The sequence below is a fragment of the Aulostomus chinensis genome, chromosome 12, assembly GCF_037954235.1.
Source record: "Aulostomus chinensis isolate RoL2024-O1b breed Wild chromosome 12, RoL_Achi_v1.0, whole genome shotgun sequence".
Taxonomy (NCBI): Eukaryota; Metazoa; Chordata; class Actinopteri; order Syngnathiformes; family Aulostomidae; genus Aulostomus; species Aulostomus chinensis.
Window position 1 is genome coordinate 6,355,133 of NC_141331.1, and position 240,011 is coordinate 6,595,143.

The window sequence follows — 240,011 nt, forward strand, 5'->3', positions numbered from 1 at the left end:
ATCCTGGGTTGTTTTTTTTTTTTCCCAGCTGATATTAAAAGCTGCTGGAAAACATTTTCCTAAAGCCAGTCGAGGCCATATCACATTAATTTCTTCTCCCTTCAGTGTTTTTCAAATTCCAGCCGGACTGAACTTGAGTCCTTTGGTTTGTTTCTTTGTTTGTTTTTTAAATTACACGAGCGCTCACCATTGTACCTGTCGGACTGAATTGTGCACCAGATTGCAGGGTGCTGGGTCTCTCAAACCGAAAAGATAAAACTACTTTGTTATACACTCCATCGGTGACGAGGAACAAACGCAGCGTGACTAACTCCGCTGCACAGAAGCAAACTGAACTTCCGTCTAGCTCTGCGTCATGGCTGCCACAATAAACAATCTTTCTTTCTCCTTGATTGCAGTATTAGACGGTATAACGTGATAGTCACAGTCACACCAGTGGCTCCGGCCGGAACGCAGCGTACGAGAGGACAGCTTGGAGCTGAACCAGCAAATTAGCACATGGCCTCAGCGCTCCGTGCCGATGGTGACTCAAAGCAAGTATGAAGAGCTAAATCTCTATATGTATACACATATATTTAGTTACTTATTTGCCTGTAATTTCCCAGAAGATAGGAGCAAGGTACATTTCATGGTCAGAAATTGATCAAATTGTGGCAAAGTTAGATCCTGTCATGATGCAATTTTCTCTCTCTTCATCTCCCGTGGGGTTCCACGGGTAATATATTTAATTTTGTGGGCCAAAGTCGCAGACGTGTAAGAAAATCATTAATAATAACAATAAAAAACAATTCCAACTTCTAAAAGGTTGTTCAGTGCGCATCAAGACTCCCCCGTGGCGCATCTTTTTCTAATGACCCAGCTTGTTAGAGAGATGACTCCTGAGTCCACCTACACCGCCATCGTCAAGCTGCTCACATTTATTTCGCCGAGACCTACAAATATCTCCGGAGAGCCAGGAAAAATGAAATGCATGAGGCGTGACAAGATCAGCCCACATCTTCGGCTGGAATCAGATGGCCATGACACAAGCATTTGAATTCAACCTTCTCTTAAACAAAAGTGACAGTCTTAAATAAATGAATTAGATGAGACCAAAGATTTAAACACCATCTCCCTCACAGCCCAAAAGCATCGGGGGGACAATCAGACTGCAAATCTGGCTGCAAGGCAAGATGCATCTTATCAGCAGCTTCTATTGGGCTCTGCCTCCGAGCCCCGTATCGGTGATTAGAATTTATCACGACTCCGGAGTCAAGGAGGCGATGAAGATCACAGCGGGACGGCTTTGAAAAGGATTTCACTTCAAGTCTGAAGAAAGAGACAATAACGAGGGAACAAACGCCACGTTTTCGTTTCACAGGGATCCGTAATTTATTTGCATGTTTGTCCAGCTCTCCTTGTACACACAATAGTAACACAAATAGCATGGGACTGTAAACAATGAGGTTTTCTGGGGCACAAACCAATAGTGTTTCCTCACAGCAGAGTTCAGCTGTTCTTTAGCTTTCAATAGAAACATGACCAGATATTTGTTTTGCCGTGTCAGGAAATGATCATTTTCTCTCACTGGCTTTTAGTTTGAGTGCTATGCAGAAACGTGACTCGTGGTTTCTTTAGCGAGTGTGGGGTTTTGTTTTTGTTTTGTTTTTTTTGCATTTCGAATTTTTAAAAAAATGACTATGATTTTTGCTCAGCAGCAAACACTTGGGACAGGGCGCCTCCGGAGCTTCAGGGTGTTGTGGCACATTTTATCGCAGCACCTGCTGCTACTTGGACCCGCACTTGCAGTTTCAGTGCTTTATGAATTGTGCAGGCCTAAAATGAACGTTGACTAAAGGGCCGCCTGCACCCAAGAAGGAGAGCAATTAACAGAGATGGAATGCGGAGTCCACATCCACAACTGTAACGACAGCAAACTGCTGACCTCACCGTCAAGAGCGACTTCATGAAGGACAGAAATACCGACAGCCTTGGTGATGATTTCAGCAAAGACAGGACACTTTTGTGAAGTGGCGTTACCATGGTGAAGCAGCCAGTTTTAAACATTTTGCCATAGAAGTGGAAGCTCCACATGACCACGGCAGATGAAAGCTCCACCTTGAAGACATCTACAAGCCGGATTTAAGTCACGGTGCCACCTAGTGGTTTCGAGAAGTAAGAAACGTAATTGAACTGACATGAAAATGACTTCGGAAGTGATATTTACACCACAGTGCTTGGATTAGCAAATGTTGGTCCATATCGACGGACGGCCCTTTAGTCTTTCAGAACTGTTTGGCAACTTATAAAAGAGAATATCGTCTACATTCAAGCAGCTGCTGAGACACAATTGATCCATGTAACAGCCACAGCTGCACAACCACTGAAATGATCATTATTGGTAAAATACATTCAGGAGGAGGCCAGGTAACACAACATAAAACCTTCAGGCAGAAGAAACCAAGCTAGGTCAGCCACCGTGAGTGAGGACGTCTCCACCGGGCGACATGAATACTGCACTGGGGCGGGAATGTTGAGATTTTCTGAATGGGAGCTCATCACCCATCATGAGCCCCTTGTTTTACAACCAAAAACTGAAACTGTGGGAAAAGGGAAAAAAAAAAAAAAATCCAGGTCAAAATGAACATCTATAAGCACAATTAAAGATATGAAATCTCGTTTTTAATATGTGCTCACAAATATTTGGTATTTGCTGTCTTTAATGTTTTGAGCCCTGTCTTCACGGTGCAAGAGGGAAAAAAGAAGGAGGGAAAAACAAAGTTTCTCTGCCTGCTCTGCCCTGCATTTAGATGTCATGAAATGAAACTAAAATATACCGTGTGGGTCACCCTTTAGATCAGGGGTGTCCAAACTGGTCCAGTAAGGGCCGGTGTGGCTGCAGGTTTTCATTCCAACCCAACAAAAGCAACACCTGATCCAACAAATGAGCTGCGTGGACACAGCTTAGTTGATTTAAGTAGAATCAGGTGTTGCTTTTGCTCGGGTGGAATGAAAACCTGCAGCCACACCGGCCCTTTACTGGACCAGTTTGGACACCCCTGCTTTAGATAATTCTTGCACCTTTGCTTTGATCGGCACTCTCTTGTGTTGCATTGATGAAATGGCGTGCGTGAGGTACGGTCTGCCTCATGTTGGGATTCGACAATCTGCATTCAAGGTCCGTGTAATTAATTTCATGTTCTGGTTGGACAGCGTTTTGTTCCCAAAAGCAAGTTTCGCTTGAGATTTTGTCTTTTCCCGGTTGTTTCTTCAGCGTCCAGTGAGAATCAGGTGGGAGAAATTACTGCATCGTTGTACCATCGAACTCAAGGCAAGCCTGCTTTTGGTTTCCACATATACACAACGTATGGCGTCATCCACAAAACACAATCTGACAGCACCAACTTGCATAACAATTCAAACACTAGAAAAAGTCATTTGAAAGGAAAAACAATAGTGAAACAGCACTAACGTAGTGCATAGAGCATCTCGTTTTAATCTCAGACATTAAAAAAAGGCTGTTTACACAAAAGGCTCGTGACATTTCCTTTACAAATATCCAGCAATGATGAGAAAAAGTCAAATGCTCCATCGTTCAGCCTTTGAATGTCATGAGTTGTTTTGTCTCCTCCCGACACAAATATGAGACCGCAGCAGGCCGCGGCGTTGCCCTCACTCCAAAAACATCTCACGCTTTTGGGCGCCGTGATGTTTTGACGAGAGCGGCATCTGTAGGTCCACGCAATTACAAAAAGAAACGGTTTTCCTTTCTTTTTGTCCATAATCAGTTCGTCTCATTCTTTTTTGGCATTGGTTCCTCTTCTTCGGGGAGGAAATTTGTTGCCAAAATTCGGTGCCACTCGGCTCCGCAACAGCAAATCATAAGAGCGTTGCTATTTGTCTGGCTCCCTTTTTGCGGTACAACTAGCACAATGGCAAAAAAGTCAGTCAGCTCAAACAACCGGTGTTATGTGACAGATGTGTTGCCAAACAATCCCAGGATGGAATGCCTCGTCTCCCGGCCAGGTCACATATCCATGTCACCGTCGTAAGCCAGGGTCAGGGGCTTCTGTGGCGGAGGAGTCGTGGTGGTGGTTTTAGATGGTTTGCTGAAAAAAAGAGATAAATAAATAAAGACAGAGAAGGAAGAAAAGCTAACAGTGTATCTGACTTGGAACGACACGGCAGCGCAACTTGATTTCAGTCTTTACAGAGAATTCCATTATTTGATAGCAGCGGCACACTGCAGACAAAATGTTGAGAGGAATATAACTCATACTTGACAGGCCTCTGTTCGAGGAAAGCAGATGGTTGGAAATTTTCTTCACTTCTCAGCCTGTTTTCATCTCCAGTGTGCACGACCTACAATGCAGCTTTTTATATTCTGGAAAGCTAGGAAATTCTGCACGGTGAAGAATATTTAAAGTAGGTAATATAGTACATACCAGACCAGGAATGAAAATGCAATAATGAAGAGTATTAAGACGAATCCGACAGCAGTCACGGCGTAAACCCACAGCTTTACTCTTCCATCTGTGCAATGAAATTTCAGTTTTAATACTAAAGTTTTAAATTTGTACATATTTTGTCTGGAGAACTTTTCCTCATATTTGACTATGAAGGATTAGATTCCATTAAAACATGCGTCAGTGGAGCAACTAGACGTTCTTGATAGGTTTATAACCAATCGAGGGTTTTTGTTTTGTTTTGTTTTTTTAACAGCATGTAATGATGAGCCCAGTAAAAACAGTGACCTAGAATGAATTCCACCCCCGGCTAAGTGATCTTAGCGCTACAAAGGCAGCTCAATGTAATGATCTAAGGCTAGCAGGTCAAGCTGTAAAGAAAATTTCCATTTCAGTACCTGGGCCAACGGGTCGTAAAGTCCACTCACTGAAGAGATCCTGAGCTTGAGACGGCCCGGGTTTTAATCTTCCAGAGTTGGTTTTCACATCAGCCTTCTTACTGTTGTCCACCCCCGGGGTTCTGGTGCAGTAGTCCAGGAAGCCGTGTGTGGTCATCACTTCAGTGTAACCCTTCTCACACCCACACACTCCGCTCTGCACAGGGAGGGGTGCATTATTTACATCCAGCGCAACGCAACTTGAGTTAACTTTCCTTGTATGTACTCTGCACTGTTTTCCTAAGGATGTACACGACGCTGGAGCATTAAGGAAGTTCCAGAGGCTGAGCTTTTCAGCAGTGCGAGATCCACTTCTGATGAATTTTTCAAGGGAACATAGAACACACTTGAATGCCTCTCAAATGCAGAGGTGGACAGTAAATAAAAGCATTTACTCGAGGAGTTTGTAACTCCGGAATGCAGAAAAGTCCAGCCACATATATTTAGCTTGACGCTAATGGGAACTTACAGCTGTGACGGCAGCACCGAGTGCAACTCGCTGGAATATTCAGCTGAACCGACCTTTTGAGCTCATCGTCGAAGAGAGTCTGCTAACTGACATTCTGGACAGTTTTGTTCTTTTGTGGCTGTAGCTGGTGGTTGTAAGCTATCATGAGCGTCAAGCTCTACATACGTGTCTGGCTCTTTCTGCATTCTGAGGTCCGGTAGGTGATGCAGGAGGGGCAACGTCCCTGCAAACTCCTACTGGTAAGCATTTGCAAGGCAAACACTTTCTGGGTGAAGCATTGCTTCAAGCACATTTTTGAGACTATGTAATTGCTTCCCTGGAAATGTATGACTCGACCTTAACTATATTATAAGGAAAAGATATTTTTGAGTCCGTGGCATTTCTGTGAATGCTGTGATTACTCATTACCTTTTAGCATGAAGCTCTGAATTCAGCTATTCATTTTTTAATTTTATTTGAAATGCAACTGGCAAGTTGTGTTTTTTACCAATTGTGTACTTGGTGCTTAAATGCATCACTGAACGTTGAAGTGTAGTTACCTGAAGGGTACTCTGAGGGGCAGTAAAACGTCAAATTTTGGCATGTCTTAAGACCTGCACTCATGTCTTGTGAACTTAATTGCTGCTCCCGTTTAGCCCCCCCCCCCCCCGCCCCCCCAGCTGGCACGGGGCCCACATTCATTGGTATTAATGTAATTATCCTTGTCCTGTTCTTGACAATTTAAGATGTCAGCTGCCAAAATGCATTCAGCCTACTTTGATGGAGAGAAATGCAAAACACGCACGTGCTGAGATCAGAGCCTGATGATCAAAGTGCAGCGGTCTTACCGGTGTGCAGTGTGAGAAGGGTTTGGTGCATGGAGGATGGCAGTGCCTGACCATGGTCGGCCTTCTCTGTGGGAAACACCCCCCTGGAGAAAGACACAGGTTCTTACTTGTGTTCCTCTCCCCATCGATCACTGGACTAATGTACTGTCACACCTGATTAATGGGCTTAGTTGCCTATCAAGGTCCCTGATCAATCTGTGAACATTTTAATTTAAACACAGAAAATTGCATGTCAAAATATCAAAGAGTCTCGGGCCCTCTATGCAGAGGGAGGTTATTCCTCCTGGGTTCATATTTGTCAGAAACACTTCTTTACAGTGATAAGATCACATTCAACCACTATTTACGACACATCAAGCTGGCCTAAAGCTTCCATTCCCACAGCACTATTACCTTTGTTCTACTTCTCTACGCCTACTTCCCACACATACAAATGCATGATTATATTTATATGGATTGAAAGCCTCCCAGCTCAGAGTCTGGCTTATTGATTACTTATGCTAAAAGGGAGAGGAGAAATCAATGAAGGCTGCACTGAGAATGGGCAGATCAAATAAGGTGTTAAATTCAACTAGAACATGATACTAAAATTATTCTTTGTGTGTGTGCTGTTCTCTTTCTCTGCATGTGAGATAGATGTTCACACCCCATGCCCTCGTGAAGAATTCTGAATTGACGGATGTGATTTTGTTGAAGGGGATTAAATTACTGATCTTATCGGCTGCAGGACATAACCCATATACAGTTTAAAATGAGATTATTCACTTGCAAAAGACCTCACATCCGTTTGTATTCATCTCGTTTCAATTACTTCGCCAACACTGGAGCGCCTAGCCTTGTGTCTCCATGTACTGGCTGTTCAAAACTGATTCAGATCAGTGTGGGGGAATAAAAACAGAACTGGGAAATGTTCCGCTGCACTCTGCATTGAGCCAGATATACATAGATTTTCATTTCTATAAATCTGTGTGTATTTCCTGCTGCAGGACCCATCCAGGGTGGCCAGACAATTATTCACCTGTGACAATGACACCATCCGAGCGCTGACACCACACTGCTCTCTCATTATTGCTCCATCCTCCTGTCCTCCACTGGTAACTGTGGCATTTTCCTCCTGTAGCAATGGCAGAGAGGCAGATAATGCTCATTAGCGGCTGCTGTCGAGCATCCAGCCCTGGTGTTAAGGCTCTGTATTTACCACCTCTTCCTCTGCTGACCCATGCTTCAGTTTAAAGGCTAAGGTATAATATGGTTGTGGTGACACAAGATCATTTATCATTGTGTAATTGAGTTCTATTACAGGAATGATTGGAAACATCACTGGAGATGCTTCCTTTTTATATAACAACTGGAGGCAGCTACAAGTACCAAGAGCAGTCGCTTAAAGGAACACCAGAATTTATGGGGGAATACTCTTATTTAACGTCCTCTTTAGAGCCAGACAGGACGGCTGATACCCGTCTCTCCTTTCTGCTGCACTGGGGAGCTGAGACCCACATTAAGCAGCTGACCGCTAGCTAGCTTAGCACAATGAACGCGAGTGGCTAGGCAGGTTAGAATATATCCATCACAAGTCAAATACACTTATTAACATTCAATAGGAAAAAAAGCGATCTATAATTATGTGACACTGCAATTTCAAAAACACAGAGTTGGAACTATTTCCCTGACGGCACAGCTGGATGCACTGATTTGACGCAGAAATCAAAGCCTGAACCTTATTTGTTTGACATTTGATGGAGGTCCGCTAACAGTTCCCACCAGCTAACATTCATCGTGCTAAGCTAACAAGAAGTCTGCGGTTCTCAGCTCCCTCGTGCACACACCGAGGAGAGAAGGGTATTCGTCTCCTCGGCTGGTTCTGGGGAGGACGGAAGATAAGTTAATTTCCTAAAAATGTTGGCTTGTTCTTTACTGTTATATCAAGAAAACAAATGGCAAAACATCACCAGGAGGGGCTCTAAAGATCAAGATAAGCATGACAAATTTCTCTGCACAGGTGTGTGGCATTAGACTTAAAGTAAAGCACCTGACAGTTGACATTTTACATGCAAATTTTCAAAGGAGCTAATTAAGGAGGGGAAATGTTTCTTCTGTAAAATAGTCAGATTTCCCTAGAGCCAGGAAGGAATCAGGACCATCAACCTCCATATTTCATAAAAATCAGATGCAGTATGAACTTTCTATGGTTAAAATACTGACCTTTTAATTATAGCCTGTGACACACTTTCAATGACCCCCAGTTTTCCAGAAAATCACATAATTGCCATTTATAGCATGACTGCATATTTAGGAGGCAGTTCTTCTCACAGCTTCAGTTTCGTGAAACCCGCAATACATAAATGTCACGAAGCAAAGAACTAACAGAACTCTCCAAGGAAACAACGCAACATATATTAATTTAACATGGTGGTTTCAAGGACAGTAAAATGACCTAAAATCTGTATTGCTCTCATAAGTAGATCTAAGCTTTATTGAACTTCAGAGGACAATTTTCTCAACGATGATTCATCTTAAATCTCCAGGCTTCTGAAATATCTCAGTATGGCGGGATACACACGATGTGACGGCACCATAGGAGGAGGAACACAGCTATTCTTCATAATGATGACCTTCCAGATACTTGATACTCACATGGTGTTAACTGTATTCTTTATTGATTTGTGTCCTGTACATTCATAAACTGTAGAAAGGTCAACATAGCATCAGGACAACTTCTTTCTTCTGAGCTCCAGTGATCGAGCTTCACGTCTGAATGGAGTGTGTTTAGCACGTCGGATTTGTCCTTGTTACCACCAGCAAAACACCGTTTTGTATAAAATGCTGACATATTATTATCTTATGGTTGACGTGCAGAATGCATAAGCTAACAATATTTACACAGCCATCAGACACAGAGCAGCATTAGCATTCATTTGGAGACGATTCTCACCACCTGGTCAGTGTAAGTCTAATATTCATTCTCTGTGTCAGGCAGCATTTTTACACGCAGCTAATTTGTAATATCTGGCTGCTCTGCTGCTAAGTGTTCCATTAAGAGTCTGTGGAGCACTTTTTGATCGTATGTTTTCAAAAGTACAATTCAAATCAAACTTCTTTCACTTATATCAAGTTCACCAGCTCATTGCCAACGCTCTCTCTCTCTCTCCAGTGTGCTGCTGGGTTCAGTTGATAGTATCAATATAACATTATTACATGAAAAATAACTGTATTCCTTTATGATACACATCCAAATATTGTGAACATTAAGGATATTTTATGATGTGTCAGTGCCCAGGAGCCCCATAATAAAGGTAGCAGAGACTGGTGACCCTGATTATCCCTGGAGGTGTTTAAAACATACAAACAAAACATTTAAAAAGCTTTCTTTTCCACTGACACCGGCAGTCAGCACTCACCGTTGCTACACTCCACCTGCTTACTCAGGGTTTCTGGCTGTCTGTAAATGTTATTTCCTTCTTCCCTGTGGTCATAATCACTATGGCCCCTAGATGGCATCCCTCACTAATAACTCAGCATAGTTGCTATCATTCATGAGCTAACTGCATGTTTTTCTCAGGAAGACGGTCTCATTTCTGGACATTGAGTACCTTTACAAGGCTGGGTCTCAAAGACTTGATGTGGACAGGTGCCCTGGTTCTCCAAAACCTGAATGACGACGGCTCTGGAGCGGGCCTGACGGCCGGTGGTCTCAAAGCTCCGCCCCTCCAGACAGGTCAGCTGGCAAGTGCTCCAAGGTGACCACTCAGTCAAATGACAGTCTCCTGAGGATAAAACAGGAAGAAAGAAAAACACAGCAGATTGGCACGGCACATTCTACAGACTTTTAGAAGACAAACACACCGTAGCTATGCTAAGCTATTCCAGGGATACTTTTATTAGTTTTCTTTTTGTGGCACATTCTTTTTTGCGGTCACAAGAGGCCAAAAAAAAATCATTGGAGATGCATAATCTTGAAGAAGTCATTTTCGAAGTTCGGAAGCTAACGTATGAATGAATTTTGATGATACAATGTTCATACTCTGTATTCATGAAGGCTCCTCAGCTGAGGTATAAGCCCCTATTTTTATTATTTTTCCTTTGAGTTATATTACTTAGCCTTCAGCTATGACTATGGCTTCGGGCATGCGTTCTTGTTGTTGTACGAGTCTCCATTTCATTCCAGTTCGAGGCATTCATGACATTCCAGGCATGTAGATGAATGAAAGAAGTTCAATCAAAGATAATGGTCTCTTTCTTTCAGGAGTTTCCTCTGATGCTTCTTCCGTTGTGAAAACACTCTGTGGCTAAAGCTTCAGTTTACAGCACTCGGCAGCAAACCTACTATAGATCACATGCATGTTGACAGATGCTCCCCTGGCCTCCAACGACTTCACACCAACAGACACATGATCATAAAACACAAGCACACATACATCTGCTTTGGCCATCAAACACTCCTGATCCTGAGCCAAGGCTCGCGGCACAAGCACGCCGAGCCATGAATCAAGGCAAACATCGGAGGCGAGAGAGAGGCAGATGAGCAAACGTATGCACCGCAAGATGGTGTGTCTTCATGGCCCAGTCTGGCATACAAGGGCCCTGCGAAAGAAAATCATCCTTCCATACGAGAAACGCTTTCCAATCTCAAATAGATCCTGGATGCTCCACATCCAGCCGACATGAAAACTATAGATTTTAACTAAAGCCTGACAGGGGGGCAGATCATATTTGACACCAACTTACTAACCAGAAAAGCTGCACCGACACTGGAATTCACTCCAGAACTTGAAAAGAAAAACCACCAGTCTGTGTCGGGGGGGGGGGGGGGGATGACAGTCAGCCTTGATCTACTGGCTTCTTGTTGCCATGGTGATTGTCAAGGGTTAAGGTTGACCATTTCACTGTGCATGGAGACAGTGAACAACTACAGAGGCTAAAATCCCCAATTTCTCACCAAAATAATGTCTGGATTGTTACATAGCTAAAAGGCTACATAGGAGTTAGTTAGATGCCCCCTTATCAAGTCTGAATTTGCCAGTGCATTGATCATCATCAACTTAATTGGAGGCTCAGACACCAGAAGTTATAATAAATTGATTTTCACAAAGTTTGCACTACCTGGCCACCTCCGCTGTGCAGAAGCCTACACATGCAGTTCCATCATTTTTCTACAGCTGCAGTCAGCACTCTGCCAGCACTGGTGGACATTCATCATTATCCATCACAGGGAAACAGTGGGCATCTGGCTTCATTTGTAAAATAGCCAATAGCGGATGTATTAAAACTGCTTAAAAGGCAAACATCTCCCACACTGGCAGCAGAAGCTGGAGCTGTATGACACCGATCACACACCTGGATTTAAGCACATGTGCACGCTGGGGCTTCAGTGGAAGTTTTGTGCGAGGGCCCACACGTATGTGTTTTAATAGGGAATTAATGACTGGGCCTGGTGGTTTCCTGGTTGACTGTGTATGTGGCGTGCTGGAGGATCATTGTAGCGAGCATAACGCAACAGAGGTTTAGTTCTAATTGAACTGCCCCTGTTGTTTTAGTGCCCTGCTGCATCTCACACACGACTGCATGGTGTTAAGGTGTTATGTGCATAGACTGACAGTCACGACAATATTATATTACTAATTATATTGGTATTGACAGGGCCAGAACTGTACATCTGGGGGCTCTAAGCAGGAAAAGTTTGGGGACCCTGTGTGAATTATTCATGAAGCCAGCTACCGTGGGCAATTATAACTCTGATCCAATTTATTTGTAATTCTATCGACACGATGACCTGCAGTTCTTTTATCCTGAAATCAAAGTCAAGCTGACTGACTGCCAAAGCCATTTTTGCTTGGGCTGTTTTGTCTGTTAAATGTTTAAAATCTTAAAATTACAGTGTGCTTTTCAACTTCTAAACAGAAGAAACGAAACATCTACTTTTCATGTAGGAGAAATAAGATTTTACAAAAGATTTTCATTCGACCAGATTATGATTGATACTGATGACAGTTTAATTACAAGCTATTAGTGTTATTTCCTTCTACAGCTCCAGCACAACTATGTATCGTTCTGTTTTGTGAAAAATAGCAGTCTTATAGTGAGATTCTCAAAACTTCTGAACTACAACTAAACATCACCATATTTGAACCTCATCCATCCATTCATTGTCTACCACTTACCCTGTTAAGGGTCGTGGGGTAGGTGGGGGGTGGAGCCTATCCCAGCAGCCTTCAGGTGAGAGGCGGGGTTCACCCCGGACAGGTCACCAGTCCATCACAGGGCCAACACATAGAGACAGACAACCATTCACACTCACAGTCACACCTACGGTCAATTTAGAGTATCAGTCAGCCTCGTCTCCTCTTGATGTCTTTGGACTGTGGGAGGAAGCTGGAGTACCAGAGGGAACCCACACAGGAACAGGGAGAACATGGAGACTCCACACAGAAAGACCCCGTGCCCAAGCCCGGAACCTTCTTGCTGTGTGGCGACAGTGCTAACCACTGCACCATCGGTTCATTTCAGCCTCTGTCACTTTCGTGCTCGGGCCCATGAGCGCACCATGATGGAGCACCATGGTGGAAATATCCCTTCTGCTAGGTGACGCTTGGGAACACAACTTTACTACATTTTGCTGATGTACATTCCAAAAAGACGACGCAGTGTAATGTTGATGTAAATCCAATGCTACTTGTTGTGTCCTTGCCTTCCTGTAACCACTAAGTGGCGCTGTGACTCAAATTCAGCTTCACACCGGGACTTTTGGGGAGGTTTGTAAAAGATCTGACCTTATGGAGTCCAGTTACGACAGTTTCCAGTTCTGTAGCAAAAACATAAATAAAATCACAGCCTCACCGTGGCAACACTGTTTAACCAATACTCACAGTGACTCATCACCAAGTTCTTGAAGTGTTTGACCAAATTCTGATCTAGTCGAGCCACTACAGGAGGAGGACATCAACGTGGAAATAGAATTATATGTAATTTCCAACCAAAGTCTCTAATAAAGCCATCAGGTTCCACTGTGGCTAATCTACTGACTGGCTGATGGGGTGGTCGGTTCTACAACGTTCCGCCGGGACACGGGCTTTTTGTGTAATCCTGCTGAGAGACAAAATCACATGAGCGCCTGGAGTCCTTCGTCTCACCGTCATCCTGCCGAAGGGACCAGTTAATACTCAAACATATATATATGACAGTGGGTCATCACTTGCTAATTACCCTAAAAACATTGACCATGCAGTGATCTGTGTCTCTGGAGGTCTGTTCTCTGCTGAAAGCAAAACTGCAAAAAAAAAAAAAGAAAAAAGAACTTCAATCTCGACTCCCGCAGTTGTCCACTGCGTGGCTGTGATGGACGGAACGACTGCTCAACATTGCGATCCACAAATTATCTTATCAGGGTTCTCGCATTTTATCATTTCCTGGATAATTACATAATGTAGTGGGGGAAAAAGTCAATACTGTTGTCAAGAAATCGTTTGTTCACTGCGGGGAGACGGAATCTTTCAGGCACTACTGAACACTGAGGAGTAAATCACCGACGGCACGTTAAAATGAGGATTGATACTCTCAGGTACTGTATTATCCCTCGTGGCTCTTTCCCTTCATTGATGGGAAAAACACTCACTTGATACTTTCATCAATATTTCTGTAACAGAGTTGTATTGGAACCTATTTTTGTGCTGAAAAATGGATAAAATACTCCACTCCAAGTCCATTGTATGTTTTTTTTTGCATTTATGACCCTATAACCCTTTATAAAAGATACAGCAGGTAGAAAAGGATGAACATTGGCATTTAATTGAACTGATTTTAAATATTCACTGTTGCTTCACTATGCAGAGAATATCGGCCTCAGGGTTAAAAGGGGCAATTAGATAATGGGAAATTAAACGGGTCGTTAGTTGATCTACGGCTTCTATCGACTTCTGACATTAGCTGAAAATGTCAACTAGTGGAGGAGGTGACAGATTCCAGTAAATGAGTGTTGTGTTCCAAAAACAAGAATATTGATTGGGAAGTAAGTGAGCCAGGAAGAAAACCATCATCTATGGAAGCTGAGAAAGGACATTTCTATGCTATTATTATTATTTCCTGATAACAAGATATTATCTCACTATCAGGAGCTTTGTTAGGTGGCAACAACACATCAAACTTGTGACAATGACATCATAACTTGTTATGATGAGATTGTTTTCTTGAGATAAGAATATTATTTGATATGTTATGATGGAATATTAACTTGTTATCATGAGATAACAGTGAGTGATAATGATATCCTGCTATCATGAGACAAAAGCTTACAAAATGAGAATCGACAAATTTACTGTCTTCCATCCATCCATTTTCTTCTGCTTATCCTGTTAAGGGTGGTGGGGGGGGGGGGGGGGTGGAGCCTATCCCAGCTGCCTTGTCACCAGTCCATCACAGGGCCAACACATAGAGACAGACAACCATTCACACTCACAGTCACACCTACGGTCAATTTAGAGTATCAATCAGCCTCGTCCCCTCTTGATGTCTTTGGACTGTGGGAGGAAGCCGGGGTACCAGAGAGAACCCACACAGGAACAGGGAGAACATGCAGACTCCACACAGAAAGACCCCCTGCTGGAGCTGGGACTCAAACCTGGAACCTTCTTGCTGTGAGGCGACAGTGCTGACCACTGCACCACCGTGCTGCCACATTTACTGTCTCGGCTTCCATATAATAATAATAATAAATAAGTAATACTATCTATTAGTTCATGGAGAATTTTACATTTGATATTCTAACAATGAAAACATACATTTGCATCGTGTAATACAATCACAATGTTAAAACTGTACTGATAATACAGTATAGAATATCTGAATGCAGTTTTACCTTGACAGGGAACAAAGCAGGGTTGCTCCATCTCCTGCTGGATCTCCTGCCTGAGTTTGTCTCCACAAAGGTCCTCAGCCACAGCCTGAGGGGGAGACTCAGGCCAGTCGCCCCAATGGACCACACAGGACAGGTTCCTTTTCCGGAGCCCCTCACCACAAGCTGCCCCCTGCATGCGTACGACAACAGAAATGCTTTAACGAGGATTCAAGAACAGATCATTGACAACACACGTGTCAGAGTGGCACTTCAATGGCACGTTAACAGGATCATTTGTAGCATAATTTGTAGCATGGTAGCATGTTAATTTTATATGGCCATATATATAAAACTGATGAGGGGGGGGGGCATGGCTCAGAGGTAGAGTCTAGCAACTGAAGGGTCGCTGGTTCAATCCTCACTTCCCTCAATGACCATGTCCAAGTATCCTTGAGCAAGATACTAAACCCCTAATTACTTCTGATGGCCCTGTGATGGACTGGCGACCCATCCAGGGTGAACCCCGCCCCTCGCTGAATATCAAATGGGATAGGCTCCAGGCCTCTGCGACCCTAAACGGATAAGCAGTATAGAAAATGGAAGGAGGGATGGATGGCTATTTAAAACTGTGCAGCTGGGGCTGATGGAAATGTACAAGACCAGTTGAAATGTGGACCAAAGGCTTGTGTGAGGTCAGCGCGGCGGATGAATACGTCCACAGAGCCCTCTACGTGGATTATTCTACTGGTGGCACGACAGGAGATATCAAGGGATCACCAAGGTCATTAAAATGTGATGTCTGAAACCCATCAGTGCCTTCTGATACGTATTAGAGTGGACCCAGTGGTGATGCTCGAGGAAATATCAGAGGATCGCTAAAGCCATTACAATTAATTCCCAGTAGGAAAGTTGAATATGTTACAAATTTAATTGGAGCCCATGCAGCAGATGCTGACATGTTTTACTAAGAACCACAAATGTCAAATTAATTACCTGCTTGAGATGCTATCAACTCATTAAATATCTGTTATCACTGCAGTGATACTCCTTCAAAACTACGGTTAAAGGTCTGGAAAGGTCTAAGCACCAAAAAAACAACAACAACAAAAACCCAGAAACGCTCAGTTAAGGTTAAGCAAACATGACTTGTATTGTAATGGCCAAAAAAAATGAACCGCGTGGTTCGACGGTCATGTTTGAGAACGTGAGCCGCGGCCGTCTTTCCTCCAGCGAACTCCTAAGGTCATTTAGTTGGCCCAGCCACCACCTTTCACAGAGACATACACGAGAGAAAAGAGATGCCCATATTTGATGGCTCTTGATGATAGACCAGCGTGTGGTAGTCAGAGGAGAGATATTCCCTTTCTGTGAAGGACCAAAGCCACCACACACCAGTGTGAAGCTGGTATTTCAGCTCTGACTGCAACCAAAAGGCAACGTAGTCTGAAACGCACACAATCAACACTGCAGGGGAAACGTGCTCAAGGCTGGTTTGGTTTTTGCAGGTGATCTTTGGGCGGTACTGTGCTTCTACTGCACTTCATTCTGTAAATCTTCACATGACAAGAGCAGACCACCCCCTCCTCGCTCACTGATTCCTCAGAAATATGACAGCTGCTTTATGTGCAGTCTACAGGGTCGGGGACCCCTGAGCTAGAGGAAAAGTCCAGTGCATCAAATCCAGTCGGTAGCATCCATATTGCAGTCAGGCAGACTCTACCAAGGACATTAACATCACTGCTTTGATGCTAAAATGGCAGAAATTAAATCTGAAAAAGAAGAAATCACGTGATGCTAACAAACTAAAGTGGTCTAATATTTCCTGATGAGATATTTAATGATGAAACTCACATCTTATTTCCATTTCCACAATGACAGGTCTCCAACTTCCTCAGGCTGCAAATCATTGTTTCATTCATGACTGGAAGCATTCACAATGGTGGTCATACCTCTATTGTGCAGGGGGACCAGTGGCTGAGCAGCCACATGTAGCAAGGCCTTATGGGACATGGCTTTGTTTGAATGAGCTGGCTGGGACACGGCCGACCCTCCTCATGAGCCTCTTGGAGGATTCTCCGAGTGCGAACAGACTGCCCTGCAGAACACACAAACACACACGCGCGCGCACACACGCACACACACACACACACGTCATGTGCATACATATGAGCTCTTGTGCCACCGACAAACTGATGAAAAGTAAAGGCAAAAAAATTATAGCGGGATTTACACACCCATCAGCAACTCTGCAGGTGATACAAATACACCCACTTACTCATTAGCTCACAATAATTTCCTCATGACAAGGAGGAATTATTGCTACTTAATGTTCAAATCTAACCCTTTCCTCCACAAGTGCTTTGTCCATTTGATTCATTAGTAATCCGAACAGCACGGCCTCCATAAGCCATCTACTGTTTAGTGTGCTTGCTACTCGGAGGGTGGGGGGGTTCCGCAGATCAGTGGGCCCAAGGCAGACACAGTGAAAGGAAGTTCTGCTTTGCCGTCTCAAAATCCAGGCCCTGAAACATGAATGCTCCTGTGGTAAACCGGCGAGACAAGATTCTGGTTTCGTCTGACACAGATACGACACAAATCCCTCATCAAGACTGACAGATGTTTTTCACATTCTGCAAGTGTGAACTGAGAGAGTGGCAGTTCGAGCCGTCTGAGCAGCAGTGGTGGAGTGGTGAGAGACAGCCTCAGCTTAAATTATCAAGCCTGTTTAACTTTGTGGAACGGGAGGTTAGGAGACTGACAGCTAATGATAAATTAATGAACTTAAAGTGATACTTAACTCAAAAAGTGTGTGTGTGTGTTTTTTTTTTTTTTTTTGCCTTTCCAAGTACTCAAAAAATGGGTGTCTTGAGCTCACAAAGAAGTTTTTCCCTCCTGCATCACTTCTTTTAGCCCTAAACCGGAGGGGTGAAATCAGAGTTAGTGTTTTACTGAGCACACAGCTGGACAGAGAAGATGAGGATTATTCCGAGCGATGTGCTTGAGAGTTTTTAAACTGACATTTTTGGAAACTTTTGCTATTGTTAGCCATCGGTCACCGTTAGCTTCAAGCGAAGCATATGTAGCTGGTTCTTTCTGCATTCTGGAGTCGCAAAGAAGAACCACAGAATAAGAAAAAAAACAAAAACATCATGGTGAACTCAAAAACACGTACACTTTTTGGATGAAGTAGCACTCTAACAAGATACTATGAGTCCCTCTAATTAACCGAATAACCAGCTTCCTCTCTGGCAAATGATGTATGCATCCAGGTTAAACTTCTGTATAATAAATGAGGTTATAACATGAGTTTCTCAAAGTGATGCGCATGCCACAGGTCGGTCATTACTAATTTCTTTTTTGAAATACTAAATAAAAGGTACGGTATATATTTTATTTAGGAATACTGAATTATTTATAGTATTCATAAGGGTGAGCAGTAAATTTAATTAACCAGCTGTTCTTTGCCTCATAAAGCAAAGTTGAATCTGTTAATTAAAATACAGCAGGTTTTATACAGAATAATAATAGGACCACTGTACATGAATTAACTTGAAAAACAGTGAATACAGTTTCCCCTGTATAAAAAGGCAACAGATAAGACATGCTTATAAATATTTTAATACATTTAAATATATTCATGCACAATTGAATATCCTGGTGATTGCCGGAGTCGACTGGATAATGAAACCCTGCGCTGTCTGCTCGTCAGGTTTGGTGAGGGTTTGTTGGCAAGTTTACCTTCGCTACCGCAGGAGTGCGAGCACTCAGCCCACGGCGACCAATCAGAGAGTATACAGCTGACGGGACAGTCCACCACACAGCTCTCCAAAAGCCTCCAGTTGTTGATCAGACCAAACTGTAGAAAACAAGAGCACAGCTTTGAGAGGGGCTCGCCAATTATCTTAACAAGTCAGAGATAGTGCACACATTTCCATACTCAAGCAGGCAGGAGTTTGTTTGAGGACAGCAATTAAACAATTTCACTGTCAACCACACTTTCAGATGTTATTCAAGGGAATCACTTTCACACAGGTGTTTGTATCACAGCCTTCAGTCCCATAAATCCCTTCAATTTTCTGGGTAATAAGATACTGTCCATACCATAAATTAACTGTGCATGGGGGAACAAGACTGATATACAGTCTGTAACTCTCCAGCGCTGCAGTTAGTTGAGCTCCATCCTCAAATTGCTTCGTGAAATACGATGTTGTGAGGAGATTAGGTGCAATATTTTTACTTAGACATTATTTAAAGCCCAGCTGCCCTGTTTTGTAAACTAAAGGGAGCAGAGGAGAAACTCAGCATCAATCAATTCTTCCCTCCCTGAACGTATCTGTAGGGAGGCTCTCTGCGATGTGGTGCTCGTCACGCCACGTACACTCGTGCTGTTAAATGTGAAGTTTCCACACATAGGGGACGTTAAAGTAAACTTAATGGTGAAGAGAGAAGGAGCAGGAGTGCTGCTTGTAAGGAAGAAAGCTTTTCTATAACCTTCCCTTTAAAGTAAAAGTGAACTGTGGAAGAGGGGAGGGCAACCTTCGTGTCCAGAGGGCCGTACTGACTTAGATAAATTTAGTGAGGGGCCAGGTATCAGGCAGTTCAAATGAAATGCATGTGTGTTCTGCTTGGTGAGCTGGTGTGACAGCATGTCGGAAACTTTGGTTACAGAATCTTGGTCGGTGGAACGGTTTGTAAAAATATTCTGCCTGGCAACTGAAGAGGAAGACGATTTCAGTGCATTTTTTTCCTCTCCACGTTCATCAGTAGTAGTTAGCAGGCTTGGTTGAAAAACGGCCATGAGTGTTTTCCTCAAGCGCCACAATACTAACAAAAAAAACCCTTCTGCCCTTGTACAGAGACTTGAGACAAAATGTGTAGACTTCTACCTTCGGTTACATCTAACATTAATTGCCAACTTTTCTCATTCTTGAGGTTTTCATCCTAACTGACCGTGTCCTCATAACAGCTCACGCTACGAGCCTGCCACTAGAGTGAGCAAGAATCAATAAAAGGCTTTTAGTCTTATCCAAATCGAGACAGCACCCTCGGATGGAAGAAACTTTAATCGCTGTACGGACTCAATGAAGTCAATAGAAAGGTGATTTACAAACATAACGCTGTCTTCTATTGATAGTTTGGAGGACATTTTAGATTCTTTGTGGATGTTTTGGGTCAGATCAGATGATTCTTGGTGCTAATTTTTCTCATGTGTGTTGTACAAACATGCTTTCTCTATATTTTGAGCACAATCGAGAAATTAAATCAATGAAATAAAGATATTCCTTCGTAAATCTCCCTGCTAATCATACAAAATGTTGTCTTTTCAGTTTTCTGATAACTGTATGATTGAAATATAAAAGGTTGCATCTGATTAAAGAACAAAATAACACAGTGGTTACCTCCTCGCATCCCTGCAACTTGACAATCTTGCCATCACTGCAGACGCAGTCCAGGAGTCGTGACCGTGAACCCTGACCGCAGATGGCGTTCTCACTCAGCTGGCATGTGCTCCAGTCTACAGCACACACACACGCGCACACACATGCGCGCGCGTCAGGTAAAATCTCAACAGCAGCACTAACCTCAAGTTGTCACACGCTCTTATGTGAAGTATCCTTCACGTTGCGTCTCAACAAAAGCCCCACAGTGCCAGCAGTTCTACCTGAGACTCTGTAGTGGTAGGAGAAGCAGGTGCTGTTTAGGATGCACGGTTCTGACTGGACCAGTTCTGGACAGGCTGGGTTTTCCACAGCAGGGAAGCGTAGGACATGTCTGCTGCGGTTTCTTTCTGTCCCTTGGTCACATTGCTTGTTGTGAAGCGACGACAGAGCCAAGACACACAAAACAAAACATGTCATTCACAAGGACACAGCAGGGTTAGTTTCAGACATAAGGGGGACGGGATTAGGCAGGTTATAGTCGAGGGATCCTCCTCCAGGCCAAAGAAACTGAAAGCTGAGTCTTGTAAACATGAACCAACAAATTGAATAATTAATCATTAGGTAATCCTTCTTTTTCTTTACTTTAGGCTGCAATTATTGCTCTACCTCAGTAATTGACTTGTTTTCACGAACATTTCAGTGCTATGATGTTGCTATGTCATCCAGAGGTCTTTCATTACCCTGTTGAAAATAAAAAGTAAAAAAAAAAATAAAGAAGGGTTATTTTTAATTTCTAATAGTCGTTAGCCTAAAAACCCTGACAGGAACTCAGCAATTATCTTTAAATATGCCTTCAGCGATCCACTAAATAACTGCTGTGAATTTGCTAAAAATATCTTTCCTTTGCAGATCAGAGCTACCATAGATTACACAGATTATAGTTCCAAAACCACATAGAGATTGTATCTGCTTCGAAGCCAAACGTTTGGGAGTTCGCAAAGAAAAAAACACGTGCAAGTGAAACCTTTTCAAATGATCTGATCTTTAAAAATGCGCGTTTGATTAAAGTTTTGGGCTAAAATAGATCTGATATAGGGAAACCACAGATGGAGCTGAAATTGAAATACTACAAAGACCCAAACTGCCAGCTTACAGAAGAATCTTGCCTCTGTCTACACGTACTTTGAGTTTTACCATCAACATGAGAAAATACACAGCATCAATACTTCAGCAGCTAATCGTTAGTGTCTAATGCCATTAGTAACTGTGAGACCTCATTATACGTCTTTCCCCCATTCAGCCTGATCATCCTGCATTTATAAAACAGTCTTCAAATGAGTCTCAAGCTTCAATTAATTTCATAATGCAGACTTGTTATTTTTACCATTTTCTAAATTTTGCCTCTGAGTCAGGAAGGACTTGAAATGATAAACAAGATGGTAATCTTGCTTCTAAAATTAGTTGTTCACTCATCCTGATAGAGAAACCCACTTAAAAATAAGGAACAAAATCATCTGTTGTTTATCTTTTCTTTATTACTATATTAGTAGTGATATCATACATCACGACATCTCACTGTATAACTCTGACTGTGCGAAGGAAATGATGAGGTGCAGTTTTACTTTCAAACTATGCCGGTGTTTATGGGATTCTTTCGGATCTCTTGGATGATGATGGCTGTTGCCATTCATAATGCCTGCAATCAACTGCAGCAGCCATGCTGACGATGGCGACACCAACATCACCGCGTAACGCCTCTCTATATTTTTGAGGCAGGTCTAATTTTCTTTCTTTCTTGCCCCACAGGCGTTTGAAATAACAGAATCCCAATAAAAGATGTCTCTCTTTGTTCTGTGGAGTGTCCGGGGCAAACAGAGCCAGCGCGGCTGATTAAAAACTCATCACCAAAATTTGATGCATTTGGTCTGATAACACTTGGAAAATCTTGCAGAGCCGCACAATTAAATTATTTATCCACAGTCAAGTTAGCAGAGGGCTGACGGTTGCTGGGGTGCGTGCTCTTCTCATCAAGCATGCTCGGGATGCACTCATTTGTATGTCGCCGCTCAGAGCTCCACATCCGGCGATATAGAGAGACATTTACCTGATGACTCTAATGAGTATTGTGTCAACTGCTTTAGCAAAGGCTTGAGTGCGAGAGATGTCCCTTTATAAATATGATGCATGACAGCTCCATCGCACTGATGTTAAATATATGAAGCTTTTAACAGTAATGTAGACTCACTGACACAAATCAGGATAAACTTCCTCTTTATTTCCCACCACCTGAGGCCGTTGAAAGAACTAGGGCATTTGTTTAAATGGAATTCAACATTTTTGACACATAAACGGTAGATGCCGCCTTAAGTGTGCTATAAATATTGTATCATATCAGGCCGGATGTCTGAAAAATCCTGCAAAGTAGGCTGGAAGCAGGAACTGAATTTCCTGTAACACTGACTTGTGTGTGAATCTGAAGGCAGCAGAAGTCAAGTGTGATCATAATTGAGCGGCCAATTATGAGAACTACGAGAACACATTTACTTAATATCCATGAAGGGAGAGAGGTCACATGATGAGAATGTGCAAATAAGTCATGCAGAAAACTGTGAACAGTAGATGAAGGGTCTGTGAAAATGTTGAAAGTGGAAGATCTGCCTGCTGCCTCTGAAGGAAGACGGAAGATAAAGGTCTTTGCATTGAGCAACATTTGTCCTCCTGCTCCTGATGCATCACAACACGCACCTCAATCACTGTCGTGGCCTAATGAGGCTCGCCTGTGTGAGGCTCATGACTCAACAGCAGGCTCGCCAGCCCTAATGTTTTCACGCCGACTGTCAAAGAAACACACACATCCATTTGTATGTGACACACAACACAGCCAATCTGACACAGGCTCCACTACGCCTTTGTGGTTCGAAACAATTTTCATACCCTACCTTCAATTTTGTGATTCTACTAGCGAAAACTGTTCAAAAATGATGCAGTCTGGACTAAAACCTTTTACAACAGAGCAACATATCATTCTTCAATTGCTCCCATTGTCTGTGTGGAAACACTGATGTGGTTTTGCTGCATGCACTACTTTGCATTTTCACCGGAGACAGAATAAGAAGTGGATGAAGCAAGTCTGATGTCACCCGTTGAATTGTGGAGGGTTTAAAGAATGCAGTTTGGCATTTGGGCTTTTTGCAGAGACGCGGACCTGACTGACACACGGACAGCCAGCTGAGGGAGCGACTCATCCATCACTACTTGGTAGACACTTGTGAAAGCGCACCGTGCAGGTAACCGCATGCTGCCATTACTCTGGCATCGCCTGTCAAACAGAGAAGCTGTATCCGATCAATGCACATGTGTATGATCCTCACACTCCTGTGCTCTTTACAACAACTGGACATTTGGTGCACATGCAGATTGACAGGCATGAGAACTGGAGTACACTTGCAAGTAACATTAAAGCAACAGCAAACATGTAAAATGAACTAACTGGGGAGTGAGCGACACTCAACCAGAGCAGCAATAATTAACTCTGGAAGACCAGTGGCTGCATCCGTCCATAACTTGTTTAAAACCGCCGAATGTAACCGCCTTCACTTAGAGAAGCTAAACCAACCTGTAATGGACAATTACCTTTTCCCCACAGGGAGCTGCGGCCTCTGGCTTAGAGGTGTGACTCTCATCCTAACCATTTCATGCTCAACTAAAATCTGCCCCAAGCTACGCTGGAAGACCGCTTATGAATAGAGATGTTCTTGGGAATGTCACTTGGTGAGGGTTTGGGTTCAAACGAGCACTTTTGTTAAATTTAGAGGACGACTTTGGGTTCATCATCAACACGTTCCTGTGTTTGTAATTCTTTTGAGCACAAGATGGCATCTGTCTGGTAAACATCGGAATAAGAGCACACTGTCACATGGCCTGGCTCGACCATTCTGAACCACGGTTGCCCCTCCTCCCCTCTCTCCTGCTGGTCTGCACTCACGAGGCCTGAGCATGCTGACATCACCACTGAGCTGTACACACCGTAATTAACACCGTACGGAAAGGTGACAATTAAGCACCCCTGCAGCATTAGAGCTCGCATAGGCTAACGTTGCTCAGTGCTCAAGGGGTCTCCTGAAACGGACTCGGAAACTATAGGTTGGCAACCCGGTTTAAGGCCAAGTGTATTTAATTATTTTGTCAACAGCATTTTAGCTCTTGAGTTTATCCTCTTCATCCAATGAGCTATCAGATTAGGCCTGCAGGGCCAAGAAAGCTGAGCAGAGTCTGGGTGACAAATGTACAGCGGCTCGCCCAGTGAGAGTAACCTGGTTGTCTGTCCTGCCTGGACACTGAAAACTGTAAACTAAGATTTAAACATAATTTAGATTAAGATGTTAAATATTAGTAACATTATTGTCCAACAGACTAACATTTCGTTTCCACACACACACGTCTGTCATAGCCTGGAGCAAGAGGCTCATTTTGTCTCTTATTTTACGCCTACAGCTGATGTGTGGAATATCCGCATGGACCATCTCAAAGACAGATGCAGGAAAAGCCAAAGTCCGTTTCGTAGCCTGTTAGCTTGTTTTTGCACAGCACCAACAGTTTATCTGAACTCTGCAAAAGTGACATTTTTTTCAAAATACTGGAGGCAAATAGGAGCAAAAATAAACAAAGGGAGGAGCTTAGCAAACACATACAGTAGGAGATCATGGAGGATTCATCGGGGAATTAATGGATTTCCAAGTGTACGAATGGATTTATGGACTGTAAAAATCTGTACGTAGAAACGAGCCGTAAAACTCTCTTCTATACTGAATTCTTGTAAGTGACCACAAATATTTACACACATTATAAAAAAACAACAACTGAACAGTTAATAAAACACAACCTTGGTGTCGTGCGACAGCCAGGCTAGAGAAGTTAGAGTCAGTGTAGAGTTTAACTCAAACCTTTAATGCAACATTTTTTTTTTTTTTTTTTGCTTTCACGTAATAAAAGCTCAGAGTTCCCCTTGATTCATGTGTGGTTCAGCACGGGCTCCATAGAATCCCCCATAATTTCATAGCCCTGTCTGGATTTAACCGAGCTAAAACAAAGCTCCGGGGATGTTGTGTATATACATGGACTCTGTAAACATTTCTCAATGTCGTGTGTGTTTTCCATCATCACTGTGCTGCCCATGGATGCTATAATGCTGCTTAAATCATCACATTCCTGTGCACACTCATTCCTGCTGAGTGCATGCCTCCAGGCCATACACCAAGTTACATCCAATTACACCGGACCACCATATTTTACACTGAACATCACTGAATCTACAAACACTATCCATAAAAAAAGAAGATTTCTCCAGGCAGGACACCAAAAATGTTAAATTATGCTTTTCAAGATCAATTGGTTAGGTGAGGATACTCTTCTGGGGGGAAAAAATGTAGTAAGGAATCATTCAGTGTGCAAACTGTGGGTGGATGAAAACACAGAGGCAGGAGGAGTGTCACTCCACCTTGATGGGCTGAGGTGATGGGGTTTCAAAGGTTAGGTTAAAAATAGTTGGGTAGTTCAGACCAAAAGCTTTGATGTTCCTAATTAAAGTGGTATTTTGTAGTTGGCATTTGCTCTCAGCAGAAACTGTAGAAATATGTCAGCGGGAGGTAAGCATTCTGTATATTAATGCATCTTCCCCCCATTTAGCAAATGCTTGTAATTGTCCCATCACGTGTCATATTCACCACAGGGATGTAGGGGAATGTTTCTTTCTCTTTGTATTAGTTCAGAACAATATGGATTCTGTTGGCCTTATTTAAGCCAACTAAAGCACGCGATCCGAGGCGTGTGGTGCACGTGCCTAAGGGTGTCTAATCTGGGTGCAGAATCAGGCACAAGAGGGTTGTCATCAGTCTAAATTAATCATGGGTGTGTTTTGGCTGCAAGGCAAATGTAATCAATCACAGTGTCACTCCCTTTAAAGCCAGGTGCTCTGGACGATGGCATATTGCTGTTTAGGTGGCGTTCCAGCGAGTTTGAGACACAAATGTTCGCAGATTTCAATTTAGTCTATTGAAAACCAAGTTAGGGGAGCAATCTTTGAATATGCTGAGGCTTTTTTTTAATACCACATTGCAAAGAACTATCTGGAAAGTCCACTGTAAAACCTGTTCGGACAAGGGCAGTGGCTTTTAAGAAACACTTGGATGAACCATCTGTCTGTCGCAGGCTAACCTCCACCATCAGATCAGCGAACTCACGAAGACGCGGAAGGTAAACGATAAAAGAGCAAAAACATCGTTTTCATGGAGAAAAGCTTTCAGTTTTTTTTCTTTCTTTTTTTTTTCAGAGGAGCAATACTCTCCACTTGATACCGCTGATGCTAAAGCTACACCTGCGTGACGCAATCCTTGCGGCGCTCACATGGAAACCACGCCCCTTGCTCCTCCTCTGCACCACTTTGTTGAGGACGCAAGAAAGTAATGTGAAGCCTGGCGAAATGTATTCTTGTGTGGCCATTTTTATGCCTCTGCACGTGGGTGTTCAAAGGTCAGACGGTCAAGGTCACTGTCACATGAACATGAAATTCCAGGAACGATTTGATGAATGATGACACACTTGGACTCGAGTATGAACTGATTCCATTCTGGTGAATAAAAGGTAAAAGGTCACCACGACTGCAAAAATAATGCATTTGATCATAACTCTAGAATTAATGACAAAATTTCACACAAATATCTGGTAGCATGAAATGATGACATTTTCTATCCAAAAGGTCAACATAAATGTGAGATCACAATGTTCAGGAAAATAAAAAAAAAATCTGGCCATATTCCGTATCGTCCCAGAACCTTGATGTTATGACCATGAGTCTGACCAACATGAAGCCAAACTGCAGCCGATCTGCTTGAGACGTGCAACCACAAGCCTGTTGTTCTCGTTATCAAGCATGACAAGGTGGTAAATGCCTAACTGTGTACCCAGTACACCCAAGGGGAAGCGTATTCATTGTGTTTCCCACTAAGTCAGTTTTTAATTTGTCACCTCCCATATTTGTAATCATAATAGTATTTAAAAAGGACACATATAGAGCATAATCATGGAATAAATGAGGGAGCCCAAATACGGAACACAATTTTAATCAAGTTCTTAGTTAGGCAAAATAAAGAAAAGGACGGTTTTCTCATCCATACCTATCTGATGCCTTCCCCCCCTCTCCCTTCCCAGTGCTCAGTTACATTTTCAATTATCTACTGTGGGTTATGTTTTGAATTAAAAGAAAAAGTCATTAAACTTATCACACAAGCCCAAGTCACTCAATTATGGTTTCTTACTGGTGGGCAGTTGCTCCAAGGTCCCCAGGGGGCCATGACACAGTCATTGTGGCAGGCCAGGAAGCAGACCTGGGCTCTGGTTGGCATCTCCTCCAGATCACACAGGCTGTCGTCCACGCTGGTGACCTCCCCATCGCTCGAGCCCTTCCTCACACACCTAGCACAGCAGCACATGCAACACCTTGTTATTTTAGTGTAAGTTTCAAGCCGCGGCTTTGCACTTCAGATCCTGCAGCATAAAGGACGGCTGGTTAGCTTGGCAGTTAAATAAACTGGTCACGCTTAGCATGCGCAGTGTTTTGCGTAACAGCAGCTGCAGTGTGAGCTGGAGGTGAGTGTTACTGCTGGTCTCAAATGGCGCGAGTGCTAACGACTGCAAAAAGATTAAGTCTGCCAAATCCAGTTCTTTGCTCTCAGTGGCTGTTGCTGCTTTCTGCTCAGTATTTCATCCTTGTTCCTTTCACACTTCAGGATTTCTAAATCTTGAATATCCAAAACATTTGATACGTACAATTGGATATCGGGGATGCTCTGATCCAGTTGGGAACATTGAGATTATGGCTAGAAACCAAAGATCATTTGGATTATCCTCTCGTGTGGGGCCAATGTTAGCAAACCTTTTCTCCACAGTAAATATAGAAGTAGGCAGTTGTGGTTTGAAGTGTAAAACTCTGTGAAATGGATGAAATAATGAGAAGTTTTACAAGTGCAGGCCAATTCCACCTCTTTTTCTGCATCTGTGTTGTTAATTAAACCCAACTATGTTGTGGTGCTGGCTCGCAATTAAACAGCCTGATGGAGCAGTGACGCAGCTGCCCAGTTTAGAGTCTACTCTTTTCAGCGGTACCTAATTCAGTACCTGTACATGCTACCCGCTGAAAAGCTCAGCACATTATTGCTTTGACCATTTTAAGTGTCACTCTTTGGGAAGCAGTTAGCTGTGACTGTTTGTTTTTCCCTGGCATTGCAAGTATCAGGGCCGGTGTGAATGCCAGCGACTGGAGCAGTGCCAGTCTGCTCGCGTTGGTGAGTGCTGCAGCTCCAACTGTCTGCCAAGCCTAACCCGCTCACTGACCTGATCTTACGGCTTTGGACTCCCTCCCCACAGGCTGGCAAGTCGCCCACAGTGTTGATGGTACAAATGGACCAAGGCTCAATCTTCCACTTGTACTGGCTGCATTCACTATAGCATGGCACGGCTTCATACACCTGTAAAAATGTGCAGACACACACGGAAAAAAAAGACACACATAGTGGATTATAGAGAGAAAGCAGTGGCATTTGTAACCTGAGAGAAAATGCGCACGCATACAAATCAGCTCCTACACACACACACACACACACACACACACACACCACAAGCACTCAACTTAGGTCAGACTAGTGTGTGTTTGTGGGGAGAGTAGAGGATTGTTTCTGTTCCATCCAGTTCAATATTCAGAGGAAGACTAAAACATTCCCAACATTCAGAAGCCCTGTTAAAGCTATAGTTTGGCACTTGAGTCTCTATCATCAGTGAGCGTTATTACTAGCAACTGCTGACATGTGCTTTCGTTCTAGGTTACGTTACAGTTTTGGCAGTGAAACGGTGGATCAAGTATTCTAAGCGTCACCAAACCCTGCAAAACCACTCATTTCCCGATCAGGATTTGATCCATTTGGTTGGATAAAATGTGCATAAATAAATCATCTACACCGTTTCATGTTAGCACCTTTCACACTGAAGAAGTCAGTAGTGCCTAATATAATCTTTATAATTATGAGACCTCATTATACATCTCCCCCCTAAACCTGATCCTTCTTTACATCTAAAACAATGTATTTAAATTAGTTGCTTGCTTGAGGCCTCACTGTACTAAAATGCAATAACTGAACTGAAAATGCATACTTGTAATATTCACTTTTGATATGATGAGCTAGCATCTAAAAATAAGACTTAAAATGATACCAATGAATGCTGAAACGTGATGTAATAATTGAACTGTTATAATTATGACACAAGTCATTATGTTATCTTATGGAATAACAGTGACAATGCAGCTCAGAAAATATTAATGACAAAAAAGCTCATTCCACGATCAGAATTTGATCCACTAGGTAAAATATACTAAAATATTTGGAAACTCTTGAAGAACCACAGAATTACATTTTTTTTTTTTTTGGGGTCCAAATTCAAACAAGCAGTGGTAATGGCCAGCTATCAGGAGCACATGCTCAGTCTGCGTCCTCTCAGCAGCGCGGTAATGTCTCCACAGATACAAACTTTAAACACGGTGAAATGCAGAGAGATTAACTGGCGGTGATGACCTTAATGAGTACTGCCATTAACAATGCACGGAAAGTAAACAATCTTACTTTTCTACGTGAAAGTGCCGCGCTATAGCTTTAAAAAGCATAGGTTTCGAGCTACACGATTGGCTAAATGTGTAACCCAATAGAAAACCTTTATAAACTAATGGATAGTCACTTAATGTCTTACCGCTACATTCTAGGCATTATATGAGTGAGCAGGATGGTGGGTGTAAAATGAATGACCATGGCCAAAGACCCTTCAGGTGAGGATTTAACTGGCAGAGCTCTTTTCCCCGCTCAACCACCGACTCTGGCATGTCTGTATAACAAAGGGAACAGCCAGCGCAACGCTCCTGTAAACACGTTTACTCTCAATCTATGTAGCAGTCGGCCACAGTAAAGGCTTTACTCTAGAGGACGATTTGTGTAAAAAGCTTTGACAAGCTGTAATGGTTGTGTGTGTGCGTGTGTGTGCACGCGTGTGTGCATGTGTGTGTAGAGGGAAGAGAGGGAATGATTGTTGAGTATTCCCTCCCCTATGGGCCACACAGATGCCTATTACACACCCTCATCATCTCCCATCTGTCCCTGCAGATGCCCCTGCTGGGTAAACTGGCAAATACTCCAATCACTACTTGCCTCAGTAGCAGCACACAGTCCCAGATTAACAGCTAAATAGTGTCACCTTAAAAATATCTTTGTATATACATATATATATATATACATGTACATTTTTTTTTTTTTTAGAAAGAATGGAATTTATTCAGTTGAAAATCAGATACAGCTACAACTCCTCAACAGTCAAATATTGAATTATTTGTTGGCACTACAGCACACATGCTGACCAGGGAAACTTCACCTACATACTTTGCTACACTGAGGGACCTCAGCATCATATTCTAAATATCAATTCCATAGCAAATGCTAAAAAGTTTTACAAACTACAAGCCAGTCCAAAGAAACTTACAAAAAACAAAACAAAACCCATCAGAGTCCCTCCAGTTCTAAAGCAGATGGAATACTGCATATCAGTTATTTCCATCGGTAAAACTCTTAAGATCAAACTATCTTTCGTTATCTCAACCAAAAGGCGGCGCAGGGTCAGAGGGGTATATGGGAGCTGGACAGATCGGGCATGCATTTCGTCTTGATTAGCTAAAGCAGAGTACATGTACAGAGTGAACAGCACTGACCTGAGCCTGCGTGGATGTCCGTATTAGCAGTGCATGACAAGCCAGAAGTTGGGCAGGGAAGAGAAGAAGAGTGATATGGTCATTAGTTTAGATTTGGCCTGAAGTGACAGAAAGGTAGATGATTTGGCTTGAACTGAAATCACATTCATTAACTCCTCTTTGCATTCAAAAATAATGCCAGCATGTTTTGATTTTATGTAGGTATTGGACGTAGTGTTGTATCATTAAACTGAAGAAAACAGGACTTGTGTGTGTGTGTGTGTGTGTGTGTGTGTGGGGGGGGGGGGGTTCATTTTGTCTTGGATACAAGGTTTCTCTATTTCCAGGAAACTCTGCTGATAAGATCCGTCAACACTGTCTCCCTCTTATATTACATAGTAGTGGCACAACACCTGTTAAAAGTAAGAGCCAACAACAAGGAGACAATGCCAAGTTAACTGAGGTGGAAGCACAATATCCCTGGTTCAGCAACACAGTGGTGTCGTTTTCTGCTTTAGAGAATACTTTTATCGTTATTGGAGGACAGCAGCTGCTTTAAATAACACTCACTGTTTGGAAAATTATACTTTATGGTGTGTGGTTGTGGTTTTAGATTTAGGCACAAGTCCATTTGTGATTGGGGCACTGCACACAGACCGGTTGGTACTCTGTCCTAACAATGTACAACCATATAAAGAAGAATAGGAATATTTCTTAACATTATACTTCCTCATCTGTCCGGCAGTACACAAGCGTTCTGAGTACTGACAGAAGATCAAGATCAAGATTAATCAAGAGAAATATTCACTTTAGGCACAGAACCTCTTAAGGTTAGGAAAACATCCTCAGGTAGCTTCATGGAACACAGCGCTATGAACATCTGCAAGACCAGGGCTTGTTGGCCCAGACTACCATGGCACCCTGCCCCCTGGTGCCAGCCTTCTTATGTCTATCCTCATCAAGTGATACTGAAGTGGGAAATGTGTGTGCCCACCAACAAAGAGATTCTATTGATCGTTCCCGGTGCTGTTGACGTGGTGCCGTCATCAACTGGGTTCCTCTGAGGCTGCATGCAAGATTCCCTCTTCACATGCGGTTCATACTGATCAGAAAAGTCATGTGTGTGTGTGTGTGTGTGTGAGTGTGTGTGTGTGTGTGTGAGTGTGTTTTCGCTGTTTATTCTCTGCTACAATTTTCAGAAACAGTGATTACTCAGTGGTGGACGTCACTTTTCTGAGGTATCACTGTGAAGTGTTTTTAATCACACATCTTTGGTGGATCAAGACACGTACTTGTGTGTCCCAAAGTTCAAACACGTTGTCATGTGGAGCCTGTGGATCCTGTCCTGTGTGTCTGGGTCGACCAGAACGTCTGCTCTGCCTTGGACATGTTATTCCGATATTATAGAGCTAAAAGTTAAAAAAGTTATTACAGAGCTGATAGGCACATTGTAGTGGACAAAAAGCAATTTCAGTGTTTCAGTTTGGTTTAATTTGATTAAAAAAAAATGCTGCATTACGCTTCGTGTTTCATTAATGAGGGTAAAGGATGATTAAGTACTTCATCATCTACAGTGATTCTAGCAATCTTGGATATTTTGCCAAAATAAAAGATTCATGGGGTTGAGCGAGTTTTTAAAGTGCTGCAGTTGGTTGCGGCAGCTGTGTAATGGCCAAACCTGCTGCTGAAGGGAACTCCGATAAATTAATTTGTCTGGAGACGGTGAGAGGCGAGCCGGAGTGAATGAGCATATGCTCAGGGAGCCTGTGCTCTGTATATTAACAAGGTTACTAAACGGAAGTTCAGGCCTTCCTCCTTCATTTTTCACAATAAACAGGACATTCAAATAAATGCCCCCAATTTAAGAAAAGTTAACGTACACATAATTACATCTGACTAGATCATTGACTGGACCTCCAAACTTCTTCTTCACACCCTTTAATTCATGACTGCACATTTGATTACACACCGAGGACGAGGCCAAACTTGTCTCCATCTCTGGTTAGGAGGCATGAGTTAGGACTAAATTTGACGTCCCTGTTACGTATAAAACAACCAGTGGTACTGCACTGCAACTTGCTCGAATAGAACGCAAAATAGATGAACTCGCGGTGAGAATGTGGCTTCCATCCAGAAAGCCTCACACATCTGTGAGGATCTGAGGAGACCGGCGTACTCAGAGGTGCACGTTAATACCGTCTGCGTGCAGAGGCCTAGAGACAGATTGTAGGTGGGAATTATTGAAGTCTGGGACACTATTTTGTACACTAAAAAGTACATGGGCGTAACGAGACCACATTTTAAAATCTAATCTTTCAGCTCCCTAATAAGACAAGTGCACAAACGTTTATTCATATTTACTCATGACCACAATTATTAGAAATTAGTATCAAATGTATCAAGTGATGGGATGTCATTTACCCACCTTGGAGTATTATTAAGTGAAATAGACAATTCCAAAATTTAGTCTCATTAAATTTCCTGATTTATTAATTTGGAGCTCTGATTAATAATTAACTTAATAACTACAACCTAATGTAACATCACAATAGCTAAGAAAGGCTGACAAATTTAGGGCTAATTTGTAAATTACAGGTTGGCATATCACTCTCTTATTTATGGTTTGAAGATCATTTATTTACTAAATAAATAAATAAAGGTTAAATATACAATATAAAATCTAATAATGTCTCTAAAGAAGTGCATGTAGCCTGAAATGCAGGGAGTAAAAGTACATTTCATTGCAAATGTGTATTATTCAGTCTACTATTAGAAGTACAATTTCTTTTCGAAATAAAGGAAGTACATCTAGCATGTTACTATGCATGTATGCGTGTGTTTGCGGGCCAAAAACAATTTTCTTTATTAATTGCCACTGCACTGAACACACACACACACACACACACACACACACACACACACACACACACACACACACACACACACACACACACACACACACACACACACAGAGTGAGGAACAAAGGCAGGTGTGGATGTAGCGTCTGTGTGTGGTACCATTTCAAAGGGATGTGAACATAAAGACGCCTGGCTAGCACAGACCCGTGTCCCGCAGAGACAGCAGGACAGTGGCGCTTCTTTTTTGTCTTTGCAAAGTTAGCATCAACCTTCCCGCTGCGTCCATTGTTGGTAAGGACAGCTAGCTGAGAGATTCCCTGTTTCACTCTTGTTAGCACACTTAGCCAACAACTAAACATCAGCAGGCCCTGCTTGTTGCTGCCATTAGTTAAAGCTCAGTTGCTGCCGTTAGTTAAAGCTCAGTGTGGAAGATGCCTCAGGCAAAGTCCTGGAAAGCTTTCATGGATGATGTCCATCATGGATGAGGGGCTGTAATCTGATGAGTTGGATGCGTTTAGCAGTTCAAGGGAGCGTTTGGAAAAAGTGTTTTGTGTTTTACAAGGTTCCTGAGTGCAGTGAATTGGAGTATCTGTGTCAGGCGTCCTCATAGCTGCTGAGGAACGCTGCTTCAATGCTTCTGCTCTTGTCTCCTTTAACATTGGACACACTGGACCATACTCTGAGAGGAAAGAATGTCATCTCACTGTTCTGAACTGCTGGAACATCATCACGTGCAGTATCTTGTCTGAACAATTTCCCAGCGTCTTTGAAAAAAGCATAAACAAATCAAATACAGTCTACAGAGCCTTGTTTTTTTCTTCTTCACATTTTGCTTTTGATTCTATCTTCAAATTGTCAATACGAAATAATCCAGCAACGGAAAATAACGTGTTAAGTTGTAACTGTGTTGCTTGTCTTTAAAAAAAAAGTTCCTGAAAAGTTTCCTCTCTTGATGAGTTCATAACATCAGTTTTTTTTTATATTTACTTATTTATTTTATTGTGCATTACAGTGACAAAACACGTGGGTAGCATGCGAAAACAGCAAGGCTATGCAAAACAACACAAAGACGCATGAGAAAACAAAGAGAGAGAGAAACTAGCACATTGCAGATAGGTGTGGCGTGTGTGTGTGTGTGTGTGTGTGTGTGTGTGTGTGTGTGAGTGTGTGTGAGAGATCATTTGGAAACGCTCCTGAAGACATCTGTTTGTAGCTTCCTTTAGCCAGGCGAACAGCTCTCCTGACACTAGACTCTATTCATTGGTTGGATGTTCCAGCCTCTCCACTGTTAGCGCCGATAAGCTGACAACACTTTTAATTGGCAGGGCCAGCTGTCAATCCGGGCAGCACTGACCCACCCTGGCCCTTCTGTGGCCTCGGCCCTGTCAGTGCCCATTCATAAATAAACATCTATATAAAAGGAAATATGAAGCGCCGGCAGGCTCTATAACGGGGATGGCATTTTATTGTTCAAAATTGCAGCAGAAAGACTTAAAGATGAGCAACTTGAGATTGAAGGTGCTCCGGCGCCACAAAGGCTCTTCACAGAAACACAGCGGGATCTATTCACACTATCAAATATAATTTGTGATGAGAAGTAAGAAAGCCAACACATAATGCAGCTACTAGAGTGACTGTCAGAGAAAAACAGATACTTTTGCTTTGCAGAAATGATGTATAATACTGCTGCAAACCCTTTGTGTGTGTGACTTGTTTTGTTTTTTGGAAGATGTACAGAAATCAATAAACAGCATATTGCAGCCACAAGGCCCAACTAACTGTTAACTGCCCGAACAGGCATCACAATAACAAGTCGACAAAAGCCAACATTTTCAACACTGAGTAATGGACGTGTGTAGAATCAAAATGTCAATCACCTCACATATTCTCAACATTTAAGACTAGTAATATACTCCATTGGGTCTGAGTCATGTAATGTTCTGATCCCACTACATGACTTTTTTAGCCCTCAATTTAGTCTGTCAGACAGGAAGCAAAGCCTGAAGGCTGTTTGTCCTGACACATATCGTGTACCTCTTGAAAAATTAGTGTTTGCAGGTTGATTACCAGTTACAGGAGCAGTGACATATAGCCAGCAGGCTTTGCGTCCTGTCTGTAAGACTAAATTGAGGGCTGAAATATCCTACAACACATCTAACAACAAAATAAGTATTCATAGATGATGCTTTCCTGAGTAAGCGTACTTCATAATTACTTGCAACAACGTTGACCTAAAAAGTTCTCCTGGTTACTAATGACTTTTATTTAATAATTACAAATAATTATTCAATACAGTGATACTTCATGAGCAGATAACCTTAGTATCTAGGATAAATTCTACGGATTGAATATGTGGCGAGGGCAGATGAGCCAGAGATCCAAAACTTGTCTTGATGTCAGTACTTGTATGCATTTTTAGAGTATCACATCATATCACATCTTATTGTACCATAAAGCAGGGTATTGCAGTATATTATGTTAAACGTATATTCTGATCGGCGTCATATTGTGACGTTCTTGTGGCTGACGGTTCTCCAGCAGCACGTGCAGGCACCCCTGTGGGCTGTAAAATCAGCCTGGTGCCAAAATATTTTCCCTTCGCTGTTTAATTCATGACAGCCCATTTGAAAGGGATTACAAGATTAGATCACAACGAACTTCTGTACATTTCTAGTTAAGAGGTTTTGTTTGGTGATAAATTTTAAATCCCCAGTTTGTATCTGTCTATTTATCTATACACACACACACACAGACACACACACACACACACATATACATACTGTATATATATATATATATATATATATATATATATATATATATATATATATATATATATATATATATATATACACACACTGTATAAAAACTGCCATGTGAATGACATAAAAAGTTCCGCAGTGAGATAATTCTTCTGGATTCCATCTAAAAAAACGTACACATTGGATGGGACTTGATGAGAATCACTTTTGTATCTGTGCCCATACATAAATAAACATATACACAAAGGGATGTGAGGCTCCAACAGGCTTTTCTTGCGGGGATGGTGTTTTATTGTAAGCAGAGAAAACACAGAACAGAAACCCTTGAAGATGAGCACTCAATCCTGTAAATCCCTCTGTTGCCATGTCACTGCAACTTCAAATAGAATGTGATATTACTAAACAATGGCTCCTCTGAGAAACACGCTGAGATCTATTCATGCTATGATGACCTCAACATATAATGCAACCATTAGGAAGACTGACGATCTGGAAAAAAAACAAAAACAAACCGAAGTTACTGTTGCTCTTCAGAAAATATGCAACGCTCCAAGAGGCAGCCTCGTTCGAGAACCGACACAACTGACACACAACTGACAGTAGAATGCAACCGCGAGGTCTAACACAGAGTTGCAAAAATGTGCATGAAAAAAAAAACGACAAAAAAACAACCCTAACCAAAAAATGGAGAATCAGCCGTTAATTTGGAAAAGGACAAAGACAACAAAGTCATCATCAACATTGAAAAACTCCACATCGTGTCAATCCATTCAGAACTCCTGACCGAGTTCTTTGTTTAGCGCCATCAAAAAGTGGTTTTATTGCCTTCGTGAGACTGAAACTGGAATTTTCTAACACATGTAAGAATGTTGGTATTTGACTGAAATGGTACATTCCAAAGTAACGTATCAAGAAAATATGGTTGGCGATTGATTTGCCCCGACATGCTTCTGTTTTCATGACTGGACAGACCAGAGATGTCTCAGCTTAGCTGGTTGTTATCTTCTCACCCTCATGCCAGCGGAAGGTGAGGAGGGAGATTTTTGGTCTTTAGCCCAGACTCCAGTTAACCGCGAGGATAAAAATGCGGCTCCAGCGGCATTTTTCAATGTCAGTGCTGCTCATCTGATTACTTCAGGAGTCAGACTGGAACCAGCTGTGATTTTAAGAAGCTGAGAAATGCTAATCCGGCAATACATGACATCGCAGACTAAAGAGCTCTGTTCACATGATAGTGAAGGTTACCTCGTGATTCATTTTTCTCGTTATGACATGTACAGACTTTATCGGGATACCGCCACCAACTGGCCTGGAGGCTGAACTACTTCGGTCAATGACTGATCCTTCCCAGTTCTGATATAGAAGAAAGAAAGTCGTGCAATAAAATGGCCTCATCATACTGATTCCTTCATACTAATCAAATTGAAAACTGGAGGAATCAGCCGTGAACACTGGTCGGCACAAACCACACTTACTCAGCCCATCAAGCCGTATTTACTGCACACGTGTATTGGTGCTACAATGGACCTGCAGTTTTAAAAAGCAGTAATTTTCCACGCAATCAGTGTTACAGCACATTTACACCTAGCCTGAAGAGAAACAATTCTAACAATTAATATACATTTTTGTTCGGTTTCAGTTTCTTTACACACAGCACTGCCGTCTTCCCCGACGTCATCCATTACAGCAGGTCTTTCCTTCCCAGAAACCCCAAAGGTTCTGCTGCTCAACACTTACATCTAAAAAGCTCCTGTGACCAGCCGCTGTTTGGCCCCTACAGCAGGGCTATTGTGTGACTTTCACCGATCAAACAAATTATTTGTCCATCAAGCTCCATTTTCTGATCTGAAATAATCTCCATTTCTCATTTGATTTGCAATCTATTACCAGGACACAGTTCAACAAGACAGGATTGCATTAGTCAAGACATTTCACAAGCACTTAACCCCCAAACAGCTTTTAGCATTGCTATTTTCAAAAACATACACACACACGTGCGCACACACAAACACACACATTTGAATTAGCTCGCCTGTCATATCAGAGCCAATACTTCACTTTCACAGTTCAAATGAGCAATTTCTAATTCAATGAGAGATGTGTGATTAATACTGAGAGCACTGATTAATGTCAGAGTCACCGAGACACCTGCAGGTTACATTCGAGCCCTTTAATCTCATTTCTTTCTATTAAGAAGCAATTCTACCATCTATTATTTTGACTGGTATTTTTATTAGAGTCCTTTTTTGTATTTGTTGGCACAAAAACATAATCATTAAAACCTATTTTGAGGCTAAAATGAGCTCAAATGGAAAGTGAAGGGATAGAAACGAGTCGGAAATTTCATTTAAAATCTGGAAGAGCAATGCCAGATGTTGTTGTGTTGATGAATTATTAATCAGAAAATAGTCCAGTTAATGTTTAGTTAATGTCTAATTAATGAGCAAAACCAAGTGCATGAGTGGGTTGATTTATGTTTTAATTGCTGAGAAAGTTACTACTCCTCTGTCACGATCAGAATTTTTTTTAGTTTATTAGATTAAATTATAATTTTGAATTCTACAGTCTTTATATGACCATTAATCCCCATAACAGGCCATGTGACTCCAGCAAAGTCACACAAATGTAGAATTCGATAAAACACAAAACTCAGTTATTTTGCACGCTTTACACTCGTGTGTTTCCTCCAGTGCTGATTTTGGCAATGAAAACTGAAGTTCTCAAACTCTTAGTCAGCTAAATGATGAAGAATACCATGAGAACTAGTTACAACATTTGATTTCAACAATAACACAAACAACAGTGAGTTAAAAAATAGCCAAGGAAATGATCTCAATTTAAGTGTGCAACCTTACATGAATCCTAAATGCGGAGGCTCATTGGGAACAGATGGTTTCCTCAGTAAGAGATGAATTAAACAGTGCAAGAATGTTGCTTTCTAAAGAGTCACCTTGGTTATCAAATGATGAGCTATGTATTTAATATTCATCCAACCACTCAGTGGAGTGTGTTGTTTTAATTAGCCAAATAAACACTAATTAGCAGTTTTTAGTATCTTAAGTAAATGTTTTGGACCATCTGGGGGGGGGTTAAGCAAAGATAGAGCCTCCAACATATAACCTTCCTCAGATTCAGCACTTCAATTTGTAGTTTGTATGCAGGAAGACATTTTTGCTTTTTGGTTGGGGGCCTACAGGCAGAAATAACACACGCCCAGGCACTGTTCTACATTCATTATACCTCACTGGCCTCGGGTAGCTCCACCAGCAGTTGCCTCTTAATCACTTCAGCTTTAAAAAGGGAAAAAACAAAAAAAAAGAAGAAGTTTTGCAACCCAGGTCGTGAAAAAAAAACAAAAAAAAAAAACAAAGCAAGCGGATGGTGACGAGATCACATTAAAGCAACATATTTCCAGGAAGGAACATCCATTAAATAAATAAATGATGACTGGTATTTCTTTACGCTGATTTTTTTCATTGTGCTCATGGTGGGATTCTTCCTTCAGGCTATGAATTACATAAAGCTGGAACAGATGGATGAAATCGACAGATTCTGCCCCGACACGCTCACATCTTTGTCTTCAGGAGGAAAACTTCTCGCTCAATATTCAAAGTCATATATTCTCCACCAGTTAGTCTCAGAGGGTAATTGCATTCTTTCTAGTTAGCATTTTTTAGTAACATTTGAAAAGGGCTTCATTAATATTGTGGGGTGGTATTGGGTGTGTTTGGGGATGTGTTGGCGGTGATGTATAGGTCTGTCAAGCTTTAGCATTTAATTATAGTGATAGTTCCAACTCCAGCGTGCTACCGAAACTTTTTACCTTTGAAACTAGTTTACAGGAAGCATGAACACACTGGGAATGCGCTGCAAAACCTCAATGAAAGCTTGGCAGTCTACAACGCTGGAGAAATTAAAAGACTAGGTCAATTAAAAATCTATCAGACTCTAAAGGAGCTGCCAAGAGCGCTCATGATCCTCCGTGATGAGAGGGAAATATTTTCAATTATAGCCGATTTTGGCTGATATTCGTTAACCCTTACAGGACAACAAGAGTCAGCCGCCCTCTGGTCAGGTCTACATTTCATAGCTCTCACATTTTTATAGACAGGAGCGTCACCTACTTTCAAGCTCTTGTCAAATGCTCATGAAGCTCATCACCTGTAGGTTCATCTCTGGGCCTTTCACAGGAGTTTGAGTACGCAGGCGTGATGCGGTTCTAACAATGGACCCTGCGGGCGAACCGCAGGTCGGGTGGGTTGCGTCGTATAAAGTCTGATTCTTTTTCAGGGCTTGCTGTGATTGTGGTAACAGAATTATTTGTTTCATTTATTAATTGTGGTTTGAGAGGAGAGAGTTGTATCAATGGACCAATCAGATTATTTCATTTACCCTCATTCACGGGAGCATGAACACTGCAGCTTCACTTGCTCTTCATTAACACCATACAGGACTATTTTCTCCACCTCTGACAAACACGGACAATGAAACTGGAGTGAAATGGTTTACTGCTGGATTTCAATAGATTATTTTCGTGGCTGAGAACCCAGCAGTTCACGCACTGACAAATGAAATATCCATATTGGTGTGTGTTGATATAATTTAAGAAAATAATTCCTTTGGTGTGGCGGCAAGTGGATAAATTATGCAGCTATGCAGCTGTGGATAGTGTCAGAGCTGATTCATGCATCGCTTGCGACTTACACCAGTTCCTTCCTGTTAGCCATCTGCTTACGTGAAACTGGATAAAAATTAAAAAAAAATCAAACTGTGCAGCTTTTCTACACTTTCTGAATGTTTTCAGTCTAAATGGATCAGATCCGAACAGTGAAACAAGTCATTCTGCACAGGTTGAACGGTGCTGTAAACAATGTGTCCGCCATTCTACATCGACAAGGTGAGCACGGAGACAAAAGTCCCACACTGTAACTTTATATTTAGATACATATTTCAATCTATTCAGAGCAGAAAGAAGACAAAAAGGAATTGCTCACAGTATGTGCAACCAACAGTCTCCAACAATGCACCTGCTCAGCTGCTTTAGACTGTAATACACCCGGAGAATAGCAGTCAATACAAACATTGAATTGAACTGAAGGGATTGAAAACAGATATATACATTAAATAACCTCAATTTACCTCACTGAGCCGAATCCCCCTGAAACAATCCAGCACCATCAGGGGAAGCACAATCAACAACCTGCTCGCGTGTCTATATTTACTCTTGTTGACACCTTGAATATTCCCAAGTGTTGTTAGACAACACCACCAACAACAACAGGTGACATGCTGATCCATGTGGAGGCAATAAACAACGTCTATAATTACTGCCTAGCTGTTGTTCTAAAGAAACAAAGCAGAGAAACAATCCACCGAAACGTGTCAAAACACTCATCAAATCTTTGATTTGGTGAAGTAAAGAGCTGAACCCCCAAACACAAACAGGGTTACGAGCTCCTCCCGTCAAAGATGTCCCGAGGAGGCGTCATCGCACTGCTGGCAGGCAACTCCGCTGGTTTAAAGGCAATTTTAAGAAACGCGGAAAAAGAGAGTGAAGAAGGTGATCTAACCTCTGCATGTTGTAGAACATGTGTGGTCGCATTTACATTGTAGATTTACATCGAGCATCACCCGGGTTAAAGGTGTCAGATTTGCTCTTCATGTGTCATTCAGGCTTTTATCTTGTGCGTTTTCTGTAATGTAGACAACTGTAAAATCTTAAGAGTTGAATCAGTTCCGTCTCCCTTGCTGAGAACTGTATGAGTTTAATAACAAAATTAACTCCAGAGCACACTTTCCGAGTGCAGCTGTGAAAGCCATATAAAGGAGCACTCACAGGTGTTCTGGGGCTTGTGGGAGTAAACGCATGATTTGGGTCTCATTCTGAGGTAACAAACATCCCTCAGGATCCATGTCAGTGCAAGGAAAGATCAGCGAGGCAAGATTTAACGGAAGATTCAAAGGTCACATGTTTATGTCATGGCAGGGTCCAAACTTTCACATACCAAGCATTAAAAAGCTATGATTTGACTTTTTATGTATTCGAGCTTGTTAATAGCACCACCAATGTGTTTTATATGTGTTGTCTCACGATAACTGGGTCCCACGCGTGCTCCGTCCCAGCGGTGGCTAATTATTATGCTAATAAATCAGTCTCTAGGCATGTTTCAACATAATAACATGTTTTGGACTCCGTATTTGTCTAAACCTGGATTATCTGGACCTCTGACAATGTGGACCACTGATGACCAGCGGGTTCATTATTCAGCCTCTCTGGTGCCAGCATAATTATCAAATTGTTTGCTTGATTGCTAATTATTGGATAAATGTGTTATTGTACCTGCATTAATGGTTTACTGATATTTACTGGAATTATAGCTTTCAAATCATTCATTATTTTCATTAATTAAGGGCTCAGCTTCCCTTTTCCTTTAGCCGTAAGTAGAGCCAACACTTTTAGTGAAGCTTTTTCTTTTTTTCGTAAGCTCCCAGACGCAGAAAAAAGCTTCCTGAGGATCTGAGAGAGGAGCTGAAAATGCTGATATTGTTGAACGTAAATTGAGCTCCCATCCATTCAGTCTGGCTTTAATCTAGTGTTTTTAATTGCATTGTTTTATTACATACGCCCCGTGGACCCACCATCAACCTGCCTGGCGCCCAGCTGCTCGTATGCTGGAGCCGACAGCACCGCGCTAGCTGGAGGATCGGAGCATTATAAAGCTGCTCTATCAGATGAGTCGCTTGTGTTTAAGAATTTCTATAATTTCATATTTATTGGGATCATGAAGACCAGTGCTTCTGTCGAGATAAAGAGGATCCTTGCCTTTGAACTGGGGTTTACTGAAAGATAGACTGGTATTTCTGCCTTTGAACTCTGCTTCATTGAGTGTATTTTGTCTAATACATGGTGGCGGACTTCAAATACTGTGTGTTCTGTAGTTCTCGCTGTATGTAGGTGCCTTTTATTACAGCTGGTTGTTAGAGAGCAAAGGAACAACGCACCACATAGGCTTCCTTTGTCATGTGTCTCTGTGCCGCTTCGAGCCTTTTGAGTCAGATGGGAAAAACGACCGTAATCTATAATGAGCGTCTTTGATGGCCAGAGGTGTATTTTATAATAAAGCACTTCACATATTCTCTTTTGATGTGTACCAGCAAACTGTAACTGAATAAGTAGGATCACTCTTGTCTAACAATTGACAAAAGCCAAACCGGAACATAAATACATCACAAGAACAGAGAGACAATATTTCATCAAGTGGAAAATGACCACATGAGTAGAGGTCAAATAGTAAACGGGTGTAATACATCAAAGAGATGCATTATTGACACAAAATCAATGTTTTACTGGGAACGTGACAAGTAGGTGGGCAGAGATGTACTGCATAGCCAGGGTTTGTAATGTCAGCGTCGTTACAGCTGTTGACTTTAACAAGATGTGATGCTATTTTTACACATTTGACACAACGACAAGCAGCTGCGCTCGTACTTGTGTTTTAGAGCACGGGTTCATCTGCAACTTGAACATTTCAGTTTTTAAGTTTGGATTTTCGTCCGAATTTACAACTCAACATTTCTGTCACAGGCCAGTCAGGGATGTTGTTTTTTGGAATTTGATCAGTTGTTTCCCGTTTTATTTTGTAGGCTGATTTTTTTTTTTTTTTTGCCCTCTTGCGTTCCTAGATGCTGATTTTACTTCTGCCTGTTTATCATTGTCCCCGTGTCTCTTCAGTTAATCAGTCCTTGACTGCCCTCTCTTTGTCTCCTCAGGCAGTCGGCTCCCTCCCCGCCCTTGTGTTCTCCCACCTGTGTGTTGTGTGATTAGTTCTGATGTGTTATACTTCCTTGGTCCTTCACTTCTTTGTCAGATCCTCTTTGTCAGTTTGCTTGTTCAGTTTACTCTGCTTTGTCTCCCTTCATGTACTTTTCCCAGTTTGTTTGTTGAAGAGATCCTGTTTTTTGGGGGTTCTTTTGTTCTTTTAAATATATCACTTCACTCCCTGCCTGTGCATTTGGCTGCACCAGCCTCTGAATAATTTTAACAATTTGCTCATTATCCCATCAGATAAAAATGAAAGTCTGGACCAAATACATACCACATCTGTTTTCAGTTCAACCCCCCAAAGGTGACCTGTATCAAGCCCTGCTTATTGTATCTGAACCACAGCGTCCCAGACTAAACCCAAAGTGCGACTGTACCTTGGCTCACCTGCTGATGACAATGTTCTTTTAATGGTTAAAAAAAAAAAATCAAACAAACAAGTACTTGTAGCATTCATTTCACCCGCGCCATTGATGGGACAGAAAGCATTAAGGGACATCAAATGCACAAAAGGACAAAACCATGATCGGAGTGACACCCCCACCCCCCGCCCCCTGTTCCTACCTTTTTTGCTCACTCAACCATGAGACCCAGGATGAGTTGTGGTTCACTATAAATTTCATTTCGGTCATGCCAGTCTCTTCTGGCTGCTGCTCGAGGGGAAACATCTGCTGGTGGGAGTGAAGCCTTTTTTTTTTTTTGTTGGAGTGCAGTGGGCGAGTGAGCAAGCAAGAGAGAAGGGTAGCCATTTGGAATGTAAAAATTCTTTGCCACGACTTAACACAGCTCTTACCAGCAGATGTACAGTAATAACGCCTGGATGGCGAAGTGTGGCCTCGAGAGAGATGATGCGTATTTTCAAGGTAAGCTGGAACTCTTTATCTCGGCTGGCCTCGGCGGCGTTGTCGTCTCATGTTCTTTGATATCAAATGTCAGTAAGTTTTGACAGTCACATCTTAACACAACAGCAGGAAGACCTGACCTCACATCATCTACGGGAGTGGAGATTATATTTGCTCTACACCTCTGACAGATGTACTTCCCTTTTAAAAAAAACATTCTGGAGTCATTCACAATCAGGCCTGGTCTACCCGGAGGATGAATCTGTGAGGACGCTGGCAACAACAAGCTTTAATTTCAGTGGCGAGGGTTATTACAACAGGGGCCATAAAGACCTTGTTAGTTGTTAGTGGGTACTTAACCATCTGTACACAAATCTCCTCTTAGCACACACCAGAATATCATATCACAGCCGGGGCTTCATCTCCCACTGACCTCCACGCACTTAAATGACCTCTCCGACTCATTCAAGCATAGACACAGCACCCATGAAACACATCCCCTCTTTAAAGCGCGACTGCTCCAGAGATGTGCTGTCACAAAACGTCCAAAGCTGTGTATAGAACCTGGCTTTGGAATATACTGTATGTATCAAAACAATCCATCCGTGTCACCCTTCAACTTCCTTTTCATTACTCCATCACTTGGTCTTCATGTAAAGGGAAGGGCATGTTGATCGAACCAAGTGCAGCCGGCACGAGTAAATTAACAGGTAACCCTCGAGACTTGCTGGCTTTTCAACTCTGTCAGCCAAATGTGAGGCGATTAACAACTCGACGGTGCATTATTGTGACGACATGAGGCTTCAACAAGAAAATACATTAAGAGTCAGCTAACACATCATGAGCCAAACGCTGTGCACCTGTGAGGCTTTGTGGACGCAATTAGTCACTAAAGCCCAATTTCTGACAAAAAAAAACCCAACCAAAAAAAAAACTAGAAAAAAAAACAAAACACAGGACCATCTGGCTTTTGTCTGCAATGTGAACAGGTTTAATCAGCATTGAGTCCTGGGTCAAAGACCTCTGTGGCTGACACGGGTGTTTATCAGCTCTGGCTCCAATCATCATAAATGTGAAGACAAGACAAAGGTAGGCTGAGTAATTTGCGGCCCACCTGACGCTGTGAAACCTGTAAGCTGTTGTCACGTCAGCCACTAGTTCTGACATGGTTCAGTCAGCTTTGATAAAACTAGCAGAGAATCAAAAAGATAGAGGACAGTAACCGCTGAAACGCCATCAAAGCCCTCCATGCAGCTTTCTGATACACCGTTTGTTAACTGTTTTCCAGCGACATTGAACGTGATGCAGAGGAAGAACAATAAAAGGAAACATCTGCTCGCACTGGTAAATTTTTGGGCTTAGCCTGCATGCATGTGCAGTGGAGGGATTAGGTCAAATCCACTGTAGAATAATGGTGAAGTTGCTATGACTCATCCGTATGCCATTGTGTGTCCTCAAAACATGGAGGTGGATGACGGGTCAACTACTTCAGCTGCATCTTCATATACAAATGCATTATTCAAGAGCTTGTAGATGAGTAAGTGAACATAAACAGAATTCATGACCACTTTGAAGACAACTGGGGGATGTGTTACCTTCCGCAATGCTCTCTTTTACTGTACACAATGGTTGGGGTACACAAACAGGTCTTACCTGGTTCTTTAAGTCCAGTTTCGGGCAGGGGCGGCCCCCGTTAAAAGATTTCTCCCGCAGCCACTTGGATCTTATTTTCAGCCCACTGCCGCAGGATGCACTACAAGCTGACCAGGCTGACCAGTCGCTGAGTTTACAGTCCAGGGGGCAGGGGATGTGACAAACCTCCACCATGTAGCCTGAAATTGAACATTGGCAGACAGGAGAGGGGGGTTGAGGGTGGGGGGGAAACGAGGCTGCAGTGTGGATCACATTAATAATTTCAGACAGACACAACGCTGGCCTGTGCTCCACCAGACCTTGGACTTGCTCACTGTGACACCAACAGCTAATTATGTGACTAATGAGCTACTTATTCCTACACTGTGCCAACACAGGATAACCAAACTAAGGACTTTTACAAGGTAAAATGACTTTGTTTTCTGCTCGTTTGCAGTTTCACATTGTACGTGTGCCCTCAATGTGGAGAAGATGACGTGCAGATAACGAGGACGAACGTGTACTGCTAGATGCATGACAATCCCTATCTTATGATAACTTTGAATATCATCGACTCACTGTGAAATGTTTCCGTTATCTACCCATCAGAGTTTATACATTTAGGACCTTTCAGACTAATCAAACTGAAATTCAAAGTGCCTTTTGAAATGGCATTAAGAAAGCGAAGATATAATTATTATATGATTGGAATAGGACAACATTGGTTGAATTATCATCATTTCAAACATCAAAAACCAGCCAAACATCGTTGAAAATCAATAGGAAAAAAGAATGAATGCTGAAACCTTAGAATTATAAAACATCACATAAAAACCCAACAGAATCGATGGGTTTTTAATTCAAAGGCGTGAACATTTTCAGCTCCTGTCCTCCAAGCTTGTTCCTGTGTCTCCGAGTGTAATTATTGAAAGCTGCTTGACCAAATGTTTTGTTCTACTTCGTGGAACAGTTAAAAGAGAAGAACCAGAGGACCTGAGGGGTCTTCCTGGTTCATAAACCACCAGCATCTGAGAGTCTGCTGCAAGGCCATGTAGTGCCTTATAAACTAATAAAGCAGTTTTACCATCAGAGTGTCAACTAACAAGGAACCAGGGAGAGTGTAATAGGAGCTCTCCTTCTGGTCTAAGTCTCACACGAGAACAGCAGAATTAGGAATTCATTCAAGCTGACTTACTGTATTCTAGGATGTTAGGGCCAAATAGTCTAACCTGATCGTAATGTAGTAGTTTGCTCTATCGGGGAGGTCTCAGATGGGTCTGGTATTGTGCCCATCGATGTCTGTTTTAGTTCGACACGTCCAGCAACACTTTCTGTGACTCCTACCTGCGTCTGTACACAGCATGGGGTCGACTAGAAGTCCCTGCTGGTCCATGCAGGCCACAGCTCGGTAGCGGAGACCTTGGCCACACTCCTTCACCTCCTGGTGGCCCATCCAACTCTGCAGGGATCCTGGAGGACAGCGATCAGGGAGGACACAAGCAGACCAGTTCCCATAGGGTTGGGACAAATGCTCATCACAGGGACAGGCTTCCGTCTCCTCCAGTGGGAACAACTTCTCATTCAGGCAGTGCTCTTTCTTTTTACTGCGACCTGCACATGAGATGGACAAACCAAGATGAGAGGTGTTGAACGGTCTATGAGGAGGGCCGGAGGCTGGAAGGAAGCCTGAGCTGGGTTACGACTCCATTCAAATATCAGCCGACGGAGAGCTGAAGAACTGGTATCCATCAGGCTGGAATGGAAAATGTATATAGCATCATTCTTACTGCATTTACAACAATACAATCCTTCTGAAAAGGCTAGCAGAGCCCCGTCTACTGTAAAGGCTTTTGAACATAAATATTCAGGCTGTTGTCACTCACTCTTTTATATCTGCAAAAAGTAATGCACCATTATTTGTGTTCAATCCAGATAATTGCGCGCCAGACATCTGCAGCCACGGGTCTGGCGTCCAAGCTGGACGTGCGTAGGAAGGTGCGGAATGTTGCAGCCGCATTTCTTTCTATGAAAACAAGTGATCTTTCCCTTTTTTTGTGCCTCAAACTAACAAAACGGAATAATCAGCCTGTCAGTCCACAGTGCTGAAGCGAAGGAATTTTCCTGTGATACGTATTCAGTAACACCCCAGTGATGAGTCATATTTGTAGACAAACTCGGATTTATTTATTTACAAGCCTCTGAAGTAAATGGTGCACTATTAATGTCTATGTCACATTGAACAGCCACCGTAATGAATGGAAGTGAAACAGCACTCAATTAGGATGTACAATACAACACGCAACACTATCGGTGCATGTTTTACTTTTATCTACATTATTTACATTTCCATGTTATTTACATGCAAATGTACCATTTTGAGGCCGCACACATGAAGATCCTGCAGCAGCCATGAAACAGTAAACACTGCCTGGGCTGAGTTCTCCAACAAACAGGGAAACAAGGTCATTATTTTCTTCTTTTTTTTAAATAAAGATTCCTTATGTATATTTATGCGTTCTCTTTTCAACCACGGTATTTTGTCCACACGCAGAGTTTCCTTTTTTACTATTAATGATCAAAAGTCCACAGACAGTCTTTGAGTGGAGAGGTTGACATTGGTGGAGAAATGGCCAGAGAATAGAAGGCTAAAGATACTGTTCCATCTGAAGCTGCTAATGTTAAGCTCCAGCCGTGGCGTTTTTTTTTATTATACTATAATTCCTATTTTGGTTGGACCACAGCCCTTCAGCACGCTAATCTCTCTTATTTCCCTTAATAATTTCTCACACTGTCTCCAAACAGACGTCTTATAGCTGATCTAATGAGGTGTCCCTTCAGGAGCAAATAAAGTCCCATTTGTGTGTGTGTGTGTGTGTGTGTGTGTGTGTGTGTGTGTGACATCAAATGCCACCATGACCAGGCTGCTCCATCCATCTGCACCTCAAAACACCTAACGAGGATGAAAATGAAAATGCAGCCCTCATCACAGTTCACTTCAGGGTTCATATAATTAGTCCCATGCATCCTCTTATATTTGATGAGCATTAATAGACGAGCAGAACAGACATTAGCAGCTGGAATGCATGTGTTCCTCTCAGGCTCTGTCACTTTTAATAACTCGACAAGCAACAGACACAACCTGTCAAGCTGTCCAACTGCTCAAAAATCTTCCTCGTATTAGACAGATATATTCTGCTGCCCTCAAGTTATAAATATCCTGCTGCCGTCTGCACATTAGTGCTGCTATTGTACAAGAAATGAAAGCATGGTAGCCTTTTGTTCTAGGCGGGTGGTTATGAATGTTGCTCAGTGATTTTATTATATTTTTTGTACGTCTTAATTGCGTTGTGTACCATTTTATATCTACCTGGCCAGGAACTACAGCTGGGGATTAACTAATAGCTCCATCTGGTGCATTGCAACTTCTCAATTTAATTGAGATTAATGTCTTTTTTTTAATGTGGTCACTTTAAAAATACTCAAAGTAAAGTAAAGCAAATACAGACTGACTTTCCACCAACAGTTTGCATTCAGTTCACTTTAACACTCAAAGTTATTACACTTGTCTGGACCGAAGATTGGCAGATAAAAGCTTGTCTTGTAGCTTTACACTCGACTCAAAAGTGTAACAAATTCAATGGATTCTGTATTTTGTATCTGAAATTGCAACCAAAGTGTTTTTTTGCTTGACGGGATAAAAGTGTTGCAGCAGCATCACCATCGTTTATCCACGGAAACCAAGAATGGCCATGCCTGTCGTGATTATTTTCAAGTTTATATTAAGTTTTACATTAATTAGATAAAAATACATTCATTCATTCATCATGTGATAAATGTGTTAATTTATTGTGTTATCTCAAAAAACAAAGAAAAGGCAGATTTCAAAGAGATAATTTATCATGAAAAAAAACAGCCTTGGTTTTCTCATGATAAATAATTACGGTGTGATCGTTATGTGCATTGTCAGTCCTGGCCTCCGCACATTGCCTCTGTCTCTTACATCATAAATCGAATTCTTTACAGCGGCCGTTATATGTTAGGATAAATAAGACGTTTTAAATCGGTAAGTAAACCCCAACGTGAGCAACTGATGGGGAAAGAAAAACAAAGCAAGATAATTTGACATCATATTTACCCAACCTACAGTAACTAAGCAAGCGTGAAAAGCAAGAGAGAACACCTAACAATAAAGTCTCTCTGCGAGGTGTGATGTGTTTATTTCTGCTTTCATTCTTGAGGGAAAATCTGTGAAATGTTTATCTGAGCAAAACATTTCAGTGGTTTTGAAGAATGTGGCATTTTTTCTGTCAAAAACGGCTTGGTTTTGCTTTAAAAAGAATAAATAAGATAGAAACGTAACAACGACCGTCTATCATGTTGGAAGGGCGTTTCTTTGTTTGTTGTTGTTTTTAATTATTCTGTTCACAACAAGAGTGTGTTGACATTGTACAACATATAAAGAGCAGCTTTAATGAATGGCAAAGAAGGAAATGACTGAGATTGTCTTAACTGATTGCCATCATCTTTTGTAGGTGCTATAAAATTTACATGCAAATAATATTGCTTCACACACACACACACACACACACACACACACACACACACACACACACACACACACGCACACACTCTAATGTGGTGCATCCACAGGAAACAAAACCTATTTAGCAGTAAGAGCTGACTGGAAACATCCATCAAACACACATCCACAAAACCATGCAACCTTTGTTTTTTTTTCCCCAATGGGTATTGATGGTAACTGCGACTAATTTGGCAACTTGGTGGAGAAACAATTTTAGGTCATTACTCTTTACCTTCTTGGGTGACCAGCTGAGGGCGTGGGCTCAGGTGCTCGTGTGTAAAGTTGGGAAACATCAGCAACCTCATGCAGCACAAGTACAATATTTACTAGCCTGAGGCTGTGAGGCTGTTTCAACCTGGAGTCAAGGTAACGCTCGTGGAACACAGTTGAGCACTGGTTTCAAGCACATCTTTACTTCCTTCTTTTTTCCTTATTTGTGCACATGTAATTTGAAATGAGGCACAATATCCACTCCACAGAAGTCTCTGTCACCGCTCACGGTCCACAATCAAAGAGAATGTTACAACACAACAGAGGCTAGAGATAAGTTGACAACAAAGAATACCCTTTTTCATAAATCAAAAATAAAAAGTTTTATTTTAATGTGCCCCGAAAGAAAAACTACAGAATATTGGATCTGTAAATGCCTCCCATGCCTTGTCCTCCGTTTGTGCATTGTAGCATTGCTAAGATCAAGGATCGCCATCCATATCAACAGAGTCCTAATGAGGCCCGTCTCTGGTGCTCAAGTGCAGGCATTCAACTAAACAGAGACATACCTGCTGAACCAACCCTCAAAAGGTGATGTCAACTCGTTTAGCTGCACTATAAAAAAGGGCCACCAGTCGCTTATCTGTTGTACTTCTGACAAAGTCGCTGCTTGTACACCATTTGCTGAAGAATTAAACTGCATTGGCTGTTACCACGGCAACCGCTAATGTCACCAAATCAACCAGGACTAAACGGATTACAGCGTTTAATGCTCCATTAGCACCGATAACAATGTGCAGTCTTCTATCAAATGTGTTGTGTTGTGAAAAGGGTTTGCGAGTGTGGAGCTGCGTGCGGTGTGAACGGGTCTGTGTTGCGCGCGGAATGCGAGGCCATACATGGGCTCTCTGTGAGGGATGTCAACAAATGACTAATCTCAGCAGGAATCAACTGTCTGGTCAGAAAGACGCAGCACATACTGGGCTGTCACTTGTCTGGTGGCTACTTTGAAAACGGATAAATTTTTTTTTTTTTTTTTTTTTAAAGAACACGACAGATATTCTTCAAACAAACTGTTGATAAGCAATCGTTTTTCATTTTCATGGCCTGCTGGCTTTAATGGGTAGTAATTATGTTTGGAAGAAACATTACCATCCTAATGTTTAATGATTGGCTGATGCATATCTGTTCACGCTAAATTGATTCTAAATCGAGTTTTGATCTCTTATTTAAAAAAAAAAAAAAAAAAATCCTGAGGTGAACAAAGATGCCGTGCATGTGTGTGAGGCCAATGACCGACAGAAGCGAATGTGTGTGTGTGTCAGTGGTTTTACAGCAGCGTGACGGGATGACATCTGTTCCAACCAGGCGAAGCTGAGAAACATCCGCTAATGTTATCATTACCTGACTTTGTGCTGTATCTTATTCAGCAGGTTTAATGATCATGCAAACAATAACCATTACACATTATCTCTGGTTCAGGAAATTCAGACTCATTTCACAAAAAGAACAACATATTGCGCTATTCCTATAACATAATGTCTGATAGTAAAATCCATGTGCTCTGAAATAGGTGTATCATAAATTCTGCAGAAATCCACTACCCACACTCCAGCTCTGCGCTATACGTAAATGAAAGTCATAAAATACCCATAAAGTAGAAAAAAATATAAGAGCAAAGATAAAACAGAACCATAAAATAAAAGCAAACCGAATTCCATTTTAAACTGACCATTAAAATATACACTTGCTACAGAGCATTAGGCTAACATACAGTAATACCTACAAGGGACTAATAAGCTTGGTTTGACAGAGAAGAGTGTGAAAGTGATTTTGAATGTTTGAGTAACAAACAGGACGCTTAACTGTGTGTCTGCTATTAATTTCTATTAAATGTATGTGCACACTCACGTATTACGTCATTGTACTTTCATGCGTATCCACCCTCTAGCTCCTTAGGCTGACCTTAGCATTTGGAACGAGGCTTTTCAGACCCAGTGCTGCAACTGTCACACACACACGCTAAAGAGTGGCTGAAGTGTGTGAAGTTTTAATAAAAAAAGTACGTAAAGGATAAGAGGAATAAACACCCAAATATAGAGGGAACTTTATTTCCTGCTGCGTCCCTCTTCTCTGTATCTAAGGCTGCAGACAGAGAGATCAGAGTACGAAAACAGATGAAACACACACACACACCCATGCAGATATAATCAATAATATTTCATTAGCATATGACTGCAGTGACGGTCAGGGGAATTAATGCTCTTTAGTACGATTCGCTGTATTTTAGAACCTTCAAGTCAAGATTTAGGAGAGGTTGCAGGCTGAGAGGCTTATGGATTTTTTTTTTTGGAAGAATTATTTTCATTCTAAAAGCCAAATGATCCATCAGACCATCCTGGTGTTTCTAGCCTTGGCCATCCCAACTACATCTCTAAGCCTTCTTAGAACTTTATTCTCATCCTCCACTCAAAAGAACTGTTTGAAGTTGTGGGGCCCAGAATTTTGTTCCCCACAAAGAACACCGGACCTCACAAGTGCAGTGCGCTCGCCACAGTTAAATGAGAGAACAGAAACACATAATTGACGAGAAATTCAGGTGTGAACAGCCGTATGACAGTGTGAGCAGGAAATGACTTGTTGCTCTGACTACACGCCTACAAATTGAGAGGAAAAACAACATGTAATTTTACCTCCATCTCTTACTTTGTTTATTTTGACAGGAGACTGACAGATTCAGCCATTAATGTTGAGACATGCAGAGACACCACTTCATCAACAGACCGGCAGCCTGTCATTAGCTGATTCTATGGGTATAAACAAGTTCTCTGAAACTGTCATAAAAGGGACATCATAATTGCAATGTAACGACATTAAGTATCTCAAGGAATTGAATCAGGTTGAGTGGATGTGGTTATATGTCTGGAAAATGTTTCGCCCCTTATCCAAGTGGCTTTATCAGTTAATGCTGTTCCCATAGACTAGCCGCCTCGTCTAGCAACACAAGCCGCCTCGTCTAACTAGATGGTGAACCTTAGTGGGTGTACCACCCAAAAGCAGCTCGTTAGCGCTCCGTAGAATTGTGAAGACTGTTGTTGCAGTCGTTGGAGTCATTGGGCTCAGCCTTAACGACCGCCATCAGAGTCACAAGATATCATGAGACTCACCTGGGCTCAGGTGTGAGTGGCCGTGACTCTTAAGAGGCTGAGCTGGACAGTTTCTTTGGAATAGATGAGGGAACAATGTTGTAGATGGGGGACAGAAGGTGGCGTAAACCCCCTCGCCCTCTGTTAAGGGAAGGTTTTTCCCACCTTGACATAGATGGCTTCCCTTACCCCTCTTTCAAGACACCTGTCTTCTTTGTCCAAAATGTGCACATTGCTGTCTTCAGAGGAGTGTGTCCTCTCTGTCAGGTGTAAGCAGACACCTGATTCTGGCCCTGAGAAGTCAGCCCTTCTGTGTTGGGCCATGAGTTTGTTGAGTGGTTGGCTGGGTCCATACAGGTTTCCGTATCTGGGTTCCATACAACACAGCACTATGCAGCCCTCATCCACCTCCAGACCACTCACATCAACCAACCTCAGCCTCTTATATTTGCTCCTTGTAACCTTCACAAAAGGAGACTGTACTTTCGCCATTAAAGTACCTCTGGCGCAGTCTCCTCTTCTGCTACTACACACACGGCGTCCGTCAATCCTTCCTAAAAAGCTCTTGGAAATGTATTTTCACAGCTTCATCTTCCAAGCAACAGGGATGTGATTCATTTGTTGTGTGTAATTTATATGTCGATGTATGATTTAATCAGTTACTGTAATTACCCCTCCTAAAAATGAGATTTGTGATTTTAAAAAGGTGTTATATAATTACAAAATGACTTAAAAAAAAAGGACTTTATCCGCCATCTTATCATTTCAAGAAGAAGCAGTGATTGAAAGGTCATTGACTGTAGGGTACTAGCTTGTATTTTGAGAAAATTGCAGGATGCACTCAACAACAAGCAGAGAGAGAGAGAAAAGTAGTGTGAAAAGGAGGCGATTGTGCTCAAATTTATCTGAGAAGATAAGAGGTGAGCTATTTCACAAGTCTCCAGTCGACAGACAATCTGTGTGACATCATTCTGTGGGAGGAAATATGAGAACCTGGAGGAACCCAGATGGGCTGAAGATAGAAATCCCTCAGGGTGCTTTCATATCGGCCTGTTAGTTTGGTTAATCGAACCCTGGAGTGTGTTCACTATTGGTGCAGCTTATTTTGGGCTGGTTTGAGCAAAGCAATTGGACCCAAATGTGCACCAAAACAGACCCAAGTGAGACGTCAGGCTGCTGCTCTGATAAAGTACAAGCAAACTCTGGTCTCCAGTGAGAATGGGATGCTAACATGATCTGAGCAGAGGAGCAGGTGAACAGCTACAGTAGCAGGGTGGGATCTCCAGTTCTTCTGTTCCGGCAGAAGGGGTGTGATGAATCGTGCCGTTCACAGCAGTCCTGTGATGATTTTTGATCCCGGGCAAAAAAAAAAGAACGAATTTAGCTTGAAATTGTCTGATCTAAAAGGAAAACACTGATTCACAGACTAAAACTAGAGCAAACAATTTATAGGCGGATATGATGTCACAGACAGGCTGCCAGCTTCAATCCTTGCTTCCTGTGGAGACTGAGGAAGAGGGCTTGAGCATCCAGCATGAGTGTGTGTCTGTGTGGTGTGTGTGTGTGCTTGTGCGTCGAGAAGGAGTTATGTATATACCGGCCATTTTCATGATCCCATTCAATTCCAGTCTCTAATTCAAGTCGCAGTAGGAAAAAAACAATTAAACGCACTTTTATACAGGGGTGTGCCATCATAACTCCAGTTGTGTGTGAGTGTGTGTGTGTGTGTGTGTGTGCGCGTGCGTGCGTGCATGCAAGGAGGACACGCTTGGGTGTCAGCAGCCCTATAAATAGCGAACACAAACTCAGTAATACTTGTGTCCTCTCCCTTCAAGCCCTCAATTAGTTTTGTTTTTAAACACATTTGTTCTGCATAATAATTGGACTCATACAAAAGGAGGTTGTCAAATTATGACAACACAATTATATTTTTATAAAAACCAAGAGAACAGCCATCACAATGTGCTTGATGCAAACTGGAAAAATTGTGTAATTACTGTGATGATTAAAATAACTGAAATTTTCATAAACAGCCTGTCTGTATTAGAAATGGAGCTGTTATTTGTTCTGGGGAGAACTGAGGAGAAACCATATCGGTGCACATTTGAAATGGCCTGTATCAGCTTGAATAAAACCATTAAAAACAAATCCTTCCATCACAATACACTGTTTTTCTTCACCTCAGCTTGCTGCAACGCTGCTCTCCTTTACCACAGCCTGCAGTGCAAGCATTTCACTTATGAGTTACCCTGAATTCTTTCAAGTGGGAAATAATACACAGATTGTAAGACTCACACTCTCTCTCTCTCTCTCTCTCTCTCTCTCTCTCTCTCTCTCTCTCTCTCTCTCTCTCTCACTGGCAAAGACTCTCCGCATGCTAAACACCCTGGCTGTTGCTTTAGGTGGTTAAGATGACAAATGTTGACAGCGGCAGGTCAAGTTAGCTCTCTAATTAATGTCAATCCTGTGGGTGAGTTGATGATGGGAGAAAAAAATTAAAAAGGGGGGTTGCAGGTTTGTGTTTTCAGAGCATGGCAGTCGTTAAGGTGATCACATTAATAGTGAGAGTATTGTATTTCTGAACGCAGCAAACTAGATTCCTATGATCATACACACCTGCTGAAGGAATGAAAACATCGGATGAGACTCTGCATAAGCACACACACACACACACACACACACACACACACGTGCACGCGCGCGTACACACGCACAGCTACTATTAAAACAATTAAACTGGGATTGCATTTGTGCTGCATGATAACAGACAAATTGTATCAGGAGGTTTTCTTTGTGTGATGATCGAAAATTACTAAGGATATTTATTCTTCAGTAAAAACATAGACTGAACTACTTCAAAAACTATAAAAAAAAACCAAAACATGAGAGCGTAACTGTTAATGAAATAGTGATTACAAAAATGAAGCCACCTCGACAAAATTTATGTAGGGTTGCTCAAAAAATAATAGTTTTCCTTTTTTGATATTTGGATAATTGTATTATTCAGTACTGTGCAGCACTAGACTGAGGCCAGAAAAACCTGATCAAAGCATCGCGTTATCATTAATATTTACAAAAATCCCTTTGTTCTCAGCCATACACTGACTAAAGGTAGGAAGTCCAAGGATCTTGCACTGCGAGGAAAAAGCACTTTGTGGAACTGCTGAACAGCCTTTTGGACCCTTGAAATGAAAAATAATGGCTCAAGAAAGCTTTTGGCAACCCATCTAAGCAGGGGCCTTGATATGCTCATATCATGCTAAGCCCTTAATCCATAGTAGAGTCAATCAATTTACCTGAGAAAGAAATTCTAGCAAGTGTTTAAGTCGGCATAAAATAGCTGTGATACTGTACACACGCACACACACGCTCAAATAAACTCACCACGGAGCTAAGGTTCGTTTTATGTGTTGGATTTGAAGAGCATTATAGAGAGAGACAGGGTATGTTTACTACAGCCCTGTGGCAGCGGATCAAATATTCATGAAGACAAATAGTATCCAGCCTGGTCTGCAACAGCATGTAATTCAGATTTTGCCATCTGCACTGAAATAAGGGATTACACGATGTGAGAGGCCTAATTTAGATGTGACATAACACTGCAGGGACAGTAGGAACCAACTGAGAAAATAGTACAGGACTGAGTTTTTCCAGTCAGTGTGCTTGACAAAAACTGAACACACATTGAAGTCCTTCATCGGTAATGACAACACTTTGTCCTTGAGTGATATTTGTGTCTCACAATTGTGAATAATAGTACCTGTGAGGGAGCGCTTGCGACTTCGGAAGCTGCCACATCCGGAGCATTCAGAGAACTTGGACCATGCAGTTAGAGCGCAGTCATCCTTGCACGCCACCAGGCACGTTCTGATCTGAGGAGGCAAAGGTCCAGCCCACTGCAGGCACTCTGTCACATCGGCCGCCTCATCATTCTCGCCAACGCAAGTGATGCCTACAAACACAGCAGGCGGCAAGAATGTCACTCAGGTCAAATGAGCAATTTGCAGTCTACTCTTCATTCATGCCAGTTGTTTTTCAAGCCCCTTACTGATGTATTCACAGTTACGTAGCATAGGAGCTCACATCCATGGCTGAAAAGAAACCAGGGAAATATTCAATAAAGTCATCCAGAGGGGATGAACATGAATTCAGAGAAGCGTGGAAAATAAGTTGTTAACTGATATTTTATTACCTAAAAATCTGCTATACAGAAGAAAATTAAAGACAGCTTTTAACACTGAACACTCTTTGACGCAGCAATAAGCTCAGCCACTTCACTCCCCACCTACAGTCACGCTGCATAAAACTTCAGTTAAAATAAAAAAACAGGGACTAAAATTGCAGTGTGAGGATGTGGAAACAATTACTTGTCAATACGAAGCTTTGAAAGCGTACACGGAGTATTAGAAAATCCATCCGCACCATTCAAATCTAATTTGTCACTTTAGTTGCGTTTGTCCTGGTCCCATCTTGTGCTGTACAATAACTGTTTCACGGATCAGCGTGGACGGATCAATATGACATACATGTGAACAGCCTCATGAAAAAAACAGAGTTACATTTAAAAACTACGTTTCCCAGTGATGTAACTACGGAACCCTGAGGGATCTACCTGCCAGTGTTGACGTTCCTGACACACTTGTTGGGCTTTAATTTCATTCTGTCTGATATCCATGGTTCTCATCCATGTGTCTAGGATCTGTAGGCTTCTCACACTGCATGTGTGCACAAATGATAAAAATAATCAGATTTATGAAACCGTACACACAGTCACCTGTAGGCAATGTGGCCTTTATAAATCAGTCCACCTGGCGATGTATGCACATGGATCAGCCTCACCAGCCGCCCTCTACACACCCACAGTTGAAGAAACCTTGTGGGTGCTGATGCATAGAAATGAGCCTGCTGATCAATGGTTCCGTACGGTGAATCATGGCAACAACCCAGAGGAAACGTGGATCCATCGTGCGGCATTACGCCAGTGTGTCACTGAAGTATTTATGTTCACAGGAATCACACTGCTTCACATTAAGCCAGTGACAGCTCTCACACAGACTCTACGCTTGTACACGATCCATATGGATGTGCCAGGTGAGGCGTCACTGTCAGAGACATCACACGGGAGGTTGAACCTGACATTTCGATGGCTGCGTTCAGCGCGCTTTACTGATCGTCACGTTACAGATGAATAAAGGAGCGTTGGAATATATTCTGGTATAATGAAGACAACAGCTTAAATGTAGCGGGGTTCCTTCTGTATGTACACAAACCACTAACGAGCTGCACTCACAGAAACTTCAGTTTGGCACAAATGACTAGAAATGTAATCCAGTTTTACACACACACAAAAAAAAAATCAAATTACATTGTGTCATCCAGGCTAATAACCATTTCTTTAGTACATTTTATGCATTATTCAAATGATAAATTATGACTAGGAATTTTCCTCAATTAAATTAAATAACTCAACTCCAATTGTTATGAAAAAAAAACAAAAAAAAGGGGAACCAATAAGCAAATATCTTTGTGTTCACAGTCATATCTTTGGAGTGTAGACCATTTTAAAGCAGAGACGTTAATATCAGTGTCACAGAAGTCCTCATTACTATGCAAATATATGCAGCAAGGTGCTCCAAAATCTAATCATCTACTCCACAGATGAAACCTGAGTGGAAGGAGGAAATTTCCATGAGTTACTATTCTTGAGTTATGGTTTTGCTAGACAACGTGAAGACACGTGACATGACAGATCACCCATAAGCCACGCGGAGTGACAAGTCCGGCGGACATTACTGGTTTGAAAAAATATGAGTGGTGTCAATTATCTATAAGCAATATTCTCCCAAAGAAAGTCAAAAAGGGTTTCAATACTGGCTATAAGGACGCAACAAATCCTAAAAGTTGTCTTTTTTTCAGAGAAATTGCAATTCAGAGCGAAAGACATGTAAGAATAAACATTAAGAGAGAAAGAAAAGGAGACAGACGGTGAGACACTCAGAGTATTTGTCGTGTTCCAGTGTCACGATTGCCCAGCTGTGCTTCTCTGCCCAGGAATGAACGCACCCATACCAACGACACGCAACATTCAAATATATTGTTCTCTGGAGGTCATGGACATGAATATAAATGAAGCAAGGTTATCAGGGAGGAAAATGTCGATGTCTTTGAAGATCTGCTGATCTACAAACATGTCTCTGTCAAACACTGATTTCAGTTTGACCTTTACATTTTGCCCAGTGACAAAAACATTTGTTATGTATCGTAACTCCACTGATTGTTCGCTGTAATAACTTCCTGTGTGACCACTCAGCCATAAAGATAGAAGTGAAGGTGCCCTGTTAAGGTAGAGAACCAGACCTGACTGAGGAGGCTTTCATACCCTGAACTTGTACGTTGACAGCTGCAGACGCTGCCGACACCTGGAAGCATAGAACTGATTATTGTTTTAGGAGCTTTCCGAAGCAGTGATTACAGCAAGTAGAGGGAGCATAATGATAAACATTAACAAACCTAACATGTTTTGGTACAGTACCTTGAAAAATATTCATATTGGATACCACTTTCAATACCACGAGGAAATACAGCAGGACTCTGAGATGACATTGAGAGCACACATTTACGATTTTTCTTGAACGATAAATACAATAAGACAAGACTGCCCCCTGAATAAACATTGAACCGTTTTTGGGAGGGGGGTATTTTCAAACTAGAAAGTACACACAGTGGACATACTCTACCTTTGTCAAATCTTGGCCAAAGGTACAGTTGTGCTCGGACCCTCATTAAAGCTGCAAGCATCAAAGAATGGGCCACTGCACCCCTCACACACGTCGGAGTTGCACAGAGCGAGAGCGAGGTGACACCTGCCAATATTTGGATTTTCCATGAAGGAGCAGACTAATAAGTGCACTGAGGCATGAATATTGCTTCTTTCTTTCCCAACAGTTGGTGCCATGTCTAAAGTGCCCCAAAACCTGAATATTCCCTTTCTTGGTCCTTTACTACATCCCTCCGTCTAGCGTGGTTAAAATCAGTCTCATAGAATCTCTAATCCTGCAGGCAAATTCCACCAAAAACTTGACCACCCTGGCGGAAATGATTAATCTTAGAAATGAAGTACAGTTAAAACAAGTGTGCGTGAAACACAAGAGCACCTAAGTGACTCCCTTCCCAACAGTCTATAGTCAAAGTATCTGCCTCTCCACTGTAACTGTCTGAGACTCCTCAGGCCTGAAGCCTCTGAAGGAGATCAGCTTTGAGAGCCTGAGCTGGCACGCTCACAACTAATTGCCTGTGTATGTGGATGTTTGCAGAGGGCCGGCACGTCCACACTGTGATCAGGGTGACAAAATATTCGTCACACAGACACTCACATACTCGCAGACACGGAAAGAATGACACTAAGTTCCATTCGTCACTTACCACCTTTAGGCTGAGTGAGTCAGGAAGTACTCAGAAATGTCACAAAGATAGAACACAAGGGTACTCTACAGCTGCTGCCCCTCCGATGAGGCTGGGAACGAGAATATGGCTCTCGTGGAGTGTGCCCAGAACCTACAGGGGGCTTGACCTGCGCTGCTCCACACGCTTAAGCATCAAACAACTGGTGAGACAGCCTGTGAGCTTCCTGTGCAGTTGCTGTTTGTTTGATGTCTGCGGTGCTAAAAACATGAGATAGAACACGGAGACTGAGAGCGACGAGACGCAGACAAACCCCTCAAACTTGACTGTAAATAGTTTTTTAAGACTTGAGGTACGAATGAGTTATTGGACCGTAAAGTAAGAGACATGATGGTTAGTCTGAAAACACAGAAATAACTTCCTCTGATGCCAAATGAGAGAAATTTACATTATCAGCTCAAAAGGGGGACTCTCCAGGACGAGTAACACCGGGGGTGAATCGCACTGTGGTGCCAGAAATCAACTGTTTCAAAGTATTTCACCAAAGGATGTACAAAAACTGATTCCGCCATAGCCTTCATGGCAAGATGAAATAGCTTCAGCACGCGCTTTATTTGTAGACGGAGCCAAATCCACTAGTTTGTAGAGATCAGCAAGGGGCAGATGTGGGATCCAAGCCTCTTTTCAACACACCAATGCCGGAAAGCTGGTGTGTGGAAAGCATGTCACACTACCCACGTAACATGCTCACACACCCAGGATAGCACGCATGACTGCAGGAGGCAATCCTAGTTTCTACAGGCACGCGGCCAGTTCTGTTGAGTGCCATCCAGTTGTGACAGTGTGCCTTTATGCCTTGGGAGCCACCGTGGCCTCCCGCCAGCAGCTGTATCATGGTCGCTGACTTGACTGAAGGGGCCGCAGCTGGTGTGAGAATGCATCCACTCTGAAATGGTGAGTGCAAGCATTTAATTATCAAGTGAATTGTGGTTCTGCCGTGAGAAGATGGCAGCATAGGCGATGTGACGTATGGCGGTGGCTGGAAAAAATAGGATGTCTATCAGCAAAAAAATGAAGAGAGTTTTGAGGAATTAACTTTAGTTTTGACTTGCTGTATGCTGGCCGACGATGAAACCAAATATCTGTGGGAATATTTCTGAAGAAGATGGCGGCGGCGGCGGAAACAGTCAATCAGTCGCTATGTAAGAGCTGATTCAACACAGGGGAGGGCCAAAAAAAACAACTGTAAAAATTTGCAAACAGTAAGTTCTTTTATTATTTCCTTTTCACCATTTCCATCAACCTTCTATAATGCTGTGCTTCAAAACACTGAAGGGAACCCATCTTTAGAGGGGGATTGTCTTGAACCGAATGACACTCCCCTCGTTTTCAATCAAGCCCGGAGGAAGACGCCTCACATTCCCCAGGAGGTTTCTTCCTGATGACTGTGAGAAACAGCTCAAATTAGAAGTTCAGGGAACAAGACCTCACACCTTTTGTTCATCCAATCACATAAGAACCACCCTAACAACCCAGAACCTTTGCTAATAAAACACCAAACTGCTGGTTGCTTTAACATTTTAATAGCTGTTATTAGTAGAAGGATGGGACATGACTGTCTCAGCCTGGGCATCATGTATTCACAGAGAGTCTGAGGTGCTGAGCTGCACTGCTTTCTGTAAGCAGGCGCTTAAATGTCTGTGGTACCTTTGTGGACAGAGTTTTAGGCCCCCACTGCTACTTTGTCCATGACCTCGAAAGAGACGCTGTTGGCCAAAGTGCTGGGAGTGTCTGGCTCTGTGCTCAACAGACTGTGTTGAAGAATACTTTTCAGAGAGGGGATTTATCTCACATGAGAACATGTGAGGAGAATGATCTGTAGATGAACTGTGTGTGTGTGTGTGTGTGTGTGCGCGCGTGTATGCATGCTTGTGTGCAGACATCATACACATTGGAGACAAGTGTGAACTGACCGACAGGAGACGCCTCATTAGAGAAAGGTAGTTGGCCCTGAAAAGGACTGTTTGCTTCTTTTTCCCAGCTGGAATGAGACACTTGTTAACAACTCATTGCCACTGATTCTGGGACTTGTGATGCAGTTCAATGGCCTGGGTCAGGCCAGGCGGACTGCGGCTGGTAAGAGATTATTGGTCTGCTGCTGAGCTGGGAGAAGTAGAGCAAGATTTCAAGCTGCATCATTGTCTGCTTCAAAATTATCCTGGAAGGAGTCTCGACAAAGCAGCAGGGGAGTCAGACCTCCATCATTGCTGTCATGACATCTGTGGCCAGCTCCCCTGAAACAGCTCTGGGCTTAGTGACCATGACTGAGGCGATTGAGGCAAGCAGCACAGTATTGTTTTAAGCCACAGTCACATGAGCGGGACACTGGTGGTCAGCGAGGCGGGCATACACCCGGTCTCCTGGAGACAGCTGATAGCCAGTGGCCAAGCAGGCTCTGGTAGATCTCTTCATTGTCTCTCTTCACTTGTTGATGCTGAAGAAAACCTGGCACGTGCAGTCCTTTTATACTCCTGACCTGAGAGCAGGTCCTTCCAGAGTACAAGAGTGGGAAAGAAAATCTTGACTGCATGAGTGCATGAACCCGGTGGTGATGAATCTTATTGTTTGATTTCTACGTCTGCTGAGAACCTGAAACTTATTCTGCTTTAATCATTCACAGCAGAGCGCTGCCGTGGCGGCTGCATCCAAACCAAACCTGACAGCCTTTGTTTTCTGCTTTGCAGTCTGTAAAAACTGTGCTTTTTCATTGCTTTAATATTTCTGTTCGTGGCTGCAGTCTCGGTGGAGATTATATTGTTTATACATCTGTGTGGCGATGGTTAATTCTGCTGTTAAAGTAGCAATTATTTCATTTCTGTAGCCTAATATTGCTTTTTCATTTCACAGCTGCTGCAGTATTAATCCAATTAGCTTTAGTGTGGTGGTTTAATTATACGTCCCGGTTGGCATTTCACTCCGTCCATTTACCTCACAGTGTATTCTCTCATAGCCAGCCTACTTCACAACTGACAACCCCATTCTGTCATCCACAGTGTTGTTTTATTAGCAAGGCGCAACACTGCTAGTACTGACATGCAGATTTGGACTGTAAACTATTCGTCATAATTCTTTCAGCCGCTGGTTGCCAAAGTCAATTTCATTTCCACCTCTGACAGGGATCATCTTTAATTATACTTAGGTATGGTTCACTAGGGTGAACAATTTCCAGGACCAGCTGAATGGACACAGTTTAAAGAGGCTTTTCACACTTGTGGTTTTAAAAATCTTTTTACAGGTTGAAGACTTTGGAATTTTAATCATCTTTAATCACCTGTCTTTCTCTCAAGATCTTTTGTCAGCCCACCTTAGCGTAGGTTACATTGATAGTTCTTCCGTCTATGTTAAAACCGCTCTCATCAAATTTAATCTTCATGTTAATTCAGTAACAGCCTGCTGCTCTGTAAAATGTTCTCATGGCCATTACATCTCACATTTCCTGCAGCTTAAGATCATCAGAATATTAATTTCCTCTCTCTCTCTATATATATATATATATACATATATATATATATACACACACACACACACACACACACACAGTATATATCCTTAAACAGTTTGCAGACATCCACCATATCCAGCTGGTTCAAAGCTGGTGTAGCTGGTCTTCTATGCCGGCTCACATTTAGTCCATTTATGCAGGGACAGACTCATCCTTTCACGTCCTTGTAAAGCTTCTGAGTGACACCCCCCCCCTTCATGTCAGGTCAGAGCGTGTATCACATCCTCACCTCATTCTACACCGGGTCACTGCCTGAGCCTGATGCTCACATTGAATCCCGCAATCTGCCCCAAGTACAATTCTCTGCTGAAGGTACTGGAGCAGCTAATGTGAGAGGCATTTTTGTAAGACACTAATATCCCACCGCTCGTTTACCAGTTTCTCCAGGAGTCTACAAAATTTGGACAAAACCTTATAATTACAGCAAATTCTTCTAAAATTTTATAAGACAAGGCAGCTGAAATGAGTCTCACCTATACTGGAATACAGGGATTTGCCCACACTACTTATGTGCCTGGTGTCATGTACCAGTTAATATGAGTTTATTGACGATATCGAGAGAATGATACCTTATTTGGACTGGATGTTGGAGCCGGTGGGTTGCTGTGATAGTGTTCGCCGGATATCGGCCATAGAGCCCTGCTTTATCATCGTATTATAGTCTAAATTGAACCGTAAATCACGAAATGAGTGACAAAGAAAATATTTACACCTTCCTACCTTAGCGACGCTCAAAGCATTTTACAGTGTTGCCTCATTCACACGCACACTGATGGTAGTGGCAGCCATGCAAGGTGCCAACCTACTCATCAGGAGTTATCAGGGGCTCAGTAGTTTGCTCAAGGACACTCAAGGGAAGTGAATGACCTTTCGGTGGCTAGACGGCCACTCTACCTCCAAGGCATACCCCCACACACAAACCAAGTGAGAAACTGGATCATTTTCTCACTTTTGTATCATGGGAGGTATATTTATACTGTATAGGGCAGGGTGGCTAAGGTGGTAGACAGCTGTCCAGTAACTGGGGAGTAATGGTTGGATGTCTGGCGGTAAGAAAGTGAACCCTTTAATTGCTCCTGAAACCAAAGCTGGATTGGTTACGTCATGGCAGACGAGGCATTGGATTTGAAGTTTCTGCAGGTGTGGTAACAGCAAATGAGCAGGGTTGCCATTGCTTGTGGTGTTGGAGCCCAATGTGATCATCTTTACATGGTACCCAAAATCACACAACACAGTATATTCAGTACATGACTGGTAGGTTTGATGGATTAAAGTGGACCCGTTTGGTCTGAAATGCCAGGGCTGGGTTTTCACCCAGTTCAGCTGTGCCTGAAGTCTTGGCCATCAGTGCGTATGTGTGTCAGTGTGTTTGCACCTTGCATAATTCCCCTCTGCCAACAATGTATGGAAGTGTGTGTGTGTGTGTGTGTGTGTGTGGAAATGGGTTGTAAAAGGGCTTTGAGTGTTTACACAACCTTATATAATTGCAGTCCATTTAACGTTTTTTTGGCCACCATGGAATTCGCCCACCGCTACCCATTTGAAAGACTGGAGGTTTAAGGTGCATCACTTCACTTTTCAGAGGCAGAAGGATCTTTTATACAATCCCGAGTAGAAATGATATAACACAAATGGTCGGTTAAGAGACAAGAATGCATTCAGTTGTAGGTTAGAAGGTGCACGGTTTGATGCATTTTCATCCCAACACCTGAGGGAAGGTTAGGAATGTTAACACTCTGCTGTATTTTAAGTAAAGACATGAATACAAGAAGTATGAATACAATGTAAAAGACACACTGACCTGCAAACAGTTTATAATGACGTAGGAATAAATGTGAGTCATCAGGGACATAAAAAAGCCTTACTGATGCCTTGTGGTCAGACAGGTTAGCACTCTCACTGGTCAGCCTAATTATTCAGCTAACGCACGCTGATGAAGCAGTTTGTTTGTACTGCGAGACTCTATGGCTTACAAACTGCGTCATTTATTGCACCTATTAATTACTCAGGAGGTTTATTTCACACTGCTGTTAACTGTGATTACACTCCAGTGCAGGAAACACTTTAAATTTGCTGTGTGGAAGCATGGAGAGTTTCTGCAGGACACCTTGCAATGCTCGCTCCACGATTTGATTGGGAATGCAGCCTATATCTTCAAAACTATTGGATTTTTGGGGGGAAAAAGAAATCAATTACGAGGGGTGACTCAGGATAGTCGAAGACTGCCTGATTCTGAGTGTCAATCTCAGTCAGATCTTTGCAACGGATTTTAAATCATAAATAGTATGGGTGGGGGTGGGGTTGAGGGTCACGAGTCGCCCAGTCTGTTTGTAGCGTGAAGCTGAGCTGATCCTCACTTGACTGTCCATCCACTGTTCATTCTTATGTCACCTAAAACAACCCTCCAGTGAGTCTATCATCATGTTTCAGCCCCATCCAAGGAACACTTCCCTGGTGTCTCAAGTAGATACTCCAGCGTAAGATGACGCTGGTTAAGTTTTAGAGTAGGGGAGTTAGCAAAAGGCCGAACGGATGGGCTGCCCGAAAGTGAAGGATGAGGAGGGAGACGGTGTTGAGAAAGGAGTGTAGGGACGAATGGAGTTAATGAAGTCAGGTCAAGTCAAGTCAGTTTTATTGGAACGGCGCCAAATCACAACAAAAGTTCTCTCATGACACTTAAGTAGAGCAGGTCCAGCACCACATTCACTCAATGAATTTAGACCAAAAATTCTCCATCAGCAAGCACATCCTGCAACAGCGGCGACGAAAACCTTCCTTTAAACAGGCGGGAACGTTGAGCAGATCCAGGCTCAATGGGGATGGCCTTCTGCTTTGACCGGTTGGGGGAAGGTTAGTGACCAGAGAGTTCTTGCGTATTTCACATTCGGCGATAATCTGGGAGGGGACAAGGAAGTTAGCTGCTGATGCTAGCATGTCTCTGTCAACAAACATGGTGGCAGCACCCATGTCCTAACGTCAGCTACTGCAGCGAAGACACCAGTGTTCGCCGACATTACAAGCCCTGTTTGAACTAGCCTAGGTTTTATCTCCCTATTTGTTCTTCGCTCATTGCATTTCAGCTCTTTTGATGACGTAGACAAAAAAAGTCAATGCCAAGCATGTTTCTGAGCAAAAAACAAACAAGATTCGACATTAAATTGATGATTGACATCATCAATCAGAATGGACTACAGTAGATTCTTAACCTGGGAAACCCTCATCAATCACACATTCAAGTAGCTTTAAGGCGAATACCTATGACATCACTAATTTATAAAAGTCAACACTATTCACAAGTTTCTCTGAGAACAAACAGGAAGCGAGGATGCACATAGAATGATATTCAAATGTACTGTATGTTGGGAACATAACATCGAAGATCTTAATGCAGTGAATCCCCACGCCTGCATACCCAATTATTGTGCCCACGTTATTTTATTTGACATTTATATGTCATCTTAGGGAAAATACTGTAAACCTTGGGTAAATTATTTGTCGCTTCAAATCTTTATTTAAATTCTGTATTTCTAAATCAGTTTTTGAAATGTCAGATATTTAATGAAGACATTTTTAATCACGCTCAAAGAGAAAGCTCTAAAGGTCAATCAGGCTTGCGACACCTTCCCTATCCTCGCTGAAAAGTCATGGAAATCCACTTGATAAATGTCACTCAATTATAAGGCCAAGTAGAGGAGGAGAGTGAGAGCAGAAATGCTACAAAGTTCTCGAGAACTTCCAGTGAGTCAGTGAGAACTTCCCTTGAATCATGAGGGTAAAGTAGAGGGAACAGCCAGATGCTGGGATGTATTGAGGCATTTGCTGTAAACGAGTCTGAAATGTTCAAACCGACACTCTGGCTTTTCTACTTCATTAGGTACACTAACGTAATGTGAGCCAATATAACAGCTCTACCATAAAGTCTGCCTTTGCAACACAAACATAATAATTACCACGACAAGATCCAGTTAAAAGTCCTCCTGACCGCTGAAAGCCCGTCCCTCCACCCTACCACGCTCACGCTCAAACCATTCCCCTTAGGTCCACGCCCCACCTCCACACCGCCAAACAAAGACAGGTATCTATACGGCCTCTTCTTGCCAGCGGTCAGCGAGAGGTTTTCACTTGGAGGAGGTAGCGTGTGGGAGGATCAGGCTATTCCCCTCAGGTCTCAGGCTCCTCAACGAGAGGAGGCTCTACTGCAGCGTGACCGGGACACATTCCATCATCTCGCTTCCCACCTGCAGACGAGGTCAATAGCGTGTAGGACAGGCAGCTGACAGAGTTAACACGGGGAATCTGTCATCCTCTGTGTTCTTAGGAAATGTAACAGACTGCTGAACTGTCTGGACAACCTGGCAGGTGTTCCTTAAGCTGTTTAGAGACTGTAGGAATGGATGGGAGGATGGATAATAGTAATATATTAACTATGCATTTACTCGAAGTTGTAGGTTGGAGTGTTTGACCGCCATATTTACATACATGAGAAAAGCAGAATATTATCTTTGGATACAATGCTCACCACACACTAATACTTTAGTTAGCAGTAGAATTACTGCCTTTCTGACAGTGTTAATACAAATTTCAAATAAAATGGACAATCTCTGCCTCTCGTCTGCCCACCGCCGTCTCCACAAGCGAGAAGACAACAGCAGAATGACAAATTAATTTCCACAAGATCAAGGTAAACATATACTTTCCTTTATTTCCTGAGGCAAACAAATATATGTTTATAGTAAAAGCTGGTATATATTATGCGACAGATAATTATGACTATAAATGTGAAGCTTTCGCTTTTTGGTATCTGCTTCAAGAACCTTGGGGAGCAGCCATTTATTTATGGTTGTGTTCTGTTGGTGTTTATTTCAATTATCAATTTATGGAGTATAAATCGTAAAACTCTCTCAGTGTCAGATTTTATGACCCTAGATTTTCAAGCTGTGAAGATCATTTTAATGAAAAACTCCACTGGAGGGATATTTTACTGTCAGAAATTGTGTAAAAAGTGGTCACAAGTGTCGCTCTGTATGTACTTTATGTGTATACCAGGACTAATTATTCTTCCTGCCTGTTGCCAAGATGTTCTAGTTGCTGTCTGACTTTCTTCATTAAGAAGAAACCAGTGGTGTGAGGAGCCCATCAGAACAACAGGCAGAAAGGTTCATCTTGTTCCAGTCGGGGTAAATTGCCTCTTTCTTTTATGGTTCCATCAATTGTTTGGTCAAGAAGCTGTTCAGAAAAGACTATAAGGTCTCATTAACTAAAGACAATGAAACGATAGAGAAAAAGCTGGAGACGGTGCTATAGCCATTGCTTCGGCAGACAAGCATAAATGATATAATATAATAATATAATAAGTCATAAAAGAAAAGAAGCACTTGCCTCTCGTTTCTAAACCAGCTCCACAGCCCTCTCCTGCGCGAGATAAACCACGCTGAACAGCCTCTGGAACCAGAGTGCAGGCGTGCCACTTGTGTATCCTCCACCTTTATGAAAGCACAAAGTCAGACAGTCAGCGGGTTTTACTTTATTTTGTTCTCACAATTGCTGGTTTGTCGAATAATTGTGATCTGGACTCTAAAAGCAAAGGAAAACACAATTTTGTCATTATTGCTCCAACAATGAAAAGGAAAATCATATATCATCAGACACCAGTTGTGTTGTAGAAGTCAAATTGCCAGTTTGACTGCTATATTATGAGAACACTGCTAGAGGCAAACAGTTTTATTACTGTTATTCTGCTTGAATATATTTCCTCTGACTTCATTGGGAGGGTGCAATATTGAGGCACATTTTGAGGGAGGAATGTGAGAGCAGTATTATTCAAACTAGATGATTAATTAAAACGACTAAAGATGTCATTGATCTGCAAAAGAGTATTCTGCTACCTCCCTCTGTTTTCTGTTCTGTGTGTCATTCAGCAGGATGACACCAAAACGACCAGGCTATTACCTTGTCGGAGAGGGGGCGGGATATGCCATGGAAGAACACACTCAATTTTGGGACAGCTCCATGCTCACAGGCAGACTTATTCTGGGAGGTTATCTTTAATAAATACAGTACTTATTGGCAGTTCTTCCACCACAAACACAAAGTAGCAGTGCATTCTACATTCGTAGTGACTATGCTTAGAGTGTATAATTTGGCATAATACATATCGCCATCAATTTGATGTGGACTGTACAGCCATAATATTGAGTTCTTTTTTTCTTTAAATGAAACTGCTTTCATTTGAATTGTGGTCCTTGGATGACTCTTAGTACTAAAGACAAGACACTGCTAAGACAGCCACTTGTAAGTACTTGAAAGGCAAAATACTCATTTTGGGCAAAGTCTCCTCTTAACTGCCTCAGTATCTGATGCCATTTAAACATCTTTTACAATAAAACTCTCCTGTGACACTGTTCTGTAATAGTTCAGCTGAATGAAGACAACTTAACAGATAAGGAGGGCTGGAGATGGTGACTTTACCTGTACACTGGACATACAGGAAGTGATTCACACTCTCGTTCTTCGTACAGAGTGTCGGGACACTCTTGACCTCCATTAGCAGACCTCTGAATGATAGTCCTGTATCGAGACTGTGTCGCTGAGGTTGTATTTCCTGTTGGAAACGAAAATCTTCACAAAAGGCTGCACACACTGGGCGAGATCAGTTGTTACTTTCTTTGGAATGCTTTTCTCAAAGGAACAGACAAACGTGGCTAAAATGCGACGTCTGGGGGAGAGAATAGACGCCGACACAAACTAGCACTAATTTCTAGGAGAGGTGGCTGCAGAGCAAGTGGTCTCGGTGTTGATGAGACCGTGATTAACGTGCCCTTGAGGCTGTCATGTCCTCCAATTCTCTGAAGTCAGCTGTCAGACACATTGCAATGCCATGTAATTACTAAACTCTAAAATGGTGTAATTAAAAGGAGCGATTACATCATCAGCAGATCCAATGAGCTACAGCATATTTACAAAGACTGCTCAATTCTTTTATAAGCAATTACATACATTTCTGACATGCTGTATCACAACCTATTAAAAATCCATTTTCCTCTTGATGTGCCAGCGTAATATAATAGATAATTAACATTTTTTTTAATAGACTGACTGAATACACAAGGGACATCAATAGAGCGCATATTTACCAAAACGCTTCAACATCTAATGGACTTCAAATATCCACGGTGCCATGAGATTTATTGACTTTTCCTCAAGTTCCATATGCAGGTTTTTTTTTTTTTAATCCGGGGAAATGTATCCACAAATATTGGACATAATAGCTAACAATTGTACATAGATTTTCATAATTCTCAAATCATGCATCCTGACATCCAGAAAAAAGTGTTGACAGTCCCATCAGCCTGGCCTTCAGTGAAGACGAGGCGGCGAACATCAGCACGCTCCAGGATTTAGCTGTGGATGTGGTAAACATGACACCTGCTTCACATCAGCATGGAGGCACTGTCGTGACTAAGAATGCTGATTTTAGCAATTAGTGTACACTCTCTTGCTACCTCTACAAATGTATTCCATCTCACAGCAACCTCCTCCCACTTGTCAGCATTAGTCACAGGAGGGTTTTGACATCAGAGCATTTTATTACTATCAAAATGTGGCGTTGTAACACTGACATAGCTAAACTGAGTTCATAGGGACGCATGCGTGACGCTACCTGGCAGGCAGACTGACGGGCAGGCCGTCCATTCACTGAAGGGTGTCACAATACAGTCTTTCTTGCAGGGAAGCAAACAGGGTCGGACCGTTTCTGGACGAGCAGAATCTGAGCACCTAAAGATACAGAAAAACAGTGGTCTTAAATCCTGTTCATCCCTCCGGCAATGAATGATAAACGTCCCGAGAAGAACTGGTAAAAGAACAGTGCAGGGGAACAACTGCCCTGCCCTTGACATCGCACATCTCAGAAACATGATTGATGTGTACGCTCAGGCAAGAGGCGGACAAATAAAGAAAATTACAGATGTCCCATTGCTTCCTTTGGTACAAATATCCTCCCTTCATTTTAAAGGAACGCCAGCTTTTTTTCTCCATCCCCCCCGAGCCAGAAAACAGATTGCTACCTAATACAGCACAGAGGAGAGAAGGTGCCTAAGACTCAGATACCAGGTTAAGGAGGAAGGTAATCCTCCTCATCTTCTCTTACAAAGTCGGCCATGTTCAGCAGCAGCAGTCGCTCTTAATCGTCAACACAAATTTTGGTTGTTTTTTGTTTTTTTTAATCAAAGTTTTGAAGTTCGGCATCAAGTCACAGCGCCAAGTCAGGAAAGTAGGTCTGGCAATGTGTCTGATTCTAAAATTAAAACATCTCACATTTCTTAATTTTCCCATGTCACAAAATGTTCTGCACAAGCCTTTTCTATTAGTGTGCTACCAAATTAGCGGTCAGCTTATCTCGTCTTGCTAACGTACAGAGGACAGAAGGGTTTCTATCTTCATTTTTGGCAAGGACGGCAAATCGGTGAAGTTGATGTGTTTCTTTACCTACACTGTATTTTACAGATCCTAATACCTTGTCAGTTTTAAAACTCTGATCATCATCTGAAAGCTGCACTCTAATCAGCATTTCTCATTAACACAGGACCATACCACTCTATCTAATGAGAGGTGTCACTCACCCTGATGAAACAGAATTATCATGACTCCGCAGTTCCTTTCAGCTCGACCAAAACCTTCAGATCTGTTTTTGAATAATTATTTTGGCTCCGTGGCCCAGAAACTCAACACTCATCAATCTAATTTCCATTTCAATAATTATGCGAACACATTCATGGTTTGACATAGTCACAATGGCAACTTAATGAGGTGATAAAGAGCAGTCAATGACTTTATTGTACAAATACATCATACAGGGTAGCTTGGATGGATTACAGCCACCTTATTCCAAATTAGGAGGAGAAGGTTTGTGACCAGTAAACAAAATTGGAATCCGTTTGAACAACCAGGTGAGTGTTTGTATTTTCATGTACATCCTCAGTAATGTTGCCACCAAGGGGACCAAGTGTTCTGGAGGGAAAAAAATAAATCAATGTCCAAAGCATGGTGGCTAATTAAACCTGGGAAAACTGAGGATATACAAACTGTTTACTAATGAGTCATTTCTGACTCTCCAAGGATGGTGTTGGCAGCTCTTAAAGAGCTCTTCATTGACATTTAACCATTTTTCTTGTCTTAAAATAGAAAATGTGTTTATGCGATTAAGTATTTTCCCCCTATTTAGACTATCTTGTGCAACATATCTGTTACAGGCTTTGGCTTTGTTGTATCTTGTGGATTTTGCAACCTTGGAGTGAGCGGATTAATGCAGTTATGTAAGCCATATGCTTTGATGTCTTCATCAACCAGCAGCCAATCCATGCCCCCACTACACACACACACCCCTCTGAGTGTGAGTGACTTCCATATACCCAGGAACCAAGATCCAGGTCTCACTTGAGACCCAGCGTGGTGCCACATCCTTCTGACTGCAGAAACTCAGCACGAATAGCAATGAGATCAAAGTACGCCAAACGCATAAGGAAGCGGGATACATAAAACCCATCCTTCTCCAGTTTTATCCCCCTTATATCCTCCCTCGTTCTTTCACCCATCTTTACAGTGATGCATGCCACAGGGCATAGCGGTGCAAAGGAGCAGCTGGGGGAATACCGAACTGTATGGTACATCCCGAATGAGAGAACTGGATTCAGTCAAAGCAGCATGCAGGGTGACATGGTATGTCTATATACAAAAGTTAAAAGGGCTGGATCAACCGAACACCAGCTGGTCACGGTTGGCGGTATCTTGAACCAGTGTCAAACAGGGAGTGTTGTGATTAACTTTCTTTTTAGCTCAAATTTAAGTGTTTGTGGATTACTGAGCATACAAATGGATAAATATGACGTGGGTTTTACAGGACGATGCGCTCGGGAGTCTGTAAACAAGACATTTGTGGACAGTTTTGCTGTTGTTTGTAGTTGGTGGCAACGATCGCCCTCAGCCTCAAGCTAAATTCACAGATCCAGGTCTCATTCCTCCCGCTCAGTCATAAACAAACATATTTTCTGTTTCTGCAAAGACAAGAAAAATGAAAAAAGAAGCTTGCAATGCTCAGAATGCCAAACTCGAATCCACCACAAACTGGTGGGTGATGCCATGCTGATTGGGGGACATGCTTATTTTTCAGTACATAAATTTGATTACAAATATTTAATCTTCAAGAAATTACAACTGGAATCAGAAAAAGAGCTAAAAATCTATTGAATGTTTATCTGGTGGCTTCAAAGAATGATGAACTAACCTTTTACTGAGCTACTGTTCACTGCGGAGAGTACTGATATGCATGAAAAGCAAGATGTTTGCTGCTTATGCTTCTTCTCAAACAGCAGAGCATCAAATCGCTACTCCAGCTTCTTAGATAGGAGCTATTCAGCAATATTAAGGTTCCCTCTGCGTTTTGATTAAAATAACAGAGTGCAAGTACGGTATCAAAAATTGTAGGAGAGATTGCTTTTCAGTCTAGGAAATATAAGGAACTGAAAGGTTTGATATATATTGTGAAAACTGTGGCACAAAACATGTTGAGAGGACAGAAAGATGAGGTTGCCAAGATAGAAACAACTGAATTACTGTGAAACCAACAGTCAAAATCAACCATTGATGAATAGCAACACACAGCGCTGTAAATCAAGTGTTCTGCTATATGAACACCCTCTTATCACATGAATAACAGAGATATGATTGAATCTGCAGGATATGTTGAAGATGTGCCGAAACGACAACTCTGATTTCATTTCAGAGAGACTCAACGGCGAAAATCCTTAATTCACTTTACGGCCCTGTCAATACCAAGCTAAGGAAGGGCAAACCTAGTGAATCATTTATAAATCCGTCTTCCTCGTATGGGCTTTAACGTCATTACAATGACAGCAAAGTGTCTGATACTGTATGATGAAAGAGGAGTAATGGTCAGATATAACAAAATAATCCTCCTACACACAGAAAACACAAAAACACCTCAGTGGACAAAACCTTGGTGGCTTGCTGAACCCTGGTTGAGATGTACAGGCCACCCATGCTCACTCTATGAACACTTTGATGCCCTTCATGCAGGTTTCCTCTTACTACTGTATGCAAATAGGGAAGTGATACGAAATACACCACTTGGTTCTCAGAAACCTGACCCAGGGAGGGTGAGGTCACAAGCCAGCGCCACTTTTAACCACTCACTTCAACATGAAGTTGTTCAGGCGGTAAATCCAATTGAACAAACCCCTTATGGACAACTCTCATAAATCAGAATTAGTTTCAATCACCAGTATTTCAGACGCTGGAAACTTAGAGCTTTACTTGAGTGAGTGGGGCCAAAGACAAAAGAGATGAATACAGGATATAAATACTGTTGTTAAGGGACAGAGTGCAGTGATCCAGTTCACACTTTCCTGGACCAGAGAAAGACCAGCTGGTCGGTGTGGCGTAGGGCGACTCTGACTTTAGACATAAAAGCAGGTTTAGAACACATCACATTCCTAAAGTCTGAGGAAACCGGAGGCAGAACGTGTGGACAGACAATGCATGCCAGCATATCCATCTGCCTGAAATAACTGCCAGAAAATGGATAGCTTTGAGGTTACTTTAAGTTTTGTATTTTTTTTACCCTCCCATGGCATCCTTGAGCGAAACTCCATAACAGTTGGCAAGTCCCAAGAGGCCAATAAAGGTTGGAATATAGGCCGTAACCAGCAGTCCCCCTTCATAAACCTCTTAATCCAAGAGTGCTTTCCCAATTGACATATTCCAAAACCCCCCTGGCTGACTGAAATCATGGCCAAATAAACCTTAATAAAAAGCTTTACTGTTGTCCAGTAAATCCTGAAGAAAGGAAAACATCCATAAAAGAGCACTGAGCCAAATCTCCTACCCCACGCCATATAAGCACCATAGACCCAAGTCATTTAAATCTGCTCTTTCAGGTGCCGAGTCTTCCCAACAGCAGCAGCCACGCTTGGTCGTCCAGGAGCCTCTACGGCTCCGGTATCCAAGCTTTAGTAGATCAGAATCAAAGATAGCAGCCCCCCCCCCCCACACACACACACACACTCTGATCAGTACCAGAATGATGAGACTTACAATTCATCTACAGTCTGAGATGTATGAGAGCAAGGAAAACTGCCAACTGCAGGTGATTTACATATTTTCCCATGTCAGAAACTTCTCTAAGCAGAAGGGGATGGAAGAAGAAGAAAAAAGTTATGTTACAGCATCACTTTCAAATTGTGTGAAATGACTCAAGAAGATATATTGTAGTCGTCATATTTGTAATTGTTTAATCAAGTTTATATTCAGTGTAGGCAAGTGAGTCTTGGACTGAAATGAAACCTCAAATTCACTTCTTTTGATTAGATGTTCCAAAAGGTGGAGTAATGAGAATTGCACTAACATGTCGATACATCTGGGAACCTTTGAGAAACACCTCTGCAGTGGATTCTACACCTGGTGTTTGCATTTATAGAAGTCTGATTTGACAGAAATGCTGGGTGGCATGGCTCAGGGGGTAGAGTGGCTGTCTAGTAATTGAAAGGTTACTGTTTTGATCCCCAGATTGTGTCCAAGTGTGCTTGAGCAAGACTCCGATCTCCAGAGGAGCTGGTAGTCACCCCGCACGGGAGCTTCTGCTAGCTTGAATGGGTGAGTTCTCTATAGTCAAGTGTTACCACCAACATGCAACCACATCTGGACTCTCTGGTACTAAATACTAAAGAATTGATTCAGCTGCAGGCTCACAGAAAAAAAAAGAACATATCTTTGTCTTATAGAACAAAACATAAGGATGCCTACACCAACTGATTGATGAAGTCTTTAAAAAACATGAATAATACACAAAAATAAGTTCAAATTGAAAAGGGAATATCACAATTTTGAGATGTAACAAAAGAGATTTGCGATGCCAAACAGAGAGGTGGCAAAACAATTCTAAAAAAATAAGCTAGAATTGTTCCAATGAAATGCCTGAGACAAGGTCAGGAGCTCACACTAGCTTGAAATAGTTGAAGGTTTTTAAGACACTGTAAATATTTGTACTTGTGAGTTTCGAAGTGTTTATGTGCCTTAAAAAAGTGTTCTTGCTAACAAGTGGCGAAACAAGACAAGATGAGGCATGAAGCTGATTGTGGGGATGCATCATTTGTGGACAGCATAACGTTAGCTTTGTACTGCCAATAGTTTTGAACTCTGTACTAGCAATTGCATGTTACACTTCAAAACTCAAAACTGGAATTTGGCATTTGTGAAGAATTTTACGCTACACAAAGGAATAAACACTCATTAACTTATTTTATGGCAAAAATGCTAAATGCAATGTAAAAATCCCATTGGATTTTGGTTGAGGGAGCCCACAGTGTTTCTAATTTCCGGATTGGCCAACAAAACGATGTCATGCCTGCAGTGCTCGGTGGTATATACACACAGAAATGCTGTCATACCTTTTGCTTACAACATGTCCACTATTCATTTTCATGCAGGTAACTTTGCGGATTTGGACACCCATGGCACAGGCAGGCGTCCCATTCCGGAAGCTGGTTCCATTGAAAATCATGGAGGTATCTTCGATGCAAGGACCCCACGCCGAGGCCTCCCAGTAGAAGATAATGCAGGGATGGTCGTTGCAGACTCTCCACTCCTCCAGAGCTGGAGCTGCAGGACAAGCTTTTCCATCTGACCACACAGAGTAAAGAAAAAAAATGAATGAATGAAAACCATGCAAAATACATCAGGATTCATTTCCATCCGAATGGTTTGTGGCTGCTTACTGGCTAAATAAATGTTTTTGTTGGCTGAGCAGTGGCCTCACAAGTTACTGCTCAAAAGTCACAGTAAGGTCACTCACTACTGCATTCATGGACCAAGTGAAGCATTGCCCACAGCCAAAACACAACAACCTTTTGCAGTCCGTGCTCCCTGTGTCCTCGCTGTCATAGATTTAGTCGATTTTTACACACCCATTGTGCAATTCTATATTCAAACTCCATAGCAATGCAACACTGAAAATAGTAAATTTGTGAAAACCCTTTATGTATTCACCAAGATGGTCTGCCCTTTTCACATTCTCTCCTCTCCTTATGGTGAGTGGTTACACTGCTAATTTGATACCTCTGAGAAAAAGTCTTACAAAACGCATTTTATGTGGGCAAATATTAAATAAATGACCAAAAAAGTAAATTATTTACAATCAGAAAAAACCATCAGGCTTCAGAGAACAAGAAAAACCAACCAAACAAAAATTGATTAGGGTTGGAAGATGAAAAACTCAGGATCATAATTGGACAGGACAGAAAAGCAGTGTACCACTGAAAAATCTAGAGTTTGTTGGACCCATTCGCCGCCTTAACAGACCTCCTTTAAAAAAAAAAAATAGCTGTAATCGTGCTATTGCTTTTTGTTGATATGAAACATATTAAAAACACTGAGATTTTACCAATCTGTGGTTTGCAGAAATGTCCGATGCCAAAATGTTATTTTACTGTGTGAACCAGTCAATGTTGTGAACACAGACAAAAAAAAATACAATGAAATATATATATATATATATATATATATATATATATATATGTGTGTGTGTGTGTAAGGATTAAAACATATCTACGAAAAGACTACACATACATATGACTGTTTGAGATGCTGAGATTCAACAGTATCTGACAGGAGGGTACTGGTACTGCATCATATCAATGGAGGTAGGATCACAGCCGTCATCTAAGGAGTGGTAAATGCTCTGAAGTGAAGAGTGAGGGCTGAACCACGACCTGAATAAGCGCCTTCACCCTTCAAATGTTTGGCGTCTCGCACACTTTCAAAACTGTCACGCTATTCTATTACAAACATGCACACATATGAACACCAACACACAGCAGCTGCATCAGCACACAGATTGCCACCGACATGATAAACAACACACTGTGGAACCTTGCCAGGCTGTGAGAGTCTTTCATCAGCTCTTACTGCAGATACGCGCTTGGTTACAGGGATTAGTTGGAAGTCGCTGGCAGCTGAGGCTGTGCTGTCTGACTTGAAAACACAACATGTGGCGTATGCAGAAAAATAGCCCGAGAAAGAGTTCTCGCTAATAGACGGTCATCTGAAACATAAAAAGTGCCCAAATAAAGTCTCCCAAGTAACAGTCAGCCAAGTAAAACGACAGTGTTTTAGAAAGCCTTCATCTTCATGTTTTATTTTTGAGTTCAGTTTCTTGATTTCATTCCCAATAACAATTAATATTCTACATTTTGTAGTTTTCATATTTCACCATCAAAAACTACTGTTTGCCAGCTTCCTTTGACAAAACAAAACTGAGTTTCTCGCTTTGCTCGTTTCTCTCTGCTGAAGATCCATTTCTCAACTACAAAGCTCCCATCTCGGTTTTCCACTGCATGGCCTTGTGGAACTCATCCCTGCCTAATCTCATATCTGTCTGGAATAAAACTCCTCAACTGGTCGCCAGCACTCTGTCTGCATCTGGATCCAAACACATCTAAGCACAACAAATCTGCATGTACGGTTGAGTGGATGGCCTTCAAATTTTTCAAAAATGCAGAATACAAACAAAACTCAACTCTTTGATAGGAAATCCAAAACACGCACAGAGGCGAAGGCGGTGTTGAGAATGTAAGCCGCTGTCTAAGAGGCTGAAGTTCCCTCAATTTAGTTATTTTGAGGCACAAGACATTAAATTGATCCCACAATGTAATTAATATGCAGCCACAAGATACAACTTCCTTCAAAGTAAGAATGTCTTTTAGCTCTAAAATAAAATATGAATAAGGTTACCTTGTGGCCTGAAACTAGATAAACAGAACAGGTTTTATCTCATGGCCTCAAAATATACATGTATTCCTCTCTATGACCAAAAAAGGAAAGAATCTCACTCCGACCACTCCATGACTTCATATAAAAAAGAAAATTATTTGAATAAAACTTAAATCTGTGTTAAAAAAGGGGTCACATGCTGTGCAATCATGACTTAATCTGTCTGAAAAAGTGGATGCTTTAGTTAGATTCATAAAAATGGGAATATAGTCACTTAGGTCAGAGTTTAAAGTGCGTTACCTTTTCCTGGGAGGGCTAACACAGTGCGTGAGCGGCTCTGTCGACCCTCTGCAGTCTTAGAGGCACAGCTGTGGGAGCAGGGCGACCAGGTGGACCAGGAGCTAATCACACAGTCTGCAGGACAGGCCACCTCGCAGGCCACCTGTGTGGGCGGAGGCTCGTCTTCACAGTGGGCAATGGGCGCGTCATCACCTAGATAAATAAGACAAGTAAAACCAAGACATTACCTTTAGGGGTTTCATGTTACTTTTACCTCCCTCACATATCAGACGGCAAAACAACTGAGCGTAAATAGAGCCATCAAACATTAGGACCAGATTAAAATCCTAATCCCAGGAAAGGATGCAGGAAGTGGAAAAACAGGAAGCAGAGGAAAGCACTGCCATTTACAATATAATCCATCAGATCAGGCTTAAGCTTGCACGGTAGTTCTTCCTGATTTAAACATTCTGATCAAAACACATGAACCCCAGAGGTGTACGGCTCTACAGCTCTTCTATCTGATCTCATATGTGTAAATGCAGCACAAAAACTGGAAATGTGTGGTCAGCTTTTTGGACATGTTTTTTTTCTTCTTTTTTTTGGGGGGGGGGGGGGGGGGGGGCTGTCTTATCTAGTGATAGCTATTTCCAGGAAGGCTTAGCTTCCTCTCATCATGGAGGAGGAAATAAGCAAGTACTTTTCCTTCACTGCTCTTGAAAGAAAAAGTGCACAGTTGGAATCACCACTGAATCCCTCTCTTGGATGTCCAGATTTAAGTATGATCAGGCTCATTTACATCTTAAGATTCTAAAACATTTTGTAGCGGCCTAAACAGTTTGTAAAGTTAAAGTACTTATCAATTATTTTACATTTTCAGCCATACTGTTTACTTGAGATATATTTTAGGCGCCCCTCCTCAAGGCTTCTACAAACCAAATGCGATGGCGAAAAGGTGTAATTTAGAAGCAGCTAGCTGACATCCACAACACAGTTTGAATCCGCATCAGCACTTAATACTCCCCTCACGTCACCCACATCCAGCTTTAAGTTATTTAGCACGCTAACAAGGATAATAGCATGCATCACTGTTCACTGTGTGTGATTGAGATGTCGTTGATGGTCGCCGTCAAGAACAACAGTCAGTTGGCAAATGGTGTCGGGGCCACGGGTACGGATGTCTCTGTGCTGTCATTAAACACGAGACATTGTCAGAGAGAGTTGGTCCTTAGAGCCATTATGGCTAGCATGCACTCGGAGTTGATATATTTATGTGAACCACTACAAATGCATCCCACCTAGCAGCTAGCAGTCCCTTCATGAGACACACTGTAATCACCCTACATTCCACCGCCAACAATAGCCCCAAGTCAGAAAATCATCTGGTTCACCGCAAGCTAACGATAACTGTTCACCGTTAGCTCTTAGAGTTAGCGTTAGCGTAGATCTTCACACAGACTTCATCCTGACCTCTACATTTAAGGTTTAAACACCTCCATTATCACCAAATTGGTTCTTAACATTTACATAAACAGTAGTACAACAAAACAGTATCAGACTTCTTTTTTTCTCGCAAGAGAATACTCAAACAGGAAAACTCAAATTATCCTGAGGCAAAACATCATTCCGTGGCATTTGATGCAAATAAATCACAACAGCGAAACTTGCACGACACTCACGTAGTAATCGTGTTTGATGTGCACACACCTTAAAAGTTTGTCAAACTCAAATAGTTTCTTTTTATCTTAAGTTATAAGGCCATCCCATTGGTATTCAGAGCTAGTTTTAAAAGCTATCCTTCAGCCTTCATCTTGCATTCATGAAATATTTATCACAGCTCCCAGTTAACTCTTCTTTCAGGATTGAGAGGACCAGAAAGAATGAGACAATTTTCTTAACTGTGCATCCATGATAATGATTTTTCTCATTGTGATCATCCCAGAGAGAGGGATCAAATTCAGAACATCTTCTCGATATGTAAACAAAGCCAGCAGCAGCTAAATATTGTTTAGGGATATTTGCTCACACAAAGCAGTTGTCTTTAACTTGGTTGATCTCTGCCACTATGGAATATGCTTCACCACTTACACTCGCCAGGAAGATTTGTCATCAATTCGTATTTTGTTTTCTTCTCCAGGCGAATACCCTTGAAGAGGACAGTGGAGAGAGGTATTGCTTCATCACATACATCTGAAAGTATGAAAAGCATCACAGATCTCCAACCATCAAAGCTACTGGTGTCTATATACCAGGAGATTCTCGTCTGCTTGAAGTGATGATTAGGTTCCACGGGCAACTTTACGGGAGGCTTTATCCTTTCATTAGAGTTACACATGGACTTGAAATAGAGAGTTTAATCTGCAGTTAGGAAAAAAAAAACTCAATTCAGAAAGTTCTCCTCCTGATGTGCTTTAAAACTTAAGAACAATTATCGTCTTTGAACACCTTGCATTAACAATGGCAGCACATGGGGGGGGGGGGGGGTTGCCATTACATGCAATGTACTGTCCAACAATACTCAGCAGTCACTCCAAAAAAAAGTTCTGGGGGCGCAGGGGATTTTCTTCATAATTATCTCCAAATACACAGAACTGGAGGCTGCAGCACTTGAATAAGAATTACACTTTACATAACCGTTTAGAGCCGATGGTGAAATTTTAAACTGCGTGGGCACATTTTCATTGTCTTGGTTTACTCCCACCCAGGTAATTATTTCAGGCATCCTTGCTGCACACAAACTGAGCACTAAATGAACAAGTTTATGTACGGTGGGATCTATGAATCCTCTCTGACCCACATCGAGAACAACAGACTGAGTGTGCCGTCTCTCAACCTGCTTTAGCTGCTGTGTGGAAATGTTGTGGGAATACAAAAACGGACAGTGAGTTACAGAGAGACAACTTTAATAAGAAACTGCAGAGGAATACATTTTCTCTGAGCAAACCTTTATAAGTCAATTACCTGTGGAAAAACAAATGTGTTGCTTAATATAATTTGACATTTAAACAGCTAATAATGTATTTTTTTGAGAATATATAGCCAAACTGACAAATCAATACTGATAAAATACAATACAGCTGTCAGCGCCTATATAATTAGCTTGAAGTCATGAGATAAATGATGCTTATTGGCATTTTTCCGCCCAATGTGTCTGCTTTAACTGGGAATTATTGATTTGGTTTACTATTCTTATTCATGCTGTATTTATACAAGTCAATATCTATATAGGTCTGTTCACCCTTGCTGGGAGCTTGTGGTAATTCATGAGCGTTTATAAACCCACAACTATTTTCATCAAAGTCTATGTCCCGTTGTAGCTTCCTATCCTAGGGTGGAGCTGTTGTTAGTTCTACAGCTGATGAACAGGACATGTTGGAAGGATGAAGGCGAGTGGCACCTTCTGACTGGTTTAAAACAATTTCAGATTCTCTTCTTTCAACATATTTTGTGATTTTGGTGTTCAGATAATCTTACTGTTCTCACCGAGGTTGAAACATAATAAGTGTAATAAGTGGTTATGATTAGATCAAAATGTCAGGTTTAGACCAAACAATCAAAGAACAAGCAAGTATGAGATACGATGTAAAACATATATTTGCTACCACTTCACAAGCGGAGGTGAAATCAGCAATTCATTCATCCTGCTTAATAATAATGACAAAATATAAATATGCTTTCAAGCAAAAGATTAACAAAGCTTTGTCCGGAAATACTGCCTACAGACAAAAGGTATAATAACATAAATCAAAAGTCACGACTTGTGTGTGTGAATGTGTGTTTGTGTATGTGAGGCCACGTGTAAGGGAGGACTGTGCAACTAGACGACTGCCCCGTGGGTCCTTTTGCATTATTGATATAGGGATCTGTAGTTGGAGCTCTTACTCAGATAACAGCACTGCCTCCTGCACGCATTTTCAAAATGCTTTTTGTTCCACTCGCCCACCCACCAATTAATCTTCCTCACTGTTATTCAGGTAGATATAGAGAAAAATGGAAGTCCACGCCTTTGCTCAAAAGTTAATAATCACATTCATTCTACGCAGGCAGCTTTTAAGACAAAGCTCTGGGGCCAAAGAACAAAGCAAAGTGGACAAAATTACTGTGAACATACAAATGGGCTCTGGTGAACTACCCCGGGTCTCTGATGAATGTTTTTGCTGCCTGTCAATCAGGGAACTCGAGCAGTCATGTCCAGCTTTTTCATTATGTGACACTTCCACAGTCGTGGCGGTTGGCTAATCGTTGCCTGATAGTTGCAGGCTGATCAGGAAGTGTTGCAACAGATTATTGGGGTTGAATTCAGAAATGTGACTTTAGCCAGCCAGCATACATTGTTAAACCACACTAGTTATCCGTCACAGGGTGGCCTGTGCCTTGTGGTTAGCTGTTAGCTTGAGAAATGGGACTGGTGTGAATGGTTGCTGTGCAGGGAGTTGGAGCTGTCAAAATAACTTTATTAAGCCTGGGATAAGGAAAAAAAAAAAAGTGGCTTCCACAAACCCAGCATGTTTTCATTTTGGCATGCACATCAGCTCTCTGTTCTGTTGTGCCTATTAGCCTCCTTGGGTGAAATGCCACATTATTTTCATCTCAGTGTGCAATGAGTCTACATTTATTTATGTCCCTTAGAATAGCACGTAGGTACATTTTTGATTGTCATTACCGAGTTAGGAACGTGTTAATAAAATCTCTAATGAAGAGGACAGCACTCATGCTAAGTGCTAAGGAGCCTGGCAAGATCTGTGGGAGATCAGTGACATGAAGTCAGATTTAAACAGGTTCTAATATTTTAATCCTAACAATCCACATGGCTGATAATTCAGGCAGCGTGCAGGACCACCCATTTAGCATTTATCCCGATCAAGCCACTGCAATTAGCAGTCTTAGTAGTTTAGACAGCTGATGTGCAAGATAATGCAAAACCAAATTCTGCATTTGTGTCAGAGGCGCACCAATCAAGCGTCTCAGGAGATACCAGCGTGACATCAGCAAGACTGTTTGCGCAAAACAACATGATGGCTCCTGAAGAGCTGTCACAGACGCTGCTACAGCATCAGCCATATCAGAACTGGAGAGAATTCCTTCTTTGAGAGAAAAGAAACGTGACACTAAGGTACACAAGGCCAACCAGACTTTCGCAGGTTCAGGATCAAAACTCAAACTGGAGAGAAAAGAAGAAAGACCCATTAATAAAGTATCATTAATGTCTGATGAAGTTCTCTTGTGATCAAAACGTTGCCTCTCCATGAATGTTAGGAAGTGGATATTTATTCTGTTCCTTTTTGAAAGAAGAGTAAAGAATGCCACTCGAGGCTTTTCCAAATGGAAAATACGTTTTTGCTTTTCTACCCACTGGCTTCTGCTTCTACATCCGTTAGTTTATCTGATTGGTTGAATGCTAATGCTAATGCTACATCCATCAGGCGATGCCTCCTGGTTGTCAGTCAGCATTTCTGAACTAGACTTTGTGTTTGTGCTCCATATTCCCTCCAATCACCACCTGGAAATCATTCATAACCATTCTTTAAGCGTTGTCAAGATTGGAAAATCCAGTTGACCAGCCGTCTGAATCTCACACGTGGAAATATATAAATCAGATCTTGCATGCGTACAACAAAGATGCTATTAAATCAATTTTAGAAGGTCCTCTATTAAACCTTTTCCAATTGTGGTTATCTGTGTTGCACGTCCTGTAATTTTATATGTCTTTCAAAGCAATGTGATAATGAAGTTGTACTTGAATTGGTGTGTAATCATTCCTAATAGCCTAACTACAGTGGACTTCTGACGAAGATGAGCCCATATTATAGAGCAGCTGCTGATTTCTGTCCTCTTTGAGGACTGTGTCTCTTATCTACACAGCCTGAAGTGGATTGGCAGATGGCAAGAGACAGATGAGGAGAGAATAGACATAAGAGAATTAGAAGTGGGTGTTGCAACAGATTGATGTATTTTCCCTGAATTATTTCCCTGGGGTGGATGTCCCTGAATCATCCTGTGATGGTTCTCCTGGCTGCGCCACTAAATCAGCATTCTATTTCATCCATACCTGGATGCTTTTGGAATCACCTTGTATTTCCTAAACAATAGAACCTGGCATTTAACAGATAGAGGTTGTTTTCTCATCGCTTGGCCAGCCATAGATAAAAATTTCAATCCTCATCTGATGAAATCCTCTCAAAAGGGGCTTTTTCTTTCAGAAAGAAAACAGAAAAGTAAGTTTCTCATGCTTGAGATGAAAACTAGTTTTATGATGAGAAATTACAGTGCAACTGCTTAATCAATCACGGAGTGAAGTTGACTAAACATCCCTTATCTCCGCGGCGCCTGCCACTTCATTGAGGTTCAGTTATAAATAGTGCCTGCAGCTCACAAACCTATTTCCCTGATACCACCTGAGTTTCAAGATATGTTACCATCCACGTCATCTATCAGGCTTAAGATTTGTTTCTCCAAAATTTTATGTAATGTCATCATTCAAAGGCGCTGCAAACTGGAAAAGTGGGAAAGTTGAACTCGAAACATCTCAATAAAGTGACGTGAAATAAACAGATTGTCAGCACAAATCTCAAGACCAGTATTTTCTTGACTTGCATTTACTTTTTAAAACTATCCTTTTTTCTCACAGTTTTTCTCCCCAGTTATACAAAGCTCACTCAGGTGTCCTGGTCATTGAGAGCACCAAACCAGCACCCCTGAAGCTGGGCAATCAGTTTTACTCATACTTGAGGTTATGGTATTCCATAGCCATAGATTATTTAAACAAGTTAAGTTTCCCATATCCCATATCCACTGCAGGCTCCAAACTTTTTCTCACTTTTGAGACAAACGAGAGGCAAATTTAGGAAGATGGGCAAGCCTCTCCCTTCTCCGGGAGGACTAGAAGAACCTGGTTAAAAATCTGTCAGAACGCTTCCATTTTAGGATGAAAAAAAAGTTTTCACTGACTTTGACAACCTCACCTGTTCTTTCCTCTGGGGTATAACGCAGAACGGATCAGAAAAGTATATCACAACTGGGGGCCTGGGACTCCCTATGGCAGAGTAATCCAGAAAATTATACATTTCATTTTCATCCTAAGCAGATTTTCCTGACCAATTCAGCCAAGCTTGCTCCTCCTTATTGTGTTTCAACAGTGGCCCCCAAGGACTTGGCCATAAAGCGCTTACTGTACATTTGAGAAAGAAGAAAGTGTACGCAAAACAAATAATGCAGATATAGAAAGAGAAAAAAAGACGTACAAATTGAGGACGTGCATTCAACTAGGCTTGCGAAATGGAAGCTCTCCAGGAGGTACAGGGGGAGTGATGGCCTCGATCTGAGTGAGCAGCATGCACACATCATTTTGTGCGTTTGCATTCCTCGATTTAAATTGTGTTTCTCCTCAACGGCATTCTCTCGTATATGTCATTTTTCCTTGAAGGCCCCATATATGCCTTCCTTTCAGACTTGACATTTTCTTCAAAACCAGATCTCTCTGCTCAATTATCCCTGAGTTACGTTTAAATGACCTCCTGAATGTAGCGATGACATAAAAAATACAAGAAGCGGTAAAATGTAATATAAAGTGATGTGTCTTGAGTTTTAAATCTTTTTAGCAGAAGAGTTGATTTGGCATAACTGCGTCAAATTCAGTGGAAGCTACTGGAACACCCCATATTGTTGCTGGATTGCATAAACTGTAGTAATAAAAGAACAATACATTTTCCATTAAATTATTATAAAAATATATAATTTACAGCAGCTAAGTGGCATGCCAGCTTGTAACATGTCAAGTGACCTTTCCCTGCTGACTTGTGACATCTGCGGCATTGTGATGTGACAAATCTGCAGGGTTTGGGGGGGATCTTTAATTGACCTCATCAAGGGGAAAAATCTGTGTAGTGATTGTGGCTTCTATTCATGCTCTGCTTGAGTGCAAAGGGATGGATCGTCACGGCCACAAAGAAATCTTCAGAATAAAAGGAGATTGGTCAGAAAGATCTCTGAGCTCTGGGAACAAGTTGGACACAGAGGAAAATGTCCTGTTTCTGTATGTTTGCTCGGTATATTTTTGATGATTACTGGGCATCGTTCTAAAGTATCGTAGACTAGCAACACATGCTATTGGCCACTGTATAAAATAAAATAAAAGTCATGTGTGCTTTGCAATAAAAAGAGACAAAAGAAGAAGCCAAGGAGAAATAAGAGGTGGTGTCAGAGTCCAATCCCTAAGTGTAAACACTGAGCGGGGTTATCCTGAGTAGAGCAGGGAACAGAGGACCTGACTGATTACGATGGAGCTCACTCCCAACAAAGGCAGCACGCTTTGCAGACTGAGGTAGAGTAGTCAAGGAAGATGGAGAGCTTTTCCCGCTACGAATGAACAGGGAGGCCACGTGGATGCATGACACCATGTGTGATCCAAGGAAGGTTTAATTGATCCTAACTGGACGTAGTTGTAGCTACATGAAGATACATGTTTCACCTCTCATCCAAGGGGCTATTTCAGCTCTCATATCCCTGACCTGGATGACTGATGTCTCAGTATGATGTGCTGATGATCAGGGTGATGATGAAAGGACAAGGCGCTTCTCCCTGCTTGGGTTTTGCGGAGCGGTGGCTTCAGTCGAACGGCGTCTCATCTCGCTTCAAAATCTCTCCTAATAACTCTGCGAGTCAGTCAAGCATGGGCCCCGCGAGCCCTCTGGCACCCCAATCAGATGAATAGTTTTTCTCCTCCATCCTCCTTTGAAGTCCTACATGTTGGGCAGCTGGCTGCAGATGTCTCCACACAGATGCCACAGCTAATATATGCTCTTGTGCAGAGAACTTAATTGCTGCGATACAGGTTTAACTCAATTTTCCAGTTCTGGTTTTACTGAAGTAATCAAGTGAATGAGTCAGTTTTTCAGCATATGCTTGATGGACTCATTTTAATGCACTCAAAAGAATTTTACAGTGTCATCTCCTTCATCCATCGACACACTCACACACTGAAGGTGGGAGGCTTCCGCGCAAGGTGCCAACCTACTCGGTTACTAGTTAAGTCGTACTAGCAACCCTTCAGTTACCAGACAGCGTCCCCACCTCCAAGCCAGGGTTCAGCATTAAACAAGAGTCCCTTGACAGCGAGACTCTGGGGGAACCAGGACGTGGCTGGCTTGAAACATGGACGCAATTGCACTTAAAGCAAAAGAACCAACCACCAAGGTTTTTAAATCTGGTCATGACCCGATGGATCAGTGCGTTACCCCCAACAGATGGACCCCCCACCTTCACAAGTACTGGTGAGCTTTTATATATTTATTAAATTGTGAAGGACATGAAAAAGTCTGATGTCAAATCACAGGGTCAGTATTTTTGCTTTTCCTGATGAAAATTTTGCTTTTCAAATGGAGCTGCTGTTGTAACCAGACAGGGGCAGTGGACGCTAATATTAACTAACTTAGCAAGTTCCTCCCAATTAAATTTGTCTGTCTTTGGAAAAAGAAATCAGATAGAATATGTTGAAATCTTGTTATTACCTCTGTTGAGGAGCTTTTTCAGTTACATCGAGTGGTTTGTTTGTGTCTTTGTTAGCAGGATTACACAAAAACTACTGGAGCAGTTATTGGAGAGTTACAGGGTGGCCCAAGGAGAGCCGTTTTTAATTGGAAATATGAATTGAAGGGCAGATATTTTTGCCCCCTTTCTCTTTTATTTGCTAACATTGTCTTTCACTTTTGAGAAAATATTGCACAGACCTTTCACAAGAAACCCCTCCAAAAATCAGGCATATTTCATTTGTTGTTTATATGGTGGCTCTGGAGCAGATTTTCATGTAACAGACGAGGAGGCTATTGGCCTTGCAGAGGTTTGAACTCTACTTATGCTTATTTTTAATTCAGCACATGTTCCCAAAGAGTTCAGAATACATTCTAGATTTATTCTGATATTCTGAGATGTGCCAACATATTCAATGACCCTGGGGAGCTCCTTAAAATCAACACCAGTGTTACAGGCGAAGACAGATAAAACACCTAATACAGTCATAAGATTAAAAAGCAAACTCCTATAAAATGCATAAATATCACATATAGTCACCATGACTACATCCAAGATAACTGCATCCTTTCGTCTCTATCGATACATACACTATACCTCTACATCGCCTTGGCACGTCTCACACTGTCAAACATTTTCTATACTTTTGGAAAAAAGAAAAAGTGAAAAATAATGAAAATGAGCCAGCAATGTATTCAGGTTTTATACTGGGCACAGTCAGTCAAACATTCCTGCCACAGCATTTCCAGACTCCCACAGATCCTCTCCACAGGATTGCCAAAAATAATATTGAAAACCTTACAGAAACCCCAGGATGCTGCTATCAACCCAAAGATGAGGTCACTAAAAAAGTCCAAACACACCACCAAAAGATGGATATGTAGCAGTGATTTGGAACCAGATTATTACCTGATCATCATCATGTTTGTCTGGGCCTGACTGACCTACACAGCAGTTGCCTAGGATACAAAAGTGTAAAACGTTCTTCCTTGTATTATTATTTTTATTTATTTATTTTTTATCATTCCACCGATTTCATCAAAGTCCATCTGGTAGTTTTTGTAATATCCTGCTAACAGACACACGCCGGTGACCCCATTACTTCTTTGGTGGAGATTGAAAAAATAACCAGCAGTTAGTTGCCTTGAAGTTGGAGAAAATATCAATATTTCTAAAATAGCATCAATCAGACATTGTTGTAACAACTTGATATTCATCCACTTGAACAATTAATATGCCACTTTGAATGCCAGTCACTAATGGTTTCTCTCTGTGCTGTATGAAGACCGCTATAATGAGCCCTGTTATCTTCCTCGGTGTACCCACTGCTGCGAGATTAGCTGAGAGCAGTTAGCGTCCAGGTTGTCCTGATATACATACGGTATGTGAAGAATGCCACTGCTTGTTATTGGTGGTGAGTTATGGTCTGTACTGTGTCATTTATACTCCCCGTTCACCTTGGAGGACATCAGATAGACACTTAATTCAAACAGCGTTGCAGACCTAGGTTTAGTATTTTCTTCACAACAGTTGTTTTGGGTTCTACATTGTGAAACTTTTGGGGATAAATGGAGCGAAAAGCTTTGAATGAACCCTGCCCCTTGAAAAAAAAAAAAAAAGTCCAATTAGTCCAGAGTGTTTTGTGACGGGGAAAAAAGCTTAAACTTTACGATTCCTGGGAGAGAAACGTGTCCTGCTCCCTCATTTCCAACACTTCAGCACAGCACAGACAAAGTGTCCATCATCTCTACTGGTACAACAGCTGAGAAGGAGAGCATCAATGTGTCGGCTCTGACTGTGCAGACTCAACGGCAATTAGAAGCTGCTTTCTCCAAAGTCGACTACATTTATATGTCAAGCAGAGCCACAAAAAAGTTATGAAAAGAACACTGTATATGGAGAATAACTTGACCGTCATCTAGTAAGGGGCTCCCAGGGATTTTTGCACCAAAAAAACAAAAAAAAAAGAATAATTTCAACAAAAGGAGTTCTCATCCGCAGCAGCAATGCAAGCTTTAAACTTGGTAGGAGTGAGTTTTTATCATGCGGCACTATAAAGAGCATGTAGCTGGTGTATTTCAAGTGCAAGGATAGTTGCTGCTTCTCAGTCGTAGCATCAGGACATGGCTGACGTACACTGGACTGCTAGAGTCTTGAGCAGAGATGCCACCTTATCCTCCTTAGTTGATCTGATTTGCCATTCATTTCATGTTCATGGCGGGGGGGGGGGGGGGTTTGATTGTTAGTGTTGGAACTGTTCAAAATGTGTGATAAAAAATTGGTTCACAACAAATAAAACATTCTAAAAACGAAATGGGCAAACACTTGACACAAAGATTACCATCCTGACAGACCGCCTCCTCCATCACAGTCATATTTTTGTTAAAACAATTCTTAAAAATAAAAAAATAAAATCATAGGACAAGAGCTGACTTTTTGTTCGTTTTGAATTTGCTTTGTGTAGATGACAGGCAAGATTTTACATACAGAGACAATTGAACTTGACTTGCTCTTATTAAAATCTCCCAATGATTCCAATTAGTGTAATTCAGACAAATAAAATAAATGTTGCTGTGCCTTCATCTGTCTGCTCCTCATACATCCGACTCGACTGCTGGCATGAAATCCGGACTGTGTCGCTGTGCTCGGCGAGGCTTACTTCACTGCAGCGCCCTGACAAGAACCTGCATCGCTGTACACGTTTGCCCCGACGCCGCTGTGACGGTGTCTGAACTGACCCAACGAGCTTAAAACCCAATCAGCCAATTAAAGAGGCAACGGTAAACAACTTGTCAACAATAAATTCAGCAGGGATCATTTCATGAGCCTTTTTTCCCCTCCTCCAATTCTTCAAAGCTCGTATCTTATCAAAACTCATTAGACTCTCCTGTGGGTAATATTTTTGGACCTTCCACTGCCCTTCTCATAAACATGATTCACAACGACAGAACAATAAAACATAAGTATAATAAATAAATAAATGAGCATAATTAGTTTAACATTCCGTGGAGATGAGCAATTGGATGGAGGCTTGGATTCTGACTTTTATCAGGCCATCCTTTCTCTGCCCAATAAACACAGTGATGGTCCCCTATGAATAATGGATGATGCATCACATTATACTGGATGGTTAATCTATCAAAATGCTGCTGATGATATTACATGTCCAGGCGCCATCATCCAGGGCTCTCCCCCAATCTGGATGACTTTTACAGCCAGCTCTGCTCTAATGATAGTTTTTCTGTTACAGCCTGTAGTTTTAAGTGAATAAAAACAAATAAGTGATCGTGTTGAGTAATGACAGCTAATTAGATCTGTCTCTTTTAATCCCGGCAGACTGTTTGTTTATCTTATAAATCAACAAGTTATTCACAAAAATATATGAACCAAGTTGAAACCGGTGATTAAATGAGGGGACCGCACCTCAAAATCAGATTGCTATTTTATTTAGATTGATTTATAAAATGTATGTAAATGCGTGGGGGGGACAGAACAGTATCATATGTTTGCATCTAATACAGTATAGGTGCATTTGCATTATTTTTTTTCCAGCTGCGTCATGTTTGATGTCACGAAAACACCGGAACAGCAGGATGGAGTTAGCTGCTAGCGGCTAGCTGCTAGCCGCTGTGCAGACTTACTCTTATGTTATATCTCTGTGTAACTGTGGGTTGAAGCTCTGTCAGTGTTGAAACTTTTTATGCTAGAGATCATTAAATGTGTCCGCAATTATTTTTTGCTCCCATGAATAGAACTTAATTTCAGCAGTGGTTAGCACTCGGACAGCGCACATCATTAGCTTGCGCACACACCGCAGCCTGCTGAATAAAAATGTATAAATGCATAAAAATAAGTTGCTATAGTTTCTGGCTCGACAGCATTGAGGTGCAGGAAAGCGTCAAAAACAAGAAACCCACATTTTTGACAGGAAGAAGACTGTGAATTTGATATCCAGTAATCTGCTCATGTATGTTGCTAATCTGTACCTGTAACGCTGACGCAGGTCACATTCTGGACAGCCGTTCCAGGACCGCACGTGCTTTTAGTAGGAATGCATCTTCCTTCTTGATGAACCTGCCACAGGTAGCAGGCGGGACCCTCACAGGGGATGGACTCTACGAGATGAGGACAAGTCACCAGATGACTGCTGGAGTCCCACAACACCTCCCTCCTCCTGTGTTTGAAACCTGAGAGAGAAGATTGAAGACAATTAAGACTGGCAGAGAGGCCGCTGATTTACACAGTAGTGGTGAAGCATGTCAACACACAAGATACAGAAATCCTCTCAGAAAAGTAGTCCACGGTAGTCTGAGGTTTCAGGCTTGGCTGCAGTCCTGGTAAGTGTGATAGCCCAGTTCCTCCTCACTAGAACATGTTGCATTTGGCTTTTTGGCGTTTTTAGAAAGCTAAAATTCTGGGGCGCAAATGCAGGTGTTTGTTGGTTTTTTTTGGCAGGGAGGGAGAAAAAGTTGGAGCTTTTCTACCCTGCAAGGAATGTTTCTGAGGTGAGAGTATCAGAACTCAGAGTAACGTTAGGAACACAACTGCTCTTCATCAGACTACACAGACACTGTGAGACGCCATCTTCAATAACTGCCTGATGCAGATCCCATGATGCTGCCAGGTGGGCGATACCAAAAGCAGGAGTACAAAAATGTTCCCTAAATGGATAAAATATGTAGCAGGTCGTATGGAGACAAAGTGTGGAACCATGCAAACATATTTTTTACACACCACGTCAAGACATGGAAATACATGTGCATACCTGCTTAGAGATCAGGATCATCCGACTAGACACCATGAAGTGGAAGTATCTCACTCACGGAGATGTTAGCTTGATATACACATAGCTATAAACACTTGCACAGCTCAGAGCAACTGTTACCAGACTTATAGGCTGTCATGAAGTACAGAAGAACAGCAACTGAAGGGGCTCCTCTATTTTTCTATTTTGCAGTATTACTCATACAGTGTATTAGTTAGTGCCCATTAATATAGACATCAAGTACAACACAGTACATCAGGGAAACCAAACATCGACACGTCACTCACGGTCGGTGCAATAAATGATTGATGTTGGAGCCCTGCTGTGAGCGCGCCTCTCTTTCCCTCCATTGTATGACCCTGCCATAAACACCCAACACAATTTTGACGAACATGTTAAGTATTCATTTACAGTATGACATTTTTATGAAGCTGATTTAAGTGAGACTTGATACTGTGGCCCTATTCCAGCTAATATTTCTTCGCTCTGTTCATCTGCAGACGCTATCCATTAGTCCTGCTCCATGGTGTTTTCAGCAAATTTACCTGAGATTTACACTGCTGGGAAACCACAGATGACTGGACATCATCTTTCCAGTCAGTCAGAGATTACATGATCCAACAACACAGAGTTAAAGGTACAATTACTCTCCGACTACCATGAACATGTTCAGTGATTATCTCCAAATGGAAAGCCTTCGCTTGTATTTGTACCGCTAAATCGACACCAGAAAAGATTAAGATTAGATTAATTCCATCAGAAAACTGATGGAATTAATCTACAAAGACAGCAGTTTTAGTGACGTACTTGCTTATGCTTGTTCCTCAAGATGAGAGACTTCACAGCAGCTTCCTCTCGTAGCTCACAAGCTTATCAGAAACTCGGCCACACCAAGAAACCCAGAAAAGCCAGAGATTCCCAAACCGTAAAGCTCATCACCCTCCAGCTCCTCCTGTCCCAGAGGTGGTTGAGACATACTAACACCGGCGCTTCTGTACACGCCCATAAAGCCGTATATCCAAACACATCCAAACATTTCAACTCCATTTTAAATTATTGGGTGTTTCAAACACTACTGTTCATTTGATTTTTTTTTTCCTGCACAATATTTTCCGCAATCCATCAAAACATGGTTCACAGGCTCTGCATCTCCACATGTGCATTTTCCATGCGGATGCTTCCTGCCAATTCTTGTATTTGATGTGCATTTCCACAGTGGCTGTACTGAAAACCAGAAGCTTCCTTTGTTTCCCCTTTTCTATTCTTTTTGCAACAACTCTGTTCTTGCTCGCTGAATCAACTCTCACACTCCACCCTTCCATACAATACTTCCATGTCTATGTTCTTCCTTTTGATTTAGCCCTTTTTGCTGCCTCATCTGCTTCTTTATTCCCCTGTTCGCCTGCATGAGCGGGGGTGCAGAGAAACCCAACAGTTCTCCTAAACTTAGGGGACTTTCACGAGTCTGTTTCTCATTTTCTTTTATATTTATTTCGCTTTCACAGGCGGACAAACTAAAAAAAATACATCTGCAGCAGGGCCTGTACCAAGGAGCAGAGCCGGAAATGGGCTCTCTTTCGAAAACATCTAAAATTATGCTCTGGAAAATGTAAACGCCTTGGCCCAGATGTTTTAGCAAACATCACATTTGAGCTGTCCAAACCTCTCCCTGTCATATCATTACCTTTCATTTTGTTTCCACCTGAACAAATTCAGTCTGCGGACAGCCGTTTCTCCTGTGCATTCTCGCTTGCTTCTTTAGGTTGAATCAGGGTCAGATTGTATTCATATGATGCTTTCACAACCCAGCATTTAGTCTGTTTTAACAGAAACCTGGTATTTTTTTACTTCGGCACGAGTGAATCGTGTCAACATTCTCTTGTGCGGACCAAACCTGACAGATGTGAGAGCTTGTGTGCTTCAAATGCAATGAAAGCGCAATCTGTTCCTGATCTGAGCCACTTGCAGGAGGACAACATGGTTGTCGCGCGGCATTTCTTCAGATGAACACCAAAACTCACTCAGGATCGGCGGCTTCGCCTTGTTGAATTCCAACATTTGCTAGATATCTGGGATGAGGAGTTCAACGTTTCCCAGCTTGAATTTCAAAGACTAATGTGAGCAAATTTCTTCAACTGTTCCTTCAAACAGGCCCTCAGCAAAGCCACTTGAATTGTTGCACCTTGAAACAAAACCAGACAAAATATAAGACTAACCAAATGTTTCAATTTGATTCTGGCAAGTCAAACAGGCTATAAAAGTACAGCACACTTAATATATCTGGTCTGGCTCTACACTTCCTGCCCATCAGTGCCATGATTGCTTTTGTTGAGTCCGAGCATAGTTTATAGCTGCCTTTTCTGATTAAACTACCTCCACTTTCCCCAGTACCCTCAGGATTACCATCATCTAGAAGTGCAGCTGGAAATCTGCTTCCAAGAAGTCTCTGCAGGTGCAGCTATTACTGCTTTTCCATTGTGGAGACTCTTGGAGCCATCAGTGTAAACCTAAAAGTTGTCCACCCTTCCTTCTTTTAAATATCCACTAACTAAATGCCAAAATGCTAAATGCCTCTTTCTTCCTGATTCGGTCTAAAATATAAAAGTCAAGTTCAATGAAGAGCCGCGGTGGAACAGATGGTCAGGACACTGCTGGGTCTTTCATTCACTCCCCCTCCCCCTTGTAGCAGCCCTTCCCTGAAATTCCCAGTCCTCCTCCAACAAACATTAGCCTGATGTTAAAAACTTAAAAACTCTGTTTAGTCCCAGACGTTCGGGGACAGTTTGTTCCTTCTCAGCGCTAATGTAAGTTCCCTCATTTCAACTAAAAAAAAGCTTTAATAGGAGTTGCTCTGTAAGCCCTGCCACCAATTCACTGTAGCCCGGATCACTTACAGCCTCTTTAGAACAGATGGAGCTGCTGCCCCATGTGCAATACAGCCGTAGTCAATTGCAGATCCTATGGCTGTAGATTGTCGTTAATGTTCCTCTTTCCGCTCCCTAATCAGATTCAACCAGACAGTGCAAGACACTGATGTCTCTTCTCGCATTTAGCAGCAGCACTTTCAAGACACATCACCCTCCATGCTGTTCTCTCTTCAAACCAGACGCTAATGTTAATTCTCTTCTTGTTTCAGTACCGTGAGGTCGTTTTGCATCGTTTTCTCTTGGAAACCAAACGCTTGGACTCTGCACTCTGTAGCTGCTTGTGGAGACGGTCTACATTTGAAGCTCTTTTCCATATGTTGTAGTCCCATCCTCCACAATCAATGATAAAACAGCACAGCTTTCACTTTCTGAAATGTGTCATCGATGATTATATCAAACTGAAGTCAGAGAGCTGCTTGATTCTGCATATTTATGTGTTTCCAGTAAAATCACTGAGGAACTTGTTGCAGATTTTAATTAGTGTTTGAACTGGTTAATGGCGCCGAATGTGCATAACATGACAGCACAGCGCTTGCAGACTAAACACGGGCCAAACTGGCTCCCTCTTCTAACAATCCATCAGCCTTACCGACTGATATCAGACCAAACAGAACCAATTGTGTAGAGGTTGTGTGACGCTTAAAACAATGTTTTACAGTGGCGTTAAAAAAAAAGATTCCTCCACAAAGTATAGATCGGTCTTATTTGTTCTATATATGAAAATAAAGGAGAAAGTGCCTTCACCCCATTTTCCAAAGTGAGAAGAGAAACAAGGGGGGGTTGACGATGATTATGGGTGAAATGGCACAACAAAGGGGAAGGTGCTTCGGAAAAGTGAGTGACTGGAGTCAGGTTGGAGGCTCCCTCAGTGACACAATTACTGAGTCTCATGGTAATTTCACAGCTGCTGTTTCTGCTCCTAAAATGAAGTTTCCCCACTGAGCTGCTGAGGTGAGCCGCCTCTGTTGCTGTCACCAACTCAACATGTCTGCTTTACAGAAGATAACACAAGTCTATTGTAAAGACTGATTTCATGTCAAGCTCCATATTGAATTGTTTGCTTGTACGAGGAAATGGATTGTGAGGGTGAAAAAAAAAAAAATCAAAACGGTCGTGTCCGAATGTGATACATCCTCATACTAGTCTCTTACACGTTTTACATATAAATATGGTTCAAAACAAAAACTGCCATCACTCTCTAGTTAACATTTATGATGTGCCCTTCATGACTACACTGAAGAGTGGAGGAGAGTGAAATTAATGATGGAAGCAAAGTGGTGTTTTTTTTTTTGGTAGATATCAGGAAAAAACAAAGAAATGGAGCAAATTATCCTTGACAATTGTTGGATTATTCGATTATCAGAACAGGGCAGGTGTCAAGCTGCATCGTCCCCTGCATCCTGTTTTTGGTGGCGTTTGTTTGTCGGGATTATGCATTAAAAAATGTACAAATAAAATCTGAAGCTTTGTAGGAGGAAGTAATAAAAGCCAAGGAGTAAGCCATCAAAAGGTGGAGGCTGATCCACATACACTAACACTCTTGCTCGACACACTCTTTAGAGGCTGTTTCATCATATCTTAGATGTGATCTCAGCAAATTCTCATTCAGAATATCTTGTGTTTATGTTCCATAAATATAGAGTACTGTAATACTCCATATCTCTCTCTCTCTCTCTCTCTCTCTCTCTCTCTCTATATATATATATATATATATATATAAGATACTGTAATAGTTAAAGAGGCAGTACGCCTTCAGTTGAGCACCGTGGCTATAATCTCAAATGTGAAGCCAAAAAGGCCCAGATGTAAAATTGTAAAAGTCGTACTTGCTGATTTGCTATTGCCACTCTAAAAATGATCAAATTAAATTAAAAAAAAGTAAGAGTGAAAGATAGTAATTGCAATGATCTGTGCCTAAGGGATAATTAGTAATGATCTAAAGTTTGATAAAAAAAAAACAAAAAAAACAAGAGGGGAGGTAGAAAGTGGAGTGACATGTTTTTCCCCAGTTTAGCAGGATAATGAGCCCAGCTGCATTTCACCTAAATGCCTTCATCACTTCTAATTTCTAAGATTTGGCATATTTTGTGGATGTCTGGAGAGCAACAGAACACATGAAAGCGGTTTCTGTCTACTGAACATAATTCTGGGGCTACAACCGTGTGTTCTACCAGATACCAGCGAGGAAAATATTAGCTGAGGAAGGCTTTGTTGTCAGACCAACAAAAAAACATCGGCAGCTGCGGTGTGAACAAATAAAGACATACAATTTTAAATAAGCGTTTAAAGGTTGATTCAATAATACCAGATTCCTCAACCAGCAGTGGCAAATATCAGAAAAATACTAAAACATGGTGAAAATGCAAAAAAAATAAGCTGCTTCATATAGCAGGATGGGGTTTATATAATTTGGTAAAGCAGTATTTACTGATGCGACTAACTGGTCTGGATAAATGCTGCTGCACTGACAGCCTCTCTGCCTTCGTCAAATATCACAGTGATAAATGAGGCTCAGCTGCCATTTGTAGAAATATTTACTCCCCCATCTCCTGCTATATTTTGTGTATAAAATACCTAGAACAAGGTTTCAAAGGTTTTCTTTCACTTTCCATGAATAAAAGAAAAAGTGCAGGTCCTTAATAAATATTGACAAGAGGATTTAACACTTAAGGAAGAATCATTGGTTGGTTTTCCCAACAGATTGGTGTCTGAAACCCTGGATTACCACGTTATCCCTCTTACTATTGTTAAACGATTTACTCTCTTTTTTATGTCCTATTTATCCCACGGTGAAATCTAAAATTAGAAATGAAAATATTCTCTATATATATTTTTCCCAGATTATGATAAAACATGGATCACAACCATCCCTCCTTACAGTCTGCAGTCCCAAAGAAGCAAGAGTCATGAGAACAATCGGCCTCATGTCACTCTTAATAAAGCGATAAAAGAATGCAGTTGCAGGTTTGTAAAGTGGTACCACACAGAGTTGGGAGACACTGGAAGAAACGAGCTCAGCTGCTGTTTATAGAGTACAAGTAGGAATTCTGTTCTTTCTTAGTCCTCGAGGTCTTGTCTAAAGTCAACTACTGAGCACTTCCAATTCCCTGAGAGAACTTCCAGACTTTTATAAAACAGCAGGATAGAAACTCTATTACCAGCCTTCTCTGGTATTCCCATTACACTTGAAGAAAGGCGCTTTATTTCCTCAGGTAAACTCATTTTAACACAGCAAAGCTCCGGTAGAAAGGTCCAACATTCTTTCCTTCCACAGGTGGAACTGTTTTGACTCCAGGAGGCGGCGGCCCACTCTACAAATTACATCCTCCAGCTTTCTACCGGTGTGAGCCGCCGGTTCAAGAGGCTGATCCCAGCTGTCCCGCCGATGAAGACTCCGGGTCGATTGCAGCTTCGCCTGCAGCACTTCTTGCTGCTGGCATCCGCCACAGACAACAATTTTGGCACGGTCGGCAATTTTAATAATTGAAAGGTTTCTTGGTCGTGCCAGGTTTATTTCAGGGAAACAAGGGTCAACCAGTGCTGTGAAGACACCCCCCCCCCCCCCCCCGCCCCGCTCCTTCACTAAAATTCTATCCAACTCCAAAGTTCAATTCATTTTCCACACATAGCTGTAAAATGTGATAAGGTGAGATAGGATGAAAGACATGAATAGTGCATACTGCAAGGCAATTTATATTTTCATTTAAAGAGAGCGCAGCGGGAGTCGTATCTCTGCTAACTTTGGTTGGTACCTCCACCCGAACCTCAGAAGATCGCCGGGATTTTTCAGCTAAGAGAAGGATCATGAATTATTTTGATTGACTGTGAGACATAAAGACGAAGTTCCCATTCAATAGGAGCGAGACATCGTCCCTCCATCACTGCTCCACGAGGATCCATCCATCCACCGCCTTCATGAACGGCATCAAAATACAGTACGCCACTACCTACCTACCTGTATGCTAAACAGCAGATGTTGTATTTTCTACTCCTTGAATAACATTAATGACACTGTCTGTGAGACGAGGAGTTGGCTCATCCCACGGAGACCAGCGTCTGAGAGCACGAGCACTGACCTGAACAATCTACACTTCAGTCGCTCCCCGGGGGGCTTTCACGCACATTTACTCATGGCAGGGCCGAGGTCGTGCTGCCCTTTTAACGGCTTCAGCTCACTGACAGACGCACACGCTATACTCTGCACATGCACGCACACACACACACACACACACACACACACACACACACCCCTCTCCGATGCAGTCAGATATGACACACATTATCCTGTGCAATAACGCAAGAACATTCAGTAAGTGAGCTAAATGCTTGAGCACTTGCACACACACATACACACACACACACACACACACACACACTTTACCATAGTCACTCTCTCTCACACACACACACACACACTCTCTCTCTCTCTCTCTCTCTCTCTCTCTCTAACACACGCACAAACACACAGGAAGCATCTTCTCTGCTAATATTCCTCCTGGGGATTTAGAACTGAACCACAGGTCTTTCAGCAGCTGTTTATACCTTCTTCAGCCAGCAACTTATCAACAATTTATAATTCTAAATCACTCCGCTGTCAGCCACCTCTGCAGTCTATTGTTTTACATTCAAATACTGCTAAATTGAAAACATGGTCTCGCTTAATAGATTCCAGGTTAGAGTAAAGCCCTTGTTGCCTGTATCGAAGGTACTAAACTCTTAGGAAACAGTTGCCGTGAACAGCTGGTTGTAGATGTACAACATGGCTATCAGCAATAAAACTCAATGGTATTTTTTTATTGAGTGCTAATGATTTCACCAATGGCCCATCTGTACACTTATCAGACTCAAATTTAACTGCTAGCTTGTTAGCTCTACGAGGGTCTTTTTGGACCCTCTGCATCCATCCATCTGCCCGATGTGATTCTGAGAAGACAGTTGGAAGGTTTCTTGGAACTCTTGTCTGCTATTTAGGACAACATTCTCATCCAAATGTTGTGTGTTTATGTCTTGTTACAGCTGCTATCATTTTGGTAACTAATTTGCACATTAGTTTGATGGTGATATATGGTTAGTAGTGGCTGCATTTACTTTGCTAATTTTATTCTGCAGATACGACAGACGAGTGCTGCTTCTATACAGTTTACAAAATGGCATCAAAAGGCACCTTCGCACACTACACCACCCGGCAATTGTTTCTGCTCGAGTGCGCCCTTCACCACACCGCCAAAAGTAAAAAAAATAACATAAAATGCCTCCATTAGTTTGCAGCTTGGTCTCCATTCACTTCAGTTGTTTGGGAAATTACTGCAGCACCTTTTCCAGTGAAACTCCGGCATTGTTTTGTGGACGAAAAAAACCCCCAAACCTTCCCCCTGGCAGGAGAGGGAGTCGATAGATGGGTGAACTATCCCTTTAAGGACCTGCCTGTTTCTCTTCAGCAGTCTTTGAATTTAAATCAAATTTTCAATATGTGATAACAGAACAGTGAAGTGGAAACAAGCATAGGATTGATGGTGACGTGCACCGCAGCATGAATATTTGCTGTTTGTAAAACCATGTTTCACACATAAATACACAAAACTACAACACCGTCGAGCTTGAAAAAATGCATTAACACTAATATCCAGTTTTATCCACGTACCTTTCTTTCCCTGAGGATCTTTGCAATTGTCTGGTACGCAGGCACCCCAGGGTGACCATTGAGAGAGCAAGCAGTGGTGTTGGCAAGGAATGGAGCAGTGCTTCACAGCCAGGGGAGGCTCCTCAGCAGCACACAGCCTTGAATTCACAGGCCTGGACACTGAACAAACAAAAGAGACGCAGGCAAGGATAAATCGGGTTTAAGTCAAGCTCAGGCACACACACAGGCAGCAGAAGTGTGAGTGTGTGTGTGTGTGTGTGTGTGTGTGTGTGTGTAGGTGCAAGGTATCAAGTAAAATGGAATATGTAAATCATGTTTGTAATCACAATCCATTGAATTATCAGCTGGATTTTGTGAGAAAAAAGAGGATGCCGAGGACTATTGCATTGCTTTGAAGTGTAGCTAAGATTGGGAAGACACTGTTTATTACCTCCGCCGAGGGTGTTGTGTTTATACCCACATCTGTTGTTTTGGGGTTTTTTTAGGATTATGCAAAACTGGACCAATCTACCAAGCTTGGTAGAGTGGTGACACACGGTCCAAGGAAGAATCCATTAAATTTTGTGGAAAACCTGTTTAACATAGAGTGGGAAGAAAAAAAAATCCCCTGCACTACCAGATGCCAGGAGTGCTCTTCTAGTTGATATATGCTACAACCTCAAATTTTGTGCACTGCATGTGAGAAGCATAGATTTAGCCAAGCTTATTGTGGGTTTGCAAAAAAGCAGAGAATAGAAAGAAGAATGAAAGGGGGAAAAAAAAAAGAAAATTACATGTCTGGCTCAGAAGAAAAAATTAAATGGAGGGCAGCAGCAAGCTTGGGGTGTAAACAGGAGAAGAATGGAGAGAAATTAAGGGAAGGCGCGCTCTAAACAATTCACGGGCATCAATTGGAGATCAAAGGAAGACCAGCCACCGGTAATAGACTTTGACATTAGTCTCCAAGACAGAGTGGGAGCAAATTTTTGACCTGTTCACAATACAGAGATTTTTATTTAATCTTAATATATTCCATTTTGATGCACTTCATTGCGTGGCAAATTTCCATTTAAATGAGAGCCCAAAGAGAAATTCACTAAATGTCCTTCCTGCACAATATCTCCTCACCCAAAGTAATTTAACATGGTGTTTGATCTGCTTTGTAAAAATGAGACGCTTGCTTAAACGCGCTGATAAAGTGCGTGGTACACATATTCCTGTTGTGTTCCTTGAACTGTCATTTTCTGCCTTTGACAACCGGCTGCAGACGACATCCAGCAGGAACAAATTGTTTTCCAGATTCCTGGTGCAGGAGAAATGGTCCAAATAGAAGGAAACGGCAGCATCTGTTTCCATCCATGAAGCTGCGCAATGGTTTATGTTACATATGTCCACGAAAACCCTCCGCTCTGATATGCAACTAGGAGTGACCACATGTGCACTTCAGGGGAAAAAAAGGACAGCTTGAAGGAGAAATCGTATTTTATTTTATATTATTGAAGAGATTTGTTAGGCATCAAAGGGGTTGATTTGCAAAGGCGAACTCATAGTCGAGAGCCATTTGTGAGCCAAACTACCTGCTGTGCTTAATTAAAAAGACTTGTAATGCAAAGTTTTTTCTTCTAGTGACTGATTTTATGATCCTAAAGTTTCTATTTAATTGAATTTTTGCAGGAGTATCGGTTTTAGCAAAGCACTTTGGCGTTCATAAAGACACAGCAAGACCGATTGCCTCGCACGTAGCAAATGCTTGATTCCCTCGCAGACGTCGGTTTGACTGTTGGCAGGATAACTTGGAAACTCCATCCACCCGTCCATTTTCTATACCGCTTATTTTTGTAAGAGTTGCAGGGTGGGGGGTGGAGCCTATCCCAGCTGACATTGGGCGAGAGGTGGGGTTCACCCTGGACAGTCCGTTGCACGGCCATCAGGAACAATTAAGGGCAGAAAAAAATTGTTAATTTTCATATTGGGTTTGGCTGGCAAGATGGCAAGATGCAACCATTCATGTTTCGTTAGAAAATACTTCACCTCGACATGTACAAAAATGAAACATTGTGACCACAAATATTTAAGTCAAATCTAACAAATTGAAGGTGGCGCTACTGAGTGATACCAAACGAATGGGATTTATCAGAACATGACAGCTTTTAAGGTTCTCTCTTTCATTCTAAACTTCTAAACCCTGTTCCTTCTGAGGAGAAACACAGCAGGTTTTTTTGGAATAAGAATAAGAAAACGCGGGTCGCGAGCAAACAGATAAAGAAAACTGTTTTTAAAAACAAAAAAACAAAAAAAAAACGAGAGAGACGTTGAAAACTCAGACTTATACTGCGCTGAAAAGTTAGATCCGTCCTCTATGTTCTGCATCAAAGGTGCAGCTGAGAGCAGCATGACAACACAAAGACTCTCATAACATTTCAGGGATCATAACTAGCAAAGCTGATTTGGTTTAAGGGAGCATTACAACTACATACATAACAGTAAATAAACGGCATGTGGCAGGGACAATATCAGGTCAGATTTGCTGAAAAACACCCATGAAAGGAATACGAACGGTAATGCGAAAGCTATTCTTGAAACATTTTGGAGTATACACAGGAATCAGGTCAGTTTGACTGACTGGTAGGACTTGATAGATATACAGAGGGCGGTAACAGCTTGTGTTTTCCTTTTTTAAGTCGTGCCTGAATAAGTATTTAAGACTTGGTTGTGCGTCCATCGCTGTGGTAAATGTTTTGTTGCGCTGTTGGGGAGAACATTCCTCACAATACTTCTTATTCACGCAGACGTTGGGCTACGCTGGGGTTCAGTTTTTCTCAAATATTTTCTGGTTTGAGAATTGTTGTCTCGTGAATCCGCTGGCGTGGCTTTTTGTATGACTGTTATTGTTCACAGAACACACACACAAATGCGAGTGTTTCCTGTTGTGTTTTACACAGCATCTTTTCCATCGAGGTAGAAATGTCAGTGTAACATGCTGTGGCAACACAGGACATAAGGCACGCTTTCTTCTCCCGTAACCTTGAAAAAAAATACTTTATTTAAACTGAAATGCCACAGTTGAGAGGTTTGGGGGAAGGAAGACTGTGCAGCTGTTCTTGTTTTGCTGCAGAGTGTCAACGATCTTCATTAAAACTGCTATTTATATATTTCCATGCTGCTCCCTGTTTTGCGGGCTCTCACTATGGAAACTATTCTCAGGTGGAAACAGAAAAAAGGGACCTGGCATAATTTTTGTCAGGAACTCATCCATAATGTCATCAAAGTTTGCTCTCGAGTGCCATTTATGTCCTAGAGTCTAAAGAGAGACACTCTTCCTCTCTTCATTCTGACTGTTGTCACTGCCAGAGTTGGAGGGTTTGTTTTTTTTTCGCAGCAGTTTGAACGAGCATCATTGCACAATTCAGTAGAATTTCTTAGTTTTGAATCATCTTAAATCCTTCTACTGAATCAGCCTCAAGATGTTTTTATCCTTTTGTCTCCAGGTACAAATGTAACAACATTTATGACATCTTAAATAACACTCAACATAAGAATTACAACCATTATTTTTTGTCCTTTTTTCCCTGCCGCTGCCCTCACCAGAGGGTGGATGGACACGTATTTCTTGGATCAAATGCAGATCACAGCTCCTCGAGGCGTGCTCCCGCCACCCACCAACACAATTAGCAGACAAGTTCATGCAATCTGCGCCAAATCAAATGTAATGCCTTCCCTCCTTCAATTCCAGACATTTTAGGATTCTGATATTCAAAAACAAAATTTGAGGCTGTTGACGGATCAGCATGGACCTTGATTCATTCTGGGCTCTTTCTTTCTCTTTGGCATGATTTTATTGTTCTTCTTCTTGCTCAACCCTGATTTTAGATGAATGGATCCACTTGAAATTATGAGAGGAGGTGATAAAGGTACCTCTGCACCTGCCTTACTGTCAGAATATTCTGGTGCCACTATGAGCCTGCGCGTAGTCCTATTACTGCTCCAGCGATAGTTTTGAAATCAAGAGTTACGCTGTCCAAAGCTTTTAGGCTCATTTATGCTCTGCGCTGAGATGCAGACACAGCCGTCTGTCTGTACTCTGCATCCGTCCGTATCTGTGCACGTTCCCTGAAATCTAACAGATACAGACCAAACTCTGCAGCTCCACCATAAATCATGGCAGCAGTGTCAGGCAGTGAGTCCAGCGAGAGTTGAAGGAAACACTGAAAAAACGGGGCAGGACTTTTTGAGATGGAGTTTTGCAAGTTGGTACAAAATTTGAGCATATTTCTGATGTGTGCACGGTGACTGACGGCTAACAAAACTGGAGGACATCGGACGGGAACTGAATGTGAGCTGAGCGGAGGTCTAAGTGGGACTCTGAGCTGCCCTCTGGTGGACATATTGTGTAATATCAATCCTAAAGTGAGAACTTTTTGGAGTGAAACCGGCAACATCTACTTTCATACATGTATAGAGGGCAGAAATAAGTATTTATTCACATTAACTAACCATTTACACTGTAAGCATGCCTACAGCAACACCGATTTCTCATATTTTGTCCAAGAAGTATTCTCTCCTTCCCTCTTTGAGCAGGCTGTGCATGTTTGTTTGTTTTTCTTACCCTCCTTCCTGTGATGTGGTGCAGAGTCATCAGGGACCTGAACACAGTAGGTCTTTCTGGTCTGGATCCCCCCTCCACACAGAACACTGACGTTTGCCAGCCGCCGATCCTGCTTGCTCAGTAAGGGAGAGATGCGACAATCAGCCCAGTCGGTGGTCCTCCACACGTACCTGACGCAGACACACACGTACACGCGCATGAATCAGTCCAATCAAAACCTAATGAATGAATTTCAGAGGGTTGAAGTGGCACACAGCAGCAGTGGTGTTTGTTTCAGAAAGGCCACGCCAAGCCAAAGTGGTGGGAGCAGTTTATCTCACGCTAAGTCAGGAGAAGAGGAAGCATAAATATTTTAATTTCAAAACTTCAAAACAAATGTTTGATCTCAACGATGAAAAATGCAGTGGTGCAGAAAGCAATAATTTCAAGGAGTTTACCAGAACAACAGCCTGTAGTAATCTATCAAATGCTTAATTTCCGTAATGAGTTTTCCCTAATCATGTAAATCCTCTGCTCTGAGGCACTTCATGTAGATTTAGCAAATAAAACAAGACCTACCAGCAGGGAAAATAATTCTCTATTGACTACTTTGTTTACTGTGTGTAATATTAGCCAAAGCCTATATAAACTCATCCACCCCAGAAACAATGAGCTTGAGTCAAACGATGGCTGCCGTCATGTCCATTGGGCCGGGAAGCCCTGATGCTTTTAAGGTGTCACAAGATAATTGAGGTAATGGGAAAATGTAATTAAATGGATAGTGAAATCATGAATATTTGAAGCCTCCAGGCTCTCTCTCATCACCATCCTGGATACAAAGGCCTGAAAAGCTAAATTAAAAGTCAGTATTTGTTTTTAGAGTTTGACATTTGACAAATAAGCATTTTTATCAGGGGATCACACACCAACAGATCTTGAAGGTCTGAGGATTGTCAGCTGAAAAAGTGTGATCACAGCCTTCCCTACTGAGGTCTACCTGGGACAGTTTGAAAGTAAATCTCCCATGATGTTGCAAGCTTCCTTCTCCTCGAGGGCAGGACATTGTTTCCCCCCACTGACTGGGATCTGAGTTATGATCCTTGACCGGAGGCGGTAACCTGGAGACAGGTCGGTGGACCGGCAGGTCTTCGAGCAGGAACTCCATGAGGACCAGCCGGATGTCTGACAGTCTTTGGGCATCACACAGGCCTGGAAGGTCAGGGGGGAGTTGTACTTGGTACAGAGACTGCAGGTGGAGAAGACACACGTGTTAAAGTGACTGTGGAAGACAAAGTGAAGAAGAGAAAATGAAGACTATTGACAGCTGAACGTCATACATTCACACCTTTGTACCCCCCTGGGAGATCAAGAATCCGCTTGCAGGGAGTGAATGAAACACATGCGTGAAAGGTGTGAGGTGTGGTTTTTATTTATCTAGAGGAGCAGCCAGGTTTCACCAAGTACAGAAAGAAACGTTAAAAAAAGGAAATGTAAAAAAAGAGACATTAAAAGGGGGCACTGTGATATCCTGATAAACAAATTCTTTGCTTCTACTTATGCATGGCAGGGCCAATATTCAGAGCTGTATATATAAAGTCAGAAAGTGGTTGATACGCTTAGAAATATGAAACAAGTGGATGAGTTGTGTAATTACGACTTCTATTGTTTAATTTGGACAGTTTAGCTGGGTTATTAAGATGTGGGAGCAATGCTGATGTTAGAATTTTACTTTTTAATTAGGTTGTAATTAGAAAACCAGAATGAGGCTCAATTCAAGTGGGAAATCTATATTCAAAAGCTCCACTCCCAGTTCTGAGTAAATACAATGCTAATCAGTCACTGTACAGTAAATGGTCCCTTCACGCTCGGGCCATAAAGCCACTGATCCCGCCTTGCTAGGAATGAAAACACACCATCATCAAACTCATAAAAAGTTGCATAATTTGGCTCCCACCACACGAGGCCTGTAATGTCAAAAAGTAGAAATCCTTCCTATGAATGTCAAGTGAAATAAACAGTCGACGCAAGAATCAGGTGATGCACACTGGGCGGGCTGAATGGTGGAATGTAGTCAATATTGTGCACCTGCAATGATTTTCTCTCTCCTTGAAGGGAAAGTACAAGATGGAGCGTTGTTCATTACTGTATGTGCTTGCCTACTTTGTGTGTGTGTGTGTGTGTGTGTGTGTGCGTGCGTGCGTGTGTGTGAGAGCATGTGCAGAAAAAAAAAAATCAATTCTTATCAAATCCAAATACCACAGTTAGCTCAAACAGCAGGGACAGGAGTAGAGCAGCACTTGACATTTACCACAATAGTGCCCCGCCGCCATGCTAATACGCTGAAACACCAGCTCGAACATAATCTCACCATAATTGAATAAATAACCCATGTCAATTTTATTATTTCACTAAGCAGAAGTCCACATGGAGACATTGAAGCAGTGGGATGATGAGAGGGGATGATTGATCAAATCTAGCTCATGTATACACAAACATTCCATCTCATAAAAATGGAGAGGAGCTTCACGTAAGATGAATACAGGTGCTGAAGCTGCTCCGACCGTAAGCCTACTCCTCCTGCAGCTTTCATTATAATCTTTATCTTGGACCTGAGGTAGCGTCCCATTTTTCACTGTGTGTTTATTTCTCATCCATTCACCTCAGTTTCCCATTTTCATTCTCTCTCTGTGACAGGTCTTTACAGCATGTAATTGGCTTACCTCAGCATGGTATTTTTGCCATCACTCCGTGTGCAGCGGACTTGTCGTGTCTGGTATCCAACCTCCAGTTCCCATATCATGGGGTACTTGGGTTGATGGGCATGGGGGTGGTGGCGAGAGTGGGGGTGAGAGGCCTCTGTGTGCAACAGGACTGTATTGTTGTCCTTGGAGCTGCTGAAATCCACAGTGGTTCTACCACTAAACAGAGCATCTTTGTGGTGGGGTAGTCTGCACTCGCTCCAGGCTCCCACTTTAAGGCTATACTGGTACTCGTCCTCCCCAGTGGGGCAGTCAACAGTGCTAGAACAAGTCCTGGTCTCAGTCAGATTGGGGCAGTTGGCCCCTCCGTACATGGGTGTTGTCAGGACATTTCGAGTCCGATGCTGCAGGCCAACGTCGCATGTCTTACTGCAACCTGACCAGGAGGTGAAATCTGAGACCACACAGTCCTGGGGACAGGGGATGAGACACGCCTGCTCCAAAGGTGGCTTCTGGGAAAAGAACTCACATATCCTGGAGCTGACTGTGGTGCGATTTGACGTGCGTACACACTGGACTTTGCGCCTCTGGATGCCGTGCTGGGCTGTAATACATTCAGTCGTCCTCAGCTTGAGCTCATTGGAAAAGAAAGGAACAAGAACACAACCAGCCCAGTCTGAGAGCTCCCACTCAAACAGGTCCTGGTGCCAATCACAGACCTTAAAGCAATGTCTTCGGCTCTCAGGCTTGTCAAGGTGCCTACAGTGAGAGTGATGGGTGGTCCAGCCCTCTGCGTGAACGCACCATATTGTCCTGGTCTGAAACCCGCCTGAGCCACACTCTTCCCCCATACAATGTCCCCACTGGCCTGAAACCAAGAAAGACACACAAAGAGGGCATTTTCATTAAAACTGGAGTTTTTTTTGTTGTTTTTTTTAGTGATTTAAATTGAGGCTTGCAATCAAGCACAATTCAAGGCCATTCACTTAACCTCCCAGATTGCTTTATTCATGAACAGAGGAGCCATCTAACAAAGGAACCCAAAAGCAATCACACCACTGGTGGACATCAATATGAAGAAGCACAGGGGCAGTTTCTAGGTCACAAATGACTTGATTCACTTCAGTTCTTGATCAGTACAGAAGAGATGACCAGTAGTGTAACCACAGCCTATGGCAGATTAAAAAAAACAAAAACAAAAACAAAAAAACACCTTTCAAGGACAGAAACATATCTTGCAAAGATCCCACACGACAGTGATAGGCTTATTTACATGACAAATAAACTCACCAAAGACACGCGTGGCATTTTTACAGTAAACTGTGGATCAAATATAAACGCTGGCTGGAACAATCAAGTCCTGAATTGGGAAATTCAGATTTCCCAGAAAATTGATTCTGGGTCTCAGGTCGCACATGAACCCAAGCAGGGGAAAATGCTGGTAGATTTCCTGAAAAGGCCAAATGTGAGAGAAAACAACCAAGAGTCCACTTAAAAGCTATTTCAGCACTGAAGCAACTCCTGTGGTGCTGCCTTTTTTTCTTTTTTCTTTTTCGAGCAACAGAAAAAAAATAACCTGCAAAGAAAGTCACAGTTTAAAAGGGTCAACTGGAAAACATCTGTAATTACATTTTACGTATTATACTTCCTGACATTTGACTCAGTCAGAGCTTGATAAATGCTCCGTTTGAAAGAAGGGAAGTTCATGAACAAGGTGCTGAACAGTTATATGCTGCCTTTTTCCCCAGCCATTGATTTATTGACAGGCAGCTTCTGAAGAAAAGAATTACACGGTATTGAATTTTTACATTCTGAAATATTGCTTTACTCCCCTTCACATTTGCTTCTTGGGTTGAATATCAAATTATGCATTGAAACCTGACATATACATGTAATTCTTTTCCTTCACAATGACATTTGAACTTTACTTCATGTTTAAATGAAGCACTGTCAGCTGACTAAGCATCCCTGCTGGACTAAAATCACGTCTTCTGTCCTCATAAAAATATACATCTCTGATCTGAAAGTCTGAGTGGTGACGTGGTTGATTTCTGCTGGGTGAAACAGAACCACGCTTGGTAGTCACTGTGTGGTAACATCAAAGTATATGTATGACAAAAGAACAGCAACTACAAGTAGTTTCCTGCATCTGACAAATAGGGATAAGTAGATCTTTGGCCAGAAAGAGAACGATAAGGTGTAGCTGTGAAATCTTCCATCAGCTGCAAAATGTAGCTTCAAATAACACAGAGGAGCAGCCTGTGTTTGTGTGAGGAGGAAACCTCACAGCCTCCTCAAAGTCTTCCAGAAGACAACTCGATACTCTAAAAAAACCTTGGATTGAGATACACCGAATGGAGCCTGTTTCAATTCAGGAGCTATCCTCCTTAAAGTGAAAAAGAAGTTGAATTTTTATCACCGCTGGCACCGGTTCAATTCAGTTCAATTCAATTCAATTCAGTTCAAATCAATTCAGTTCAATTCAATTCAGTTCAAGTCAATTCAGTTCAAATCAATTCAGTTCAAATCAATTCAGTTCAATTCATTGTCTTTACTGTCATTGTATAGCTGCACAATGGAATACTGCACATATTCAGGATATTATTGCAATATCCCGAATGCCCTTCATAGGATACTATTGTTTAATTATAAAAAAAAAAAAATCGACGTGCGCCCTCATATATTAATTATTCACCAAGAATAAAAGATGAGCGCTTCAGAGCAAGCAGACAGCTGATTTTCATCTGTTGTCTTGGAGCACTGGATACAATACAGATCCATACCAACAATGCAAATTAGCAACATCACACTACACAATCACTCATACCGTTGCGACCCTGGGGTCAGGCAGACTGACCCTGACCCCCCAACACACCAGGACAGAGGTCACCGGCAGGACCACCAGGCTAAAATCAGTGCCCGCAGCAGACGATGGGTCTTTGAGGCACGTGACGGAGTTTGTTGACTTTCTGCCACGTACTGTACATGATCCCCCATAATTCCACCGGATTTGGTCGCCAGCCACAAAGAAACGGACGCTTTGCTTGATCAAAAGGCAACTTTGAATTGAGATGCAGATTTAAAAAAAAAAAAAAATGGACGAGTGTGAACAATTTATTCATCAAGTATTACAAAAATGTGTGTTAATGTACGGAGAGCAAACAAACACAAAGATGGCCGATTAACTCTAATCTCCATGAACTCATTTGGTCTCATTTATGCTTTTTCAATAATGTGTGCAAAAAGCAACACTGATAAAAATTTGATAAACCAAATCTAAAATGGCCGGTTTAACTAGAACAAAGTGTTAGTGAAACTGCAGTAAAAATGGCCGTTCACACACAAACCTGCCCTCATTACTTATGGATGGGGTGCAATGGGATTTGGGTTTTGAAGTCTGCCTTATTTTTTCGAGTGGGTCCCACATGTTGTGTTGACAAGTTGTGTCAGAAAGATCCACAGCTGTGAAAAGCCATCAGTCCGTCCAAGTGACGGCCCGAATGATTCTGCCGTTTTTAAAAACGTGGCCCTCCTCTCCCGTCTTTACAGTCTTCAGAGCACAACAGTTAATAAAATCGGTCCGTCTGACTGAACTACCAAAAATATTGCAACATTTTTTGTTCTTCCTTACTGCAGTAATCCTATGACAAGCAGATATAAGATTAATTATTCACGGGGCACATTAGTATAATCAAATTAAGGTATTTTCAATATAACAGCAAATCCATCCACTGTAAAATAACGAGTGCATTTCTATCTTAAGATGTGAAATGATAAAACATGCGCAGTTACAAGGATAGAGGCAACATACAAGGGTTAAAGGGGAATCAAATGACAATTAATATGCTGGAATTACTTCTGATTCATAGGTCAAACACAGGTGGGACCAGTTAATTTAATTTTTAAACATTTTTCCTGACTTTCAAATAGAGTCAATGAATAAATTACCAAAATCCATTTAAAATCAATATGACGTGGTCATCTAGGTTAGTCGCTCTTAGTTATTTTGCCACACGTTATAACAATATTTCATTTCATTTCTTGTAATTAAATTAAATCGTCGTAGGAGATGGAGATACTACTGCTCCTTAAATTACCTTTGAATGACAGTCCGCAGAAACCTGCCTTTTTCTGGCAGAGAAATTGGTTGTTAACCCTTTTGTTCCCAGACTAATCATTGACATGCAACGCTGCTCTGAAGCTGCTGCTTTGTGCTTAAGGGGGCAATAACTTAAACTGCTGAATTCCTTCATAGTTCATCGGAGCATCTAATTGAATTTATTTGCCTTGGCTTTGCAATGTTAATGAGGACTGTTTAACTGCATAACGAACATTATCATGTTCAAGTAATCTGTTTATCTTCCCCTCTCAGCGTGTTTTTTTTATTTATTTTCTCCGACCCTGTACAACCAACCGATGATGAAGGATCGGCAATAATTTAAAAAAATCAATACATTTAATTTACAGAGAGCAGGTAGACAGGAAGAGGTTAATTTGTGCGTGTGATGGGTTTATTTCCACGAGCATATAGAACATGTGAATGTGCATGTGGACACGTATGAGTAGGACATAGCGTGAAACAGCAAGTACACAGTAAACATCCTGCAGAGTGAAAATAATAGTCAAGCATTAATAACCATATGGCATGAAAGCTTTTTATTTAAAAAAAAAACCCCACTCATTTCACAATAAATAATTCATAGCAATGGTTCAAGGTATTGGAAAATCTCATAAAAATAGGCGTGTCTTATCTTTCTAGTAATATCTGGTATTGTTTTGCGACTAGCTCACAAAGCATGAAAGCATTACAAAAAAGATTAATTTTACAATAAAATATTCATATAAAATAGACATTTTGAAAAAATGTCATATGAAAAAAATGTCATATGAAAAAGGCGTGACTTATTTGTCCAGTCTATTAATAATATATGGTATTGTTGTGTAACTCGGTCACAAGGCGTGAATGCTTTATTAAAAAGAGATTAATTCTTCAATAAGATATTCATATAAAATGGACGTATTGGAAAAACGTTATATATAAAAGGCTTGTCTTGAGGCCTGTTCCTGGGTCTCGTGACATGGAAGCTATTGGAAGACAATTTATTAATTTTTCTTGCAAATATTCAAACAGAATATGGGTGTTAGGTTAATTCAAATGGCAGAGGTGTCGGTGGGAGTTACACCTCCAGAGATTCTCAGCACTGGACGGATCACATGAGGTTGAGCTGCAACGTTTCTGTCTTTGCAACTCTTCTGCGCTCTCGAAAGATATTTGGTGACATCAAGCATCCCACCAGTTTTTCATTTATTTATGTTTTCTTTTCCTCTCTCTTTCTCTTTGAAATATTGACTTGCGTTTTGAAGCGGTGCTTGTTGGGAGATTAATGGTTTCTCCGATTGGTTTATACACCCCCTCTGCTGCACGCTGAACGCTGCATTTCAATGGCCATGAGTCCTGCATTTGATGTTACCTGAATCTCCACGAAATGTTGAACATGAATGAATCCAAGTTTTTGTTGAGGATGAACTAAAAGAACCCAAAGTCAAAGATTCGGCTGAGTGAATTTTAAATCCAAAACTAATCGTGGGTTGTATTTTCTACCGCTTTTGAAACAAAAACTCAGCTTAATTCAGGAAATTTTCCTCTTGGAACTTTTCTGAAATCTGCACAACCAACCTTAGATTACACTTGGGCTTTCAAAGGTCATTGGTAAATGAAGTTTAGCTTTCCTATGAATGCAAAAGCTGCATAAAACCTGAGGCTACACAGCAAAAGATAGAAATACAGATTTGTGTCTCACCTGCAGCAGCTGAAACATGTTGATATGGTATTGACGAAGTCCATCTGTTTGTTCATGCATTGTCAAAAGTGGACCATCAGCAGTAAATCTGCATGTCAAACGGCAAATTAGTTCAGCAAGCCAACATGTGCCACTGTGCGCCCTGCTGATGTTATTTTACGGCAAATGCAGGCAAGCTGTCTTAAAGTAAAAAGCCCCACAGTTTGAGCTCTTAAAATGATGGATGCTATCAGGCTAATCATCAGGCTAATCATTTGCCTCCTAAAAAAGTGCTTGAGGGACGTGTTTTTGACAGATGAGAGCCAAGGCTGGGAAAAAAAAACACCAAAAAAAAAAACCCCGTTCAGCTGTGAGAAGATCTATGTGAAAAGGGAACATTTTAATTACGGTCAATTAAAATGTCAAATATATCATGTATACTGTATCAAATATGTCAGTCAAATATCAGCCAAATCAAATTCTAAACATGTAGTCATACCACAGCTCTATTCCTGCTTGGCTCTTCCTCTAGCTGTACTCTCACAAAAGCAGACATCAGAGATCTGCACCTACTAAACTCTGGGGATTTCTGAACAACAGATTGTTGCAGAACAGCTGCTCACAGTGAGAAGGGATGACGCATTCGTCAATCATGATCTTACTTCAACCAATCAGATCAATGAACCCATGCAGAAGCCCCAGCCAGTCGGTAGAAAAGCCTTCAGAGCTGCTCTCTGCTCTTCTTTCAAAGAGGGAATATGCTTGTGATAGCTGATGCTATAGTGGCATCCACGCGAACCTCTTAAGGCGGTAACAGTCCTCACAGCTAAAGTAAATCACAGCTGTAGCTGACAGTAGTTCCTCCCTACAGGACGACGATTAGCCGCCCCTCTATTAGCAAGGAGGACACAAGAACATACCTGGCAAAATGGATTCTACTCACAAACCACTAAAATCCATAAACACAATGATATACAATGGCGGTTACACTGCAAAATAGCCATTAAGGCCCATCCAGAGCCAACCAGACGTGAGCGGCGAGTCACAGATGAGCATAAAGACCTCCGGTGTCAGCAGCACAGCACAGCTTCCTGTTTGCATCGCTCTTGTGGTCACTGATAGCAGTCTTTCATCAGCGTGACCACCGCTGCTCTGTGGTGCCGTTTTCAAACTGTGCCAGCATGTATGTACGTGATTTATGGAGGAGAGATTGGGAGTGCTTCTGCTGCCAGGGGAGCCCGCTAACACAAGCACTAGTTCATCTCCTAAGCTGTGAATAATCACTCTCTCAATCTGTCAGCATCAGCATCTGTCAGCCCCTCAGGGGGAGTTGCCCACAGTTCCTTCATTCCCTTTGCACTTAGTCGCCTTGCTTACACTTTATTCCGAGCTTAGCAGGAAACCCCAGGAGTATTGGGCCCCCCTGGGTTTCCTGTTATATTTACTATTCCAGTTGCGTCCTGGTATAAGAAAGAGAAGAATTGGCACGAGGCAGTGCAAACTACTCTACAACGCTGGCAAAGAGTGAAATTAAACACAGCCAGCGTAGCGTGAATGAACACATAGGCTTTTTCCGTGGTGTTCAACCCTTAAGTTGGACAAATGATAGCAAAGCAGTACGACAATAACAAGTAACACAACAAAAGCAATCTCCACTCTGCCCCGGAACCAGACAAACGGATACAAAGAAGAAGCAAACAGCAGAACAGTGAACTGTCTCCTAAACAGCAGAAGTCTGCCAGGGGAAAGCCGCCCTCTCACTGCTAAATCTTCTGCCTCTCTGGTGCCTTTAATTACATTCGGTAAAAGCTTCACTGGGTCAAGTGTGTAAAAAAATCATTGGACTTTTGGGTGCTGAACTTTACACTTCATTTGAAAATGTTACTGGTGTCTTGTTTGTTATATTGAACACAATCGTAAGAGCGTTTAATCTTTCATTAAAGAACATTTTAGGCACGAGACCTTTCACTGATGGCAGGGTAATGTCTCTGCTTTTCGTGTACCGCCAACGCAGATGTTAGCAGAGCTGGTAGGATTTCCACGCTTCACATTTTTAAAAAATTTTGCTCAATGGCGATCAAAATAACAAGATACTTAGAGATTTGTTCAAGATAGTCTTCACATAGCCTCGTCACTTTTTTATGAAGCAAAGAAGAAGTCAATGTTAAGCTGGTACCACTGAGAGCCAGAGCCTGTGCAGGCTATTTCATGAGCAACTTCTGTTTTTAAGACCAATAGGAGCTCCATGATGATACTTGCTCGTGTATTTCAAGCTGATGAGTAGAACAAAAGACGACAGTATCTTCAACATGTATTCACCACAGCAGCAATTCCAGCCATTTAACCACGAGCTCATCCCCCCCAGGGCTGTGTGGCCAGAGGGATCGACCCTGGCGGGGCAGATGCATATCTGGGTTTTAAGACTCATTCCGCTGCCACTGTATGTGCAACAAAACTTTAAGTGATCATACACTTAATGGGGTTTCAAGCTACTGCACTGATCTGAGCTTCATTTTAAAATGAAATGTCCTCAAAACACATCAGTCTCTTAAATTCTGGACAGACTTTCCGGTTATCAACAGACATTGCTGAAACGCCAGCAGAGCAACAGCATTTAACAGCACGATAAATCAATTGAAACTTCAGTGGGTGACATGCAGCGGTGATAGTAAATGTTTTTGCCCGCGCAGATTCTCCTCACAAAACATCTGCCAAGTTCCCTCGCCATCCATCTTCTCTGCAGGAGTTAACTTTGACTGTTTCGATACATACATCCTTTGTCACAACACTTTTTAATTAAATGATACCTGTGCCACTGAGCCTCATTATGCACAGAGCTGTCCCCCATGCCACACTTCCATCAGTTGTAATTTATGAGAAGCAAGATGCATCCTCATTTACCACATTCATATATGCAGAAATTCATTAGATTATCATCAGGCAGTCAATCCATCTCCAGGAGACCTGATTCAGCTCGTATTAGGTGCGTCGGGATGAAAGGAATTAGTGAAATGTGAGCAAAAAGGGAAAAAAGAAAAAAAAAGTCATCGCCAGAGAAAATTCACAAACAAATGAAGCGATAAAAGCACTCATCAGCAGCATATAAAGGTTATGATGATGAGGTTCGGACTTCCTGTGTGAGGATGAGCAGGTAGACCCGGTCAAGAGTAAAGAAGAAGAAAGCAGGCTGAGTTTGAGTCTGTATTTAGTCTCCCTTCTCCTAATGAGAGCAGTGCACCGTTTCTTTTGTGAGAAGAAAAATGGTCTGCAGATGTATCGACACCAAAATTGCCAATTTACTGACTTTTAAAGTGCTCCAGCACAGAATAACAATCAAAATGATAACTATCAAAACAATAATGTTATATTCAGGAACGGTATTGCAAACAGCCGGTTTAAGAACATTCCAGAAGAGGAAAGGTTTGGATAAAATCAAGAATGATATTCATGTTTTGTTTTGCTGTCCTGTTTATGAGGACTGAGGGGATGCGTCAGTGGGTGAAAGGTCTTCCATTTATCATCCTCTTTATGAGAACGATGACCATGAAGAACTTGAAATGTGCCCAAGGAACATTTTTGATCACAGATTTTAGTCGTCAAGCCTCAGAATAAGCAGAATATTCCAGAACTGAGCTGTAAACTGTTAACGCGTTGTGATTGTGCAATGCACTGAAATAGTCTGAGTCGTACGCGGATCGCAGAAAGTCTTTTACTGAAGTCTTGCAAACCCGTGAGATCTGGGAAATCGAAGCACATGACAGGTTCTTGCATCACTCCATGTTCTGTTTAACGCTAAAATCTAGTTTTTAGTTTCGAATAGACGTACGGAACGAGTGTTAATTAATCTCATGATGATTATCGTTATTGTTATTATTATTGGTAGTAGTAGCATTTGTGCCTTGTGTGGTGTCCTTTACTGTTTGAGGAACTTCTTCTAGTACATTTTAAATACAAATCGTTCGATATGGTGTTGTAATCAAGAGGTCCGCTTTATTCTGAATCTTACGCGTTGAATGTCATCTGGTCACGAAGACAAATGACATATTTACATAACTAGTAAACAAGTGAATGTGCTGTAGCATTTGTGTTGTGGCTCGTCGCTGTGATTGGCAAAATATCCAACTGAACTTCAATGCCCAACACTAATGACTTATGTTCCCTGCGGCTGCAATTCTATACACATGGGCCAAATAAGCTTTTGTTCAAATTCAGCATCTGATTCCTGTCATATTTTCTCTCTCTTTTTTTTTCTTGTATTGATAGTGGCATGTTCTGTTGTCTAACTAGAATCCAGACAGTAGTATAAACAACACTGAAATAAATGTTAGCGGGTTTAATAAGTAGTCCTGAGAGGCCTTGTTAATCCGTAGAGCAGATTTCCTTTAAGATCTTGTTTATACAGATGGATCCCACTTCGAAAACCCCCTGAGGGAGTTCTCTGAGAATCAATGTGTTTACAGTACTTTAGTCCGTATCACTTTAAGACATGATGACTACAACGGGGGCCAGATTAAAGGGCACTATACTGGAGCTTTGTGGTGATCAGAATCTTTTTTTTTTTGTATTTAATTGCTTGTCTTACGCGGCCCTCTGAAGTCCCTGCACCAGCCTGTGTTGAGGTGACAAATAATTGGAGAGGATGTCATTCACCGCTCTGTGTCTCGCTGACCTGGGCCTTCTCTTCCATAAGCACAGTGGCAGAACTAATGACCGTATTGTCTACAGGCAGCAACCTGAGGGAAGGTGTTTTGACAATGCAGGTGACCCGGTCACAGCAGGAAAAATGATAAACTGACAACTGAATCTCAGGCAAATGCTGACACTCTTTTGCGAATGAAAACAGCTCGCGTGCAGCTTTGCTCCGACTTTTTTTGTGTCAATTATTATTTTAGCTACTTGCCTTTATCAAAAGGACTGATAAGCTTTAAATGTGCAGTGTGAAAACATACCAGAGAGAAAAAAATCATTAAAGCCAAACCTTTTCTTCAAGGTTCGCCTCGTCGTTCAAGGCCATAAAAAATAGTTTGGCTAATCTATTCCATTCCAGTGTAATAATCTAGTTGAGGTGTATTCATCCGCCAAGAGTCGGAAGAATCCTCTCAAGATCCTGCTTTACTTCGGAGGGTTTGAATGACATGCCACACACTGGGCTTTGGGTTCCGAGTCCTTGCATCCATTCCCAAAGCCGTATAATCTGGTTGTGTCTGGACAAATCTAATAATTTTTACTTGATTTTTTTTTTCTGCTTCGGTTTTCATTTCGTGCCACACTGCTGCTGAACCATACCCGTCAGCTCGCCAAACTGAGTGTCTCAGATTAATGTCTGACTCTGGATTTTGACAGAAATAATAATTATTATTTATTTATACACGCAAAAAAAAAAAAAAAAATCATCCTTGCCAAAGCTGAGCTTCAGTCTCAGCTCGACTATCTAACGATGATGAGTGCCGGTGTGAAGGCGCGGCGATGGATCCGAACGGGGAATAAAGTGACTGAAGGCGATGAAGGAAAACTCCTCATACGTGTTGGAGGAGTGACTTGACAGCCTTCATGGATGAAAATCTGCTCCGCTGCACCTCAGAGAGTTTTCTGGAGCTGATCTCAGCTGGAGGAGCAACTTACAAAGTTCTGCTTTATGTTACTTAATTATGGGGTGGAAAGCACTTTAAAGTGAGGAGGACTTAATTTCAGCAATTGCAACACCTTCGACCAGCAAGCCCTCAATAACTCAAAACGTTTGTCTCCTCTTTCTAGAACATTAGTGCTCCCACTGGTTGGCTGAGCAATTAAAACCAGTTAAAGTTGCTATTATGCTGAAAATCATGTGAAAGGAGTTACACAGATCAACCAGCCCTGCTCTTCACATTTTACATTCTTTGACACCTGTCATTCAGCCCAACAATAGGTGAGTGTAATCCTCAAATTACAGAACCGCAGACACAAATAACCGGCATTGATAACATTTGATTGGCATCTTATTTGTGTTTGGGAAAGGGGAAGTTGAAGAGGAAAAAGTATTGATCCCATCCAAAATTATTATTGGCTGTTCTTTTGAAAATGTTAAGGTTTGATTGGCAAATTCTTCTCTTGACAGACACCTGCTCGCTTAAGAATACACCGCAGGTTTTGAATCCTTCTTTGTCCGCAGGGTTTTTGAAAAAAGATTTATTTATTCAATGTATTCTCATGAAACATTAATAAGTTCTGCACAATATTTCATGAATTATGCTATGGATGTCCAGTAACATAAGCCATCAATGCGCCTGCGCAAACCCCGATAGAGATGACCTCAAGAAACATGCCGGATATTCCTTTTATTCTGAGTGGAGAATGCAACATTTTAACGTGTGGCACGGGTCTGGTCAAGTTAAAGCACCTACATTTAGGGTTAGGAGAAGATCGCGGTTTAGGTTAAATGGCCATGAATAAAAACGGCTGCAAACGGACGCAGGACTTCCCCTGGCTCGTGCTCGCCTTGATTCTATATGAATTATTGTTAATTGTTTATACATTAAGTAAAAAGACTGCATGAGAACAACCTTAGTTACTATTCATATTAGCCATGCGACAACAAATCACTGATATATTTATGCTATCAACACATCCCATTTGAACTTTTTTCATTTTATCATTCGCCCATAAAAAAGTAAATAACAATTAACATAGCAGATTTATTTTGAGCCACGCACTTAAATGAGATCAGTTCAGGTCCAAGAATTGAGTTAAGGACCGAGTCTTTGAGGACCCTGAGCCGGGAGAGTTAGTCTAAGTCGTGCTGCCAAGTGAAACCTGCAGAGACTGAACACTTCACATATCCTCCATCTGTCATTAGTGTTCCCTTTGTCCCTCAGTTATTAATCATATGCTCCCTCATTTTATGGTCATTTGTAAGAGGTCAAAGAAATAATGACGGGACAAATGGTTCCCAGAATCATTGTTACAGTACCAGAATTACGATGATTTTACCTTCATGTGATGATAAAATAAAGGATATTTTCAAGAACAGTTTGTTAAACTAATATTCACAGATATAGACAACTGAGTTTTAGCAGATTACATGTGGTTACCAAACCATTATACAAGTTTTTACTTATAAAATATGTTCCCCATTAATAGCCTTTGATTTTGGGTATCTATATTATGCGTTATCAGTTTTTGTCTAAGATATACCGAGTGTCAATATCAATCTATTAACATATTACTTTAGTTAATTTCTGTACATGACATCAGTTCATTATGATATATTTCTAATCTGCTTAATACACCACTGTTATGTTATTACTGAGTTTCTAGTATTGTTAAGCACTTTCAAAGTCTGATGTATTTCTATAAAATGGCCTGTTCAAAGCATGTATATTGAAAAGAAAATCAGCCCCAGAATCGCTCCCTGAGGTATTCCATGACAGAAAGAAGATAAACATGTTCACGAATAAAGGCAAAATGAATTGTAATTATTCAATAAGAGTAAAACTAATTCAGAGATAACCAATATGCACATGCTGCAGCCTCTCAATGTCATTTTTGCTGTCAACTGTGACAAAAATTATACTCAAGTCTGGCAGTACAAGGATGGGACAGCAGCCAGTGTCAGCCACTCTGAAATATCTTTGTTTTACTGGAACAAGCACAGTCTGCTCACTGGGATGTTGTCTAAAACCTCAGGTTCAGTCTAGGTGCGTTGAAGAGTTGTACACAGCCTTCCTGTTTTACTGTAAATATCATTTTAAAAAATGAACCTGTAATTGATGCATTCTTATGGATAGAGGTCTAATATTTTAATAAGTGGTTACACACAGAAAATTTTTGAGTATTCTGGGACACAGCCAGAGGATGAAGAACCGTTAATTATGGTGAGCAACCAAGGGGTAATCGCATGCATTACTTCTCAGATAAATTAAGGGGGCATTATATCTACAGGGCCTGAAGAGCGTTTGAAGTGCGCGACAGTGATCATAAATTATAACAAGACTGGCACAGTACAATAGAGCGGAGGCAGGGGGTATCAATAAAAGGTTTAGGAGCTACAATCCTTGATTGCATCTCACTGATTTTATCATTAAAAAGACAGCAGACTGATTACAAATGACTGTTTTTCAAAGATGGTCCACGGCGTTGAAAGGGTTCTGGGGCAGATTCATTAAAGGAAATCATCAACTCTGTAATGTGTTGACAATGAATATGAGACCTGTCTTCCTCTATCTTTGTTCCACCTTACACTCTTTTATGAGTTTGGAAGTCATTATTTATCCAGAGGTGGAAGTACAAAGAGATTGCTCATCAGTTTCTGTCGGATGAAGTTGGTGAACTATATCGCAGTCATAAAAAAATATCAAGTTTTGATATGGTTTCCTAATTAAGAGTTCTTTTTTTTTTGGCGAGTCGCATTATGCTGCTTTGGAGCATATTGACAAGGACAATAAACAGGCAGTTGGATATGAGTATGATGGATATTAAAGCACTCAGCGCTTATAAGTGAGCATTTATTTAGCAGATTTTATTAAGTTTTTATTATTCTTCGCTTGCTTCAACGACAATTTGACACCGTCAAGGCTGAAAGAATGATACCACGAGTGATTTACAGAACCTTAGAACACACCTAAGCAATTCAGTCATTTACTGGAATGCACAATTGGGATTCTAGTCAGATTCTCGTCCACGCTTCCACACAGTGAGTATTAATGTAGCACCTTTCTCTCATGGCTTTGCCTGCAGTCACTGTGGAACTTTTAGCCTGTATTAGGGATTTATTTTTCTTTGAGTTTGTTATGGATTTTTGTTTATGCCTCTTGAAGGAAAGCTCTCAAGTCAAAAATTGCAATCTATTTTGGCTTCAGTAATTTAGCGCATTTCTAAGTAATGCGGTCACCACATCCAAGTGGGCAGCAGACCCCACCAGTCCAAATACGGTGACCCTTTTTGGTGCCATCATGGTTAAAACTTCTCTGGTAGAGGCCAGTACTGTATGTCACAGTTATTCCTGCATATTCCTACAAATTTTCTCACAGGCATTACTATCGGTGATGTTGTACTTCGGCTGTTTCCGACGTGGCAGACAAGTAACACACAAGTCAAATGTTATCACCAAACGGTGCACATTTTGGCTGAGAAATAGGCAAAAATAACATCATCTTCATTCATGTTTGAGTGGCCGCGCCTAGTTTGATTGTTTTGATCAGGACCATATTCAGTGATTGTACCATATTCAGTCTGCAAGTACTACAAGACCAACGCTGGTGGCAGCTGATAGCAAGCAGGGGCTTTGGCTCCTTGCTTGCTCACCCACCTCCCACCTGATGGAGGCGAGTTGGAATTAAAGTTCTGTATCTGCATAACCCAGGGCCTGTGGGGTATCTGAATTATAATGCACTACTTTTCAAAGGAATAACGAGAAATTTATCACAAGAACAGCCTGGTCTATATGTCTTTGAGACCCTGTGATGGTCTACACTCAGGACTGTGTTGTGTTTTCATCAGAGAACCTCCCTCTCACTTGTAACCAGGATGGCAAATGAACACTAAATTACTGAAGTGCTTTATACAGGGAGATGGTGTATAATATTTTTGCTGACATGTTAAGGTGCACAAGACATTAATCAAGAGCATTTATGTTTCAGAGTAAAAGATTATGAAGAAACTCCCTGACCAGCTGGTCAGCGAATTTCAGAGTTTTAGATCCAATTATGATTGAGACAGCTCATCCATCGGGACCCTCCCCATATATCCCACCTTTCCGCTAGTTTGAAAACTGCAAGCCACCATGTGCTAATTAGCACCCCCCCCCCCCTTCAAAGGCAGTTTGATAATCAAATGTCTTAAATACGTTTCTGATTAGGAAGCAGCAGCTGCTATCTCCCAGTGGATTACCCTATAAAAACGTGACTTGGCACTGTAGTACTTCAGTTCTTCTCTAATACACTGAGCCCTGAAAACTGCAGCACAGCAGTTTCTGCAAACATAGCAAAGCCTATTTCTGGAACAAAAGTTAAAAAAAAATTAAAATAACAAGACTCAACTCAGTTAACGATATTAAATGAGAAGCATCATCCCCCAATAATCACATCCCTCCTAATTACTGTCAACCTGAATTGTGGAAATTATCTTAGACAACGAGCTTAATTTTATCATCACGTGGAGTCTGTCCAGACTTGCCTCCATCTTGTTATATATCACTATCTTAGGTTCTCTGTGCTGTACTTACATTCCTGTTAATAACATAATGAGTCGCAGTCGTCTAAGTCAGTCCAAACTCAGACGAGGCCACTAGAAGATCTCAGATAAACTAAACATGTACATGTTGGCTCCTCAAGAACCACATACATTTGGGGGCAGATCGAACTCAAAGGGCAGAAGAACGAATCAGTTTTCATTTTCATAAGCTTCATGATTTCGGTCTTTTAATTGAACAGATCAGATGCTGAGACTGGGAGAAGGTGTTAGAGTTCTCAAACATGTCTGTTCCACTCATCCTTCCAGCCGCCATTTTTCACTCTTCACACTCTTCTTTTTTTTGCCAGACTACGGAGAGACGTGCTTTCTTCTAGACAATGTAACCACGCAAGGTTCTCTCTAAACCTCTGCACTATTCTTCCTGTTTGAGTCAAAATGATGAATGGGATTGAAATGATTTGAATTGTTTCAGTATTGAACAAGACCTCAATGACCACAACAGCAAATCAGCTGAATGTAGCATGCAAGGCAGCTCGTCAAGGTCTGTTCACTTAAAGTATTCCCTGTTTGTAGCTGTGTCTCTGGCAACAAAAACATGTGTGTGTATGAGGGAGACGTCTGGAGAAACAATACAAGCTGTTTCTAGCAAGACAGGACTGTAAAAACAAAATGTAACATGTTTATTCAATTGTATTATAGACCAAAGCCATGGTCTTCTCCTAACCAGGTGGTTCATACATCCATCAAGCTAACCAGACCTCAACTTCAGCCCTGGCAACACTCTCTCGCTCTCTCTCTCTCTGTCTCTCTCTTTATATTATATATATATATATATATATATATATATATATATATATATATATATATATATATATATATATAGCATCTTCCACAGAGAAGAAAAGGAATCTTCAAGGCAAGCTTCTCACTGCAGGGGTTCACTCTTACATGCACAGTCCCACACAGGAGTGACACTTGCGACCACAGCACAGGAGGAGGCCGAAACCCCTGAGCACCAGTGTTTATCAGCAGAATGTTTCGAAGCTGGAGCAGTGAGGTTCACCCAGCACACAACTGTACGGTACCGTCTGGCTGTCACATGACCATTTCATATATGTACAAGGTTTTATTTTGGGCACATAAAAACTAAGTCTCAAAATCTGACATGACTGTCAGACTGGCAAGTGTTGGGTCGCGTCGGATCCTCTTCACTGCAGGGCTCATGTGACTCAGTGAGACAAAAATGTTAACAAATGTTAAATCCCACGGGGTCTACGTCTCCCTACAAGCGTGGGAGCTGAAACATGAGGTTGACGTGAATGACATGTAGCCTCATCAACTCCTGTATCAGCTCGTTTCTGTGAATATTATAACTTTGCTACTTTGTTGATTCTTCCATTCACTGGCTCAGGCACCGAGCTGCCAAATCAACCAGTCTGAATGCATGATCCCTGATCAAGGAAAGCCCTCCAAGCACCCCTAGAGCAAAACCCACCAGCGCCCCTTTCCCATCGCTGCCTGTTTATCATTACACTGCTGCTCTCTCCCTTGTTACGTCTTATTGAAATGGAACTTTGTCAGTGCCTCATTTTAATCCCTGTGAACTACACTCCCACCTGAGTTCTACACGAGATCAAAATTACTAATTTGGGATTTGTGGAACTCAGAAAACACTGTTTCAAAAGAATCCAGGCCTTGAAGGCTGAGATGTACTCCAGAGGTAAAGTCCATTTGTTGAGATGAATAATTATGAAAAGCCTTTGTACTGACTCTCCTAAGACAACCAGAGAAGATCAGTGCCACGGGATCATTTCAAAATGAGCGGAATTTCTGGCCGGGGACATTGGTTTTCTTATTGGTGAGCGATAAGATGATGTCATGTAAGACCGTCCTTTCATGCAAAGACATTCCTTTGGATAAAAATGCAGTTTAAAGTCCAAGAACTGCTAATAAGAAAACACAGAAGCAGAGTCAACAACAACTCGTCAGCAAGCAAGTTCACTTTTCTTTGAAATAATCCTGATACAGGAAGATTCCACTTACAGATGTCTTAGCATGCACGTTCCTGGAAATCCCAAACTGGGATTCGGAACAGTGATAAAGAAAAATAAAAAATCAAGAAGACAAAAAATAAAATATTAGAAAGCCTTTCTAAACAAAAGAGATAGTGAAATTTAAGCATTAGAAGAATTAATGAAATTGGTTTGTTGTGCCCAATTTGAGTCCAACAGTTTGATTCAGTTGTTTTCTTCCTTTATTCTCAAGAACAATGAATAATTCAGCTGCTCATCCAAGTTTAGGACAAATGAAAATTAAGTGGTAAGTCTAACTGAGAGCAAATTACATTCTGCATAAATGTGACTGGACAGCATCCAAATCCACTAACAAGCAATGGATGCAGAATCGTCTACAGTATAAATGTAGCGTGTGTGTGTGTTTGTGTGTGTGTGTGTGTGTGTGTGTGTGTGTGTGTGTGTGTGTGTGTGTGACCACTTAACTGAGGACACACTATACAGCTGGGAACAAAAGCCCTGCATGTCCCCAAATGATGAAACCCTGATCTTAGGCGTTTAGACCGGTCGGGCCGATCTGAATTTCTTTGCCCTCTTTTTCCTCCTATTCAAAAGCATCTCTGCCACCTGTTAAGAGCAGCAACACATTCGGTTTTTGAAAAATTAAACGACAAAGGTGTTTATTTCCATATAAAGCAGCGCATACAACCTGAAGAGGTGGGACAAGCTGCCTTATAGTTGTACTGAAAAAAGATTAAGGATACCAGTGAAAGTCTTTTTTTTCCACTCTTTTAAAATGCAACATGCATTGATGCTCCATTGTCAAATTATATACCTCAGCTACTGTCTGTGTGAGTGAAACAACCCTCTGAGCATGAAAGAAGCTCATATCTTAATCTTAATCTTCCAAACATCAAAAGCTGGTAATTTGAGTGCAGGATATTAATTATAGCTGTAATAACCGTGCTGGAATCTGAAAGAGTCAGAGAGATCATGCAAACGAATATTCCCCATAATGTGGAGCATCAGAGGACCTGCTTTACTTCAAGTCATCCACCTGCTTTGTAACTGAATCCATGTCCTGACATTCCCAATAAAAAAAACAAAAAACTATAAAAATCAAAAACCTTTTAAACAGCTTGTTAGCACCGAGATGGCGCGTTTTATTTCATGAAGGTTCCACTATCGAGAGGTTGGTTTCATCCTTTGTGAACGTGCGCAATCGTGAAGATTTTCTGTGACACCACCGCTCTCTGCATGAGCTCCTCCTCAGGTACCAGCCTGCATTCTGTGCCTGGCATAATCTCTGCTTCTGTTTTTCCTTCAGCATCAGCAGCCAACCCTTGTAGAGGAGAGAGGATGAGGTCCAGCAGTCCCTACCAACCTAGCACCCCTCCCGGTGCACCAGCAGCCAATCCTGGGCTTGCCTGCAGAAGCCCTCCAGAAATGAAGGGATGCCTCGATATCTGTCCAGCTGGACTGGCCTGGTGGACACCGTGTCCCCACTCCCTCTAGGTTTGCCCAGATGTCAATCAGGTATAGTGTCTGTGCATTGTGGGAGGTGATCAGGAGGAGTTGTGCTGTCCAAACTCTGTCCCCGCGTGTTTTATGTCATCGTACATGCTTTCAGCACAGCACAGTATTTGCTGAGGCGCCCCTCATGGTCCCTGAGTGGGAGCCTCATCTTCATCCATGGCTCTCCTGAGGACGATGGCAGGGGCAAGCATCTCTGCAGCAGCATGTTGGGCTTCACCCGCAACCTCTCATTTGCTTCTGTCCATGTGATGGGTTTGAGTCCTACTTGACTCATTCAGTTTTGTGTAAATAACTGATTTGTCAGGCCTGGGGTTTTATCCATGTGCCAACAGGCTGAAGAGGAAGCAGAGCTCAGGCCACGCAGTGGTGGACCTGGGGGGGGGGGCGGAGGTTCATGCTGAGAACAAGGGCAGGAGACATAATCTTTAGGATTATATACAAGAGGAATGAAAACAATAGTGACAGCTCTATGAGGGCTACATCTATAGTCAGCTCATCTGGAGTTACATCATGTAACCAACGCTGACACTGATGCTCAGCTCAAAGCATCAACGGAACGGGGACGCTGGTGTTGCTGAGGACTGGTTCAATCCTAGGTTTGCTGTTTAATGAGCGACACAAGTGATAATTCAAAATGTAAATTCACTGGCAAGCACTTAATATTGGCAGGATAACTCCTCTGCAATCTGCTAATCACTGCCTCCCTCATCTCTGTTCCACCTCTCTCTTGTACATCCTCTTGTCTGTTTCAGCACAGCAGATGATCAGAGGGTGAAATAAAACAAGCGCTCTTGATGGACAGCGCTCCGCATTCAGAAAATGACTCATGTGGGAGTGTTGCTCAGGTAAAAATAAAATCCATTTTGTTTCACATCACTGTCTTTCCTGTCTGTTTCCCACTGGGTCAAATCCAGAGTAAACAGAGTGGGCTATTGTAGCAGGTCTCTGCAGATAATACTGTTCAAACAAAGAGAACATTATTTATATTTCCTTCCGTCTTAGTGCATCAGTAAAGAGTTCCCATCCTGCAGTTCTGAAGAGATCTTTTAAGTGAAGTGAAACATCCACCTCTGGATAAATATGTCATTAATTATCAAACAAAGGAAGGAGACAGAAACAGAGTGTAACCTGCTCGATGAGATGAGATACTTCATTTACCTCTCGCTATGGCTGCAGGAGGGGGGTGAAGCCCTTCTGCTGACTTTCACTATTCCAGCACGGTGAGCAGTCTGTCAAAGGAAACCACACCACTCCTCTCAGGAAAAATTAGCACAAAATTCCCAGTGTTTTCTTACCTCTCAAGTATTGTATCGTCTTGCATATTCAGGAGCTTCCCTTTGGACTCTTATAAATCAGTCTGACTAAAACCCTCAGGCGAAGCTTGTGTCATTAAAACTATTGTAATCACAATAGGCATGCCATGTTTCGCTAAAGTAGCAAAGTATAAACTGGAATCACAATGAAGTTTCCTCACTTGTGAGCATTTAAGGAGAATTTTAGGAACTCTTGACACGAGTGAAGAACGGAATGCGAAAAAGAAAAAACAAGTAGACGCAACAGAATGCAAAAAACGCACTTCAACAAAGGATGTGACTGAAATAATTCACATCAGCAATAAAAAAACAAGGCTGCCATTTATGGACTAAAGAAGCAACATTAAAGTTGTAATAAAATCACCATTCTGGTATCTTGAGAGCTTTCACACAATGAGTCCGTCAACCTGCAGCATCTCTCTGACCCGGTCTGGTTGGTTTTTACACAGAAAAAAAACTCCAAGCAACCCAAAATGTGTCACTACTGTACAAACCACATTTGGTGTCAGTAATGCACCTCTTGTATAAGCTAGTTTGCCCACTGACAATTTACCCAACAGAGGAACATGAGAACCTTCACCATGTTTATTTGTCTGGGACGGGAGCATCAATATTTCTACTGCTGTTTATTGTGTAAATCTTCTATTTCTTTCTTCTATTCAAACTACCACAGGTTGGATGTTCTGTCACATACAAAATTGCACCCGCTGACAGGAGTCGTGTGGAGTCAAACTTGTAGATTATACACAGGTAGCTGAGCCGGACCAAGGTTTTTAAAAGCATACTTGGACCACCTTTCAACAAGGTCTTGGCCCTGTTGCTGAGGGTGTGATTGCTGTGGTCACATCAGCCCTAACAGGCCCCACCAAAGGGGAAGACAGACCACAGTTCGACTCAACTGAATTAAACAAGGCAGGTGTGAATGCACCCTTAAAACCTGACAGCTACAATGAGAAACTTTATATTTATGAGAGATTTATAAAAGATCATTCATGTATTAATCAGTCAGTTCATTTGCCATTTGCTGAAGAATCCACATTGGAATTTTGGCTGGATCACTCATGTAATCCTGACTAGCCTCCCCCAAGAAGACCTTCAAACAGACCTGCTCATTCAAGATGCTGCTGCTGCCCGCATACTGACAAGTTTTCAGATCTTTACTCTGGTATTCCAGTCAAATGATTCCAAGGCCCTAATTTTCTAGAAGTCCCATCAAAATATAGCTCCAGACAACCACACAGGTCTCTCAGAGTTGCAGGAACCGGTCAGTTAGTGGTGCCCAGAGAGGGAGAATCCCTTTTAGCCATTATGCACCCACTACTGAAATTAGCTCCCCTTTATGTTCCCCAGCTGTACTCTTTTTTTTAAAACTTCACTGCACAGCTTTGGATTTTATTGCATTGGTATATGTTTTTATCTCTTTGTATTTGTGTTTCTTATTTCTTAATGCTTTTTTTTAAAGAAAAAACTTTCTCCTTTAAACTTCTGAATTTTTTGTCTACGAAGCACTCCGAATGACCTCCGTCTATGATAAAGTTGCTGAACACAGTAAATAAACTAAAAACCATGTGACAGCGAAGCTTAATTTGCTTTTGTTATGTGCAGCAAAAAAAATATTCAAGGCTTTCTTCTGTTCATTCAATGCAGAGATAAATTACTTTTACGATCCCTTTTATATGTCTGACCTTCACACAGACGCGCATAACACACGAGCACAAGGGCGTCCTGAACTCAAAACTCCTGAATCCCAATTTCCAGTTACGCATCAGACAACATGGTACGTCCCCGCACGGCTCCGCCTGCTGCTGGTTTACTGAAATCTGTCTGCTTGGGCCAGTTCACTGTTCCGTCAGCAGATTTACCTTATTTGCATTATTGGAGCTGAAACAGTTGACTAATCAAATTGTACTCCCCTATTTTTCAACTGGTTTTTGTGAGGTACAAAAGTTCATTCAAACTAGTTCAGCTGAGCTTTCATGTCAACCACAAAAAAAAAAAATCCGCCATTAAAATAGTACTTCACCCAAAAAAGTGCGTAGTTTCCCTTTCGAGTACTCACTTATGGTTGACTGCGTTACTTCTTAGTGACTTCGGAATACATAAAGAGCCAGCCACGTATATTTAGCTTGAAGCTAAAGGCCACCGATGGCTAACAACAGCAAGAGTTCCTTGAGGCGTAAAAACATTTAAGTGCATCATCTGGTATGGTCAAAGTCTTCCTTAACCAGCTGTATCCTTGATAATCACAAAACTACAAACTACAATCCCTCTGGTTCTGAGGTTAGTTTTCAAACAGACATTTTTGCTGTTGTTAGCCATCATTAGCCATTAGCTTAGAGCTGAATATTTGTAGCTGGCTCTTTCTGCATTCTAGAATCACAAAGAAGAAATGCAGAAGCAAAACAATGTCTGTAAGCTCAAGAAACCTATTTGTACTTGAAATGCACAATACAACTTTTGGTTGAAGTTCCACTTTCAGTCACCAGGTGTTTGATTTGTGCATATCATGTGATTTCACCTCCAATTGATTTATGAATATATTTCCTTTTGGTACATTCAGGGGACCAAAACTCTCAAAAAAATGGACAATTCAAGGCCAAATGAAATAAGAAAATGGTTCTCATTATTCAGACATCTGGGGTGCACCTGGATGCCCTCATTCTGCCAGCAGCACCGGTGCAGCTCAGCAGCTTTCCCAGTGACCTCGTGCTTCCAGCTATTAAATCCAGACTGTACTTCCCACCTGTAGTGGGATGACAACCCTGTGCAGCGCCAATGCCTGTGGCGTCCATGCAGACATCACTGCCGAGGCGCCGCTTCCACCAGCCCTCTCCCCTACATTGAGAAGCCTTTGATAATGACTACCATTGATAGAATGCTCTTGAAACGTGTGGCAGGCTGCAAGCAGGATTTGAACAGCCACCACCTGCTCCAAAATCTGCTGTTTGATGGACACATCCACTGCCCCAACCTAGCTCCTAACATGGACTCTCTTCCTAAAAATGGATGTCATTACTCTGTCACTTGCCAACAGCTCTAAATCTGACACTTGAGGGTTTCCACCGGTGTCATACTCGGGACAGAGTTGCGAGTGGGACCGGATACGTCAAAAGGATTAGAGAGGAAATGGCTGGTGTTGAGCAGGAACAGTGGGAATGTTTCTTTATGTTTCATCACTTTTGTTTTTTTTTTCATACATCAATGCTTTTGGTCACCCTTGTGGGTTCTACAACTATTTAACCAATGACAAGAACTTGTGTCTAAACTCATAACTCCATTGGTATCCTGAAACTGTCAGCCAACTCTCATAGCTCCACTCTGCCTTCATCTTGAAGGAATGTTGCACACAGCAGAGCAGAAGGGAAAAAGAAATGAGGCAATTTTGTCAGGCTTACTCTGAGGTAAATAGTTCAATAAAATGTTTTCAAATTTCCTGGAACGTAATGGTTTGGGGCAGACAAGGAGTCGACCTTTATTAAAAAGTTAACAGACATATTCCCCTCTGACCACTGAAGGCTAGAACAGCTCCATGACACAAGCAGGCTGCTGTGTAAATTCAGAATGTGACGCATTATTTGTTGCTGGACACATCGGAATACTGGTTGCTCTGGCTGTCGGTGACGTGGCGGGTGACATCCCGGGACGTTGAGCGCCACTCTGTTTGTGCTTAACGACGTGGCCTCTGAGTCACACTCTCCGTTTCCCTCCGCTGTCGTCTCCACCGGTGCATCGCTGCAGATTTCCAACTGCTTTTTTTCCCCCAGAAGTTGGATTTCAGATGCAGTTTCGTCTGCTGCAGCGGTCAGTCTGGTCTGCTCTATCAGATTCAGCCGCCACTCCCTGCCCCCGTGCATCTAAGATGGAACACCTTCAAATATGTCTCACAGGACCTCAAACACACCATTTTCACAGGTGCAGATTTGATTCCAGCTAAAGGTGCAAAGACTACAGAAACTTGGAATGGTTGTAAAGAGAGAATGTATATTTGACGCCACAAGATAACTTGTTCCCATAATGTAATTTTTTGAGAGCATGAGGGGCTGCACGGTGGTGCAGTGGTCAGCACTGTCGCCTCACAGCAAGAAGGTTCCGGGTTCGAGTCCCAGCTGGAGCACAGGATCTTTCTGTGTGGAGTCTCCATGTTCTCTCCATGCCTGCGTGGGTTCTCTCTGGTACTCCGGCTTCTTCCAACCATCCAAAGACAAATTGGGGACGAGGCTGATTGATACTCTAAATTGACCGTAGGTATGAATGTGAGTGTGAATGGTTGTTTGTCTGTCTATGTTGGCCCTGCGATGGACTGGCGACCTGTCCAGGGTGAACCCGCTCCAGCCCCCCCGCGACCCTTAATGTAGGAATAAGCGGAAGACAATGGATGGAGACCATGAGGTTATACCTTGTTCTGTTAAATGCAGGTATTTTATATTTTCTGAAAAATTTAGATCTTGTAGCCAAGAACAGAGCGAATTATATCTTCAAACACATTTAAATAAATGACTGGAGCTGCTTTTCAGTGACACAATGGCACTTCAGTGTGTAAATATTCAGTGACAACAGGGATCATTAATTTTCTAGTCACAGCAGTGACTCTCCCTATTCTTCTCTAATGTTTCATAATGGAAAGAACCGGCTTCTGGAGATTTGTCCAGAATTGGAGCATTGGAAAAAGTGATATGAAAGGCCTGCACTGCTTGAAAGGGACTTGTGAGAGAAGAGCGCCTCTGAAAGCTAACTCTTTTGTGAGAATATTCTCATGGGATTAAGGATCTGACTGCGAGGAATTTCCTTGCCTTGTGGCTCTCATGAGACTCACTGACAGTTTTTATGACAGCCTCGATCGGTTTCCTGCCACTCACAAAGAGGGACACAAGTTCAAAATAAGATATCAGTTGCATAATCGATGTAAAAAGGGCGTTTAAGGAAACGCATCACATTTAGTCCGCTACCACGTTGACAGCTGGCATATGCAGTTTACTGTTACAAACAGCTTTCTGTGCCGATGGCGAAATTTAAATAAGAAAAAAGAAGAACGTTTTGTCGTTCTTTTTTTTTTTTTTAATCAATAGACATTATTGAGATGTAGATGGATGGTCGATGTTGACGGGAGCGGACATTGTTTCTGACACGTTATTTCATGGTTGAAAACTGTATTTTGCTCAATTCTTGCAGGACTTGTTTGCTACCAAGGCCATTTGCCAGACATACAAAAATGAACTTATTTGAACCAAGATAGTTTATACCTCCAGACAGAATGGAGCATAATGGGAAGAACAGGTCACGTATGTGCCTGAAATATACTGCTGCAGGCGTGTTTACACCTCTTTAGTTCTCGTCACTGGAGAGAAGCAGGTATTGTGTACAGCTGCGTGTCCGCTGTATCGTCTGAGGAGTTTTCCCAGGAGATTTCAACTAGAATACTTATACACTCTTGTTTAACTTAGCAGTATTTTTCTACAAATACCAACTGCTTAAAACATTGTGCAGTGAATGCATTTTAAATTACACCCTATTGTTAAATTGCATTGAAATGTTGCAGGGCTGCGTTCGGTTAGAGAATACTCCCAGTCTTTTCATCATCCGCTTGAGAAAGTTGCCTCCCATATTCCGCATCTTAAGGGGGTTCAAGACCCTCCTGTATTTCACACACTGCCTAGTATCTCTCATCACTTGAAGGAAGAATAACAGGCAGCAGCTGCTTTTATCTGCTTCACAACTACTTGTCTATTCTTGGCTATTTGTCTTATAACTTCTATTCTTCACAACACTGACTCTCCTATAATTACTGTATCAGCGTGTCACTTTACAAAGCCTTATATTCTTTTCCTTAATCTTTCCTCGAGTGTCTGAGGAACAAAATTAATCTCAAAGTCTCCTACTCCAGAAACATCATCCCAGAAAATAAAATTACTGCCTCTACCGATTTGATAACTTTACATTTGCAAATGTTTGAAATTCCGATTTTATTTGTTTTCAGTACTTGTTTCAGTCTGTCGTGACCTCACTGATCGACATTTGGCAAGCAGTTGTCTGTTCTGTGTGTATCAGTTTGTATTTTATTATTGTATTGTATTTAGTTTTAAGCTATGCAGCTGGAAAAATGTCTCACTAACAGGGATGCAAAGTCCACAGGAAAAAGACGAAGAAAAAAAACAACAACCACCTGGTCAGCTGGTGGAAAGGTTCCATTGGAGTCATCCTGAAGTGTCAGTGAGCGTCATACCATCTCCTCATTAGCCAGCGTGATGAAACAAAACCTTTTCTTCTATCCTGAGTAAAATCCAGCCCTATTTTTAGATAAATTCTTCTGAGGCTGTAGAACAACTATGTGACAGGATCACATCAGCTCTGTGCTTAAATTAACTTGTTTTGGTTGGGAAGGCTAAGAAAAAAAAAAAATCCACTGACTTGCCATTCCAGTCAGAAGGCTGCCAAATGACATGTTTCCTTTATTTGGGAACCCTAAGAGATTCAGATGCCCAGAAACGGAGCCACAGAGGGTCTTTGGTTTCCCCTCAAGTCGCCATTTGTATCCATCTTTGGGTCATCTGCAGGATAGGAAACTCTGTGCAATCATGATCCAAAAGGAGAATCTATTGATTTTAGAGACGCCTTGATTGTTCCCCAGCACCGCAGTTGCAGACAATAACCGTTATTGCTTTATTCAACAAAAACCTCATCATTGACTTCAGATGCAAGCTGCAACTCAAAACCAGCAAACCCGGATCCATCACTGACACATTTCTTTGTGCTCACATTGGCAACAACCTTAAAAGGAAGATAAAACAGACAAAGAAAGCCTATTTTTGTCCCTGTCAGCTAAAGAAATTCAGAGTGAGGAATCACTTTCTCGGCCATCCTCTTCACCTCATCCATAACAGTTTAGCCACTCACTCCCAGAACAGACCACAACACATTGTCAACCAATCTGAACTCATCGTCAGCCCCTCCCAGCAGTCCAATCACGTCACTGCAAACAGACAGTGAAAAGGCCAAGACAAATTATCTTTAACTCCACTGACCCAAGACCACCACGCACCCGCAGCCTGCTGCTGAAACTGGTCTTCACATCCATGGGAGCTCCATACATCTGTGCACATTTATTTATTAATGTGGCCATGAATTACTGTGCAATTTTAATACATATTTTGTTGGCCCCTGTACATTTTTACAATGCAGGAACCTGGTAAATCTAATGTAGGGTGGTGAAAATGAATTCCACCGGCCAGGCTGCGTTTGTTAATCCAATCCTACCTGGTCTAAGATTCCTCATGCTTCACAAAGCAATGCTACGTTCATAAAACAACTCTTTTGTTTTTTTAGTTTTCAATATTATGCAGGGATTCTACCCTTTAAATAATGTATGATAAATTAGCTGAGCTCACTGTGAAGCAGTCACTGTTCTTGTCCTGACAGGCTCAGTCCCGACACAGCACCTCCTCAGAGCTTCTTTCACTGAAACAACAGAGCCTCGCTGCAGCACTGATGTATGATATCTGCTTTGATGGTGCAACACTGTGGTGAAATTACAAATACATTCACTCAGACTGGGAAATGAAATGTAAATATTTCCTGATTGCTCACATGAGCTGGTCTCTTTCAGACAAGAGGTCCTGGGTAACACTGAATCTTAGGGATTCAGCCCCATAAACTCTCTGGATAATCTCGCTGAGGTTCTTCTCATTAAGAGAAAACCTCTATTGATTTCTCAGTCGTGTGAAAATCATTGGCCCTTAGCTGATTGTTACAAGAGAAAGTCCCAAAATAATTTAGATGAACAATTTAGGAGACACGCTGTATAAATTAATTCTCCAGAGAAAGCAGGTATTATTAAGACAACAACACATAATACAGTTTCACTTCAGCCAAAACAGGAATGTTAAATGAAAAATGCATAATTGCTAGAGTAATGTTTTGTTTTAATGACTGTGCTCCACTGTGGCCTCACAGCAAGAAGGTTCCGGGTTCGAGTCCCGGCTCGGGCACGGGATCTTTCTGTGTGGAGTCTCCATGTTCTCCCTGTTCCTGTGTGGGTTCTCTCTGGTACTCCAGCTTCCTCCCACAGTCCAAAGACATCAAGAGGGAACGAGGCTGATTGATACTCTAAATTGACTGTAGGCATGAATGTGAGTGTGAATGGTTGTCTGTCTCTGTATGTTGGCCCTGTGATGGACTGGTGACCTGTCCAGGGTGAACCCCGCCTCTCGCCCGTTGACGCTGGGATAGGCTCCAGCCCCCCCGCGACCCTTAATGTGTAGGAATAAGCGGAAGATGACGATGGATGGATGGATGGACTGTGCTCCACTCACAAGGAGCATGTTTATCCCAGGGAGGGGAAGAACTTTGAACTTAAATCCTGTGGCTCTCCCTGACCATCCAAATTACAATGGACAAATAAATCTGTCATTCTTTAAAAGATGTTCTGCTTATACAAAAATTACAAACATTTTTTTCAAAATTTAAATCTTTGGGAAAATTTGGACAGAGGTGCATCACGTATTTGTCTCCCAGTGGTTGCTCCCTGTCGCTGCACCTACCACAGTAGCTGTGTTGGCCCTGGCTCAGCTGGAAGGGGAGGGCTTCAGCGTGGTAGTGTTGTCTTGTCCTCTGAGTTCGGAGTTAAATAATGCATTGTGATGTAAAGTCATTTTAGGATGCCCGTCGTCCACTGGCCAGGAACGACAGCCATGCAGGCTAAGGAAGCGGAGGGGCTATATCTTCCTGCTAGCCTGGGAACCCCAGGGAGAGGGAAGTTTGGGCTTCCCTCTCAGAACGGCTACGGCCCAACAACCCGACTTCAGACAAGCGGTTTGAAGATGTAAACTAAACTAAGACACTGGAGCGCAGAACACACGTGTCGTAATATGGCAGCTCAGTGATGATGAATTCCAGGGGTAGAATGCTGTTGACAATATAATCGGGCTGGTGAGGAGAGACAATGAGGATCAAGGTAACCAGGCCAATTATGAGCGCTCCCTCAGTTTCAAATTACAGAGCTGGATTCCCCAGTCAAGAAAAAAACAAAACAAAACAACCGACAAATTGAAATAAAGGTGGCTTTTTGTTTTTTGGTTCTTGTTTCTCCGGCAAAGAAAAGAGTTTAAAATACACTCCAGCTCCATCTGGGATGGGTTCTGACTTATATCCAAGAATAAAGCAACTCTCTTCCTGTTTCTTCAACTCAACTGTGCAAACATGAACAACTGATGGCGGAATCTGAAACACCTTTGATTGCATTCATCTCAGATATGAAAACCTAGGAGAGAAGAGCTAATTCGTCAGTAGATTAAAGCTGACACTGGATCAGCATGGCGTCTCGCTGTCATGTTTAAATGTAAAAGCTTATATAAAAGCTGAAAATAAATCCTATTTAAATGCTCCCTTTCATCCGCATCCTGATGCCAACAACGCCACTTGAACAAAATCATAGAGGCAGAGAAAGTTTCAGAAACTTTCACATACACAGTTATGCTCCAAAAGCAATGCCTTCAACATAAAAAGTAGACAATGAGCAACCACTGCAATGTAACGAAGAAGCCACACACACACGCACGCACGCACACACACACACACACACAGTACTGGAAATTAAACTGTGCGATGCTAATCAGCAGTGCAGTGCAATGATGTGCTGTGAGGATACCTGCAGTGGGAAACAGTTAATATTGAGTCCTAATTACATGTGGCAGCTCCTTGCGCGTTTCTCTTGCCCATAATTGAATACCTGAAACATTCAGTGATTGCTAACTGTCCTAAAAGAGAAATAAATGGATCTTATTAACTCTGACTCATGTTCCATCCTGCCCTCCCACCCCACCCCGAGCGAGGGAAAACGAAAAGGCAGCGTTAAAAATATCATGGAGGTGACATGTCAACTCGTCCAACCAGAGCCACATGTAATTTAATCTGATGAGAGAGAACTAGCAGAGCGCCGAAGAGCACGACTAGGTGGCAAAATTCTCTTTAAAATGTACTCAGCTGATATAGGCTCAGGCGTGGCGTGACGTGGCTCAGAGGTAGAGTGGCCGTCCAGCAACCGAAGGATCGCTGGGAACTCTCGCCTCCCGCCCAATGTCAGCTGGGATAGGCTCCAGCAAATATAAGTCAAGTAGTATTGTAATGATTGACTTCCATGTGTGGTGTTGGACCTTAAAAAAAAACAAACACAGAGGTTTACCTGACCGCTGACATGATCCAGCGTGGATTGTTTGGCAGTTATGTTTCGAACTGAATGCAAATGTTTGGCTCTGATGTAAAATACACTAAACGAGACCTCTGTTCATGTGCCATTTGACTCTTATGGGTTATAATTTTTTAATGTAAAGGAAGATTGTGCTCTAGTGTTTAGTTCTGGTTTTGTTGTCACCATATCAACTACGCCATGATATTTCTCTAGTTACCAGTAGAGCTAACCACAGTGTAACCACAGTGTAACCACAGTGTAACCACAGCGTAACCACAGCGTAATTACATCAGGAGTGCCACTGTACACATGATGTCACCATGGAAATCATTTGCAAATGGCCACTTCTGGCTTTTCAGTGCTAATAAGAGTCAGGCTGTTTAAAATGGATTGTCTTTGCACAGTCCGTTGAGGGACTTTAGAATTGTCCCATTAGCGTTTCAGTTCTTTATTCTGCTCTCTGAGACACTGGTGAAGGTCAAGCTTAAATGACTCCAGCTCTCTGTTTGAGCCTAGCTCCCAGCTTAGCCACAGTTCTGGGAACCAGCTCCCACAAAAGCTTTATCCCACAATGCTTCTGGCCTAGATAGACACACCAACCACACAATGCAGTGGTTGTGCATAATTTAGGACAGTTCTTCCTAAATTGACAAATCCTTAATTAAAAGGGAGCTTGTCAGCCAAAGTATATTTTCATATTCAGTATTCAAATATACTATATTCATGGTCGGGGGAATCATTTGCCAACATGAAAGTGATGCTGAGTCTTGTGACATAAAGCCCAGGGCTTCTGCATAAACAGTGATGGTGAGACAGATATCCCTGCCTGTGGAGGGCTTACTCATTTAAACCCTAATAAATATGTCTAGTTACATCAACTGACTGTTCCTCAAGTGAAGTTGGTATTGTTAGATACAACTTCAAAGCATCTGTGATACAGATTGTTACAGTTTCTTAGTTTTCCCGGGTGTCAAACTGATATTAGGAGGGAATATTCAGAGGTTAGGCATCTCAAGTCTCACGGTTGTCTCGAAAGCGTCATCACCATCTTTGCCATAAAACCCTCACGCCGGGTGTCCCGGTTATATCCTTTTTGAAGATGTTCTATTTCAACTGAAATTACCAAATCTCTTTGTCGCTGAGGCAGTGTCATTACCCAAACACAGAGTGAGAAATGAAAGTGCTAATCGCACAGCAAGAGAGGCTTTTGTGTGGGAAGGCCAACTTTTCCTCCTCAATCTGCTTTGCAAATGTACTTTCAATTGAATTTGTGAAGCAAGTGAAGGATGAATTGTGAGATTACCTCAAATTCCTTTTTGTAAGCGAGTGACATCAGCTTTCAATTCATTTTTCCAGCAGTGATTCATACAGAAATATTAATCTACACAAGCCGAAACATAACAAACGAATATCAAAGACTGCACGTGCTGGATTTACATAAATAGTATGCTGTCTATTAATAGCAAATAAAACTTGCTTAACATATAAATGTATACATTTGGGCTTAACTGAATAATCATGCACCCTTTGCAGCATAGAACCATGTCAACTAGATGTATCTGGGCCATGCATCCACAGCGGAACGTACATAGTTGTTGCCACGGTGTTATTTACTGAGTATCTGTGTCATGTTATCGTTGCATACACATCAATGTGGTGGCAATCCAAACACACATTGACACCACAAGGCTGGAGGAGGAAGTGTCATGATGCTAACCACTCAGGTGTACAGGCTGAGCAGCTTGATGATGACGAATAGCAGCCTACTCCTCAGTAATATGCGCCAGATAGCAGAGGGTTTGTTTTTTTTTCTCTCCAAATAAATGCTTGCAGTGAAACGTAGTGATGCACTGTTTTTATCAAATAATGAGAGATAGTATGGGTGGCTGACTGGGGTGTGCAGGCTCAAAAACTGTGTAGATTTAGATTATTTTGCACAGTTTAAAAAAAACACACAGAAATGACAGAGATAACAAATACTATACAGGTGCAGGAAGAGGCGCTGTGCCCATCTGAAGGCTCCTAGCAAAGGTTTTTGTAGAGATTATTATCACAGATTATGCTTTTGCTCCAGAGATTTGTTAATGTTACGAAAGGCATATCTATTAAAATACTGTAAAACTGATAGCAAGAAACAGTCGTCTCCAATGTTAGCATAATTCCTATATTCTTCACTGTCCTCTTTTGACTCTTAACGGTGGATTGAAGCGGTAGAGTATCACACAACCCTCATGAAATGGCTCGTTTCATTTTCAGAATTTGGTCTGAAAAGACTTGGGAAGTTTAGAGGAGCCACATGTTTAAATTATTTCCATTCATCAACCTTAGCAGAGAGCTAACGGGAAGTAGCTGTCTCAACTATAGCGCATGCTCAGTACATATCCTCTGCTGCCACAGGTAAAAACTCCATATGCGCTGTGATGCAGACAGATTTACCTGGCAGTGATGAGCCCAACATCTCGTTTGGCCAGGACTTGAAAGTAAGGGACATTCACTTACACTTTAATATGATGCACTACGGCTTAAATGAGGAGTTAAACATTGCACCTGTTTTCCAGGAGAACTGCCGGTCTTTAGGGAACTCGAAGTCTGACTGGACTGGGAAGGAGAAGAGAGACAACAGGAAAAAGAAGCTGAGGTAGTTCCCTGCTCGCCGTGTCCAGGCAATGACCCCAACGTCATCTTTCAAAGTCATAGTCCAGCCCATTGCTTCCTCTCTTACTCCTGTGGAAACAACATCAAATCCATGTGTAACTCACTCATAAATGGCAACCAGAGAGAAACATCATCTTGTTTCAAGGTTTTTGCGACCAGAATTGTATTGGGTTTTTTTTTCCCAATACAGAGGAGACATTACACATCAAATAGGAACCACAACAGTGTGTTGATATTGCGCATCACAACTTTGTCTATACTCCAAGACACGCGGGTACAGACTCACAGGATGAGATGAACTGAATCCTGAACAAATAAATAAATGAATCATAGAATATAAATACATTCATTTAATAATACAGAACTAAATTCAGTGCCCTGTTGTTGTATGCCTCTGTGAACCGCGCTTGTCAGAGTGACCTTCACATTTGACCTTTGACCACCAAAATCTCTCCGGTTCATCCTCAAGTCCAAGTGGACATTTTTGCTTAAGTTAAAGAATGTCCCTCATGGGGACCTCGAGATAATTCTTCAAAAATGATGAGACAGATATCACGTGCGATGTGAGGAAACAGTGACTTTGACTTTTGACCTTTGACCTCAAAATCTTTTCAGATCATTTTTAAGACCCAGTGGATGTTTGTGGCAAATGTGACGAAATTCTCTGGAGGCATTCCTGAGATATGGCTTTAGAGAGAACGAGACAGACAGACAGAAAATCTGAAACCATAATGCATCTGTCTCACAATTATTGCCGGCGCGGAGGCATAAAAAAGAATGTGTACCCAGGAGGACTCTAAATAAACACATCAGTCTGCCATGTCTCCGCTAAACCCCCCAAACAAAATTCAATTATAGTTTACTGAAACAAAACCTCCTAATTACAAGTCCACCCATTCTTTCCCCTATACCCACCAAACTTTTCCCGTAGCTGATTTTAAGCTGTAGAATCATCAAATACACACATACACATACATATATATATATATATATATATATATATACACACACATGCACACATATATATGATGATGCCTCCTTTCTTTACACATTCAGGCTGACATTGTAAGAAGTTTCTAACAAGGTAGAAAGTGGGAAAGTCAACACTCTCTTAAAGTATCCCACTGAAAGTTGTCAGTACCCAAATTGCATCACATTGTCTCACACATTAATCAGCAGCAGTGCCTGCGTTTTCTCCCACAAAGACCAAAAATAATTACTTAGGCCTCCCAAGGCAGAAGTGGAAGCATGTATTGAAAGGATGGGAGACTCTAAGCTTGGAGTTATTCAGGGTATTAGTACCTTTTTATTGCAGCCCATCTGCTACAACTGTGATACATGTCCGTAGAGTGTTAGGGATTAGTCCTGGATCCACTTGGACTCTAATTGTGTTACACCAACAGTCAAATTAATGAATACGGAATTGAATCTAAGACACCTGATGCTTTGAGGTTCAAGATGTGATTCATTATCCAAAAACAAATTTTGTTGCACCGTAGGATTTGCTGCAAGGTAAAAAAAAAAAAAAAACAACAAAAAAACACCGAGCTCGCTCACTCTGTTTCTCAATCTCTCTCTCCCTCTCTCTCTATCTGCAAATTTTTTTCTCCATCTGCATCCACTGAACTACATAATTTAGCATAACATTAAATTCAATTTTGCGCATTGTGGAGTTTAGAGAATTGTTGCTTGGAAAGAAAAACGTTGGATACTATGAGACATACAGAAGTTGCCAACAATGTATGAACACGTCTGTTTCTACAAGTCTTAGGGAGGTCGGTTCACTAAATAGAGATATTACATGCATCTATGTGTGTACAGAAATGCAACAGAAAACTTGCATTGATCCATTCAAGCAACAGTCTTTCTGTTTTTAGGATGTTCATCTGAGCGTCCGTCCATCCGTCCCGTTTCCTCTAATACCGGGAACACCATCAAATTTGGATTTTTATGTCTTCAAATTTGAATGAATGAATGGACGAAAAAGGTTTTGGTGGTCAAAGGTCAAGGTCATTTGTCAGGAATGCCTTGACACTCTTTTACATTTATGGATATAAAGATTTCCTGTTTATAGATATGTTTGGCACAAATGCCCATTTTATCCACCGAAGTCTTGACACTGAGTCTGTAACGATTTTGGTGGTCAAAGGTCAAGGTCAGTGTGACCTCAAGTCCGTCTCATTCCCATCCATGCTAGACATCAGGAAGATCTGGATGAAATTAAAATTAAATGTGGTTAAAAAAAAATCCTTCATTGCAAGCACAGATTGCGCATAATACTACATTTGAGCTTGAGAGGCTTCAAAATCACTGAAAATAATAACTGTTTAATTGTTATAATTAGCTGGATGGTTTCTATCGTGTTTCATAGATGAATCACTGCCACTAAAGTTCGAGACGCCGTAGAAACACATTTCCTGACTGATCTCCTTTTAACAGAAGCGGATCACCGTGCCATCGTCATCTCAACCTGAGGTCCCAGTACCTGACGGGAAATTAACTGAGAGGAGGTGAGATTCGCGACTATTTAAGCATAAAGAGTCTGAGAAATTTCTTCGGTACTAAATCAATTTGTGCTTGATTTAATTCAGCTTGATGAAATTCACTTTTAACTTTGCTGTTTTTGCGGTGTTTTGCAGGGGACAAAATTTGTTTAATGAGGAAGAACTACAAGGGTGGAGATGGCTTGGTGCCCAGAAGTGAGCTGCCAGATGCCCACTTTTTAATGGACTGCCTCTAGTTTTGATATGATACTCTGCAGGCAATAAAGTTTTGGTTTTAAATATTCAGGCTTCTATTGGTTTTATTTGTTTTGAATATCATTCTGCAAGGGCATCAAATTGCTGCAACAAAGAGAATCAGGAATAGAGATAATCGATTTCTACTAGAATGACTTGCACTTGACATAGAATGTATTCACTGTGTTCAATATATACTTTTTTTGCATTATTCACAGTGTCTTTGTCTCACTCTGTTTCTTATGGACTCAGAATGTATTCTATTTTGATGAATGAGCAGCGTAGTGTGGCGCTTACACAGCCATATGCCAATTAGACACCTCTGGTTTGTGATAACTAGCCAACCGCTCGGGCTGCGCTGCTGTGGAAGCCACACCTGACTGCACCCGGATCACATCCTCCTTCTGTCCGATCTAATTTGACTATTCATAGGACGAGCAGCTCCTTCCATCGCCTGGCTGAACATCTCACAAATCATTGGGAAAACATGTTCTTGAACAAAAACAAGAAATCCCCAATGGAATCCCAACATAGAGATTCAAGATTACCATAGTAGTAGGTATGGCTTACAAAAATAAGATGATATGAGGAGGGTTGTTTTTCCTTTGCATTTTTTTCCCAAGTCTGTTGGTGTGAAGAGTTTGTGGTTCAGCCTGTCAGTAGAGGAGAAATACTGGCTATCCCTAAAATCTCAGAGAAGAAAAGCTCTTAAGCTGCTAAATATCTGGGTCAAAGGAATCATGCCAGGCTCTCAGTGGCTACAGAAAACCTGGCAAACAGCAGCGTGGCTCAGATGCAGCTGTGCATCTTATTAGATACTCCGTGATCTGATGGAATGCAATCTGCCTCCCTGTCTCCTGTGGTCCTTGTTTGTGGCTCACTCACTGGATACAGAGTAAAGACCTTGCAGCTATCATAAGGGAGCAGATGAGCAATGGCTCTCTCCTTCACAGGTGGTCGCAGTAATTAATGTTTGATTAGATCAATTCAAATGTATGGGGAAGGCTAATTCGCTATGACAAGGCTCTGACCAATCAACATGTGACATTCCGGCCTCTTCAAATCAGCCAGTTGCAGTCCGTTCACTAGAGTTGCCGTCCTCTTGCCTGGATCCACACACCCGGCTCGTTTTCCCTTCACATTATCGGCTTAAAGTCCATCCTCATCCAAACAAGCAGATATGCAGATGTTTCATTTGGCAGGAATGTCAACTATAACAGCATCATGCAATGCATCACATGCTTTTTTTTTTTTTAAATGAGCATTCCTTTGATTCCTTGTTGATGTTACTGTTCTACTCTGTTAGTCCATCTCCTCTTTTTTTTACCCTTGAATTCCTTTGACACAGAACGTCAAAATTTAAGTTGAAGATTCAATTTAAAACTGTATTAAAATTGTCGACCTGGTTTTGATGGCTCAGCAGATGATGACGCCTCTGACACATTCACTGTATCTTTCACGGCATCAGCAAACAAACCGACACATATGATTAAAAGCAACAGAAAACAAATGTTCCCATCATGCCCATAACGCATTATGCCACTGAACTGGACGACTTGTCACCGTGCCAGCTGATGAGAACTGAAGAACTGAATTAAAATGCAGGTATGTCCGCGTCTGGAATGGAGGGTCACGGTACGCCCCCTTATGAATGCTTGAAATCCGGTTTCAGTCTTTTGCATCACACACAGATCGAGTTAGCCAGTGGCAAGTGGCATTCCCATTGAACGTTTGACTCTAATTAAAAGACTATTAAAGAAAAATGGACCACTTTACAGGGCTGAAAATGTCTCCAGGCCTGTACAGAAATGTTTGATTCCATTCATCTCGCTTGACTGTGCCCTACTCAACTTCCGTGGGCTGAGTGCCTACGGAAGTTGAGCAGAAGGTAAATTTGGAGCCAATTTAGGCGTAGGTCCTGTACACGCTATGTACAAATTAATGCATCTGAAAATGTCATGAATGAGGCCCAAAGTTTGATTCTAGTGATGTTGTCAGGTAAAATGTGACAAAAAAAAAACCCACAAATCTGCAAAAAAAAATGCTTAATAACGCTGCGAGCACACTCACAAAGACTGCATCTGACACTGTAAGATTTGCAGTCACATCATACCTGAGCAAGATGACGGCCAGTCATCCCTTTAGGTGATGTCGTTGTTGCAGCAGGAAAACGCTTTTTCACTCGTCCCAACGTAGAAGACAGAGGCAGGAGCAAGACAGAAGAGGCCTCCAAAGACGTTAAGTCTGACAGGCACGGTAAATCAGCTGCAGCAGGCCTTCTGCCTGAAGCACCATGCAGTGGCTTAATCCTGTGTGAATCAATGTGTCGAGGGCTGGGACTCTGTCACACCTCCAGCAGCACTGAGTAGTATTAACTCCCTGGCGCTGGCTCTGTTAAGTACCCACCCACTGATGTTCCCGAGGGGTTTGGCAGTGGAGTCAGGACAGCTACAGGGTCTGAAGGTAGGGGAAGACAGAGAGAAAAAGAAGAGGCAGCGATGTAAACATCTGATACTACGGCAGAGAGGCAAGTGACAGTTCACACAATGACATTCTCAAGATTCCATTCACATGTGCTGCATTGTTGATAGCCATCTCCAAGATGTGTGCAAAAGCCGCAAAAGGAAGAAGGGAATGAAAGACATGGTGCAGATGCATCATAAAAATGCACAAGCCCAGGTTCTTTCTGTCATTTCATTTATTTCCGACACACTACGTATCAGCACATCCTGATCCAAAAGCATAGCCGGCTGCGGTCGTCCATTCATCTGTTCTGACTGATTAATTTTGCTTTGCATCTCAGCAGAAAGATCTTAGAGAAAGTTTCTCTGTGCATAAAGAGAGAATACCCAAATTAACTGGCTGCAGTTACAGAGGGGGAGGGAGGCCCATGTCACTTATGCATCTTATTAACACAATGCTGACTGTTGTTTGTGAATTTTACATAAAACTGCGAGGCTTACAGTGATGATTTGTCATTGACTGTGTAACATCCTGACAGTGATATCAAAGACAAAAGTTGCAGCTTGGGTTTTTGCTCTCCTATGACATTCAGTGATTACCTGTCAACCCTCCAGCGCAGCCTGTTCTGACAGCTCATCCAGAGGAAAACTCTGATTCTATTAACACCTCCTGCCCTTGTCTCCCATCCGCCCTAAAGCCTTCCTCAGTGGCTCCAGCTATAAGCTCCACTCTTTCATTGACCTTCCTGGCCAGGCTCCTAAACACTCCAGATCCAAGTGACCCATAATATCTATCTATCTATCTATCTATCTATCTACACCAATGTACACCAATGGAATGTTGAGGCAAGGCATATGTATATATCTATACATATGCCTTGCCTCAACATTCCATTGGTGTACACATAAGCTAGTCTCTATAGCTGTGCTTCTCTCCTGGCTGCCAACTGGCAACTCACTCAATAAAATCTCCACCTGTTTTGACACACCACTGGAGGTTTTCCATCTATTTCATAAACACAGAACCTTTCCTAAACCCTACGTTTAAGCTATGGGATCATGTTGAGACAAAAACTTCCTAAAAAGAGTTGTAATACTTTAGCTGAACGACTGATGCGTGCCTCTTAGTGTCTTTTAGGTGGTGCTAACTTGGTAAAGCCCTCTGTTTTACACATTGCTTCATTAGGCGATTCTCCTCATTAAGAGCACAATAGGAATGTCCAATAAGATCAATTTGCCTTTCACTTGTAAAAGAACACACAAACTTCTTGGGAAATATGCGTATTCACAACTTTTCACGGCAACAAAGAGCTTTGACAGGAATGTAGCTTGTCTATTTTTAAAATTGCAATACCTCTGAACTTAACATTGTTATTTCATCATGAAGGTTAGGCACAATTCTTTTTCATAATGATACAGGAACAGACTGTTTTGGACAAGTGCACTTGTTGACTTTTGCTAACATTACCCCTGTGCTAAGCTTATTAGCAGTCAGCGGGTCTCTGAGGGTCTCAACTCCCTGATGTCATGTTTTGAGGAGGATGCAAACTAAGCTTAATTCTGCAAAAAATAAATAAATAAATTTGCACGCACACACACGCACACACACACATTTTACACTTGATTTAATGGATATGTAATTCCGAGGGAAAAATTAAAGGGCATCAAATTGCTGGCAGACCTGATCAGGTTTGATTACTGTGCTGTGTCGGTGTTACCTCACACTTCCACACACTGAACTGGATCACTCACCTCCTGAAAGTGCCCCAGTGTGGAGTGAGCTCACCTGGACCTGCACGCCTGGCCGTGGAATGCTACAAGCTCTTTTGCCTGTACACAGCTTTCTTTCTTGATCGCATGTATTGATCTTCTTTAATATCTACACCTGGAGAGTCCCTTAATCCATGTACCTCGTCCTTGCAGTGTGTCTCGCCTGCCAGTGTTTCATTAACTCTCTGCACATGTAGTTGTTGTTGCGAAACATTGATTGTTCAAGACTCTGAAAGTTGGTTGTTGGTTCAAAACAACCAGAATCTCAACATTGACCAGCTTGGATTTTTATCGTCAAGGAGGCTGACGACATTTACTATCAAGAAAATAAAAAGTACTTCTTCAGTACAGCACTGAAGAAAGTTGAGATTTCATTCAGAGATGCTACAGTATCTTTTGGCAATCACTTCACACACAAACCTCACTGGAGCTGCTACCGCCGCAGCCCCATCTCGGACAAGGGGGGTGGATGTTTTGGGGGATGAATGGATGGGTGATGGATGGATGGATGGATAGATGTCATACAGTGTACATTTTTGTTAATGACAACTCCACCATTACCATTACCATTAAGAGTTTAATTTTAAGTGAAGAGCCTGTGAATATGTCTCTGAAAAATCTCACTTACACATGCTTGAGTGTATTTATGTTTTCAAAATCTCTTTTTACTGTATCATAAAACCCTGGAAGCTTAAACATCTTTTCTGAAGACCCACTTCTTCCTCTCACAGGCATTCAATGGATGCTAAGCATGACAATCCAACTTTATTGTGCAAATACATTTTATTGTTCATTTTTATTTATATTGGTTGCTTATTTTCCATGTTACTTTAACTTGTAAGGCACTTTAGTCACCTGTGGTTGTGCACCATAAACTTTGACTACCAATGCACATCCTGTAAATGTATAGATGCTGCAATGCCCTTTATCCCATTCATGCTGCCTGACAGGCCTGCAAACACATGCCAGTGAGCAGGGCAGCCACAGTTTATCTGTTTGCAACTCATTTTCATGTCAGAAAGGACTGCAAAAACTCACTTATTCACTTCATATAAACCTCAAAAATTCCAAGTAGCCATGGACCACCCTTTTTTTCCCCTCCTCCACATAGGTCATAACTCCTTAAATACCACGAACAATGACAGAAATCAGTTGATATATCTCAACATTATTGTGCTTTTTTATTCATAAAAACTGCAGCTTTCTCATTTACATGAATTTGTTTACAGGTCTGCCACATCCTTACGAATGTGGCGTCGATGTTTTTGTATCGCAGCAACAGGTTGGAGCGGTAGGTGTGGTATATTGTATATTCATTTGTGACTACAGCCTCAACAGAAAACCACCTCAAATATGGTGATTGGCTGGAACTAACCATATACTGTTCAAAGCTTCTGGAAATTAAAAAAGAATAGAGAGAGGGGGACAGAGAGAGAGAGAGAGAGGGCAGGCTCTTTTAACGTTGTTTGTGGGTGTATGTGAAGGAGAGAGGTATCTCTACCTGCCAGCAGCTCAAACCGTCTGGCTGCCCAAGCAGCTGCTCTCCAAGCTTGGGTTGTGAACTCAATCAGCTGCATGTTTATCGCTGTGGCATGGAACGTAGTATGGCTCTTTCTGCTGGCCTCCATGGGTGCAGTAGTAAGGCTATTTAGGCAAGCTGACAGGGTCACAGCAGGAGAAAATTTAAACTCAGTCATGCTCACACAGCCTCCAGCCTGGTGGCACCAAATGGTGTATGAAAACATTTCTTAAGTCACAGTGTGTTATCACTTTGCATTTTCTTCTTTTTGTATGCCATTTCACGCTGTGCAGAGACAGTGTGTCCTTTTACGTGCAAATCTCATCTCTCCCCCCCAAGCCAAATTGTGAATTATGAAGTGGTAGAGCAGTTCCTGGAGTTCCTTTTGGTCAAAAACCCTAAGTCCTTTATTTTCATCATCGTGATCAGCTTAGCACATCACCTTCATGTCTCATTACTTGTGTCGTCTTCTCTGAGAACAGGCGTTAAACAGACAGGTCACTCAGAAATAGAAATCATTTTCTTTTCACTCTCACGCTGATGGAAGGTCAGGTGTTTTAGGTTTGTTTTTTTTTTAAATCCACAACACAGCTGGAGTTTTTAAAGGAAAATGTGTTGCATTACTTGCAGAAATCTATTTTTCCCTTGAAAACTGGTCTCAATTCACTTCAGTGGTTTGAGAGATTAATATAAGATCTTCACCTGATTTTCCATCAGCATGGAGGGCGACTGCGTGTTCATTTTGGGATGTTTGTGGTTCTCTTTAAAAGAAAAATGTTTAAAATGTGACAATGCACCCTAACAAAACAAAAACCCCTGTACGTCCCATCCGTGTCCTGGTTTTAAGCCTGTATCAGTCATACCTTTACTACAAGCCCTAGCGATAGATTTGGGTGTGAAACTCACTGAATTCTCCTACCTGGCTCTTCAGGATATTGCTGAATTACAATGATTGACAATGCAAATGTGATCAGACAGGATAAGGAAGCAAAAAATGCACAAATGTGGCACCAAAATGTTTAAATACAGACAGGCTGCATTAATCAATCAGATTAATTTGGTCTAGTGCTTGAAGTGGTGGTACTTCCCTCATTCCAGGCTGCTCATTCACTCCTAGAAAGGTAATTCACTGTAATTGATACATAACCCATGTAATGGAGAGCCAGGAGCGGACATCAGGACATTTACAAGCGCTTGTATTTATTCGTGTATTGTATTTACTTGTATTAACCTAACCAGACCATACACACGGCGTTATTGCTTGCTGCAGGGGTTTTTGATGATACACTGAACACTTGGGTCATTAGACCTCATTGAATTATGCACACAAGTTCATGAAATATCTTGCTTACGCACATAGCGGCACTAGAGAATCCCGTCTGCAACGGATGAAAAGATTATCGCGGGATTATCGCTGATCTCCAAAACATAAATTATCAAAAGATTATATTATATAATCAGAGAATAATCTACATCTAATAATATATTGAACATATTCCTTGTTATTTATTCAGTATCTGTATGATACTATATATGTTGCATGTACATACTGTTACAGTTCAAAGAATGTTTTCTACTGGTTGTAGCTCATATGGCTAATATCAATTATGTTGGTGCGGCTCCAAACAGGCGCGATCAGAACCTCTGAGTGAATGTGAGCCAGGAGTTTATTCACGTAGCATCAGTCAACGCCGTAACTATGACAACCGCGACAGCAGTTAAGAGGTCAAACTTAGCTTACTTAACTGTCCAAAATTCTCTCCGTAAATTGCGTTGCACGGCTAACTTCTGCCTTGTCGTGGTCGGTGTTTAATACAGTTTATAAAGCACTGGTTGGACCTTGTCAAATATTACAAAGAGGAAGTCTGTAGCTGTGCACGCAATCCACACATCCCGAGCTCAAGTAACAGCACTTCCTGCTAAGCAAATACCGTCTGATGAGAAGACAATTCCAGCCATGCGAGACTGACACCGACTCTCCCACTTCTAAATAATAAACGTGGTAGTTAATGATGGCAGCTCATTTATCAAACACATACTCCATCAATCACAAGCAGGTGCGCATTCCAAAAGATGAATGTATTAACTAAAATGTTCTACAAAGAATACCAGCAGGCATCAAGGCTGGTTTTCACCAAAAAAAAGAAGTGTTTAATTTCATTGCCAGATAATCATGCACCATTTCCTCGCATTTCCTCGTTAAAAGCAAATCAATAGCCTTTGGAGCAGAATTACACTAATTGATGTGATCCCTAAAACAAAGGCGCGGTGCATTGTGTTGTTAACGTGATAATTCTCACAGAAATATTTTTTTTTCAAAGCATAAATATTTCATCAGAGACATGAAAAGGGATCTCAGAGAATGTCAAATTAGCAGAGAACAATTGTAGCACAAAAGCAGCAAAATGAAGAGCTTTATTGGAGCCAACGCACTTGATAAGAATAAGACGAGTCTCCCAGGAAAAAACATGGAAGCAGCTGAAGTTGCTTTAGGTGAGAGGACATCTCTCATCTTCTTTACCCCAAATGCTAATTGGTTATGATTCTGCTAGTAAATCCTCTGAGACATAAACTAAGTACACCCCGTAGAGAAGTTGCAACAGCATATGCATGAAAAAAGGAGGATTTGAAGCGGCGACAGACACCAAAAAAAACAAAAAAAACCCACAAATGCTCTCCGAAGCAGAGCTGGGAAATTGTGCCACAAAAGACAGAATCAGAGAGATTGAGCTTGAAAGAGAAACAAGCAAGTCCTGGATAATTGGATTTGTTATGTGTGGCTGTTCCACCTGGCCTCACAGCCCCCTACCTCCCTTCATTAAAACCACCGAAAATTAACATTGAAATAGCAGTAATCCTGGTCACTCTGTCCCTCTTATTCTATTGATAAAAGGGTCTCGTGGGGCTGGCGTATGCAGGTGAGTGTGTCTGAGTAGCGACGACCGTGGACCCAGAGGTTTTTTTTTTTTTTTTTCCAGCCCAGAGAAGGAGCCATCAGTGTGAATGAGGGCGGTGTGGGGGGGTGACAGCATCAGGATTAATTTTGAGGAGGCCTGACGGCTGAGGCGGACTGATAACATGGGTCAGTTGTAGCAGAGACACCTGGACCCTAAAGCTACAAGCATCCCTCATGGAAATAACCGTTAATGGACTGACAGCTGTGTGTGTGTGTGTGTGTGTGTGTGTGTGTGTGTGTGTGTGTGTGTGTGTGTGTGTGTGTGTGTCCGTCTGTCTGTCGGTGCCTGTCTGTCTGTGTTTGTATGTATGAGCCCAAAGAAGATTTCCAAAGAAGACTGGATCCTGCAAAGAATATATAAAATCAAATATGGAGCAGAGGAGAGCCACACCTGGTTCTTGCGATGAGTGCATGCGGGATGGTGTAAAAAAAAAAAAAAAAAAAAAGTTTCACTGTGTTGAAGAAAGGAAATTTGCTGGGTGAAAGATGTCAAAAATGCATTGAAATCACCGCGTCACTGGTTTAATTTTTATAAATCGATCAGACAACAGTCTACTGACCTGTCCAGTGTGCACTGCAGTCTGTCGGTAACACACGTAGAAAAAAAACTCCTGCCTTAAAAAAACATTCTTTCCAAGCCAAATGAAAGCAAATTGTACCATAAACGCTATTAAAGTATTAATTCTTTAGATCAAGCAAGCAAAAACTGAATAAAAAGCAAACAGAACGTCCGTCAGTGAGGTCATGTTGGGTCATCCAGCACAAAACAGGGCACCGACAGTCTAGAAACGGTAAATAAAATAAATTCTGGTTTGAGAACTTGCATTCGTGCTGAAAAATCAAGATTCTCAAGCGAGGCACCAGGCATAAGCATAATTTCTGCACTTTGAGTCATTAAAAACATTATGATTATCTTTCAGTTTTCTCCATTTTAAATGTCAGAACACTGTGTTCACCTTGTTTTCTAACCTTTAAAAACCCATCAACACCACCAACGCAACCACAGCACCCCCAAACACACACACACACACACACACACACACACACACACACACACACCCGCACACACACACATACACACAGAGCTATCTCATCCTGTGCAATCTACTGATTTGAAACAATGAGCCTGTTGCTATACAATGTTTATTAATGTGCTGAAATGCAAGTGTGTGACATTATCAATCCAAACTTAGGGGGGAGAGGTGGCAACCCACCAAGGATGACTTTCAACTAATTGAAAAGACACTTCATCGGAGGTTGGCTGTGCACACACATCCATAGCAGCTCATTTCTCTGCTTTTGTGGACGAATAATCAAACATTCAGCACCTACCCGAAGGCACCCACAAATACATTGATTTCTCCCGCCATCAAGCTCAAGTTCCAATTAACCATAAACCATGAAACAACACAAAGTCATGCGCTAAAAGCCACAGGCAAACACACACACACACGCACACTCACAGACTTCTTAGCTTGACTCTGTGTGAGCTCAAAGTTCACATTTTAAGGGTTGAGGTGAAACAAGTTGGCACTTTGTGCTATAAAGCAGTAGCAGAAGTACTGTGGCGAGAGATAAGGACTCTGGACAATAGAGAGAGGCTGCCTGAGAGACCAGATGCTGAATTTGTAGACGTCTGGATTATCGGTGTGCAGCCATGGATGGAAAACCCAGGAGAGAAGACAAGAGGAGGCTTGCCCAGCATTTGTTACTGGGAATTATGGTCCATGTAGAGGAGAGGCACTCAAACGGGTGACTTCCTCTATTGATTGATGGGTGTTCCAAGGATTAAACCTTAACCTTATATTGATCCGGTTCACTTTGCAAGCAGGAATACAGGGAAAAGCACCTGTCCCAAGGAAGCAGTGACATTTCCCCCTCACTGGTTTCATGATTTTAATTGTTGTAGAAAAAGAATAATATGATTATAGTCCTTCTCATATCAATGGAGCACTAAATAGCATGTCTGGACTAAACTAGAAGGAAATATAATAATAATAATAATAATAATAATAACAATAATAATAATAATACAAACATGCAGAGTAATATAAATCTAGTGTTTTCAGTAACGTCCGACCCAGATCTGACAAGCAGATAACTGGTGTCACTCCCAAGTGTTGACACTGCAGGATGATGAGCAGGAAATGGAGATGCTAGAATGTAATTTGTCACTCACTCCACCCTAGCGTGACGGAGGAAAAGTGCTGACTGTAGTGTCAAGTTCACAGGCAGTGTTTACAGCAGCCATTTACGGGGCGTGTGACCATTTCAAGGGTATTACCATCACTAATTGCAGCCTTTCAGAGAACATACAATAGCGCCTTATTGCAGGAGTGTTTGCTGGATAGCCACTTCACCAGTTTTCCAATCAGCTGCCGTTTAAAGTCAGTGTATCAATACTTGACTCGCTGGTCTTATCTTTGGTTCTTTGGTGCCACTCTCTCTCTCTCTCTCTCATCATATACATATACATATGTATATGTATATGATGAGAGAGAGAGAGAGAGAGAGAGAGAGAGAGAGAGAGAGAGAGAGAGATCATAAAAAGCCAGATTTAAAGCCTGCAGCTTGGCCCACAGAGGACAGGCAAGGAAGAAGCACAAGGAAGAGCACAGGAGGACACTGGTGACTAATATGATACAATGTTTTACATGTGATGAGCGTAACCACATTCTCATATATCTTTTTTTTTTTTTTTAAATACTGTTGATAACGTTTTTACCCCAGGTGTTTCCATCTCCCATCTGCCTCATCAGTTGCAGATTTAGAGACCACCCTAAAGGTTCACCCCAGTTTACCGGTCATGTCCTGAAACCCACGTTCAGTCCAATCAACGAGGCATCATCATCTCCAAATTCAAAACTGAACACAAGGCATTCTGCAAAACTAATTTCTAAATTTAGACATATTTCATATCAACAAATTCTTCCGCAGAAGACACATTTGTCACTGCGTATTATTGCATCACATTTCCACGGCAAGCAAAGGGATTTGTACCTCATTTGAAGCAGATTTCTACCATCAGTCTGATGGAGATATAAATACTGTATTATATCCAAGGACAAACAGAATGGACATTTCTGACAAATAGTCAGACTGAAATGTCTAATCCGTCTTTGTAGATATGATCCAAGCTGCTTTGATGCTGTCCTTACAACTTTGCCTCACAATGGCTTTCAGTTTGTGTCACAAGAGGCCAATGCCTTGTTGTCTGAATATTTAAATGTATGTTTAAGCACAAGATGTCAAACCACACGGTTAAGCAGAAGGCAGAAAAGATGTTCAACTGAGGTGACTCCAGATACAAACCTTTGTTTTCAAGGGCGAGAAACAAAAGGTCAATGGCGGAAAAACAATTCAAAGGTTTAAGTTGAGATATGTTGGAGAAGTGGGACGTATTTATCAGGAATCTCAGACTTACAATGAAGCTGAGAATGTCTCCTGACACGAGGACAGGCTATGAAGCAACAGCACAGCATGAAGCCATGCACAGAATCTACATATCCCATTTGACTCCGACCGCAGCCCCCCTCACCCCATAAATCTTTCATCGCTATACAGGAAAACCAGGCATTCAAAGGTACTTACTGTAGAAGCTCTTAACACCAGCGAGACAGAGAGATGATTCAGTTACAGCTAAACAATGCCTGAAAAAAATTGTACAGTGTTCAATAATACTGTGATTCTCTGACTCATAAAACTGATCCCTCTTCTCTCCTGCCAATAAGCCATGATATCTTTGAGAATCCTCGAACATGAAAAGAGCTGGAAGGATAATGCATGGTGCTTTGAGTTGGGAGTACCAAGATCAGCCAGTGCTACAAGTGGAGTGGACCTCAGAGCTAAAAAAAACAGAACAACCAAATGATAAGTTGCTAATTCCCAAGTCACTCTTATATGCATGTCAAAACATGCATATAAAAAGAAGCAGTCAGGGTACATTCACACTCGGCCCTGTGGCCTGTGTTCACATTTCTGTGCGCCTGAACTGAGCCTGCTGACATCATCACTGAGCTGTACACACCGTGCCACCGCCCCAGAAGGTGACAACTCTGCAGTCCAACTGCCAATAAGAGCTGGCATACTTTAGCCTCATGTCAATCAGTGATCAATAGGGTCTTCAGTGCTCTGTAGAGTGATCCTGTGGAGCAGATGGCATTGTCGGATCTCCAAAACTGCAGGTATCTGATACTTATTTGTTATAACAATTAAATTGATCCTTTTTTTCCCGGTAGGCACCAGATTGCATGATGTCCATGCTCCAACCGTACCCTGCTGAAGCCCACAAGAGCCCACCAGTCGAACAAACTGGACTTTAGGGGACAAAGCTAACTGGACACTGTGTGGATAGTCTCATCGGCTATGTCTGACCACTTGGTCTGCGGTAAAAATGGTCAGTAAGGTGTTGCCAGCAGAAATCCCATCCAAGACGACAGCCATTATTCCCACCTCCACAGACTTTTTACGTGGACGCAGTCGAGGCCTTCTCAAACGTGACTGGTCAAAGCTACACAAATGGAATCTGCCTACAGAGTCTGTATCTAGATGCAGAATCTGTTTATAGAGACGAGGAACGCCCTGACCTGAGCTGTCATAATCACTAACATGAACACACGTGGGTTAACTGTTATTGAGTACTAGCTGGCTATTATCAAACTTGTGCTCTTCAGTAGATCTTCATTGTTTCTTTATAGAATTCTCCATCCATCCATCCATCCATCCATCCATCCATCCATCCATCCATCTTCTTCCACTTATTCCTGTCGCGGCGGGGGCTGGAGCCTATCCCAGCAGCTGCGCGAGAGAGGCGGGGTTCATTCTGAACAGGTCACCAGTCCATCGCAGGGCCAACACATAGAGACAGACAACCATTCACACTCACAGTCACACCTACGGTCAATTTAGAGTTTCAATCAGCCTCGTCCCCACTTGATGTCTTTGGACTGTGGGAGGAAGCTGGAGTACCAGAGAGAACCCACACAGGAACAGGGAGAACAAGCAGACTCCACACAGAAAGATCCTCTGCCCGAGCCAGGACTCAATCCCGGAACCTTCATGCTGTGAGGCGACAGTGCTGACCACTGCACCACCGTGCCGCCCTTTATAGAATTCTCTGGGAACAATTTTTGTTATTATGCATCATCCTCTACATTACAATGAGGAAAATGGGCTATTGTTAAGAGCCTATACTTGATCTTGAAATCCTGGAAATAGCCTGAGGGCTTACAACGACGAATAGACCAATCATAATTTAGAGGCATTCATAAAGTCTGGCGCTTACTTTTGGCCATTAAAAATAAACAAAATGGTGTCACGCTGTGATAATTAAGGCTTGAAGCAAAATCCTGTATGTTGTAATTTATACATTCATTTAAAGCTTTTAAAACTGAACCTAATTTGCAAAAAGGAAACGTAAACTGATTATTTCCTTTGTGGAATAATTATTTTCCTTTGAGGCACGGAAATGATTGACTGAAATGTGAAACCGGATATAACCTCAGCTAAGAGTTGAAAAGTTCTGACAGGGACGGTGCATCAGCAGTGCGCTTTGTCTGACCTTGCCTGATGCTGAGCCCATTACACTTCAATTAACGACAGCGGCCTGCTGAGAGCAGAAGGAACAGCTGCTGGGTCCACATGGTGGTAATTCAATGAGAGACCCAGACAGGGGGACAAAATGCTTGATCCGCCAGTCAGACACACCGATGTGCAAGGGGATACAAGATTACGGTGCTTTGTTGAGCCTTGGGACTTGGGAGTGAGAGCGGTGACCTCGACACCACGAGGCTCCCACACTGTTCGAGAGCTTGTTGGAAATATTGCTGAGCTTCACCATATGGGTGATTTAATTTCATGTGCTATAGAAAATCTGATTAGCGGCTATTCTCTCAGCTAATGGGTACATTTATGTTAAAGTACTGCAGAGAATCTTTCCAATTTTGCTCATAGAGACATTTGAGTGCCCCTTGTCTGACAGACTGCTACACAATTCTCCTTTAACATCTTAATAATTTGAAATGTTCAAATAGATGCTTAAAAAGGTTGAAAATATGAATTCATGCATGAGGTCTGGATATGTTCGACTTTTTTGCTCAAATACCATCAGTGACAAAGGACTACATGATGAAGCGTAGTGAATGATGATGTCACAGAATATGGGCTTTAAAACAAAATGAAGGCAAAGGAATCTGACCTCAGGACAAGTTAAAGTAGACCCAAACTATTTTATAAATCAGATACTCAGCCTTCGTGAGCCCTCTTATTCATATCCTAAGCTACATCAAATAAAATGGTGCTGGAATCAGGGATGCTAAGGAGGCTGTTATTGCAAGAGAAGAAAGAAGTTTATGTCGAGGCAATTTGTAAAGGGCACCAAGCTAGTACCATAGTCTGGTAATGCCACTTAAGTTCCACAAGAGGCATTTCAGATCCACAGTCCCACTCTGGATCTCTCCATCACTCGCTGACAGTGTTGCTGTAGCGTGAAGAAGCTGTAGCTGAACCAGAAGTCTGAGCTTGTACTCTCCAAAGCTCTTCACCCAGCAGCAGTGGGGAAATTGGGATGATACATGAGCTGCAGCACTTTCCTCAATGTAGCATTGCAACGGTCCACACCAGCTGACTTATGGAGGAAACTCAGCGACCTCTTCCTACCAGCCACTAACCAAAGCTTGTGACTACAGATGAGTGTTGGAACATAAATTTAGAGTGCTAAATAAGTTAGCGTTTCCTCGTTTCTTACAAAAGCCCAAAGTTTCTGGGAATAATATTGATTTGAAGCGTGATATATTGACGCATTTATCTCTTTCTGATCAGCCACAAGGTTGGCTGGGTATAAAATGTTCTCAAACTGGTGTAAAATAGACACTGGCCATTCAAATTAATGTAAAAATCCGAAATGTTCCATCATGTTTAATATGCCATCATTATATTCCTCTCAGCTCCCAAAACTCTGACTGATTCCCAGCATTCCTAATCAAATATATCAGAAAAAAATCAAAGTGAATTACTCTATGACCATCTAAATTACATCTTGGGGGTCAGAAACATTTGCAATCATAATTTCAATATATGCCAGGCCTTTGATGGGGTTCGGTGCTGCAGATTAGTAGTATTGTAGATCGTGTGCAAACGCACAAAATGCAATAGCACAAAAATGCAATTGTGTACAAAAAAAAAACAGGAGATGAAAAAGGATTTCTGTAAAACAATCAGCAAAAAAGACACACATCTGTCACAACAGGCTTCTCACATGATGAGTTTAGAGAGTAAAGTCACCTTCAAACTTTGTGCTTATGATGCAAAGCAACAACAAATCCTGACAATGCAATTAACATGAAAAATGTGAAACGATATGTTTGTACAGACAAGCTTTCCCCAAGTCCCCATAACAATGGCCACAGCTTATCTGTAAACTTCTTCTTGGAGAGTGCAATTACACCAGAACCCACCGGCGTAGGACGGCGCCTCGCCTGATTGGATCTAGCCTTGACTTGACCTTTCCGACCCGGGGGTGACTGAAACAACTCTCTACATCTTGACAAGGAACAATGCATTAGTTAATCAACTGATAAAAACCTCAGATAAAAATGTCCTGATCCTATTAAGAGACGAAAATAACTCCTCACTGTCTGCTGGCATTTTACTCTTACTAAAGATGCAGTACAGCATGCTGGAGCTAGTTTTGTTTCCTAGGGGGAGTTAATGAGCTACCTCAGCAGATCTTGTACAGATTATATTTTGTTATATTGCAAGTGTTGTCTCTTGGTCACCAGAGGAAAATATAGTAGGCAGAACAAGAGGAGGACGCAGTTATTTTCAGCATAGACGGTGAATTCTGCATTGTACTTATTTGCTCTTCTTCTACCCCATAGGCGTATTTTTCACAGCTGGCACATAACGCCAGAAGGCAAGAAGGTGCTAGTTGCAAAAACAGTGGGAATAAAGAAAAAAAAATATCAGGCGTGCACACACTTATCCCAATTACACACACCCAGAGGTTTGCAGCTGCCGCTAGACGACAGTTTGAGTGCAACTGAGAATGTTTTGATTTATTTTCATTTCATTTTATTGAAAACTTAAAAAAAAAAAAAAACTTCAACCTCTAATGTTCCGTGCAGTTTCAAGTTTTTTTTTCTGTGTCTTTCAGTTAAGAACATGCAGCCTCCATTTTGAAAACTGAAGAAAGATTTATCACTGTGAATGTTTTGTCTGTCTGTAACAACTTTGAAGAAATAATTCACTTCTGGAGAAATGCCATCTTTACATTGTGTGTGAATGGAGTTCGCCGGTGAATGCGCCCCGGGGAATGGTAGAGCACGCACCTCATCTGCATATCAACAATTTACAGTAGCGAAACTGCCTTTGTGTCGTTTGATTCTTTCATCTACACTCATAACAAAAGCTCTGTCACCACTGTTACAAACAGGAAGCGGAGCACCGGATCCGACGGGGTCCCTGTTTACTCACAGCGATTGTTATTCCATTATTCCCTTAAAAAGTTGGAAAGCTGTAATTTTCAACCTCCCCTCTCATGCGCGACTTCTGTGGCTGCTGTGATGATCACAGTGTTTCTCCAGTAAATTGGCTTATAATTTCAACAGCTGTAAGAGTGCACATGATTGAACTGATGCATCTGTTGATGAGTGAGTTTGAGATATTAACTGTCTTGTACTCACTGTACTGGGATTAGAAATTTGACAAATAAATTTGATTTTGTGAGGTTTGTCTGTCCAGACCTCGAGTCGACTCTAACAGCAAGCAGGAAACCAGCTCAGATAATCTAAAGTTGTGCTTTGAAAGTTTCTGGATCTGTTTCTGTTTTTTATTTATGAGCTGAATGTGGTCAAGCAGAGAGCCACAGTAATCTAATTGGCTGGGGACAGAGCTATGATAAGAGTCTCTCGAATGGAGGCAATTATTACTTCTGCCAAGGAGGTAGTGATCAGTAGTGTGTGGTAGTTTTTTTTTTTTTTTAAGCAAGATAGCTAAAAAATAATGGGCAGTGTTTGATGAAAGATAAGTTTGTATTACAAGGAGCGTGGGATTAGGTTTTGGAGCTGATCAGGATCTCCTGAAGACTGCTGGTAGCCATTGGCGGGATAACTAATGGCTCCGTTTCTCTGGATATGCCATAAATGAAATTCAAACAAATTCTCTGAGTCTGTGTAAAAATGTTTATGGAAATCATCCAGAAGCTTTTTTTTTTTTTTTTTTCCAGATTGGTGATCCAGAGGATGTAATTTTGGTGGTTGGGAAGAAAAAAAAACATCGAGGTGAAAGAAACGACTGATCCCACAACAAGGACATTCACACGTTAACCCAGCAGGTGGGAAAAGGAGAGAGCAATAAATAGAATAAATGAAAATAGAATAAAATGTAAAGGAACCAACATATAGAATATTAAATATACTCTACTATATATGCTGAATGTTTTTTCTTACAAATGTAATAAGATATGACTACGTACAGCTACAGATATGATATATAAAATATAATTTCCTTCCTGCAAAGGGAGTGGTAATTTATGATGATCATATAGAACCAGCGTTTATTATATGGACTGAAAAATAAAATTCAGGTCCCCAATATTTCGCCTGCTCTTCAAGTAATCCATTCAGCTATAATAACATGCACTCTAAGGACTTAAACCACTGAATAGGGTGTGCAATGGCGGCCGAGAAGATTGCACTTGATGCTGTCAGTGTGTTATATCTTAACACTTCTGCTGGACATCGGAAACACTTAAGCTGCTCTTGACAAAAGACTCCTCTGCTGAGAGGTGGTCTGCCATGAAGGCAAAGCATACAATGAACTCCTTCAAGTTGAAAAATCTAAAGAAATAATTAAAGACAAGTTCAACTTCAGAAGAGGAAAAACTGTGGGCAAGCTGCGTGTGATATTATGGAAATATGGCTGTATAAACACGCAATTAAACTGAGAGCAACTATCATTCATTAAACATGAGCCTGTCTAAGAATAACTCTGAGTTATATGGTTCATCAAGCCTGTGTTGTTGTTCCTGTCCTTGTGAATGATATCCTTGAGCAACACGACATGAGGAACAAGCAGAATGCCCATATTGCCAATATTAACAGAGTTTGTTGACCAAATCCCCGACAAGGTTAATACTTGTATGGATGCTACTCCACTCAACATTATTTTTAGGCAGATTCTACTTTTTGTGTGTGTGTATTTTGATTTATTGTGTTAAGGACCCTTGAGGGTTCATTTGGTTCATTTTGAGCATCAGCTTGTGATCCTGGTTTGCTTTACTTCCCATATTTGGCATATAGGCCACAGCGTTCACTTTCAAAATGTTGAAAATCACAAAAGAAAATGATGTCTGCACACTGGAACGTCTCTCAGCTTTGAATTTGCTGCCCTGCAAGAAGTTTGATTTTTTGTTTGTTTTTAACCAATATATCTGTCCAGTACCTGAAGTACAACAGGTTGGATGTGCAAAGTACTTCTCTTGGATTTTCATCTGTCCAAATGTTCCCATTGTCATGTTACATAAATTGTCTGTTTGTGTGACTTGAAATGGAAATGCAGAGGCCAATTATTTGAGCCGCTCTGTGCTCTGTTTGGCCTCGTGCTGCTCACCACCTGCAGCTCCATGTAGGTTAGTTTGACTTGTGGCAGCATATATACGTGTGTGTGTGTGTGTGTGTGTGTGTGTGTGTGTGTGTGTGTGTGTGTGTGTGTGTGTGTGTGTGTGTGTGTGTGTGTGTGTGTGTGTGTATACACAGGTTACTTATACTGTATGTATTTTGGTCACTTTGTCAACATTTTGGTAGAAAGGCGCTACGTGGCATTTGGATTCTCAGTGTGAGTGCTCTGTCACCCATGTAAGGTGATGCGCTTATCTGATTTTACTTGCTCAAACAGAAGAAGAAAAGGAAAGGCTAAAAGTGGTACTTTAGCAAAGACTGTGTCTGTGTGAAGAACCCTGAGCGGCCTCACTTTGTGAAAGCCGAAGCGTCAGAGTGGCCAAATCAAATCAAATATTTCGAGGGCAGGTCCAGTCTGTCAACAGCTGCTCTCCTGTCACTCTATATTTCACTTTTGTAGTGAAAGAATTTGCAGATACGTAGAAGGTAAACCAGATTTGTGGAAAAACTGATGCAGAGTACTTCTCTAACTCTGTAAGCTACAAATGCAAGTAACCCAGAAGTCCGTAAATTCCTAAAAAAAAATCATCTGCAATCTCCAAAACTCTGCACAACTCCTCTTTCCATTTTCCCATGGCCAAAAATACAAGCAAGATAACTTGAAAAAAATCGCACTGTTGAGGTTGATTTAGGACAGACTGTATTCTTGTGCTAACCACAGTGCGCTAGCACAAGCTAACACACTAACAGGCGAACATGAGTTACTGGTCTCATCTCTGTATAACTGTGCAGGTATTACATACGTGTGGAGAGTGCAACAAACTCAAATTTTGCTGCCCTGATAGCCTGCTAGTGAGCAGTGGCCCTTACGTCTGTGAAGAAATGCAGTTGCTTCAGTAAAGCAGCGGGGGGCATTGTCCTTGTAGCATACAGATCGATGGACACCGACGAGGCGTTCCTTTTTAATGTGCTTCATCATACTGCATCTACATTTACTCAAAACAGGGCAAGAAAACTATCACTCCAAAGCCGACACATCATATAGATCTATCCAAAAAACTCAAAGCAGTAGCAGACAGTTTCAAGATCTGATTTATACGCTGCCAGACAGGACACAACACCAGTGACCAAGAAGCATCGAGGGCAATCTTCCAATATTGAAGCCATGAAGACAATACTCTGCATAAGTCCCTGTCATGTAACTAATTAGCTTAACCTGTATAAGGTCACAGCTGGTAGGATATTCCCATCTCGGCCACATTACCAGCACGTTTTTAATCATCTATACCACTTAATCCCATTGGCTACCTGCATGTTTGTATAAATAACAGGAAAACCTTCACATGTACCAGAATGGCACCAGGACAGATAGGGTTTATGGTCAAATTCTGGAGGAATTTCAGATGTAGGACGGTGGGCACGCGCCCTCCGCCATTAGTCAGACTTTCCTCTGCATCACACCAACAGAAGTATGAATGGAATGTTTCACACGCAACTCATGAATTTGGCTTCATTGAATCAAAGTCTTCTTCATGCATTAAAAAGGATCCATAAACCGTGACAGCAACTGAATGCATGAATCAACAGGTGGCTATTTCATGACAGCAAAGAATAAATGTGAGGTCTGTAGACAAGGTGCATTTACACCAAGTTAACCAAAGATATTTCTTTTTCTATTTGGTTCGGCTGTTATATTTCAGTGTCTTTTGTCCTCTAGTGCAGTGAGATGGCAAAATACGTGAGCCTCTGTCTGCATTCAGAAGTCTTCAAATATTTTCATGCTTACTTGTCATACAAAAGAATTTCAGATCGTTTTCTCGGAGTCAGAATTGTGACGATCGTCAGAGTTGCACTACCTCTGCCAAAACCCCAGGCCTAATTATCAAAAGTCTGTCCAGTATGAAAGCAGTAATTGAGGAACTCAGACTCAGACTGCGAAAAGTTAAGGTTGTGTGTTTGTGTGTGTGTGTTATTATATGTGTTACTTCGATCATTTTACAGTCAAATTAATGACATCCTATGATTCCTCAACAGGAGATGAGAATACAGCAATCTCCTCATTATGTCTTTATCATACACTTCCTCTGCCAAAATGTGGACTGATAGTCACAACTACCCTGAACATAACTGCAGTCATTTTTAATAATAGACAAGACAAAGAGTACAGTTGTAAAAGGAACATTAAGATCGATAGCAACAATAATAAACAATGCTGATTGTGTCGCTCATCAGATTAAATGCTAATGTTCCATCTGCCAATTATGGCAAAGAACCACAATCAATAGACACGCTAATCTAGATTCACATACCATCTGTGGCGTCTACACGACTGCATGAATGTTCTCTGGCTCCACCAGGACAGTGAAAAAAAATCAGCCAATAAACAAAAGCAGAAGTAAAAAAACAAAACACCAATGATTTTCTGATATGCTTCATCCATTTCTCTCTGTAATGTTCAGAGAAGGAGCGATGATTAAAAAAAAAAAGACGTGAGGTAATAAATGCAAGTTTCAACTTAATTTGCAGAATCAGTGGCGAACCCAGGTTCAGGAGACTGAGAAAATATCGCGTAACACTGTCACGCTACACTTTGAGAGCAGGGAGCAAGTGACCAGCGATCTGCAGACCCAGGCGCATATGTGTGTACGTGTGTGTGTGTGTGTGTGCGCGCGCGCAGCTCCTGTCAGTGTAGCAGTTTCACTTGATTACATTGGAAACTCTGTGCTACGACAGCCGTGTCATGCTGCGCCTGTACCCAGTGCATTTCAGCTGTTAAGTTAGTGAGGAAAAAAAGAAAGACTGAGCCATTCCATTGATCTCTGGCATTCCGCTGAACTTGTAACCTAGCAACACTGCAGTGTCACAACACCTGTCTGTCATATCATCTGAAGATATCAACAGAAGCTCCTTTCCATCAAGGTTATCAAACCTGTAAAATTTTCAGGATTTGTAGTGATATTCAAGATTAGGTATATTCAGTGCTGAAGTGCTGCAGTGTAATATGGCCAAAAAAGTAACAATAACACAATGTTAGTCAATGACATGCATGCAAAACAGCATTTAAAATAATTCTATGTTTTGTATGACTGATGAATTAAGGTGTGACAGCCGAATTGGATAACTGACGAACGACATTGCGGGGTAACCTCCCGCGATACCAGATATCCAGAGATCTCTGCCCCCCGGTGACCAGGTGGTTCCTTGAACCATCTTCGAACGAACCCACTCCACTTTCATTGGTCAAGGATGCACTTTAGTGGGAGGGGCTTCAACCCACAATTGTCCTCCATGGAGAAACGAGCCAGAGAGAGAAGAAGTCCGAAGATGAATAAAAAATGACTGCTGCTGTGATCAATGCTTTCTGCTCATGTGAGTCTTATGCAGTAAATATACTTGCTGGCATTGATGAATACGCTATGTGTGTTTTATGGTGTGTAAAGTTATGTAATTGCCGAAAATATGGAGCGTGTCGCAGTTTACTCCCATGTGCTCATGTCCAGTGTTGCTGTTAATTTCCTCTGCAGCTGATATTTATGTGTTTGACTACTTTTTCCAAACCTTTAGAGCAACGGGTCAGAGGCTATGGTGCTACAGTTGCATATTGCATCACAATCCTTTGTTTTTCCTGGTGTCTGTCTCATGTGTATGTGCCTGCCTATGGAAGGATCCAGGACCGGTCCTCCTCACACCCTCTGTAATGAGCCATATATGAGCCATATGCTCCGCGCCTGCTGATGCTCCATCTGCCAATTATGATAAACCTGAACCACAGTCAATAGACAATCTAGATCACTAATATAGATTAACATTTACTGAGTGGAGGTAACATGGAGGAAGTGAGGATATTATCACACTGTACAGCTGATGTGGCAAACAGTGTGTTTCCCAGGGTGATTCGGCTACCTCACACACACACACACACACACACACACACACACACACACACACACACACACACACACCCTCAGTAGTTACAGTCATAGACGATCTCAGGTTTCCCATCTATCCGTTTGCGTTGCACACACAAAGCCACTGTATTACATCTCACAAGTCAATCAGAATCACACACCATATTTGCATTTGGGACGGGCACGAGGAACCCTTGACTGTTCATCTTTATGAGGAAAATCCATCTTCCATTTTATTTTATTCTTTTCTACATCTTGTCAAGTATGATCTGGGATAGGTTACTTACAAAAATCCAGAGCGGGGACCTCACCTTCAAAATAAAGGTGGCACTGCTTTATGACTCATGTTTGTTCAGAGCCAGAGTCTTACTCTGTCTCTCTCAGTACCTCGTTTGTCGCAGCTACGCCAAACATCACTCATCATTGTTTTGTGCTCACACTGCCTCCTACCCATCATTGTATGCACGTCGTTCCGTTACAGAACCTGCTAAGCTAGCAGGAGAGATACGCGAGAACCTTACTGAGTTTTTGAGTTCGACTAATACATTAATTAATATTGTAACATTTAATGTATGCCTCCAAAGTGTTGATTCGCAATAAACCAGTGATCGAAACAAGTTTTTGGATCATTCCTTCCGGAGAAAAATGTGAGTTGACATGAATTCTAAAAATAGATTTCCCTCCATGAGGAACCGACTACCCCCTTGAGTAATTGACGCTACTACTCGAGCTGGGGAAACATGATTCGTGCTCATCCCTCCTCTGCCTTTAATACATGAACATGTATGTGGACATTAATTGCACAGTTGTTGAGTTGTGGTTTAACACAATTTTTTTCCACATTTCTTCTTTCAATATAACAACGTTCTGTCACTGTGTTCATGCTGCAAGAGTAATTATTGAATGATCTTCTCACATTTATGTATCAGAGCTCACACCTCATACTGCAGACATTATTGTTAATGAAAGCAGCACGCAGAGCTGTTCCTCATCAAGGTTAATAAGTACCGGCCTCAGGCTGACGATGTCTCACAGAATTGCAGATATGCAGAATCCTTGGATTTTAGTTCATAGGGAATATCCATATTGTTGGGAGACCATAAAGACGATCAGAAATAGAGGAAGCATGCATGGTGACAGGAGGGATGCTTCATTCTGCTGCTATGTTTTCAGAGTCATTGGCAATCACTATTTTTGTAGTACGCTGCATCGGCACATATAGTGACTTTTATGTGACCTGTCAATAAAAGAGTCTTTAAACAAATGTAACAATGAAAGAAAGTGACAATTTTAACAAAAGAAAGACAAGTCATGTCAGAAAAACAAATAAATTGTGCGGTTCTGATAGACATTGCCCCAACATCGCCGCTATTGACAGAATGTTTGCTGTCTTACAGCAACATGCAGAGAGAGACCTGTGGCGCTGACTTGCAAAGAGCTCTGCGAGATTGGACAATTATTGAAAGAGACTTTATTTCAAAAGCTAAAATAGCCCTATAACTGGATTTTCAATTCTTAGAATTTTGGCTGGCTGAAGCACCTCTAGGGACAGTGGGAGTCACAAATCCCTGGCACCTATATTTCAGGCATCCCAGGCTAAAAAGCCTGGCAACTCTTTCAACATGCTACCTGTTGAGCCTTGTGTTCGCTACAACAAATAATCCACGATTAAACACATTTTTCCGTCACGATACTTTTTCAAACTACATCACATCGATGACAAGCCAGTGGTATCAGCTGCAACAAGAACATAACAAGCTGCGACCCACATCCACTTTTCCCCTGAAATCATCGCGGAAGTATAGCATTGCACAATCGTAGCACCGAACCCAGGAGGGGAAGTGGATAACCAACAAGCGTCAACATGACCTGGCTCTCATTACTGTGCCACATTACAGCAAGGAGTGATTTCCATTCGCATGCTCTGGCTTTTGGCCAGAAGGTACTCAGCAACAGCAAATCAACCAGCCAGTGCCAGTCATTATCCAATTGTTTTGAGGCACACAGTCTGTCCTAATTAGTTGCAAACGTGCAGGGAAACTGTATCTAGTGACACTGGAAATGAGGATAGAGAAACATGTCATCTGCTGCGGCAGGTTGGAGAGTAATGAAATGATGAAGCACTGTGGGATCTTCTCCTGTTGAGAGTAAAGCACACTAGCAGGTGGCCTTTGGTAACGGGCAACATTTACAGAGAGCAAACGGCAACGACAAAAAAAAGGGTCCACAACACTGATCATTGCATCCCCACTGTCAGGACATGAGGGTGAAATGTGATTGATGGTAAGTTATCCTCAAGGAAGTTTATTGAGATTGGAACGAGACCAAAGGTTATTCGAGCAGTCAGCAACCGTGCTCCATGTTGGCTGGATTCCTTCTATTACTTGATATTATAGAGGACTCATCATTCCATTTTCTTTACTGAAACTTCACATGTCTCTTGCCCCTTTGACTGCATATCACAACAGACAGGATGATTTAGCATCCATTTCTAAGAGTGCCAGGTTTCATTGCTTACAAAACATCCAAACATCCACAGCTTGAAATTGTAACTAGGCTGTGTCTGTCAGTTCTGCCTGCCATTTAGGCGGCTAGCCAAGACTCGGCTCAAAGAGTCTGTTTATTCTTAACAGTGTTTTTGTGCTGCTAAATTTAACTCACAAAAGAAATTCTGCTTCCACTTGTCATTGCGGACAGCTTCTGTGGGATTTTCACTGCCTGATTAAAAATACTCACATTTTCATCTTGAAAGAACTGCAAGATTTGCGAGTCAGAAGATGTTTCATGATGGGGCTGAACCAGAATTATCAAGAAAATATGTGTCAACGGCCAGCGAACCCCCGTCTTCCAGTATCCTCCTGAGTGTGACTTTCCTATGATCTTGAAAGGAATCATCTGCCATTGACCTCAAACACACAGATAACAGGGGTGACTGGAAAAATAACAAGTGCACACGTACACACACTCTCCACACACATGCCTTTTATGTATATTGAAACCGTTAAGATGATGAGGAATACACGCTCAGGATGTAGAAAACGTTCTTTCCAAAGTCAAACAAATGTGACAAATAGGATTTAGTACAGATCTGTGTGTGAATGTGTTTGTATTTTTACGCACGATGGGATAGTGCCAGACATGTGGATGTAATTAAGCATAAATCTCGACCGCTCAGAGAGACGTAGCCATGCACGTCCTTAATTGCGGGAAGAACTGGTGTACGGCTGTAAATCAGGCAAACCATAAAAGACATCATATTGAAGCAAAACCTTGTCACTATACGTTGAAACCACACACAAACACACGCACGCACATGTCGCTCAGTCTGATGGCCATTAAAACATCATGTACACCCTGGTAACACAGCAGAGGAGATTATATCACGACTATCACAACATGCACTTGTTTCTTTCAGGCATTCAGCAATACCGCCAAAAAAATGACCCCACCATTTTGACACTACGCTTCCATACACAGAACCAAACAATGGCAGCATTATGCAGCTATTAAGTGTGAATTCCAGCATTCCACAACAGAAGCGTGTGCGTGTGTGTCTAGAGTGAACTCTGTCTGCTGTTACGATTGTCCCTTTTTCCACGGACATTGATTGGGTGCCATGATTACCACTGCTGCCAGCTTAGAGGCGGAATGCTAATCTGTGTGAGCAACACCAGCATGTCTAGGAATTGTTCCCAACAAAATTTCCAATCACGATCCATCCCTTCCAGCAAATATTTATCAAGGCATCACGTTCTCATATACATGAAAATCCCCATTCATACCCTTGCAACTGCTCATTAAGCTCATCGCCACCAGGTTCTTATCTTTGCTTTTCACAGTTTATGGAGTTTGCATCTGTGGCGACATTCACGCAGCCTGTGAGCTCTGGTTAGCCCCCTGCTAACTGGGATGTGGATGGATAACTTACGGTAATAACGGTGTAGCATTACTGGCCTTTCTAAATGTTATCAGACTTGGGAGATCAAATTCTCACGGTGACGACATCTTTCTACAGGAGTTAAGTGACACACAGAATAATGACGCAGTGTTCTAGCTACAGCAGTCACAGCTGAGCAGGCTACCTCTGGTCAGCCTTCTGACAACTTCAATGTGAATGAATAATTCAATCACGTTGCTCTCGAAGACTTCATAATCGTTATCAGACCAAATGGATTCAATCCTAATAATGGTCCATTTATTTTGTGGAGGTTATGTGAGTATCAACAATTTTCCAGCTGAAAGAGTAACAACAGTGGAAGCTCCAGTCTTATGTTTTAAGCCTCTTTCCAGTGGCCGAAAAAACCTGCATATGTCTGACTTTTGTCTGGAGTGAAAAGGGTTTAATCAGCACGTTTATGCTAACAATGCAAATCTGACAATAACCTTTTCTTTTAAGGAGCTCCAGAGGGATCCCACATTCTCACCTGTACAAAATATTGTTAGTCAGCATTATGAAGAGGTAATACCATCTCATTTTTTTTTTTTATTGGAGTTTAAAAAAAAAAAAAAAAAAAGGTGTTTGAATTCAGAACCAGTGCTAACCCAAGAATATCAAAGTAGCATCACATCACATGTGACCGACTGCAGCTGCACACTTCCATTAGAGCAAAAGCGGGACAACATATTTTCTCCAGAGGTCATGTGTTCTCTCCAGGTGAACAACTCCTTTCCTTTCTCATTAGACATAATTACTGGTGACACCTCAAAGACAGCAGGAGAATTACAAAAAGGAAAATGTCAATTGAAAAAGAAGGTCTACTCGTGGGAGCAGAAAGAAAGACAGATTTGACCATCAGGGGAAAAGCGTATCGCAGCACTAATTCTATTACCAGGAGGGAAGATTTAGTGAATATAGCCAGTGATCCAAAGTTAATAGGGGTGATGGAAGCAGGAGATCCAAGCAAAAAGGCCAGTGCTCTGACAGTAGGCTGACCAGGTTTTGTGACAGCCTCCCTCAAGTGCCTCAAGAATAACCTGTGGCCAGCTGGAAAGAGCTACCGACAAATAAAGCAGCTACTTGAGAAAGACCCCCCGAGATAAGGCGTGCTGGAGCTCTCCCACATTTGTATTCCAAGTGGGGTGGGGGTTATTGTAATTGAAAACTGCTGGGGTGTTTGGGGGTCAGCAAATTCAATAGACTCAAAATAGTGTTTCTGTTACGAGTAGCCACACACAGCTCCTCTTCTTTTCAAATAATAGCTCCCAGATCTCGCTTTCTATCAGATTGGTGTGAAGAGAAATGGAGGTGTAAAATCATCACCACTACTAACTATGTCAAGGGTGAAGATGACTAAAACGGTTCCTCTTCATTCCGATTTCTTTACAAGTGGATTCATATATTTCTGAAGCAGCAGTGGAAGGAATGAAAAATAGGTTCTCCTCACCAAGCAAATGTTTTACCAGTTGTAATAAAATGGGGCAGTTTTAAAGAGTAACAGAACATACATTTTCAGAGAAGTAAATTGAATGAAAGCCACACACGTATATGGAGGAGGTTTATTTCACTCTAGTGTGTCACTATAGGTCCACGCTGAGTGATACAACCTTCATCTGATCTTGATCTTATTGCCCAGTGCCAGCAGAGGTAATGAGATCAACAAATCCCTCGATGCTGCGCTCATGTTAAACCGCTTGACGAGCACTCACACACACATATGCATAAAAGAAATCGATAAGCTGGAATAAATTCAAGTCTGTACCGATATGCAACTGCTATTTCCAACGTTGTCCATCACAGCGGCGTGTGAAGCCCCTCACTCATTTAAATCTACTCAGTAAAAACACAAGACTCCAGGCGAATCTCAACACTGCGTGGCAAACGGGCGTGGCCGTCGAGCGTCGTGGCTCACAAGAGAAATGTGTCAATTTAGTAGCTTTTCACTTTACTCTCTCAAACATATTTGATTTATTTTATTTCATGCTACACGGGATCATTTTGACACGTGATCAGTATTCTTATTCTATGCACGGTACATGTTTGCACAAGATAAACCCCTCATCACGTCAGAACATTCTCTCCTTCCACCGCTTCTCCTGCGTCATTTTAATTCATAGATGGCTGTAAAGGCAGACTGTAGGCCCGGCGAGCGGTGATTGAAATGTGTAATTGTGCTGCCTCCCTTTTCTGAGAGAGTGGCACAAGAATACTTCTGAAGGAGCAATGGTTAGGATCTGGTGGCAACTCCAGCAATGTTGATTTCTTCCATCAGAGCAACCCTCCCTTTCCAAGAGGCCAGCTAGTTAAATTACTCGTCCAGCTTTGGTAGCAGTCATTTGTCTGTCATCGGTGACTTCTATTTTACTGCCTAGTGAATTTTAAGAGAACTTTAGAAATTACAAAAAAGCAAAAGCTGTATGTTTCTATCAACTGGAGTGAGTTAACTAGGCTATGCAATCCATATTTTTAACTTAAGATGGCTGCCTAGGCCACATGGTATGGCTGTAAAAAAACAGAGAGGAAGAGAAGCTGGTTGAACCAGCTACAGCCATATACCAGTGAAAAATGGAGGAAGGCCTGGGGGTATTACTATCAGTTGGACAAGCTCTTTGGTGCCCACAAATATTGGAGTTAATTGCCATGTTGTGTGTGTATATATATATACATATATATATATATATATATATATATATATATATATATATATACATATATATATATATATACATATATATATACATATATATATACATATATACATATATACATATATGTATATATGTATATATACATATATATGTATATATACACACATATATATGTATATATGTATATATACACACATATATATGTATACATATATACGTGTATATATACATACATATATATGTATACATACATGTATGTATGTGTATATATATACATACATATATATACATACATGTATGTATGTGTATATATACATACATATATACATACATGTATGTATGTGTGTGTATATATATGTATATATATATATATATATATATATATATATATATATAAATATAAAAGAGGCCTAAAGCACTCGGAGAAAGCATTCTCAGTTGTGAACGCTAAACGTTTCCACCAATGTAATGTAATACTTCAACATGCACATGATGGAAACACGACTACTGGTTACGGTTTAGTGGCAGCTCTCGTGATGAAGTCGATTCCATCTGGTGGCCCTTGAACTGAAGTAGCAGTCCTGCAGAAAATGACTTTGATTTGGGCAATAATTACAGCCTTACAGAAGGAAACCTCAAATGCATTTAAAGAACATCTGATCAGCCAAGATTTGGTTCGACGCCCACTACAGTGTGTAACGTATAGCTGTGTGAACACAAATGTGTTGCAGAAAGAAGTTCAGCACAGTCGATATCCTCTCTGCCTTTGTCACGTCGTGTCTCAGTCAAACTTTTCTTTTCAACTTCAACTGTGTGCAGCTCTGTGCTGTATAAATGGTTAACCATGTTGGATCCAGGCATTTAAAGTGGATTGATATCTCCTGCATTAAGCATGGGTCTTCTAGCTGTCAAAGAACCTCCTTTATGCTCCTCCCTCAAAAACTGTGCACAGTAAGTTTTCTGCAAATGAACCACCAAACCATGGCAGCCAAGAGTGTTAATGAATGATAAGACAGCATGCGTAAACAAACAAGTACATCCATGCTGAGTTAAAAGGCAGGGAAAAGGCAATATTTGCAGGTGCGTGAAACCTCTAAAGTGCCGCTGCTGGTTTCAAAATGCATTTCAATTCTCTGGTCATGCTAGAGATGAATGGTTGTCACAACAAATCCAAACTGACACTTTTCTCCCAAAAAGCTTTAATAGAAACCATCGGGGGGAAAGCTGTGATGCAGGTTGTATTTTCTTTATGCGGAGCATTTCACGAGTCAAACAAATCTAAACTGATTTACAAATCTGAATATATGATTATACTTGAAATATGACTCACTGCACTGACGTAAGAAAATATAAGAAGATATATAGTAGACATGGATTAGCTCTGGTGGGCGGCATGGCTCAGAGGTATGGTGGCGATCTCGCAACTGAAGGGTCACTGGTTCGATCCTCACTTCCCCCAGTGACCATGTCCAAGTATCCTTGAGCAAGATACTGAGCCCATAATTGCTCCTGATGCCCCTGCGATGGACTGGTGACCCGTCCAGGGTGAACCCCGCCTCTCGCCCAATGTCAGCTGGGATAGGCTCCAGCCCCCTGCAACCCTTAATGGATAAGTGGTATAGAAAATGGATGGATGGATTGCTTCTGGGAATAAAGCTTTGCAGCTATGAGTTTGGTTGTTTTAGAGATTAAATTAAAAGAGACAGAAATCACTTTTATATCTTATAAATGCAAATAACAGCAGCATAGCAACTCAATATCAGTGCATTTGCATGAAGTCGGAAGACGATGGCAGTTGTGTATAAACATCCCTCTTACCAAAGCAGAGATTTAAACTATTAACTCTTCCACTAAAATCTGAGACTTAAATCCAGGTTTATTCATCCCTGATCAACTGACTTGAAGTACGATTGAGTATTGCATCTTCATACTTTGTAAAAGACAAATTATGAAGATATTTACCTCGAGGAGAGTTTTAGCCATCATTCTCGTATTGTTATTAAGAGACTGAGTAGCTGAGCCTGAGCAGTTTCCACACTCCTAACAAAAGTAAGACACCACGCGTTAAAGAGCTTTGACTGGGAGAAGAGAGTCAGTGTGCAGCTTCTGTTGAAGAGAGAGGACTTGACACTGGGTCGCCTATCAATTCATCTCAAAGACGAAACCTCAACTCACTGAGATGCTGACGGGATAAGAGAGGGGAGGCTTGGGTCGACACATTTTGACGCCCATTCTGTAATTATGAAGATAAATCTGTTATCCCCCACACACACACACACAATCGGGTTGATCATGTGACACACTGATGGGATCTCCAAAAAGTTTTGAAACCCCTCCCGTCTGAGGAAATAATCTACCAAATTAAATATTTTTTTTAAAGTAAAGGTCAGCATTTAGATATCAAAGTATAATAAAGAAGAGGAAACTGTAATCACAAAGCATCTATTTCTTCTTTTACTCGCAGTCGCATCTTTTGGTAAAACCCTGAGCTGAACTCTTTTCTTCTGGTGTTTCTTTTCTGCTGAGACTACGATCAAGCGTCCTCACATGTGAGCTAATGAACGGGGTGTTTTCTCTTCACTGACGCTGTAAATCAACGGTGGTTTCCCTCATCACACAGTGTCTTTTCCGTTATGTGGCTATTAATTGACTTTTAGTTTAACATTTGCTGCAACTTCCTGACATTTTGAGCTCAAGGCGATGGCAGATCCATCCTAACACCCGGGTGTGTTCGTTTCATGAATGGGGAATCAGTCACTCACTCACACGTACACTGAATAAATTCTATTGATGTAACCCCCCCCCCCCAAAAAAAAATCCAGCAATGAGAGTATGAGGTGCTCAAGCTGTCAAACTTTGTTTTTTTTTTAAATTTGAGCAAGATGCATCATGTTGGGCTCCTATGATTACACTTTATGTAGATATATTATCAGGAGCTCATTCAAAACTTCCACAAACACACCAATTTTGACTTTTGCACCATAATACACTCATGAAAATGTAGTTGTGATATTCAATATCTGCCAATAGTCCATCCTTAATTCTACACACTGGACCTTTAAACGGCTGAATTCAAAGAGTCCATGGAAGTGTTTCATCATGCGCGCTAGCAAATGAATCTCCAATGAGACAGAGTTCAGGGATTCCCAACAATATAGGCGCCCACAAGTATAACTGATGGAGAGAGTTACCATCCATTTGCTCCTCTAAGACTGCCTGCTGTATTTGGTGTGTTTGCCAAGAAACATCGTGCTCAACTGTACAAACTGTAATGTAATCTCCTGGCCTTGGCTCCTGGTTATGTGCCCTGATAGGCTTATAAAAGATGAATTATCACATAAAGTCTCCAACATTAGCACAAATCCCCCAAGATCTGAATGAATTGAATCAGCGCACACACGCACACGCACGCACACACACACACACACACACACACACACACACACACACACACACACACACACACACACACACACCACCCATGAACTCCAATTGTTTTGTTGTTTCTGAAATCAAGTTGTTGATCCACGCTGCCTGTAACCAACCACCAGCCTCAGAGGGTGCAACACACTGGCTGGAGGAGTCCGATATACGACCCTCATATTTCAATCAATAATCAGGGTGGGATGCAATTAGTAACTTGGAAGGTTTGTGAGAGTCACATGACAGATCAATCGAGCGCTGAGGCGGCACACTCATTGGAGTGATTCACAGCCCAACAATTTGTCCCCCGCTGAGCCTGAATCTACGCCGTCTATCTTCTTTATATGAAGCATTCAAGGTTGGAAATATGCATCTGTCAAACGTCCCCCATTACCCCGGCTGCCTGTCACACCTGGGGCAGCTCACAACCAGCCAGGAAGAAAAAAAAATAAAAGACGGAGTGGGGCTGTCAGCGAAGAACCCTCAGTGGACTGAAAAGGCAGCAGCTTTCCCCATTTCTCTGGCTCTAATTTCCTCAAAACTCTGATATTTTTTCTGGGTCTCTGGCTGAGTGCTGGGTTAATGACGGAGCTTGTGACAGGCAAGTAGCTGAGGCAGCTTCCTCTTCCCCAGATCACATTAATACATTGTTTTATTGGTAATGGTAAACCATATTTCCAATATATACTTCACACCTAATAGTATTGTGCAGTTCTATTGCAGCTGACAGTCTGCAGTTGAAGAATGGGGCATTAATGTTACCAAAATGACAATCAGTTATTTTTCATGAGAAAGCTGGAGCCAGGAATGCTCTCTCAGAATTGTGTGCAGTGTGGGTTACTGCACCCACCATTAGCTCTAAAAAACTGTCCCACTGTGGCTCAGTAGCTGCTACGGAAGCCTGAAAGGGCCATAAAAACACACTAGAATAATTTCAGGGCATAGAGAAAAGAAAGCAATGATCTTGAGGGCACAAGATATAACTTGTTGACTTAAATTAGTTTTTTTGAGGTCACAGGATATAAATTGCTTCCTCAATTTAGTTTTGAGGCCATAGGATTTAACTTGTTCCCTCAAGTTGATTTATTCACAGACACAAACTATAACTTTTTGCCTCAATTTAATGATGTTGAGCCCACAAGATGTAACATGTTCACTCAGTTTAATTTATTCATACCCATGAGATATAACTTGATCCCTCAGTTTAGTTATTTATATTTCTGAAAAAGTTACATCTTGCGGCCTAAAAATAGATTTTTTTAAATTTTTTTTTTTTTGCGCTATGTCAGCTTCAGGGGCTCTGTGGCTGCACACTGTGGTCAGTTAATATGAAATTTCAGCTCCAGATGTTCCCACAGCAGTGTATCAGGATGTTCTCTCACCTCAACAACCACTGTCTTCTCACATCACCCAGCTCTTGCTCTTATTTCTCCCCACCATCTAAGAGAGCCCTGTAAACTATGTCATGAATGAAATATAAGGAGACCTTTGTATTACTTATGAGACCTAATGCAACTTTGCTCTGAGCTATTTTCAGATTTCATCTAAACTCATCAGCGTGATGAATATTCTTATGGCACAGACATACAGGGCATCAGCCCGCAAGGAAAATATTAGCCAAAGATGAACTTCAGAGATTAGTTATCAGCAAAGACCAGCTTTCAACCGACCAATAATTTCAACATCAATCATTATTGTAAAGGCCGTCTTGCAGGGCTCCTTGAAAAATTCTATAAGGCTGAGCAAACAGCAGTCGAGTGACTTACTATCACTGAAGATTTAGATGTGACATTGCATTTTCCCTATTTGTTTGAATGAAGAAGGGCAGTTTTTTAATTCATTTGTACATCATTTAAATGAGAGTAACAGAAAAAGAGCAGTGCTTGAGCCAAGTATGCAATTTCAAACACTAATTTCAAAGGGAACTATTTTCAGAAACGTTATAAATATCAATGAATAGCAACATCACTTCCATTATGACCCAAGCTTTTCCTGTGTAGTTTCCAGTACGTTAAGAGTTAATGTTCCATGCGCACTGATTTACAATTGTTGTCAATCTGTCTGTGGGAGAAAATCGTCAAACATACACACGTGCAGAATCACACAAACACACACGAGCATGCACGCACACACGCGCGCGCACACACACACACGCACGCACAGACACACAGACACACACACAAACACACAAAGGACTGAAAGAAACCATCCTTCACTCCTTTACTGCTCAGTGCAGCAGCCTGATTGACTCCCCAGAGGGATTTCTTTTCTGTATATAGAGTCACATCCCATTGATGGATTACAGGCTCGAGTAGTAATGGATTACATGTAAGTGTGATTATGTAATCAGATTACATGAATAAGTAACTACACTATATTGGCCCAGATTACATTTGAATCATGTGTCATTAATGTAGAGCTACACTGTAAAGGACCTGATTACACACTCGGAAGTACAGGTACTACTGTGTGCCTATGAAAGTACTCTTTAGGAAGAGAACTTTTTTATCCTTAAGTGAGTTTTAAAACGCATTGTACCCTTTCTGATGGTCGAAATAGGAACTTCTGGTCTTTCTAAACAGACTGTGTACTTCTGACATGATCTTTTCAAAGGTATACCTAATTACCTACTAGTAAGTACTGGACACCTCTATTTTTGAGTGTGTTCATATATTTCAGGTTTACTTGCATTGAAAATGGAAGATTAATATTTTCAGCAGTGTTTTTTTTAAGGGTTGTTTGAGGAGGTCAACTACAAATGCTGAATATGCACAAAATTTTAAAAAACAACATTTTATTGGCATTGAAATGTTTGTGATATAGAGAGATGTATAAAACATTAAAAGTGCACTTCTTTTTGGTATGAAAGGCGCCAACTTCTGTTGTGAGATCCCGTCAGAAAACTATTGTTCAGTACAAATTTTCCATCACTTTTCAAGATATCCAAAAGCACGTTGTTTTTTGTAAACCAGCCAGTTATGATGCAAATGATCAAAACTGGCTTGTAATTTGTGTTGAATAACATTTCAAAGCAACGTGACCCACCACTGGTGGGGTGTTGTAAAATGTACCGCCATAACCGCCACACAATCCATACAAACTACAAAACCAACTGATCCAAAGCTGTCCGCTTTTCTGGAATAATCCTCATCTTGGTTCGGGGAGCACGTCGGCTCCAGATCAATAGAGTCCACTCGTCACCTTCTGATCCGTCAGGGAACACCTGAGCTCATTCTCCCGCAACTCTTAACTCACTTCCTACCACCAGCTTTGATCAGCGGAAGCTCAGTCCCCCATCGGTCTGCCACTTGTCAGTCCCTCTTCCCTTCATTCTCTGCCTTGTTCTCTATCTTAAGATATACACAGTCATAAATCTCTTGCAACTGAAGATCATTGAGGTTTCCACCGATAAAAAGCAATAAAATCACTTTTAAAAAACACACACACATACACACTTGGAAGCCTCAGTGAGGCATGAAACAACTTAGCTCCCGTAGTCCCTCAGATCTCCACATCAGATTCATCACATCAAAACAGCGGGGAAGAAACTGTAGTGAAATCAATTTGAGCGCTCTGGCAGACCAGCAATGAGGCTTCTGTTAAGTGTGATGTGCAAAGTGAATAAATAACAAAAGAAGCTCTTACCTGGGCTCTTGGTGGGGATGCTGCTGTTTGTAACAGATCCTATCTCTGCCTATGGGACAGAGACAGAGAGAAAGAGGATGGAAAGAAAGCAAAGAGAGAAGGAGGGAGAGGTGGATCGGAGAGGAACCACGAGAGGGAGAGAGAGAGGGAGAGTGAGAGAAGGGGATGAAGGAGGGTAAGTATCTGTAGGCAACAAGATAGAAAGCCAGACAGCGGAGAGAGGAGAGAGCAGTGACAGTGGTGCTCTCACACAGCGCTGCGTTACACTGAAGGGGATGTGCTGGCTCTGGGAGGTGGTACTACTCAGTCAAATGACATCTGCGTCTCTCTAAAAAACCATTGGCTAAGAGGGATGATTTCCTAATAAGCCATCCTTGCTGTCTCCAAGTGAACACACCCTTCTTTTTCTCCTCACATGCATACACACACACACACACACACACACACACACACACGCACGTATGCACAGATATTCTTTTTCCATGCTAGGAATGCCTACCCCCGACTCCCCCCTGCAACCCATTTGTCTTCTCTCCTTTACCTCTTCTCTCTTTATGCACTCAGGTTCTCCACTACTCAGTCATTTTTTTCACATTTGTTGCAGAAAGTGGTAATTTATCTAACAATTCAACATTTTTTCAGCTTTCAATTATATTCCCTTCTTTTAAAAGATATTTTCAGCCTTTTGAAAACCTGACAATAGGTGGTTAGTTTATCCACGTACACACACACACACACACACACACACGTATATATATTCCATAATGTATAGAGCTAAAAGATATATCATTCTCAACTATTATGAGGGGAACTATAATGGCCGTGAGCACGTCACAGATTGATGTCTGTTCTTTTCAACCGATTCTTAAGTGCTTGGATTTGCTCGTGTTTCCTGCATCGCTCTTTTCTTTGTGTCTTTAGGTTTTCTGAGTTCAGATCAGATTCATATTTTAAAATGTGTGGGAGTTCAAATTAATGGAATAATGGATATGGATACAAAGCAATTAAAGTTTTCAAGTGGCATCATTGACTAAAATGAGTACTACTAGCTGTTACCGCCCACTCACGCAGAAATTGTTGTTGCTCTCCTGCATTTAACCAGGACAACCGAGAAAGGTGCGAAAGGTAATACACTCCAGAGCATACACAGTGTATGGTTGCCTAGAGAGTGATCTAGAAATATATGCATTTTAAGCGTAGTATCATAATAACGTCCCCTCAATTTTATTTAGCGGGATACAAAGACAAATCAAAACTTCAGTTCTCATACAATTCTTGTGCATGAAGTCATTTGAAGTGAATCTGACTTGAATGTCACTTTGAGGAGAGTGATCAGGTTTTAGTTAGGCATCATCTCACACTCACAGAGCAAAATAACAGCTGGTCACAGCCAGAGCAACAACACGAGGCAGAGGTACTTCAGTAAAACTAGCATCCTCTTGAAGGATTTTATGACAGAAGCGTCACAACGTAGCATCCGAATCGTTTGTCTTTTTCCATGGTACATGACTCCACTCCCTCTGCTGGTTTTGAGAGCCTCACAGATCACCACGTCCTTCCTGCTGCACTTCCGGAGCCATCAGCTGCATCTTTTCACCTGACAAGTGCGCTTCACCGGTGCGGCGTATCCTGTAGGGGGATCACGCAATTCTCTAACAGGCACCACGACCAACCGGAACAGGCGCTAGTGCGGTGACAAAGACGTACACCCTCATCTGGCTTCCCATGGGGGACACGGTCACTCGTGTCCATACAACTGACCAACCAAGCTGGCGCAGGGATTTGAACCACCGGCCCCGTGTTGATAGGAGACGGACTTCTGTACTTCGCTACCAACAAGTTACTAAAGGAGCTGGTATCAATCCAGCATGTCACATTTAAAAAGAACATGTTACAAAAAAGTGCTGATGTTTTGCAAAACTTTATCAGTCCATGAATAAAGCACATCCAAAACTTCACCGAGAACAGTTCTCCCAAAAGTATTTACTGGCTATGTGTTTTATTTACTAGAAATAAATAATAGAAATAAAATCCAAACCAAAGCCACAACCTGCAGATACTCCAACACCACACATGCGAGTTCAGGATGGGCACAAAGGGCCTATGAAGTGGAATAGACAGAGGAAAATACAGTATATAAGCAAAGATGATAAATAATGGGCCTGTGTATTTGCTTACTGTGTCTTGAAACATACTCAATATCACAAAAGTATTTGTTACGTGTGTAGTATTCAGAGAGAGAGAGAGAGAGAGAGAGAGAGAGAGAGAGAGAGAGAGAGAGAGAGAGAGAGAGAGAGAGAGAGAGAGAGAGAGAGAGAGAGGACTTATACTAATATTAAAAAAAAACCCTCTCACAGCTGGGCTTGTAATCACGCCCTCCACTCCCCTGTACTCATTCTAAATTATGCCACCCTCAAAAGATGACTACATTCAATGGGTAATTTAGTTTCAGAATCTATTATTTAGCCTTTAAGTGACCATTCACCCAAAAAAGTGTAATTTCTCTTTCAGCGACTGCTTATCTCACCCGCTGAAGTTCTTAAAGTGGATATACACATGATTACGCTGTCTGATCATGTGACCAGCTCAGAGATAACACAGCTGCATCAAGCTCCTTCTCGGGAACATGCAGAAGAAACAGTCCCAGCGTGTGTTGTAATTTCTCTCCCTTCTGCTTTTAATTTCCAACTGATAAACACAGGAAAGTAACACTCTCTTATCAAGAGCTCCCATTGGCTTCCCTCATCTCTCTCTCTCTCTCTCTCTCTCTCTCTCTCTCTCTCTCTCTCTCTCTCTCTCAATTATAAACCAGACAGATCATCCAAAACAGCAAGGTAATAAAACTCTAAAATGTCAGTGACGGGCTGAGTGGATGTGTTAATCAATGTGATCGACAGCAACGATTTACCACGTTTCATTTCCAGACATTCACAGCTACATACACAGATTAAAAATGTTGCAAACAGAAGAAATGTAGGTGTTTATTTGCATACAGAGCAGAGAAGTGAGATCTGATCACCGGAGGTGCATGTGGAGAGGCATTTCAAGTGTGAACAGTCAGTAGGACCGTCTACTTGTGACTGGCTCATATCGGGACAGATCTTAAATACCAGGTGGTCAAAGCTGCCCCATTTACATAACGTAACACCACAGTTTATCTTGGTTAATATAGTTGAAAAAGTGCTGTTAGCAAAATGTTGTCTCTCAATTTCTTCCTTGCTCTCCTCAGGTGTGTGGTATTACTGCAGCTGCTCCAGAGCCACACCGCTTCCCTTCATTGCATTTGGTTTGATCTTCAATTCACTGTATCAAAAATGCACCCAAATACCGCCCCAGTTCTTTCTCCCGAGCTCTCTCCTCAAACTTAAATTGCTCTCTGTAAAAAAAGGAAAAGAAGAGGAAAAGAAACAGAAATATAGAGATTTCTTGTCTTTCTAACAAACTATTGCAAACTGATGCACTTCCAGTTAGCGTTTAATGATGTTGATGTTGTCTTGATATCTTTCTGAGCAAATGAACATTGACTCAAACATTTCACACAGATATTTTTCTCCCGCCATCGTTTAAAGATCATCATCCAGTTTATACGTTTGCTCAATGCGTTGTTTTCTCTCAGCCACTACTCGCACAACGCACCAATCTCTACGGTCAAATGGATGCCATGAAATTGCATCGTGGTTAATGTTATTTGACATACGCGTCGGGACAGGGGTGGCACATCTGGCTTGAACTGGATCCTTTTACGGTAACTTGTCAATTGTGAAACAACAACTTCCTCGGAGAGGGATTCTAAATCTGTGGGGTCCTCGTTTAAGCCGTCTAATGAGACTTCTGTTCTCAGGACAGCACGGGAGTGTCCAAACTGCTGTTGACTGACTTCAGCCTGTCTAACAGACGAACTGCCCGATCCCCCTGAGGGTGAGGTTGGTTGTGTGCCAGCAGCAAGACAATCAGAGGATTTTCACCAAGGCACAATGAGAAGTTGAACTTTGAGGTTGAAAAAAAACACAAAAAAACCCCACAATAACTAGAGTTCACAGTGTGAGATTTCTGCAGGCTGCAACACAACACAGTTTGAAATGACAGCACAAGATGCCACAAATTAACAGACCAAAAAAAAAAAAAAGGAAAAGAAATGATTTGGTAACTAACCATCTTATCCCCATGATAGGAGCGCAAAAATCAATACCAAACAAGAGGCTATTTGGAGAGCGCGAACCCCCGCCAAGGCCTATGACATCATCAAATAGGTTCCAAAATCTAACAGTTCGCTCCTCAACCCAAATTCTGCTGTCATTCAGCAAAATCAAGCTGAAAACCACTGTATGGAATACTTCATGAGCAACTCAGACAAGTGCACGGAGAATAAAGACCTCTGCCAAAACCAATGTGAACAGAGAATACACACCTCCACCAAGATTCCCGAGCAATTCCAAAATCTAGCCGATCGTTCCTCAACCTAAGATCCACCATCCTGACAATATTCACGCAAATCCATCCTCAGCTTTTCTGGTCAGACCCTGATCACGCTAGCCCTTCGGCTGAGGGCAAAAGAAAATTTCATGATTCCTTCCTTAAACTGTGAAGTTTGCAGAAAGTCAACCAAATATAACTCTCAATAATGAATTACTTGAAAACCCAAATTTTGGTGCAATTCGATGGGAATTCTGTATTCTTCTTTCCAGGATTCCAGCTTTTACAAGCGGATACATTCATGGTACTGAACAGCATTCACAGATCGGTTTGAATGGCTGTTCACCGCTTGCCATTTTGAGTCTTACTTTCTAAATATCAAAAGTGTCCTCCTCAATGAAAGAGATTTAATTTGTTTGAATGACAACCAGGTTGAAATATCTGATTGATTATCCTTACCTATTTTCCTTGTAGGGTCACAGAGAGATGCAGCTCGACCTCACTTCTAACGGGGAGCAAGCCCTTGGAAAGCTCTTTACTGACAAAATAAATCTCGCACATGGAAATGTGTCGGTAAACAATCAAAATATAATCCATTGAAGTTTTAGAAACGCTGCACTTTTCCCCACCAAAAGAATCACGATTTCAATTAGAGCTTGTCAGAAGTGACAACTTAACAACATTCAAGTGCTCCTGGATCCTACGTTTCCCCAAAATGCTGCTTCTGTCTGGTAAACACCTCATCTGTCACGTCTTCACAGCCACCCTGTTTTATCAAAGGCCTTCTGCTCGGCTTGTTTTATCTTCTCCAGAACCAAAGGGGACATTATAGCCTACAGCTTTATTTCCCGTGATGCGTAATACTCCCATCCACTGGTGAGCTGATTCTTCTGCAGCGGTATCCATCAAGTTTTATGACTAATAACAAATCAATAAAAAACATTTTTGATGCAACATTTTGTTTCATTATCCCTTGTTATACTTTTCATGATGTGTGCATTTTTAATCACAAGGGTTGCGTCATCAGCATTGAGGTTTCTACTTCTGCTGAGGCCTGGCTGGGTCACGCTACAATGACACCATCAGAACACTGGCAGGCAGCAGAGCCTCTATGCTGCTGTGGGGAGTTTTGTTGTGCTCTTTCAACGAGGGACTGGAGCGAATTCTGACTGGTACGTTAAAACAGTTTGATATGTTGAGATATAGAAGGCTGAGAAGAGGTGAGAGCAGAGGAGGAGGTAACGTGATGTTACGAGGTGGACCCGCCTCTCCATTGATGCAACTCATAGCTACAGTTCCAGGGAGGTGAGAGTCATGCTCCGTCATGTACAACCACGTCGGGTATGAGGGGAGACGTAGGTATGCCACAGGTTCCAGCCTCCGTTTGATGCAGATTTTAAGCCTCAAAGATTTTCTCCCAGAAAATATCTTCAGGCAGAAAAGCTCTGAAACAAAGGATCATTGACAGGTTGAACCCCAGGAGATCACAAATCAAATCCTTAGCTACAGGGTTATTTTATTTGCTTATCTACTTTTTTCATTTTATTTTCATTTTTTTGTCCTTCATTCAGTTCAGGCAATCAAGCTTCTTGGTTAGTAAAACATCCCGTTCTGGCTTCAGAAATGGCTTTATTTTAGAAAGACTTTCTGGCAAACTTCTCCATTGTGTGGACACAAGCATATCTGTTGGCTGCTTCATGTCCTCCATAATTACATTTTTAATGGACTCCTTTTGTTTGACCTGTGCATTCCTCTCCATCCCACTGTGGGGTAATTGGCTGAGCTAGTGATAACCCCCTTGAGTTCTTTTCATTCTTTCCTGACATCCCTCTGTCACCCCACACTTTTATCTTTTATTTGTCAGAAAAATATGACGGAGGATAATTGGGATGTTTCTTTATGTTCGGTTTCTGTCCGTCTGGCTATTTAAAAAAAAAAACTCGTTTTTGACAAGAATCACGGCGGTGGCACGGTGGTGCAGTGGTCAGCATTGTTGCCTCACAACAAGAAGGTTCCGGGTTTGAGTCCCGGCTCGGGCACGGGATCTTTCTGTGTGAGTCTCCATGTTCTCCCTGTTCCTGTGTGGGTTCTCTCTGGTACTCCAGCTTCCTCCCACAGTCCAAAGACATCAAGAGGGGACGAGGCTGATTGATACTCTAAATTGACCGTGGGCGTGGCTGTGAGTGTGAATGGTTGTCTGTCTGTATGTGTTGTCCCTGCGAGGGACTGGTGACCCGTCTCGGGTGAACACCACTGGGATAGGCCCCCCCGCGACCATTAACAGGATAAGTGGAAGAAAATGGATGGATGGACAAGAATCACTTTTGGTGCATGATGCAGCACGGTGCAGGTGTATGCAGGTGTATACCGTCTCATATCACAGTCACCAACATGTAACCAACACAGTACATCTAATTTCACAACATTTGATTATTTTTCTCTGTTGTAGGGAACGTATACACGAACAAGTCCTTTTCCTTCATCTTGGGTTGATTTTTCCAACTTTTTTCCCAACCATTTCACTCTCCTCCTCCACGTCGGCCGAATTCATAAAATAACGCAAGAATTCCGACCAGAAATTGAAAAAAATCTCAACCAGACAACGCCGTATCGCACCGCACAGCTTCAACAAGATGGCATGACACAAACTATCAGAAACAAAATTAGATTTTTACATATTTGTGTTGGTGCAAGAGGACTCATTCATGAAGTGGAAAGGACATTCCACAAACAAACTTAAATTGTCTTCCATTCTGATTTTATCCTCTCGCTTCAAGAGTTTCATTTTAAGATGCACAAGTAGCAGAGCTTTAAGCCTTTGTCAGAGACGCAGGGCATCTCCAGGTTTCTCCCTAACAAAGGAAGCAGAGAGAGAACTCATAGATTCACTCTCAGAATAATCAGTCACAAACTGAAAAGCCACAGCCCAAATTGAAATCCAGGGATGGCATTAATCCAGTAAACTCTCATCGCCCGATGCTGCTGCTGGGGCTGATAGTTGACTCTCTTCAACTCAGCTTCTAGATGCTCCTTTTCCATTCATGGATTCACACAGAGTACGATGGCTGGTTGCCGGCGGTTTGCTATCTGATTATTCACGCTATTTAAAGCTGTCCTTTCCAAGTTGCAATCGGGCTTTCCATCAGGCTGTCTGTCTGTTTGCCTTCCGAGCAATTCACCTCACATGTCAGTGTCAGCCAGTCACAAGCTCCTGAAGTCGTATCAAAATGGTTGTGGTTAAATTCACTTAGTAGATGGAGAAGCCTGCTACCGGAACTCATTACCGTCACCTTCTTGAAGCAATGAAATATCATCTAAATTATGCCTAAGCTGTGGAAAGCTCATCACCCACCTCTAAATGGAATATAACACCTAACCCACTGACACTGACAAGAGTAATCAAAGTGGAACCAGGCAGCAGACTCCACAATTCATCCGCCTCTGCCAGGCTGACACCAGAAATAGTATGTTCAGAGGAGGAAGGGCTAACGTTGGGGCAAACCCCATCCCCGACTCAGCAGTTGGCAAGCAAAACACAAGAACTTGCCTGCGTCTTGAGGATTTGTTGCATTTATTCACAAATAGAAAACTGTGCACATACAAGTCAGTGTCACTTATTGATCTGTAGCAGTTTTATTATGCTATAGCAGCAGAACTGGTATTACTTGGTAAATAAAAGATCCTTGGCACTGAAGCAAATTTTGATTCAAAAAAACAGCAACAGATATGTAGTTAAACTCGAAAAGTTGCTACCTCGACTACAGCCAAAAGTACCGTACATGGCCATGTTTGTACACTGTTGCTAATAACTTCACGCTCACAATCTCAGGTTCTCTCCCTCCCTCTCTCTAGAGGCGTGTAGAGTGAAGAGAATTGCACAGGTATCTTTCAAACATTCTGTCAAATAAAAGCAAACGGTTTGAAAACTGGGCAAAAACTTTAGTGCCTTACTTTATGAAACTGTAGCCCCTTAATTTGAGTGAACATCCAGCAAACTCTGGACTAAAATTGGATTTGAAAAGCAAGTTTACTTACAGAAAAGAGATTCAGGGCATGTAAATCTGTCAAAAGTGCATTTTAGTTGGCAATAAGAAGAAGAGGAAGACAGTACGGTACAGATTACAGCATCCTCTGTAGAGAAGAGAGCAGCCATGTGCTGTGCCCAGGGATCAACGCCGCACATGACCTGACATGGCTGACCTTCGTAGCACGAGCCAACGGCGCCAACCTGAACCAACTGTGCAAACCGGAAGTACCAAGTAGTACCAAGTCCTGAAGTCCCTTTCTCATCCCTGTCAAATAGCAACAGTTCAAAGTCACAGCCAAGGACTGATGCAGAAGTGTCGGGCGTTTTTGCTTCTTGATATTGGAAGATGAGAATTCACCGGCTGTTGTATACACCGTGAGCTTTTCCAGCTCATTTCCAAAGCTACCTGATGACGCATGACGGGAAATAACAGGAAATTTTCCCGCATGTCTGGGAGGCCGACATTCCCAAGATGGAAAGTCAGATTAAGGACTAACATTCATGTGAGTGTGCATCTTCATTCACTAGCTGAATTATTGCTGTACATATCAGCATCTGCAAACACAGTCATTATCGAAGTTAGAGCCACACGTTAGATGTGAAACACCTGTGTTTGATTGTGTGTGTGTGTGTGTGTGTAGGACCTATAAGAATACTGTAAGTAGACCAGTGTAAGAGTGGTGGGCTGTAGCAGGTTTTACATATTCATGTTATGTCTTGTGCATTTCATTATGCTCTCCAAGACTAAAGTCTTTGTGCTCTGCGTTTCAACTGGCTTCTCGACACATCTTCCAATGGGGGTAGAAATGTGAAAGTTGATGAAGCAGAGGTTAATGTTAGCCTCTGACTATTTGACAGTGTGTTCACGTAGCCAAAGTAGTCCTCGCCAACAGTCAGTCACTGACCAGCTGGCTGTACACTTGCTCTTGGCTCTGTCACTGTCTGGTTGTTGAATGTTGATGGGTTTTTTTTTTGTTTTTGTTTTTTTTTTAATAATCAGCTTTTAAAATACAGTAGCTTTACCTCCTGAGAATTTTGATAACGGTCAGTAAGCATGAACTGTAGCTAAAGCATGCGATTTACCATCATGATGATTTATGTATGAGACTAGAGAGACGGCACCCTTGTGGAACTGTTCTGTGTGTTTCTCCTTAGCCAAGACTCCTGTGAAGAGACGAGCTGTAAATACAGGTTTAAAATTACCTGATGAAAATACGCTGCAGCACGGCGGCTTGCTGAGTCTCACTGTGTTTAACCGTTGGTGTTTTTAGAGAAGTTAGATTGCTGCATGCTTCTCCTGATTGTTCTGATCTGTATTCACTGCTCATGTTTTATACTCTCTCTCTCTCTCTCCCACACACACACACACACACACACACACACACATGCTTTTTCACAGAAGATATGTTGAAATGCCACAGCAGGAAGAGCACTGGTGTAAATGAAAAAGATAAATGACTGATATGTATTTATCTGGTTCAGTTTTCAGGATGCTGGTATTTAGTGCTCCTGGCTCACGTGCAGCGTCCAACTGGAATAAACTGAATCCATGGTTAAAGTGACAATTCACCCAAAAAGAATATTTTGCCTTTTTAAGTACACAAAAATCAGTGTCCTGAGGTCACAAAGGTACTTTTTGCCCCTGCATCACTTGATCACATCAGACCCAGTCGGGTATATTTAGCTTGAGGCTAATGGCTAGCTATAAACAGCTACAGCAACAGGACGGAAGCAAACCTCCCCAAAAATGTCTTTTAGAAACTCTCGAGCACATTTTCCAGTATAATTAATGTCTTCCTTATTCAGCTTCATGCTCAGCAATCCGCAAACTTTGCTTAGCTAAAAACGCAAGACACTTTTACCCTTCAACTTTGGTGCTGGTTCACTGCAGCACCAAGCGTGAAAACCGGCACATTTCGCACAAGCAACTCACTGGAACTACAGCCCTGCTATTCTTAAAGGTGCTACATTCAAAACTAGCGATAGGGATGTTCACACATAAAGACTGGCTGTCAAAACCTACGCTCCATCAAACTTTCCCAGAAGTGCATCCACGCACGCCAGGAGCAGGCTCGACTGGGGGGGGACTCCACCACTGCTGCAATGTGCATCCCAGAGGTGTCATGTGGAGACCCCTGTGTTGGCCAGGCTAGACCTCCACCCGGCTCCACACTCACGTCCCACCGTACACCAAACCAGCGCCATCACCACTTAGTGAAAGGGTGGAGGCTGCATGGAAGAGTTTGATGACAATGGTTGACTCATCCGGGAGACTCTCACTTGCACTCAACTGTATATCCGCCCACACGGTTGTTGTACGTGCACTGAGGATGCTGTGTATGTTTATGCATATGTTCTTCAAATATAAAGGTATCTTGTATGTGCATTTACAGCTGTGTTGAATGTGGACCACAATGCATCTCTGATGTCCTTAAGGGGAGATTTAGCCGATCAAAATCCGTCCTCAGGGTGTCTTGGATGCGCTTTTTTTTTTATGAAGCTCAGCTGTTACTCGCATGTTTTGTTCTGGCCAGAGGGGCCGCCAACGTCAACACAAGCAGAACGAGTAAAGCGGCCGCTTTTATGCGTTTGTCCCGTTACTACCACAAAACAATTGTCTTCTGGGAAAAAGGATGATACAGGACTTGGAATCCAAATGCAAATACACAATCAGCAATTACGGCAACTAGTCTACGACATGATTTTTGAGTTACTATTATTGCTGATTAATGTGGCAGCTGCAAAGTCATTCTGGTTCATTTCTAGTCAAATTTATTTCTGGTTTGATTAGCTTGTGACTTTAAACATGATTACACGTAAGTGTATATGTGTGTGATGTGTATTATACATTAAAACTACTCCCTTTACGCTATAACTACCACATGTTGACTTTGTGTAACTGTAAAGCTAAAGGCTTTAATCCACTTATCTCTGCAGTGTAGTAGCAGTTATGTGTAGGTCCAAGAATAAAAGAGGTTAACTCTTCAAGGGGGTCATCAAAACATCAACATAAATACCATGCTTTGAACTTTTTTTTATCCCTGGTTTTCCCCCCACAAGACTCATTCCAAAGGGTGTAATGAAAACACTGCAGCAGAGAGACAGTGAGTAATTGCAGGCTTGGCAGTGTTATCCATTACAGCTGGGAGTACAAGGGGGGGGGGGGGGGGGCTCTCCCAGAAATTGTGTTCCTATTTACATTTAAACAAGCACTTCTCTGATGCCAGAACCCCTCCACCACACGACAGGGTTAACAGTGTTTTAATCTGCTGTTGACCAGCAAATCATGTGATTCACGGAGGCGCTGGGGTTTGTGAAAGTAATCAGCGACGTTAGCAGTTTGACGCAGGTTCCTCTGACTAAACTGAGGTCTTATGTACACATCACTTTCATGATGTGATGCGTTGATAAATGCAATCCATCAATGAGCATAACCTGTTTTAATTTTTTTTCCCAGTGATTATTCATCAGCTCCTGCATAATCACAACAGCTGCACATAAAAAAATCTATCTGTTTTGACTTTTCACTGCCAGCTGAAGTTTAGCAACATTTAATTTCTGAGTTTGGCTAAAAAAAAAAAAAAAAAAAAAAAGACTGTGAAATGTTCTTTATAACCCAACTCATTTAATCTATAGTTGCATCTTTTCCAAATGCAAAAAACAAAATCAAATTAATGAAATGGGAGGTGAATCAGCTGTTTAACAAGCAGATCTTCATTTAAACCAAAAGCCTAACTCGATAAATCTCGATCGACCTAAATCTCTCGATGCAACGACAGCGAAGGTCCTTGCACATTGTATTCTAAACCAGCAATGACGTAATGTTGTGGAACCAGGGATTTTGTGACTGCACCACGAAAGAAATTCACAATTAAAAACACATTAGATGGAAAATGTCAAGAAAAAAAAAAGGATATTCGTGTTCATTTGCTCTAAATTGCTGCATTACATTTTGTGACTATTTCACAAGCTGCGGTGAGACTGTGATGAGCTCACCGGCGCCGGTGTGCCCACCTTTAATTGCTTCTGACCTGAGTCATTTGGCTATTGAAAACCCTGTTGAGTTGAAAGCTTACTCTCTTGTTCAGTAACATGGGTCAGGTGTATACACAGCCAAAGCTATAGCACAACATGAATTCTGACGAGTACATCTAAATATTCTTTTAGTGCACCAGAAAAACTGCGTTCCTGCGGTATGTGTCAGTGTCTAGCCTGCAACCGTTCAACAGACTCAGATTGTGGGAAGAGAATATGCAGTCTACTTGAAAGTCAAGACTAATTCACAGATTTTCCTTCTGATAATGACTGAGGATGATGGGATGTGCTGTGCAATAAAAATACCAGATTTCGGCTCCCAACCCTTCCGCACACACAAAGGCTCTCCATCCTGTATACGAGTTATCTCCCCTCCCTCCGTGGGGCTCTGCCTGAAAAATATTGCCTAATCAATGTCCCCAAAGAACTTGGGTCATATCAGCAGATCCAGCCCCCAACCACCGCCACCCACCCCCACCCACCCGTCTCCCCTGACGGTTTCTAGGTGACTGTTTGTCCCATTATTTAATCTCTAATGCCTTCTCCCAAGTCACATTGCTCCATAGCAACGTCACGCTGCTGTCAATCTCACCTTTTTGAGGTGGTACCACACCACCTCAAATGACCTAGCTAGGAATATACCGCACATGTGAAAGAGAATGACAGTTGAAGGAGAAAATAATCTCATGCTTGGAGGTGGGGTGAAGTGACAGGAATTAACAAGAAACATGCAATGTGTAAAAACCCGCTGGGGATTAACATCAAGACTGACAGATGATCTGATTGGTGACGAATGCTTAAAAGCTATTGATATGAATTTGATGGAGACTCCGATATCTGCCTGTAATTACAATATGTAAAATACAAAAGGGGATACCACAGATGGATATTTTTATAGCCTGCTCATTTCAGATAACCAGCTGCTTTATGAACACACACAGGCACTCGCAAACACACAAAACATACTGTAGATTCTTTCAGGGAATAAAAAAGCAGCAGCCTGCAGTTTGCTTTGAAGCAACATGAAATTAAGAAACGCATGTGTCTCTCTCAACCCACAATGACAGATGATTTATTACACCGTGTGTGTGACACCTCCCATTTTGCCCGAGATGTAATTCCCCATTAGCGTTTCCCAATCACAATAGGAGTCTGCATCCTAAGTCTATAGTCACAGCCAGGCGACACACTGTTGGAATTACAAATGTGACATCCCACTCTGAAAACGCCCATTTATAAATTGTAGAGGGACTTAAATTCAGGAATTGTCCTCCCAGTGCTTCTTCACCCTGCCAAGGCAATTTCCTGTGGAAAGGGGTGGTAGTAAATATAGTTAACATGCTGAGGCAGCAATGATACACCAACATGCTGTTAAAACAGGACATGAGATAGTGGTGTGGTTCTTCACACAATTGGGGCGTGATATCACATCCTGAATCATAAAGTAGTCCCAGACACGCAAACATTTGTACATCCGATATTCAAAGTGGGGACAAGACTGAACTGATAACAAAAAGATGGTCGCCAACCTGCGCTGATTTAATATTGAGGTTTGACCTGGCGATGACACGTCCAGAGCGAAGGCAGGTGTTAAGATGTTATAATAAACATCTGATTCACTCATTCTCACAACCACAATTTTTATTCTTCCCACCTTCATCTCTTTTGGCGTTACGTACAGCAGGTGTATCTGTAACTAAAAGCTCTTTAACTCAATGTACATCCCTGACTTTTGACAACACAAAAGCAGAGTCTCCTGTCTCTCACGGCGTAAAATTCAAAGACCAGTTACGATATTTGAGAAATGAACCAGAGTTCACCATGGGCCATCATCTGAACTATGAACCTCCGAAAGTAAGACCTGAGCAGTTACCATCACAGGCCCTTGGTCTTTGTGTGTGACGCTGGACTCGTGCTACTAGTTTTGGTTGCTGGCTGTACTGGGTTTGAGGGATTTTAGGTATATTCTAAATTGTAAGAGAACTTACGCTCTCTTGGTTTCTCTGTAGAGTGAGTTGGCACATCCTTATCGTCTCTACCACAAACAGAAGAGCGGATCTCCGTCAAAAAGCTGCTTGTAACAAATGGCATCAACAGGGAATCTCTGTAACTGTAGTCTAACCTCTTACATTATCATAGTAAAAGACTATTCACAACATGTATCTAGACAAAAAAAATTGAAGAAAAACATCTTCAACTGATAAGGAATTTTATCTGGTATCCTCTGTTTTCGCTCTCTTGTACCTCAGCTTCCAGATTGGTCCGTAAGGTCAACAGCTGCTCTGACCCCAGGGCCTCGGCCTGAATCGGGGTGCCTTTTATATTCGTAAATTTGTACTCAGAACACTTACTGATAGTAAAGCTGTGTTGTCGAGATGCGTAGCTATGTTTAGACTCCAGGAAGGTCACACCTGTGCAGAATGTTCTAATTTAGTATTGCTGGGTAGTGCCAGACATTACCAGTACGACTGTTTATGAAGGGTCAGACTCAGAGGTTCTGAGGGAGCTGACTCAACCTCACCCAACAGCGAACCTCGTACGTCTGTAGGGGACGTCCAGTAAAGTGTCCAGCGTCAGCCGTCATTGAGTCTCCAGTCCGTTTCTTGTGTCTGATGGCTTCCTTCATCACACAAAATTTCTCAACACAACTAAACCCTAAACATCAAGTGCGCTCAGTGACATGTGTTTCAATGTAGGTTAGGGCGCCTAGTTACCCTGCCTTAACAAGTAAAATCTGAGTAAGAACATAAAATATTAGTTTTGAATGTAGAATGAACAACACAGAAAGTACTTTTTAATACCTTGACCTTGCCTGAAGAGCAGTTGTGTAAACACCACATGGCTCATGATAGGGCTGCAGGTCATAAGCCCCCGGGCTCCTTTGAGGCGGCGCGCCTGGGTGTGCTGTGGTGTGTCCTGGGAGGATGGGAGGATGGCCTTCTGGAGGTCAAGAACGTACACTGTATACAAGCTCTGCCACTTCTTGTTCAACACATACACATTTGGGAGAAATGCTACGATTAAAGTGGGACATTCATTACAGTCTTTTTACTTGTGCTTCACTTCATGCAGTCAACGTGGCCTTCAGCATGAATATGTATCATAATTATCGAAAACAAACACTCTCCTCATTTTGTGGATATTCTGCTGTAAATCTAAAAGATGGATTCACCTTTTTCTTGTCTTTTTTTTTTTTTTTGCACTGGTTGCTGGACATGATGAATGTCATTCTAACCTGCAAGTGGGAGCCAAATACAGGCAGGCCGAAGCTGAAGTTCTCACTGGCAGGCATCATGTGTCCAAGAAAGCTCTCAAGGTCACCTAAACAGTGAAAACAAGTATTAGCTCGGTCATATCGGCAACTTCAAAGGCTCAAAAATGTTATCGGTTGAATAAAATATATACAGTGAAAATCACTGCTGCGCAGTAAAAATGGATGTGAACTGTTACTGCATGATTTACAATGCAATATTTAATTTAAAGACTTAGTCAGGAAGAGAGCGTTTTTTTTTTCATGCCTGCCCAGAGATGAGAAGAAATGGATGGCTCGGCCTTGTCATTCGGTAACATTTAAGCATAGGCGTCTGCACTCTTGACTTCTGACTCTGTATCTTGAGCATTGGATTTATTTGTCGAGATAAACTTTGTGCAATAGGTGTGTCCACAAGGTGCTTTTTCCTCCGTTCATTTGTGGATCGAGCGCTCTGAGGTTTTTAGTGGGTTTCCTGGGTTTTTTTTAATATACTTTCTTGTGTATCTCTTTTTCCTTTACGTTCTGCTTATACGTTGTCGTCAGCTGTGTCTTGACATTCAGTCAATCCTCATTTGCAATTTTAGCATTTTTGAAATGTCCAGTTTCTTCCTCTCATAGTCTGTTGGTTTGTAATTGAATCCCAGAAAAATAGCTGTGGCAAACACAAGCTTAATGTAATTCAACGTTGTAGAAGAAGCACGAGCGGTGGCAACACTGACCTCACACATCTGAGGCGTAGGTCTTTCATACTGTCACGACAGATTAGCAGTTATAATGCTTGAATATATATAAGAGGTGTTCATTGCAGCAAAGAAGATCTGTGGCGTAAATACGTTTGATGGTCAAAAACCCAATGCACAAGAGACCCGTGGGTTAACTTCCAGGTTGGCCTACAAAAACATGTTATCCCTGTGGCACTCGCCAGTTTCTTAGCCAATCAGCTCTTTCTCAGTTCCTGCGTACCTGCTTCCTGTCGCGTCATTTGTTCTGCAGTTTCTGTGTCAGTCGTTGCCAGATCTTTTACTTTCTTGCGGTCCTTATCTGTGTGCCTGTTTAATCTGCCCTGCTTTGTCTCCCAGTACGTCTCGATAGTCAGCGTTTTCAGTCCGTCTGCTAGATTACTCTGTCGTGCAGCACCTGCTTTTATAGCCCATGGTTTATTTTTAATAAAACATCAGTCCTCATATTCCTGCCTCCTTGCTGCTGGATCTTTGCACTTGGGTCCACCTGCCTCCGCTCTTGGTTATAGATGTTAACGGTGGAAAAATTATGTATTGGATTTATGCAACTGTTCCTGGTACTCTTAATGTGACATCACAACACATCGTGAAGTAAAGAAGTTGCGAAATGCTGCCTGCCTTCCTTATAGCCTGCAGGACATGCAAAAACAATCAGTCTAAAAAAATCATTGGTGTTAGCCAGGCAGCTGTGTGGAGCTGTGACTGTGACAGTATTTCAAAGGAAATGCAGTCCAGTTCCTTGTGGATCTACTTCACCAGGCATTTTGATCCATACGACAGATCAGGGCTACAGTGAACTCTGCGTGACTTGTATATGCTTTTGCCTGTATGAAAAATGTACAAAAGAGATTTATAAGAGCAGCCATCTGCATCACTTTTGCATAACTCAGCACACTGATAAAAAATGAACATGTCCAACAACAAACAAAACATAAATATTTACTGAGGAGTGCTGCTTTCTGCCTATGAGCCTCAGAACATATCTGACTCAGATCTCCAAGTATGTGATGAAGTATGTCAAAAGTACGCACAAAAGTTTCCCTCTCCACGAAGGTACTGTTCCGTTCACTGTCCAAGGCTGTCTGTCCGAACGTCTTCAAATATATAAATAAAATATGAAAAAATGTTCAGACTTAGGCACATACTTTTTATGCTTTAACTCTGGAGCATGTGAAACAGACCAAAACTGACCTTGCAGTGCTTTGAGCATGACACGTCTTTCGTCTGAAGCGGAGAAGTAATCACTCATTGCCTCTCTTCTCAGAACTGCCTGATTGTATCCACACAGCGGGTGTCCTGTATTTCTCCGTTCTCTCCGTGTTCTTAAAATTTGAAGAGCAATACCACCACTGGAGGACATTAACAACCAACATGGAGTCCTCTAACTGGACTGTGAACTCAAGTGACATGTGATGTTATTAAAATGACACGTCTAGGGGGAAAAAGACATAAAGAAAGCAAACTGTGTGGATAGAGTCTACGACAAGATGTACGGCGTATAGAAACACCAAAGCCATTAAGTATCATAACTTAAAGTTTAATTGGCTTTCATCACCTCAAAGTACAAAGATATTCTAATCCTCTTCAAAGCAGGAAAGTTAAGTAAGCGGCTGTGATCTCAGACGCTGCTGCTCACATGGATCAAATGCATAAAAGACCATAGAATTCATTCTTAGTCAAAAGTACTCACCCACTCGTTTAAAGGAGTGGAACAATCGAGCTGTATTGAGGCATGAGTTGGGGCTTACTGATGTGCTGCATTCACATCAATGCATGTGTACTTATTTTCACTCCTCCTACATTATCCACATTCTTCATGTAATGTTAGCTTGTTGTAATACTAGCATGCTAGTGTTGACATAGCTCTGTACAAACCAGCAGGGAATGACCAGCTCTCAGAGCAGGAGCAGCCGAAAACCTCAGTCCTTTTGGTGACCAATTTTGTGTGAGGAGACATTTTGGATTCAGAGAGAATAATGGAGAGACACGAGTTTCAGTATGAATCAAGATTGAAGCCCAAACTTGTCGTCTCACCTTGTTGGAATATTAGTCTTCATTTCCACTGCACAGCGCAAAGAGAAGCTGTTGTCTCCATTGTGTACATTCTTGAAATTGACAACAGAATAGCCACTAAAACAGGAATGGGTTACTTTTCTGTGAATATTATAAATATTCATGCTGAAGACCGCACTGACACACATGTAGGAAAATTATAAGGAATGTTTTACTTGTGCGGTAGCAATTTTCAAAACAGAACCTGTTACATAACAAGCCACAGAGACTGTATACGGTCCTGACCTCCAGCAGGCCATCAGCACGCCGAGGCACACTGCCTCGGAGAAGCCTGGAGGCTGATGACCTGCAGCGGTGTGGTGGGCTACGTTGTAGGTGACACGGTGATGCAGCCCGTTACCCTAACACCAAACAGACTCACATATCATTGATCACCTTTTTACTCAAAGATTGCCCCCCCACCCATTTCTTAAAGAGCAGCGTGTATTACATCTTTCGAGCTCGGTGTTCAGTGTCCTGAGCAGGAGTTTTTCCTTTGAATGTAAACCACCTGAAGACCACACTCGAGTCTCCTCTGCTTTATAACCCGCCTTATTCCATGTGTACATTTTACTTTATTCACGGTACGTTCTTGTGATGTGGCTGTGTGATATAGCAACCTTGATTAAAATGTGCCCCCCTTTTTTTCGTAAAAGACTACAGATGGTTTCAATTTTTTGAACACACAAATAATGACTTTTTCATTTCGCTGAAAGAAGGTGATAACTGTACTTAAGGCCAGAGAATATTGATTGACCTTTAAATGTGTAAATAAATAGTGAATCAATCCACTCGTGCTTTTCTTCACAAGCTCATTTTTATCAATAAGCTTATTTCTCTCTGTATAAATCAAGACCATCCGGGTGAGATCTCACACCTGGCTGGGTGCGATGTCTCTTATTTTGTGTATGCATGTCAGTGACAGGAGACAGATGGCGGCTGGCACAGGTCACCCATGCAACACAATGGCGAGTCCCCCCCGACTGTGGCGGTTCTCAACTTGTCCGCTTATTCATTATTCATAAGCAAGTAGTTGGGAAGATTGCCACAAATCACCACCTCCTAAAACTTGAAGATGATGCAATTCTACTTTGACATTGGATTAATGGCTGATCAAACTATGGCTGTGCAAGATGGCATTTAATGGCCATTAAGCTATTGTCATTTCACTGGGTTTCGTCATCAAAACAAGCCAATGTTTCGACGTAGCAAAAGGAAATCAGTGCTGTTTGCAGTATTTCTGTGATAAGACTGGGAAATGTTGAAGGACATGCGGTGACATGAGCAGAAAAAGGTATTACATATTTTACGTCGAGAGACTTCAATAACTTTGACGGACACTGACTTTCTTGCCCGCAGTGACCAAAAATAGTTCATGCTCAAGGTTTTCCTTCTTTTTTTAAATCACAATGTGTCAAACTCACCTTGAGATATGAATGATTAGCAGGAGGATTTCCTAGCCTTAATCAATTCTGAAAAAGCTTGGGAGAGAACAGAAAATGTGTTTTCATCAGAAGAATGTACATGTCAGATGATTCAGTCAAGAACAAAAGCTACATTCTCATTGTTCTTAAACTATTCAGGATCAGACGTTCCTGGGCCTTGGCATCTCTTTGAACACTGTAGGATAAAACGTGACTAAGGGAAGGAACAGCGGCCATGTCTTAGGTGTGATGACTGTGACATTGTTTGTTCGGAACATATCGAGGAATTGATTGAGAGAGAGAAAAAAAAAACAGGAGTAATCCTCAGCGCTCCTAAATGCATCCTCCATGCATCAAATACTTCTTCACAATGTATTTTTTTTTAACTTGCTTTAGTGAGAGTGATCCTAGTGTTGAGGAAAAAGTAGCCTCTAATACTGGTGTGGGTGAAAAGATAATACCTCCTACAGTGAAAAATCCAATAAAAATCCTCTAAAAATACATAATGAACCCAGTACAATGAAACAGCTGATTGGTGGTTAAACCTTACTAGACCACGCCACCTTCTCATATTTTATCATGGAAACATTAAAGAACTGCTGAGAAGCGATCAAACCACACACCAGAGTTCTGATCTCCCTGAGAAAGAAGTAAACGGAGTTGTCTTAGAGAGAGAGAGCAAGTTTCTAGAAGCGTTCACTATTTACAGCTTCAGTTCTCTTAGTGCAAAAACAACAACATCAGTCCAAATTGCAAATGCAATCCAGAAACTGCAGCTCCTATTGTTACAGACGACCCCTCACACAACAGAAGCATTTGGGCAGATAATCAGCCTGCTTGTACGCTCAGCAAGAGGAGCCAGACATCTCCTGTTGCAGACTACAGACCCCAATAACAGTTCTGAACAATCAATCAAGATCGTTTCCCACCTCCAGTGATGCTGTTAACCTACCCTACTCGTCTTTTCAAATGATGTGGAAAAAATGTGCTTTTCCATGATTTCACAGCAACCTTACAGCACCTGTCAGCATTAGCAGCCATTTGTGGTCGTGCCTGTAAAGTGTTTCTGCACTTGCTTTGCTCCTGTTTTTGCAATAAAGGGGAATGAAAACAGCTGGATCTGATAATGGCCTGTACAACTGCCAAAGGGAGTAAATGACTGAATGGGAGAACACAGTCTGTAAAGAGGAAGAGCTGCAGCAAGATATAAGGGGAAGGTGACTATGGCAGGCCTTTTGTTCCCCAGCCTTCCATGCAGCAAGGGCGGCTCCATTCTCTCTCTGTCTGAAGCCCTTTCCCTCCGTCAACAGTGCAGATAAGTGCTGGTCCCACTGAGAGATGAAGGAAGAAACAGATTACAGAGACAATCTGATGCGTGGTAAAACCCAGCGGCTCCCTGAGAAGAGAGGAAGACTGGTTTAATGTCAGCGCTGCACCCCATCACTCTCACAAAGGAACAATGTCCACTACTGCGATGAAAGAGGATTTACTCAGGCAAGAGGCAATACGAAACACGTCTCAGTTGTGAATCGTTATCATTATTATTGAGACGTTTGAGCAAAAAGGCAACAATCATCGATCGCGTTCATCTGTGACTTTATACGGAATCAACGAGTTCAAAAAAAAGTGATTGGCGAGTCATGATGGGAGTCACACCACATCACTTCCACTGATTGAAAACAAAATGTGGGAGAAATGAATGAAGGAACAGCAACCGTGTGTAAATTACGGCAGAGATCTTAGTTGCAGGGAGAGCTAAAAAGCACCATTTAGGAATACATTTGATTTTGGTTGGCGCACCAGTATGAATATCACCGAATCTCAGATTAAACATTTGAATAAAAATAATGACTCATTCATCGAGACAGCATGAGACCACGGTGCAGAGATCGAGCTTAATCTCGATCATTTATGGACATAACGCATAAAAATTAAACGTAAAAACATTTTAGCCTTTGTGGATTACAAGAAGAATATTGGAATGTCATTTGAGGCCGATTTTTTGACAGCCCTGTTTCCCATCACATTTTAAAAAGGTATTTAACCCTGATTCACAGAAAATGTCAATACTTCCAATTTGGTTTCACCTCGCCAGCACACACACACAGACATCCGTTTTATTTGACGTTTGTCCCAAAAGCAGCGATGAAAACAACTTGAAAATCTGTTGCTATTGAGCTAATTTCAACACTTAACTTCCACCAAACCATTCATAGGTTGAAGCCTGGCTCAGGCGGTCATGTCCCGACCTGACCTTCTGGACTGATCTCCCATGAATGGTAACAGAGTCGCTTGTTTTAGTCCCTCACAATGATGTGCATTTATATTCAGCAAAGGTCAGAGAAAGTGGATGAAGTTGTTATGAGAGGAGTAAAAGAGAAAATCAAGAGTTGATTATAGATCGGGAAAGCTTGTCGAGAGAGGAGGTTGCGGTGGATGGACGAGTTAGCAAAACGTTGGACTAAAATACACAATTGCTTGTTTCTTTAAAACATTTCACCACTTATCTGAAAGGTTTTTTTTTTTCTTTTATGAAAGGTTTAAGTTCTTAAACGGCTAAAACGGTAGCTGGAGGTGCTGTATATTACTTCTAAATGCCCATCTATTTAGCACCAACAGTTTAATTACAGCTGTCTTACTTCTTATTCAGATAGTCATCTATAGACGTGGCACTTTCTCTAGTACACTTGATTCTATTCAGTTTTGTACCAATGCAGGAAGGAGAAAATTCAGCGTTCAGCCAGAACAAAATGAGTATTTGTACTATTGCACGAGGGTGGCTGCATCGTTATGCAATTACACTGCCCGAACACTAGGTGTCAGCGTGGCTTCGATATGTGAGTTTCTTCGTGTAAACAGAAAAATGGGGCAACTTGTTTTAGACTTGAAGATCATAAATATTGAACACTTACATTGACTGAATAATATATAACTGGAGATTACATGTATACACAGTGGGCAGTTCCATTTCTTGGGAGGGGCATTTACTATTCCATGGTGTGAGGTATGGAGGGAAGAAGGGAACGTTCTCTCGACGCTCAAATTCTAGTACTGTCAAAGAAAATATTTCAATCTGACATTTAAAGAATGTTTAAAGATGTTGAATCATGTCATGTTCCTATAAGTTTAAATGTTTACAAAGCTAAAAATAAGCATCTTTTATTCACCAAAAGACTGGGAAATTTACGGTGTCGCAGCAGCGATTGTGGCTAGTCAGGTTTAAAATGTCAATAAATATATTTGAGTGATGTTTTGTGTAAATTGTTGAATATTTGATTTAATTTATTTTTACTGTTTTAAGACAATGTTCCCCAGAATATCCTGAGAAGAAATAAAGAACTTCCTTACAAATCATTACCTGAGCATTTCACAATATATTCTCAAAAAAAAAAAATTCTATGCATACCAACAGCATCCATTAGATGCAGAAATAAGGCTTCGCAGTAAGGTTTCTGCAGCTGCCACAGAGAGTCTGTAATTGGCTTCACTTCACTGTATAGATGAAATAAATACACATTTTTCTCTCCAGCTTTGAACAAAGTCAAACAGCAAAAACACGCTCAGCTCTGAGAGGAGGTTCGTGTGTTTAGCTTACCACCACGTCTTCCATTTCATTAGACGGAAGGTCAGTTGTATCCATCATGTTTGATGAGATAGATGAACAGTTGAGTTTCAGTGAGAAGATTATCAAAGACAAATGCTGATCTAAAGAAATAGCACCTAAAATAACAGAAAAGCTCGTCTTTCTTGTAAATCAGCCTCTGAGGTGCCGTCACAAAATGCAAAGGCTTCAATTAGCACGCTAAAAATAATGCCATTCTGAGCTATTACACATAATTAGCAGGTGTCTGAGATCAGGTCAGATTATTCATGTTTGTCTATATTAGTTAGCACTGAGGTTATCTATGAAGAGTTGGGTTTCGGTGAAAGAAATATTGCTCTTTTGCTCAAGACTATTTGCTTCAAAACTTTTTTTTTTTCTCTGTTTCTTGTTCTGTCAGAGATGCCAAGTACTAATTGCCAATAAATATGTTAAATATAAATATACTGTGTTTCTGCTCGCAGGTATAGCTTTTTTGCATAAGTTGACACAGACACAGGACAGTGTGAAATCTCTAAGGAATGTCTGGTTAGCGAGAGTCATCCCCCCAGTCAATGCGTGAATAATGTATGAAGGATTTGGAGACATCACTTAGAGATGCTGCCAATATCATCTGGGGCCCTGCCCACCCCCTGACGCTGCTGACCTTTAACACAACCTTTAAAATGTGGACTCCCATAATACTGAGACACTTAAAATGATACTCAAATATTAAGATAAAATTGGTCTGAGGAATTTCTTTTCCAACGTAACGGTTGCTAAATTACTTTTGCTAGTGAAATGTAACAAAATGTTACGTATTTGTTGCTGTATATGACTGCTTGGTTTGGCATATGGAGTATTATGTACATCAGTCCAGAAATGACTTATTCACCAATGTTCTGCAAACATGAGCCCTGCTACTGTTTTACATTTGCATGAAATTATCACGGAACAGCACACAATATATACATACATATATACAGAACCAGAATGCAGGGTTTGATCTGTATTAAAACTCTGCCATTAAACACCACCAAGATGGCTGAACATCCTCTTCTGGTTTGGGAAGGTTTGACTCCTTGTTGGATACAGAGGGGAAGATTCAGATCAAACGGATGAATAAATAAGGCTGGCTCCATAACTAAAATGCAAATACAAAGTTAGACTGGACCCATCTTTAGAGCTATGCCAAACACTGGTAAAACCACCATAGTGCACTACTATTACATTGTTCCCATTGGATGAAAAAGCTGTTTAACACTACATGGTTTCCTTCAAACCAGAAGTGAAAAATAATCATAAAAATAATTCAGATTTCTATTTTGCCCTTCAAGAAGTCCAAGGATGCTTTTCAAGGCGACAAAACTCTATAAACAGATAATACGAACGAGCTGTTCGAACAACGAACAACTTAAAAATAATACAATAATAGCAATAAAACATTTTATCTATTTGTGCCCTTCCAAACACTCAAGGACACGCCTCAAATATAAGGTTCAACTCAAGTAAAGAGCCATAGACAGAATACGGTGTGATTACCTTTGGTAAGCTGATTATCGAAGAGCCAGATGTGTTTTCAGTTGAGATTCAAACAGTCTGATAGAGTTCAGCTGACAGATGTGAAGCACCAGAGAGGTTTGTGGTGCAGAGCAGCCCCAGACTCAGAAACTTATAGCACTGAGGTTATATGTTGGGATAAAAATGAAACGTAAAATCATTCAGTTCATATCTGCCTTCAGGGAACTCACGTAGAACCATGGGTAACGTGCACTCAGTCGTAGACTCTTATCTAGCTGGTTGTTCATGTTGAGTTCAGAATCGTCTCAAAGTACAAAATACATCTCGCAAAGATGTTCAACATATTCAAAAGGAGCTCTCCACATCGGTTATCTCATTTGCAGTCATCAAATTCACTTTTCCACCAACACGGTGCCAAACAGTTCCAGAAATGTTGTAAAAATTAGCGTCAATGGATTTGCAGCTAATAAATAAGGTAATAAATAAGATCATTAGATAGCAGTTAAGGCAATTTTATGCAGGGCTGTTGAAGAAGAGTTGAAGCAGAAAAGCTCATCTTGGCCACCTACCAGCAAAAGATGGGGAGAATGCTTGAAGCATACCTTTCAAATGGGCGAGTTGGAATTGTTTTGTCGTTCCAGTTAGTATTGGCTAGAGTGCATCCTGCAGGATCAGGGAAGACGACAGCAGAAACAGCTGGTCAGTCATGAGCGTTCAGCCATTACGTCAGTTTCCACCTCCTGTTTTGCATGAATTATTTTCAAAAAAGGCACACAAAGAAAATCACTGTGCAAATGGAAAATGTTGCCATTTTCATCTAACTTTATTTTTTGCTATAAGCTACTTCAAAACGTGCATCAAAACATGTAGATAGAAATACAACTGAGAGGCTTTTTAGAAGAAGGGAACCAACACAGCTTTGTGGAGGAGACAGTTTGTTGGCACGCCAAGAAAAAACTACCAAAAACATTTGGAACAACAAACATTTACCAGTGCCAGTGACCCAGGGTTAGTGTTTGATGTCTGGCATACTAGGGTGTACGCTTGGGAATTGTGGGTAAAGACAAGGAAATGCTACATCCAGGAATTTATCCCCTCTATTAGCCAGCTGCCACACTTCTCCCTATACCCCCTCGGTTTCGACTATCTGCATGCTCGCCCTCAATAGATTAGGGAAGATGTGCTGGAAGTGAGGCCAGCAAGGGAGCCTGGGGACGACTGACTGCCCACAGGCATTACACATTTACCCAGCATGGCTCTCTAGGTCAGGGGAACGGGTTTTGTCATCCCCAGCTGCTGTATGAGGGTGATGAGGGACTGTTACCCTGATCCCTAGGGACAGGACACTGGTTTGTTCCTGGCTGCTAAGCTGACCCTCTTGGTCTGCTGCATTCATCGCATACACACAGAAAGCTGCGATGCCAGCTGTTTGGGCCAAGAGCAGGCAGAGGGAGAGAATACACTGTCTTCAAGTTCAGATCACATTGATTTTTTTTAATTATTTTTTCTTGTAAATTAATAATTTAAAATATAACAAATTTATTTTTTGATGGTTTCAAAGTGAGACCAAACTTGTTTCTTTTGCCAAATGTTTATCTCCAAAGAAACAGGAGAGAATGATGGATCGAGTGCACAAAGCATTGGTTTAGCTGTTATAGAGGTATGAGGCCTCCCTGCCTAACCTCGGCTGTGTTAGCTATATGCCATATTGGATTATTGATTTGTACAAAATGTGTAATATCTCTTACATGCCTTGTTGGATTTTGTGCGCTTTGACATTTTATTGTTTTACCAGGAGGTGGAATAATGGTGTGAGGATGCTAGAGTCAGTGGAAACTCCTGGCAATAACTGACCATGTCTAGTTTGTAAATGGAGGTCTATGTAAGCGTAGAATTCTCAGTAGAGTCCATGAGTAGAGACAGTTCACTATGTAAAGTTGACTAGATAGTTATTAATTTTTGGAACAGACAATCCACATGAAAAATCTCACTGTAGTAAAAACAACATATTTTCACAAATAGAAAAAAAAAAAAAGGTTGTATGCATTAATTTCCCTCTCAGCCCCAAAGAAGGGATAGTGTGTGTGTGTGTGTGTGTGTGTGTGTGCGCGCGCGCATACGTGTTCCTCAAGCTGGGATCCTGTACCAGAGGCCTGGGAGTTTGAGGGTTCTCTGCAGTAGCACAGCTGCTCCAAAGACAGCACTCTGCTGGACCTAAGATGTCTCAGGTTTGTGGGTGGGCTATCATAAATGCCCTCTTCTACTCCTTGTCAACCACTACAAAAGGGAGCCCAGATCTCAGCCCAGGTCTGAGGTCTACACTACACCTACCAAATGGGGGCTGCTGGTTCAGTTCCCCATGTTGCCCGCAGCTTGGTCGATACAGATACCACTGGCCATGTCTGCAGGTGGGAAGGTGGATGAGGGAATGACTCCAGGCTTACACTCTCATAGCAACTCATCTGCCGGTTCAGGTGCCTGCCCCGGGGAGTAGCATGATCGCCCATCCAGGTGAAACTTCTCTCCCTCTGATGAAAGGATGCCACAGGATGCCTCCACATGAGAGGCAGAGCGGGTGGGGCTTGTTATGGTGATTTGGCAAAAAGGAAAAAAAGACAACGGCGAGCGCAAAAACATCACTATGTCTGGTTAGTTAACCAGCAGCTGCTTGCTAGTCCCACAGGACCTCTGCTGTGCTCCATGGCTTTTGGTAGCATGTCCCATTAGGAATTCTGGTCCATACTCCTCCCAGATGTTCCTGAACACCGTCCCACTCCATTCTGCCTCTCAGTGTACATCGCCCAGCTCACTTCTTGTTCCCTGCTACTATTTGCTCAATCAGTCAAATTACAAGTCTGCTCAAAGGGTCCAAACCTGAACCTAACACAAGCCTACCTTACAATATGACTGAGAGGAACAGAACTGCGGCCATTCGGGCTCAGATGTCATAATTACAGGGAGCCATGTTGAGATTTGGGTAAGTGGGACAAAACACAGGGACAAGAACTGAGAATTCTCGACCAGTGAGGCAAAGTTTGGTCGGAATGGTGGGTTTTAAATGCCTTAAGGAAAATACATGGAGAGGAGGACGCAGAAGCAACTGCCTGAAGACGGTCAGGTCTCAACTTCTTCATTATGTGACCTTGAGACTCCTAATCAGTACCTAATAATGATTTTTTTTTTAAAATGGAAATATAAGACACTTTTTATTGGATTTTAAAGGCTCCATTGTTTTATATTAATATATTTGTGCAAAATTCATGGGTTTATCATGTACAGCAGAAGTTCAGCACTCGATTTTTTCAGTAGCTCCAGGTGAGGTGACCTAAGGACCGCAAATCATGGAAATATAAGGAATCTCTTTTTATTTCATTTTACTGCATCCAATATTTCACAGAAATATTTTTGTGAAAAATTCCCATTTTTTTATACTAAACAAAAATTCAACGTTTCCTCTCTTTGACAGCTCTTAAGTTATGTGACCAAGGGATACAAAATCAGCACCAGATATCATTCCTCGGGTAAAAACATTGGACGCACCCCTTTTTTTGTCATTGTGCGTTATGACTGCATATCTGTACGAATAATTTACCTTTCTTGCATTTTCTGTTCAAATTATAGCCTCAAGTATCTCACAAGTCAATACTGTCGAGAAGATAATTTGTAGTTTGATTAAAAAACTGAATGAAATTAGTCACTACAAAAGCCTGTTGCCATAATCACTTTATCATCATTTCCATCTGTTCACTCTTCTTTGGCTCACTTATCTCCTCAGTGTTTATGTCCGTGTTCTGTTCATCCTTGACACCCATGTCATGGAGGCTGCAGCCAGAAAAGGAAAATGGAAGATAGGCCACTCTAAAAAAGTGTTGTGCATAGTATATAAAACACCCAATACAATCAGAACAAAAAGTATGAATAATGTAGTCAGAGATTAAATATAGCAGCTGGCAAATACAGGGCAAAGATGATGTGATTCAAATTCACATTCACAATTAATTGTACCTTTCCTCCGGGCGCGTAATATCTTAGACTGTGACAGGGTTTTCTACACTGTTCCCTCCTGATGATGATCCTATATCGTAAATTTGTTCCCCACATTAGCATCCTCAAGCACATGCCAGTCTGCTTCCTAGGAGAGAATTTATTATTCAGTGTGTTTGTAGCTTGCAATGGTCCTGCTGGACAGTAACTGATTTTGGATGAAGGGAAGATACCAGTAAAAGAAAAGTTACAATCCTATTGTTTTGATCTTTCATAATTAAAGTTACACCTGCAAGGTAAGAAAATGCTAGGCATCAATAGGCTACAACACTTTTGCCTCAAAGCGATTGCACCTGCATCAGCATGATTAGAAAATTGACCATTGGAGCATAACAGACTATTGTAGCCCATGTTACAAGAGATTAAAAAAAACTGTCATATTTAAAACAATATTTAAAAGTGTGGATAGCAGAGTACAGTCGTAAGTTGCAGTGTCTGTTAAGGTTTCAGTCATGTCATTGTGAGGTGGTTTAATTTTATGAATAGAACTTCAATTGTATAAAATATGATGTTAATAAATGTGCATAAATAAGTACGATTAGCACACGTCGGAATTGCCTGTGCAGAAAGGAATCCTCAGCTCAACTTCAGCCCCTTTTCAATGTATTTTACAATATTTTTACACAGAATACTGAAACCCTGCTGTTATTGTGCTCCTTTGCTTCACCTGTACAGACGGTTCTGTGTCTGGTTCCCACATAAATTTGAATATTTTGTATAATTTCTGATGATGGGGGGGGGGGGGTTGCATTCCCTTTACTAGCCAAAGTTAAGACATTAAGCTTGACCTTTTAAAGAGATGAAAGGTCAGTCTCTCTTCATTTGCTCACATAATTTTTGAGCTGCAACCCCTGATGAAAAATACGTCTTCGATTAAGCCTAGCTTTTTGAGGGATAATTCGTTTTGAAATTTGTCTGATGGAGATTGTGCAACTCTGTGAAATGCTTAAAATTCTCTTCTGACTCACTCAGAGTTGCACTGCATTTTGGCTAGCCGTGGCTTGGTGGTGCAGGTTTAATTTGGAGTTCATCCATTTAATCCAATTTGCCCTTTGTTTTCTCAATTCAAATTTACTGCAAGTTTGTGATGAGTGTTACACAAGAGGTACAGAAGCAGGTTTTTGGGACCCCCCCCCCCCAAAATAAACCCACTCATACCTGCTAATCCGGACCCACCCAGAGTGTAACGAGAAGCGAACAAGGAGGAGCAGCACAGAAATAGAGGGTGTGCAAACCAAAACCTATCACAGCACACAAAAGATGACAGACACAAATAAGTGTACTAGACAGGTAAATAGGGCAAAGCTTTAGAAAACCAAAAGCCAGGACATTTACTTCAGCCTTTATATGTTGATGTCAAGGCTGAATGGCTGAAGGAAAAGACACCATCTCATAAGCCGTGGGCTTGGATTCTGCAGCAAGTGGAGAACTGTGAGGGGGCTGTGATCTGTTTACAAAAGAGGTTTACCACCGGCCTCCACATAAACCTCCAAATGCTGCAGAGCCCAAATTAGAGACAGAGCCTCTATTTCGTCAACTAAAAAAGAAATTGACTAGATGGTCAACGCCATCCTCAAAAGCCTGTAACAGAGCAGCCCTGGCAGCCAATTTTAACCTCATAAAAAGCATCCTGACATACGAGGGTCCAGTCAAACTTCACTTTACAACTGAGAAGACTCTTAAAACTTGTAAAGTGGAACAGTTCCAACAAAATGGTTCACAGTACTCAGTGCATATATTGGTTCAATTGGAGGATCTTTCAGACAGTATTCCATTCATGAACGTTATGGAGACTCACCCTTTCAGACTGGCTGAGGGGCTCACACTTCTAGAGGGAACTCTGCATGGAACCGCTTCTTCTTCACGGGAAGAGGAGCCAATCGAGGTGGTTCGAGTGCTTCATGCCTCTGGAGGAGGGATTTTAGATCTCATCAGGAAAAGGGACATCTGGGCTGCCTTGGTCAGTCTGCTCCCACGTGACCTGGACTGCATAAATGGCAGGAAATGAACAGTAACCTACATTATATTGCTTTTTTTAAATTTCATTTTCAACATCCTCATTCATGACTGTATATGTGGCCTGAATGAGACAGTTAAAGGGTTGATGGTCCTCTTGTCCCTGATTCATTAAGGCACTAACTGTGAAGACACTGGCACTGCAATGCTGCTGCGTTCAGCCTGAAACACACTGGAGACGCGTGTAATGCATTACATCAGTGGCGTGTACGAGGAGTTCTTGAGCAGCCACGCCAGTTCTGTTCGTTCTGATTGCTCCTCAGCAGAAACAGAGTATTTTCTATGGAGATTCTGCGGCTTTAAATGCCTGGAGGGAAAAAAAAAAAAAAACGACCTGACTCAAAAAAATAGAGATGTTCAGTGCAACTTCTCCAATGGATTGCAACGATTATTGACTTGCTGCCCTCTTGCATGCCACAGACAGGCGTTACAAATAAATATAACAACTACAGTTCTCAACTATCAGTTTGTTTCTTACTGGTTGCTGAGCGATGCACACTCAAACTAATTTTAGGTTCTTGCATAATTTTGCAGGCTAATTGTAATTGTTCATGTGGTTGAGTCCTTTTGATGAGCTCTTCGTGTTTTTCCCTGGCCTCATGATTTTCTCCATTAAGATCAAGCAAAAATGACCAGGAAAAAAAAATGAGAAACTCAAGACTTCACCTTCAAAACGGTGTCCTGCATATATACTCTTTTCCTTTCCATTCCCCAACAATGCTCACTCCCCTGTGAATAACACAGGGAGGTTAATGAATCCTGTAACTGCAGCAGGAGGATATTATGAAGATGGGGTAAAGATCTGCTGGGGGATGTAAATTTCACCAAAAAAATGTAGGTGAGTGCAAACACTTGTACTGCTGAGCAAAGCCTTGACTATCACATTAGTGGTCAATGAAATCAATGTGCAGCTTGACTCAGAGGGATCTGAATATCGCTTATTACATTATCATTATTGAAATACAGGCATTAGTCCAGAGTCAGACCCAGTCGGCCGCATTTAGAAGTCATTATACAGGATTTATACATCAGGAAATGAGGGCTGCAAGTTTTAAGAGCTTGTTAATAATTATGATTTTGAATCAAATCCATTTTTTTCAAAGAGAAGAATAATTCAGTGAATATGAATTGCTAATGTCTACTCAGCCTCATTGCATAACTACAATCATGGCGGAAGATTACAGTCAATGCCACGTGCATGCATAAAGAAGATTCAGATGTGTCCTTGTTACTTGACAACCAGCATTTTTTTCATCTGTCTTTGCCAACTTGAAACAAAATCTTAAAAAAGAAAGAAAAAAACAAACCATATTGTGGATACAACTTTCCCCATTTATCTCTCCCCCGAGGAGTGTGCTGGAGAGACAAACAGAGAAAGTTCAGAGTATTCTCATGTTAAAAAATCAAATGTTCTCAGTGTGTTTTAAATCATCCCCAGGCTGAACAAAAGAGCAGGGGAGTTACTTCCAGTCAAAAAAATAAAAGGGTGCCTTCAAGTGCAAGTCCCGCACTCTCCTCGACAGGTGCATGTTTGTTTTCTCTTTGAAGAAAACAGTCTGTTTATGGACCAAAAAAAGAAATGAGCCCCCACTATGGATATGCAGCACTGGATCAGATTTATTGCCTCTGAGCTGATATTGGGCCGTCATCAACTCGGTGAAATGTTGTTGTGGTGTGGTGTTTAATTTTAATGTGTTCAAATGGATCCAGTGCGTTTTTTTTCTTTTATTTTTTTAAACCAGGCTAGCAGTTTCTTTAAGAGTTGTTATACTTGTTACAGGTTTTAGTCATTTCTCAAGGCTCCTTCCCCGAATCACTGACTTCAACCTGCAGCGTCCACTTTACTGCTCCATAGACCTGGAACCAAATATCAGGGAGCAACATGGCAGAGTTGATAAGAAACACTTTCACCGGTGTGGTTATGGCTCAGAGGTAGAGCGGGTCGTCCACTAATCTCTTGGTTGGCAGTTTGATCCCCAGCTCCTCTCGTCTATGTGTCAAAAGTGTCCTTGTGCAAGACACTGAACCCTGAGTTGCTCCCAGTGGGTAGCACCTTACATGGATGTGTGGGGATGTGTGGGTGTGATGAGGGGAAAGGGCTCTGAATACCGTTAAAGTAGGAAGAAGTCCATTCTAGGCTCACTGGTTCTCTTAAGATGGAGATGTGCTCTATGATTTTCACAAAGGATTTAAAACAGGATACACAAGTTTGTCCTCGCATATCAAACGTGTTGGGATGCAGCTGGGTTGTGTGTACTCAGAACCTGCCCAACTGTGGATGTGTATCGTCAATAGTCAGACCATGGAATGTCATTCAACTCCCACCATATCTGTGGCCGCTAGCATTAGCCCACATCGCCTAGCCTCAGCTCCAGTATGTAATCTTACTGACTCACCTCCAACTCCCTCTGCACTCTGTACACACTCCCCATGTCTACCCCGCCACGATTTACCTAAAAGAGTTTTTCATACAGCGGGCAGAGAGGCGAGACATACGTAGGGGTAGTTCCCATGCTCTCTGCAGCCAGTTTGAGCTTTTGAGCTCTGGAAGATGTAACAGAGTCCTTCTAGCAAATAAAAATGTCTCAGATAAGTCCTTCATCCTGAGCTCCATCGCTATTTGTAACTCAAAGTAACTGATAAGTTCTAAGTCACAGATGAACTATTTTTTAAATGTACAATGGAACCCTATCCTGAAGGAAGGACACATTTCCACCTCGCTGGACAGTAAAGTGTTATTCTATTCAACTTTCTCAGCTGCTCTTTTGTCTCCAAACATCAAACTCTTAGAAATGTTTTTAGGAGAGTTTAATGTGCTCACTTGGCTTGACACTTTAAGTGAGAAGAGAGTCTGCTTGGCAGTTATTAAATTTGTGATCCATAATTTTCAATAACCATTAAAAAATGTGCTTAAAACTGCCTGGTTAATACACACGACTTTTTTTCATAATCAGCACTGATAATAATATAACAAAACTATATTCCGACTACCATGTCAACAGTAAGGTTAAACTCTATATGGTGATAGCAACTAAATATGGCATATATGTTTGACAAGTTTGAAACCAGAGCCCAGTGAAGCTGTTTGGAAGATTTAAGAGTCACCTGTGCAGTTTTGACAGTTCAACAGTGGCAGATGATTCAGCAGAGTTGGGGGACGGGGCAATTATCTCCTAATTACAACACGTGCAGGCGTACTGAGCTGGAGCAAGAAAACAACTGCATCACGCCGCACTCATCCACCAAGCCTACAATGATAGCGATTACAGGATATGATATCAACCCGCCAGAAGAGAAGATAATGAGGGTTACTGAGCGTATACTCAGCTGGTGTGTATGAAGGTGTATGCTTCTGTGTGAAATGCCAGACTCTAGTCCTGCAGCATGCTCTAGGGTCTCTGTAAGTAACAGATTCTTCTCTTCTCTGTTCCACATTTGACATGAGGAGCACAAAAGAAAAGCAGCTCCATCTGTGTCTGATCTGAAGAGGGTGATTCATCGAGTGGCCTCACAGAACTATCTGGATGTGACAAAAGTCATAAGATAGAATAACTTCCAATCCATAAAAACATTCCAGGAAATAGATTACTTTTACTCAAATGGTTCAAAGTGAATCTGCAGTGTCTCCTGTGGACAGGGTCCTGCCTCTGAGTTGGCAGCAGCCCCTCCTCTACTGTTGCAGCACAATGAAAAGAAACTGGGCCATCTAGTGGATGTTTGGAGAACAACACTACTACGATGCTCTCCAATGAAGGGTAAACAAGTAGCACAAGTCGAGTGTGAGCCAGCTTTGCAGTTGATCACCAGCCACTTGTAGTGCTGCATATCCGTCTCTACAAACGCATGATAAAGATGAGAGGTGAGACACACTCACAGTGCGGATGCTGATTTAGAATTTAGAATTACTGGCACCGTCTCAGTAAGATACAAATATTGGCATTTATTTTATATATTACAAGCAACACCAACAAAAAAAACTAACAACAACACTGTGAGTACAGAGGAGTATTAAGGCCAGAAACATGGGATAAAAGAGGAGAGTATTTATTTTTTAACTAAAGACTTGGATTTTAATCTTTAAATGTCATGTTTATTCTGGAATGGTATTTTGATTTCGTCCCTGACATTTTGTCCTTAATCTCAGCATGCAAAACTTGAAAATAAATCTTCCTCCTCTCATTTTTCCTCATCCCTGGGTGTAATACTCTTCCATTGTATACAGAGATACAAGTGGAGCACCCTGCAATTATGAAGGTGATTAATTTTTCCCAATACCAATTTTAGAGAGAGAAATTATGCTATCATGGAATATTCTCTCTCCTTGTTGGATATTTGAGATCCCCAAGAATAAAACATCAGAAATATAGATAAAAAGCACCGGTTCTGCCTGACCTTTGCTTTCCATACATATCCACAGTGAAACCCATCTGATGAGACACTAACAGGGAACCGTGGACAGTGGACCCAGTCTCGTCAGTGCATCCAATTAGCAAGCCTCTGCCTCAGGCTAATGGAAATGTAGATAAGATCCTATGGACAAATTGGAGGTACAATATAGTGAGGGACTGACAAATGGAGACCAGGCGTCTTAAGATGCTATCTGAAACACATGCTGACTGGCCTTGCTTCTGCTGACCAAGCTTTAACAACAGCCTTCACCCACAAAGCAAAAAGACAGAGTGAGATAATTATGTAACTTAATAATATAATGAATTACACTGGCACCAGTTCAGAGATAGCATTCGTCAGCACACCACTTTCTTTGTAGGGTTTCCAATTTGGTTCAGTCAAATAAAACCCTGTCAGTGGGGAATCTATTCATATATGCTCTCCTTTTTGCTTCACAGAAGAATGAAGACTAATCGCAGAAGGTGCAGCCTCTGGGTGCCAGCCCTTTTTTCCATTACAATGTCTGAATTCAAGCCACTTTGGCACTCAAGTGGAGACCAAACCTTCTGCCTTGTGTCTCAGGGCTGCATGCATATTTCATGTTAATGCCTTTCTAATTGCATCAATGAGCAGTGAATGGAGAATTGCATGTGGTGTGTTCATGTATGTGTGTGCGTCTGCGTGCCTGTGTGTTGGTGAGTAGATGCTGTTGTGACTAAAAGGAAGGAGCTAAAATGCAGTGTCTTGCTCAGCAGAGTAGATCGGCGAGATGACTTCCATTGTATAATAAAGCTCTTAGCAGCTCTGCAAGAGGAGGGGGTTCATGCTGCACGCAGCCATAGGTGATCAGTCTGTATGGTTATGAATGTAGCTATCTATTTGTGTGTGTGTGTGTGTTTTTGTGTAAACATGCTTTTTGCTGTATTTCATCATCTAAAATGATCACTGCCACACTGACAATAAGGGTACGTTAATAACGCTCAGTTATATGTAAGAGTGCTGAATAATCAAAAGCATAATTAATCATTTTTAATACTCCCTGTGACCTTGACTGTAAAGTTGGGAATATGAATCTCTGAAAGCAATACTTCATCACCAAAAAGTTAATTTTGCATTTGAAGTACTCACAAATAGGTGTCTAGAGCTCTCAAAGTTCATTCTTGTCACTCGTGTCAATTCTTTGTGACTCCAGAATGCAGTAAGAACCAGCCACATCTATTTAGCCTGACACCAATAGCACCCCGATGCTTCCAGCTATGAAAAACAACAAATATGCCTAAAAAAAAATTCTGTTTACGTACAAACTCCACACAACATCGCTATGTTAATCTACATATTGTTTATCCAACCATATGCTCAGTATTTCCACAACTACTTGGACTACAACTACTACTTCAACTACTAAGTTGAGGTTAAAACAACCACAACGGTTAAGGTTTGTTTAAGGGCTAACATGAACTCATGCTTGGAGTTGGTTCAACAGTGAGCACCCTCTGCTCACACCCAGTCCAACCATGAACTAGTTTATTTTAAACTCATATCAAATCGTTTGTGGATTACAGAGGATACGGCAGGGATAAAGAAGACGCATTTGTGAAAAAGATACATTTAGTGGGTGAAGTATCACTATAAGTAGGACTCTACCTTAACCATGACCCCTCGGTATTTAGCCACGGAAAAAAAAATCTCCCACAAGAACCAATTCATCAAAGTGTGAATGACTGCCAAGATATAAATACTCCATATGTTCTTTAATGATTAAACTGTCAGCTCTGCAACCTGAGACAAGCTAATGAGTCCCTATAAATTGAATTTCACTACACAATTAGAGACTTTTCTTGGTCACTTGACTGAGATGAAGTGCAAAGTAAGTATGGCAAATCTATGAATGTAAATATAGTTTCACACCTAATGACGGCAATTAAACAGTACTAATTTATCCTTAACAAACACTTCAGCTTCAGAAAGATCAAGTGAAGTTGCCTTATCATGAACAGCTGAGGTGAAGTGGCAGACAACCAAATTTTCTGGTTTGATGCTGACTGCATATTCCATAATCAGCAGCCATGGCTGTGTATAATTAGAGAGCATCACAGGGAAGACGCAGATACGGAAAATACACACCTCAAGCAGCTTTTCATTTAGCCATGTCTGAGCTGCATTCAAATCTTCTCAGACTCTTTGTTGCCAAGCAACATGAACCTGAGATACTTTATGGCATTCTAGTTATGGAGTTTTCCCTTCAGGCTTTGACAATTCACATCTGAGATATACACTGACATCCCTTTCCTTTGACCTCAACAAAGTCTATCTTCAAAATTAGAATCCCGCTATGAGGTGTGTTGATAAGAGAGGTGCATAACTGGGTAGGATTTTCTATGATCCTCCTGGGGAAGCTGTATTTTTCCCTTTTCCCCTTCTAATTGGAAATGTATAATAAAATCAATAAAACCAGGTTGAACTGTCCCAAGTGAAATGTTAGATTCAAAACATCCCCATTTCTTTCTTCTAGAAAAGATGTGATTGTCTAAAAGAAAGCATTTCTATTTTCCCCCCTCCTTGCTGAAGATCCTTTCACTTTCCATTAACATGGGGATTGTCACACTCGGGAGTAGATGGCATGAATCCAGGCTGACTTAGTCAAGGGAAGAGAGTGTGACTGTCTACACTTGTGTTGAAAAGTGACAGTTTGGCTAAGATTCTCTCTCGTGAGATGGGAGCTGAATCAGAGCAGGCTTCTCATTGTTGTCCAGATTAATTAGATGACATGTGAGAATGCAGAGAGTTGACTCAACCCACCCCACCCTCCAAACTCAGAAGGGGATGCCACTACAAGTGGATATCTTTCTAGGGATCTTGGGGAGGCAGGATTTTCAGGGATAATTCTGCAGCCTTACCTGCTGAATGTGTAAACAACATTGATCAATCAGTGGTAGCTGTAACAAATGGTTGCAGTTTCTAAAAATGACAGATCATTATAATAAAGGTAGAGGGGAAGGAGGGTTGCTAATATAGATCATGGCCTGGAGATAAACTCAGATTTTCAACAGCATCATTGATTTCTCATACATCACACAGACCAACAGCACTTAGATGAACAACAGCCAGCCTGACAATGGGGAGAGACTGGCAGGAAAAAAAAGTGTTGAAAAGGAACAAACCGCAACCGCTGGGACAAAGACAGCATATAAACCCTTTGTGATTAAAGAGGAACTGCTTCCTTGTGTTTTATGGCACCAACTCAATGACAAGCACTGAGGCCACTGAGTTCTATTCTCTGCATATCAACTCGTTAATCTTTGAACGTGGCATTTTAATACGGCGTGGTGTTGAAGTGCAAACTCTTAACACCGTCTGCAAAGATACAAAAGCTGTTATTTTGGGCGTGTCTTTTCTGCTTGAGAGCGATCATTTGCTGAAGAAATACATTTTCTATTCTTTGATTCAGCATAGAGAATATCAGACTGGGCCACATACATATGGAACAAAATTGAATAAAACAGAATATAATAGGCTCTTTTTTCTCTCTTTTTTCATTAAAGTACAATATGTCTTCAACCTTGCGTGGAGCTGAAGAGCCTGAGAAGTAGGGCAGTGAAGTTTCTCTTGCATGCAGCCAAATGAACTGTAATTGCCTGTGGAGCTAAAAATCAGGCTCGAGGGTCCAGACACAGAGGCAAACCTGATGCAGTTCTCTCATCGAAATGTGATGACTGGCAGGTCAATGATAACATTCAGAAAACAAACAACTCGTGCACAAAAGAAACTCGCTGCCTGTTCAGCAGTGCCAAATAACAATGAGCTGGAACTCACCAGGGACGAATGATGCAACTGTGTAGGAGTCTCTAAACGATGGGTGAGAGATTTTAAGTTGTTTTTTTATGATGGAAATTTTTCGGAATTGTAATTAGAAAGCTTAGATTCAGGAACAGTGAATGTTCACCAAAATATTCCTGGAGTTCATGATAATGCATACTGTAGCTTTTGTGTAGCTTGTGATCTGTCAACGAGCCCAGACATGTCACAGAATAATTAATGTATGACTTCATATTTGCATTGTTGTTCCCAGCAATCAAGGAGATTCATTTTATCTGGTTTGTATAACAAAACCTCCTCTACCTTGAGCTCCGCCTTCAAACACTCACATACACCCAGGCATAGTCACTGGAAAATTGCACTAACTGATATTGATTATTTCAGCTTCAACTTGGGAGTCCTATGTTGAGACAGAATACAGTACAAATGTTGGGAAATGGCAGCACGGTGGTGCAGTGGTCAGCACTGTCGCCTCACAGCAAGAAGGTTCTGGGTTCAAGCCCTGGCTGGAGCACAGGATCTTTCTGTGTGGAGTCTGCATGTTCTCCCTGTTCCTGTGTGGGTTCTCTCTGGTACTCCAGCTTCCTCCCACAGTCCAAAGACATCAAGAGGGGACGAGGCTGATTGATACTCTAAATTGACCGTAGGTGTGACTGTGAGTGTGAATGGTTGTCTGTCTCTATGTGTTGGCCCTGCGATGGACTGGTGACCTGTCCAGGGTGAACCCCACCTCTCACCTGAAGGCTGCTGGGGTAAGCTTCACCCCCCCACCACCCTTAACAGGATGAGCGGTAGAAAATGGATGGATGTTGGAAAATGAAATAGTTGCCAGGATTCTGTAAAACAACATTATCTACTGTAAAGAGCACAAAACATTTGAGAGAAGCAATGAAGAAAATTTAGATTGGGTTCAACAGTAGCTAGTACAGGGTACGACTGCTGACAAATTTGTTGACCGCTCTTCCCCAAACAACTTTTTTATCCAGACTGGTACAACCTTCTGCTCTCGTTTTCTTTTTTCTTTTTGCATTACTACAGCAACTTGTTGCACCGCATCAATCTTGGTTTCTGGCAAAAGTTCACATTTTTTGGCATATTTGAGACAAATACCTGACTGAAAATAAATGCAAGGGGGAGCTTTGCGTCAGCATCAGAGATCATAGAGGTTTCTATAGCAGGACTTGACAATCCAGACCTCAGTATGTGGAATGCAGGGTAAGTGACTCTTCTCAGGAAAGCCATTTTTTTCCCAATTGGTCAGCTGCTCAAGTCGTCAAACTGATTATTGGCTGGCTGATCATTTGGTTTAGACAAACATATATACACGTGGATGGCAATATGTTTCAGACAAACATCTTAATCATCGCCGTGTGCGGTTCAGGTCGGTATGGAGAGGAGAAGAAAATTCACATTAAGATGTCTTCATTAGCAACCCTACTTTCGTGTTGAGGAAAATCAAACTCAAATGTTTGTCAAGTACCTTTTTTATATATGTGGCAGACTAAAACTGTCAATAATGTTTCTTGACTCTGCATTTGAGTCAAGTGACTATATGGCAGTGTTGTTTTCGTCATGCTGGACGAAAACGAAAATGACGACGTCAGACCCCTTTTTTCCATGACGAAAATGAGACTAAGACGAACGTCACCATAGCACGGTAAAGACTAAAATGTGACGAAATTGTATACATTTTCGTCTGACGAGAACGAGACGAGACTAAATTGTTAGTGGGTGGACGATCAAAGTTTCAAAACAAAACAAGTTCTTTTCCACCAAGTATAACATGCGTGCAATGTCAATCAAGAGCTCAAACATCAGAATGGAGCCAGCTGTAGCTGTTGGTCATAATGGTCACGCCCCCGTCATCAGTACACACGCACTTCTATTAATTTAGCATGTTATGAATAAAACCCCTGTCCATTTGTGGACGGGTGGCAAGTGAAATGCTTTGACCCATGTTTATGGCACTGGGAAACACAGTAGTCTTCAGACCTGCTGCTGTTCCCTATCTAAACAAAACACCTGGATGCTTTAACCAATAATAGCAGCTAAAGCCAATATGTAGGACACGTGGTCGTTCATATGGAAGTCAAGTGTGCTTTTATTTTTTTGTTTAATCCTATTTTATTGTGATACAATACTCATATTGTGTGCCAGTGTGTTGTCTGCATCTGCAACAAAATAATAAAAGTAAAAGGTAGCGAAAGAAAAAGAGGGGAAAAAACTCACCTTTGTAGATCAGTTTCAGTGTGCTTCATTCTAACACCTGTATTGGCCTATTAAGTACATACACATGTATCTTTTATTTATAGGTATCTTTGATATTTGACTAAAACCTATTTGAGTTTTCGTCGACTAAAACTAGACTAAAACTATCAAGGATAGAAATGACTAAAATGTGACTAAAACTAAGAAGCATTTAGTCCAAAAGACTAAGACTAAAACTAAATCTAAAATGCCTGCCAAAAAAACAACACTGCTCAATGGTTCAGACCAATTTAAAACCCAACGACGTAATTTGTTATCAAACTAAGATTAAACTAGATAAGTGCCTCTGATGCGTGCCTGTCACAGTGACCTTGACCTTTGGCCACCAAAACATTTTCAGGTCATCCGCGAGTACCAGTGGATGTTTATACTATATTTGAAGAAGTTTCCTCAAGGCAATACAGAAATATTGCATTTAAGTCAAGCGGCACTGACCTTGGACCACCGAAAGAGTTCATCCTCGAGTCCCAGTGGATAGTTGAGTCAAATGTGAAATAATTCCCAAATAAATGGAAGGACGACCCGTGGCTGCCAAAACCGACACGATATTACATGTCTGACATTAATTTAAAACTATTATGAGATTCTGACCCTTTCCCTCATACTTCTTCAATTCAGCTCCTCTAAATTAGTATTCTTCTTGTCTCAGCCTGATCCTAATTGAAAAAGCTTCTCTCTCTGTCTCTCTGCACTGATCATCATTTGTCTGAAATAATTAGCTCTTGATAGAACAGTAAGAAAACTTGACTAGCTTCTAAATGAGCCATCAGACATTTGTCTCAGTGATCAAATTAACATCTCAGCTGTGTATTGCCTCATAAAACACTTGCGTTGTCTCAATTCTATCAAAAACAGGCAAAACAAGATCTACATATAAACATCAGTTCTTTATTGATTTTGTTTCACAAAAAAAAAAAGTCTTCTAGACATGAGGGTTTTTTTTGTTGTTGTTGTTGTTGTGGAGGAGACGCCCTGCTGGTAGTGCCAGAGGGAGGGACATGGGGGGTTAGACTAAATGTGTTAATCAATGTTATCAGTGTGTCAGCAGGTGGAATGATGAATGGAGGGTTCTGTATAATGTAAAACCTTAACTAGTAACAAGGCTGAGGCCAGCCAAGCAAAAATAGTGCCTGAGGGATGGGGGAGAGAAAACCCTCGCACCGAGACAACACCTGGGAACCTGGTCATGCAGGAGCGCCCTGATGATAGCTGCCCACCAGAAACCTGCTGGGCGACAATCACATACAAAACACACACACACACCTCATTTATGGCACCACTCTATTCTCTGATTTATTTTTTTTTTTCAAATTGTTGCCCCCAAACCATATAAGTAACTGCACGAATTGTCTCTATATTGTACATGCAGCCCAAAGATACTGTGTGTGTGTATCCAACAATGTTCCCATACACCTCAGTGAATTATCATATGCTGTATAATTATCTTGATCTTGCTCTCCACCGTCAGGTACATCACTTAGGAGATTATGTGCTGAATAGTGCTGTTTGTCTGGCTGCCAATAGGATAACACAAAATCTAAAGTCTGATCCTGAAGCTTGGGCCAAGGAGGAACCCAATATATCTTTATTTATATATGATGGGTTTGGCTGAGGATTTCTTTATGGAGTTATGGATTTTCCATGTGCCTTCTAGTAAGATATACCATAGTACACATTGATATCTGTACTCTGGAAATGTTTGATATTAGCTGCATTTAATTTGCTCAGTACTTGTACTCTTGTGATACTGTATAAATCTCGAGGTCCTTTCACCATCCCCTCATTTGGCCAAAACATTACAACTTAAGCCTCTAGAATTACTATTAAAACCTGACTGGACCAGTGTTGAACCAAACAATCGCACCGTTATTCTCCAGAAAAGTCGGGACAAATTCCACATGCAACTGAAACACAATCCAGAGTGGAGTGGAAAGGCAGGGATACAGCACGTTCTACTTAGGATCTGTTCACCAAAATAGCCCAATAGACAGGCCAAGTTTTTTACAGTACACATTTTTCTAAAACGACCTGTCCAGGGTGAACCCTGTCTCTCCTCTCGCCCGTTGACGCTGGGATAGGCTCCAGCCCCCCCCCCCCCCCCCCCCCGCGACCCTAAAAAGAAATAAGCGGAAGACAATGGATGGATGGATGAATTTTTCTAAAAACGTACTCAGCGTGGACGTTGCTACTAGTTTGCTAGCTACGAGATTGTGGTTTCACACAGTAAGGGGGGATTCCAACAGCTGCACACAGGAAGGGGAAGAGGCAGAGAATGTCCATTGACATTAGCAGGCTTATGCCCTCAGCGTTCTTCAAGTATGCAACACTAGGTGTGCAATGACTTCTCCAGAATGTGTGTCTTTGATTTTGGGTCCACTTCAAACAGACGGAGAGTTGTGTTGATGCAGCTGTCTCTGCTGAGAGGATTTGCTAAAGCGTAGCTCGTCTGTATGCAAAGCAGTTTGAGAGAGGCTGTGTTTGACTCATTCAGATTCATTAATTAGCTGGAATCTTAAAAGTAGCTGAAAAGCCGCGTGGATGATAAGGAGTCCGCCTTCACAATATAATTTCAGATTTTTTTTTTCCCACAAAAAAATGTAAACAGAAGAATAATTTAAAAAAAAAAATTAGCAAGCCTGCAGTGTAGCATTCTTTCTGAAAAGTTGAACTTTCCAGTGCAGCTGCAGCTCCTTCTAGTTTGTTGCCTTCCTCCTACTCGCAGGAGCAAGTTTAGCTCTCGCTGGAGCCTCAGTACAGAGACAAATGGCTTTTGTAAATTACCTAAACACACACTGCCAATGCAAGCATCTCACCAATGATTTACTGTTGGCTAAATCGATCCGGACAACACTATGCGCGACAAACTTTTGTACAACGCATCTTTCTTCTTTTGTGTGTCATTCTTTGCTTGATGTACAATAATGCTGGTACTGAAGAGATACTGCTTAATCAGCTTTTAATTTGGTTTGCAGCTGCACTTATGATGTCTGGCTGACTTTAAATAGGTTTATGCTTCTTTAACACCCCCATAAAAACCTTAATTGATATTTGTGGTTTTAAGGAGGAGTACTGGCAGATTTACATGCAGATCCTGGAAAATATTTTAAGCTTGGCACTTAGTTTTTTTTGTCGCCGCCCCCCCCCCCGGTGGGTCTCATCACATTTCAGGATGTCCTCTGGAATCGTTTCAACAAGAATCTCCCACACATTCTCATCTTCTCCAAGATAAATTGGCTGCCAGACAGCTGGTCTGGATGATTTTGGTCTAAATGAAGAGTGAGACAGAAGAGACGGCCTTGTCAATCTGTTCCCAATATCCTGGCTCAAAGTGCTCCCTGCCCTGCCTACTTCAAGCCCCTACACTATTAGGAACATCTCAATCTGTGCGGGAAAGAGTCGAACTGTTATACATTTTCTCAATTGCTTTGGCACATTTAAAAAAAAAAGAAAAAAGTCTGGGCTCTAAATGTAACTGACACAACCTTTTCTCCAGACATCATAACTCAGCGTTTCATTCATGCTTCTAAACCTTGTTATTGTGTCAGTAAATAATGCCACTACAATGAAAAGTTGTTCAGCGATGGAGTGAGCTGGCAGTCAACCCTGTAAATGTTGCTTTATCTCTTCTTTTTTTTCCCCTCTTGAATGTTTTTGTGAATTTTCTTTTTTTGTTGACTGCTTCACTGTACAAGAATGTCAGATTTGTTATCTCAATAATATTATTTTTCACACAGAGGTTTACCATTTCGAGGGTAAGGAAAATGCCAACACTGTAAAACACAGGATCACAGAGGAAATGGGTACAACGTTGTATATTTTAACAGTGTGTTACATATAATGTACTGAAATCTAAGTCACCTACAGTCTACGTAGTACTAGTATTGCTCCTTCCCTCAATGCTTCTCTGAAATGGCTCCAAGTACAGTTATACTGGCAGAATCCATGATTCTATAGAAGTAAAGCAGATAGAACTCATAGTTACATAGATTTTATGGTGAATTTATAATCGCAATTAAGACCTCTCTTCAGTTTTCGAGCTCTCATATTTTAATTACACCTAATCGCTTCAATACCATTGAGTATCTAAAGATGCCTCCTCATTCACGGCGGCAGCAGAACTCTTTTGTAACCAAGATATCCTTATTCACCCTTCAGCAGGGGTGGACAACAACGTTTCCTCAGAAGCCCCGCTGGCTTGGAGAAAGTCAGTGAGGGGGCCACACTTCAGCCAATCAGGAGTAAGCATGAAACGCACCTGCTGGTACATGTTCATGAATTTGAACTTATTTTCAACTGTTCGTGTTAGTCTGAATAAGTTTGGGGTTACAATGGGGAGGGGGGGGGAAACAACTTTATGCTGATATAAATTTATGAATTGGTTACTGATGAAACACGGTCATGTTGCAGAAAATAAGTAAGCGGGGCCTTCTGATATAATTGCTCTTTTCCGGCGTGATGGAGAAATGTGTGAAGTCAGCGGACGAGCAGACAGCTGAACCTCTGCTGGAATCACGTTGAATAGCACTGGTTCAGTACTGGCTCAGAACTAGCTCAGTACTGAATCCTACACTGGTTGGAGCGGATCCGGCTCAGGCAGGGCGCCGCCGCGTCGCGCACCGCTGAAACGTGCACATGGTTGCTATGCGACCGAGGCGCGCAACAGAAAGTTTTAGAATCACACACACCAGAATGTAGCTTACCGTCAGTGAGAGGAAAGTGTTGGCTCTGGTTAGCCTGTGGAAGTGATGGTCACCCTCAGGTCAGCTCAGGAGTTGGAGGGTTCCGGCTCTTCCGGGAGCTATTGGAACTGTACTACTTAGTGCGGCATTTTCTCAGAAAAGAATCCGGCAGTTCATCTTTCGGTGTTTGATTCAAAAGTCCGTCTGAGGTCCGCTGCTTTCATGGTTCCCCTTCTGTGGACGTCACCATGTACCACAAACACTAGGGAGTTTCGGCTCTTCCTCAGTCCAACTAGATATTTTGAGTCTTCGCTTTTAAAGGGTACTGCGTTGCTAATGTTAGCATAGCAGGTACTGCGCGCTCCGGCTGCGCGTATGTGACGTAAATGAACGTGAGCGGTCTCAACAACAACAACAACAAAATTACAAGAAAGACAAAATGTATTGTAAATTACACAAGTTTTATTTATTTTTATTTCAAATTATTTAGCGTTTTTATCGTATTCTTTGTTTTTTTTTAAGTTTCTTGTGACTTGTTTCAGTTTCTAAAAAAATATGTATTTCTGGGATTCCGCCATATACCACTGGAGGGAGCTCACGTGTCCATGAGAACCACTGTGCTACGGAATTTATACCAGCAAAGTAAAATCACCTGTTAATGGGAAATTCATTTTTTTTTATGTTATAAAAAGTATATATCTGAGCGGAAACATAAGATGAAAGAGTTTGAAATGCGAAAGTTGCAGTTAATTACGTTTTAAGAGTATTTGATATAAGGAGGAGTTTCATCACATGAAAACAGAGACCGATTTAGCTTAAATATGATGTGTGCAATTTGACACTGGAGGATGTTTTCAATATGAGGCGGGATTGACCGTCTGTAATAGACCTCTAGGTTTGAACATCTGAAGTCGTAGCTGATGACCATGCTGCTAAACTTCACTGTTCATTGCTGTCAGGATAAAGAAACATGGCTGGCGGCCAATAATCTCAGCACCACGTCATGGTCGATCTATTTCCATGATATCGTGTCACCAGAGCCGTCCTCTGCCAGGATTAACAAGGCCAAAGCCTCCACTCTAGAGAAGCGGCCGTGTTCAGCTGTCCAGGTAAAAGCTCCACTTCTTGGATCTTGAGCATCGTTTTTATCAAATGCCTTTTTTTTCCTCCGTGCCAGTGACTGCAGCTCTTCATTTGCTGCACAGTCACTGCAGGACAACTCAGCCGCAGGCGCAAAAGAAAAGTTCATTGCAAAATTTTGAGGCAAACATCTGTTCTAGTTTAGCTAAGCTTCCCAGGACAAGCATTGTGAACAGTTTGAAAAGCTCTCTCTGTGTCATAAAGGATTGGCTATTGTTTCACTATGGGTGACAATTTGGGTTGAGCATCATTTTAGTGGCCGATGTTGCCTCCAAGCAACTTCCTGGTGTTCCAGAATCTCCACGGCTGCTGATAGCTGAATACTGCCTCTGCTTTTTACAAGACGTCGCTGTGTATGAAGAATTCATTGTATGCAAATTATGCTGCATTATATTTCTCATACCTTGCAGTGCAATGCAATTTTCAGACTTGCATTCACAACTTCAATATTTGATGTATTGTTTTGGATTAAATGATATAATAATGACAAATAAGAAGTACCTGCATCTCCTGAATATTTGCACAGTTAATGACACTGAAAATATCGTTTATATTCAACAGCCAGGTAATTTGCAGACTTAACAAGCATTGCAAACATTCTGAGTCACAGGTATTTATAGAAACTATATGTATGGCTGACAAGTAACTGGTAATTGAATGGCTCATTTTGCATGCACGAACAATGGAAAAACCGTTTAGTATTGTTAATTTCACTAAGAATTAGCTCATCAGTTTAATTTGTGTTTATTTGTACTTTTCACATAAAACACATTAAATTAGCGTGAATGAATGAGAGACGCAAAGCTGTTGTGGCAAAACAAACTCATTTTTCAGGGATTTAAACAAGCTGTTTTGTCAAATTCGGGAATCCAGCCAAAAGCGAATGAAGAAAAACTTTAGTCATCTCGAGACAACATGAAAATTAAAACCCCGAATTTGTTTAGCTACGATCTCAAGTGAGAGTAATGTGTTGTCTGCGAGAAGGTGACTTTAATATTCAGCAAACTGCGATGTGTGCTTTACCACCGAGTACTTTTACCTGTCTTTGGTTTTCCATTTCATTCAGATAAATGCTCCTGCAGCTCCTCCATCACCCTTTCCTCATTACTTTACTCTCTGTTTCGACACTTTATAGCAGTTTAGCAAACAGAGGTGGCACCTTGACAGCGTTTAGAGCTGGAGAAATGAGAGCTGTTTCACCAGCAACAACAGATAGAAATACTGACAATGTAATTTAAAGGCTAGTTTAACCTTTTACAAAACTGTTTGGTCCGCCGACAGGTCTCCAAATAGCTTTCCTGACACCGAGAAAAACTATGTGCATTTACTTCGATTTGTGTAAGCTAATTTCTGTGGACAAATCACAGTACAGAGAGATTAATGTGTTAATTCAAGCTATTTTCTTGTCCTCTCTGTGAACAAAGGAGGTAAATAATCAAGGATGTGGGTGTCATTATACACACTCTCTTAAATCCTCACTGGATGCTCAGTAAAATGAGAAAGATTTATCTCAATCGTGGCCGATAAACACAGAACAGTTTGTGGAAACAAGGAAAAATGCCTCAATGAATCAGCCCTAAGACGGCATTTGGATTATAGAGTGTATCAGTGGCCCACTTACAGTAGCCACTTTGGGTTTGTTGATGTTTAAGAAAAAGCTGAGTAAGAATTCATCATAATGCACTGTTAACTTAATACTCTTCTGTTTTGTCTTGCAATGAAGTTCCTCCCATTGCACACCACATGGACCGCGTCCAAGTGTCCCTGAGCAAGATACTGAACCCCTAATTGCTCCTGATGGCTCTGTGACGGACTGGCGACCCGTCCAGGGTGAACCCCGCTTCATACCCAATGTCAGCCGGGATAGGCTCCAGCCCCCACCCGCGTCCCTTAACGGATAACTGATACAGAAAATGGATGGATGGATGCTTAAAATCCAGGTTTGAAAAATAAATAAAACACATTCCACTGCTGTGCCAAATTTCCTGCTCTGCTCAACCCTTAAATGAAGGAAATGAAAATGGGGGGAAAATGCACTCAATTATATAATCCTGAGATGACAAGGAAATAAGAGTTCAAATAGCCAGTCTTTACAAGAGGTTCATTAACATTATTCAGTACTGTTTACTGGCTGAACACATTTAAATACAAATGAAATTCTCCTTGTGCATTATTATTTTTTATCAAACGTGTCAATCAAACCGTGCAGATGCCAAGCTGAGGATAAGACGAGAACGCTGCACTTCTCGTTCATCCCGGACAAATAAACCTGGCTACAGAGCTCCACAGTCCCACAAGGTGACAGTTTGTAATCTCGTGAGCAAAAGACAGTTATCTTGAGTAAACAAGGTATGCTCTCGTTAAAGCGCACTATCACCTTTCAGGACTCTCCATACTTAAGATGCTTCACATGATCTGTTGACTCCAAAAATGCACAGGGAGCAAAGAGAGCTGACCGGGAGTTGCAAGAGAGAGAGAGAGAGAGAGAGGGGAAATAAATGTTGTGGCCAAAAGAAAAGTGTTGTTACCCTGCTGGTTATAACTTGTCAAGAGTGGGAACAACTTTCAATCAAATAAGGGGGAACGATCTATTTTGTTTACTTTTGGCCTCATAATAATAAAACCATAGGAGCAACTTATATTTCCTGACCAAAATCCAATTTTGGGACAGGTTACATCTTGTAGCCACAAGTTTAACAACTTGTGGGAAGTCTGGATCATATCTCAAACGACTTCAGTCTTGTGGTCTCAAAACTTTTTTTTTTTTATCTCTCCCTAACCACATTTAATCTTGGCTTTAGTTGTTGTTTTTTTAAATTAAAATCCTATAGTCTACTTATTGTCATTTTAGCTAAATCATACAACGGTCATATGTTTTCTCATGTCAGTAAATTTAGGTCCTCTCAGATGTTCTTCTCAGCAGAGGACTGGAAATCTCAGCAAATGAGAGACGTGGGCCCCTGTGTGAGCTAAATCTGCACCGACAATAAATGAGACGAGAGAACAAAATAAGAACATCAGAACTCTCCCAACTTGCAGCTAGCTGCTCGGCAGTGATGCTCTGGCATCGCTCGTGTTACATTTGCCAGTGTAGCGCAGTACAGTGTGGAGGATGGGGCACATAAATGATTCACTACCAACCCCAATTACCGGGGCTTAGGTCCTGTGTCACGGTAGTTGGTTTGGACATTTCTGTGCTGCTACGACCAAGATACAGGAGTTCGCTAACTTTAATGATACAGCGCCTTACTCAACTTGGCTGAATGCGAGGTCCCTGGCGGCCATCCTTTTGCTTGAAGTATCGCGGATCATAAACTTGATGTGATGTTGTTAACCGACTCATGGTTGGATGAAAATAACAGATCAGCAACTCTATTTAAGCCATTTCCCCCAAACTTTAACTTTCTGGGAGTAGTTTGTGCAGGAGCTAGAGTGGCTGTTCTATTCAGAGGGGTGCTAATTAATGCTAAAACTGATCTCATTTATTTTATGTTCTCATTTCATTCATCTAATTTTTTTATATATAGTCAGTCGACTATAACCGTGCATCTATCTTATCTTGAATCACTCACAAAGGGGTTATTTGCAGTCTCAGAATGAAACAGCTTGTCTTTAGAGGCCAACTGCACCTGCACATGGCTACATTACTATTTAAATGATGAATTCTGCTGAGGGAACTTATTTCTCACTTATTTGTTTAAAAAAAAACAACAACACATGTTTTAAAGGCTAAAAGTTTATGTCTATTTCCCACAGAGAGTTTCCTCTACACTATCAAGTTTATTGTGTAACTACAGCTTTTGGTTTTGCAACTTCAATGTCTCCAATGTTTGCTGCAGAAGGGATTATTACTGTGTGCATGGAAAAGTTTTAAATATAAACAGCCGCCTCTGTAATCTTTGAAGTAAATTGTTAACAGACCAACAATATACCAGTAAAAAAAAAGAAGACCTTCAAAGCTTTTTGACACACTGATCCTGTTAGGCGTTTAAATAAAGTCTGACTGAGAGGTACGCTGCTGTGCCTCGTAAATGTGTGTAGTCTGTCTTAATAGGACGATGCACAACTTGTTCTGTTGGTGTCTAAATATCCTCATCTTCTTAAAGTAATTGCCCAAGACAATTTTTTGTTGTTGTTGCCTTAAACAACTCCTTATGATGTTTTGTCACCAGTTTTTTTGTGTTTTCTGACAAACCTGAAAAATAAAATGACTCAGGCGGATTATTTTAAGAAGGTGACGACATGCATCGTGCTTTGCTTTGTCCTGTTATCACACATGTTGTAGACAGTTTTGTACAGAGGATATATGGACCAGAAAATGTGCAAGCAGACTATCAGAAGTTGCTTTGTGTTGCATGAAGCTAGCAATGTGCCTGGCTACCCCTCGGAGAAAGACCGGCGCACGCGGCAAACGGGCAGGTGTCGGGGTATTTTAAACAACATGGGCACTGGGGAAAAAAACTGTCAGTCAGACACTCGTAATGATCCATGTGCTGCTCCTTGCATCAAGGCCCCTCAAGTCAAAGTCTTTTCTGTCACCATAGATAAAGTACCCAGGGTGAGAAAAAAAAACTGAGCATAAATGGCAGAAAACTAAATTTCAATTTCACTCTGATCTCCAAAAAGAGAGTCCCCCACAATTACTTTTTCGGGCTGAAAATGCAAGAAAACCATTCCAGTCTCAGTTCATTAATTCTGAGAATTATATTGCTTGCACATGGTTTGCCGCTGTGGATAAATTCATCAATCCATGACTATTGATGCCTCTTAAGTTCCCTTCTTTGGGATTTTTGAATACATTTGCTTCATTTTTCAAAGAAAACAAATCAAAAGATTAGTCAAACTATTAGTTATTTCTCGTGTAAATTAAATTACATGCCTCAGCAGTAGACTTGAACTAATCTGATAAAGATGGGTCATTTTGATGTCATAAACCTTACAACTCCTATAAAAACTTTTTTTTTCACCTCTAACCCTCCACACGCCTCCTTGATTTGCCGTCTTTTAATTTTTTTGTTGCCTGGCAACAGCTGTATTATAGATGGTTAATGTTTCACTACTTTCAGAGGGTTTTTTTCCCCAAAGCTCTTAAGACCGAATCCATCATACTAAACAGCTGTAGAGGCCGATGTCACACCTGCAATTTATTATTTCATTATTGAGAGAGTTCTACTACTCAGCAACTCTCTCGTCAGAAAATAACTCCCTCAACATCTTCTAGTCCGGTTTAAGGCCCCAGACTGCTGTTATCAATGCTTTGAATGGGATTCTCAGCAAAGATTCTGGTCAAGTTTATGTCCTTGTGTTCCTGGACTTAACTTTCCTTTTGCATAATGTGGACTGGAGTCATTCAGACCTGTTTACAGCAGCTATTAAAATGTGACTTGGAGCCTGCACAGACTGTCCTATCCCCTACAAGAGCACTGAATGTTTGTTGGATGAAACATTAAAAACAACTGACAGCTTCTGTTATGTGAACAACAGTTGTCAGTTGTTTGCAATGTTTCATCTGATAACTGTGATGCGAAACTGTAAAGAGGAATCAGAGGTACGTAACCTGCGAACCGGCGGCAAAACGATCCAGCCACAAGAGCCAATGGAGGTCAAAAATCGCTGTTTTTCCAAAGACAAAGGTCCGTTTTAGCAACAAAATTCAGCAGAAACAAGTGATGCTTCATCACAAGGTGAAGACAACTTGCCCAAACCTGTCAATCTGCTGACAAGGACCCAAATCATCCTCAAGCACATCCATACGGCTGACCCTTAATGGCCTCCTTGACCTCGCCAGGGCACTTGAGACATCTGAAATGCAAGCCTCAGGCATGGAGAATGGAAATGAATCAGTAGCAGCAATGTCACATAAAAAGGCAAGAAATTAAGTATAAAAAAACATCAACAATGGACAAAAATGAAATAAGAGGATACATAAGATAATGGATAATAAGATAAGGAAAAAAAATAAGCAGTGTGGATGCACATTTCCTCATCAAGGTGACCAGTCAGGCTGCTCAGCTACAGGATTTACACAAAAGGCGTATTGGCAAGTTCAATGTCTTTCCTTGCTGTCAAAAAAAAACACCAAAAAAACAACAACACACTGACATATTAAGTTGACCACAACATGATTGAAGAAGCAATCCACAGAGAGCGAACGCGGTCCGAACAGATGGAGGTTAAACCACCCGAGTGAGGCTGGGAACAGCTGGGTCAAGCAGAGACGATGAATGTTGTCACACAGGCAAACCCTGAAGCTGCTGCTTACAAAATCTGGTCTTGCTGGCAGTCCAGTAGATGTCCTTATGGACACTGGAGCTAAATTCTATTTGCTGGAGACAAATACTGTCTTTTACCGGTATAACATGTTTATATATCGCATGCAAGGGAGATTTATTTTGTTTCAACTGTTGACCGTACATCAGAGTGTTTTCTAAAAGTATTTGGAGCCCCACAAGTGTTAATTCCTGGTCCTTTGTGACTTACAAAATGCTCCTATTAGGAGAAGTTATATATTCTTTAATGTATGGTTTAATAAGACACGTACACAAGTAACATATAAATATGTACACAGCTACTCGAGCAAATGAATCCCCGAGAATGTGCAGAAGCAACCGGATACCTGGATGGACCTGGAAGTTTTTTCCAGGTAGTTTTTTTTTTTGTGTGTTTTTGGTTGTTGTTTTCCTTTTTTGTTTGTTGGGAGGGGGGTGGGGTAGCTAATGAAGAAATGCTTCAAATTCTGTGCCCGTAGTCTGCCCCGGAAAAGGTAAGAAAGTAAGAAACTTGGTTATAGTCCTGGTTAAAAAGCGGTGAGATGTTCAAAACAGATATGGTCCTGTCATGCTAAAGTAAAGCGCTCCTGGTAAGTTTTTTCCTCCTTTGTCTGAGTTAGATACTTCCATGAAATGTTTTTAAATTATTCATTTAAAGTTCATTCAAGATTTCTGTCGTATGACTGTATAGCTATGAATGTTATTTTGAAGTAATAAAAAGAAGCAAATATGTGGATACATATGACACGGATTCTTCTCTGTTTGCTTTTGTGGTATTTTTCATTTTCCTTTCTTGGTGAAGACATAAGTGGATCGCTCTGCTCATTGGTGCTCCAGAATCAGCTTGTAGTTTTGAGACAAATCCTAGTGCCGGGGCAAACTAAACAACTGTGCACCTTTTTTTTTATAAGGGATT

The 240,011-nt window shown here is 41.7% G+C and overlaps 1 protein-coding gene and 1 long non-coding RNA gene across 2 annotated transcripts; one reads left to right on the plus strand and one right to left on the minus strand.

Annotated features, from left to right (window-relative positions):
* Positions 1–2,986: 2,986 nt before the first annotated feature.
* Positions 2,987–211,127, minus strand: thsd7ba (thrombospondin, type I, domain containing 7Ba). Its single transcript, XM_086219797.1, has 32 exons — positions 211,077–211,127; positions 201,140–201,225; positions 200,706–200,844; positions 185,430–185,478; positions 150,659–151,002; positions 145,700–145,876; positions 112,186–113,032; positions 110,463–110,711; positions 109,487–109,656; positions 104,902–105,060; positions 95,555–95,755; positions 82,065–82,256; positions 79,445–79,676; positions 73,642–73,757; positions 72,450–72,582; positions 71,361–71,464; positions 58,779–58,970; positions 48,425–48,691; positions 47,102–47,280; positions 28,775–28,908; positions 27,700–27,856; positions 20,668–20,812; positions 20,405–20,520; positions 18,744–18,861; positions 16,955–17,100; positions 15,027–15,195; positions 9,769–9,942; positions 7,197–7,292; positions 6,179–6,261; positions 4,844–5,039; positions 4,425–4,512; positions 2,987–4,088 (listed from the first exon to the last, which is right to left on the minus strand). The coding sequence occupies exons 6-32, from the start codon at positions 145,857–145,859 to the stop codon at positions 4,007–4,009; spliced, it is 4,905 nt and encodes a 1,634-aa protein (XP_086075923.1). The 5' UTR covers positions 145,860–145,876; positions 150,659–151,002; positions 185,430–185,478; positions 200,706–200,844; positions 201,140–201,225; positions 211,077–211,127; the 3' UTR covers positions 2,987–4,006.
* Positions 211,128–231,660: 20,533 nt separating this feature from the next.
* LOC147251845 (uncharacterized) lies at positions 231,661–234,894 on the plus strand. Its single transcript, XR_015118699.1, has 3 exons — positions 231,661–231,766; positions 232,646–232,795; positions 234,550–234,894. It is a non-coding gene; the product is annotated as an uncharacterized LOC147251845 (long non-coding RNA).
* Positions 234,895–240,011: the final 5,117 nt, after the last annotated feature.

Excerpts from the sequence above, each read along its gene's own strand:
- thsd7ba (XM_086219797.1), bottom strand. The coding sequence starts at position 145,859 with ATGGGCTGGACTATGACTTTGAAAGATGACGTTGGGGTCATTGCCTGG. Across the intron at positions 113,033-145,699 it reads GCAGTTCTCCTGGAAAACAG|GCCAGTGGGGACATTGTATG; the intron begins GTGCAATGTTTA and ends TCTTGGTTTCAG. Across the intron at positions 4,513-4,843 it reads TTTACGACCCGTTGGCCCAG|ATGGAAGAGTAAAGCTGTGG; the intron begins GTACTGAAATGG and ends TTCATTGCACAG.